Source organism: Triturus cristatus, chromosome 12, assembly GCF_964204655.1.
Source record: "Triturus cristatus chromosome 12, aTriCri1.1, whole genome shotgun sequence".
NCBI lineage: Eukaryota > Metazoa > Chordata > Amphibia > Caudata > Salamandridae > Triturus > Triturus cristatus.
Genome location: NC_140595.1, coordinates 81,329,707 through 81,614,658, shown reverse-complemented (window position 1 = coordinate 81,614,658; position 284,952 = coordinate 81,329,707). Strand labels below are relative to the sequence as shown.

At 45.5% G+C, this 284,952-nt stretch overlaps 1 protein-coding gene across 2 annotated transcripts; it reads right to left on the bottom strand.

Annotated features, from left to right (window-relative positions):
- Positions 1-60,218: 60,218 nt before the first annotated feature.
- On the bottom strand, positions 60,219-240,667 carry PI4KB (phosphatidylinositol 4-kinase beta). Of its 2 annotated transcripts, XM_085639210.1 has the most exons (12): positions 240,506-240,662; positions 207,638-208,622; positions 150,589-150,633; positions 97,624-97,851; positions 94,393-94,620; positions 89,434-89,543; positions 88,566-88,670; positions 88,099-88,222; positions 83,245-83,510; positions 80,664-80,796; positions 74,786-74,906; positions 60,219-61,917 (listed from the first exon to the last, which is right to left on the bottom strand). In XM_085639210.1, exons 2-12 carry the CDS (start codon positions 208,592-208,594, stop codon positions 61,736-61,738), a joined length of 2,499 nt encoding a protein of 832 aa, XP_085495336.1. In that variant the 5' UTR covers positions 208,595-208,622; positions 240,506-240,662; the 3' UTR covers positions 60,219-61,735. The 2 variants fall into 2 exon arrangements, with proteins under 2 accessions (XP_085495336.1, XP_085495338.1); XM_085639212.1 differs by lacking the exon at positions 150,589-150,633 and having other exon boundaries at positions 240,506-240,667.
- Between the last annotated feature and the right edge of the window lie 44,285 nt (positions 240,668-284,952).

Sequence of the window (284,952 nt, the reverse complement as noted above, 5' to 3'; positions counted from 1 at the left end):
CCATGCAACAGTTGATGTTGCACCAAGGATATTGTGCTGCATAATTAAATACTTATAAGGTCCCAAAGGCGAGACCGATTGGCTATGCCAATGCTTGTTGTTCACAGGTACACTCTTTGGAATACGTTCTCCTTTCACGGAGATCTGATCTTTCATCACGGGCCAAGTCGCAAAGTGTAGAATAGAGGGATTAACTAGAACTCTTTGCAGTTTGGCAGGCCCACAATGTTCACGTGCAACTGTGTATTTTGAGGGGCGTAACAGGTTGTAGTAAAGAAGTGAATTATTCAAGCTTGCAGCCTGTAAGATTATACACTACTGCCTTGCTTGTTTTGTATCGGTTTTAATATTTTTGAGCTTTCAGCATTCCCTGGGAAATAGGAGCAGTGTTAAAATGGTTCACCTTCTTCCAGGATGCAATGAATTAATCGACTAAGTATTCCACTGCACATTCTTTAAGAGCATGCTCAAAACACCAGTTCATGCCGATGCCCTTTTAATGCGTTTTGAATGTTCTAGTTGTATTAAAGTGCTCACTTTCGTTCCGCGTGTCACGTGCAAATGGTGAAAGTCGGAGTATGCTGGCGCATCCTCGGGGCTTCTGTGGTAGCGGTAGGTTTGCCGCCCAGGCGGTAAAAGTATTTGCCAATGACTTGGGGCTTTCTAATCCGAAGAATAACGGTTTCTGAAGCAGGAAAGAGCAAATGGCGGGAGGGTGGTGGTTGCAGAGGCCTGCCTTGTTGGGGAACGGTGACGGATTTCGTCTCCCATTCCTTTTGTTAGGTCTGGAATAATAAAGACAGAAAGAGTCCGGCGTGGTTGTGAATGGGCCGAGAATCCTATCCGCTCACGTGGAATAAACTGGCCATGTTCCCCCCACCAGCTTTCTAAAGATAAATAGGGGGACGCGCACAAAGCGTTCAGGCGCTCGCGGACACTGGCCCAAACGATTTGCATTTAATTAGCATTGGCAGGAGAAATCTTCCTGGGATCCTCAAGGAAGAAAGGGAAGGGGCCCGGGGAACGAAGGGGAGAAGGAAAGCGTTTGGAAGAGGGAGAAAATAGATTGGGAGAGTGAGGATTGGAACAAGTGACGAGGGTTAAGGCAGAAGCGGAAGTAACGAGTAATAGCGGGTGAAAACAGACTACAAGACGCAAAGTAAAAACAAGACGTGTGGCCGCATGACGCGCTCTGTGGTGGGGATGGGGGAGGAGCGTTGAAGCGCGAGCAAGACGGAGAGGTGGAGAGAGGCGCGCGCGCTTGGGAGAGCAGTCTGCTCTCCCAAGCAAGAGGAAAGCCAGATGGCGGCTGTGCGCGCAACCGCACGCTCTAGGCCAGACGAAAAACGTGTGATCGGATTTTTAAAGCCCATTCACTAAATGTCTTGCCAGGGCAGCGTATGCGCTGGCTCAGGCGAGACCTAAAAATTAAAAGCTCTCCTCCAGAGACATTTTGTGCAGTCTCACCAATGACCCATATCATGGCTTTAATTAACTACTCTTCTCGAAATGGGCATCTTTAGACAAGCTGCTACCCCAGTTATGTACATACATCTCGGGAATATGTGATCCGCACCTTTTGTATGACTTGTAATTTAATGTCCTTGAAATCATGTGTCTTTGTAACGAACCTTGTTCACTGTAAAGCGCTCTAGAACCTTTGGGTAACTTCCACGTTATATAAAAATGCATAAATAAATAGCATCACAGAAAGACCTGAGTTCGGGAAGTGTGTACTGGCTAGGGGATGGGGCACCTTTGAATTGATTTTGTGATGATGTATATATAAATACATTTTAAAAAAGCACAAAGAAAAGTTTGGGCAATGGAAGTGGAGTCTGTAGGGTTAAAATCAGAGGTATGGCTAAAGGGAGAAACATATCCTGTGACATTATCACCTCCCTTACAGGTAACGGCCTTTAAAATATTTTCCCATCCACCCACTTAATTGACAATCCTATTTTTATTTCAATTCTTAAATATCGCTTGTTTACGTTCAAACTGAATGGAAGGATTGCAGTATTTAATCAGCAGTCTCACAACTTTATACAGTTGGTTGGAGGCAGATAACTGAGATTGGAAACTGTGACATATAGATTACACACAAATTAACGCAGTAGAGACATTAACCCACTGGTCTATCTCACTAGGATCGGACCTTTTGAAGTTGCCAGACATCTTTGCAATTAGTGCATTAGCCCACTCAGCTTTGTCATTGGAGTCAGTATCTGTTGACTGCAGGATACACACATATCTCTGCAGAAGGCGTATTATCTACTGAGTTTTGTGAATGGGACTAAAGCAGGTTTCTCCGAGGAGTACACTTAGGTACCTTTAAGTAGCTAACCTGTGCACAGGCAACCAGCCTACAAAATTCGACGCTTTTGCTTCGTTCAATTAATATAAGTATACAAAAATTGAAAATTCTGTATTCCAGGCCAAAGTGTGCGTAATTAAAGAACTGATAGGCTGATGTTTGGAGAAAAATGGATGATTTTTCAAAATATAGTTCATGCTCATATTTGAGAGATAAATCATGCAGCTTTGGTGAGGCTTATTACTAATATTATTACTTGGTGCCAGGGGCGTTGCTACGGCTGTTCTGTATTTCCATTTGTATAGAAACATTGATACAGCCCTTTCAGTCAAGCCTGCCAGATAGGGCAGGCCACCTGGGTGCAAAACTCCTATTGTGGGTTTACCAAGAATTTACACTGGCTTACTACCACCTATGGCTTTCCGTTGGCTGGCTTTTTTGTCACTATCATTTACTTGCTCCTTATTCAGTGGCTTTCCTTAGCCCAGTTTGCCCATCTTGTGTTTGTTCCTCGCCTGAAACATAGCCTTTTTACCATCTGTCTGAGTGGCAGACTAGTGCCCTACAACTGCTTTTACAGAACTACTTTTTACAGTCTCGGCTAGACAGTGCATGCACTGTCTTAAAGAGACTGTTGTATATACTTTGCGGACTTCAGCCCACCCATAGGCTTCCCATTTGCTGGTTCCATCGTCAATCTCATATTCTTACTTCATATTTGTCCATGGCATGTATAAGTCAAGCCTCTTCCTGTGTTTAGCCCTCCCTGAGAGCATGGACCAATTACTGCTATCCGTCCACTGCTCCCATTTTATCAACTGTTATAGGAACAACATTTTTATTTGATTTTGTGAACTTCACACGAGCGCTTGTGTTTTCACTCGCTCTGAGCTCCGTTTATGTAAACAGGCCTGTAAATCTTGTTCTTATCGCATCACAAGTGCTGCTGCTCCTTTTAGTCGATGTGCGTGTTACAATGCTTAGCTCGGGGGCACTAAGCTCGTCCCCCACCACCACAGGGTTCATGTGGCTCTCCAGCTACTAGTAGAGACTGGGTGCTGTGCAAAGTTTGCCAGCAGCTGCTTCCCTTACATTAAGTTAACACTCACCTGTTCTAAAGCACACAAGTATACTAGGACTCAGCAGCTGCTCTTGGGTACCATTCCTTCCCCCTTGCAGACACTGCCACAGACAATGGACTATCAGGCCGAAAGCGAGCCAAGCCACCATCTAGGAATGTCTCATTCTCACCTGACAGACAGGAGCCGGCAGTTATTAGCATTTTTAGACAGATCGCTTACATTTGCAGATTATATGTCACATACATTTTATACATTCAAAAACATTTAGCCATTTGAAGAATTTTCTTAATGTGTGATGCTGTTTAAGATAATTTATTATGCTTATTGAATATTACTTTACTTATCATTCTTTGATGCAGCTTTATATTCAATCTACGCGGAACTTCCATAATCTCAATGTTCACCTGCTACAACTGTTTAAATTCCCTTTCTGTTATTGTGCTTTTTATAGGACTTCAGAAATTGCAAACCCTGCCCTTGAATGAACAGACAGATCCAACGGATCAGACGACTGTTTTGTAAGGGTTCTTTACAGCCTGCTTAACTCTTTCATCGCGTGTTCTTTCTTCACTTTTTGTTTGGCTACCGTGTAGTTAATCAGAGTTGCAGGTTGTAACTGTATGTGTCTTTAAGTTGTAGGTTGACAGCACATTTTTCAAGGACGTTCAGCTGTGCTGCTATACAATATGTCTAAAAGATATTGACAATGCCAATAACTCATATTGCTGAGACCTATTGGTTTTGCCAATGCTTGTTTCTCTTTTGTTAAGCATTCCATCAGAGTGCATGTGCTTCCAAGCTCTCTCCTCTTCACACATGCTTAGAAGAGCCCTTAAGACTTGGATCTTTGGCCTAACAGATGTCTGCTCCATGGCCATGATTTAGCCCATACAATTACAGTCGGTTCCAGTTATCTGCAGCGCCAGGAGACTCCGTCAGGAGTGACAGTTGCGCTATATAAACCTCACTTTTCATTTCATTTCATTTCATTTCACATGCTCCCCAGGTGCCCAACAGTGCAGCACTTTTATTCAAACAAATACAATTTGAAGTTGCTGTCGTTCTGCAACAACGTACTTGCTGACAGCTGATTTTCCATTTACAACAACCCAGACAGACACCCAAAAACAAAGTGAAAGTAAAATCATAATAGCCCCACAGAGTGCGTATAAACAACCTCTTTTCACGCTACACTGTGCTTTTCTCTTGGTATTGTATAGCTGGCATTACGTGACATGCAGAGAACCATGCCTGTCTTTCAGTCCAACGCTCTCTTCACTGCGCAGCAGTGCCATCTGCTCCCTACAGGACAATGCTGCTCACCCTCACCACACTCTGCCAACACCCCTTGTGATCATGGGCAGAAATGGGTCATGGCTTCCCAATACAAAACTGTAATAGCTGCTCCAACAAGCACCTTCTCAGCTTTCCTGGATCAAAGGTCCTTGCACTGCCCGGGCTGTTGTGTCTCTTGCACAAATAGTGTCTCCCTTAAACTGAATTAGTAGCCCTTCCTGCAGCACTTAGCCATGGCGCAAGGCTTTGGTCGGCCTTTCTTAAACAGCACTTTTCCCTACAGTTCACTCCTGCTGCACACTCATCAGGCAGCTGCTGTGCTCTACTTTGGGGCTGCAAGATGAGGTGGCACTGGTGGGGCTCCTTCTTCAGCTTGGCAGCTACTCGGATATTCAGTACGGTCTCCTTCATAGTTTATAGTCATCGCCACTGCTGTATTTTGAAGATGCACGCTGGTAAGAAGAGACAGGTAGGTACAGGAACAGGTGCTATATTAAGGGACGTGTTACGAGTAATGGAACCCCGCCAGGAGCAAGGATGTAATCAGTTTAAGGGTCCTTGCTGCCATACACTGATAGCCCTCTGTGGCGCCAAGGAGAGTGGCTGCGGGCTACGGACATAGTGCCAATATCAGCAAGATACCCCTCCTGCAAACGCAGCAATCTCATGATAAAGAGCACACAAGACACATTGTTTGTTGGAGACAACACTGCTGCAGGTTTATTTGCATAATAAAATATGCCAACATGGTGGGTTAACTTACGGGCGATCCAAGGGCAGGCAGCAGTGACACCCCTAAGCTGCCTTGCCCACCTTATGAGCCAAATTGCACCGTGGCCCTAACCAATCGGTGCTCCCCATTTTGGGGGATTACCCCTTACATCACATGGACCACCAGTCCACCCATTTACTCACGCCCCTTGAGGAGGCAGAGCGTATCCAGGCAAGCCCCCGGTTGCTCAGGTTTACAACCGCCCGCAGGACTAACGGGGAACCGTCGGTCCTCCAGGGTCCTGCCGTAAGGACTTCCTGGGGTTGTCTGGCATTTGCACCCTTGTTGTGCTCCTGAAGAGGGTACCCCTATGTACCATTCAGCCTTTGGATCGCTCTGTAACTCCGCCATGGCTCTGGGAGTGGCACCCGTCACACCCAGGTCCCCCCCCACCAAGGCAGGCATTCTTACTTAGCATTCTTACCTACACCTATCTGAATCGAAGGCATCTCTCAGGTCCAACCGAAACAGGTACATTCCCACTCTTGACAAATGAACACCATCCACATCAAAACATTCCATGGAGTTGGCATGCAAGAGACCGTGTCTGATAAATCCAAAACCCCTCTGTTCTGTGAATTTGCGCATGGTGCTGTTTACTCTCCTGCAAGAGATTTCCACAGCCTCACCAGACCTGGCCGCATCCCAAACTAAACGTGGCATAATCTCAGACCACCATAATTCACATGCGCCTAATTCATTGCTCAACTTACACATAGTGGATTTCATTGCTTGCAGCAGAACCTTCCTACCCAGGAAAGTCAAGTCATTACCTCCCAGATGTATTACCACAATGTTGGGAGGGGATTCGCCTCCCACTAGTCTGTGCCGCAGCTTCTTCAGCAAGCTGTGCCAACGCATGCCTGGGAAACCCAACCAGACTATCTCAGGGAAGGAAAACCCATGCCCCAAGTTCTGCTTTTGACCCATCCCGCCAGTCTGGCGATGTAAGAATGGCCAATCACCCAAACCTTTGATCCTGGCAAAATAAAGAAATGCAGAGTTGCAAAATACCTTTTATTGAAAACACTGCACACATAACTATAAATACTACGCAAATTGCACAGTTTGCTCAGAAATCACACTGCACACATAATACAGCAAGATGCACCGCAAGATTGCACCTGGTTTGCCTCAAATTCACCTTGTAAACATCTGAAAACATGTGGTGCCGTGCCAGGTTGCACTTAGTTTACTCATAAATTGCCCTACACTCCTCCTGATACCAGGTGCTACTCCACACACCCAATACTTGCCAGATTTATGGGCAGTAATACCGTTTGAAACACTGGGATTCCTACCGCCCAACCTGCCTGATGCGGTCCAGTGACAAGTCTACCCTGAATGCTGAAGTGGCTCCCCCTATCCTAAAGGAATGGCTGCGAAAGCGCTGGTCAGTACCCGCACTCTCCGACAGAGTTAGGCATGGCTTCATAACTTGATCTACCTGAAACTTAGTAAGGGGTGTGCGTTCCGCATGGCTCAATAAGTAGCCTCCCCCAGGTGGTCGAAGTGCCAAGTAAGCTGCGACCAGGACCACTGGGCAGCACCTTGTGTCCCCCAGTTGATGCAACCAGATCACCTTCCCCTGGCCTGCCTGTTCAGTTTTGGATCTTTTAACTAGGATTTTAAGGGATTCTACTGTGTGCACCGTATCCGTTGTCAGCCATAGTCCTGAAAACAAGGGCTCCCCACACCTTGACAACCCTTCCCTCTTTACAGGGCAGCCACTCCTACACCACCAGGCTGCACCAGCCATAGGGCAGGCAATCTCTAACTTTACGTGAAGCGCCTTGTGGTACACACTGGTTTTGCTGAGAGCACATTCCCGTTACTGGCCACTAAGTTTGCACCTCACCCGATTTATTGATACCACTCTATTGAACCAATATTGTGTTGTATTCAGAACCAGTGGGTACTTGCCCTTTGCCCATCACCAAGTCAGTCCCCCGCTTAATTTAACCATATTAAACTTGCGATATCTACACACTATCTTATCCTTCTCCGACTGTACCATGATGGGAGTTTGTAGCACCAGTCCTAGTGTTGACATTGACATTTGACGCAGTGATTGTCTGGGCATGTACTCCCCTTTGACCTCTAACTTTAATGCAGGATCCCATTAACCCTACTCTCATGTTTACCGAGTAACTATCATTTATAGTAATGGCCAAAAGGAAAACCTATTTAACACCCACTCTATTTACAGGTTCCTGCCAACGTACCCTTCTGCCCATATGCAACACCTCTAGCATCCCAACGCCCTACCATCTAATGCGATAACGGAGGGTGGGGGGGTTGGTGTAGCCTAAACCCCTAGTATTCCGCTTCATGTCCATGTCACCTGCAAACCCCTCACCGTCTGACTGTGATATTTAGATGCTGTGTCGACATGCTGATGTCCCCACCCTATTGTGAGTAGCACTGTGCCAGACTTCTGCCAATGTATACCAGCATGCAGAAAAGTGGATAGAGGTGCTTTTCAGATGGTGAGAACAGGAGGAGAACAATCTGTACAGATTACATGCCCTTTCTTGACTTAAGGAAAAGCCAAATGATTTCTAATAACTTGTAGATTTTGTGCTCAACCCAGTGTATCCCTGTACTTTGGAACCACAGAACAGTTTTTAGGACAACCAGCTTATGCAACCAGCCTAGCTGCAATTACAGACAGCACATATGCTGTTGAAATGACCTATACATTTGCACTTGCAGTTGTATTTCAAAACAGTGGCGAACAAATTAAAAATGTGTCCACTTCGGTTTCAGCGAATGTGTGTTTTATGTGCATCTGCCAGCAAATACGTTGGTTTGTTTTGGGCTGTGTTAAAATTGTTGCTTCCGACACACCTCAGGCTCACACGAGAAGGGTTTGATCTATCGCTTTCTTGACTGCCACGTGGGCCCAGTCCATTTACAGATATTCCCTTACATTACCCAATTCTGAATGTAAAGTAAAGGAGATGGTGCGATCTGGACTGCAATGACAAAGCGTCCCTGAAGCCTAAGGCAAGTAACACTGTAATGAATGATACAGACCCTTTTACTCAGTGTAAGACTGACAGTCGACATAGCCAACCCCCCTCCTGTCCCCTTCGACCGTGGTCTTACTGCTCTAACCCAGTGTTTCCCCAAAACTTGGAACCGCAGCATACTTTTTAGGATGACAAGCTTACGCAACCAGCCTAGCTACAAAGGATGTAAGGCGGGCAATGTGTCAATCCGGACTCAGTGAATGTTTGTCCTTTGAGCATCTGCCAGTAAGTGAATACCTTGATTTGTCTGACTGTGTTTAAATTGTTGCTCGCGATTAGACAGCCCTGAGCCTTATTATAGACTTCCTGCGGAACTGCCTAATCGAGGAGGTACCTATTGTGCAATGTGAAGCATAATTCTGGGGTTGGTCATGGCTTCCTAGCTTGACCACATTGTGTGATCCTAGGCAATTGTCAGAATTTTACTTGTACGTTCATTTGCCACAAAGGCACCTTGACATACATGTGCTCAAGGTATCCGCTGTATAAAACCCTTGTCTTTGGATTATTAAATTATAATGTTGTCAGTCTGTTCCTGGTGTTAACTGACTCTCCAGGGAGGAACGCTTGTTAATGAACTACACTTTTTATTCAAGAAGAGACTGTATATTCGGACGTTTGTTGAGAGATTTTATAGATGCCAGTAATGCCCTTACCAGAAGAACCTCTGTATGTGTGGTAGGGCAGGGGAGTGTTCCCCGCTGATTCCGTTTAAACCCCAGTTTTATAATTACAACTAAATGTGTTTTGCCCGGTGCACCCAACCCTCCTCAGTCATCTCAGCGCTGGAATTAAAAGATGGAACTCTCCACGCCTCGCTGTCCTTAATCGTAACGAGGAAGGGTGACAGATGGGGGGAGGGGGGGGGGGGGGGCAGTGACAAGTTTACGAGTATTGCGGATGGCTGTGCTAATCATGACGTGTGTTTGTGCGCACAGTCACCTGGAGGGTATTGTGGCTCTGAATACTGATGTTCCTTGATACCAAACTCAATGGTGCTTATTTTATCGACCTCAGAAGGAAGAGAGGCTGAGTAGACCTGCCAACATGGGAGAAGGCTGAGTAGAATGTCCCTTCCAATCCCTGTTTTAAGCCAATATTGATGCATACATTTTGAGGCATTTGCCGAAAGCAACCTCCGGCTTTAAACCAGGAAGATGTATGATGCCTTTATGAGACATGGGAAGAGCAGCAAATAGGGGACCAATGTACACTCTACTACGTCTCTAGGGACCTTTGCGGTGTGAGTTGTTGACCCTTATGTTATTTGAAATGTATAAGTGTCTGAAACCCGTCCTTCCATCTCCTGATCACAGTCAAAACCCCATCTGTGAGAAAGATTGATCTTTTCTCGCCAGGCCACCCTTGCCAGGGCAGATTCTCGCTTTGCTCCATCCGCACAGTGGCAGCATTCCGCCCATCAAGTTAATGAAGACAAAGTGTGATTACCCTTGATGGTGCAAGCGCTTAGTTGTCCAAGCAGCGGGGTATCGGTCAACAGAATTAAATAAACAGAACTCCCCCTCTCCCAGCACGATGCCCCGGTGGCATGCGGCATGAAGAGTTTGTGCCTGAGCATTTGTCTGCCCCAGTTTTAATTCAAGTTAATGGATGCAGCTGCAGTTTGCCTGTGGACTAAATGTACATTGGCTCAAAGGCACACCCATCTCAGGTCACCTTCCCAAGTACCGCACCGCTCGAGTTATAGAAGCTGCATGGACCCAAGTGAAACTAATGTGACCAACATCCCAATGAGGGCTTGCCCATAATAGCCACACCATTACCCCAAAAATTCGAGCCTTTTCCACGAAACCACCGTTCTCCATGTGGCACAATATTCAGTCCGCCTTTACGCAGGCGGCATATCTATTACAATAATAGGGCCATAAAAACATGCCAGTCTACTCATGCGCCAGAGACCAAAAACTGAGTTCAAATGCTAAACTACCAGGAATTCAGCCACTCAACCCACCTAACTGCAACAAGCTGGGCATGGCCGAGTATCAACTCAAAAGGGGTCCTAAAAGAGGGCGTATCAGACACTAGACAACTTGTCCCTTCTATCTGAATCTAGATAGTCATTAACAGAATTCCAAGCCAAGAGACTTAAAAAGAGCCGTATCAACTGATACGCTTCCACATGGTGCAAAGGCTCTTCCTATAAGAAGGAACATCAAATAAGGTGCTTTCTTTACATGACCTTGCATGATCTGCAAACATGAAGCCTTGGATGGTAGGGAGCTGTACCTGTGCACCAGTCAAATTGCATATTCAACGTGGTGCGATTAAGTGCCTGCCCAGAACACGATCCAGATAAACAAATAAATGTTCTGGTAATCCACCACTTCTGTGGCCGAGGCTGGAGGCAGGGCAACCAAGGAAACGATGAACATAAACAGAAAACGAAACCCCTGGAACTGTAACCGTGAAGGCTAATGGAGTGAAAGCCCACTGAACCGAGGCAACTCCTCAAAAGTTTATAGCTTCTAAAGACTGCAGTCATGAGACAAGCCACACCTTTTAGGGGTACCAGAGCACGTTGAAAAAGGACCACTTAGTAGCCTTCTTGAATGCTTTTAAGCCTATGATGCATAAGGATGCTTTGAACACCCATCGAATTGCACACATTTATGGCCCGATCAGGCTGATTAGTAACCCTTGTTACCCTTGTGAGAGGCAGAGTGGCTTTACTGATGTTCCTTTGTTTTTAAAAATAACTTTGCTGCTGCTATTTGCAGAACGATTAACTCTGCTTTTAACTGTCACTGTCTCTTACCTGTTTCACGCGCGGCGCTCCCTTACCCGGTAAGAGCTGTAGTCAATGCTCTGCAGGTGAGAGGGTCTCGCGTTTCACTTCCGCTTTCTGCACTTTAGACGCACGGGGCAGCGGTCTAGTTGCTGTTCCCGGCGCCGGATAAAGTTGAATAAAAGCGCCTGATGACGTGACCGCGCAGCAGACGCGCGCAGATGGCGCGCCTAAGGCAAACCCGTCAGCGCCCGTCCGCACTCGACCCCTGCATTTCTCCCGCCAGGTCACTACTGCCACTCGAGTGCACAGCTCCATCAGTTAAATAGCGCACGAACAGCAAACTGTTATCATCATATTCAGTGTGATAAACCAATGAAAAAGTGCCCACATTGCCCGTTTGCACTCTCCCCCCGGAGCATTACCCACTCTCTATCCACAGGCTCCTATAAAATCTTTCTGCTAAACTCCAGATCTCTGCCCAAACATACAGAGATCTCAATGCTGCTACAAGACTATGCCCCAGAGGTCTTATTCCTAACAGAAACTTGGCTCAATGTCAGCTCAGAGCCTGACATTGTGGAAACACTCCCCCACAGGTACCTGATACAGAGGGTGGACAGAACATTAGGCGAGGGTGGGGGGATTGTGATCCTCTATAAAGACCACCTCACCTGTTGCCTACTTGGGAATCCACTCACAGACTGCGAGAATGTGCATTTCTCGATAGAATTCACCCCACTCCTCTCACTCACAGGCATCTTGATCTATCGGCCCCCAGGAGCGGCAGGCAACTTCTGCAAAGCTCTGTTAGAAGCAGACATCAACCTAGCTAGCACCTCAGCAAATTTTACTCTCCTTGGGGATTTTAACCTGTACCTTGACGATTTGGGAGCAGCAACAGCACACGAATTAGCACGAGACCTCACGACTTTTCAGCTGTCACAAAAGGTTTTGCGAGCTACTCTTGTCAAAGGACACTGCCTCGATCCTGTTTTTTCCAACTTGGAGAACCTTATAGGAAATGACCCCATTCCCATTTCATGGTCCGACCACTTCCTCATCCCCCTTTTGTGGTGCCATCGGGTTTCCACTACCCATGCCCAACCTTCCCTGACTCTGAATCGGCCCTGGTCCAAGCTCCCTCTGGACAAATGGGCCCAAGAGCTGGAAAAGGCCAGACCAAAGCCCGATCCCAGTCCAGTTGCAGCTAACAATGACTTCTGCAGTTGGATAGAGGACTCACTGAATCTGTTCCTCCCTAAAACATTGATCAGAAAAAAGAATGGTCCTTATAAATCTCCCAGGTACTCCTCAGAATTACGCACTCTAAAGCAGTGCTGCAAGGTACAAGAAAGAAACTGGAGGAAAGACGTCTCACCTGGCAAGAAGCTCGAATATAGAAGAGCCGTTGGCAAGTATAGAGCAGAAATTAATGACCTGTGTAAGCTGCACGTGCCTGGACCGCGCCGACATCTGTGAGAGAGGACGGTCCAACTGCTGGGTATTCCTACGAGCATCCAGCCCCAGTGAGCATTCGTTTACCAAACTGCATCCCCCCGCCCCCTGTGAGGGCCCTTGTCATCCGGCAGGAGGTGAGGGGAGAGCCTCTTGGTGAAAGTTGCTGCTGCGCCCGAGCGGTTGGGGCCTGGTTGTGGGGACCATCCCTTTTCCACCATCCTAATAGCGCTCCTCGGCCTGCCCCCTGCATAGTTCTGGATGCTGAAGTGACACTCATGGATGTCAGCTAAATAACTGAGCTATTCTGCGGCCTGTTCCTTCTACCTTCCACCCCCTGATACACTACAGAAACAAGCGGATCATGGACATAGGTGGCAGCTCAATTGTGTAACCCACCAGTGCACTCATAGTTCCAAAGAGTTGTGCTTGGAAATAGTTGGGCCTACAGACTCTGTCCACATGAGCCCAACTGGTATAGACTCTGCAGATCCTAGAGAGCAGGCCGGAGCGCAGGCCTGAGCGCAGGCCTGCGCCTCTCTACACCTGGGAGGACCCGTGTGGCTGGGGGCAATGACCAAGAGCGGCCCTTTGTATGAATACACAGACTACTGCGCAGTACATACAGGTTTGCTGTTCTCCTGGAAGGGCCCTGCAGTCTGCGTAGTGGGGAGTAGACCAAACCATTTGCATGCTGTTGAGGAGCGCCATGGAATGCATCCCACTTCCACTTGTGTAATTTCCTGCACAGGTTGACCAGTGGTCCGACCCGCTGATCTTTTTCTGCAAAGATACTAGAGATCTGTTGTGGTCAGTAGTTGGCAAATTTGAGGCGCACTAGGACCAAAACAGACAGACCTGGCTTACCAACTCGCTCCCAGTTGCCACCACTGAGCCAAGATCCCAGAAACTGATGTCCCTTCTTCAGGAGCGGCACCTCCGTTGGACAAACTGGACCAGATCTTGCAGGAGATCAGGGAAATGCGTCAAGTAATGGAGCAGCGGTTGGGGGCCACTACAACTGACGTGAGCCTGTTAAAAGATAATCATCACAAGTTATCAGACAGGGTTAAGACAACTGAAGTGACGCTCTTGACTATATCCCCTGGTCATGAGCAACTCACTGCGCAAGTGGCCAAATTGTAACAACAGGTTAATCTCCTGCAAGACAGGACGGAAGATGTGGAGGGAAGAGCTCGCCGCAATAATATCCGAATTCTCAGACTCCCGGAGGGAACACTCTTGACTCAATTCCTGGGGGACTGGTTTCTGACTGCAGTGGCTCCTAAAGGACTCTCAGACATGTTTGTAGTCGAGAAGGCCCACAGGGACTCCATCAGGCGACCCATCCCCGGGCCCCTCCGAGACCAATCGTGGCCAAGATTCTTAATTACAGGGACTGTGATGTCCTGTTCCAGGCAGCCAGGGACTGATGGCTAACACGAGAATTTCTCTCTTTCCGTATTATACAATTGCAGTCCAGCGAAGAAGGCCAAATGGCAGCTTTGTGATGCAGGCCTCACATATGCCCTTCTCTTCCCGGCCAAACTCAAGGTGTTACAGAACCAACAGGTGCATTTGTTTGGTTCCCCAGAACAGGTCAAGGACTGGCTGGATCAATACTTTCCTGATACCCAGGGGCGGGAACGATCAGATGCAGCACTGCCGAAGGCAAATCGCAGGAAGAAAGGGAGATGGAAAGACTTAACTGCTTGTGTAGGTGAAAGTGGAGTGGGCAGTGGGACCTCCTCCCCACAACAAGTGCTGGAGGGGCACCTGGCGGCTCCGAGGTTGGCGATTACCCTGAGAATGCTGCACCCCCTCATCCGTTCCAGTTCGCCCTAGGATAGTGCCTCTAACTCAGCAGGAATTATAGCGCTGTTCCTGGCAATTACCCCAAAGACTACTTATGAATTATGGAAGAGATCTGAGAACAATTGCCCCACGTTGTTCCAAGTATGCTAGGCTGTCTCATATATACACTAAGCCTCCCCTCGACTTACTTACATCTTGAGGTTTTGATTATAACCATTAGCCTATACGGTTTTGGGCTCACTATTGCTGCTTTGTTCTCCCTTGGAAACATACCATGTTGAGGAGCACTCAATGGCACTGTACTGTTGTTTATTACTATTGAGAGGTGGTTCGGGGGCCGGGTGGCCCGAGTTGGCTCCTTGGACTGTCCTGAGCTCCTGCAACACATTTCATTAGTTTGGCCATTTGCAGGTGCACCTGGTTTCTAATGTTAGCATTGTTAATTTATTTTTTCTCCACAGGTTTGGTTGGATGATCCACAATTACTGGACCGAGTATTGATAGTTTGTTTTTCTATTATGTTTGCTTGTGTCACAGCTATCATTTCGGGGTGGGGATGGATTGCGGGTGCGCTACATCCACAAATGGATTTATAGTTATATTCACATAGATGGCATCAGTGACAAAACCTTATAATATGATAACCTGGAACGTACGGTGTATGGAATCCATACAAAAAGGGCATAGCCCAACTACACTGGCGTCAAGCTCATATAACCTTTCTCCAGGAAACACACCTGGTCACCATGGAGGCCTCCAAACCACGCAAACTATTCCACACTTCCTACTCTGCCTCCTCCTGGGGAGCTGCAATCTGGGTTTGTGCTGGTGTGCCATTTGACCATCATGACACAAAGGTAGATACACACGGTTGCTATGTGATAGTGAAAAGCACCTTAGATGGCGATATGACAGTCTTGGGTTACATATATGCCCCCAATACAGACCAATGCACACTTATCTACGCTACTAGCAAAATGGGCCTCACACCCCAAGGTACTGGGTGGGGATTTTAATGCAGTGTTAGATATTACACTCAATCGATCTTGCTCCTCGCTGCCTGATACTGCACCGGCCTGCCAAGCCAGGATGTTAAAACAATGGGTGAAGGGCTGGGAACTGATTGATATGTGGCAGGGTCGAAATGAAGGTATGAGAGAATATTCTTTTTATTCCTTCCCACATGCCTTGCATACAAGATTAGATCGCTTTCTATGCTCAACTCATTTCCAACCATGCATAACCCATGCCACCTATTTAGGTAAGACCATATCAGACCACAATCCCCTGGAGATTTCACTGGCATGGGGCCGAGTACCAACGCTGCTTCCTACATGGCGACTACAACCTATTTTATTGGAAGACACGGTCTTCCACAGCACCCTGGTTACTGCAATAGATATATATTTTGCAACTGACACAGGCACTGCTTTTTCACCCATTATAGAATGGGAAGCATTCAAAGTAGTAATTTGTGGAACGGCTATTGATTCTGTGGTAGGGGCAAGAAGGCAAATTCTTCGAGAGCTCCGAGAAGTGGAGGACTGCCTGGGAACCCTTGAGAGGGCTGTGACAGACAACCTGTATACAGAACTCCGCTTACAGGAAGCCAGGGTACAATATGCAGAGCTCCTAAAACGTCTCCAGGTAATAGATTATTGGTAATATACAAAGAAGATACACGCAGCGGCTAATTGTTCAGGTACACTGTTGGTAGTATGATACGTCCTGACCTCTCCCCCAACCGATCCTAGCTGTAAATACTCTGAAGGGAACAGTGAATACGCAGGTAAAAATTAACACAGCACTTCGGGACAACAATACAGAATATTATATTTGTCACATCCCACTATTGAACCCACGGAGGTCCAGGAGTTCCTGCATCGAGTGCGCCTACCCAGAGTGATGGCAGCAGATAGGAAAGATCTTTCCACACCCATTACTGTAAATGAAATCAGAGGGTCCCTGAAGGAACTAGCACGAAAAAAGATGCCGGGATCTGAAGGACTCCTGGTAGAATTTTACACCAGCTACTCTGCTCAGCTGATTCCACAGCTAGAGAAACTGTATAATGCATCCCTAGACAAAGGCCTACTTCTCTACTCCACAAAAGAAGCCTTAGTAACAGCACTACTGAAAGCCTCCACACGATCTTACCTCCTATTGCCCATTATCGATATTAAACACAGAGTATAAAATACTCAGCGAGATCCTTGCTCACAGATTGCTTCTGTTACTCCCTCACTTAATACACACTGATCAGTGTGGATTTGTACCTTGCCGTAATACCTCATTAAATATCTGGCAGCGGTTTCTTATTATGGATGCCAGGCGAGACCTTTATCCCCATGCTGATGTCTCTCCTTAGACATTCACCAGGCATTTGATTCCTTGAAGTGGGACTACATGTTTGCTACACTGTCAAGATTCGGGATACGCCCGGTCTATATTAGGAGGGTTAAGTTATTATACACGGCCCCCACAGCAAGGGCTAGAACAGGTCCACATATCTCCCAATCTTACCCGATAGGACTTGCCACTAGGCAGGTGTGTCTTCTTTGCCCACTCCCATTCATCCTTGCAGTTGAACCCCTGGCACAATGAATCAGACAGAAGGCAAGTCATAGAGGGATCCCAATAGGTAACGTAACTCATATCGTCTCACTTTATAATGATGATCTTGTATTTCAAAGATATCTGTGAAACACAAATAGAGATTGCCCAATTATTAATCATCTTCGGGACCCTCTCCAGCCTCCTCGTCAATGCAGACAAATCTAATGCATACTCCTTTACTGGTATATATGCTGAGCCCAGCCTGAGTATCTGGGAATACATAATTCCAGGGCCCCTTCAACTTTACGATATCTCGGGATACAAATATACAGAGATAGCCCTTATTTGTTAGAAGGCAACCTCTCACGCATGCTCACAGCGTTAAAAATACTCTGTTGACTGATCTGATATGGGGACAGGGACCTCAGAGTCAGCTTAGCAAAGCTTCAACTTCCAACAGATAGGGGAGGGCTGGGAGCTCCCGACTTAAGGGTGTACTGTATAGCTGGATAACTGCAGTCGTTGGCATATTGGCTCGCTGGTCACAACCTGTTTGAATAGATAGCACTGAGGCACAATTAGATCATGGCCAACTCCACCGTGTGCTGTGCCTGGGTCTTCCGACACGGTCTACACATACGCTATTATTACGTATTGCACTGTCATATTGGAAAATGGCACTGAGATATTAATTGGTTTTAGGACCTTACGCTCTCAACATACCCCTGCGTGGCCTCCCCACTGACTTGGGCACACTAACAAGTAGGCGACTCACACCCTGGGAACGGGAGGGGGTAACCACAGTGGGTGACCTATTTGTAGATAATCTCATGTCACACAAAAATTTAATACACACACATAACCACCCAAGGCACTCTTTTTTTTAACGCACACCAGTCTCATTAGGTATGCGCGCCAACATTGGGCAACTGACAATCGTGAATCACAGACATATTCAAATCGTTGAGGGCATTGCACACAATGGGAAAAGGACGGCTTTATAAAGGACTTTGTAATCACCTCATGACATCACTTACATCACTCGGGGGGGGGGCGGGGGGGGGGGGAGGGAATGGGACGCAGACATCACTAGGGTATTTTCCAACAAGGAATGGAGGGGGCTGCTGGAGTACTCCAAGAAGGTGTTTCGTAATTCATGGTTTAAATGTATTCAATTTGCCATACTACACAGGGCATAATTAACACCATCAAAAAATTAATTTGATATACCCAGCGGCAGCCTCCTTGCGTTCTTGTTGTCGAGTGGAGGGGGCAGACTTGCTCCACATGCTATGTTCGTGCCCACAACTATCGGATTACTGGACAGGAGTAACGAAAGCGCAGACTGTGGTCATCGGCCGGTCCTGCTGGGACACTATTGGAAGTTGTTTACAGGGATTACCAGTTGGTCCAAGGTGTTCCAAGGCTGGGGCGCGCTTTTCAAATTTGGGACGACTCCTGGCAAAGTGTCTTCTCACTAAGCACTGGAAATCCCAGAAAGCCCCAAGATTGCTGTGGGGCCTCGTCGAAAGCAGGGCCCTCAGACAAGGGGAGCATAAAGGGCTTCACAAAACCCCAATCTCCATTGAATGGGGCTTGTTATTAGACCGCGTCAAAGCACAAGCCTAAGATCATGAGTGGGCAAGTTGGTTCCCAATGAATGAATATCCATTGGTTTAGAAATAACCCTCACCTAATTACTGCTAGGATGCAACTCCCATTATTACCAGATTTCACTAGATCCATAAATACGTTACACAATACCCAAATAAACGCTCCCATATCACCCCCTCTCTCCTTCGTCTGATATTGATAGCCCTCAAGTGACACTCAGCAGTTTTAAGTTCGGAAGGGATCCGGGTATGCACGGTAATTGATTTTCTGTCCAGGATCATTATTTTTTTGTTTATTTGTTTGTAAACATTTAACTATACATGTTGCATGATCTACAATTACATATCGCCTTAAATGTTCATTACATTGACTTAGTTTAATAAAAACAGTTTCGTACATATCAATATATAATTGCACGCAGTTGCGATCCTTTAGTTCTCATCGTCTGAGTCTCGGTCTATGACAGGGGGCGAACATATAAGTCCTCTATAAATGTTCCACTTGCTACAAACTTTCTCCCATTTCCTGGGGCATCCCCTGTGAACTGTCCATGATCATTATTAATACTTCAACCGGTATACCTTCACAAGCAGATACTAGTACTCAACATATTAATATGTTAAGTTTAACACATAATTGGATGTACTATTATTTTGGACATCATTCTCCTGTATGTCGTATTATGTTCTTATCAAAAATGCAATAAAGTTTGTGCTTAAAAACGAATAATTTATAACCAACGCGACAGGCCGAACATTCAACAGCACAATTTACAACAGTTTGCAACCATTCAGCACTGAACAACGAGATGCTATAAATTTGGGTCTCAGAATCCTTCTACAGCTTTTGCACCAGGCCACACCACCTTCTAATGCAGGTAATTCAACTGTACACATCCAACACAGCACAGATATATAATTGAAGTGAATTTCTAAATAAATAATTTCCAAATTACAATTTTCTTTCAGCGGGCCTCTTGTCCTGGAAAGCTGTAATTGTTTTGTGAATTCAGAGTTCTTTCCATGTGATGGCATTTTCATGTTTGTATGTAACAAGGGTCTGTTTATGCATCTGTTCATACTAAGTAATTTCACTTTGAAATGCCTTTTTTTCCTCCAAATAGAAGATATTTTTATCCTGGAGAAACTCCTTCCACTACAGGCCACCAGTTGTTTGAGAATATGAATAAAGTTCATAGTTTGGTATTCCCCTACACGCGACAATAGATCGGGGCCACAATATACATGCAGCATATGGATGAACCACGGGCCCCATTAACACCTTACATCAACCAATGCCGCTGACTCCTATTCACAGGAAAGGCATTGAGCATGTCTACTGATCAAGTAGATGCTGAAGCAACTTAGTAAAGCCCTCCAGTGTCATTTCAGCAGAAATCAAGATCATACGCGCACAAGTCAATGGCCATAAAAGTCACCTGACCCAACAAGACAAGACAAGTCACCTTACCCAAAGAAGACTATCCGTGCTTTGGTTGTGGGTTATGCCGACTCTTTTCTTCAATGTTTTCAAGTTCTTTTCTTCTTGATGTTCACTGATGGACTCATAAGATGAGAAGTGTATCTGCAATCCCTTAAGGTGTTGTCTTCCTGAAGCTTCAGTCTATTGCCTTCTAATTTTACGTCATTTTGTTCCTATGAGTAGTTGGCTTCCGTCTCTGTATGACTTCCTTCAGTTGTTCTTTGAGAATTCAACTTATGCTCCATCACTGGGCTAGTTTTCTTGTCTGTCTTTAAGTTTTTGCGCATTACCCGACTTTTAACATGCGTGAGTGAGGCAATCGGAGGTACTGGTTGCTGTTGAGGGAACCATAATATCAACGTATTCGCCTCCTTGGATTGTGCATGGTGCTAGGAGATCTGACTAATGCACTTTTTTGACGCTGATGTGTGGTTGGTCAAGAAGATGCTGATGGGAGTGCAGGGACAACCAACTATATGGCATATCTATCCTCTGTTGCTTGAATGCACTGGGGATGGGCACAGTTCATCAACTTTTTCGCTGTCTCTAATCTGCTGTGAGTAGTCATGTTGCTTGAGGAGAGCTCTACACCTCTAACAATTGCAGTCATATTTCAAGATGGACAAAGCAATGAGCATGCAGGAGAAGAAGAAAAAATGGTGTACAGCAGTTTAGCTTTCATTTTTTCACTTTGAATTACAGGTTTAGAGAAGTTAGTTATTGTATTTGCCAGTGTCTCAGTTGGGTCAGTTATTGTTGTGGGACTGGTCTGCAAGGTTGTCTCCAGTCTCAGCAGCCCCACACTGGGCTGAGTTCACAGAAGAATAAGGCGACTTTGCTAGATTTGATAGCAGTAGTCTCCACCAGTGCTCGTCTTCTCCATGGGTGAAGGAGAGTTCCTAAAAGAAATGCACAAGTGTATCAGACCCATCATAAGAACATGCTTGAGACCTTCCAGTGCATCTGCTGAGTGGGAAACATCTAAATTGTGTCTAGAACTCGCTTTTGTCAGATTTGGTTGTTGGGTTCGTCTTCTCTCTTCACCTGCTGCGGTCTGTTGTCCATGAGGCCTGTGTAAATGACCAGCTCAGCTGCAGAGAAGGAGTAGGAACAGTGCACGCCTAGTCTATGGACTATCTTCTGGTCCATGTTTTTTGGCATTTTAGGGTCAATTTCCTTTGACGGTTTTCTCCTGTTCCACCTCAGGTTAAGCACATCCACGTCACCTGGGTGTGGGCTGGATTTTGGGGGACTGAGATCCTTCAGGTCAATTTGGCAGACCAGCTTTGACCACATTTCTCCAGGTCTTGCGCAGGCGGGTTCGTGTTTCAGCCGCAGCTGGATAGCCTTGGCTGTGGAATGGATTTCTTCTTTCATTTCTTACCCATACCCTAGGTGAGCCTCCTAAGTGACTCTTCCATTGACTTGCTGTGCGGGGCTGGCTCCCTCACGGGAGGGTAGGCAGGAACTGAGACTTGCCACGGAGGTGAGTTCCATATAGCTGGGTGAGCATCAGCGGCCATTGTGATGCGGTGGTGGCAGCAAAACCATGGCTATACATCAGAGTGGGCAGCAGAGGCCATTGTGATGCAACAGGTGTATACTGTGCACACACCATCTCCTTACGACACTGCAAATCAGGCAGTATGAAAAGCAGTCCTATAGAATGCTCAGAAAGAAAGTAAGTGTTCACTATCAAAGTCTGGCTCAGTTAAATTGTGTAAAAAACAAATTGCCAGAGTGCTAGAAACCAACAGTGGATACAGGGATGTGAATCTTTGTCCAGACAGCCTGGTCAGTAAACAAGTAAAGGTTTGGCCTGATCTCAGCAGTCCATTTGTTGGACATACTTTTTATGTTGTAGAACAGCGTACACTTGGCATCATCGTCCTACTAAAGAAGAACAACCGGTGTTCCTCACCTTTCAACACTTGGAAAAGGATAGCTCCTATTTTGAACCTGAAGATTGAAGAAGTTATTGAGTAATTCAAGGTTGTGGTCAGCCACTGGGCTGGAACAAGTAACATGGTGCTGGTGTGAGGAAAATTCCTGGGAAAAAAAATCTTTTTCGTGGGCAGCGCATGTTGTAAACGCCAGAACGCATTGTTGATAGTAGCTGACCAAGCCCAGAAAAGGTAACTGTAGTTGTACTTTCTCTTGGGTTCTTCTGCTATATTGTTTGTCAACGTGTTACATTAACTCAAGGTATCTGATTACTCCTGTTGCCCAAAAGGAATATTTCTGGATGGTGGTCTGGTTAGGGTCCTGAATATCAATCAGAGCTAGAATAAGTGAGACAACCAGTCTCAGCTATAAATTAGTGTGGTATTGATAAAGACTATGGCATAATTTAAGTGGGGAAACCAACGAGTGGTCCATGCCATTGGGAGAGCAGTGTCAAGATGGTGCTACCATGATATAAACCATGGTATAAACCACTGGAGATCAAGAATGGCATCTTATTTCGTGCTAATGAGGGTTTCTGACAAAAATCAAGGACGCTAAAGGCAATGGCTACTTGTTGAATTGCGTAGTCTAGTTGACTTCCCCAGAACTCAATACAGAACGGAAATGCTCTGTATCTCCGGTCTAGGTCAGCTCTCTCCTCGGCAGCTCCGCATCGCTGTTCATCTCGCCACTGCGCCTAGTCCTCCTCCTGGGGAGGGTTCGAGCTGGCTGACTGCTCCCGACTCTCGCCCTCATTATTCTTGATTTCTTCCATCTCTACGCCCTCTTTTCATTTATTCTTCGACCTCTTTTTATTTATTCTTCTCCCTCTAATTTATTTATTTTATACTTTCCTCTCCTCTGACCTGCTAGGTGCCTTTCCATGCCAGTCCTCTCGCTCCGCCGTTTACCTGCTGCCCTGCCCCCACTACTTAATGGTGCCCGCTGCAGGGACCCTGGATCTATGACCCCCCTGACCGTTACACCGCCGCCGCACTCCTCGCACTCAACCCCGGGAGACACCACCACTGCCAGAGATCGACGCCGAACACCACCCACAGCCAGTTCTCCTGCCGACACTGCCGACAATCCTTCACCATCAACAGCTCTCCCACAACCGCAGGACCCACAACGGACACCGCACCACCGAAGCCCTGACGTGCATCCTGCTCAACGTACTCTCCCTCCACAGCCATGCCACGGAGATCTGGGACCTGCTCGACACCCTCTCCCCTGACGTTGCCTTCTTCATGGAAACATGGACCAACACCACCTCCACCCCTGAAATCGCCACTGCCATCCCCAACGGATACAAGATTCAAAGAAAAGACTGCCCCCTTCGCCCAGGAGGGGGACTCGCCATCGCACATGAGCTCCTTTCAACTCTCCACCTCCAGCACGAGTGACCCCCTCTCCATCACAGAGCACCTCCACTTTCAGATCCAAACCAGCGCCAGAACCACGCTGCATGGGACCATCATCTACAGACCCCCCCCCAGACCCCGCGCCTCTTCCTCCACCACCACCTTTGCCGACCTCGCCGCACCCCACGCCATCTCCCCCACAGACTACATTCTCATTGGAGACCTGAATTTCCACCTCGACAACCGCAGACCTCGACTCCACCACCCTCCTTGACAACCTCGGACTGAGACAGCTCGTCACCACCCCTACACATAGAACTGGCCACACCCTGGACCCCATCTTCACAGGAGGGACAAACATCTACTTCAGCCAAACCATGCAGCCCCTCTGGACAGACCACCACTGCGTACACTTAACCTTCACCACCACCACCGCACTCAAACCCGCTCCACGTCCGCCACGGAGAAACTGGAGCAAGATCACAGAAGAACTCCTCAATACCACCCTCCTCCACAACCCCCTCTACGCCATGACCAACGCCAACTCCGCAGCCAAAGAACTACACGACTGGAACACAAACTGCGCAGACAAGCTCGCACCCCCCACCACCCCGTCAAACAACGCCCCCTGAAGGCCGCCTGGTTCACTACTGACCTCCAAGAATCCAGGCGCTCCTGCAGACGCCTCGATAAACTCTGGCAGAACAGGAAAACCACAGAAATGGCATGAACGAATACCACCAGCGCATAAGGGCCACCAAGCGGACCTTTATCAAGAACAAAATCCACACCAACGCACGCAACATAAAAGAACTCTTCAACGTCATTCAGCAGCTCATCGAACCCCCAGCGAAGCCACAGACATCACAACTTCACAGGACCTCTGCAACAAGCTCAGCTCCTACTTCCACCCGAAAATCGAGGCCCTCTACGCCAACTTCAGCGAACAGACTCTGGACACCGCGCCCCTCCCCACCACCGGCAACCAGCCGACCATCACCACCTGGAAACCTGCCACCACGACAAAAAAAAAGACCCACTCAGAAGCCCCCACGGACCCCTGATGACTGGAAGCGGGCAGAGGTCAATCCACTCCTCAAGAAGCCCTCAGCCGACCCAATGGACCTAAAAAACTACCGCCCATCTCTCTCCTTCCCTTCGCAGCCAAAGTCACCAAGAGATTCACAAACACCCAACTGTCCACCTCTACTGAAGAGAACGCCATCCTCGACCCCTCCCAGTCCAGATTTCGCAGCAACTACAGCACCGAGACCACCCTCCCTGCCGCCACCGATTAAATCCGCATGCTACTCGACCAGGACCACACTACGGCCCTCATCCTACTAGACCTCTCCGCAGCCTTCGACACCGTCTCCCACCGGACTCTTGCAACCAGATTCCATGACGCCGGTATACAGGGAAACGCCCTCGACTGGATGAGCTCCTTTCTCTCCGACAGAACCCAAAGAATCAGACTCCCTTGCTCTCCGAACCTACTGAAATCAACTGCGGAGTACCCCAAGGATCCTCGCTGAGCCCAACACTCTTCAACATTAACAGGCCCCCCTCGCCGCCATCGTCAGACAGCATGGGCTCAGCATAGTATCCTACACCGACGACACCCAGCTCATCCTCCCTCTCACGAAGAACCCCAAAGACACCAGACTCAGCTTCTAAGAAGGAATGAAAGATGTTGCAGCCAGGATGAGCAACAGCTGTCTAAAACTGAACTCGGTGTAGACAGTAGTCCTCGTCCTCGGACCCTCCCCCACTGCGTGGGACAGCTCCTGGTGGCTTCCTGCTTCTGACACCCACCCACCCCAACAGACCACGCACGGAACCTCAGCATCATCCTAGACTCCTCCCTCACCTTGACCCGCCAGATCAACACCGTCCCCTCCACCTGCTTCAACTCCCTCCTCAAGACTTTCAAGTGAATCCCCCCTGAATGCAAAAACACCGTCACCCACGCACTCATGTTATGTTAATATATTTGTAGAACGCATGGCTGCCCCAGCAACGGGGCATCCCAGTGCTAAAATGGGCACTGAGTGAGACGACGGAACAGAAGAGCAAGTTAGATTTGGGTGAATAGCCATGTCTTCACTAGCCTTCTGAAGGTAAGGTGGTCAGAGGTGCTGGGGATGTTGATGGGGAGGGAGTTCCAGAGGGCGGGAGTTAACCGCCTAAATGAGCGCATCCGGCTGCTCTGGCCCTGTGTATCCGGGGTACTCTGGCCAGGAGCAAGTCTGCCGAATGCAACGAACGTGTGGGAACATAGTGAGAGCATAGATCACTCAGGATTTTGGGGCCATAGTCCCCCAGGATTCTGTGAGTGATGCACAGCGTTTTGAAGCGCACTCTCTGTTTGAAGGGGAGCCAGTGAAGTCGACAGATGAGGCTAGAGGTATGGCAGTGTTTAGGTAATGCAAAGATTGCAAGCGCAGATGCATTCTGAACACGCTGCAGTCTTTTAACAATGGTTTTGTTAGCTCCCAAGAGAAGCACATTGCAATAATCTAGTCTGGCAAAGACAGAGGATTGAATGATCAGTTGCCGGGTCCTGGCATCGAAAAGACCCAGTATAGGTTTTAGGCCTCGCAGTAATCCAAAGCATTTCCCTGCCACTGATTTAGCATGCGTTTCGAAAGTCATATCATTGTCCATCATTATGCCGAGGTTCTTCACCACCGGTTTGGGTGTGGGCGGAACTCAAAGCGCAGGAGGCCACCATTCATTGCCCCAGAGATGGCGATCTTTGCCTACCAGAAGGATCCCAGATTTGGATGAGTTAAGCTGCAGCCATCCACTCCAAGATTGCTGTCAAATCTGAATTTCACCAAACCCTGACTGGGGTTTCTTGAAAAGGTAAACACCAACTGGGTGTCACCTGCATATGACAACAGGGAGATGCCCTGGGTTTTGGCCAGCAGAGCCAGCGGCCTCACATATACATTGAATAGGGTAGGGCTTAATGCTGAGCCCTGTGGCACCCCAGAGCGCATTGGATGAGTGCAAGATTGGAGGGGAGGGGGGGGGCGGAGGGGGGGGGGGGGAGCCGAAACCTGGAAGGTCCGCTCTTCCAGGAAAGAAGACAACCAAGGGAGGCCTTGACACCGATCTCTTCCAGACGTAGGAGCAGGATCTCGTGGGAGACCGTGTCAAAGGCTGCACTCATGTCCAGTAGGATTAATGCTGTGGTTTGGCCATTATCCAGGGAGGTCTGTAGTTGTTCCATGACTGCCAGCAGGGCAGACTCAGTACTGTGTCTAGGCCTGAATCCATTTTGGGAGATGTCAAGTATAGAATTAGCTTCCAGATAAGACGTTAGAAGAGAATTGACATATGATTCCAAGATTTTAGACCGAAATGGAAGCAGCGAGATGGGACAGTAATTTTCTGGCAAGGAACTATCTAGTGACTTTTTTTTTAGTAGGGGGGCTACCTTAGTGTGCTTCCAAGGCTTAGGGACTACTGCTAAGGAAAGGGACAGATTTATTAACTCCAAGCACTCAGGCAGGAGATATTGCTGATATTTCCGGAAGGTATCCTGTTTCAAAGGGTTGGCAGGGGATCCTGATTTAACTTTGCTGAACGGGGCTTCCATGGCTTGAAATGAAATCGTGGGAAGCACTGCGAGCGTGTGGGACTCAGAGCTAACCATCATACGCTGATCTGTACTCCGGGGGGTGACCACCGGGTGGAAGCTACTGTAGATGCTTTCTACCTTCTCATAAACAGCAGATTGTACTATGGCAACGCCCTCTATGCCGGAATCAACCCTGCTACGCAAGCTCCAAACCATATAGAACACCGCAGCCAGACTTGTTCTCGGAACACCACGACACGAGCACATGACCCAGCACCTACGAGACCTCCACTGGCTCCCCATCGAGAACAGTGACCTTCAAGCTACTCACCCACGGCTACAAATCACTCCACAACATCGGACCCAAATACCTCAACGAAAGAGTCTCCTTCCACGTACCTAAAAGGAACCTCTGCTCTGCCGACCTCGCCCTGGCAGAGACCCCACGCATCCGCAGAACCAGAGCAGGTGGAAGAGCCTTCTCCTACGTTGCAGCAAAGACCTGGAACGGGCTCCCAGTTAACATCAGACGCTCCCCCACTCTGCACACCTTCAGGAAGTGCCTCAAGACCTGGCTCTTTGACTGATCCGAAGCTGCACCCCCCCACGCCTTGAGACCCTCACCCTCACAGGTGAGTAGTGCGCTTTATAAACCCCCGATTGATTGATTGACCATTATATCAAGGGGTCATTTCTTTAAGATCGCTTGTTGGTATCTAGGTATTTCTTGTATTTCATATGATTACTTTTTCATGAGCTTCCTCTACCTAATAGTGCTATGGTTTGGCCCTACGCTAAGCTGTAGTTTGTACCAATGAAGCCCCTCTGTGAATATAAAAGCATCACAAACAGTTATGGTTTCAAGACCGCTCCTGGTCCATGCTTTCCCAGACAAAACAAACGTCTCGCCTATTGTTTATTAAAAAAAAACAAAAAAAAAAAAACATCCTTTCAGATGTTTCCTGGCTGTCAGTGGAGAGATATTAAACATATCAAGTGTCAAAGTAAACAAAAGATAAAGACTCAACAAAAGACAAGACTAATACCTACATACGACAATCTTAAAAGGGGAGAAAATTGTGCAGGAAGGGTCCAACATTTGAAAATTAATGGTAAAATCACAGCATCCAGCCTCAGCCATCTCGACTGTGGACCTCTGAAGTGCTGAACTGGATCAACACCCATCTGATTACCACTGCCCCGCTCAGAGCTTCGAGCGCCCCGCCTGCTGCTAAAGGGGTGACGATGCCTGTAGCCTAATAGACCAAATAACCTTAGGCCTTCTGTAGGTCCTTGCTCTTTGACCCAGTACATCTAACTCAGGTGTTTTTTTTAATTTTTATTTTTTTATTTTTTTTATTGTTGAAACTGAAGGTGTCATACAACATTCAAGTTAAGACATAAAGTATCGCATTACAAAAAACCAAAAACATCGCCGATACAATGAACCAAGATCTTTGTACAATAACAAAAGCAATTAGAAGGTGACCTAAATGAAAAGAGAGTCAAAAAAAGTTTTCCCAAATTTTATCGAATTTTCTCCCCCCTCCAATCCTCGCTGCATAGTTACGCTCACTAATCTTAACTCTTTGCATTTTACGCAACCATTCATAGAAGGATGGAGTCTGAGTTGATCGCCAATTCTGAAGAAGCAATGATCTTGCCACTGCCATGCAAATAAACAGAAGTTTAGCATGTGAGACAGAGATATTTAGATTCTGATCCAAACCGTGCAGCATCAAATTGGAATTTAAAGATATCTGGATATGCAAAATAGAAGATAAAAAAGCAAAAATATCTCTCCAGAACTCTTTGATCATGCAACATTCAACTGTGACGTGTGTCCAGTTAGCGGGGGCAAAACTTTGACAACGAAAGCAGATCGGTGTATAATTACAAAACATTTTGGCAATTACCGCCGGGGTATAGTAGAGGAGCCATTTCCCAAAAAATATCATTCTACGCCAATTGGCTCCCCGTAAAGTGGAGAAATTATATTTATTAATAGTCCGCCACGTCGTTAAAGATAAAACCTGCTTTTCGTGTTCCCACCATTTTTTAACTGCTTTCGATTCTAAATCATCTTGTTTGATCTGAGCAAGATGACGTTTCCACTCACCAGGTTTCCTTATTAAAGTAGTATTGAACAGGAGATCGTTATTAAAAGGGGAAATCTGAGTAAAGGAGGTGGGAGCAAACAGCAGTAAAAGTTTATAGATTAAATGATAAGACCCGGCTAACAAAAAGTTGCCTGAAAGTAGTAGGCGCATCTCGGACGGAGTTAACCACCTAGAGTGATGTAAAAAATCGCCTACTGTGCTAAAGCCGGCTTTAGACCAATAGCCCATTAAATGCGGGCTTACCACCTGCCCTCTTGAGGAGAGTAAATTAATCAGCGAAGAGGAAGTATTGAAAAGAGAGATAGAGTATCGACTAATCAAAGCCTTACGCTTCATAAAAAACCAAGCAAGTATTTTATACCTAACCAATTTTGGAGATTTGGGTATTTGAAGAGGGGAGGATATTTGACTCTCGGAAAAAATTAAATCGAAAAAAAAACTAATATAATCATTTGGAATCGGCGAAGGGACCTTGAAACGAGTTAAGTACTGAGCAAAATAGGCGTAATAATACTCTCTAATGTTTGGAAGTGCCAGACCGCCATTATCTAAACCCTCATAAAGGGTAGTCAACGCAATCCGGGGCTTTTTATGTGACCACAGAAAACTTGAGAATAAGGATTCTATTTTAGAAAAGAAAGACCCTGGGAGAAAACACGGAATTGTTGAAAACAGAAAGTTAAACAATGGTAAAATGGACATTTTAATCAGGGCAACTCTGCCTAGTAATGATAAAGGCAATTTATTCCAGCGAGTTAACATCGAACGAACCCTTTGAAGAAGGGGAACAAAATTCAAACCGAAAAAATCTGTAACTGAAGAAGAAAAAAACACCCCCAAATATCTTTTCGGTTTACTATTTATGCAACCGCGTAAATCCGGATGTAATTCTGGAATGTGATTGCCACAAATCAATATTTCGGTCTTTTTTTTATTAATCCTGTAGCCCCCGAAAGATTCATATTGCTCAAAAATCTGAAATGTCTGAGCTTGAGACTGCAAATCGGATTTAATGAGCAACATGATATCGTCAGCATAAAGTTTTATCTTAGACATAAATGGGATTGGGGGTGAAATCTCTGCAGACTTACGAATAGCTATGGCGAGGGGTTCGATAAAAAAGGCAAAAAGAATCGGTGATAAGGGACACCCCTGACGAGTTCCACGGTTAACTGCAACAGATCCAACCAAATGTGAATTAATAATAATATTAGCTTTAGCACCAGAATAAAGATTACGAATGAAGTTGATAACGATGCCTGGAATATGAAAGTGCTGCAAAATAACAAAAAGTGTCTCCCAAACCACCAAATCAAAAGCTTTTTCTGCGTCGAATAACAAAATAAGTGCAGGGATTCTCCGTGTCTCCAGGTAATCCAAAGCTTCTGCCAGATAGTGAGTATTAGTCATAAGCTGTCTACCGGTAATAAAACCGTTTTGGTCTGTATGGATCAAATCAGAAGAGATGCGATTAAATCGAATAGCCAATAATTTAGTGACGATCTTGTAGTCCGAATTTAAAAGGGTAATGGGGCGATATGAATTAGGATCAGTAGCATCTTTCCCCTTCTTCAAGAAGCTGACCACAGTGCCCTCGCGAAAAGAGTCAGGGATTGAGGCTCCAGACAACATAGAGTTGAACAAAAGTAACAACAAATTAGAGAAAGAAGAAAAAAAAACCTTAAAAAACTCTGCAGGGAGTCCATCCGGACCGGCAGCTTTCCCAGATGGAAGATTTTTTACCACCCCCTCTATCTCTTCCAAAGAAAATCCATCTGCCATGGTTAACTCGTCGGGGTGGGAAAGAGAAGGAATCTCAGCCTGCCGTAAGAAAGAGTTTAATTTGGACTGGTTAATGCTAAGCTGGTGTGAATATATATTTTGATAATGACAAAGCATTATCGCACCTATTTTATCTGGGTCTGTTGTGGATTGATGTGAGACCGGACATTTTAACTCCCGAATTAAATTAGATGCTGCTTGTTCCTTGGCCTGCCAGGCCAAGAATCTCCCAGTGAAATTGCTTTCTTCATATATTTTTTGATATTGGGTACGAAAAAGTGCCTCGCCCTGGTCATATAAAAAAGTAGTGTATTTTTGTTTAGCTTCCATTAATTGTTCTTTAACCAATCGTGAGGGGTTTTGTTGCCTCTGGACGCTAAGTGTCTGAATACGAGAGTCCAGTAGTTTGATTTGAGCCCTAGATGCCTTTAACATAGCCGCATCTTTCCCTATAATGATTCCGCGAATGAAAGCCTTTAGGGCATCCCAAATTATACTTATGGGGGCAGTGCCCATATTAAAAGTTATGAAGTCTTTAATCTTGTTTTTTAATTCAGAGACCCATTTATCGTCACTGAGATAAGCTCTATTGAAGACCCATCTTTTAGGGGATCTTCTAATGTCCCCAAAAACGAACTCCCGAATAAGCATAGCGTGATCTGAAAATACATTAAACACCGTATTAGAAAAACCGAGTTTAAGGTTACGTGAAGCAATAAAAAAAATCAATGCGGGATGAAGATTTAAATCTACCCGACCAGCAGGTATAATCTCTTTTAGTGGGATTATCAGCCCGCCAGTGATCAGAGAGATCGAATAGTTTAATATAATGTGAAATGGTTTGAAAGACTTTCGGTTTAAGTTGTTTGGATAATTGGGATGATGTATCCAAGTGCGGATCCATTAACAAATTAAAGTCCCCACCAATCACGATATCACCTGAGACCATCAATAGAGATTGAAACAAGTCTTCATACAAACTAGCATCATCTGTTAAAGGTCCGTAACAACAAACAAAGATAAAAGGTCTCTGCCTAGCTTTGACTCTGCATAAGACCCAACACCAACGTCCTGCACCACCCTGTTGTGATTGAATAATATCTGCGCAAAGGTTCTTATTCAAGAATATTGCCACCCCACGCTGAGATAAATCACATGATGAAAGGCACCGAAACGAGGCCCAGGATTTAAGCATAGAGAACCCATCTAGTTTAGAAGAGGGAATATGAGTCTCCTGTAACAAAATAACCGAGGGATTCTCAGCTTTTAACCAAACTTCCATAGCGCGTCTTTTCTTAATATTATTTAAGCCATTAACATTCAAAGAAAGCAACTTCAAACTTTCCTTATTAGACATTGAGATCAGAATTAAATTGTCTATAGAGAATTATCTGCTCTTGGCCCCGTGAATACAATGAGTCCATGTTAACAAGTAGACAAAATAAGTAAATATAGTCAGACACACTCAGTTTCCTTTTAGTTTCAACCCAGCCACCCCCCACAGCCCGAGCACCCCCAACAACACCCCCACCACCACCACCCCCCCAACCCCTACCCTCCAATCGCCCCCCCAACCCCACCAATGGCCAAGATTCCCCAACCCACGCAGACCAATGGTTCCAACCCCCTGCCAATCGGGTGACATCTCTCACCCCCTGGACCCCCTGGACTCCGCACTCCATCCAGTGCACCTGAACCTCCCCTCACCCTACCAAAAAACCTACCAAAAAAAAACAAAAAAGAAACAGCATCTAACCCCAGGCCCAACAAAATCCAAGTCCAAGTCCTTAAAGACCATAAATTTCCAAACTCTTCCAAATTTATCCTTATAAAGTGCTAGAAATGTCCCGAAGTAATTCCTGCGCTGCTGCAATGTCTGACAACATAAAAAATGTTCCTTTCACTAAAACTTTGAGTTTGGATTGCTGTGCTATCGTGGCTTGAGCACCCTTAGCTTTAAATAATTGTAGCATCTGGACAAACTCTTTTCTTCTACGAGCAGCAGACGCAGACATGTCTGAAAAAATACGCCACTTCACGGTTTCATTGACGAAGAATTGTCTTTGCTGAATTGCCGTTGAAAGAATAGTCTCCTTAATCCGTATGTCCGAAAAATTCAATAAAATTGTTCGAGGAAGGGAAGAATTTGGGAAAGGCTGAGCTGGAACGCGGTGCGCTCGCGTAATAGTCAGGTCGCCCTCATGATTAGGGATGACTTTAGATTTCAAAAAAGAGGTGACCCACTGCAACGTGCTGGGCCCTTCAAGACCCTCCGGAACCCCCACTATGCGTAGGTTTGATCGACGATTATAGTTCTCTAAATCATCCAATTTGGATTCAAGAGCACGTGAGGAAAGGGAGAGCTGATTTGTGTCCTGTGTGACCTTAATCATTTGATCCTCCAAACTAGAAATGCGGATTTCGGCCTCTTGCAATCTGGCGGGGAAAGCGGAAAAGAGATCTTCCATTTTATCCAGACGTTGATGGATTAAAGCTAGCTCAGATCGCTGGAACCTCTTCAGCTCTCTAACCTCGTCGAGGATTAAATTTAACATATCCTTGACTGTCATCTTCATCTCCCCCACTGTCCCAGTATCCAAATCAAACAAAGGACTGAGATGGTCCCCATTAGAGACATTAGAGACAGATTTAGTGGTCGTAGCATCCGCCGTAGTTGTTGGGGGATGTGTGGAAGGATTATCACACAGCGAGGGCGTAGAAGGCATAAATAACATAGGGGGTGCCCCTAAATTAACTTTAGGTGAAGAATTAGGTGGGTGAATAATTGGAGGAGAGAGAGCAGAGGAAGCTTGGGCAGACACGACATTTTTCTTTTCAAAAAGAGGAAATGATTTAGTGCCTTTAACCCCTTCCACTGGGCTTGCCTGCGTGGATGCCCCGTCTCTAAAGAGCGAAGACCCTGCGATTTCTGCGGTTTCTGTGCAGTGAGGAGCTTTTAAAGCTGAAGATGGAGATAGAGATGACGACAGAGTCTCACAGATAGATTCCTCGGGCTCTTCCGAACTTTCTGCACTGTGACTTCTCTCCTTTGCCTTACCGTCACCGAGGCACCCCTTATTCAATAATTTGGCGGCATTCCGCGCCTCTTTAGCCTGAATGCGGGAAGCCTTCGCCTTCCGTGTATTCAACAGCTTCCCCATCCCAAAAAGCAGATAGAGCAGATAGAGCAAATATAGGCCTTAAGCGTTGTCGTTGTCGTTGTCACCGGGTGCTACTACCATAAGCTAATTCTGAGATATGAAAGTTCAAAAAGTTTTTCAAGAAGAAATTTTAAGTCGTTTTTGTTGAGGCTCACCTGGCGCTTGCAGCTCAGCCACCTCTCACTGTAGCAGCCGCATCCAAGAACCTCGAGCGCCACGTCAATGCTGGATGCAGGTAGAGACACCGGCTCTGGGATGAGATAATACTGTGGACGCTACCCTGCGATGCTGTGATGCGAAATACAACGCTGTGTCAACCTTCTTGACATTCACCACCTTCTTGACATTCACCGAAGCGGCACGTCTCGACGTCCGTGAACCAAGCTGCTGATGATGAAAACGAACTTCACGGAAAGCTAGGCAAGCCCGTAGCAGTATGCTGCTCCCCCGCCGTTTCAGAGACGCCAGCCGCAAACGCCGTCAGCCGCCATGAACCGCACCGGAGCTGCAGTGCTTCGAGGGGAAAGGGAGGAGCCAGGAGCCAGGAGCCGGGAGTCCTCAGGTGCGCGTGGAGGCGTGGTACTCCATCGCGCCGTCCGCCCAAGGACGCCTTGATTGTTCATGGATCGATGGATCTAACTCAGGTGTTGAATTGAAAGGCTTAAGAAGTAAGGCGATATGTGTTATATCTAAGGTTTTTATACCATGCATCTTCCCTGTTTCTCTGCCTCTGCTGCTCAGCCAGTGTGAATGGTTTGGGTAGAATGTTGGTGTGGATGGTGATGACATTGGAATGTGTGGATTGCTGTGAGGTAGATTGTCAGTTGGATCCTGGGCTGAGCAGCAGGGAGGCTGCTCCTGGTGGGGCTTTATTTACCTCTTTACTGGAAAACCTACTTAACATATAAGAACAATAAACGTATTAATCTGTAACCTAACCATGTCTACTGGAACTCCTTCCTACGATACAACATACACTGGCGACAAGTTAGATCAAAAAACTACTCGCAAGGACTTAGTTCAAGCTACTTTTAAGGATCCCACCAGTGTCCAGATTCACCAGACAGCCCATTGTCAGGGCATATGCTTCCTGCTACTGGTCACATCCGCTACAAGTCAAGTGGCAAACATCAAGGACTCTACAAATTTCAGCTATCTCCCTATGAATGTCTTCACTTCTTCTGCCTGACAGGCGTGAATTCATAACCCTTCTCTACAAGGATTAAGTGTAACTCATACTTTGCCTGCACAATGTCTTCACTTCTTCTGCCTGACCGGCATGAATTCATAACCCTTCTCTACAAGGATTAAGCATAATTTGCCTGCACGCCCTTTCAAGACTGTTGGTCTTTGCCTTGAACCTGTGTTGGCCTCTTATATGGATTTCGACTTGAGGCTGGTGCCGTTTTGACCCTGGGCACTCACCCTGGATTTAGCGTGTATTTTTCTTTTTGGGGAACTTTTCTCTGCAGCACACTTCTTGCGAATGTTATGTTAGTTTAATTTCTATAGCGCTCGACTCACCCTGGGGCATCTCGGCACTGCCTAGAAATAGTAACCGGAGGATTGGAAAGACCAGAGCAGATCAAAGGAAAACAATTAGAACAGAAAGGCTTTCAACTGTTTCCTAAAGATACAATAGCTGGAGATTTTGTGCAGGGGCATGGGGAGCTTATTCCAATATCTTGGAGCAAGATATTAGAATGCTCTGCCCCCTGTGCGAATCAGGCGAATTCGAGGAACCTGAAGAAGGCCTAGTGTGCTGGATCTAAGGTTTCTGTAGGGTGAGTATTTTATGAGGTTTTTTTGCAAGTAGAGAGGACCTCTACCTTTCAGAGCATTGTAGGTTAAACAGCAGAGTTTAAAAAAAAAGATCTTTTTTAATGGTAAGCAGTGTAGTTCCCCGAGCAAAGGAGTCAAGGGGGAGCCTGCAGGACGATTTAGAATCATTCTAGCTGCAGTGTTCTGTATAACTTGTAATTTAGCAAGCAAGGTCTCTCCCACTTCGGCCAGCAGAGCATTTCCATTGTGCAAACGACTGATTACCAATGCCTAAACTAAAGTTCTACGATGGGAGGTAGGCATATAGGGAAGAATTCTTCAAAGCAAACGTAGACTGTAGTAACAGGAACTGGTAGTGGCAGCAATGTGGTCTTTCATGGTCATCGCCTGGTCCAACTTTAGACTTAGATTTTTTACAGATTGTTTGGGCACAGGAGCTGTACCCAATTGAGAGGGCCACCAGTCGTCCGACCAGATATCTGAGGCTTTCCCCATTAGCATGACCTCAGTTTTGCCAGGGTTCAATTGAAGACATTTCTGTCATCCTATTGGAAATTGCGAGCATGCCGATGGCGAAGCGAGTTAAGTGTATCTGGATTTGAGCCGATGGTAAACATAAACTGCGTGTCATCAGCATATGAGATGATCTCAAATCCTAGCTGTTCGACTATTTTTGTGAGGGGGGCCATGTATATATTAAATAAAGTCGGGCTCAGGCAAGAGCCCTGCGGAACACCCCTATCAAGACGCATTTTTGCTGAAGTATAGGGTCCTAACATGATGGTTTGTGTTCTTTCAGACATGAAGTGTTGCAGCCATTGAAAGGCTATCCCTTGGATGCCACAGGAGAATAGTCTCTCCGCCAGCTTTGAGTGCGAGATGATATCAAACGCTGCGGAGAGATCTAGGAGTATCAGTACTACAGATCCTCTCACGTCTATTGTCTGCCTAAGGGAGTCAGTCACCGCCAAAATGGCGGTCTCAGTGCTGAAACCTGGCCGGAAGCCAGTGTGATGGATCCAAAATTTGATTGGATTCCAAATATAAACTTAGCTGTCTGTTTATAATGCTTTCCAGCGGTTTGCCCAGAAGCGGTAGTAAAGAAATAGGGTGGTAGTTGTTGAGAATTAGAGGGTCAGCTGTTGTTTTTTTTAGTATTGGGCGGACAAACGCATCCTTCCATGTCCTAGGGATGGTGCCAGATTGTATTAAGTAGTTGAATATGTCTCGAATGGCAGGGGCACAACTCGTGGCTAGGAGTTCCATTGTCTTTGGCGGGCAGAGGTCTAGCGGTGAACCAGATTTAGCAATAGAGAGGCCTTTGGAGACCTCCTCAATCGAGGTCAGTTTGAAACTATCAAGAGTGCTACTTGCTATCTTTCCTAACTCCTCCAATTTGGTAGGAGGTTCAGAAACAAGCGGGGCTATAGATGAGAAGTTCGCATAGATTTTAGATATCTTTTCTTGGAAGTAAATTGCAAGGGAGTTACAAAACTCCTGAGATTCCATTGGCGACTGTCTACAAACGTTTGGGGTTTCACATATGCTGCCAATGACTCAGGAGCGAGAGAGGTGCTCCCATTCTTTTCCGGCCAGGGCGGATGTTCTTGCATTTCTATTGCCGAATTTACAAATCTGGTGTCAACATGCGGCCTTTGAATCTACGGGCTCAGGCCGCGCACATTTACTGTTACTAACATGCGCCATCCGCGAGGAATCTTCAGCTGCCCTGCACACTCTTGTGAGAGTCCTGCCTGATCTTCCTGACTTCTTTCTGCTGCCAATATGGAACGGTGGATTCCCAGCTGCTCGAACACGCTTTTTATCATCGACGTGCCTAGAGCCATCTGGCGTGCGCCATTCCCACATGCCGCCATTTTGGTTGAAGTGATCTCTAGCACCAGTCTGCACTTTTCCCTGCTATATCAGGCAAGTTGGTGTGACATGATTTCTGTGGAGCCAGATTTGAGTTGTGTGTTGGGGGACATTCTTTTTATAAGCATCTTATTCTACTTGTCCTGTTGCCGCCTTAACTTAGAGACGCTATGGGGTCTGCTGCTGTCTGGAGGAGCCGGTTTCTCTGCCTCTGCTGCTGTCTGAACTTAGCGACGCGATGGAGTCCACTGCAGTCTTATCTTAGAGGTGCCATTGAGTCTACATTACTGCATTTTGCCTTCATCATGATGTTGTGTTAAATTCCATGGTATCGTATTGGGTTTGAACTAATGTAGTTTTGCAATTAAAGCGTTTCAACATGTCATCCTTTAGCGTTCTCTTTAAATGCTATGGTCAGTTAGGATTAGCCTTAATTTTTATCTTTCAGTTTTTCAGCTTCTATTCTTACCTGTATTTTGTTTTCTGAATTTAACATGCCACTGGCGTGAGGCACCAGTTCCCCAATGAAAGTATGTTATTGCTTATTCTTTATTTATATGCGATTCTGCCATGATTTCCAGGATGCTACATGATTTTTATTTTCCTCCTTAAATATTCATATAATGTACTTTTTATAATATTGCCATTTACATGTGACTGTGTTGTTAATGTATTTCTTTCACAGCATGCAGGATTTTATACGTTTTTCCTGTCTGTACTTTAAGGTGGAGCATTTCCTCTTTTTATTCATTTAGTGTATTTTTTATATTGTGCGCAAGTTTGTGCGTGTGTATCTCCTTTGTGTTTTTCTCAAGAATGGTCTTACTTGAGGTGTGATTGCACTATTGATTTTCTGTGCGGTGTAGTCCACCCAGATGGCCTTTTTATCTATTTACAGTGTATTTTTTGCTCTGGTGTGCAAGTTATGTCTGCATTCTTCGTGCGGTTATTTTTCTTGCGTGGTGTTACTTGAGGTGTGACTGCACTTTTGAATTTCCGTGGAGTGCAGTCCATCCAGATCACATTTTTTTATTGTGTTTGCTGTTTGGGGATTCACTTGCTTGGATAAGTTCCAATTGCTTGCTTTCTGGTTGGGTGTAGTCACCCGTTGCTTGCTTTCTGGTTGGGTGTATGTCACCCATTGATTGCTTTCTTACTGGGTGTTGTCACCCGTTGCTTACTTTCTGGTTGGGTGTATGCCACCCGTTGCTCGTTTTCTGGTTGGGTGTCAGTCACCTGTTGCTTGCTTTCTGTTTGGGTGTCTGCCACCCTTTGCTTGCTTTCTGGTTGAGTGTTTACTCACCTGTTGCTCATTTTCTAGTTCAGTTATTTTCATGATTTTCACTTTTGGAGTTCTGTCTGTGTTTTGTCATGGGAGTACTTGGTCTTTCTGGTTGTCTTTTCCCTGTTTTCACATGGTATCCTTTTTTGTTTGTTCTTTTGCTGTGGTCCGTTCCCCATTTTCTTCGCCAGCCTGGCCAGCAGGTGTGGTTGTGGTGGTAATTTGGAGCACCCTTTCCTCGTTTGTTTTCGTGGAATACTTCTTTCTTATTTATGTATGTCTCTTTCTCCTTTTGCGTTTTTGGACCATTACCTTCCTTTTGAAATTTCTTGTTTCATATTTGCTCTGCTAAGGAAGGAAATGTGTGTCTTATCTGGTTTACGCATTCTACTATTCTATTTTCATGTTTTACTTATTGCAATGCTGTATACATTTTGCAACATGTTCTCTTTTCCTTTATTGTTTCTCTTTAGTATCATATTTACACCTTGCTTAAGTTAGCATGTTTTGCTTAGTTACTTCGCAATTGCAATTTTTTCTCTTGCAAGTTTCTTTTGTATTACTGTGATGTTTCTACTTATATTCACCTTTGTTTTGTGCATTTTATAAAGGGTGAAGGTGTGTTTATATCTAAGGTTTTCATACCATGCATCTTCCTTGTTTCTCTGCCTCTGCTGCTCATCCAGTATGAATGGTTTGGATAGATTGTTGGTGTGGATGGTGATGTCATTGGAATGTGTGGATTGCTGTGAGGTGGACTGTCAATTGGATCCTGGATGGTGATGTCATTGGAATGTGTGGATTGCTGTGAGGTAGACTGTCAATTGGATCCTGGGCAGAGCAGCAGGGAGGCTGCTCCTGGTGGAGCATTATTTGTATCTTTACTAGAAAATGTTCTTAACATCTAAGAACAATAAACTTATTTATCTGTAACCTTACCACATCTACTGGAACTCCTTCCTACGATACAACAATACTCCACTTGTTTACTTCTCTGATTGGCTCTAATAGAGAGGAAAAAGGCCCGCACCTAATTTGTTCCTTCAGCCCCCTATTAATAGTACATAAGCTGAAGATGAGGGGTCCACGCTGAGTTATTCGTGCATGTTGCAATCTGGCAAAAAAAAGTGCTTGGAATTTATGAAGAATGCCTCCTGCAGAACAGTACTTGTAATCCATGTTTCTTGCAACCTTGTAATTGGAGCCTGCTGAATATAGGCTAAGAGGTACCCACTGCATCTTGTAGCCCCTGGGATTTGCCTTTGAGTGAGACGTACTTATCATTGCCCGGTATACTGTGCTCTGCATCAAGTGTCTACTCACTACAGCCAAGCTCTCCTTAAAACCAACCTCAAGCTCCTCCGCTGCCTTACACTATCCAGAGCCACATGTCCTCTTCTCGTCCATTCACTACCCATGCAACCCACAAGGCAATTCGATCTCTGAGCCAGTTTCCAATTGCTTATTTACATTTACTCTTTTGCTACTCCCTCACATTGCTTACTGTCATTCCTCAAAAGGCTTCTTCTCGGCACCCTCCTTACACCACCTCTCGTTAGTAGGTCGCTCCTATTCTTTATGCAAAAAATACACAAATCATCTACTAATTTACCTCCTTTACGTCCCACTTTCATACAAAGCTATCCCAACGTTTCACTGTCATCAGATAATGAATGCGTTTCCTTTCTCTCACCTCATGTCAAAAATCTATGGCCTGCCATTACACAGCAATTAACCAGTGTGAGGAACCTCCTTATGACAGGCATGTTTGGCCTGCCCCCATATACCAAGAAGCAAAAACGTTTTACTTACCTGTAACTACAGTTTTCCAGAGTTGGTATGTTTCATAGATTCATATGCTTCAGTCACTTTTCATCATCAGGTTGTTTGGGAGTTCCATAGGAATCCTTACGTTGTAGTAAAGTCTACTTTCCCAAAAAACCTATAGAAAATAGTTTCACCAGTATCTCTTACCTCATTAGAAAAGACCCCGAGTCCAACTAATGAGCAGAGAATGCACTGAACTCAATTTCTTGTAGGTCTACCATACCTCTCATTTTCTATAGCATAAGTGTGAAAAGGGGAAAAAAGAAGGTATCTGACTGGGGAAGAAGGATGGTCGCATGTGAACCTATGAGCAAATCCAACACTGGAGAACTGTAGTTACAGGTATGTAACCTTTTCCAGGACAGGATCTTTTATAGATTCACATGACAATCTGAATAGCAAGCAGTTTCAACAGTTAATGGCAAATAGTAGAAGTATTCAAAGTACGTGCAGTGATATTAATTAATATTGAGCTAACTGCAGCTTAGACAGAAAAACATGAAGAGACTCCCCTAATCAAAAGAGATGCTGGAGGGCTACTGGGGCTATTGCCGAGTCTTTAGAAGTTTCTGCATCAAGGAAGAAATGCTTTTCCAAATGTGTAGCTGCTCCTCATCTTATAGAATGAGTCGGGAAGGAGCAACATAAGGGACAACTAGCTTTAAAATGGCACAAAGCAATGACAGAAGCAATCCACTCAGCTATTACTTATTTTGAGCTAGGTCTTCCAACCTGCAAGAGGCCAAAGGCAACAAATAATGTAACAGACCTCTAACGTGTTTTTGTTTCATCAATGTAGAACTTTAATCTGCAAATGTCTGATGAGCAAAGTGTGCTTTAAACCACCTAGTAGGATGTTGAAAGACAGGTTTGAGCAGTACAGATGGAACCCTGTTGGCACTATTAGCACAACAGAAAAATAGTACTCATGATACCTCTATAAAGTTGAAAGCCTGGATCTTACTTGCAGCTCTGGCTGATGTCAAGGAAACAAAGTTATTTTCCGAGCAACGTACATAATGTTCATCCCTTTTATTGTCTCAAAAGATGATTTTATCACTTGTCTATGAAGCGTGTTATGTTGCCATGTAAGTGGTGGGAAATGCTGCGAAAAGCCCTTTATCAAGCCGCTTGATGATTCATGTGGCCACAAGAGGAAAAGAATCAGAAAAATGTTTACATCTTGATAGAGCCACTATGTGAACCATAATGGAAGTATGTTTGTGACCTGACCAGGCCAACTCTTAACAGGTACAGTAAACTCTGTAGTTCTAAAATGGCAGGATGCAAACCCATGGAACACCACCAGAAACAAACTCTGCCCGCTTTACTTTTACTTTTTAATTGTTGAAGCTGCACATGCCTGATGGAAGATAAGCAAATCCCGACAATTCAGAGGAATTTCTAGTTGGGAAAGCTCCTAGTAATCATATCGTGTCAACAAATGCTACGAAAAGGATTGTGGAGAAGAATCTGACCCCTATGTCTCTATATGCAAGGTCCTCGTGACTGGTTGATAGAATGCAAGGGCCTTCTGACAGGTGGATAAGATCACTGGACCAAAACTGGTAAGGTCATGCTGCAACTATGAGAGTAGGCTTGCATGGCTTTCTTTTCATCTTGCTGATTACTCGCAGAACAAAGACAAGCAAAGATATAGTCAAAGGTCTTGGCCAAAAATGTTGTAAGCACCCTCTGTAGGAATCCGGGTACTTGTTGCAGTACCTCCCCACTTTTTGCCTGGTATTTGAGGCACCTTTGACTGAAGTGTAATGGGTTCCTGCTAACTAGGTCCCCAGTACCAGTGTTCTTTCCCCAAAAAGGTACAATTGTTTACTTAATTGGCAAAACTTTTAGCCCACTCTGTGAATCCCTAGTAAATGGTACCTAGCACCTGATGTACTGAAGCCGGCCATTAAGGGCTACAGCACTAATTGTGCCACCCGAAGGGCCCTGTCACAAAGCACCTGCAAGACTGCCATTACAGGCTATGTGTCTTGTTGCAGACGAAAGTGAAAACACAACAAGACACACATCCCTGTGTGCCATGTCCCCTACCACTGCATGTGAAACTTGTAAGTCACCCCAGAACAAAAGCCTGTCTAGGAAGATGGTGTAACACCCCCTCCCACAGGATGACCTGCTAGTTAGCCTCCTTGGGTCAGCGAGCTTCCATGAAGCTGCTGCCTTTGAAATGCAAATCTGGCTGCCCTCAAAGGAAAGGAAGTGCCCCCCCGCCATCTATAGCCCCCTTGGCACCTGGACAGATGGCCCTGCCCTGATGTCCTGTCCTCTGTTCTCTGTTGACCCTGTGCCAAAGACGACTCGCCCTGGAGCGGAGTACCTCCAAAACCAGGGAGGACTGCCTGCCTTCAAAAAAGACCAAGACCTCCTGGAGACCCGTGGAACTGTTCATTGCATCCTGCAGAAACACCAAAAGAGAAAACTCAGAGTCCTCCGGAACTGCCAAAATCAGACAGCCGAAGCAACCACTGCACCGTCGCCTCCGGCCCAAACTGAAGTGGGCCACCAGTGCCAGCAAGGTTCCCCAGCCCTCCAGAGCTGGAGTCCATCATCATCTCACCCCTCATGAACTCTGCAACGTTGCACGCAGGCCCCCTCAACTACGACTGCTTCCGGTAAGAGAAACCAAACTCCTAAAGACATCTCTGCATCCATCACCCCCGAGCTGTGGAAAAGAGGACCCAAGGTGTACCTACGACCCCAAGCTTCGCAAGAATTGAACCCCTCTGTTGGTTCACCCAACTGGCTCCCTAGCCAAAACCTGCAGTCTCTTTTTACAGTGGCCGATCCCCTTTGAAACCTATTGGGCTCCCGACACCGTTTTGCACCCTGACCCAGGCCGCCCTCGTGCTGCTGCTTGAGTACTGTTGGTGCTGCCTTGGACCTTGCCCACCACTCACTTTAACTTCTGGAGATTGGTCCTGTAAGTCAATGTACTGTACCTGTCTGCAGAACTTGTTCTTCCTTACATAAGATAACATTGCAGAACTCAAATTGCAGTGTCCACTTTTTGAACTAAAAAGAATTTATATTTAAAAACTTAACAGAATTATTTTCTCTGATGCCTAAATATATATAAAAATACTTGTTATTTTCATAAATTGGTGTGGATCTCCTTCTTCAGCCGTGAAGTCATTTATTAATCATTATGTGTATTTAGCAAATGTCTTGCACTCCCCTTGTGTTAACCCTAAGGCTGCTCGACCACACTACCCCCTAACAGAGCACTTTGGTATTGCAAGCAAGCCCTGTACACTCATAAGGGAACCCCATGACTCTTTACACGGTAAATCAACTTATTGGTATATCACTTAAAGACACAGCTTCCTACACCCTTAATCCTGGACGCCAATGTCAGATTGCAAACGATCGGTATTTCTTGTTCTTGATTTTGAAAAGCAATCAAACAACCAGTTAGAGCCAGTGATGAATGATCACCACCACCAGGTCTTCGTTGAGTTCCCATTTACGACGTGCTGCTTCTAGTGAAATGCCATGGCTGATTATCAAGTTCCAAAGATGCTGTGACCACTCTGAAAATGATAGGGACTTGGTGCCTCCTTGCTTAAGTAAAACATAGTTGTTGTGTTTGCCTGTTCTTATGAGGACTGAGGAGCTCATCAGTTTTAGAAGAATGACTGAAGCCCTCTTCTTCCCAATTTAAGATCTAGAATGTGGATATGGAGTTGTTTTTCTGCTTCTGAACAATGATCTCCGACCTTCACATTGTGCAGGTGAGGGTTCCATCTGTCTAGGTATACGTCTGTTGTCATCACCTACTGGGCAGCTTACAATTGAAACTGCAGGTCCACCGTCAAGCTGGATTTCGCATTCCACAATTCCAACATAGATCTCATTTGAGGCATCATGTGAATCCGAAATGCAAAGGATCTGGCCACATGAAATCTTTGGCCATCCACTCATCATTCAAAAGACACTAGTGCATTCTGCAGTGGGAAACTAGTGGAACATATGAGGACATCATGCCCAGGAGAGACTTGAAACTACAGACTGAAACTTTTTAATCCACAAGTTTGAAATACTTTCTTGTGATGGGAAGGTCTTCCCCAACACTGTATCCAGAATATTCCCTTTGGGCTTAGATTGTGGATGGTTCGATTTGGCTGCACAGAGCCAGTGAATTAAAAAGATACAGTCTTACTTTTGTTGATGATCTGGCCATAGTGAATGGCTTGTTCTTGACCAACCAGTCATCAAAGAAGGGAAAGCTTTGATGTCCTTTCCTTCTTAAACATTCTGCCACTGGGTTTATTATCCCTTTGTAAAGATTATTGGCGCTGACTTGTGACCAAAGGGCAACAACCTGAACTTATAGAGGCACTTGTCTTCATCAAACCTCAGATATTTGCAGTGAGATGAAGTACAATGTGGAAATATGCGCCCTGCATATAGAACAGCCATGTACTCCCCATTCGGAAACAGTCGCAATGTCTTCAGTAAGATTAACCCCTTGTGTGCGCACGACGTCTCCCGGGCGTCGTGCATTACGGTGGGCGTGTGCGCACGACGGCCGGGAGCCGTCGTGTTCGCGAACGCGTTTATTTCACCCGCACAGCGGGAGAAATAAACCCGCACGCAAGAGGTTAACATTCTCAAGGATTGTTTAGGTAGGTACTTGTGAGATCCAAATGAAAGCACCACTCTACTGACCTCTTCAAACTAGAAAACAACTGAGTAAAAGTCTGCATTTCGTAGGGATTTTGGGATACGGTGTAAAGTCCCCTTGGGCATGGAGGGTGTTCCAACAGTTCCCTTCTCCTCCTGGTCCTCATCTTTTGGATCCGTGTCCACCTGAGGTGGCACCAGGACAGTTCCTACCAGAAGTTACGGGGGCAACACTGGTGGTTGAGATGTAGAATTACGTGCAGGGATCAACCTTGAATGAACACGAGGAGCCTGGGGTTTACGATGTCCGAGTCCTTGCAGATTCAGCAGAAGGGGAAATTGTGGGTAGTAGTATTTTAACATCATCTGATGTAAAACAATGATCAGATTTATTCACATCCTCAACTCAGGTTGCCCTTGGTACTGGGACTCCATGTAACAGTCGTCATAAGTTTAGTCATAACGACTGTCTTGTCTCCTCCTCTTTCTCTTCCTCCTCCTCCTCCTCTGCTCCATAATGACATGGTTGCTCCTCCTCAACTCTACCTTGATTGCAATGATCCTCATGCTCCTCTTGGTACGTCACATGAAGACGAGGTGGGCTGGTAGCGGGCCTGAATGGATCCACATCAGTGTTTTGCCTCAGTGTCAAAGAGTTTCTTGGTCATGCAAAGGGAAAATGTGCTCTGTTGTAATGTTGTAGAACAGTGGTTCATAAACAACTTGTTTTCCCTTGATGCACGAGGTGCCGTTCTGTTGTATTTCACAGTTGATCTTTTTTGGGCCATTCTTCTAATATGGAGGACACCTCCTTGGCGTTATCTTCAAAGATGTTTTGCCTCCCTCTAGTTTTCTTGATTTTTTTTTTTTTAAATCTCTGTTAAGAAATCCCTACCAGAGTACGGTTATTCCATCACCTTCTTGCTGTGCAGCTACCGGAGAAGAGGACCTCACAGTTGTGGATTTTGTTTGTGTAGAAAGAGCAACACATTTTAAGGTCGCTAGTTTTATGTCTAGGGTAGAGTCAGTAAATACAGTCTGCTTGAGGCTCCTCACTGCGGTGCTTCCTTTTGCCGCATGAGGCATAAGATCTGAATAAACCTTTTTTTGGGAGTTGCCATAGCAAAGAATGGCTAGCCACCCCCTGGGTCAAACTCCAGGAACAGGACCCCTGATTAGGGGGTCCCAGATGCTGTAGGGAACCAGAGGAAAATGATGATTCTCAGATTAACATGTCAAGAGAATCAGGATTTCATTAAAGACACGGAGGCTAACATCGTGCATAACCTTTTAATTGCCACTCCAGACAGCAGCCCCTTTAAAGAACTTCACTAAAGCAATCCAAAATAGAACCACAAAAAACATAAATGTCCACAGCGTAGAACACTCATCCTCTTTTAAATGTGAATCTGTAAACACAACTTCTTCTCCTGCTGCATTCCTTAATCCGCGACAGTCTTAGGTCTTTACGATTGATTATCTGAAATAAAAAATACCACCTTTCCTTAAAAAAATTCAAACTCCAAACTTTGTATTTTTAACAAAACATCCTAAAAACTTACACACAGTTAACTTCTCCCCTCCTCTTAAACATATAAAAAAACTTTTTTTTTTAATTCATCACTCCAATGAAAGGTGCAGAGGGAGGGATAAAGTTAGCCTCTGTGTCTTTAATGAAATCCTGATTCTCTTGTCATGTTAATCTGAGAATCGTCATTTCATTACAAGATACAAGACCGGAGGCTAACATTATGCATGTTTAAAGCATCTGAAAACCACCTCAGACATATGTTCCACTGGTCTGAAGTAATGCTTCGCAAACGTACCCACATTTGACCAATCTGACGCTTTTAAAATACTCTCCAAATTATCTCCAAACAACTCTTCCTCGCCATAGATCCTCTGATGGAATCCACTTTGAACGTATCCATATTCACACCAGCTTGCTCCATCACACACTTAACCCATCTTGAAATTGTTGACGAACATACCGCCCCAAATGGTTTCACAAAAGAATTAGGAAGCTGATGAACACCACCACACTATTCTCTGCAACTCTACATTCATACTCCTTCAGACACTCCACCACACAATTTCTTACACTCATCAAATCTAGGATAAAAAAAACTGAAGAAGACAGTCTTAGTCCTTTTAAAAATCGCAAACACCACACCATCGGACAAAAATGCCTATTTGTAACTTCTAAAGCTTTAACATCAGACACTCTTCTACACGAAACTAAACACAAGAGTCGCTAACTTAATAGGAATATTCTTTTTACTTAAATATCTATTCATAGGCCAATCCAAAAACAATTTTAGAATCAAATTTACGTCCCACAAAACATATCTGGCCTTGGGAGGTCTCTTCAACCTCATACTTTTTAACACTCTACACACCAAAATATGACATCCTACAGATCTACCCTCTACCAACGTATGTCATTCTGAAACTGCTGACCTGTAATAATTTACAGTTCTATAACTCAATCCTCTAGTAAACTGTTCCACCAGAAAATTCCTCCACTACAGGAGCTCAATGGGATCCAAACTCCGTTCCAGGCACCAACAAACCCAGAACTTCCAGACTCCTCTATACCTTTTCCTAGTTCCCGGTGCCCAAGATTCCTCAAGGAGATACGCAACTTTCTGCGAAAGTCCCTCAACTGAACTGGATCTCCTGATATCTTCCAAACAAGAAGGTCCAAGGCACCGCTCTGAACTAAAGGATGAACCTCTCCTAATTCGTTTACCAGCAAATCCTCCTCTGCCCTCATTAACAAGGGAACGTCGCAAGCTAACTCCATCGCTGATGGGAACCACGCCTGAGAAACCCAGAAAGGAGTCACTAAAACCAACTGACAACCTTCTCTCCTCACCTTCAATAAAACTCTCTGAATCAATATAAATGGGGGAAAAGCATAACCTTTCATCTCCGACCAATTCTGTTGAAATGCATCTATTGCCAGGGCTTCGGGATCCGGAAGCCAAGTGAAATACTTCTTCAACTGACATGTCAACCTCGTTTCAAGCAGATCCACTTCCAAAGGACCCAAAACTTCCTGAATCTTCATAAAATAATCCAAACCCAGCCTCCAATCGCTGTAATCCTTCACATGTCTGGAATTCCAATCCGCTACCACATTCCTTAATCCTGGAGGATATTCTGCTCTCAACACTAACCTGTTCTCTAAACAAAACATACACAATTCCTTTGCGACATCTGAAAGACTTTTTGATCTGCAGCCTCCCAAACTATTTATGTAAGAAACTGCAGAAATGTCCATCTTCAAAAGCACTGTTTTCCCTATTAGCATCTGCTTGAAACTTTTCAAAGCATAAAGACCTGCTGTTAACTCCAGATAATTTATATGAAAAACCTTTTTCTCCTTTGACCATGCACCACCTGTCTCCTGAGTATCCAAACGAGCCCCCCAACCTTGAAGACTCGCATCTGACTCCAGAATCACATCAGGAAGACAACCAAAAACCGCTCTTCCGTTCCAAACTTCTAAATTGTGTAGCCACCATTCCAACTCCTCCTTTGCATCCATACTCAATTCCACCTGGTTCCCATACCATAATCCTGCTCTCAAAGCCTCTTCTTTCACTCTTTGCAATGCCCGGTAATGTAAAGGTGCCGGAAATACCGCTTAGATTGAAGACGATGAGACCCAGAATCCTAGCTAAATCTCTCAAAGTTATCGACATACTTCGTAGAACTCTCAAAACTTCCTTATCATTTTCACCTTCTTGTCCGGTAATTTCAAAACTTCTCTTACTGTAGCTATTGAGAAACCCAAAAATTCCAAATTCTGTCCAGGAATAAAAACCCAAGCTTCCCAAAACATCCATCACAAAACCTAGCTGACTCTTCAATTTGTCCGCATCCTTTGACATCAATTAAATATCGTCCAAATACACAATCATTCGAAAACCTCTTTCTCTGAAAAAAGCCACTACTACACGCATCAACTTCTTGAAGCACCAAGGTGCTGAGGACAGTCCAAAAGAAAGACAAAGGAATTGATATAATTTGCCTTTCCACCTGAACTGTAGATACTTCGGACTGTTTTCTCCCATAGGTACCATGAAGTAAGCATCCTTTAAGTCTAACTTCACCAACCAATCTTTTGATTGCAACATATCCCTTAGAAGGTGAATCCCTTCCATCTTGAAATGCCTGTAAACCAAGGATTAATTTAGATTTCTCAAATGTATTACAGGTCTCTTTCCCTTTTCCTTACCATGAATAATGTGCTTACAAACCCTCTTTGATGCTCCTCCACCAAACATATTGCACCCTTCTTCAACATTTCTTTTACTTCCAAATCTGCTACCTCTTCCTGATTTTTTTATAAAACCAAAGCCCTTGGTTCTGCATTCTGTACTGGAAGATCCACACACTCTATTTCGAAACCTTGAACTACTTTTAAAACCCAAGGATCTTTTGTGATCTTTTTCCAACTCTCCTGAAACAAACGTAAACGACCTCCTACTTTTCCTTGGGAAGAACCAGAAATAATCTGCATACTCACCTCGAGAGTTTGGTCCCGCTTGACTTCTTCCTTTTCCTCCTCTTGATCTAGGGAATCTCCCTCTCTGAGGGAAAAAGCTTAAGGAACCTTGAAATCCCCTTCCTGTTCCTCTGTACAAAAAATTATACTGGGACCTCTGAAATCCTCGGCTGGCATACAGTCCCCGTCTACCGGCCCTGCCAAAAACACCTCCAAATGCTTCCCTAAGCGCTTTACAAAACCTTCTCCAACCAATAATCCTTTTGGATTTTCAGAAGCCTCTTTGTTAGCAATATCACCCAATTTAGGACTGATCTTTAGCAACACAGAGTTCCTTCTCTCAGCTAACAGGCCAGAATTTGCGTTTCCCAAGAAAACCATGGCTCTGTGACTCCATCCTCGTAACAATTTTACGTCAACTTGTTCACCAGGAATATGAGCCTCTTCCGCCATAGCAGGTAAGCACAGTCCTGTAAAGGAAGTGTCCCTCGTTGCACTCGTGATGAGAACGGAGTTCTCTTTGCTAATAAACTGAGTTTCACAAAAAACTTTGTCCAAGGTCAATGTTATTTATTCAACCTTTTCTTCATATGATCATATAGAATTGTAATCATTCATGTATAATCATCAATTTATTCGGATGCCCAATGCATTTCGGGCTGTTCAAGCCCTTCATCAGGGGCGAGACTCTGAAAGGAAACGTAAGGAATCAGTATCAATATCTGGAAGTCTCAGCGTTAATACTACGTGTCAATTAACAAGCAAGTGAAGTTAAAATGGTGTGAGGGAAAATATGCGGAAGACGTGAAGAATAACGAGAGATTAGTGTCCTCGCGGTCCCAGTGAGTGAGCAGAAGACAAGTGAATAAAATAAAATGAAATAAAATAAAAGATGGTGGTGATCATAGGGGGTGCTCACATCAAACAATTCAGATCGGCGAAAGTAGATAACGTGTCACGCGAATGCTAAGTGCGCTCGTCAAGGGAGTGAGTGTTGACGGGCTAAACTTGTATCGAGTGATTGTTAGTAGCAACGAAGTTAATTATAAAAACAACAAGATTGCAGTTTAAGAGGTGCAGGAAATGTCGTCAGGAAGTTTGAGCCGAAAGTAATGGAGAGCGAACTTACTGTTAGGTGTGCAGGTTACGGAAGATTCACATAGCGAAAAAACGCTCCAAACTGTGTCAGCGGGTGAGAAGGATTAACGGGTGACAGTCATGTGATAAGGAGGCCCGTGCAAATAGTAGGCGTGGTTGATTGTAAACTACGCTGAAGATTTCATACAGTTAGCGAGTGTAAGAGTTAAAAAAGTGTGCGAAGAGTGTGTTACGGGGAATACGACCGTGGCAAAACGTACGTAAATGTGCTGACAGTGTGTGACAACTAATATGTCAGACCATAAAATAAAACAATGTGATGTGCTGATTTACAAAAACATAAAAACAACGTAGAGGTCAGAATGGCGGGTGAGTATCATAAAGTAGAAAAAACAATTAGATCAGACATAAGTAGAACGGTATGAAGGTCATGTGAAATTCCAACGAGGGATCAAATCAGTACAAATCGTTCCGGGAAGAAGGAGACAAGGTTACAAAAAACAGCCAAGCTCATAACGTTCATTAAGACCTGAGTGCGCACAGTCTGTTTTTTCATTGTGTCCTCTTCCGCCATATCCATTATTTTTGCCAGCGGACCCAAAATGTTTTAAAGATCGTTCAAGACCTTTACGTGGATCCTTTCCCAATTTAAATAAATAGGAAATCAAATCTGGATCCAAATTAGGTGTGTAGCCGACCTTACCATCAATCTGAGGCCTAGAGCATTCTGCTCTTAAAACACGCCTAACTTCTCTTTCCAATGGTTTCCTAATCCAATGCTTAATAAATTTCATCATGTGGTCTAATGGCCACCAATCAGCACTTCTAGGATGGATAATATCATTTGGACTAAACATCTCCTCACCCAGTGGATCCTTGATCACACTTCTAGAGGTTGAGGGTTGATCATCTCTTAAATCATCATTCAGATCATCTTTGTGATCCATATCAAAAACATACTCGTCATATGCTTTCTCACTTCTTTACGCACTTCTCTCATCTATCTCCATATTATACTCGTCATCTGAGTAATCCTGTGTGCCGCAAGGGACACCTTTCTTTTTTGTGCCGCCAAGGACACCACTCCTTTTATTGGAATTAATTCTCTCTTTCACCCTCTTATCCAAATGTTTTGCTTTTCTCGCTCTCTTAACTGGTATCTTATCATCATCTTCTGAAAAAGACCAAAAATCTCCTTCAGATCTAGCCTCCTTCCTTTTTGAATCTATTACAATCTCAACAACTTCTCTATTTTAAGACTTCACTCTGAATTAAACGCCTTAGACTCTTCTCACTCACTCTACCCTCAACAGTCTGATGGTTTACAATCCCTTCCTCAGCAGCCATATTTCTAGTCTCTTAAAACAAAGATCAATTTTGAATAAAATTCCCGTCAAAGAAATATACACAAACCTCAATGCCTCGCCAAAAACATCTGCCAGAACAGCTGTTCCTTTCGAAATCGAACACTTAAATTCTATTAACCTACTCGCGAACACTAAACCAGGAAACAGGCATTTTTAACAATAACCTTCCCAATCCAACATGGCCGTCGTACTCACGCGATACTACGGCGGCCAATAACAACTCAACTTCGATGGTGTGACCTAAATGTCACAGCATCAGAAACCTTGCTTGAATGCGACCGTAAAAAACGGCCTCCTGTCTCGAGCTGATCCACACGAGTCCTCAAACAAACACGGTAAACGCTTGCGCTAATTACAATCTCTGCGCGCGAGTCAAGCAACAAAACACGGTATGCACTCGCGCTAATTACAACCTCTGCGCGCCTTTCGTCTCAAGTCCGCCGCACCAGCACGATCCTAAAACCCGTAAATACTTTAAACCTTAAATTTACTCGAACAAATACCCTCGATCGCAATCTTTTTAAAATCCATTTCCTGAGAAATTTCACGCCATGAAATGAAAATACTCTATATAATTGAATTAATTAAATACAAACAAGTAAAACGATCAAATACCCAAACTAATCAAACATACTGCTTCTAAAAATTAGAAGCTACATTCAAACCTTTCACTTCAAACAAAAATTACATTCAAATACATATTAAATAGATACTTAAGAAGCCACTTATCTTTTACTGGAGCAGCATTTAAAAGAGGATGAGTGTTCTACGCTGTGGACATTTATGTTTTTTGTGGTTCTATTTTGGATTGCTTTAGTGAAGTTCTTTAAAGGGGCTGCTGTCTGGAGTGGCAATTAAAAGGTTATGCATAATGTTAGCCCCCGGTCTTGTAATGAAATCATTGTGGATATCAGAAAAGGGTTTTTGAGTAGAGCTCTGATGAGACTTCCTTCCACAGGTTATAAATTTTAAAATGTAAGCCTAGCTTTGGAACAATAATTTCACATTGTTTCATTTAGCATTTCCACCAATTGAATATGCTAAATAGCAGGTGTTCCTATTACAGGACCACACCTGGAAACGTATTAATTCCTGCCAATTCCACAAGAGGGGTGGCGGGCACTGAAAGAAGAATGTGCAGGCCGCAAAATGATCTCATAGAAACAACGTCACCAAGGGTGAGTAAAAAGTTTTGAATGAATACATCTACCCAAAGATTCCTGACCACTTGAATCAGTATGAATACAGCCCCCCCCCCCCTCAAATTAGGAGATGGGTAAGAGAAGCAGATTACATCTAAAAATCATGCAAGATGAATGGGTAAAAAGATCCTCCCTGTGGAACAGAGTAGTGCTTGGTGAAAGTGTAGACAGAAGCTCACATAGTAGCTTCATTAGTGTCAAGAGTAGGAACAGCCCCAGAGAGAGCCCTAGTTGTAGTCGTCACGATTAAAGAGCCAGCCCAGATGCTCTCCGGAGGCTCCTTCTTTGCCAGGACAAACCACAGTTTAATCCCAAGGGCAATACATCGGGATAAATCCTTTCACTGGACAGCTTTGCCTTGCTTCACACTGATGTACCCCACAAACAGTTGATAATTAATATGATTTTGTTTTGTCGTATCAACGTAGAAACTAAGGGCACTCTGCGGATCCAACTGGTGTAACCTTTTTCCTCCTTAGATGTATATGGTGGAGGAAAGAACATAGGCAGTGTAACAGAGTGTCCCACATGGAACAGTGACACCACCTTCGGAAGAAATGAGCAATGCTTCCCAAGCACCAACCTGTCCAGGAACAATGATGGACGGATATGGAGAGTAGGCTAACAAAGCTTGAAATCTGCTGAGCAGAGGAACACAGTTTATACAGTAAGAAGCCAAAGCGCACAGCTATGAACTGGTACAAATTGTGCAAACGTCAAAAAGGTCCGGTCCAACTTATGGTCCTACTGCGGAATATCAAAAGCAGTCGAGGCAAACTGCTAACAGCCCTTTAAAGAAATGCATCTTAACAGGTGATTTAAACAATGAGGACTGACCAAACAAATAGGTAGAAGCCGAAAGCGTAAATATGCAACCTTTAACAGCACCCAAAACAAAGCCTTGACAGACCAAATAAAGAGGAAATTAAACACATTAGATAACACTGCCTCCGAAGGGTCTACAAGCCTTTCTGCACACCACGAGACAAAGTGAGCCCAACATAGTATTGGTGGAGGAGTAATAAACACCCATAATGATATCCACCTCACCCGCCAGGGGGGTCAAAGCCTTTCAGGTGGCACCGCTTAAACTCCAGGCATGAAGGTGCAGCGGTGGAGGTTAGTGTCCTGGTACTGGCACAACAGACCCTCCCGGAGTGGAGTCCAAGAGGATGGCAAAGCCTCTTTCCCAATAGTATAGGCTGTCAGACCCTCCACGCCCATTCAAGGGCCATGAGGATAATTTGTGCTCAGTCACACCTCACCTTCCATAAGTCACATGGGATCAGAAGAAATTGTGGAAACGTATACAGAAGGTTGAAGTCCCACCAACGGCACAACGTGTCTTCCAGGGCCCCTCACTGGGAGGAAGGCTTTTAACAGTGCTTTCGGAGGTGGCGAAAAGGTTGCTCCAGGGCATACCCCACTGGAAGAAAATTCCACGACCACCTCTTGGCGCTGACAACACTCATGGTCGACAAGATAATGTCTGCTTAGTATGTCTGCCTTGACGCTGATGGAACCCGACAGATGATTCACAGAAAGTGAGATCCTGATCACAGAAAGCCAGCGCCACATCCTCAGCTCTTACGGGTGAAGAGTTTGCGATCCCACATCATCTTGTATGTCGCAGTATCAGATGGTTGTCAGTGACTTAAACCAACTTGCCCTTGGTCAGTGATAGAAAGGCCTTCAAGGCCAGACAGACTGACTGCAACATAGAACATTTATGTGGCAACTATGTTCCAACAGGAAAAGCCAGGTCTTGAGAACCATCTTCAAAGATGCAGTTCATGCCCAAAATGCTCTCCCATTCTTAAGGCCCACATTTGCCTCGTCGTCAATGGCACCAAGATGATGCAAGAGGACAACAGGCCTAGCAACCACAAAAATGTTAACGCTGGCAGGAGAGCTCCAGACTAACACACTAGGATGATACTATGAAAGTCACGGATCTGTAGGAGTGGAAAGCCCTAAAATTGCTCCGATGAAGCATGGCTTGTAGGTGCTTCATGGAACCACTAAGCGTTGAACAGTTATACCATGCTCTTAATGTGGTTTCACACCAGTTGTGGCAAGCCAGCCTTCAAAATCCAGTTGTTAAGTTATCACGTTATAGGGATACGTGTATCCCTGAAATTCGAAAATGGGCTCTGACCACTGACATGATTTTTGTAAAGACCTGAAGGGCTGATGTATGGCCCAGCGGAGGACTACAAATTAGTAGTGAGCGAATCCCACCACAAGCTGCAGGTGTTTCCATTGGGACTGAAGGAACGGCACAGGACAGCACATTCTGCATTTCAAAGAACACCATCCAGTCCTCGATATCCAAGGCCAACAGGAATTGAGCAAGGGAGAACATCTTGAAGCTTTCTTTCCAAAGGAAAAAAAAAATTCAACACCCTGGGGTCTAGGATCTGCTGCTGGTCCCGTCTTCCTTGGGCACCATGAAGTAGCAATCTTGGGTCTACCGTTGTAAAATACCTTCAATATCCTTCTGGAGAGGATCCGTCCATGATCCACTAAGACTGCTGAATAAGCAGTCAGAATAAGTGGTTGATCATAATGAAAAGGCAGGGCAGATTTAAACCGGGTAAATCGAGGGACCCACAGTAAGGGGTGATGGTGTGCCAGCAGTACAAACATGTCATAAATCTCTTGTCCAACTGTCCACTTGTTCCCCCAAGGATGAATTAAAGAGGTGTTGTTGCAGTAGTAGTGGAGAAGGAGTAGTAGGAAACTTATTTTTGCGGTCCCTGGACTTGCTTATCAGCATGGCCTCGCAGGCTTTGAAAGATCTGACTGGGCTGTAGTATGCTTCACCTGCCTCTGACTGAAGAGGACTTGATTGGGAAACAAGGAAACCCTACCCACAAGGAGCTTGGGTATTATGTACTGTAAGGAAACAATAGCTCATGCGGATTAATACTTAACAATATAGTATGTAATCTAAAATAATGATGAAAAAAAGAAAAGGGGATTATGAAAGAGGTCAGAAGAAAAGGCAAAGCCATACACGTTAGGTCTTTTTTGTGAAGAATGTTCTTCGTTTATATTACTAGAATATTTACACAAGAAGTGGACATAAATTTACAATACAAATTGACATTAGACAAACAAACTACAAATTAGTGTCCCAATGAAAAAAACCTTTAAACAAACAAATAACATAAAATACGACATACAAACAAGGTTTCCATTTCTCTTTACAAAGGCAATCACAAGTAATTAATAATTCAAATTAGCAACACTCAATTATTATAGGTGTTGATTTAGTGATTTGCCTATCGCGTCAACGGCGTTTCGACCCTATTCCAAGTTAAAGGGTCTCGTCAGGACTGTCTAATATAGGGACACCTTATCGTCCAGGACAGGTCTAGCGTGTAAGTGTACAGTGACACCGTGTTCAAAGTGAAAGGATAAAATACTCACAGATACCCAGCCGGGTGCCCTGTGAGAGAGGACTCACACGGAGGCAGTTGCCCACTGTAATTCAATACGGTTTTGATTTTAGCGTGATGTAAGGGTCCTTCAATGTATGACACCTACAGAAGCTCCAGACTGCTGTGTAGCTGATTGTACCAAGCAGACAGGACTTTGGTTGCCTGCTGCAGCACTTCTCGGGACATTCGTAACCCCGGAAGGAGGAAGAGAGTTTACCGGACTCGTTATTACGAGGCGACAGCTACACAGCAGTCTGGAGCTTCTGTAGGTGTCATACATTGAAGGACCCTTACATCACGCTAAAATCAAAACCGTATTGAATTACAGTGGGCAACTGCCTCCGTGTGAGTCCTCTCTCACAGGGCACCCGGCTGGGTATCTGTGAGTATTTTATCCTTTCACTTTGAACACGGTGTCACTGTACACTTACACGCTAGACCTGTCCTGGACGATAAGGTGTCCCTATATTAGACAGTCCTGACGAGACCCTTTAACTTGGAATAGGGTCGAAACGCCGTTGACGCGATAGGCAAATCACTAAATCAACACCTATAATAATTGAGTGTTGCTAATTTGAATTATTAATTACTTGTGATTGCCTTTGTAAAGAGAAATGGAAACCTTGTTTGTATGTCGTATTTTATGTTATTTGTTTGTTTAAAGGTTTTTTTCATTGGGACACTAATTTGTAATTTGTTTGTCTAATGTCAATTTGTATTGTAAATTTATGTCCACTTCTTGTGTAAATATTCTAGTAATATAAACGAAGAACATTCTTCACAAAAAAGACCTAACGTGTATGGCTTTGCCTTTTCTTCTGACATCTTTCATAATCCCCTTTTCTTTTTTTCATCATTATTTCTGACTGAAGAGGAGGCAGTCAAGGTAGCCCTGTAAAATCCAGTATTTTTGATAAAATTGGCATGTCAAGGAAGTCAGACCCGGTGAGTGTGTAATTTCACAGCTCTGTTTGAACCCATCTAAGTCAGAGTCAGGTTGGTCTCCAAACAGCATCGAAAGACATGTTCGTAAGAGCGACCTAGATATCTTGCAAAAACCTTGTGGAATGAATCTACGCTTTCTACAAAAGTAGACCCAGTTCCTATAAAAAAAAAAAACAACTGAACCCTTTGAGGTCAAGCCAGATCGTAAGATTGGCTCAGCCACATCTTGACCATCCTGAACAGTTTAAGCAAAAGAAGCAACCAAGTCTTTCAGAAGAAATGGAAAAATCGCTAACAAGGTATCCCAAAGAGTACCAAGATATTGAGTAAGCAGACAAGAAGTGTAATGCCAGACTGCCTGAAGAACAAATCTATTTGCCCATGGAACCGATCCACTCTGACTTTGTCTGGTGGACGAGAAGGAAAAGTATTAGAATTTAGCTTTCATGACAAGGCTTGCACCACCAAACACTTTAAAGAGGTGGTGCTATGTAGAGAATGTGGCTGCTAAGGAGCCAGACTAGGAAGCTATGCAATTTGAGTGCTAACTGCAGGGCTTAGATTTAACTACCAGAATTAAATTGAGAAAGGAAAATTAAAGAGGACCTGGGAAGTAGATAACCCCAGGTGACAATTTTCTATAAACAAATTTGATTTAGTAAAAGAAGAACTCTTTCTCAGTAGGACCAAGAGGAGACTGCAGGGCCCAGTAATGTGAGGTACACAGGCTACATTACATAATTTAGATGTGAAAAGGATACAGGAATTTTACCTAGGTAAGACTAAAAGAAATGAGACGGACTAAACATTTAATTATGAGGACATATGTACTAGTTTGGAAACATTTAAGAAAACCATAGCTGGATGGATTGTTTCCTGTAGAGGTTTGTGAACCGCAGGAAACATACCCCTCCCTACTGGGTAAGACTAAAGGATATTCCATCAAAGGAAAAAGTGGCTACTGCTGCCCTGAGAAATTACTCAACATTTGCCGAACAGCAACTGGGAGATCAGTTCACACATTTGCCAAGCTCTACAATACTGATCAGTGTTTCCGGTTCCAGAACAGATACAATTGTGAGTCTGGCCCAAGACAATAATTGATTTGCTTGGGAATTCTTTTTGTTTGGCCTAGGTCTTTGAAACCATCCGCAGGGGTTCAGCATTGTTTAGCTATTTCTACATTTTTTGGAATTCAAAGAATATCCCATGACAGGGAAGGAAAAGTTATTTAGCTGCAATCCTAGGTCTGTCATGGGTATTGTGTGAATCCATTATCAACCCTCTTGTCTACCATTTTCCAAATGCACTGAGGAAATGCTAAAAAGGTAGTGAATCTTTAACTGCATGTCCTTAAAAAACGATCTCAGTGATCCTGCGCTGTATGAAGGGAAGACTGACAGCTTCAGGAATCCTTAAGGTGCAGATTCATTTAGTCCTGTACACAAACCCTAATCTAGAGGTTACATATTCCTTTTGCGTTTCGTTTAAAAACAAAAGTTCGAAATAGAGGTGTTTTCAGCCAAATGTATTTTAGGGGTTACTGAATTTTAGGAGGGTCATATTTCCTAAACAGAAGATTATGGTAAGATTAGGCACCTCCATAACCATAGACACTATGGTTCTCAGAAGCGGCTGAGGAACTGGGATTTGGTTCCAATGTCGCCGGAACAGGTAAGTAGTGGATAAGAGTCTTTACACGGTATTAATCCCTAAGGTGTTCGTCAACTCACTTCTTTCTGCAAGCAGCTGGGTCTCTGAGCAGTTTACTTCAAATCCTACTTCAGTCTTTTGTAAATGCACGTGTACACAAGCACACACCCCCAAAGCACAACCCCACCATACACACCACAACACGCACCAATTCCCACTATTTAAACCATCTTCTTCACCAAAGGAGCCAAAGGCTGTGCTGTTTTTGCTGCATTTTCCCAATATGTAGCCATTGTACAGAAGTTTACATCCCACACCTAAAAGCAACTGGTTGTTAACCATGGAGTATGTGCATGCACTAGACATATACATTACAAACTCACTGAGTATGTGAATGCACTAGACACATACATTACAAACTTGTCAAAAAGCCTTCTGGTCTCACTAGATTCATCTTATTTTAATACAAAGAAACAGGAAAGCGTCGGCATTCAGTGGCTCATTGCTCTCTTTAAAAAGTAATGATCCCCTTTGATCCCCCCACCCTCCCCTAATTCCACCCTTTGTGGACAGTAGTGCAACAAGTGTCTCACAAACCTACAGCTTGCATCCTGCCACCTTTGGCGGGATGCAACCTAGCTCATTTCTTTGGGTCCCTGTGCGGGTGGGTTCCACCATGGACTGTCGACCTTATTCTGCATGTGGGTCACACAGTAATTCTTCGGTGTGTTCTCAAAAGGCACCAGCGTCCTCCCCGATCTGCCAAATATCAGATAGAGATCTTTAAGAAGGGTTCAACATGTCTGACAAATATCTGGTGCTGTAAAGTATGGGTCCTCTCCCTAACTTACTAAACAAGTAAGGGTTATGGAGAAATTGGGGATCGGAGGCTGAAAAAAAAACGTCTGACAGGAAAGATTTAAGGAAACACAAATAGTTCTCTTAAAAAATAATTGCAACCCCGTAAGAAAGACAGGCATGAAACGTCATGGCTAAGACTGTACAAAATACCACATAAAAGTTACACACAAAAGTAATGAGACACTGTTGTCTGGGAGTTCAAGTCTTTCCTCACTCTACCAGTCTAGGACCATGCAACTTGCACAATTATTGGAGCAAAGCCTGGACATACATAAGCAGATGAGGAAGGATGGCATAAGAGGCATCTCAATCATTCCAACCAAGGCCATGAAATTGAAGGTAAGGGGTGTGAGGCCATTCAGGATGGAAAGAGCCAGTCCGAGGCCTGTGACGATCATCTTCATGATGCTGTGACCACTGAAGAACATGCAAGTAAGACAGGACATCCAAAAAGAATTTCAGGGAACAAAAGATGGGATCTAGGTTATTTCAGAAGAGATGGGCTCTGGCAGAAAGCTCCATCTTCATACAGTGCAGAGTGTGACAAACTGGTCCGCCCGGAGGGAGCGAGTACTATTTCTTGATTATGTGCAAAGGCGAAGGGGTAGTAATGCTGATGGTGCTGGATGGGGGGGGAAGTCCTGTACAGGACCAGCCCCACAGCGCCTTTCTTTCAGGAAACACCAGCAAATGTTTGAAAGCATGATTGGCAAGGCCGTCTATGAGGCTTTCAGAAGTCCCAAACACAAGTGAGAGGTGTCTGGAAGATTGCAGGCATAATACTGTGTTAGAAAAAGGGCAGTGGTCTTTCTCAGGCTCCTCAGATCTATTAGGGTCATGACCTTCCCTTTCTCAGGCATGCCCTAAACATGGACACCAACAGTTCCAACATGATCCTTTAGTTTGCGGACATTCATTGTTTTCCAAATTGCATTTCTAAAAAGAGACTGGTAAAAGGTCAATGGGACGATGCCCGTCAACGCCGGGTGGGGCACAGTCTCTCCACTTGGGAGCAAAACCTTGCTTCTACCGGTGGCGGTGTCCAGGGTATCACCCAGCACCTGTGATCTGGAGCCCGGTGGAACAGGAGAGGGGTCACATGATGCCGTTCGTCAGGTACTGGAAGCCATCGTACAGCTTGGTGGTGATGGACCGCATACTACCATCAACAAGTTGCTCCACCAGTAGCTGCAGCTGCTCTTCGGTCATGTTCATGTGAAATCGCTCCTTCAGGTTGCGAATGGTGCTGGAGCCATGAAAGCAGGGCAACTGGGAACCTGTCGGGGAAAGGTTAAGAGAAAGAACAGTAAGAAACACTTTCAGCAACTACTACAACCACGTATGATAAAGGACCATGAAAAGAAGTAGTGAGAGGCTGTCCTCCGGAGGAACACAGCTTCAATTCCACAACCAGTATCATCATAAAACGCTCAGTGTTACAAAGAGGAGAGTAGGTACAATGGCAAAATAGGACCAGTGGAAAATAATGATTGAAATGCTACGCAAAAAGAACAGGTCTTTTCCTTGTCTGACCACCAATAAGGCAAATGTTATGGGGAAATACACCATTAATCGTTATTAGTGAACCAAAATCAATTCACTGTAGAACCATAGTGTGAATGAGGTGCCTATGAACAGGCTTTATAAACATAATCCATGGCACGGTTTGATGCAACAGCTGTAAACTACCACTTACACATCAGGGTGCATGGTTTCTGGCATATATTTCATATCACATATTTGAGAGCAGTTCAAACATCAGGAACAGTGAGGACGCAAGTCTCACAAATCACACTTTGCTGGTAACCTTAGCCCTGGCAGCCTTATGCTGCTACAGGAAAAACAAAGATTCTGCAGTGAGGATTTTAAGAGTTACACTTCGCACAATACGAAAGAAAGGGTGTGGGAGATGTAGAGACAAGATTTGGCAAGATCAATAGGTCTTGCATATGTGACATCTATTGACTTTGGTAGAAGGAAGTGGCATTGTGTGGAGAAGACTGGCAATGTATGGAGAAGAATGGAATTGTGTGGCGTGGAGTGGCATTATAAGGCGTGGAATAAAGTGGGATTGTGAGGCACGGAGTAGAGGGACTGTGTGTAGTAGAGTGATATTGTGTGGTGTGGAGTGACATTGTGTAGAGTGGAATTGTGTGCACTGTGTGGAGTAGTGCTATGTGGCATGGAGTGGCACTGTGTGATGTGGAGTGAAGTGGCATTGAGTGGCGTGGAGTGGTACAGAATGGAAAGCCTCAAAGGACTTCAGCACCTCGTCGGAGTAGTAAGTACTATATAAATACAGTTACAACTGAGTGGAGTGACAATGACTGAAGTGAAATGGCACTGAGTGATGCAAGCAGTCCAAAAAAGCAAAATGGAGAAGGAGTGGGTGGAAGGGGGGAAAAGGCATGTGGTGCTATGGCCAGAGCTGCTGACTTTGGACCTGAAGAACCAAGTCTGAGTCTAGGCATCGCCACAACACGCTGTGATTCTGGGCAAATCACTTAATCTCCAGTGCCTAAAAAATGAACGTGATCTTGTGTATTGTAACTAGTGCCCATGTAAAGTGATCTAATACCTTTGAGTCGGGTCGATTTCACATGATAAAAATGCAACAACAACAAGAAGAACACAGTACCTTAATATCAGCGCGAGCAGTGGATGGGCACTAATTAAAATGAATCAATCTCTGCTTGATCTGTGCACCACAGACAGAAAAGGAAGTGACGCATTGCACACGCTGGCCAAATAGGAGGCAGAAAAGAAGAGTGACAATGATGCCAACGAATGGTAAGCAATGGGTAGGCTGAAAGCCCTTTATTGCAAACAATACCCCTCCCTCCGTACAGCACATATGCTGTCGGAAGGAGAGACCTCAAAAAGGGAGAACAGAGTGAGAATAGAGACAGGTAAAATGGAGAAGCAGAGATTTAGGAGAGCGAGGTCACAAGTGAAGCTGTGCATAAAACAGAAACAAATGGTTAAAAAGGAAACGTAGTAGGATAAGGGGGTGACAAAGCCATCAAGTGAAGCAGTTAAAGCGACTGAGAAGACTCCCTGTCCACCAAAAGGTTACAGAGGTGAGAAGAGAGGTTTAGAAAAGAGAAATAACCAAGAAGAAAGATAGAAGAGAAACCAGGGGAAAAGAAACAAACATATTGAAGAGAGAGACGGAAGAGGAACAGCCAGCCAGAGGAGAGATCATGAGAACGGTGGAGAAAGTAGATCAGATAGTAAGGAGAGGGCAAGAGAGATGTAAGACAGGAAAGAGACAGACATGAATAGAGGTTACCCCACGGGGCAAATGCACAGATCCTGGGGGAGTGGTAGAAGAGGTGAATCTTGTGTAAGGAGGGTGGCAGTAACCAGCCAGACTTCTGGCATGCTCTGCTGACATGTGCACCTCAGTGGGATGATGTCAAGGCTATGGGACCTCTCCCGGCACTTCACATATGAAGAGGAATGGTGCTGAGCTAGAAGGGGCTTTGTGATCCTGGTCAATTAAATTCATTCAATCATCCATTCCTAATGCATCTTCATCCGGAAAAAGGGAGTGGTCTCTTTAGTTGGTTACTTTCTACTAATTATTAAGGCTATGTGTTTGATCCAACAGTGTCAACTGATTTCCTTGAACGTTGGCAAAGGAGGACACTGGTTATATCCAAACCATGTGTTAGTCTTTCAGAGTGAGTAAATGCATCCCAGTTGGGTTGAGAGGACAGACATGAAAATTGAGCAGCAATGCTCTGATGATATTAGAAAACACACCTTCCCTTTCAGAAGTGATGAAAAGCTGTGCTGTGCTAGCAGCTAAGAGTTTCTTAAAAGGAAAAACAGTAGCAACATTAGCACAATGTTCTAGCAAGTAAGAAGGTGCGCTATTTGACGAAAAGAAACCGGGCATTAAACAGTGACTGTGTGCGCTCATATTTAAGGATATAGTTCAGATGTCTATTTCTGTGTCTCAATTATGTCAACAGGGCTCACAAACAAGAGTGTTATGATGATGGCCATGAGGGAACGTTTTTTCCAGTGAGATATTGCAAATGAATTGTATGCTTCAGTTGAAAGGCAGGGCCAGTAAGATTTGATCACAGTAACAGGCCTCCATGTCAAACGTATGGAAAAGCACTGTAACCCTCTCCCTCCAAGTGCAGGCGGTCACCAAGTAGTACAGAAATCTTCATCACACATCAGAGTCGATGGACTCGACACCAAATGCAGAGTCTCTTCTGCTCAAACAAGTAAGATCTAGTGGAAGGCCTCTTGCTGTTGTTCAGAATGTTAGCTCAATGTACTAGTACGTTTAATCATCTGTACTGGAGAAAGTTAGGAACGTGGCTGCCAAGTTCAATGATTCTAAGCTTTAGTGCATGATCAGCCTCCGCATCTAGTCTACCAGGTAAAACGCTGGGTGGGCGCTTCGTTCAATGAATCATATCTGTGAACCACTACAGGCAAGCCCACTCCCGGACGATTAAGATAATAGTTGTCCTGGCTTGCTTCAAAAATCCCTATCGCTTTGAGATCATTCGTATCAATGAAATGGTGTAAAGAAATGTATTTTAAATGTCTTTGACCAGATAGCCAAAAGCGCACCTGGCCCCAAAATACCTACTCCAAGTTCCAATCGCTGCATGGTTGGACCTTTTGTCTTGGCACTTCAAGTATCTAGCTGTTGTGAACAGATTTGAGATTTTTACCAGACGATAAAAAATGTAGTACAGAACATTTGTTTAGCACATCTGTCTATTTTCTACATTGTGATGGCCACACTCCTAGCAATGAGTTAATGCCATTAGGTCATGAGCCTCATTTGAGAAGAACTTTGTTTAGATAGTACATTCTGTCTGTACCAAACCTGCATAGTACATTAAGACAGTGCTTAATTTTCCCAGGTGCCTGTCTAGGCTCTCAGCTTCTACGTTAACCGTACCAGATGACCAACTTTGTGTCAGTTTCTCTGGTGCTAAGAAAAGAAAAGCAGTGAAAGAGGACCATCTCCAGATGGCATGTTGTATGCATCAAGATATTTATTTTATTTATTTGAATAGTTTAATAAATCGCGAACAAGACCCATAGGGTTATCAGAGCACTGTACAGAGTTGGCTCAAACAAGGGTACAAATGTAATGTGAAAGCAGGTGAAGTTACAACATAAGGAAAAGTTCAGGTTACGAGTTGGGATATAATCGGTGCCCTAGAACACGAAGAGCAAAACATGATAAAATAACACGCACCAGAGAAGTGCAATATGAATCAAGGAAATTATAACTAAAGTAAGAGCGAGATCACAAGATAATGCAATTAAGGAGCCACAGAGGACTAGATCAAAATAACGTAAAAGCATACAATAATACACATCAGTGTAGTACATCGAAATTGGGTATTAATAGAAGCAAGAGCATGATCACAGGATGATGGTGTTAACGTTCATTCAGGAGTAGTCATTTGACCAGTTTTTTTTCTTTTTTTAAAGGATGTCGTGGAAGGATTGGATCGGATCTCGGATGGTTCCAAATTCTCGGAGCAAGTCCAGTGAAAGCATGGGTGTAAGATCTTTTCTTTTTGAATCTTGGAGGTTTCAAGAGAAGGGTGGACGTACTTCTAAGGTTCCGGCTGGAGCCCGATAGTTCAAGCTTATTTGCCAGGTAGTACGGGATGTTATAGTGTATGACTTTATGAGTCAGGCAAGCTATAGAGTCTGATTCTGGCTTCAATAGATAGCCAATTTAGTTGCAGAAGGTCCGGGGAAATGTGATCAAACTTTCTGGAGCCTGTTATGAATCTTGCCAATGCGTTCAGGGTAGCTCTGAGTGGGTCCAAGCTAGCTTTTGGAAGTCCAGCAAGGGTCACCAGCCTATATTCCAATCTAGAGATAATCAGTGATTGAACCACTGGCCTGAGGTCTTCGGGGGGAGGAAAGGTTTGATTTTCTTAAGTGTGTTAAGTTGGAAATTGGCTCCCCTAGTAGTAGCAATGATGTGCGCTTGCATTTTTAAGTGTTTATCCAGGGTGATACCCAAGGATTTGACAGTCTACAACATGAGAGTTACAGTTTAGGGCAGTGAGATGTTTAATCCAGTCAAGGACAGGAACCGAGTGATTGGGTGGGGAGATCAAAAGAAATTCAGTTTCGAGAGTATTTAGTTGGAGTTGGTTCTGAGCTAACCATTGTTGGGTTTGTGCAAATGCAGCATTTAATGTTTTTATGTCCTCTTGAGAGGAGATCTTCAGGTACAGTTGTGTCATCAGCATACATGTGGTACTGAATGTTTGCTCGTTTCAGAATGACAGCAAGTGGTTTTATAAAAAGGTTGAGGAGGGTGGGCGAGAGTGCTGATCCTTGGGGGACTCCAATCATGACAGGGGTACTGGAAGCAAGGGAGTGTTTAACTTTGATCTTTTGTGTGAGGTTATGCAGGAAGGAGGCAAACCAATTTAGGACCGGGTCCGAGAGACCCATCCTGTGTTGAAGAAGATCAATTAGGTTTCCATGTTTGATGGTATAAAAGGCTGAGGACAGGTCCAGAAGGATCAGGAGACACGGGACATTTTGGTCAAGGGCTCTCAAGGAATCATCAACAATGTGCGTTAGTGCTGTTTCAGTACTGTGCCCTGGTCTGAAGCCTGGCTGATGGGGGTCAATGAGTTAATATTTCTCAATGTCATTGCAGAGTTGCGAATTGACGCATCTTTCTAGCAATTTCTAGCAATGCTGGCTATAAGTCGGAAGTTGTTTGGGTCTAATAGGTCCGCATTGGGCTTCTTAGGAATGGGAGTAACTTGCCCAACCTTAAGGCAGTCTGGAATCTTTTCCTGTAAGAGGGATTCATGAATGATCCTGGACCAAAGAGGGAGAATGGCTGAGTTTAAATCTTTATATAGCTTAGCGGGTAAAGAATCACCAAAATGGTTGGAGGGTGTAAGGGGTGCCATGTTGTGAAGGAGCTCCGTGTGATCTGGGAGGAGAAAAGAGTTCCACCAGGCATTGTTTTTGAGCGTGCAACCCAAAGGCGAGGATACTATCGAGGATTCTGCCAACTCCTCTGATCCTGCTGGAAGTTTCTTAGCTGACAGATTTGGGATGACTTGTAGTAGCTCCAACTCTATTTTCCTTGTTTTTCCACGAAGTGAGCTGTGAAATCCTCACCACTAGGGAGCAGTGGTTTCGGAGTAGAGCTCTTATAGGAAGACTGGTTAGATTGTTCCTTAAGGATTTCAAAGAGTTTTTTGGGCCTATTTTTGGCTCCATCTAATTGAGTTCTGAAGTGGTCTGTTAAAGCCAGGCGAATATGTTTGTTGTAGGAGCTTCTCACTTTTCTAAGCTGAATGAGATTTGTGGTGGAGTAGGAGTTTCTCCAGAGTCTCTCAGATAGTCTGAGGTTGCGCCGTTCATCATTTAGGGAACCATTAAATCGCAGTTTGGAAAGTTTGATGGGGATCCTTTTGAGAGGCTTCGGTGCAATAGAATCAGGAATGTTAGACAACGTGTTAATGTAATGATCCTAGAGATCGTCAAGGTTGGTCATATTAGGGAGGGGGGGCTGTAGCCTATTTTTGGTGATTGAAGTTAGCATATTGACATTGAGGTCTCCTATTGTGAGTCAATTGTTTCTCTTTAAGGGGTTGACCCTGTCTACCCAAGCCCTTATCTAGGATGAGGAAGGGAATTTGAAAATTATCAGACCAGTCGCAGGGTAAGATGTCTCCTATTTGTATGATGTTGTCTTTGGCAATGATGAGGTTGAGAGTGGCGCCCTTATTGTGTGTAGGACCTTTACAAAGCTGTTAGAAGTTAAGGTTAGAGAGGAACATACAATAGGATCATTTGTGTCATTCCAATGAAGGTTAAAGTCTCCAAGGAATGTGTCACAGATTTGATCAGAGCTTGAGCGAATGACAATGACTTCCATTATTTGCTCTATGAAGACCAGATTGTCACCAGGAGGGTGATGGAGTGCAGCACACAGATCTTCTTTCCTTTATTCCAGATTTCAGTGACTAGCTGTTCACAGGAGGATAAGACAGCACATAGAGATTGTTTTACTGTGAGGTTGGAGCGATGAATACAAGCAATGCCCCCACCTGTTTTACCCAGACGGTCACTTCTGAGAATGGAGTAGTCAGGGGGGATTAAGATGTCAAGAATAGGGGGAAGAGGTACCATTGAGCCAGGTTTCAGTGATGATCAGAAGGTCCAAGTTGTGTGCAATGATAAGTTCTGAAATATCAGCTGCATGTTTCACAGCTGATCTACAATTGAGTAGCATTGATTTGACGTGCAAATTGGAAGTGACCACTTCTTGAAGAGGTGGTTATGTGAAGTAGGTTTTCTTTGTTCACCGTTCTGTACTTAAGACTTGGTTCCCTGTCAGGCTCCGCAATGATGGAGGTGATGTTAAGAGTAGAGTTGGAGGAGGAGACCGTCCTCAGTGTAGGAGAAAAGGAGGGCAAAAATGTCCTCTTCAGATAGCGGAGGTAAGGGTCTGTGGGGCCTAGAGTGCTGAGTAGGTAAAGGCCTATGCTACGGGCTAGCCAAAAAGCAGCTTCCAGAAGGCTTATGTGCTCATTCCACCACAGCAAAGGTGGCTACCATGGACTTGACGAATGGTGGGCCAGTCACAGACATTTGTCAGGCTGCTTCACGGGTGTCCCTCCACATGTTCACCAAGTATTACTGCCTGAATTGAGATTGGAGTACTTTGCCTGATTTGTCCTGCAGGATTTCCTGGTCAGAACCATTCCACAGACCCACCAACAGGTGAGGTGCACTGCTTTGGTATCAATCACAAGGTTAGGATTATGCACTAAGAAGGTTCCATGGCTCCATCAGAAGAACAAGTTACCTACCTTCGGTAACACCTTTTCTGGTAGATACTATCTAACTGCAGATTCTTCACTGACCCTCCCTGTTCTGTGGAATGGGCTGTAACAGTCTATTAATAGAATGCCAATCCAAAACATTTGCACACTGCACCATCTGATTTCAATGGCTCATGCGACCAACAGCGCGCAGAGGTGGCATATATATATATGGGCCCATGTGTCATATCTGGAGTGGATGGATCCGATGCGAGCCACACGACACCACCTTCCGATGCCCAGAGGAATTGCTTTAAAGCGATCTGGATCAAGTCTGGCTCCTAGGGAAATTCACAAGGTGAGGAATCTGTAGTTGGAAGTCTATCAGAAAGAATGAGCACAATAAAACATAACACTATCAGATTGAACACTAAGGCCGGACTTGACACGTAAACATGAATATCCTTTCAACATTCCTCTCAACATCTTCTCATTGCAATTGTTATTTATTATTTTTTTTTTTTAAGTGAAAGGGCCCCACCGCTAAAAGCTGTTGAATTCCAAAGTGCTGATTACAAAGACTTCTAGTCTTGATGCAACTTCATACCTCTGTTTTCGTCTGACCTTACACTTCCTGTCTTTTTATCTCATGCATGCAGATTCATTTCGATTCCTGCTTTCTTCTGTTTTCTTATCTCCTTTTTGTTTTGTTAGATCTCCCTTTTCTACATTTCGCTGTCTTGCTCTAGGTTAAAGTCCGCTGATGAAAAATAAGTTCTTGAAATAAAATGCTGCTGCCCACAATCTGCAAGCACTTGCATAAATTAAGCAAGGCTTTGATGACAGTAGAAACATTTATTTGTTGCATTTTTGCTGTCAGGTCTAGTATCTTTATGTGATATGTGGCCACTTTCAAAACATGCTCCCTAGCAACGAGGGGCAAGTGACCTGTCACTATGGTGTGGCCCATGGTCGTTGAAAGAACTGCACTGCTTTCACCAGGCTTTCACTTTTAACCAGAGTGGGAAAGATTGCATAGCCATCATTGACCGCACTGATTCGTCCTTACCGTTAGCACTGACTCCAGGGACTCTATACACACGCTCTTGCCGAGGCCTCATTTGTAGTCTTGTGTTGGCACCATGAATTTGTAGAAAGTCTGGGATCAGATCAATACGTGAGGTTTCCTATTTAGAAACTGGCACTCTTCTATACACTACTAGAGTTTTGCTCTTGTTGTCCCTTTGATGCAACTCATAACCCTTTGGTGGAAAACACCCCCCGTTATATGTCTATAATTCTATGTTATGTAGAGCTCTCACCAAGAGAGATTCTTTATCTGGTTATTCACTACTATAACATAACAGTGGGGAACAAAAGTGGTTTCTCATGTTGCCACGTCAGAAAGGAATTCCAAGCTGCTCTAACAGAGCTCTCTGAGAGCCTGTCAGTGCAGCGCTGGCTCTCTGCTTCCATGGACAGCAGAGAGCACAGCTGTGAAAGGGGTGGGGAGAAGGCACAGAGGATGTGGGGTTGGGTGGAAAGAGGACTTTTTTTATTTTTACATTAGGGACTGGAAAGAGGTGCAATTCAGGTTTGGCTCACACCTTACACATCTACTCCTGTGTAGAGTCTGAAAGAAAGTGAAGACGATTTGGAGGCCATACATAACAAAATTATATATGAGTAAAAAGTGAACAGGGATGTTTTCTACCCCGTGACACTCCAATCTCCTTGTTGAAAAACATCCCACATATTCACCGTTATCCATATATAATTCTTAATATGAAGGGCTAGTAGCCTTACACCTTTAGTCATGGTACCACTGGACAGAATGATCCTTATTCGACTTGCGTGCACCCATATGGGCACAGTCATTACACATGCGCTAGCAAAGCCAATAGGTTAGACTTCGATGTTCAGTCATGATTACATCCTTAAGAAAAAGCCTTTCATCACTTGAAGAAAAACAAAAGAGAAAGCAAATACTCTGTATGCAATGCACATGTAAGACCAAGAATTTAAAGTGTGATTCTTCAGTGTACGTTTCAGACATAAAAAGTCCCTTTTGCACTACAATGCAAGTATTCCTTAGGCGGTGGAATGATACACCAAACAGCGAATAGCATGAGTACTTCTCTAGGTAGAGCTGATGCTCACTCCATGTTTGTTTTAAAACATTTACATCATAATAGACGTCCGAGAGGATGGGAGGTCTCAAAGGAGGCAAGCCATAGGGAGATTTATTTTTTAAGTGTAAAATACAGCCACAGAAAATACTGAACATGTTTTATGGGAGTGAGAGCTACATAATTGAAAAAGAAAATAGAGATGCTCTCCTGCTTCCCATGTTGGCTTATTTGCACTCAACTTACTTTTATACTCAATCTAATGTACAGGTAAACAGTCTTTGAAATTTAGCTTGCAAGAGTGCAGTGTAAATTTGCAAAGCGTTTACTTCGTTTCAGTCAGTAGCGGCCCCTCCGCTACGGCGGAGGAGCGTCGTCCCACTGCTTTCAAACAGTGCGAGAAGTACAAACATAAAATGATAATAACTTTCAGTTATTATCATTTTATGTTCGTGCTACTTTGTGGGCGGACAGGTGGGCGGGGCTGCTCTGCTCTCAGAGAGGGGCAGGGGAGGAGTGGTTTGCCCACTCCTAAGTGGGCAAGCAATGACTGTTTGGTCAGCCCTCTCTGGCCGCCCAAACCAGTCGTGCACTTTCCCCATTCTCCATGCAGGCTGCATTATAGCCTGCGTGGAGAATATGCCCAGGCCCCCATTCCCTGGTTAAGCGTCGAACCAGGAGGCTCAAAAACAATGACAAGGGGCATGGCTGTGCTTCAAGGAGAGCAGGAGCAGAGACGCGGGATATGACGCAATGTCAGCCGCCACTGGTCTCAGCTCCTGCTACTTCTTAAAAAGAGAAATTTGCTAGGTGGAGAAAGTATACTTTGATGTGTAAAGTAAGGTATTAATGTACACGTTTTTATATGGTTGTACTGTTATTTTGTAATGTGCAGCCAGATGCAATAAATGTTATGATCACTTGACAGTAGTGTTTTTTGTTTTTTTAAAAATCTTTTTATCAGAAAGATATGCCCCAACAGTAGAGGAGGTTGCACTGTAGACTTTATGTGAAGCAGGTAATATGTGGAAACCACCAATTAAGTTTGGGGCAAATCTTCCATTGGAGAGTACAGAACTGGGAAGCAGACCAAACATTTCTACATTACTACACTTTAGGATTGGATAACTGACTGGAGGTGGTGCCTCTTGAGGACAATGGTACATTCTCAGTCAAGAACCACAACATTGATTTTGAGGGAGATAAAGAACTTTTCATGAACAAGTCTTCTCAAGCATTTCGTAAGATCAGTGACTTAGTCCAACAATAGTGAACCATGAACAGAATCGGATTTAATATGGTTTCTTTTTTTGACCGAATAAATATTTCATCACCATACTGGTTGAGGCACCACCTCCCTGCTAATTTCAGTCAGAAGAGAGAGTAATAGTTTTTCCTAATTAACTGATTGGATTAAATTACAGAGCAAAGAAGCCTCAAGATTCATATAACAGCTTTTGCAACAAATTGCTTCACATTAGGGATGGGAAAATAGAAACTTATCTGTCTGAGTCATAGTCTATGCTAGCTTCTGACACTCACAGATGATCTGAGCTAAGGTAAAGGTCTGGCTCTGCTGGGCTGCTCTTGAACACCTGCGGCAACCTGTGGAACAGACTGACATTCGCTCAGTTACATTATAATTTTTTTGTATCTGTTGTTAAGCTGGAGGAAAAAAATATTTTTGTTAACAAGAGACCTCTGCTCGCCAACACTTAACTAGGCATAACCAGTTTATTAGAGGAACAGTAAAGTAAAACTGCACTAGGTCCTGTCTAAAGAAGCGGAATGCCTAGATGTGGAGGCTGTATTCCAATAAAGATGGAGAGAGTTGAAGTGTCATTGAACTATTTGTAGGCTCGGTGTCATAAGCATGTTCAGCTCGTGCCAAAGGATTTTAGCAGGAAGAGTAGAGGAACTGACAGGAGTCAAACTGTGTGCAAATCCAGGGCAACGAGGGCGCCTCCTTGGGGCCCGAGTAAGAAAGGTGGCAGCGACAGTAGGATTAAAAGTCGACAGTCCTAAGAAGCAGTGTGCCTAGAGTTCTCCTAATGAGGCCAGGTTCTTTAAAAATACTGCATGCCTTTTGACTAACTTGACTGGACTAATGCCTGCAACCTTTTGCACTGGATCACAAAAGTGTGCTCCAAGGAATTGGACAGAAGGCATTTGGGGGTGGGTCAGCATCTTCTAGGATGTAGTACATTAAGCTGTGACTGTACTGTATTAGAAACTATGAACTCAGAGCCCACCTTCATCAAAGATTAAGGGGTATGTTCAATGATGGGGACAGGGTGTGAAAGTCCTGTGCTCAGAGTAAATGATTCTCAGTTTAAACAACGCCGCCTTGTGAAGCGATTACTTCTGCTATGTGAATAAGGAAGTATACAGAAACCTTCTGCATCTCAACAGGTCATTTTCTACCAAGGAATAGTGAATTCAAATCAAGTTAACATACAAAAACAAAAACATTCCATGGGCATGTAGTGCAGTTCAACAGCAAGAAAGGGGGGGGGGGGGGTAGTCAGCTTTGCTCACAAGCAGGACGGCAAACATCAGACTCTAAAGGGGGGTGGGTTTTGGAGCTGTTAAGATTTAGGAGGTTTGAGGGTGGCCCAGTAGAGATAGAGTACTTCTGCTCTTAAAACTCACATCTAGTACATTTCATTATAACCTGGGCAGGTGGGTTGTGATCTGCTGCTTAACCCTCACAGCTAAGAGGTGGTGACAGAAATGACCAAGGCTTCCCGCATTAAGGAGTGCTGTATGAAACAGTGTTTGATTGATAACTCTTGCTTACAATTTGTCTTCCAAATGAGACAAGAGGACCAATATATTGAGTGGGGAGTTAGTTATTTTTATTTTTTAAGTATCAACTACACAACAGCCTCATCTTCAGAGAGGCACCAGAAACAGATTCATAAAAAACTGAGATTTACAGAGGGAAGAAGGCGACTGATATGGGCATTTACTAGTCAGCTATAAATGAACAGACTATGTCAGGCGGCATTTTTTTACTGTCGGTCTGAATGTGTGTTTGTGTCTCATCTACATGTTCATTGGAGGGACCGGGTCTATCGGGTTTAAGCATCAGTCAGTCTTAAGGAACATGCCGCCAGTTTACACCTTCCAAACACCCAGTCAGTTGCAACATTCAGCGACAAGGTTGAGGGGTACGCAGTTCTGAGCCCTCTCTCTTGGGGCTCCCGTACCTTGCTGCATTATCTCCACGATCTGCACCACTTTGTCCATGTGCTTCCGTGCAGCAATGAGTCCCTGCAGCATCAGCATCTTGTAGTAGTTGAACATGTCACCGTCGAGGCCTCCCATCACCTACAAAATGAACCCAGGCACAGCAGTTAGACGACGAGAGGTATGGATAAGGCCCTAATGTTGAACCTAAAGGAATGACCAACAAAAGAACCTAAACCATGGTTTGAAGGATATTTCAGTCTCCTCAGATTCCACACACCATTCACGAGAGCAGCACACCCACAACATGGATTTCATGCCTCAGAGAAATAAAACCGATGTAAATACCTAAGGTGAAATCTTGGTCAATATAAGATGATGGATAGCTACCAGAAACGAAAGGGTTGTATCAGCTCGATGAGGCATATTGGAGACTTGCAGTACAATTATTACCCTTTTAAATATGAAAAAACATATAATTTTTTTAATTTATTTATTTAGAGAGTTTTATATAGCGCTGGCAAGACCTGTGGGTATCAGAGCGGTTTACAACATTTACACAGGCAATAAAACAAACAGACAGCTGTAAGTAAAGGTAAATAACAGAGTTGAGCGTTACTGGATTGTAGGCTGATAAAATGTGCTAGGATTTACTGTCTATAGGGTTAAGGTGCCGATCGAGGAGGAGATCCTTTAGTTTTCTTTTAAATATAATGAAGTAGGGGTTGGTTCTGAGATCTGCTGATAGGGAGTTCCAGATTTTGGGGGCATTGCCCGAGAAGGACAGCAATTACAAAAATGTGTCCAGTCAATTACAAAAATGTGGCAACAGCTAAAACAGTAAAACCCAAATACAACGCTAAACTCTTCTGAAAAGATTCAGTAAAAATGCATAAAGACCAAGAAAGAAGGCACACACAAACTTACAACCTGTAACCCTGCAAGTGAATGATGCCATGTTAACCATGATGAACTTGGCCTAAGCAAAGCTACTGGACCCAAGGTGGAATATGGTGAGCGCCTCTCTGGAGCGAGCCACATTTCCAGAATACCTCAAGTCAGCCTAGATCACTTCTTTGGTTAACACTCCCACTGCATCAATCGGATCGGTTTTAAGGCATCATCTTGAATGGCCCCTTTGTAGCAGGAAGAGGTGAGAACAGAAAACCTCGAATTGTACTCCTGTAACCGTGGGTTACAGGAAATGGATGAGAGGCTAGGGGGGTCATCTAAGGAAGTCCTGAAGGTGTCCAGGCACAGAAGGATGAAGCACCTCTTCTGGGGATGCTAATCTTACCAGCTACATGTTAATTCCATGGACCATTAAATGTCACTCATACACTGCAGCGTAGGGACACGGGTATCTTTTAACTCCATCAAATAGATGAGGCCATTTTTTTTCTAGCCAGGCCTCGCAGGCCAGCATAATTCAAAATAAGCCCCCCTACAACAATCAGTACTTGTTGAGCCACAGGAGGACTTCCCACTTTTGCTCTTGCATTTAAAAAAAATACAATTTATTTATTTATAGTATTTTATAAAGCATGAACATGACCATCACGGTATCAGAGCGCTGTACGAAGAGAGAGCGGACGATAGCTGCTGTACAGTAAAACACCTTCCACGTATGATAAACTGTAAATAGTATTCGTAGAGCAGGTTCCAGAACAACAGGATATAATATACAATAGAGTGAGTTACAGTTTTGAAATAATTCTCTTAAAACATGTTTTTCTAGTAGAAAGGCTTTTGGTTCTTTCAAGAAGATACCGCGAGATGTAATTGATCTTGTTTAGGATGGTAGGGTGCTCCAAATTGTTTGAGCCAATCCTGCGAAAGTGCGGCCATGTGTTTTCCTTTCTTTGAATCTGGTTGGTACCAGTGTGAGGGGATCTGGCACTTCTCAAGTCCCTTCTACCTTCTGAAAACTTGATTCTATTCATCAAGTATTTAGGACCAGAATCGTGGAGAGCTTTGTGCGTTATGCAGGCCACCTCCAGTTCTAACCATAGATTCAACTGTTAAGAAAGACATTGACTTACCACATTGGCTGAGGACATGCAATGTTTTTTGCACATCAGGAAGCAGCTGGAAAGAGACATCTCATATTTAAAATACATTTTTAAGCCATTGCAAAACTGGACTCTTCAGACCTGGTTCATCCAGATATATCTGGATTAACACGAGTTGACTCAAATTATATAATGTATAAAATAAACCTATCATCATAACTTCTTAAGGCTGATATATACTGTATGACATTAACACCAGCATTGGGGTGCCAGTAGAACCAAAGCTAGTGACTGGCCACTTTCTAGCTCTGCCAGGGTCACCAATGCCAGGGAGGTAGGTTCTGGTGCACTGGTTTCCATTGCTTCCACGGCTGATAATACGTTGAGTGCACCTCTGAGCGAGAAAAATTATTTTGGGCGAAAAAGAGGCAGGAAAGAGAAAGATTCTCTTTACAATGCCCTGTGGCACACCTCAGGCTTTGGTGTACACGTTGTTATGCTTGGTCGTGATAGACTGAATCAGAACCTTGGGAGCGACTTCGAAAGTAGTCCCGACTTCCCACTTGCTACCAAAAGGAGGCAGCACTTCTACCAATGCCCTCTTGGCAATTTTTAGGACTCACCTACCAAGCAGCGCACTGGTTGCGAAATACCTTTTTTTTTTAGTTTTATATAGCTCGAACTCAACCCGAAGGTATTTGAGCGGTTTATATCAGCACCAGCTACATTACACAAGGGGAGAATAGAGTCATTGCTTTGCCCAGAATCACTGGATGTTGAGCCGATGGCGACAATCCTTTCTACTATGAATTTACAGTGGGCTCACAGCCTGCGCACTCTTTACACCGACTATATTCAGACCCACTGGAATTACGCATTACGGTGGACCAAATTATGCATAACAGTTGACAATTATATTATGCAGCAAGAAAAGGCCAAGTATGCAGCATAATGCGGTAGGTACCTTCTTTCATCGTATTACTTCATTATTTTGATATTTTTACACATGTTAAGAGTATGGGCAAAGGTTTGACCTCATTAATACCAGTTTAACTCCAAACCACATCAACAAGCAACTGAAAGGTGACCAGTCGACCTTTGTGAAGGGCTTTCTACTTTGCGGCAAAACGTGTTAATACTTTTTTTTTTTTTTACTTTTGAGCAGTTTCAGCAAAAATCAAATGTTTTTGTTAAAATCTGCAGATTACGCAGCAGATGATTGTTTATATGGCAAATGCTGCAAATCCATAATTATGAAGAAAAAACGCCTCAGCCGCAAAAATCAGCTAATTCCAGTGGCTTCCTCATGTTTGTCCCAGACTTTTATCCTCCCACATTTCACATTTACGGAGCTACTTTTTTCTTTCAGCACTCCATGACATGGCATGTATTTTGTAGCTTTCTCTCTTGTGTGCTGCGTCCCCCCAAATACCTCTCCACAGGCCCAGCTTTTATAAAGAAGGTGCCATCTGCTAACCTCATTCAGCTGCTGTCTGAGGCAGAAGGTGTACTTAGCATGACACTCACTCTAGATGCCCGTGAATCGGTTCCGTGACCTACTGCAGAGGACAAATGGCTGAATCTTGTGCAAAGTAAATTAGGCCATGGCAAACAATCTCAGGCTCTTTCCAAATCTGTCCTGAAGAGGACTCCGTGTCCAGTCACAACAGTTCCAGATTCTCTACCCATGAAGGAATCACAACTATTTTCACAACCTTAACAGGCTTCTGAAGCTATGCCACGGCTACCGCCTCGGTGCAACTACCAGTGTTAACGACTACATGCTGCCCTTTAACTTTAATGTTTGATACCTATAGAGCGTCAGATGAAGATCTATTAGTTTTCTGTCTGTGGCTGGAAATTTTTTAAATGTTGTATGATTAACTCTTTCCAGAAGGTGAGCCTTTTAGCACGCATGTTATATTAGGCACCCTGCCTTAGGGCTGTAAGGCCTGCTGTAGGGGTATTTTACAAATACTACATGCAATGTTAGGGGACAAGGCACACAGGAATGTATGTCATGTTGTGTTTTTACTTTTGTCTGCACCAAAACACGCAGCCTGCAGTGGCCGTCTTGCATGTGTTTGGTGAAGGGTCTGGTAGTGTGCCACAATTTGGGCTGCAGCCCTTAGAGACCTTCTTTAGTACCTCAGGCTTTAGGTACCAGGGGTACCATTTACTAGGGACTTACAGAGAGTGCTAAAGGTATTGCCAATTCGGGGAAACAACTGTACAGTTTTGGGAAAGAGATCTGGCACCGGGGAGCTGGGTATCAGCGACCTAGTGCACTTCCAGTCGAAATCAAATACCAGGCAAAGTGGGGGTGACCATGTCAAAAAGGGGCACTTACACTACATAATGCCTTCATGGTTGTAGGTCAGAACATCGAGGATACAAAAAAATGGTCCTGCTAAAATATCGACATACAGAAAATTGTTAAGGTAAGTACACATAGGTAAGTTTAAATTTACTATAGATAACTCCACATCTGCATAACAGGAAGATATACATGTATATCGTCAAAGGTACAAAGCCTGCACCATCTGCTGGGGCACTAGTGTCCTCAATGGACTTGCATGCCTTTGTTGACCACTTCCATAAAATCTTGTCTCTAGGAAAATGAAATGTGAGTCTGCACCATCTCCCAAGTGAAAGGTCATAGCTTCCTAGAAGGGCAGCAAATTACTGCCTAGCTTTATTCGTACAGTATCTATTTTGTGGATTTCCTTAACTGAATTGACCAAAGATTGTGGACACTGGATTGTGTGTCCTCACGGCTGAGATGCTGACCGACTTAAGTGGTGGGATCTAATCAGAGGACCCCTGGGACTTTTTTCAGTGACTTGTACTTCTTGAGCAAGAACAGGGTTGCTGAATTTCATGCTATCATCACAGGGCCTAGAACCACTTGAATCATTGACTGATCCTTCAGAAGGACTAGCCCACCTAAGGGCTGAAGACTTCAACAACATGTCTCTCTCTCTTCAGCAAACAGGAACAGTGGGAATTATATGGTTAGTTCTTTTCCGTCCTTCTAGGAACCATTAACAGAGGAGACACCTATGGTCTTGGAGCACAAGGGTGGAGACTGATAGACACCCGAGAACCATCTGACGCAGGACATGAGGTTCTAAAATGTTCCTGATCTGTAGCAAATCCCTTCATGATCTTGGTGTACATTTTCTGGCTTAATAGAAAGACAGTCAGGAAAGCTGCACAATATGTGGCTCTTTGTTCTGATTCTTTTCACCAGATAAAGTGCACTTCAAAATAATGAAAGGACAATGGTGCTTGGGGTGAAAATGTTGTCAAAGTTTACTGTACAACAACCTACTGCAGGTGAAAGACCACACCAATCGGTGTAGAAAGGCATCAAAAAGAGAAATATAACTGAACATTAGCCAAATTGGCAAAAAGGGCATGGCACAGTGTTGGGGGATTCCTTCTTCATTAACAGGAAAAAGGAACTGGCGGTCAATCGTGAAATCCGTGGCCTCCTGGAAAGGGCAGATCAGCCTAGGGACCTAATAAAGCACTGCAGCTTTTTTTCTGGGACAGCTGTGCTGCCTATCTGCCCATGTTTTATTTTTGTTGTAAAAATGAATCCATGTGTCGGTCGATAAGATATTCTGAATCACATTTCAGGTTAAATTGCCTTCCTATAATAATAAAAATGTAACTTTAGCTAAGTTTGTGTTTTATTTTTCCTTGTAAATGGTACCAGACCCCAAACAAAGGAGGAGCAGTTGAGCCTTTATAAATATCAGTGAAGCTACATAGATGCAGAAGCTGACAGGGTACAAACGGCTCCTGATAATGCCTTCCTTGCATAAAGTTGGAGAAAAACGAGCACGACCGAGGTAGCCCTCAGTCACACGTCACTTACATCAACGAACTCAGAGGTGAGCTTGAAAGCAGATGTCTCAAAGCCAAGGTTTCTTGGAGAGCTGGAGAGAATGAACCCAAAGTCAATGTGGATGATGTGCCCATCAGCATCCAGCAAGATGTTCCCATTGTGCCTATGAAAAAAAGAAGATGTCATGAGATGGGTGAGAGACATGGGGAGCATGGGACAAGTGAAAGAAAGGGGACAAGGAACAGAGGGAAGGGGAACATGTAATCAGGAGAGAATGGAATAGGAGAAAAGGAGAGTACAGAAAGGAGGGGCTTGTGAGAAGGACAGAAGGAGAATGTGAGCTAGGGAGAGCAGTAAGTGGCAGAGGAAACAATAGGATACTTAAAAGGATTACTTAGGATAGAGGAAAGCACATGATGTAGAGAAGGAGAGGAAGGAACAGAAGTAGTGGGAGGAACAGAGATGAAGGGGAGAAGGAACAGCACAGCATGTGGAAAAGGACAACAGCATGGGAAAGAGAGTGACAGTATTGGAAGACTGTGGTCAGCATGGGACAGAGGAGTGTGGCAGATATAAATACAGGAGCAGTGTGGGAGAAGTAGCACAGGCAACAGGAGGGCAAAGGATGAACTGAAGGAGTGCAAACGAAGAAGAGCACAGGAAGGAGAAAAGGAGCTCAAAGAAGGAAAGAGAGTGCATAGGGAAAAAGAGACAGACCTCAAGGGTAAGGAACACAGGGGAAAGCGGAGACCGAGCGCACATGGACGAAAAAGAGCACACGGAGAAGAAAGCATACGGGAAAGAGCCTGTGGAGGTTGATAGAGCACTGGGGAACGGGAGAAAAATCACTGGGGAACGGGAGAAGCATAGCTAGGGACAAAGATAACCATCGCTTTGGACCGAAAGAACCATCCTCGAGTGGGACCCCGAGAACCATAATGGAATGGGACCCCGACAACCATCATGGAATGGGACCCCGACAACCATCATGGAATGGGACCCCGACAACCATCATGGAATGGGACCCCGACAACCATCATGGAATGGGACCCCGACAACCATCCCTGAATGGGACCCCGACAACCATCCCTGAATGGGACCCCGACAACCATCCCTGAATGGGACCCCGACAACCATCCCTGAATGGGACCCCGACAACCATCCCTGAATGGGACCCCGACAACCATCCCTGAATGGGACCCCGACAACCATCCCTGAATGGGACCCCGACAACCATCCCTGAATGGGACCCCGACAACCATCCCTGAATGGGACGCCGACAACCATCCCTGAATGGGACTCCGAGAAGCACCCCTTGGGACCCAGAGAAGTGCCGAGAGCCGTCGTTGGCTGGGACCCAGAGAGCTGTCATTGGCTGGGACCCAGAGAGCCGTCGTCGGCTGGGACCCAGAGAGCCGTCGTCGGCTGGGACCCAGAGAGCCGTCGTCGGCTGGGACCCAGAGAGCCGTCGTCGGCTGGGACCCAGAGAGCCGTCGTCGGCTGGGACCCAGAGAGCCGTCGTCGGCTGGGACCCAGAGAGCCGTCGTCGGCTGGGACCCAGAGAACCGCCGCTTGGGAGCGAGAGAACCGCCGCTTGGGAGCGAGAGAACCGTCGCTTTGGGACCGAGGGAACCGTCGCTTTGGGACCGAGGGAACCATCGCTTTGGGACCGAGGGAACCATCGCTTTGGGACCGAGGGAACCATCGCTTTGGGACCGAGGGAACCATCGCTTTGGGACCGAGGGAACCATCGCTTTGGGACCGAGGGAACCATCGCTTTGGGACCGAGGGAACCATCGCTTTGGGACCGAGGGAACCATCGCTTTGGGACCGAGGGAACCATCGCTTTGGGACCGAGGGAACCATCGCTTTGGGACCGAGGGAACCATCGCTTTGGGACCGAGGGAACCATCGCTTGGGACCGAGGGATCCATCGCTTGGGACCGAGGGATCCATCGCTTGGGACCGAGGGAACCATCGCTTGGGACCGAGGGAACCATCGCATGGGACCGAGGGAACCATCGCATGGGACCGAGGGAACCATCGCATGGGACCAAAAGAAGCATTGTTTGTTTAGAAATAGGAATGGAAGTGGATCCAAGGCAGATGCCTGGCCAATCCTTCATATATTTAGTTCTACTTTCTTTTCTGAAGACAGCTACTTTTTGTATTGTTGTATTCTCAGCGCCTGGAGGCAATATTCTGGCGCTATTTCACTTGAGTGAAAAGATCCTGAAAACCAACAACTGGGCCATTCCACAAACCATGAAGTAGGACTACAATTTTGTATTGAACAAGAGGCACAAAATGACTTAATTAAAAGTACTCCGAAACACAGAAACAATGAGGCATTAAGGGCAATTAAATGCATTTTTTACGCATATTATCATCTAGGTTATCTACAATGGCTTCTGATTGTGACTGCCAATTAATTATGCACTGGAAAAACCATAAAATAGTAACATGCCCCGTTTAGTTGACCCTCTCTGAAAAAAGGTTCTGTGCTAAGTTAACTGAAATAGGTTGAAACAGATGGTGAAAAAACAGTACTCTCAGATGCCTTGTCGCTCCATATATCACCCAAAGCAAAAAACTAAGTATTAGAACTCACCGGTCCTTGACCTGTAACAGGTAGCACACCAGACAGTAGCCGGCACAGCTTTGTACAAAGTTGCGCTGAGCGGTCAGGAAAGCTTCGGTGGTATAGCTGCCATGCTCTTGGAGGAAGTAATCCAGCAGCAAGAGCTGAGATTGCTTCTTCACCTGATGGATAGAGACCGCATTGACAATGGGCTCAATCATGCCGCTGTCGGAAGAGATAACCAGGATTTTGTATGGTTTGATCCACAGGGGAACACGTTCCTGCTCCCAGATTACCTAGAAGAAAACAGACATTAAGGAATTAGTTTCCAAAGCAGTAGTTACCCTACAGAGCACAGGTGGAAACTTCGATTAGCTGTGAATAGGAGGATAGGAATGATGGCAATGCAAAAGGCAGTCCTGGTTCTAGGGCACTGACAATGCCATTGTTACGGACATTCAATTTCTAACCTAAACTTTCCTATCTTCAGGGAACACCCAGAGCACTGGAACCAACATGAACACTTCTCTAAACTATCTGTTCTGAGGTGGAAAAGTGGACAATACTTAGTTACATGTCAGTTAAAAAGTTTCTGCTGCATCCACGATTTGTGAATTCTTTAAATCCTGCAAAATCCTAAGGTAGACAATAGGGTATTCAGAATAGTTTACCTACCTGAGGGGTCGGAGGGTGCCAGAGCTGCATTTTACCACCTACTTCAAGTAGGTGGTAACCCATTCACAAATGGTAAGGGCTCCACAAGGGACCCCTTCCTCTTTGTGAATGGTCGCAAAAATGTGTAAGAGCATGCAGTGATCCCACGGACCACTGCCTGCTCTTGAAAAATGAAAAGAAAACTTTTCATTTTTCTTTTCTAAATGCAACCCATTTCCCTTTTAGGAAAATGGTCTGCATTGAAAAAAATGCTTTATTTAAAAGCAACAACAAACATGGTGGTCAGCAGGCCACCATCTCTGTGATTTTAGCGATTCCTAATGGTCGCAAATTGCGACCAGCCTCATTAATATTAAGGAGGTAGGTCGATTTGCGACCCCATTAGGAAACTCTAAATTAAGTCATGGCGTCTCATACATTCAAATAGCGATGACCTAATTGTGAATTGCAGAGAATCGCAATTAGGTAATCGCTATTTGAAATAATGATACACGTGGCCCTAGATGTGGCCTTGTCAATAAGTTTCAAAACATACGTCTATGGCTAGAATAGGCTTGAAAGGGTTCAATGAAGCAAGTCTATAGCACAAACCAGCTAGACTGGTAGGTGGCACCAACTCCAGCGCCTGCATGGCTTCAGCAATACCATTGGAATAATGTGGTTGGGTGGCGTTGACCTTGATCGTTTCCAACTTCATATTCAGCATCTGTATCAATACAACATTAACACTTTTTGTGTGCCATCTTCCATTAGTTCCATGGTATGGATAGGAGGATATGGTATATTAGCTATGCTAATCTGATGTGTTTTTAACTGCCAAGACACACTTTTCAGAAAAGATTTCAACAAAAAGGAGTTTAGCAGAAAAGATGCTTTTCAGGTTGTACCTGTCGAGTGGGCATTCTCTGGCACTTCGGAAAGAGACAAAATAAGAATACAGGAGATACTTTCCGTATGGCGGTGTGTGTATAGTCATATGAGCATGCAATTTCAAGAGGGAGTGGATAAACTTGAAGAGCAGAGAATGGTGTACATAAATCAAGCGGCTATTGAGATCCAAATTCCAAAACAAGAATTTCACAGCATTTCTCTTCCACTGAAAATAGAGGCACGTAGAAAGGATTTTGCTAGGAGAGCTCTGAATCATGCTGCTGATGTAGACAGAAAAATGCAAAATAAAAACTTCGCGTTTTGCTTGTACGCCTGCTGGGCACATAGAAGCGGACACTGAAAGCTTTATAGTGGCTGGAAGATGGATGCCCGAGAACGCCATTGCAGCCTCTGTAGTGAGCACAGTAAGCGCTGATCACAGAAAGCTCAGCTACTAACTGCTGCTCAAAGTATTTGCTACAAAAGAGAGCATGATAAAGGTTTCAATCAGGATTTTCAGATACTTTTCTCTCTAACCTCACAAGGTTGCAGGTGGGTCTACCCCTGGGTCTGAGGAATAACTATAGCCTCTTAAGATGCTACCTAATACCGTTCACAACTTCTGCCGCAAGCGGAAACATTGCCTTGAATAGAATGAAAATCCCAGCTCGATGGGCATAAAAAACAGAGAACAGAGCTGCCTGCTCCCTTTTGCTACTGCTGTGGACCCATGAGCTGTTTGTGCTGGTAAATAATTGACGAGTTTGCATCGAAGACAGTAGTTACTGCTAAAATAATGAAGTACAAAGTGTGTAGTTCACTAGTGGCCTTATCAGGCTCAGAATTCAGGAGGGTTCCACAAGGGCAGTAACGTATGTATATGTTATTTGTAAAGCGCAAACCTAGCTGAAAGGCAGCAAGCAGTATACATGGTTAAAGGCAAAGAAACAACCAAGTAGTGATAGAAGGGTTAGCTGGAATCTGAGAGCTGAAGTGGAATGGAACTGCATGGTGATGTAGTGCTCTTTAAAGAGGTGCGTCTTAGGCTCTTTCCTAAACTAGAGCAGGGTTCGAGCAGAAATATTCCTGAGCCAACTCCATACAACAGCAGGAAAGCAAAACTACATGGCGAATGGAATTCCTGACGCTGAATCATTCCTATGCCCTTTCAAGTTTAAAAGCATGTGGCTTTTTCCCTCCTCTTTTGATAGAAAAATACCCCACACTGCTATCGAAAAGTCAACTTTTTTATATGAAAAACTGGCGTATTCTAGTCTATTTTCACTTCCAGTGCAAAAAAAGGATGATCAATGTCAGCTGTGTTGAAACCCAAGATTTGAGTTCCACCAACACAGAAAATGTAGCGTCTCATACCCTACCACCATGCCATTTCGCCTTAATGTGGCATATTACAAGTTAGGTAGCTGGCACTCAGCAGATATATGGAGCAAACCCCTTCCTCTCTCAACCTTTTCTTGTATTTCACAAGCAAACAGACAACCAACATAAAGCACTGTGTGGCCTCTGTTTGGCGTCAGGCTATGCTTCCTGTCTCCCCAAAGCCTGATATCTAATTCCTTTACATCACATACATGCTTCCTTTTCCTCCCACAAAGCTTACATCTTATACACTCCATCATGCCATGTATTCTCTTCGTACCTTTCACCATCACCAATATACATGTGTCACATCTGTATCACCTGCCACACACACAGTTGCAATAAAAGAGAGGCAAGTGATCAGTGACAGCACGGTTGTGAGAGCATAAAGTGGAGAGATGACAAATCACCTAAATAGGTTAGTGCTCCAATTAGTATGCACCGTCACGATTCAGGCGGGCAGCTAAATGTTGCCGATATCAGAGTTTTACTTTCACTCATGAAAGAGCTCAAGATGGACTAGCCACATTATCGAATTCAACCACACTAAAACAGTCACATTTTGATACAGTCAGAGAGCCACAAAAAAAAAAAAATTAAGAGTGAATAACACAAAAGGGAAGACCCAGAGCCTTATTACCCACCTCCGTTCCATCAACTCCATGCGCATAAAACAACACTCAGGGATCATCATTAGACCAAACGGAGAAATGGAACGAGTTTCAAACAATAGATATCACCCAGTTCACCCTACCCTATGCCAATCTGAACACACCCACTTTAAGTCTACAAAATGACAGAGGAGGAACAATGTTGCATTAGTAGGACTGACAATCTTTGTTCACTAGTATACACCAAGCATCTTTGACAAACGCCACCCACCCATTGCAAAATCAGCTATTAAAGCATATATTCCAATCGCATTTTGTCAGACAATTCTTCAATCATACACCCACTGGAAGCAACAACTTTCTTAATGATCAAAAACGGATACCAGATTTTATGCCTCAGACTCATCAAAAAAGATAGACATTTGTACAGTCAAAAATTGTTTCCCATCATAGTGGGAGCAAGCCATGCTCTAATGTTTGCACCAATATTACTAAGAACCCTGATAAAAATAATTGGATAGGTGTTTTCAAATCACTTCCCCAAGGTTCCTCAATTACGCTACAAGTTATTAACACTATGAACAACCTTTAGGGAAGGTAATTACTCTACATCAACAACGGTTTCTAATGGATGCTGAGAATACTCTGTCCCTGAACTTAGGTATGTGAGGAACATGGAAATAAAATCACTGACCGATTGAAACTTCCAAATAAGCCAAAACTGAGATCCTCATCCATCACTTGGGGGTGGAGATGTAGTGTTTGAGGTCAACTGGTAACATAAGCAGGATAACTTACAATCAAGAAGTGTCTCTAACCCAAACTCCAGCACTAGACATTTCCCTGAATCTGAGAAAATTAACCACTTTACCCTAGCCCTGAAAGACTTTCACTGACTTCCAGTAGAACAAAAATATGTTTGCCTTGTCTTTCAAACCTATGCGGGAAAATGCTCAAAACATGCCCAAAACTTCATCCTTCACTGTATCCATGAAGTATGCTCCTAGGTTGGTCAAGGCAATTGTGCATGCAATCAAACTTCAACCGCTAGAAACAAAGAAAAAGCAATTCTCCAGTCTATGGCCCTGTAATAATTCTAACCCAAATAGTAGGAATTACATCCAATGATCAACATGCAAACATTGTGTTAGCATGATTTTTTCTAGGCTGGATTTCTGTAACAGCCAGTATTTAGAGATGTTAGCATATGCAATTACTAAGCTAGACTTCAATATTCTGTAGAATGTGTCATCATGCACCCTAAGAAAATCGACCAGGTCTTCTCTGTATGCCATAATTTGCAATGGTTTAGACTTGAAGAGAGCTTGTCATGAGCAAAGGTACTTGCCTGTAACTGTTTGAGGACTTGGAAAGCTAGCAGCTCTTGGCGGAGGTCATCCCCACATTTCACAATCACGGAGAGGAGTCGCCAATTAGGAAAGTGCCCGTATGGGGAACCTTCCCGGATCCGCCTGTAGAGAAAGAGAGAAAATCACAGTTTAGTGCAACAAGGCCGAAGGATTCAGAAACCGGTCTAGGAAGAAATCTCATAAGCCATAATCAATGCAAAGTGAAAGCCACACAAACCTGCAGAGAACTCATTGAGCCAATTTTCTCATTGATAAATAAAATATATACCAACAGCCCAGAGATTCCAGGATACTCTAGATACTTAGAACAGGAATACCCAGGAGCGCTTCAGTTTCCCCTTTGGCATGTCTACGCCTTTCCTTCCTCAAATTCAAGAGGCATTAATCTTCACTGTGTGTCCTGGAAGAGGAGTTCCAAAATTCTGTTTTGACAGGTAACACCTACCGGACTTTCTCCTGCCAGGGCTCCTTCAAAGCCACTGCAGATGGGTCATCAGGATCTCTTCGAAACGTTGTTGGCGCATGGGCAAGGTTCTCGGACAAACGTCGTCTAAAAGGGTAAAGCACAATAACAACTGAAAAAAAACAATGTAATGAAAAAGTGGGTATTGTTAATATGTACTTGGTCATTCATCAATCTCCCACACCAGGTCGCTAATAAGAACAGTGTTTTTCTTCACCTTGTGCCCCTTTTAGGTTGTAAACTATTACTTCACATTTTGGCAACAGCCTCTGGTCTGAAAACTTTAGGTCAAGGGAAACCCTCACTGTAGAAGGTTTCCCATCTGTAAACCTCTATGTTTTGATTTTCCTGCTCTACCTCTAATCAGTGACCATGTGAAGGCGGTGCTGTCATATCACCTTCTATGATTTGTACCAGTTTGCCCAACAGAGAAAACATATATATATCTAACGCACACATACACTATGGAAGGCAGACAAGACGAACAGATGAGACATTAGTCATTCTGTGTCTGTGCTGGATTGCAATCCCACAAAACAGGCGATTGCATCCATACAGAGCCCACTGCTTGAAGACATGACCTCTGCAGAGAACTCCATCACCGTCACTGGAGGCCAGAGGGAGAGCCCATTGGCATGCCGTTTAATGTAGTACTTGCTCAGCAGTCTCATCCAGGCTGCTAGAGACAGAACCCTATAGAAAACAAGGTTCAGGTCACCCATGTGTGTTGTCCACTCAGTGCCACCGCTGTCTGCCCTGTTTTTACAGTGTGAAACCGGATGACTCGTGGTAGCTGCAAGGATGTCCTTCAGTCATAGACATGGGGCAGACGTACCGCTTGGGCTCTCACCTGATATCTCCAGCAGCGATGAAGACCGGCTCCTTGCTTTCTTGGCTGGTGATGCTGTCCACGGAAAACTGCGAAATATTGTCACAGCTGTTGGTGTGGACCTCGGGCAGCTGCACAGAAACAAAGGGATTGGTTCCATCATACAAGATAAGTAGGTTTGTGCAGATTAATCAGAATGCATGTGCAGCTTAGGAGTGGACTTTGTCCAGAACACACAGGAGTTTAAGAGAACAAAACACCAGGCCACAAGAATGAGTGGCACAAGAATGAGTGGTCTGCATTTGAAAAGTTCAAAGCGGATACTCAAAGACTAACTGAAATTCCGGAGATTAAAATACTATTATGGAAGTGTTCGCACTTGCCCTTCTAAACGTCTGGTAAAACTAAGAGCACAGTTTCATAAGTATGCTGTTTGAGCGTGCCATTGCACAAGTCAACTCACTTGACACAAATCAGTCCAACCCTGCCTAAAAACAGCCTGTCCAAACTGCTTGACCACTTTCTCATTACACTAGACAGCAAGTCATCCAAGAAGCATTATACTGAATCAGTAAGGTACATCTTGAGACCCAAGTGCATTAAGTGGTCCACTTCTGGACACACTGAATACCCTTCGGGAAAACAAAAAGTGCTGAGGCAATATATTTGAGCAAAACCTTTTAAACGCTACCTACGTGAACATTACCCCTAATGTTCGGCTTCTTTATGCCATTCCCCTTATCTGCCCCAGATTGCATGTGGCCAACTGTTGAGGCCAGCCTATTTTTGCCGTCTCGATGTGAGGTCTTTGGATAAGATTGGTCTTCTAGAATGGCAGAGTTGAGTTATATATGAAAGACAATACTAAGATGCTTTGCAGGATTTGAGAAGTAGAGGTCAATCATTCCCATCACATTTTGATATCTGGCGAGCCTTGCCTAGCTGAGTGACCTCCTATTCGGTATCTAAAGACTTACTGTGGCCTACACTTCACTGACCAGGCTAGTAAAACCGGTCTCTTCCCAAAAAAGGATGATGGTACACGTCGATCTGTAAACCAATTTTATTGCCCGAATAAAAAAGTATGGAATGGAACCATACTCAACAAAGAAACAAGATTCTTCAACTCTAGCCAATATAACACACATCTGTCCAACCACACACAATAATTTAGCACAAATCTCTTTGCTCCATATCTTGCTTATGTGCAATGACTGAATCCAGGATAACAGCACCACTCTGGTCATCACGAACAACATAAAACCACTACTCGTGTAGGCAACAATGAAATTCAACGTTCTTCCAACCAAGCACATTCTACAAAGTAACATGCTACCAGCCACTATGCACTTCAGCACCTCGTGAGAGGTATGGAGAGCTATACAAATGCAACTATTATACAAGATAATAAGTTTGAAAAGCAACTTGGGTTCCTTGTTTGTTCAGGCAGAGGGGATGTGGCGAAAAGGTCTGGTTCATACAAACACTTTAGGCTGAGATGGACTAGTTTGAATACAATTCGCCCATTCTGAAACATGACTCATCAAGTGTGGGTTGGGTTTCCTCTTACATCCTAGAGGTTAGGGGAAATCACAAGGGTAGTAGTAATTCAACAGATACCCTCTATGGTTGGTCTACCACTATCCATTTAAAGTAGACCTTAATGGAGTCCTTAATCCCTAATGTACAGAAAACACAATCTTGTCTACCATTGTTACTGTGGTTTCTAAAAAACAAATGTATGCACTGACTGAATCCCAAAAGGATTCTACAAATATACACGGTTAACATAAATCAAACGATGACGGACCTAAAAAAAAGGTAGGCCAGAATAAATAACTGTTCCAATCTATTACTTTCTGAAACAAAATCACAGTCTCGTCACCTGCTCCACCAAGTTGTGATAAGCACCAAAACAGATAACACCACTCACTGTATTTCAGCCCAAAATATATCAAGACAGAAAATAATCCACTCTTTGAAAACACGTGATAATAAAATGGCTGACAACTTATAGATATTTCGGTGCTCCATCAGCGTTTTCGGAAAACTACAGGCCATAGCAAGTACTTGGCATACATCTTTAAACATCCATCCTAAGTGATGTCTAGAACGGCACCGTGCACGTGCATCAACCTGCAACGTAATACATATGCCGATATGGGAGGAATATCTTCCTATCTGAAGATGTATTGTTTTGATTAGCTACAGAACTGTCCAGAAAAAAGACTCTATCTCGAGATTTCCACATGCACAAAGCACATGTAAGAATAAAGTGTGTGATAGAGACTTCTTATTACATGCATGTGATAGAATTATTAGTATATGTATCTGCTTGATGAAAGATGCATTTTGTATGCTAGTTTAACTTTGAGTAGATCATAGTTTTACTAACTGTTTGATAGCAATCAATCCACCAATCATTTGTATAGCGCGCTACTCACCCGGAGGGTCTCAAGGTGCTTGGGGGGGGGGGGGGTCCGCTACTGCTCGAACAGCCAGGTCTTGAGTTGCTTCTTGAAGGAGAGGTGGTGTTGGGTCAGGCGGAGGTGGATGGGGAGGGAGTTCCACGTCTTGGCAGCCAGGTAGGAGAAGGATCTTCCTCCCGTTGTGGCTCTTCGGATGCGGGGAACGGCGGCGAGGGCGTGGCTGGTCGATCGCAGCTGGCGTGTGGGAGTGTAGAAGGTAAGGCGGTCGTTGAGGTATCTGGGGCCTTGGTTGTGGAGAGCTTTGTGTGCGTGGGTGAGGAGTCGGAACGTGATTCTCTTGCTGACTGGGAGCCAGTGCAGGTCTCTCAGGTGTCCGGAGATGTGGCTGTGTCGGGGGATGTCCAGGATGAGTCGTGCTGAGGCGTTCTGAATGCGCTGGAGCCTTTTCTGAAGTTTGGCTGTGGTTCCGGCGTAGAGGGCGTTGCCGTAGTCCAGTCGGCTGGTGACGAGCGCCTGGGTGACCGTCTTCCTGGTTTCGGTGGGGATCCACCGGAAGATCTTCCGTAGCATGCGTAGGATGTTGAAGCATGACGAGGAGACGGCGTTGACTTGTCTGGTCATCGAGAGGGAGGAGTCCAGGATGAAGCCCAGGTTGCGTGTGTGGTCCGTCGGTTTGGGTGCGCTGCCCAGGGCAGGTGGCCACCAGGAGTCATCCCAGGTGGAGGGTGATGATCCCAGGATGAGGACTTCCGTCTTATCTGGGTTCAGTTTCAGGTGGCTGTTCTTCATCCACTCGGCTACGTCTTTCATCCCTTCGTGTAGGTTGGTTCTGGCGGTGGTGGGGTTGTTGGTGAGGGAGAGGATCAGCTAGGTGTCGTCGGCGTAGGCGATGATGTTGAGGTTGTGTTGGCGTGCTATGGCCGCGAGGGGGCTCATGTAGATGTTGAACAGCGTGGGGCTGAGCGATGATCCTTGTGGTACGCCGCAGATGACTTCGGTGGCCTCTGATCTGAACGGGGGGAGGCGGACTCTGTGTTCTTCCGGCGAGGAAGGATATGATCCACTCCAGAGCCTTCTCTTGGATTCCGACGTTGCTGAGGCGCTGCACTAGGGTGCGGTGGCAGACCGTGTCGAACGCACATCAGTAGCTACACATCAGTAGCTACACAATATTTATATCAAATCATTTTCTACTAAATTCGAAATATTTTTATAAAGCTCTTTGGTTACCAAGATTATCTCTTACTTGAATTAGGAAAAAACGTCCCTTTAAGTTGATTTAATAAACAATTGATGATTTAAGAAAAACTTGCGGGTATCTCTTTAACCTTTTCTACAACAACTAAGACGAGCAAAAAATGATGTAAAATCTAGCCCACTTGTGTTCATTGTTTTAGGACTGAAGCACCCATTACCATTACTCTTTTAAACTTATGTAGTTAAGCACAGTTCATTGTACATGGGGTATGTTGACTGGAGGACTGCCTCCTCGAGCTGCCTCAATGCTTTGGCCTCTTGGAGGCTGGCAGGTGAAAAGGGCGAGAGAAGACATACCATAGGTTTCTTTGTGCAGCTGTAATGAAGCACTATTTCTGAAGCTGGCCAGGCTCCTTGTCCGAAAACTCCTTGTTTATGAGGCAGACTGTTTAAAATCTGTGCCTTCACCCCACTGGCAAGTACGCTCCAGACAATTGTAGGCCTCTACTCCTAGGTTTCACCATGACCAATGAAAGGAATCCTTACCCCACTGCCCCCCCACACACACTATACCTCAGCATCAACTAGCATCCTTTTCACATCTTCAGCAAGATCTATACAGCCACTCTTTCTTCCACTGCACATCAATTACTGGCTTAAAGCATGAAGCTCTAGGCTTTCAGACGGCCCCCCAGCACTGACTGCCCATCTCACCCATCTGTAGCATGCCAAGAACTCCCAATTCTGCCTGGCCTATAAAACAGCCTTTGCACATGTAGCACATTCATTAAACCCTACATTAGGAGTCAGCCATTAAAATGACTCCTTTCTCTTTACAGAAGCTCCTGAATACGGAAGCCCCTTGGAGCAGGTGGGCAGAAGCGGAGGACGTCGTGAGGCGCCACTTAAAATATAAAGCAGAAAAAAGGACAGACTGCCAGGGATGTCCGGGTGGGACCCATTCTCTTGAACGTAACCCAGAAATCATGCAACACCCCACTGTGAATGGTTCTGGATAGTATATGGGAAGGGCCAAAGTAGCCTGGTGTTCAATGGTCTTGTTTAACCTCCTTTGCACTCCAGCTTACGGAACACTTCCACGCTGAATGGGACGGCTTGTTGTGCATGTTGTAATATATTTGCTGTAATTTACTACACTTTCATCTATTATGTTCTCTTTTTATTAAAGAATTTTTTTTTTTTAAAGTATACCTTTGTACCTCATCAGATTTCAGTAACTGCCTTCATCCTTCTCCAGAAGGATCACTGCACCACCTCAATGAGGTTTCCTCAGGTTTTACCCTCAATTCTCTAGCGTAGTCCGCAAGGCAGACTCAAAATATTCCACACTCACCTCCACCTGGAGCTCCCCAATGTCATCCACAGACCAGGCTTCGTCGTCGTTGTCGTAGTTGGGGACGGTGGTGAAGCTGCTGGCCCTCTGCTCATGGGTTATCCCACAGTCCAGGAGGTTTTCCACAGAGCGCGTGCTCATGATGCGATTCTCTGGAATACGGACAGGTACCACCGAGGTCTCGAAGTTTTCACATTCAAGTACTTCGACATACACCAGATACGGAGCCTGGGGGAACAGGGAATTGTGTTTAAAACATGGGATGGAAAATCCACAAAAGGGAAAAGTTTCAACTTCAGAACTCAATCAGCTCACACAAACTATGACCCATCTAGTCTACTCATTCGCCTTCTGATTCATGCCAGATTCTTTCCTGCTTCAGGACTGCTGCTTCACGCGTCCTTTAGTTCCATAGTCAATTATATTATGGAGCACACATTTGATATGGTGCAGGAGCACCAATTACTGGATATGGTGCAGGAGCGCCAATTACTGCCCCCCCCCAGCACTTTCCTCTGTGGACGTGTAATTCCATCATTGTAGGTTTGTCCACAGAAGGCTGTCCATGAGGCTGGCGGTGGACAGAACAGGCCCAGTAGAGTGAGAATGGGGTGGTGTTGGCTCAGAGTGTATTCCAAAGGGAGGTAAATCATTGTAACAAGGCAGACAAGCCTATGTGAAGGTTAGGGCTTTTAGGTCGTCTCTTGTGATTGTATGCCAGTGGGGTCATGGATCCTTTGACCCTCCACATAAACCATGTCAGTTGGGTTGGTCAGCCTCCATGCGGTCTTCCTTAACATTATACAGTGTGTAGGTTTCTTCATGAAAGTATGATAGCGGGGGAAGTCAAAGAGTGTTCCTTGGTTGGAAATGTGCAGAGAACACTTCCCTTTAGTTAAATCCACCGTCATCTGTACATCTCTGAAGTAGCGGGAATATGACATGGTGTTTCAAAGGTCTAAGCGAGAATCAACACCCGGCATTTCAGTCCTACTGCTTCACATCCGACCTTCCTGAAAAGTGTTCCCACCACAGCCCCAGCATGATGGGGATGACCAACAGATGGATCATGAGGCCAAAGGGCACTCGTCCAGGAGAGCATCACAGGTTTGCTAGAGCCAATAATTGGGAATCACTGGGCAGGAATCTTAGAGGGCTACAGAACACTTTTGGGCAATGCGCCACAACAAAGTGGGAGAAACTAGCAGTCTTGTTCCAGGAGTAACAAGCTCTCCAATGCCCAAAGATCTGTCGTTAACGTGCTAACGTATGGAAAATGCGTTTGGGAATCAGAGTTTTCATTTTTGTCACATTAAAGCTGGACCAAAGTGCTCTGCAAATCGATATTTAGTTCAAAGCAGCAATAATGTGTGCAAGTGAACACAAGTGAAAGTGACTTACACATGATTCAAGGCTAAAACAATAAAATAGCATGTTGCAGTGAAAAAACCCAAAATGATTGCTTTCAATATATAACGCATACTTGAGATAAATCATTTGACATGTGATAACTCAGTGTACTGTGAGATCTAAAACAGCCCCACATGCATGCAATGCAAGAACTCCACTGAAGGTGGAAAGAGGCCTCAGTCAACAGCGTGAAGAGAGTAATTCTCCTCTGGGTGGCGCCAGAGCCCACTCTATGTACATTTTGGAGACGTGCCAACAATAGGTCAACAGACACAGCTTCACTGCTCAAGCCTCACCTAAAAATGCTGCGTGGTTACCCGACTGTTGTACATGTGGCATAGCTGTCGGCTTACATGGCAGTCTTTTTATTATTATTAAGCAGAACGGGACACGCAGGCCCACTTGGTTAAGCAAAGCATACACGGACGCTGTTGCAGCTGCTCAGGGGTGCACAATCAGCCCAAAATCACGAATGAGGTTTGTGGGAATTTTTAAGCACCTAGAGAGACATATTGGCTGCACATCTCATCTGTTCAATTAAGCACGATTTCAGTTTGCATTTTTATATATTTCACTGTCGTTCTAAGGTAGCCACTGCATCTTATTTAAACTGGCCTGTGTGCAGCAAAACAGCATGGAGTTGTACTGCAAACTGCGACACCAAATGCACTGTTTGGGGACAGTTTGTGCAGAGGAAAATATTTTGCCAGGTAGCAATTCTCAGACAACTGCTTGTTTCTTTATGGACTTAAAATAGGCAAAAGCTATAGCTCGACTGCAAATGAGAGAAGCCACCGCTATTCGCGGATACAATTCCCTGGCTGGTATTAGGAGTGTTTCAAGGCAGCCTTAGTGTTGGGTAAAGGCGCCTGTCTGAGGCTAAGAAGAGCCTCCTGCCTCTATAACTGGTTTAAGGTGGGCTGGTGCAACCCCATGAGTTCTAGAAAATCGAGTACAGCCTAGACCAAAAGATTACTTTCATCTCATGTGGACACAAAAGTGCCACAGGAAAGTGCTGTGGGTGACGTGGGCAAGGGCAATGGAGCATTTGGCTTGGCATGGCTGTGACTATTCTGTACAGAGGACTGGAACTGGAAAGTCTGTCCAGGCTGGATGAAACATCTGCTTAGATCTTCTTTTTCTACTTAGAAGAATGAACAATATCTTAGATGCAGGACAGAGGCTCAACCTGTTAAAGCAGTGTTAACATCGAGGCTGTATGTAACTGGGACTACAGACACAGGCCCCATCTGACCTCAATTCAGGGCAGGTATTGGACTCCATTAATAACTCATCCAGCACACACAGAAGACCTGGGGCTTCTGGGACAGACACGCCTCTGCCACGCAACAGGGCACGTAGATCTTGTAGCCCATACATTGCAGTTGCTGCAATTAAAGGTCGAGTCATAAATAAACATTGCTAATGACAACTGTGCACAAATCCATATTGTTATACCTAATGTCCCTGAGATTCATCTCTCTAAAGGTTTCCAGACGTCTACCAGAGCTGCCCATGTTTACAGAGAACACACCCTCTGTGCTTTCATAAGATGCAACACCTGAGTTATTTGTGCAGCGTGAGGATAACAATACTAATAACATTTCTCCAATGTTTGTAGTCAGGCATGACCCTTTCTACAGGTCATCTCAAGCTTCCCTTGCAGTCCATGACCAGCCACCCTGACAGGCATTATCCCAATCCTCCGTAATCCCAGTGAGTGTGCATTTTCCATTGAACTTGGTGGCACAAAGCTCCTGCCTGATGGAGATAATCTTCTCAATTTCCAAGAGGATTAGAGCCTGCTCAGACAGGACCTACCTTGTCCTTGGAGTTCAGCACCACGGCCTGGGTGTGGGGCACTCGTACGACATGGTGATCGAAGGCGGCAGTCGGCAGCCAGACCCGGGCCGGAAGCTTATGGTTCAGCAGCGACAGCTCAGAGATGAGCCGCTGGGTCTTCTGCTCCTTGGTGGGCAGAGTGGCTAACCGCTTCCCGATCGCCATCATTGACTTGATGAACTCCCGCTCAGGAGCCAAGCGTACGGGCTGCAAGGGTGGAAAAGAAAGCTGGTAGTTACCTCGTTGCAGACTGCTCACTGGACATCACAGTCACTTATACAGCTCACAACAATGATTTCAGGCAGATGATCAGCATTTACGCAGGAACCACCCTTGAAGATCATAATCATCTTAATCCAAGGAACAGATTTTCATTTTTGAATTCTCTCACAATTATCAATCAACAGACTAAGGTAGCTACAGGAAGTTAGACTCCGGGAAACAGTGAATAAAAATGCTGCAATTGAATTCAAAAGCAGAAACCAGTAGAAATATGCATTTGCACCATACGAAAGTGGTGTTTCCTTACAAGAGTAACCTCACTGTTATTGCCGCTATCTTTTCACCTTCCGAACAAAACCAAATGATTAAGATAAAGTAAACACTTGATTTAGAAATCGACAAGAACCCCCACCCAGTTCCTAAATGTTGGAAACAGCCCACTCCCACTCCGCAGGGTGGTGGTGGACTCCCCGAACACACTGTGGTAGCTTGGCTCGAGTGGTCAGGAAACAGGCGCAGTGCTAAGCATACAATATACCCATACAATAACCATGCGTGCATCCGTTCCAAAAACGACTCTACACCGTAAAAATTATGAAAATATTCTTCTTTATCTTTTTCTCTTAGTTGCTGATTGGAAAAATAAATAGGTCAATCACAATATACAAGTTTCAATTAGTGCAGGTCAAATAAATATTGGCTGTCTGATGAAATAAATAGGGGTGATCATAAATAACAGGGCATAAATACAAGTGCAATATATACAGACAATTAAATACTTTGAGGCAATAAATACTGTACCAATGAATATTGTACACCATCAAGTCCTGTGGACCTATAAATATAGTGCAGCGATAAATAGGTAAAAACTCAAGAAATACAGTATCCCCAATAAATAATTAAAAGTATACAGCAACACTCATGTAATCAGATGACACTTCAATTCTTAAGGGCTGATTTGGCCCAGGCACAGCTTGTAGGGTTGTGGAAGGCTTGAGGGGGGCTACTCCCTGGCTGGGACAAGGCTGAGGCCTAATCTGAGGTAGATCCAAGGGGGGTACACCAGTGCCCTGGCTTTCTCTCTCCACACAACCTCTCTAGGTTAGTCCCAGTTCACCCCAGGCACAGTCAGGTGGGTTTCAGCACCTCCCTAGCCCCTTAGAGCAGTCTCTCAGGTCTCCACAGGGCCTTAGGCGCCCTCTACTCCACTTACTGCCCTTTTTCTGATGTTCCGACGCCGCTGGAGTCGTGTCGACGCCGGCAGGCGGTTCCGGTCCGATGTCGGTGGCCTCGGTTCGATCTCGACCTCCGATTCGACGGCGTCGGGCAGTCTCTTCACGATGTCGACTTCGGGCGGCTCCGGTCCGATGGCGCTCTCGGCTCCGATGACGTCGGCCGGCCTGGCCTCGATGTCGACTTCCGGCGACTCCGGGGTGCGATCCTCACCCCCGACCTCCGGTGCTCCTCCTCACAGGCTCCGGGCGACTCCGGAGTGCGATCCTCACTCCCGACCTCCGGTGCTCCTCTACCTCGGTCTCCGACGACTCCGGAGGGCGGACTTCACTCCTCCGATGACGCCGCTCGCTCGACCTCGGTTCACTTCCTCCTCGACCTCTGGTATTCCTCACGACCTCCGTCGGCGCCCTCTCACGACCTCAGGCGGCTCCGGGTACGACGTCTGCTACTTCAGTCAGCGCCGCTTCTCCACCTCGGGCTCCAGGTCTTCAGGCTACTCGACGCCGGACTCCAGGGAAACCAGTTCTCAGGTCAGAATCTTGCTGTTTTCTTGGTTCTAAGGCCTGTTCCTGCTGTCCAGGTCCTTAGGATAAGTTTCTTCTGTCTTCTTCCCACACAGGGCTATAGGCTGGGATCCATCAGTAGGGACAAGTATCAAGGGTGGGTTTATGGACCCCACTCCAGGCACAAGTTTCCACCCCTGCTGCTTCACTCCTTCCTCCTTCACTGTTGTGCTCCTCTCTCTTCACCAGTCAGGTGCCAACTGCCAGCTCCAACTGCCAACTGCCTCTCTTATCCTCCCAACATTCTAAACGGTCTCCAACTGTCACAGAGTTCTGGAATCTCCTGGAATGTTCTGGAAGGTGCTGGTAGGTTCCAGTGGATGCTGGTGATGTCACAGGTGGCCACCATTTTGTGCTCCAGGCCCTCAGACAGAAGTTTCAGGGGTAGCTAAAGTGGCTCCCTGAATCTGCAGCAACACTAAAAAGTCTGGTGGTTCCCAAAAAGGAAAAATTCAAACAGGGGTTGAGGCAAAAGTGGGACAAAATAAATAATGATGAGGAGGGACCACCCAAAGGGCTGACAGGTCTAACACGCGTCCCCCCCAGCTGAAAGTGGGGAGAGCTACCCAACCCCTTGGGAGTTCTCATCACTAAGGCGGAAATACCTTGAGAGACCGTCTGCATTGGCGTGGTCCACTCCAGGCCGATGTTCCACCTGAAAGTCCATCCCCTGTAGGGAAATAGACCACCTCAACAACTTGGGATTCTCCCCCTTCATTTGCATCAGCCAACGAAGGGGTCTGTGGTCGGTCTGAACAAGGAAGTGCGAGCCAAACAGGTATGGCCGCAGCTTCTTCAGAGCCCATACCACTGCAAAGGCTTCACGCTCTATTGCACTCCACTTCTGTTCCCTGGGAAGTAGTCTCCGGGATAGGAAGACCACGGGTTGATCCAGACCCTCTTCGTTGAGTTGCGATAACACTGCCCCAATGCCATGTTCTGATGCATCTGTCTGGACAATGAACTTCTTGGAAAAGTCTGGGGCCCTTAAGACCGGGGCCTCGCACATGGCTTTCTTCAATTTCTCAAAGGCTTGCTGACAAGCCTCCGTCCAGACTACCCGTCGAGGTTGTTTCTTGGACGTGAGCTCCGTGAGGGGGGCTACGATGGTACCGTACCCCTTCACGAAGCGGCGGTAGTATCCCGTGAGGCCCAAAAATGCTCGGACCTCAGTCTGTGTCTTGGGGGGTTCCCAGGCCATGATGGCCTCGATCTTCGCCTGGAGGGGTTGCACCGTTCCCCTACCCACCAAGTGTCCAAGGTACACTACCGACCCCTGCCCGATCTGGCACTTGCTGGCCTTGATCGTCAATCCAGCTTGTCTCAGGGCCTGGAGAACAGCTTGCAGGTGACGCAAGTGATCCTCCCAGCTGTTACTGAAGACGGCTATGTCATCCAGATAAGCAGCAGAGAAACTCTCCATTCCGGTGAGGATCTGGTTTACCAGGCGCTGAAACGTGGCAGGTGCGTTCTTGAGCCCAAAGGGCATCACACAGAACTGGTAGTGGCCATTGGGCGTGGAGAAGGCTGACCTTTCCCTTGCTCCATCAGTCAAAGAGATCTGCCAGTACCCCGAAGTAAGGTCAAAGGTACTTAGATATTGGGCAGCTCCCAGCCGGTCAATTAATTCATCCGCCCTAGGGATCGGATGTGCATCAGTCTTTGTCACTGAATTCAGTCCCCGGTAGTCCACACAGAACCTCAGTTCTGGTTGGGCACCCGGTGGTGCAGCTTTCGGTACTAACACCACCGGACTGGACCAGGGGCTGCTAGAAGGTTCAATCACTCCTAGCTCCAGCATCTTAGTGACCTCACTATGAATGCTGGCCTTCACCTTGTCTGACATCCGGTAGATCTTGGACTTCACAGGTGGGCTGTCTCCTGTGTCCACGTCATGGACGCACAGGTGAGTCCTACCCGGGACAAGGGAGAACAACGCAGAGTACTGCCCCAGGGCCTGGCGACAGTCCTCCTGCTGTTCAGGAGTTAGAGATGGGGAGAGAATCACTCCCTCCACCGACCCATCCTTTTCCTGAGACGCAAACAGATCAGGGAGAGGCTCGCTTTCCACGTCCTCTCCTCCGTCAGTCACCATCATCAAGATGACTTCGGGCCTCTCGTGGTGGGGTTTGAGGCGGTTGGCATGCAGCACCCGCAGGGGCTGACGAGGGGTCTTCAGGTCCACCAAGTAGGTAGCCTTACCCTTCTTCTCCAACACCTCAAAGGGTCCTGACCAGCGATCCTGGAGGGCACTAAGCTCTCCTGGTTCGATCACCCACACCTTCTGGCCAGGCTCCAACTCCACCGGGTGAGCGTTGTGGTCATACCACGCCTTCATTACTGCTTGGCTGGCTTCCAAGTTGTCAGAAGCTTGCTTCCACAACTTAGCCATTTGGCTCCGGAAGGCCAGCATGTAGCTCACCACATCCTGGGGGAGCTTTCTGGGAGTTCTTTCCCATCCGTCTCTCACCAGGTTAAGAGGTCCGCGTACAGGGTGCCCATACAGAAGCTCGAAGGGGCTGAAGCCCACTCCCTTCTGTGGCACTTCCCTGTAGGAAAAAAGTAAACAGGGTAGGAGGACGTCCCATTTCCTCCGCAGGCTTTCAGGCAGACTTCTGATCATGCCTTTTAAGGTTTTGTTAAACCTCTCCACCAGACCATTGGTCTGGGGGTGGTAAGGAGTCGTGAACCGGTAGGTCACTCCACACTCCTTCCACATGGCCCGCATGTACGCTGACATGAAGTTGGTCCCCCTGTCGGACACAACTTCCTTGGGAAAACCCACTCGGGTAAAGATTCCCATCAGGGCCCTAGCCACAACAGGTGCTGTTATGGTCCTCAGAGGTATTGCCTCTGGGTACCGTGTGGCATGATCCACCAGAACCAGGATAAACCTGTGACCAGCTGTAGTTGGTGGATCTAATGGACCCACAATGTCGATGCCCACCCTTTCAAAGGGGGTGCTAACGACAGGAAGTGGTTCCAGGGGAGCTTTCAGCTTCACCCCTGTTTTCCCACTGGCTTGGCAAGACACACATGTCCGGCAGTAGGTATCGGACGTCACTTTCATCTGAGGCCAATAAAAGTGTGGGACAAGACGGGCGAAGGTCTTGTCTTGCCCCAGGTGTCCTGCCAATGGTATCTCGTGAGCCAACTCCAGAAGGAAGGCTCGATAACGTTGAGGAACTACCAAGGCTCGTGACGATCCATGTAGGGGTGCCTTGGGTTCACTGTAGAGGAGGCCATCCTCCCAGTAAACACTGTAGTTCCCTCCAACGTTCCCTGCTGCCTGGGCTTCGGCCTGTCGCCTCAGCCCCTCAAGGGTAGGGCACTCCCTCTGGCCCTGGCAGAATTCCTCCCTGGACGGGCCTCCCTCCACGTGCCACTCGGCCGGGATGGGTAGGTCCTCCAGGTTGGTAACGTCCCCCTCCGCAGACTCCTGGTCCACCACCTCCGGTGGCCTATCCGTCCTACGGGGTGGAGACGCCGAGGCAGGCTCCTCCTGTCCTCGGTTCTTCCCTTGACTGGCAGCTGGCTGGGCCTTTGTTCCAGGCTCCAGCCGGAATGAACTCCCTCTTCGGGTAGTCTCGGACCTTGTGCTAACACAGGCCCAGTCAGGTGTACCCAGCATCTCGGTGTGAGTCCGGTATTCCACCTCCTTCCAAGCGTTGTGCTCCATGTCATTGCCCAGCAGACAATCGACTGGCACGGCAGGGCTTACGGCAACTCGAAGTGAACCTGCAACCCCCCCCCATTCAAAGGGAACCTCGGCCACTGGATAGTGACCTGTTCTGCCGTCAGCCATCGCGGCTGGGTGGAGTACATCGGGAATTACCTGCTCTGGAGACACCAGTTGGCTACGCACCATAGTCATACTGGCTCCTGTGTCTCTCAGAGCCTCCCCTCTTTGGCCGTTGATGGTGATCCACTGCCCATACTTTGCGGTATTTGCGGGCACCTGGATCTTAGGAACCATCTCCCGTTCTCCCAGGGACACTAAAGTGACACCCGCCCACTCCCTTCCCTTAGTTAAGGGCATCTCCTCCCCGAGCACTACACTAGCTACTCCGGGGGGCTTTCCTCCAGTGGGAGGGGGTGATCGTTTCTGACACTTCGGGTCTCCTTTATAGTGTCCAACGCCACCGCACTCGTAGCAATGGACAACCCTTGGCTGCTGACTCTGGCCAGGATTAGGGTTTCTGGGTGGGTTAGCCTTAGAGGTGAATCCTGTTCCCTTCCCTTGGAAGTTATTTTGGGGGCCTTTGGAGAACTCCTTTTTCTTTTCCCCTCCTTCTTTCTTCTGGGGGGCGCCCTGTCCGGCCTTTTGAGTATCCCCTCCAGTCCCCCTTGTGGACACCCGGGTACTAGCCCAAATGTCCGCCTCCTCAGCAAGCTTCCGGGGGCTGGTCAGCTTGCTATCCACCAGGTGTTGCCGCAGTTCAGGGAAACATTTCTCGAGTAGGTGTTCCTTCAGTACTAGGTCAAACAGCTCCTCGTAGTTCCTTACTTCACTGCCCTGAATCCAACCTTCCAGTGCCTTCTTTGCATAGTCCAGGAAGTCCACCCAATTCTGTGTGCCCAGCTTGTGACTACCCCTGAACTTCTGTCTGTACTTTTCAGGTGTTAGTCCAAACTTTCTGATGAGCGCCAGTTTCATGGTGGGGTAGTGGGTCTGCTCATCCTCTTCGAGGGCCAATAAAGCATCCCTACCAGCTGGAGGCATGTACTTATACAATCCCCCTCCCCAGTACTTCACTGGAACCCCATGGGCCCTCAACGAGACCTCATAGGCTGCTAGCCACTTGGCGATGTCGTCACCCGCCCCATAGCTAGCTACTATGTCCTTTGGCAGGTAAGGTTTGGGTTCCCTGGTGGACTCTTGGATTTGGCTGCCACCATTAGGAACAGTTGGTGCTCCAATTCTTAGGATCTGAAGCTCTATCTCTTTCAGTCTTATCTCATGAGCCATCCTCTCTTTCTCCGTCTCATGAGCCAACCTCTGTTCCTCCTTCTCCTTCTCCAGCTTTGCTAAATCCCATGTGAGCTGTCTTTTCTCCCTCCGATCTGCTAACTCCACTTCGGATAAGCCCCCACTAGAGACAGTGCTGCCCTTCCTAGAAAGTGTCCTGGGCCCTGCTGACAGGTTCCCCACCTCAGGTTGGTACATCTCAGCCCCCTCGGGGTCAGGCTCTCCATCCCTGTCTTCCTCCTCAGCCTTGCTTTCTCGGCGTGCCTCCCCCCAAGCCCTTAAGCTGGTTTGGAGTGCACCCTTCTTTGCTCCTGGGGGACAGTACACCCCCTCCCGCTGGCAAAACTCCCTGAGTTGGGCCACAGTGTACGTTTCTAGATTTTCTAGTACAAACTCCATCTTGCCCACTCAGGTTAGAGGACAGGTTTTGTGCAGTAACAATGTAGGGGGGTACCTTTAGTAATACCTCCTCCCACCACCAGAGTAAATTTGGAAAAAACAAAAACCCACAATTAGGAAGGCCGCTCTTGAGAAAACTCCCGGTGTAGGCCTATGGACTACCCACAGTTATTGTTGAGTATATGTAGGCACAGCTCTATCCCACCACTGAACACCAATTTATGTTGGAAACAGCCCACTCCCACTCCGCAGGGTGGTGGTGGACTCCCCGAACACACTGTGGTAGCTTGGCTCGAGTGGTCAGGAAACAGGCGCAGTGCTAAGCATACAATATACCCATACAATAACCATGCGTGCATCCGTTCCAAAAACGACTCTACACCGTAAAAATTATGAAAATATTCTTCTTTATCTTTTTCTCTTAGTTGCTGATTGGAAAAATAAATAGGTCAATCACAATATACAAGTTTCAATTAGTGCAGGTCAAATAAATATTGGCTGTCTGATGAAATAAATAGGGGTGATCATAAATAACAGGGCATAAATACAAGTGCAATATATACAGACAATTAAATACTTTGAGGCAATAAATACTGTACCAATGAATATTGTACACCATCAAGTCCTGTGGACCTATAAATATAGTGCAGCGATAAATAGGTAAAAACTCAAGAAATACAGTATCCCCAATAAATAATTAAAAGTATACAGCAACACTCATGTAATCAGATGACACTTCAATTCTTAAGGGCTGATTTGGCCCAGGCACAGCTTGTAGGGTTGTGGAAGGCTTGAGGGGGGCTACTCCCTGGCTGGGACAAGGCTGAGGCCTAATCTGAGGTAGATCCAAGGGGGGTACACCAGTGCCCTGGCTTTCTCTCTCCACACAACCTCTCTAGGTTAGTCCCAGTTCACCCCAGGCACAGTCAGGTGGGTTTCAGCACCTCCCTAGCCCCTTAGAGCAGTCTCTCAGGTCTCCACAGGGCCTTAGGCGCCCTCTACTCCACTTACTGCCCTTTTTCTGATGTTCCGACGCCGCTGGAGTCGTGTCGACGCCGTGAGGCGGTTCCGGTTCGGTCTCGGCGGCCTCGGCACAATGTCAGTTCTTTGACGACGCCGGCAGGCGGTTCCGGTCCGATGTCGGTGGCCTCGGTTCGATCTCGACCTCCGATTCGACGGCGTCGGGCAGTCTCTTCACGATGTCGACTTCGGGCGGCTCCGGTCCGATGGCGCTCTCGGCTCCGATGACGTCGGCCGGCCTGGCCTCGATGTCGACTTCCGGCGACTCCGGGGTGCGATCCTCACCCCCGACCTCCGGTGCTCCTCCTCACAGGCTCCGGGCGACTCCGGAGTGCGATCCTCACTCCCGACCTCCGGTGCTCCTCTACCTCGGTCTCCGACGACTCCGGAGGGCGGACTTCACTCCTCCGATGACGCCGCTCGCTCGACCTCGGTTCACTTCCTCCTCGACCTCTGGTATTCCTCACGACCTCCGTCGGCGCCCTCTCACGACCTCAGGCGGCTCCGGGTACGACGTCTGCTACTTCAGTCAGCGCCGCTTCTCCACCTCGGGCTCCAGGTCTTCAGGCTACTCGACGCCGGACTCCAGGGAAACCAGTTCTCAGGTCAGAATCTTGCTGTTTTCTTGGTTCTAAGGCCTGTTCCTGCTGTCCAGGTCCTTAGGATAAGTTTCTTCTGTCTTCTTCCCACACAGGGCTATAGGCTGGGATCCATCAGTAGGGACAAGTATCAAGGGTGGGTTTATGGACCCCACTCCAGGCACAAGTTTCCACCCCTGCTGCTTCACTCCTTCCTCCTTCACTGTTGTGCTCCTCTCTCTTCACCAGTCAGGTGCCAACTGCCAGCTCCAACTGCCAACTGCCTCTCTTATCCTCCCAACATTCTAAACGGTCTCCAACTGTCACAGAGTTCTGGAATCTCCTGGAATGTTCTGGAAGGTGCTGGTAGGTTCCAGTGGATGCTGGTGATGTCACAGGTGGCCACCATTTTGTGCTCCAGGCCCTCAGACAGAAGTTTCAGGGGTAGCTAAAGTGGCTCCCTGAATCTGCAGCAACACTAAAAAGTCTGGTGGTTCCCAAAAAGGAAAAATTCAAACAGGGGTTGAGGCAAAAGTGGGACAAAATAAATAATGATGAGGAGGGACCACCCAAAGGGCTGACAGGTCTAACACTAAATATATATGGAAAGAATAAAAAGTGGGCTTTGGATATCAAAATCACGCAGGAACCTGTAAAGCATCCCACCCAGAAACTCAAGACAGGTTACGGTCTTTGAATTTTCAAACTTTGCAGGGACATCCAAATTGGAACAGATATAAACTAAAATAATTTGCAAGCTTCGTTATTGCACTCAAAAGTTCATGGTTGGTACTGATTTCTAGGTATCCGACATTCCAGGACTACATTAGGAAGCAACAACATCTGATATTCATGGAGACCCACCCTCGATTATACAAGGTCCATGTGTGGATATAATCCAATCTCTAAATTTTCAAATCTTTATCTTAAAAGAATGGCATCAGAGCCATGTGGTGCATTTTAAAATTCACAGTACTTGGTCTTCTTATTTTGCAATATTTAATGTTGCGCTGCATGCTTCAGAAATGATTTCCCTATGAGAAGCCATATTTGTAAAGTACTCCGTGCAAAAAAGAAATATATATATATATATATATATATATATATTTTATATATTAATATTACCTATTGGCAGTTGCCAGTAAGCAGTTATCGTTAGAATCTAGTTTCCATAGGAAGAGTTTTTTGTTTTGCCAATACCTTTGTCCCAGCTTGATGAATCTTCACAAAATTTCAAAAACTTCTACTTTAGTTGGTTCAGCTGCTGTGCTGAAAGTTTCGGGGTAATGTGTGAAGCGGGGACTAAGAAAAAAAGGAGGGGGGGGTCCCAAAACACGTTTGGCCCATGTTAATTCCCATAGGACTTTTGAACAAGTCTACAGCCCGAACTGCTGTCCTCAGTAATGTCATTTGAGATGTCATCAGTGATGTCACTGACCATGTCAAGACAGATATAATATGCAAGGTCATAAGCAGTGCATTGCGGAAGCATAAGTTACAGTTAGCTCAGGTAACTATAACTGCTCAATTTCCATGGTTTTCTATAGTTGAAATGTGAACCTAACCATAACATCCCTGCAACCTTTTATTTTTTTCAGTGAATCTATATATATATATATTTTCATTGTATCTCCTAACTAACATCTCTGCAACCTTTGTTTTTTTCAGTGAACAAAAAATATATATATATCAGTAGTGGCCCGTGGAGGGAGTTCGGTGGGGAGGTGAGGCGCAAAATGCAATGGAGAGCGCGTAACGAAATTCGTTTTATTTATTTAAATGTGTACTTACCTCCATTCATCCATAGTCCGGTGTTTACATTTCCCCACCCTGCCCCTCCCCCGCCTCACTGCCCCACCGAACTCCCTCCACAGGCCGCTACTGATCTATATATATATACATATACACACACACACATTACGAGCAAGTCTCCTGGTAAAGAGTTTATTTCATAATGCTCTAAGCGGGAGCAAATGATGCAAAATAATTGTTTCGCAGGAAAAAAAATAGAATTACAAAATGTGCCACTTAGTTATCATTTGATTGTTCCAAATCAACTTATTCAAATTCAAATGCCTGGCTGCTACCCACGTGGGCCTCCTATAATTAGTAGAGGGCGTCTCGAAAAACTGCAGGGACCAACTGAAACAGCCCATCTGGTAGTGTCAAAGGAAACTTGATATAGTAAAGAGGATGGCATTCCTTGTGTATTCTGAAACACCGCACTTGTGTATGTTAGCAAGATTACAGGGAGCGCTGGCTACTGCCTCTGCCTTCCCAGAACACTTAGAGACCCATACGATTCAGATCTATAGGAACCCAAATCAACTAATTCTGTATGCAGAGATCATCTGTTTCCAAGAAGGAATCGGCTGAAGTCTGCCACACTCTAGGCGACTACACATTCTTCTCGGCTTCTGCTTGGCTTACTTGTCAGTTTATGAGTTAATAAAAGTCCTGACTCAAAAGTAGAGAAGTCAATCGGAAATAAACTTCTAAAAATACATCTATGCAGGGCAGGTTCAAATGTGCATGCTTGTTCGCATACATGCATTAGACAGAGCCCGGTCACCCAAAAATATGTCTCATAAAACATGACACACCAGTATCTGTGGGTGTGCTGAACTACCTAGGATTGTAAAACATATGAAACCTCTGTGAATCAGGCGCCTGCAGGAAATAAATGGAGGGAGCTAACAGCCTATTATAAGAAATGTCAGATCAGAAATGTTTATACATCGACAAACTGTTAGAGAAAGCACACTGATGCAGTGAAAAGCTGGTGCACAGGGATTGATAGACCGACTGTGATACAAACATTCAGTGCAAGCATGTTACAACAGACACCACATCAAACCAACACCCTGTACTAGCAGGTCCTCCACAGCATAAAAGGAAATGCATTCTAATATAACCCTATAAACAGCCGCCCCCCTCATCAGAAAAGCTTCCAGAGACAACCTCTGAAGGGAACTGAGAGTATATATAAACACTTGCCAGCAAGGTGTTTATAAAACGTGAAAGCATTGTACTTTAGAGGGGCTCTAGGCTACCTAACGGTTTTGGAAGTTGTGCCACAGGGATTTTACTTGTTGAATAGGGTGGTGCCCTTGCTGGTGTGACTGTTCAACGTTGGCCATGTAAATCTGTACTTCAAACTCCTTGACCTATCCCCAGAACTTCAGCTTAAATGACAGATCGAGAAGGATCACCTCAATCTTTTCAAATGAGGGTGCCTCACTGTTAGCCTTGGCATCTTTTGGCGTGTTTCCCCTGAGTTTTTTGCTTTCTGCCCTCCCGGTTTTGACTCTGTTTTTGCTGGCGTAGTGTTTCTGCGCACTTTTCTCACTGCTGATCAGTGGTAAAGTGCAAGTGCTCCTGTGGTAAATTGTGTTATGTATTGGTGTTTCCATGATTGGATATTAGATTTACTTGTTAGTCCCTAGTAAAGTGCACTGCGTGTGCCAGGGCCTGTAAATCAAATGCTACTAGTGGGCCTGCAGCACTGATTGTGCCACCCACGTGAGTAGCCCTAAAAAACGGCAACTCAGACCTGCCATTGCAGAGTCTGTGTGCAGTTTGTAACTGCCATGTCGACTTGGCAAGTGCACCCACTTGCCAGGCCCTAAACCTTCCCTTCTCTACATATAAGCAACCCCTAAGGTAGGCCCAAGGTACCCCTGTGGACAGGGTGCAGAGTATGTTAAAGGGTAAGACATGCCCTGGTGTGTGTGGCATGGCCTGATAGTGAATTACATCCCATTTCGTTTTTCACTATTGCAAGGCTACCTGTTCCCCATAGGAAAGAATGGGAAGTTTGTTTATAACATCTTATAAACATAACTGGCCCTGGGTACTAGGTGGAAGATAGAGTTTAGTATGCCTGAAATCAGAATCTAAAAAGATGCATCTTTTAGTGAAGGTGATTTTTACATTCTGTGTTTGAAAATACCACTTTTAGAAAGTAGGTATTTTCTTGCTCAGTCATCCCATGTGCCTCTGCTGGAATGTGGGTTGCCCGTCTGGGTTTTGGATGACAGAAGGCTGGGGAGCAGGAGGGGCTCCAGATAGTATAGGTAGGTCAGGAAAGGGCTGAATAGACCTGGGCTGCGATGAGGGGAGGGGGAGGAGAGTTCCTTGCACCTCAAAGGGCCTCTGACAATGCTGTCTCCACCTCCTGCCAGGAAATCACACCAGAGAAGGCAGAACTGGTTCTGGCTGAGCACAGACACTCTCCACCTTAGAGATCTAAGGATTTTGGGATATAAATATTGGGGCCCAGACTCCTGAACTTTAGAACTTTTGGATCAAGAAGACTGTCAAGAAGAAGAGCTGGAGAAGCTGTGAGGAGGACCTACCACTCTGCTATTGTTGGCTTGCAGTGGCTGCTTCTGTCTTGGGCAGTGAAAGGACTGGACTGAACTTAACTTTCAGCAATCTGCTTTGTGAGTTTCTCCAAGGGCTTGATGTAGAGATTGCCCCCTGTTCAAGAAGTCTCAGGAACAGCAAAGACTTAAAGCTCTTCTGCCTGCAGCACTGGGGACTGTGTGTTTTGTGCTGCAACAGAGGAAAAGCAACTCGACGTCTACGACGCCGCTGCCGACTCCATGTCCTGACGGCACCACAGAGAGCACCGCGACCTTGGTCTCAACGACGACACCTGCTGATGCCGCCACCGAGCCTCTGCTCGCACTGCGACCTGTGGACACCGCACTCCGCACCGCCTCGCGTTGACGACGCTCCATGCCGAAATCAACGTCACTGCTTGCACCATGGTTCGAGGGCACCGCTCGTAAAGTTACACGTCGCACCGCACTCATCTCGCACCGCGACCCTGGTCTCACCGACAACGCCATCTGACGCCGCCACCAAGCCGCTGCTCGCACTGCGACCTGAGGGCACCGCACCTCGCACCGCTGCACTTTGCACCGCAGCACTCACCGACGCCTGCCAAAGCCAGTGCTCCTGATCCCAACAGAGAGGAGATCGACCTGCAACGCGTGTGACTTCGAGGGCCCCGACAACTCCTGTACCGACCTCCAGACCCAACGTCTGCGGACGTCGTGTTTTAGGAAACTCAACGAAGAGGTCGCCGGCGCCCTGCATTTCTAAAAGGTACTGTTTGCGGGTCGTCCAGACACCGTAGCTGGCCCGCGATCAGCCAGAACTGTTTGGACTTGGTTGCTCACGACGCCGTGGTAGCCACAGATGGAGCTATAGACATCAAGGAACTGTTTTAAAGCTTATTTTGACAACGGTAGATTTTTAGGTACTGGAGTGTGGATTTTTATCGTTTTTGGTCTTGTCTTAAAGAATATAAAAATATTGGCTATTTTTCTAAACTGGTGTGGTGTCCTTTTGTATTGATTACACTGTGTTAATGTGGGTTATGTGCAAATGCTTTACACACTGCCTCTAAGATAAGCCTGACTGCTCGTGCCAAGCTACCAAGGGGGTGAGCAGGGGTTATTTTAGGCGTGTAACTCCCTTATCCTAACTAGGAAGAAGGGTCCCTATTTGGACAAAGGTGCAAGCCCTTGCCAACTAGAGACCCCCATTTCTAACTTTGGTTGTCGGCGGTGAGGATAGGACTTGCGTTTGCACTGGACTTACAGCGATTGGTGTGCACTACTACCATATCACAGACCATTACATGCCACATGCTAGTTCTTTTTCTTTTTGGCCTATTTTTGATTTCGCCAGTTTGAAATTGCTACTTCATCATGCCGGAATCAAGAGCATCATCTGTTGCATCCCTGGAAATTGCCTTTGAGGAGGACAGGTTGGAAGCCTACAATGTTAAGGAATTGAAATCAATTTGCAAGAACCTAAAAGTCCAAGTCAGAGGCCTCACTAGGAAGGACGAGCTACAAAAGGCGCTGAGGACCTGGGTAGCAGCCAGAGATGCAAGTGGGCAATCTGGTGATCTCAGTGGAGAGGCGAAGGAGCCTATTCCTAGGGTGGATGTGCTTTTGGTGGGGGGGCGGGGCAGGGGGAGGAACCCTCCAGGACAGGCAGCAGTAGCCTGTCCCCAGAGGAGCTGGAGGTCAGGCGGGAAGCAAGGAAGTTCGAGTTGGAAAAACTCAGGATAGAAAGTGAGAGGGAAGACAAAAGAATAGCCATGGAGGAAAGGAAGATGCTCTTAGACCATGAGTGAGGTCTTAAGGAGCTGGAGCTAAGAAGTAGGCCCAGCTCAGATGGTGGCAGCAATTCGTCAAAACAGGCAGACAGAATTGTAGACATCCCTAAGAATGTAGGCAAGGAATTCAAGAAGGGGGGTGACATAAAAAGGTGGTTTCAAGGGTACGAGGCAGCAATCCACATGAATGGGGTCCCTGAGGAGAATTGGGGAGCAGGATTGTGGCCTCTCTTCCCAGAAGAAGCAAGGGATACTTTAATAGCTTTGGGTATGGAGCATCACCTCACCTATCCAGACATGAAGGACGCCCTTCTCACCAAGTATGGTCTTACCCCTGAAAAGTCAGGGATAAGTTCAAGTCCAGTAAGAAGTCTGATGCCAACACTTGGTTGGAATATGTGGATGTATTTTGCGAGTCACTGGATGGCTGGGTGAAGGGCAGTAATGTGACAGATTTTCAGGGGCTCTACAATTTGATTGCATGGGAGCACTTGTCTAGTCTAGGTTTAGCAGATCTGCAGCAGCACCTAGTTGATAGTAAGCTGACTGACCCTAGGAAGCTTGCTATGAAGGCGGACCACTGGGTGAGCGCCAGGGTCCACAAGAAAGCGTTTGGGGGGGAGACTCAGCCAAAGGTGGGCAGGGACCCCAGCAGAAAAGTGGGGGGACAAGGGTAAAGCACAGGAGTTCTCTAAAGGGCCCCAAACTAACACCCAGGGTAAAGGTTCCCATCACCTCGAAGATGAGAAACAAGGGGTGTAAGGAAGTGGGTTTCTGTTGCAGTAACCCCCCCACTTTTTGCCTGATAACTGATGCACTTTTCCTTGTTGTGCCCTGGGCTCCTGCCAATCAGGTGCCCAGGGCCTGTGTTCCTTCCCTAAAAACTGCCTAACAGCCAAAACCCAATTGGCATCACTGGTCACATGTCAGGCCCTGGTAAATGGTATGCAGGACCTTGTGACCAGAGAAGGCCCCTAAGGGCAGCAGCACTTATTGTGCCACCCTTAGAGGCCCTGTACCCTGACTGAGAGAGACACACAGAGACACACACACAGAGACACACACACACACACACACACACCCCCACACCCCCACACACACACACCCACACACACACACACACCCCCACACACACACACACACCCCCACACACACACACACACCCCCACACACCCCCACACCCCCCCCCCTTTGCAGGCTGAGTGTCTTGGTGCAGAACAAAACAAACAGTCGACATGGCACACATCCCTGTGTGCCATGCCCACAACACACACTGCCCTGGCATACCTCAGTCACCCCTCTAGCTGGGTGCCCTATGCCAGTGGTGTGGGTACAGGTGCATGAGCCCTCTGCCCCTACAGTACCCAGGTCCATTCCTGGGCACTAAGTGCAGTGCTGCCATTAAGAGTATATGGTGCTGGGAGGTCGTCAACACGAACTCCACAGCACCATGATGGCTACACTAAAGACTGAGAAGTTTGATATCAAACTTCTCAGCACAGTAAACCCACACTGATGCCAGTGTGGGATTTACTGTAAAATGCACGACAGAGGGCATCTTAGAGATGCTCCCTGAACCTAACCTACAATTCACGTCTTGTCTGAGGGGCTGCCTAGGCTGCCACAAAGCAGACATGTTGCTCGACCCCCTGGGTAGAGAGCCATCTGCTCTCCTTGGCCTACAACAATGCACATCCTGGGTGAGGTGCTAAGTCTCCTCCCCCAGGATGGGCAGGGGAAGCTTCAAAGGCATTCCGCCTTTGTGAGCTTCTCCAGGCCACTTGCTGTACTCAGCAACTGGCCCCTACCGGTTCTGACCTCCACTCTGGCGGGAAGACTGGCCGGAAACCCCAAGGAAGGAAAGGGGTTGTGCCAGCCTCTGCCAACCCCACCCCTCAGGTGGGGAAGGCGAAGTGAAGCACATCTCCGGGCTGTTGCCATCTTGTAGATGGGACGCCCTGCCCAATCAGAACTAGGCTACTGCCCCCCTCCCACAGGAGAGTGGCAGGATGGGGGGTGTACCCACCACAGGGCAGGGTCCCTGTCCTTTACCTACCTGTAACACCCCTCAATCTAGTATTTTGGGGCACCCTGAACCTTCCTTCCGTAGATCCAGATTACGAAACAGCAAAGATAATCAAGAAGAAAGAAGACCTGCCGTGCAGCTGCTAACAAGAGGAAGACAACAACTGCTTTGGCCCCTGCCCTACCTGCCTGTCGACCCTCGAACCTGCTCCTGCTAAATTCCGGCATCTCCCGTGGCCAGCAACCTCACAAACCCCGGAGGACCTGGCTACCTTGTGACTCTGAGCATCTGGGACTCCCACGAGCAGTGGCACTGCTCAAAGCAAGTAACTGACCCCTGGCATCAGTCAGGAACCGCGAACCCTGCACACTTTGCACCCATCAAGCCTGGTCTGTGCTGGAGTGGACAAAGACCACGAGGACGTACCCCCGGCGACTGAGACCCCGAATCTGGCACCCAAGGACCCACCTCAACGCTCTTGACGACGCCTGCAGCCTCAGAACCAGGGACCCCCCCAACCGCGATGAACAGAGGGTAAGATTTCCCGACACCAAAAGGAACCCCTGCACCCGGCGCCCTGCGGCCCCCTGTGCCCAACTCCTGGGTACCTACCTATCCTCCAACTACCCAACTTACCTCTCGAAGTGGTGGTCGCACCTGAAGAATCTTCGTCCCCGAGCTTGCAGCCTTTGTTCGTTCTTGAGCTTCTCCATTGCAATCCATTGAGCGCCCGACGGCTCAAAAGCACCCAGCCGCCTGAGTGGCCCTGGCAGTGCAACTTCTACTCTAACCTACTTCCCCATTTGCCCCGGGCAAGTGACCAGGAGCCCAACTCCCACAGCCGTGTGGCCTGCTAGCCAGCAGCCACCAACCACGGGCCCCCTGCCTCCCATAGGATAACATTGGGCCTACCTCACTCTGCACCCGGCTGCCCCTGTGCCGCTGAGGGTGTAACTGTACTTACCTGAATCTGGGAGACCCCCAAGTCTATTCTCAGAACCATAACTCTGCCAGTCGAGTACTTACCCAAAAACCGATAACTCACTTTTCTTCCATAGGGTAACACGGACTGGTTTCACTTGAAAATTCTTCTAAGTGTGGAGTTTCTAAACTTTAAAATATTCACCTAAAATTAACCGAGTAACGAAATCGAAAATACCCACCTGCTATTAGGAGAGATCCCAGTGCTGGATCTTGGTGCCCAGCACTCACCCAGAAAAGTAATTACAACCATACTTACCGCTAACTAAATTTTCTTCCATAGGAAACCATTGACTGTTTTTCTGTGAAATTTCTTGTCGATTTTTGCAAACTACAAATATTCTTTAAAAATCGTACCAACTGTGAAAACTTAATTACTTACCTGTTTTATATAGATGTCCCAGTACTGAGCCTAGGAGCCCAGCACTGGATTACAAAAGTAACGAGAATATACTTCACCTGCAACTTGAATTTCCTTCCATAGGATAACATTGCCTGTTTTTTGCTGAAAAAGTTTCCAAGTGTCGATTTTGCAAACTTACAAATATTCGTTAAAAATCGCCTGTATAACCTAAACGCATTCTCTCAACTGCTTACAGGTGGTACACTAGTGCTGGATCCAGGATCCAACACTGAGCTAGAAAAAGTGACCATAACCCCACTTACCTGCTAAGTGAATTTCCTCCCATAGGATAACATTGGTGATTTTAATAGAAAAGGTTTCTAAGTGTCAACTTTTAAAATGCCAAAATATTGCTAAAAAATCACAACAGTAACTAAAACGTATTTACTCACCTGTTTCGAGGAATGTCCCAGGACTGAATCTAGGATCCAGTCCTGGAGTTAGAAAAGTAATCCTGAAAGTAATCAATTGCATTTACTTAGAATTTCCCATTGAGCTCAATGTATAATTGTGTTTGACTTGTGTTGCCAATTGCAACAAACTGTAACTATTGCATTCAAAAGAAAATTGCCTATTGAAAAGTATTTAACTAAAGCATCTCATTCTGAGAAAGTATATTTTGATACCTATTGTTGGTTCTAAAATAAAACAACCATATATTTTTATATACAAACTATTGGCCTAGAGTTCAGTTCTTGAGTGTGTGGGAGACCATTTGCTGACTGTGTGTGTACAACAAATGCTTTACACTGTCCTCGGATACTGCCTTACTGCTCGACCAAGCTACCACTTTAGAGATAAGGTTATATCTAACTTTAGCCTCTGCCAAACCTCTGGGGACTGTGGACTCTGTACACACTGTACCTATTTGGGAACAGTATATACAGAGCCACTTTCCTACAAGGGGTCTCGTCAGGAAAGCATGCTGAGACCGGTCCCCGCAAGTGTTTTGCATGTGACCAGGTGGGGCACATGAAGGGGACCCCAGGTGCTCAAAGGGGGCTCAGCCACCCACCGGTGGGCAGCCCAAAGTGTTGGCTAGTGTAGCGCTTGGGGAGGAGGAGGAGTACATACAGGAGGGTGGGGACCCCGCAGAAATGACCCTCGTCTCAATAGGGGACAGTGAGATGGTGCCAGGAAACCAGGTGCCCCCAAACACAGAGAAATACAGCACCTGGGTGACCATCAATGGGAAAAGGGTAGAGGCTCTCAGAGATACTGGAGCTAGTGTGACCTCAGTCCGGTGTCACCTGGTCTCTGAGAAGCAGGTAGTCCCAGGGGCATTCCACCAAGTTATTGCAGTAGACAATTCAGAGCGCCAGTGTCTGGTGGCGCAGGTTCCCTTCGGGGGGAGGGGGGGGGGGGGAATCTGGTCCCTTGAGGGTAGTTTGGAGCCCTTCCATGCCTGTAGATTGTCTGCTAGGTAACTACCTTGAGCAGTCCTTGTGGAAGGATGTTGAGCTTAGGTCTCACTTGGAGATGCTCGGGTTGCGAGAGTGGGCATGCGTGTCCACTCGGTCAATGGAGGCCAGAGAGGGTGGTCAAGAGGACTTGGAGCCTGAAATAGTGGCCCAAGGCCCTGCCAAGAGAAAGGGCAAGGGTTGCGGAAACAGGCCCTTAAGTTCCTATGGACCGGAAGGAGGCGGACCATGAGGGGGACGCCCCGGTGCCTACAGGGGAGCAGGTAGCTGAACTGGGGGACATCTCTGAGCTGACCCATTGGCAGCAAGAAAGGGGTCCCACCAGGGAGGAATTCTGCAAGGAGCAGAAAGAGTGCCCGTCTCTAGAGGGTCTGAGGCGGCAGGCTGCAGACCAGGCAGCTGGTGGTGATCAGTGCGGATCACATTGAATCTACTGGGAGAATGATCTCCTGTATAGTGAGCCTAAGGTCGCTGAACCTGGGTCAGCCAGTGTGCTGGTGGTACCCCAGCGTTTCAGAACCTTCCTACTGGGTCTGGCTCATGACGTGCCTTTGGCAAGATATTTGGGAGAGGACAAGACCTTTGACAGGCTTGTCACTCACTTCTTCTGGCCCCAAATGCGAAGGCAGTCAGATGGACACTGCCGGTCTTGCCAAACTTGCCAGGCAAGTGGTAAGAGTGGGAGGAAGGTCAAAGCTCCTCTCCAACCGTTTCCAGTTGTTGGAACACCCTTTGAAAGGGTAGGGATTGACATTGTGGGGCCACTAGATCCCAAGACCACCATGGGCAACAGGTACATCCTGGTCTGGGTGGACCAAGCCAACCGGGGCCCAGAAGCAATCGCTCTCAGGACAACGACTGCACCAGTGGTGGGCCGGGCGTTACTGGAGATCTTTTCCCAAGTGGGGTTCCCCAGAGAGGTGGTTTCTGACAGGGGAACCAACTCCATATCTAAGTATATGACATCCCTGTGGAAGGACTGTGGTGTGACTTACAAGCTCACCACTCCTTACCACCCACAAGGTAACGGTCTGGTAGAGAGATTCAACCAGACCTTGAAGGGCATGATTAAGGGTCTAACGGAACCCATGAGGCGCAAGTGGGACGTCCTCTTGCCGTGCCTTCTCTTTGCACACAGAGAGGTACCACAGAAGTCTCTTGGGTTCAGTCCCTTAGAGCTCCTGTTTGGTCACCCTGTGGGAGAACCTTTAAGTTTGTGGAAGGAAGGCTGGGAGGCAGCTCCCAGGAAAACTCCCCAGGATGTGTTTAGTTACATGCTGGCCTTCTGAAACAAAACTGCCAGCTTCAGGAAACTCGCTCAGGCGAACCTGGAAGCAAGCCAGGAAGAAATGAAGAAGTGGCATGACCAGAATGCCACTCTGGCCGAATTTCAACCTGGACAAAAAGTTTGGGTCATGGCCCCAGTGGAACCTTGTGCCTTGCAGGACTAGTGAACTGGGCTGTTTGAGGGGGTGGAACGCAAAAGTGATGTCACCTACCTGGTGGATTTGCTGGCTCCCAGGAACCCTTTGAGGGTCCTCCACGTGAACCGCCTCAAACCCCACTTCGAGAGGTCCGAAGTCAGCGTGCTCATGGCGACAGATGACGGGGTGGAAGAGGAGAGTGAGCCTCTCCCTGACCTCCTGTCTGCCAAGGAAGGTGATGGGTCAGTGGAAGGTGTGATCCTCTCCCCTACACTGACCGCAGAGCAGCAGAGCGACTTTCACCGGTTGTTGGGACAGTTTGCCCCACTGTTCTCCCCGACCCCTGGTGTTACTCACTGGTGTACCCATGACGTGGACACCGGTGAAAGCCCACCTGTGAAGCACAAGATTTACAGGTTGACTGACCGGGTCAAGGCCAGCATCAAAGAGGAGATCTCTAAGATGTTGGCGTTAGGGGTGGTTGAGCCTTCCAGCAGTCCTTGGGGAAGCCCAGTGGTCTTGGTCCCAAGGGCTGCTACACCCGGTGCCACTCCAGAACTGCAGTTTTGTGTGGACTACCATGGGCTCAATGCCGTCACCAGGACTGACGCACACCCCATCCCCAGAGCGGATGATCTCATTGATCGGTTGGGAGCTGCCAAGTTCCTCAGCAGGTTTGATTTAACGTCTGGCTACTGGCAGATTGCCTTAACCGATGGGGCCACGGAGAGGTCAGCATTTTCAACCCCAGAAGGACATTACCAGTTCTGGGTGATGCCCTTTGGGTAGAAGAATGCCCCTGCCACCTTTCAGAGGTTGGTCAACCAGGTGTTGGCTGGGCTGGTGGATTTCAGTGCCGCCTACCTGGATGACATTGCAGTGTTCAGCTCCAGCTGGGAAGAACACTTGCAGCACCTCAGTGAAGTGTTGAAGGCGCTGCAGAGGGCAGGCCTCATGATCAAGGGCAGTAAGTGCCAGATCGGGCTGGGTTCTGTGGTGTACTTGGGACACCAGGTAGGAAGCGGCCAGGTGGTGCCCTTACAACCCAAGATTAACACCATTCTGGCTTGGGCGCCCCCCCAAGACCCAGACAGAGGTGAGGGCCTTTTTAGGACTCGCCGGGTACTACCGGAGATTCGTTAAGGGTGGCACCCTTGTTGCCCCCTTAAACGAGCTGACTTCTAGGAAGCAGCCCAAGAAGGCGATCTGGACTGAGTCCTGCCAGAAGGCTTTTGATGCCCTGAAGGCCGCCATGTACATGGCACCCGTGCGCACGGCACCCAACTTCTCCAAGGAATTTGTCGTGAAGACTGATGCTTCAGAGCATGGGGTGGGAGCGGTGCTCTCGCAGCTGAACGAAGAGGGCCTAGACCAGCCTGTAGTCTTCCTTAGCAGGAGACTACTCCCCAGGGAACAGAGGTGGAGTGCCATAGAAAGGAAGCTTTCGCTGTGGTCTGGGCACTAAAGAAGCTGAGGGGCCCCATCTGTTTGGGACTCACTTCCGGGACAGATCACAGGCCCCTCAGGTGGTTAATGCAAATGAGGGGTGAGAATACAAAATTGCTGAGGTGGTCCATCTCCCTACAGGGAATGGACTTTATGGTGGAACACCATCCTGGCACAGAACACGCCAATGCAGATGGTCTGTCAAAGTTCTTCCGCCTTAGTGAAGAGAACTCCCAGGAGGTTGGGTAGTTCTCCCTACTTTCAGCTAGAGATGACATGTGTTAGCCTTGGCATCTTTTGGCGTGTTTCCCCTGAGTTCTTTGCTTTCTGCCCTCCCGGTTTTGACTCTTTTTTTTCTGGCGTAGTGTTTCTGCGCACTTTTCTCACTGCTAATCAGTGGTAAAGTGCAAGTGCTCCTGTGGTAAATTGTGTTATGGATTGGTGTTTCCATGATTGGATATTAGATTTACTTGTTAGTCCCTAGTAAAGTGCACTGCGTGTGCCAGGGCCTGTAAATCAAATGCTACTAGTGGGCCTGCAGCACGGATTGTGCCACCCACGTGAGTAGCCCTAAAAAGGCAACTCAGACCTGCCATTGCAGAGTCTGCGTGCAGTTTGTAACTGCCATGTCGACTTGGCAAGTGTACCCACTTGCCAGGCCCTAAACCTTTCCTTCTCTACATATAAGCCACCCCTAAGGTAGGCCCAAGGTAACCCTGTGGACAGGGTGCAGAGTATGTTAAATGGCAAGACATGCCCTGGTGTGAGTGGCATGGCCTGCTAGTGAATTACATCCCATTTCGTTTTTCACTATTGCAAGGCTACCTGTTCCCCATAGGACAGAATGGGAAGTTTGTTTATAACATCTTATAAACATAACTGGCCCTGGGTACTAGGTGGAAGATAGAGTTTAGTATGCCTGAACTCAGAATCTAAAGATGCATCTTTTAGTGAAGGTGATTTTTACATTCTGTGTTTGAAAATACCACTTTTAGAAAGTAGGTATTTTCTTGCTCAGTCATCCCGTGTGCCTCTGCTGGAATGTGGATTGCCCGTCTGGGTTTTGGATGACAGAAGGCTGGGGAGCAGGAGTGGCTCCAGATAGTATAGGTAGGTCAGGAAAGGGCTGGATAGACATGGGCTGCGATGGGGGGGGAAGGGGAGGAGAGTTCCTTGCACCTCAAAGGGCCTCTGACAATGCCGTCTCCACCTCCTGCCAGGAAATCACACCAGAGAAGGCAGAACTGGTTCTGGCTGGCCACAGACACTCTCCACCTAAGAGATCAAAGGATTTTGGGATATAAATATTGGGGTCCAGACCCCTGAACTTTAGAACTCTTTTGGATCAAGAAGACTGCCAAGAGGAAGAGCTGGAGAAGCTGTGAGGAGGACCTACCACGTTGCTGTGTACTTTGCTGTGTTGGCCTGCAGTGGCTGCTTCTGTCTTGGGAAGTGAAAGGACTGGACTGAACTTTCTGCAATCTCCTTTGTGAGTTTCTCCAAGGGCTTGAGGTAGAGCTTGCCCCCTGTTCAAGAAGTCTCAGGAACAGCAAAGACATCAAGTTCTTCTGCCCGCAGCATTGGGGACTGTGTGTTTTGTGCTGCAACAGAGGAAAAGCAACTCGACGATGTCTACGACGCTGCTGCAGACTACGTGTCCTGACGGCACCACAGAGGGCACCGCCGCAACGCGACCTTGGTCTCACCGACGCCGCCTGCTGAGGCCGCCACTGAGCCGCTGCTCGCACTGCGACCTGTGGGCACCGCACCCTGCACCACCCCGCTTCACGACTACGCCTTGGTATCCCAGACGCCGCCGCTCCACGCCGAAATAGACACTGCTGCTTGCACAGTGGTTCGAGGGCACCGCTGGTAAAGTTACACGACGCAGCGCCCTCATCCCGCACCACAGCCTGGGCCTACTGACGCCATCGACTCCAGTCCGTCAGCCGACGACAGAGCTTCAGCAACGACAACGACGCTGCTTGCACCGTCACCTGCTAGCACCGTGACGAGCACCGCCTTCGACCCTGGTCTCACCAACGCCGCCATCTGACGCCACCGAGCCGCTGCTCGCACCGCGACCGGAGGACGCTGCACCACTGTACTTTGCACCGCAGCACCCAACGCCTGCAGACGCCAGCGCTCCTGATCCCAACAGAGAGGAGATCGACCTGCAACGTGTGGGAGTTAGAGGGCCCCGACGGCTCCTGCACCGACCTCCGGAACCGATGCCTGCGGACGCCGTGTTTTCGGAAACTCAACAAAGAGGTCGGCGGTGCCCTGCATTTCTAAAAGGTACTGTTTGTGGGTCTTCCCGACACCGTAACTGGCCCGCGACGTCACGGTCAGCCAGTGGCCCCGGTGCTGACAATTAAGTAATAGTGCCGAGTACTGGAAACCACCGGCTCAAATTAAGCACTGCCTGGCAGGCAGTGATCTCTAAAAATGGCAGACTGTAGTCTGCCAGGGAAGCAGAGCACATCTCTACGCTGTCCTGGGGGATTAAAGTACAGCCTGTCAGGTCTAAATAGGGCGCAAAGTTGTATACCTGTTGTACAAGGGTTGCATCATGCACCTTTCAAAGATGCATTCTGTGCATTAATTTATCATTTTGAGGTCAGTTAAGAAACAGTCCTTTAAAATGTAAAATACCCTTATCTTTAGAAGGAGTTTTTGCAATGGGACCAAGATGATGAGCACAGGAATCAGAGAATCCTTTAATAAGTAAAAGCTATAGATAGCTTCACCTATAAGCTGTAGAACTGCTAATCTTAACGATGGGGAAGTTCAATGCATTCAAATCCATAAAAGAAATTCAAGTTATAGGTTAAGTAAGTTGTTCTGTAGCATGGATCTTCAATTTACTCTGCAATGCTTCCATTTATGTGTAGAAAGCTTCTGTAAGGCTTCTTTTGCAACTTCCTCTCATTCATCAATCGATAACTTTGTTTTCCACTTTCTATACCTTGTCTTTAAATTGGGATGTGCTTTAAACCAACTCCCACACCCTTCTCTGTTCTCACTAATCCATAGTCATCATCCTAGACTCTATCATCTCGCTATGCCATACTAGCTACAAATTTCCCTCCCTGTGATCCTTCAAGTTTTTACCTTCGCCCTTACAGCTTCTTAGAAACAAGTTGTTGATCCATACATGCTTGATAAGGTTATAGATCCACATAGCGTGGAAACATATGGCATCCAGTAGTTGGATTCCAAATATCATCCATTGAGTTAAATCTTAGAATGGTGGGCATCAAACAAAAACTTCCACCACCTGACATTTTAGAACAGTCTTCAAATTGCATTTTTCCCTGCTTTCAAATAAAATGTATGATAATGAATATATGATTAAGTACAAGTAATGTAATACCCTCAGTACTGAACCCCACCGTTCATTGTGAGGCTAGATGTGAATCTGTGCCACCTTCAATTTGGTTTAACAATTGTTATTGCTGTTAATTCGTTCAAGTGGGGAATCTGTTACAGATTGACCTCTGTACATCAAATGAAAAATAGTTTCCCCCGCTCCATGCGAAATGCGTGTGAAATTGCAGTGGAAGGGGCATTTCTAACCTACTGCTGCCACTTTCCTTGCCAGACTATCCACCATGAAATGCCTATTGAACATGTGCATGGACTATCACATTTCAGTTTTTCATATATGTTGATGAGGCTGTTTACAACGAAAGCTTTTCCAGTTTTTTTGTTAAGTAAACAGTCTGGCTCAGGTGTGTAATGTAGGGTCTTGTGAAATAATAAACAAGTAAATGCAATTCATAATACAGCATGAAAAATCATCTTAGTAGTGTCAATGTTTTGGAGAAGCAGAGTTTAGAAAAGTTTACTAGCTTTTTCAAAACTTCACTCTAATCAATGTAATAAATTAGTGCCCTCCTAAGATCCTATGTATACGCAGTGATCATTGGTGTTTAAAATGGATCCGTACAATTTTTTGGTAACTTCAGTGTACCACTTGAAGTTTAATTTGTCTAGAGTATGTGCTCAATGCAAGCTTTCTTTTTCTTTGTGCTGAACTATCGCCAGCTGAGCAGGGGACCTTAAAGCAGCTCCTGCGTGACATTGTCCAAGATAAACCATCAGAATTCCACACATACTATCAGTCGGCAGTTGACCAACTAGCCACTAAAGAGCTTTTGCAAGTTGCACTACGGGCAGAAAAACGATCAAACATTCTCCTGAAACAAGCTAGGCTACTGTCAGCCCAAGAAGCTTTAAAAACTATCTGTACAAAAATGAATGCACATTTAAAGGTGGGCTTATACCAACCTACAACTCTCCCAGTGTATATATCGCATCCAACTAAACTTAAATCAAATTACAACTGTTGCGGTTTGGCACAATACCACTCAAAGCATACAAGTATGGAGGGTAAACAACCTTTACAACGTAAATTTTACAACGCATTTTTTACAACGCAAAAGCTTTTACAACGCATGCATTTACAACGCATGCTTTTATATGGTAAGTACTTTTACAACGCATATACCCTTACAACGCATGTTTATTATTTTTTTTAAAAACAATAATAAATTAATATTTGAGTATTTAGTAAATATATTACTATTTTTAAAATATGATACAGTAATTTGAGTGTAAATAAATAAAAAAAATAAGAAAAAGTAAAATATATGAGTAGTCTTATAAAAGATTAATACTTGAGTATTTTTAGCTTTCCTTTATAAAATGTAATTAATAATATTAAATATTTTAAAAAAAGAATGAGTACTTTTGGAGTATTAAAATTAAAAAAAAAAGATATTGTTAAATAATAGAGTATTAATACTTAAGTATTTATAAAAATAAATAAATAAGAAAAAGTAAAATATATGAGTAGTCTTATAAAAGAATACTTGAGTATTTTTAGCTTTCCTTTTTAAAATGTAATTAATCATATTAAATATTTTAAAAAAAGAATGAGTACTTTTGGATTATTACATTTAAAAAAAAAAATGTTAAATAAAAGATTATTAATACTTAAGTATTTATAGAGTATTAAAAAATAATTTAAGAAATAAAATAAATAATAAAAAAAATTACTTGAGTATTTATTGATTAAAATAAAATAATAAGAAAAAGTAAAATACTTGAGTATTACTTTAAAAAAATAAATAAAAGGAAATTATTAAATAAACCATTTATATTATAATAATATTTAAATAATAATTATTAATTATATTATTAATTAATATCTATTTTTTAATTTGTACTGTAATACTAAAAAAAAAAAAAAATATATATGTTGGATAAATTAATTAACAAAAAACAAGTTGTATTGATACAAGACATTAATACTAAAAAGTTTATGTAAAAAAATAAATATTTGAAAATATTTAAACAAAAAAGGTTTGTAAAAAAATTATTTAATAAATAAAATTAGTGTTAAAAATAATATTTCAGTTTTTTAAAAATTATTTAACTTTAAATTTTACAAAAACAAAAAAGATTAAGGAAAATAGAACTTACTTTAAAAAAATTCCCACGCTTTTTTATTGAAGTCTATGTGAAAATTTGTCCTTCATTTATTTTGGCAGCTTAAGAAGATACAACCCGCGGAACAAGAAAGGAAGGAGGGAAAAGAGAAGAAAACGCAAGTTTGAAAGGAAAAAGAAATTAGAGTCGAGGTAAGGAACACATTTAGTAAATTTACATATTATAATATATATTTAACATGTATGAATAACAAATTAAAAATAAATAACAGTAAACAAATAAGGTGTATTAAATATTTATTTATTAGAAAAAACATAGAAAAAACTTTTGTTTTATTAATATTTTTAACAAAATGTACATATTTTAAAATAAATATACATTATTTATTAATAATTTTAAACATATCTTTATTGAAACTGTAAATAAAATAGTCCTTTTTTTACATTGATGCACGCGATGACGTCATGACGTGAACGTAAACGTAAGGCGCCATTTTGGAGAGCATCGGAGGATGAAGCAGCAGGAAGCTGATCTGCGTCCAGGTAGGAAACTTTTTCAGATTTATTTATAGATATAAAGTTAAAAACAGGTACATATATAGTAAATAAAGAATAAGGAGAGGTTGCGGAAAAAACTAATTGATGTTTAAAATGTAAAAAAAGCATGTCCACGTTCATGTCAATAGTGTATGCCTATGTCGGGTCGAGGAAAGCTAATTGTAACAAAAAAAAAAATTGTTTAACTGTAACATTAATTAAAGTTTGTACAAAAATGTTCATTTCAACACTTCGGTACGAATATAAATGATTTATTTCTTGGTTTCAAACAAAAACATTTTGAGTTTTCGTAATTTGTGAAAAAAAGATTGAATTTTTAGTGTTGTTTATGCAGCAATGTGCATTTCGTAAAATGGATTGACATTTGGAAATTTTAAGAGGTAGAGATATTTTGGATTTTTGGGTTGGTAGTCATTTAGGAAGTATACTACACAGTAATATCTTGCTTTTGATCATTGGAAAGTTGGAAAAATATTCTAGGAAAGTCGTTTTGGATACTTTTGTTGTTTGGAAAACAAATAAGATTGGAAAAATAAAGTTACAAATAAGTAGACCCGACTCGTAATTTTGAAAAAATGTTTTTGAAAGATTTGTATGCCAATTGTAATTAAAGGTTATTTAAATTTTTAGCAAAGCAGGAAAGTAAGTAGATAACTATTTTTAAAAAGATAGAATGTTAGCAAGATTTTCCAGGTAGTCTAGAGCCACACACAACGTAAATTGTTGTAAAATACCCAATAGTCTCTCAGACATTTCCTTTGTTTTTAGAGTTACTCGTGGGTTTAGACTACCAGCAAGTGTTTGGGAAAGTCTCATTTCTTGAAAACTTTGCTCCTTCTTCAAAGTTTCCAAGAAAGAGTAGTAATTAGGATGAGGTTTGCCAATTGTATGGTTGAAGGAGTTATGCCATCCCTCAATGGCATTATTTGTTTTTGCTTCTCCCTCTAAACAGCTCGTGTAACAGTTCCACCACTCCACATGGAATCGTGGCTTCCTCCTGCGACCCGATCTGCTTAGGTGCCCAATCCATGTGTCCTCGAAATAATTTAGGATGGGTGCCAATTTTTCTTCATTACTTGTAAAAAAAATCAGATTCTGTAATAGCAGTGTAGTACTCGTCCACACTATCGGGAGGAACAAAACAAAGGGCTGTTAATTTTTTTAATTCAAACTGTAGTTTGCTATCTCTACAGTATTCTGCAACTAGGGATGTTTTTTGTAATTTACGCCAAAATGCCTGGGAAAAATGGAAAAAACATCCCTGAATTTGGGTATCCATGTACGTTTTAGTGATCACATTGATCATGCTCAATTCAAAATCTATTATTTTCCTAGGACTTTGGGAAGTTTTATTTTTAATAACTGATAAAAGTTCAGAGTATGTTGCAGAAGTCTCATCAGGTAGCAAACTATATACTAAGGGGATTACATTATTGTTAATTTTTGCATGTATAGTATAAATTTGAGTGAAAGGATGGGGTGTACTTTTAAACGTCCCATCAATCATCCAAATTTCACTATTTTCTAACTTAGCTAGGTTACGTGGGGTATTAAAAATAAGAATTCGTTTTTGAGGGTTTTCATTATCATGCAGAAGGAAAGGTTCATCAGAAAAAGAAATAGAAAGATCATGTGGAATTCTAATATCAGAAAATGTATGTGGTGTAGATAATTGGATGTTACTTGCCTGCTTTTGTCTTTGAATAATTTGTCTCAAATTAGGAATTATAGGCATATTACCAGCAACATGACTGGGGACATGCTGTGCAACCTCTCTTAAAATGGATCCTGTAGAATCATTGGAGGTGCTTGCAATGGCTTTCATTTCATTTACAGTTTCTCTTATTTCAACCTCCATTGCAGAGGCAGAGTGGTTATGTTCTGTTGTTTTTACAACTAAATTATCAAGTGTAACCGCTCTGCCACTGCAATGGGTAGAGTAGTATTGCACACACCTCCAATGATTTCTAGGAAAACTTATTCTTTCCTTACTATATATGTATCCTGCATGGTTTAATAAATTTTTTCCCTTCCTAGATTTTATATATTTAGCTGCTTCAAGAGTAGACATTATCTGTGAAGAGAAGAGAAGAAAAAAAAATTAGGATGTACAAGTAAATACACTAGCTCTAATGTTACCCCTACACCATCCCACACTTTACATACTGCTGCACCTTCCTGGAGTTAGAATAGTAATTGTTACCCCTACAACATCCAACACTTTCCCTACTGCTGCACCTTCCTGGAGTTAGAATAGTCATTTTTACCCCTACACCATCCCACACTTTCCCTACTGCTGCACCTTCCTGGAGTTAGAATAGTAATTGTTACCCCTACACCATCCCACACTTTCCCTACTGCAGCACCTTCCTGGAGTTAGAATAGCAATTGTTACCCCTACACCATCCAACACTTTCCCTACTGCTGCACCTTCCTGGAGTTAGAATAGTAAATTTTACCCCTACACAATCCCACACTTTCCCTACACCTCCTCCTTCCTGGAGTTAGAATAGTAATTGTTACCCCTACACCATCCCACACTTTCCCTACTGCTGCACCTTCCTGGAGTTAGAATAGTAATTATTACTCCTACACCATCCCACACTTTCCCTACTGCTGCACCTTCCTGGAGTAAGAATAGTAATTGATATTCCTACTACAACCCATAGTTTATATATTGTGGCAGCTTATTTTACAAATTAAAAAAAAAGTTTGTTAATAAGATTGTTGGATTTTTAAGAGTGTTTACTTTAAATACCTTTTGGCTTATGAGATATTTTCTAGGTTTTACTTCTGGTTTGGTTATTGCGTGCTGTCTGGAGTTTAGGGTTGTTTGGTCTTCTTATTTTCAACTTTTCATATACAGTAGCAAAGATTTATCTGAAAAAGAGAAAGAAAAAACAATTCACAAATGGGAAACATTGTCAATGTTTTGAAAAATTGCAAAGATTGAAAACGTGTGTATATTTGACATTTTATTTAAGACCAACTACATCATATATCACATATTCCCTGATTCAGCACCTATATTCAGTTACATTAATATTTTTTAACCCCACCACATTCAAACAGTTTCTCTGCTGCTGCACATAACTGGAGTTAGATTAGTAATTGGTGCCCCTACACCATCCCACACTTTCCCTACTGATGCACCTACCTGGAGTTAGAATAGTAATTGTTACCCCTACAGCATCGCACACTTTCCCTAATATTGCACCTACCTGGTGAATGAATAGCAATTGTTACCCTACACCATCCCACACTTTCCCTAGTGCTGCACCTTCCTGGAGTTAGAATAGTAATTTTTCTCCTACAGAATGTTTCCCTTTCCCTACTGCTGCACCTTCCTTGAGTTAGAATAGTAATAGTTATTCCAACTACAACCCATATTTTCTGTATTGTGGGTTTTTATTTTAATTATTAAATAAAAAGGTTTGACTATTATATTGTTGGATTTATAACAGTGTTAATTTAAAATACCTTTTGTTTTTGGTGTGTCTTTGTTGGTTTTGCTTCTGCTATGGTTTTGGCCTGCTGGCTGGATTGTTTGGTTGTTTGTTTTTCTGTTTTTTGAGATTTTCGATAAAGTTGCAAAGAATTATCTATGAAAAAGAAAGAAAAAAAAATAAGAAATGAACAACTTTGACAACGTTGGTGAAAAATGCAAAATTTGAAAACTTCTTTGTACAGCTGACATTTTATTTAACATTACATATCTGACATTCCCTGGTGCTGCACCTATCTTGAGTAAAATAAATAATTTGTACCTCTAAACATCCTACACTTTTCCTAATGCTGCACCTTCCTGGAGTTAGAATAGTAATTGTTACCCCTACACCATCCCACACTTTCCCTACACCTCCTCCTTCCTGGAGTTAGAATAGTAATTGTTACCCCTACACCATCCCACACTTTCCCTAATGCTGAACCTACCTGGAGTTAGAATAGTAATTGTTACCCCTACACCATCCTACATTTTTCCTACTGCTGCACTTACCGGTAGTAAGAAAAATAATTGTAACCCCTACACCATACCACACTTTCCCTACTGCTGCACCTAACTGGAGTTACATTAGTAATTGTTACCCCTGCACAATCCCACACTTTCCTTAATGATGCACCTTCAAGGAGTAAAAAAAGTAATTGTTACCCCTACACCATCCAACACTTTTGCTAATGGTAAAGTGAATGTTTTTATTTACAATTTTATAATTAAAAGTAGTATTAATTAATTTACCTTCACATTAAGAAAGGTGAGTCGTGTTGGTTGTGTTGGAAAAAAATTTGGCAAACGATATGTTGATTTTGATAGAAAAACAAATTTCTGTTTTAGGAAAAAAAAAGATATTATAAGTTCGTATATATTAAAGTTACTTCAGAGAGAAAAAATGGTTAGAGTAAAATTTTTAAAATATTATAATTATATTTGCTGCACTGTTTGGATGGAAATGAAACATGATTTAGGACAAAACATGGTGTTAAAAAATAATAGTAACTTACTTGTAGTAGGAAAGAAAGAATGCTTCTCCAATCGATTGCAGTGTTCTCTCAGTCTAGGTCTCAGTCTAGGTGTCAGAGGGTCAGGTTTTTGTGTCTGGTCTCTGTGGTAGTTGATAATCAACTGATTGTAAAATGGTGTCTTGCTGGTATTTATAAGTTTTAGTCAGTGTCATTATTATTTTTTTTTAAAACAGTGTTCGTTGCGTTTTTTAGTATACTTTTATTTGCTGTGGAAAATGATAATTTTTTTTTTTTACATTTTTTTATTGATTCAGCGAGGAAGACATACATAATAAAATAATAAAATAAAATATAAAAAGAGAATAAAAAATATACAAATATTTCTCTTGTAAACAACAGAAACAAAGCAGGGTAATACATACATAAAACCATATAGCCAAATTATAACCATCATTATTGTATCCATTTTCTCATTGGCTCCCATATCTGAGCCCCTAACTTTTTCTTTGAGAGACCTTTTAATTTATACAGGGCTGATTCAATATTAAAAACTGAGATTATCCTAGCCCTCCAACCACAGAAGGATGGGGGGTCCGGATCAAGCCACTGCGACGTTATACATAGCCTCAAAACCGACATAGACATAAACTTAAAGCCTCTATGAGGCACCAGTAATCCAATCGGGTTTGAGGTAGATTCAAATTCGACTCCAAACAATACCAGACTCGCTGTAATAGTTATCTGTACCCCCAGATATTGACTCATAAACTCCTCTATCTCTAATAACAGAGGCTGAAGGGCCGGGCAGGAAAAAAACATATGAATTGAATCTGCAGCATGGAGATCACATCTTGCACATTTATCACCCCTCCCACACTTCCATTTCGATATCTTTGCAGGAGTATAATACAAATTAAACAGAGCCATATATGACTGGCTCTTAAGACCACCAGACAGCAAAATAGAACCAGCAATTTGGGTGACCAACTTTAGGTCTAAATTACTAACTGATAGTTTCTCCTTCCATATTGCTTCCTGCCTAGCCATATCATCCCGTTGCATACCCATAAGCTCCGTATAAATCTGACGTATTTTGGAATTCTGTTGCATTAACTCCAAAATACAAATCTGTCGAATCTGACATCTACCCCCCGTAATTGCACCCTGAAGAAAACTTCTCAGCTGCAAATATTTAAAAAAAATCAGCATTTCTAACATTAAACCTGCCCTGTAAAGCTGCAAACGAACTCATCTCTCCCTGCACTAACAGATCCCCAATTCTTTTAACACCATAACGGGCCCACCTCCGCATGACCGCGTCATGAAATATCCCAGGTAAAATACCCATAGCATCTAATGGTGTTTCCCGTAAGATACTCGGAATATGCAGCTGCTTACGTAACCCCTTCCAGACTAAATAAGCTGCCTGAATTATTTTAAACCTAGTTTTTTTGTAATAGCTTGGCTCCAAAATTTTCAACAATAAGCCTTGTGCTGAATCACCAAGACACCATTCATATATTGAAGGAGAATAAGCAACATCCAGGACTGCTATCGGGCCACATACCAACACACCCATAAATTGAAGTAATGTTGCGCAATAATACAAATAAAAATTTGGGAGAGCCAAACCTCCTCGTTCCGTTGGGAGATAGAGGAATTTCATTGCTCTTCTTGATCTATGGTATCCCCATAAAAAACGTGTGCACATTCGTTCTATTTTAGTAAACAGCAATCTGGAAAAAAGGATTGGAATAGCCCGGAAGAGGTAGAGAAATTTTGGGAAAATAGACATTTTTAGGACATTACCTCTTCCATACAATGACAAATGGAGCCGGTCTAACCGTTCCAACGTTTTACTAACGGACGCGATCAACGGCTCCACATTTCTTTCAGGGATAGTTTGAATTTGAGGTGAGATAATTATACCTAAATATCTAGCCTCCGTGACTACCTCCATTCCAGATACTAGTCCGACTTCTGTATGTAGCACCTGGGTTTTCCCCAGATTTAACTTGTAACCAGACACTGCCCCAAACATTTTTGTTATGACCTCAATTCTTTGCAGTGCCTTATTCATATCACTGGACAAAACAGCCAGATCATCAGCATATGCCAGGACCTTAACAGAGTATGAATGCGCTGTTACTGGTCTAATTTCGGGGTCCGCCTCCAGACTACATATGAGAGGGTCAATAAACAAAGCAAATAGAAGTGGAGAACAGGGACAACCCTGTCGGGTGCCTCTGTTTATCGAAAATCTCTGTGACTCCTCTCCAATCAGCCGTATTGTTGCCCCTGGAGCCCGATACATTGAGCATATCGCCCGTATAAAACCATCCGGAAACGATTTCCACCTCATCACTGCCCAAAGAAACTCCCAAGACACCCTATCAAATGCTTTTTCAGCATCCAAAAAGGCAACACCAACAGGTAGACTCATTGCCTGTGCCCAATCAAATACAGAAATAACCCGTCTAACATGGTCCGTAGTCCCCCTCCCTGCAATAAATCCATGCTGACGTAATGAAACTAATGGAGGGATGACTACCCCCAGTCTTTTAGCTAGACATTTTGAATAAATTTTATTATCCGCATTAATTAAAGATATTGGTCGGTACGAGGATAGATCGAGAGGGTCCTTTCCCTTTTTTGGAAAAACCACAATTACTGTCTGAGACCGGGATGCTGGAGGTACCCCTTCAAACGCTCCTTGAAACACTAGCATCATTATCTCCTCTAAAGGCTCTCTAAACTTAACATAAAACTCCAAAGGAATCATATCCGGTCCCATCGCCTTCCCTGGAGATAGTGAAAGCATTGCTCTTTTTATCTCCTCCCACGAAAGGGAGTCTGACAACCAATCCTTATCCATATCATCTAAACCTACACAGGCCATTTTTTGGAGATAGCTCTCCGGGGTCAAGACTGGTTCAGCCATATATAATGTTTCGTAGTATTTTTTAAAGGCACCCTGAACCAGAAATGGTGTCTCTACAAGTTTTCCATCCATATCTTTAATTTTAACTATCCTAGAACAGGCCTCTCTTTGACGTAGTCTATTAGCGAGAACTCTCCCAACCCTCTCTCCATATTCATAACACTGATTCCTATGTACCTGATAGTTTGCTGCCGCCACATCCGCAAATTCCTGATATATTTTCGCCCGAGCAGCTGCAGCTTCCGCCTGTACCTCCTTAATCCTGCCCCCAACTTTTATTTCTTGAACCAATCTCTGCTCCACCTGGGATAGAACCACCAAGACCTTTAAAAACTCCAAACAATCATTTTTACGTTTCCTTGCTGCAAACCTAAGTGTCTCCCCTCTCACCCCCGCCTTCAGTGTATCCCAGACAACATCAGCCCTTGCAGAACCTATATTCATCTGAAGAAATTCAAGAATCCATTTCTTCATCCAGCTACAATAATCTTCATTAAGAAGAAGCCTTCTGTCAAATGTCCATTTCCTTGTCGCAGACATTAAGCCAGTACACTCAAATTCTAATACCACCGGGTTATGATCCGATATTATTTTAGGTAAAATCCTTATAGATGACTTTGATAAAATAATATCAGAAACCAAAAAATAATCCAATCGTGCCATCTTTCGGTGCGGAGCAGAAAAAAATGTATACCCATCTTGGCCAGGATTAAGCTCAACCCAGGCATCATAAAGCCCTTGATCATAAACAAACGCCTGCAGACCTCTAAACCCTCTCGGCTTCCTTCCCATATAAATTTCGGGTGATCTCAAATTAAAACCAGACGGGAGGTGAATATTTAAGTCGCCACATACTATCATAGGCTGTGGATACAGTGAAAGTTCTGAACTAATCTCCTGGAAAATCTCAGGGGCATCCAAATTTGGCCCATATATTGAACAAAGTGTAATAACTTGGTGAGATATAGCCACCTCGATCATAACCCATCGTCCCAGCCTATCTACCTTTTGCTTCCTTACCTCCATCAACCCTTTCTTAGCCAATATTGCCACTCCCTTTATATTAACAGATTGGGATGTACAAGCTACTAGATCAAGCCCAAGCGTGCCCAGCCAAGCCCTATTGGACCACGCTATATGAGTTTCCTGTAGAAATAACAAATCCCAGGAACAGGAACCTATAATCCTGGCCAACACCCGTCTTTTCCTAAAATTGTTCAGCCCACAGATATTTAGTGTACAACATATTAATTTCCTCATCTAGAATCCTTAACATTCCCAAATTATATCTTCAAAGCCATTTTTATATACTACTTTCGTAAGCTGCATAATTCTTATCAAAAAAATAAATATATCACAATACAATTGCTGTGGTCCGGCAACTAAATCCTGCCTGTTCTGTATGCCTCCTTTCTTATCATAGACCAAATTAACCTTAAACATAGAATCTTTCCTCCTCGCAGAATCTTTTACACCCCTTTCCACCACCAACCCCCCCCTAACCCTAACCCTCCCAGCAACCCTAAACCCCTCCCTCCCCTTCCTCCCCTTACCCTCCTCATGAGGCATCGGGAAAACCTATTCCCTAATGATGATAAGCTTGATGCCCAACTTCCTCCTCTGCGGGTTACCACTGCAATCAGCATACCAAAAAAAAAAAACAGATAAAAACCAGATTTTGAGATATGCTGAAATATATTGACCCCCCAAAAAAAACAGAAAACAGAAAACCAGTAGAGGCACACTAAAGTCAATTAATGTCAATTAATGTCCATGTATCGGCCTACTCATATATTATTGATTCATAAACAAAATGCAGCCAGTATGCAGAAAAAAAAAGATACTTAAATAGACTGAAGATACTCTTTCGCCTTGACTTCAGATGTGAAAAACTGACTGTGGCCACCCCTGACCACCTTCAGTTTAGCCGGATTTTGCAGAAACACCTGACAACCTTTGGACTGAAACAACGGGATAAGCTGTCTAAGCCTCCAACGAAGTTCTACGGTAGGCTGGCAAAAATCTGGCCGAACAAAGAATTCACACCCTTTAGCCTTTCTCCGTTTATTCGGTCGTGCCAGATCGTACAGTTCTTCTCTTGCACGAAAGTTATTCAAGGAAATCAAGATAGCCCTAGGGTAGTCTATGTTTTGTACTTTCTTCTGCACAAAAGGGAATCTATGAGCCCTTTGAACTTCCTTCCGCCACTCCCAATGTCCCAGGTCCGGAAAGGCTTCTGTTAGCAGTTCAATCACAAATTCCAACGGATCCAATCCCTCTTTCTTCTCCGGCACACCTAATATTCTCAGGTTATTGCGTCTAAGTCTATTTTCCAAATCAATAAGTTTCAATTGGACATCACCCCTATCTTCTTTAAAGGATTCCACTATTTTCTTTTGAGCCCCTAGCTCGTCCTCCACCGTAGAGATCCTAGTCTCCGCCTCGTTCATCCTTATGCCAATATCTGAACAAGATCTGGCAACTCTTCTCACAGCATTCTGTAAGCGCTTACAGGCATTCTGGGTACGGGTTAGACCGGCCTGAGTCTCTGCCCTGTGCGTCATTATAAGGTCATATATTGTTGCTAATGTAATCTCTCCAGCTGCCGATTTTCCTTCTGTTGTTGGAGCCGCTCCCTGAAAAGGGACTTCGCCCACTACGGCTGTCCCAGCAAAATTAGGTGAACTCCGTTCATCCCAAGTAGACGAGGCCTCCGAGCCTCTCGTAGTCTCAGATCTAAGCTCCCCTTCGAGCTGCCCCAGGAGCTCAGCAGAATTCCCAAGGACCTCTTCCTCAGGCATCAAACTTGTCCCATCGAGCCAGTCCTGTACTGCACTCTCATTCGAGGACCTATCTGATAATGAAAAAAAATCTTCCACAATTGAATTCTTATCAGGCAAGTCAGATAGGTTATTCACCAACCCCCTACCATCCTGCCGAGTAGACTGCTTCACCACGTCGACGTCGCCCTTCGAATGAGATAGTAACTGCTCAGCGCTCTCCAGAACTCCATCTCCCAGAATCCTGCTCTCTGGACTATCTACAGTGCATGTTGCCAATATGACTTTAATGATCTGAGATTCACAAGTATCCGCACTCTCCTGTGTTCCCACCACTACCGGGGTAGGATCCTTAATCATACCTTGCCCCTTACGTGGCGCATTTTTTAGTTTAAACATTGCGGGGATATGCTGTGGTGCCGCACTCTCATCCGGCGCTTCAGCCGCCACCCTAGCAGCATTAGACAAATTGATTGCTCCATTTACCTCCTGCTGCTTGTCTGAGGGATCGACCAGTCCGTCTCCCACCCTCTCTGCTCTCTCCACCGGCCTCCCTCCAGCCGCCGTCTGCCGTGTTCTCGGTGGCGTACCTGTCCCTTGGGCGTTACCTCTGTTCCGTCCTGACCGCTGATGCTGATTCTTCCCAGCCATTCTGCCTGCTCAAAACTCCAGCAGACTCCAGCAGAAGTGAATGCCGTGCACGTCAGGCAGCCCAGAGCAAAGGCTGTCAGCACCGCCAATCCTCCGATTCAGCCAGGTGAGAGCAACTCTGAGAAAGACCACGAACAGCCAGGTAGCAGGTAGCAGGATAGCGGGACGGACCGGTATACGATAACGAATATCGAGTGTTGAGGGAAGTATAAACGGAGTATAAACGGAGTGAAAAGGACAGCACCGGAGATATCTTCCGCCGTACTCACTGCTCGTAAAGCCGCCTTAACTGCCTTAAATCGCCATTGACTCCCGTACAACGAGGAAACCCGCAGAGGTAAGGGAGATGAGGAGCACCAGCTTAACCGGCCACTGCTGCGGCCGCCATCTTGCCTTTCACACTGGAAAATGATAATTTAAAAAAGCATTAAAAGATGTGTTGTTTTCATTTATTTGCTCCGTTTTGTCATCCATTTTGGAACATGTATTTTGCTATTGTTTTCATAGAAAGTGTTGTAGGACAAGTTTTAGAAGTGGGATGGTTAAAATGGAGACTATGTGTATGTGTTTTGAGTTTTAATCCGTTTACTCATTTTCTGATATAATCATGATTTGCATGTATATGAACTGTTGATTAATTATTCGTTATTTGTGTAAAACGTTGAAATTTGTCATAACGGATTTTTTGGGGAAATAGGAGTATTAATTTTAATACTTGCGTATTCATTTTGTAATGCATTTCAGTTAATTTACGTACAGTTTTTCTCCACATTTTAATACACTTCCCCACCCAAAAACCCCTAATTTCCCTGCATCCCGTGCCAGATTTTATTGTACTTTTTAAAAAAAATATATATATTTTGGCGTTGTAATGGTATGCGTTGTAATTGTTTTCGTTGTAAAAGCACTTAAGTATTTTACTCAGTTTTGCGTTGTAACAGTATTCGTAGTAAAATAATGCGTTGTAATAGTGTTTGCGTTGTAAAAAATGCGTTGTCATGGTATGCGTTGTAATAGCATGCGTTGTAACGTCATACATCCAGTACGGACATCTAAACGGAGATCAGGAGGTCTCATGCAGAAGATGTGGTACCGCAAAGGAAACTCAGCCACACAAGATTTGGAAAGTTTATGAAGGCTGCATCAGCGCTGTTGAATACTGCGACATTGTGGAGCCAGCAGGTGCTCCTGCTGCACTCTTTTTGCGGATTAAGTACAGACCATAGACTTCACTGAATTAGCTTGACTGCTTCTCCAGTTATGCGACTTATCTCATTTTTTCCTACACACTGGGGGCTAATGACCACACTTTTCACCATGATGGGAGTGGCACACTGTACTGCATTTGCACGTTTTGATCTCACGAGGGAAGGCTTCTTAGCAGCCACAGCTTGAACTGATGGGATTAGCACTGTACAGTTTTTGCACCTTAGACCTCCCTTGCGTTTCTTCCTTGCACAGCTGCATTGGCACTTTTGATCTCAAAAGGGATTCCTGCTCTGCAGCCATAGCTTATACAACTGATGAGTTCTACTGCACAGCCTTAGCACTTTAGATTCTAGGAGGGTCCTCCCTCTCGTTGCTTATTTGTTCTGGCTGCCTTAGGGGCCGGATGAGTGCATGCAGAATCTGATGTAATCTCCATTGAACTATTCTTTAGGCACTTTAAAGCTCCCATAGCTCCTCGTTTTCATCCCAGTGGATAACTTGCACATCGGTCTCTGGGAAACATACATTTCCATACATCGCTGTTTGAGCTTGCAGGGCGCACAATGGCAAGCACCAGCTCCCTAACTTATTTAGTTGGGAGCCACTGGTTTTCAACCTTCATGAGATATACAAATTGTCACTGGGTTCATCACATCTGCTTACACAGGTTGCACCAGTTGCTGGTTAAAATTCCCAAGTTTATTATTGTAGTTCTTGTAGCTACCTGTAGCAGAGATTTCCATGACTCGTATTATTTTATTTGTATTCGTTGTGATGCATTTCTACTTCTTTGTACTTTTTTCTTTTCTAAACTGTGTTTTAGCTTGTGTTTCCTCGCACTGCATAATAAATGTATGGATTGCAATGATTTTAAAGAATCGTACAAAAGAATAAAACCTTGAACCCAACCATGGCATACTCACAGCTTGAGGAATGAATTTACAATGGGTCTACAACAAAACATCTATGTGTTTGTGGAAATGGTTCTTCAAAGGTTAAAGCCCGAGTTCTGCTTATCTACCCTACAGAGCAATGTTACTGAACTATTAAATTCTACTTGGAGTGTTAAATGTTTCAATCTGCACATTGGCAGAGCTTGAAAAGGTGCTGGCATAACTATTTTATAAAACGTGAACTGTGGTACTAAAAAATAGACTGACAAACTGACAATTTTTACAAGTACCAAGAAATATTGAACATTAAGTCACTTGTAACCAAAGCGTCTCATATTTTCTCTCAACCAGGAGTTCAATCCAAGAGAAAAGGAGGCTCGGCAGATAACAGAGGCAAGATAATTTCAGATGTCACTGCTACCTAATCCTAACCTGGTCAGTTAAAAAATGAGTATTCACAGAAGGAGCAGCACTTTAGCATACTCCTGTATTAGCCTACAGGCTGCAAAAGTGAGCATATGCACTGTATGTTCTTTCAGATTGAATGTTTGGACTGGACAAGATGTTTTTTTAAATTCAGTCTCAATTTAGGTGTTACATGGGTGTGGTCCATTTTAATGGGGGACAAAAACCTCTTAAAATGTGGCGGCTCATTGGCTCAGTTCCATCTTTGGGTGCCTTTGCTGGCGGTAGGAAGTCGTCTAATGTATGCGGTCTGTTATATAATGTGATGCACACTATCTATTGGTAAATAACCCAATTGATTTTTCCTAAAGAACAATATTTGGTAAAAGCTCCTCATTCTCAAAACAATTTCTTGCTTGTGATTGTAGCAGCAGAAACACTAAAAGGACAAACCTTACAAAGCATCAAATTATTTCATACTTTCTTTCTGTAGGTACGTTGATCAGTGAGGTTTATCAGTCTACCAGAGGAATCCTCAGCAGTCTAGAAATGTTAACATCGAAATTCTACACACCGATGGCTCCAACAATTCTAGATCACTCTTAATTTGTCCAAATCCACAGTTCTCTTCCCTTTTAGTTTTTCTGATAAATACATTCAACTGCTGAATTTAGAGACACCAACACATATAGAGTAACAAAGCTACCTGACAAATTATTAGTTCTATTTCTAGTTATCTCTGCAATAGTACATATAAATCTTTTTTACCTACATTCGTCCTTGAAAGTCGAGGACGCCTGCTGGTAGTCCTATGTTAATAGATACTCAATAATAGGCAGAGAAGAGGCCTGGACGATATATATCTACATATACATAATCCAGCCTGGGCTAGCAAATGCTTTATTCTAACAATCTCATAAATATGTTAACCTCTTCAGTGCCCATGACGAGATAGTCTCGTCATGGAGCACGGTTGCGCTGTGCCCATGACGAGACTATCTCGTCATGAACCCCACCCACTAGTGCAGCGCCCGGCACAGGAGGGGGAAAGGGCGTGGCACTGAAGGGGTTAAGCATATGGACTCCAAATATCTTTAGTTCATTTACTCCCAACTGATTGCGAGGTGTCACCTGTTTTGCATCAACTTATTAGACTTTTTTCTACAAGGAACACACATTTTTCACACATTAAAAAAAAACGTTATTGAGATGGCCGATTTTAATTCTTCCGTTCACGATTTTTGAAGCCTACATGAATCAATTAGACTGCTGTAATTTGAAGAGAGGTATTTTGTCATCAACATGAAACCTTCACATTCGAAAGAAGAATACTGATTACGTTAAGGAAAAGATACTTCATTCTTAAATGGTCAGTTCTGATGTTCTGACAAAATATCGACTGAAACAATCGTCATGAAAGCCTTAAGTACTGTATGCTTATATTTTCACATTAGACACATTGTCGATTTCAGTACTTCATGCTGGAATGATCAAGACACCTTTTCGGCTGACCTCTTGTTTTCCACATCCAGGGTGTTCGTTTTACATTTAAATTTAGAATGAGCTCCAGGATGTATTTATTTAGTTGTTTGATTAGTTGTAAGAGAAGGATTCATTTCTGAAGAAAGATTTTTTGCGTCAGTTCTTATGTCTAGAACATTTGCCACCCACTCACAAAATCCTCAAATTTCAGGTTTAAATCTTTTATTATATCCTAAGTGCCTCTTACTTACTGTCTTCTAATCATGGATGCAACATTGTAGTCATCAAGCAGAATGATGTTACCCTAAATTGTCCATACAATGAAAGTCAAATAAAAATTTAACTAATTAATAATTGCCCGTTTAGTCAGTATTAAATAGTATAACATATTTTGAAGTGAGAATTAAAAGGGAAAGTTGTCTAAATAAGTTTCCATTGCTATTGGAGATTCCTTTGCATCTTTACATGTATAAGAATCCACTTGAGAATCAACCCAGGTTTAAGAAGCAAATTAGTTGGACTTACTGAAAGTTTGTCCAGAGCTTCACTTTGCTTCTGTGCAACCAACTATTGCTTAGAAAGGGTCTGTTGAAGACTTAATCCTTATACATGTGCTGCTCTATGATTTCCAGGCAAAGGTGTGCTAGTCAATTATAAGCAATATTACTAGCAATGTGAGCACATGGTACAGTAAACAAGTTAATTTATAACTCAGACAAGGCCTGATCATAAGGAGCTGAGCCAAAAGCATTGTTCGGATAAAATCCTTAGTATGCCCATATGGTAAAATAGAGCATTAGATACCCCTGACAAGGGAAATATAATGGCAATCAAAGAAGGTATCTTGTATGAATGTTTGACAGTACTCTAGGGAGAATGGCTTGAAGGTGTCAAAGCAGGACTATGTCTTTGAAAGCCAATGATTGGCTCATCAACGAGGACAGCACACAACTCTAAGCCCATCAACGGTGGCTATAATAAAATCCACTTCAGAGTAAAGGTATTAGAAATCACATTGCTGTGTGGGCTGAAACAGTGCTCTTAACGTTTTAGATAAAACATCTTTAAATTAACATGAAGAACCATTTAATAAGGACGGAGGGAGACATAACTTTAGCTCTGGGTATACACAGAGGCATGGGCCAGAAGGATAACACAAATTTCCAAAGACTTAAGGCACTGCGTTGAGTTAGGTCTCCTGTTACAGATTTCACCACTTTCCTCTTTGAAAGGGAAAACTTAGTTGATTGCCAACTTCTTTCGTCTGACCTCCATTTATCATTAAGACAATGATAATCACCGCTCATCATAATAGTATGCTCTTATGAATGACTTTCCCAAGCACTGAACATGTACACATGAATGGCCTTGTCTATTCTTTAGGGCAAACCTTCTCTGAAGAGACCATTTATAAAAACTAAGACACAAAATGTTGATATTTTGTATTTATTTTTTGCGATACAATGCTTCATTTTCAAGTAGAGAGCATCCATTGCTGTTGTGTAGCTTGGATCACTTACTATATAACCCCTATTTGCAACATTCTCAAAAGCGGTCTGCTGAATTACCCAATTTCAAGGAAAGTGTTACTCAAGAGAGCAGCCTCTAAGCCGGCCTATATACCTAATTAACTGATCTATTCAGATTCTGCATTACCCAATTAACATGTCAAATTTCATTTCATGTTAGAACATTATTTTCATAGAACCACTGTCAGTCCGTTCGAATTTTTATACAAAGAATAATTTTTATTATTTCTTTTTTTCTTTTTTGTGTAATGTGTATTATAATTTACACAGGACTTAGAACAGACAAAAACATTTTTTTTGGTTTTACACTTATAATTTTGGTGCAGACATGTTACATAATTAATTAATATAAGAAAGACATCCTAGACATCAGAAACATAAAAAACCATTTGCTAGCCATTCATACTTGCATTTACACTAAAAAGGATAAAGAGAAAACGTTTTTTTTCTGGAAAAAAGGAAAAGTATAGGACCCTAGGATTGGTCAAATTTCTCAGATTGACAAGATGAAATATGTCAGTTTTCAATATCACTGTGTTGGAAGTAATGTCGCGGTCAACGCGCGTTTCAGTGGGAGACCACCTTCTTCAGGACCAACTGCATAATGTTAGAAGATGAGATATATATAAAAGATGTCTGGGTGTCTGCAAGAAAGACAAAGGGAAATGGCATTGGCAAGTAAAAAGGCCAGAATATCCTGTGATACACATTCTCAGTTCACTTACTATAGGACTAAGAATGGCTAAACTCCCTTTCAAGATGGCGTCCAAAAAATACGAAGATACACCTTAATTACAATGTACTGGTCCGTAGTCTCGCGAGAAAAGGATCACGTTAAAGCACGTCAGATCCGTATTCCAACTCTTCGACTTCTCGGCAAAGCTTCTACGTGAACAGGTATGAACTTAATAGTCTAAATGGGGAACAAATTCAGTTTACCGTAGTTCCACCCATTAGTTTTCGTAGCGTTCTAGCCAAACTGCAAGCTATATGCTCTGTTGGCTCCTTGGATCCAATATAATCTAAAAAATTGCCGCCTACCTTGACAGAAGTTTTAGCATTACTTGGGGCCCGACCTCCGATATATATACGTATATATTGGAATATAGGTCTTTGAGACAAGCCACTTTAGAGACTTCACGTGTCTCGTCATATTAATAGCATGCATAAAGCACGAAAGATTTAGGAATGTTTCACAGTTTCGTGCAATTTCCACCACGCGATAGCACGCCATCAAAATCCTTATTAATATCGGCTGATCTTCCAGTCTATAATATACTTATACAGTATGTGTACCATCTTAGGGATAGGCACACCGCCATGACATGTACCTTTTCATTCCCCACAGACAAGCCGGGATTGGAAATAAATGAACAGGAATCATTTTAAAAAACACAGAGACTTGGACTCAGATTCTTGCCTGGCTCTACCCTCATGAATCATTTCATGTTTTGAAAAGGTAACCAAATCCGTGGTATTCAAATGGCCCCACTACCTTATACTTAATTTCATAGACTAACATGGTATGGTTTAGCTCTGTAAAAAAAAGTCTTTTTTTCTTTCTCGCAGGATTGCCGCAGCCGATATCTCAAAATATTTGGACATACAATAACAAATTTCTTAGTGCGATCGTACTTTCCAATTTTAGCTGTTTGAGGTATTTTGGCTCTTACATTAGTTATAGCCATTAGAACCCCATAAAGATTAGCCTGAATAACTAAAACACTTTCTCTTCCAGAAATTATTATCGCTGTACTGTACAGACGACTTTTACAGCGGGTCATATGCCCCTTGCTTGATGACTCATAAGGTAGCCGCCTCAAGCATTACCACCTAGGTGCTGCATGTTCACATCTGGCATTATATATCTTGGGTCTTCCAATGGCACCTACTTTCCTTCAATTTCTACCCTTATAACACCAATGGGTTGCACAAGAGTCGGACTTTGTCTCACATTTCACTCTTCTGTGAATGATCCACACGGCTTTGTCTGACACACATCTATGATGCACGATGAGCACTCAAGTAGTATAATAGTTATGTATCAAGGAAGTAATCTCCTTTTGAAATTAATTGCATTCCCTTTTACTTGCCAATGCCATTTCCCTTTGTCTTTCTTGCAGACACCCAGACATCTTTTATATATATCTCATCTTCTAACATTATGCAGTTGGTCCTGAAGAAGGTGGTCTCACACTGAAACGCGCGTTGACCGCGACATTACTTCCAACACAGTGATATTGAAAACTGACATTTTTCATCTTGTCAATCTGAGAAATTGGACCAATCCAAGGGTCCTATACTTTTCCTTTTTTCCCAATTTTCCTTTAGAAAAAAAACCCTTTTCTCTTTATCCTTTTTTGTATGAATGCAAGTATGAATGGCTAGCAAATGGTTTTTCATGTTTCGGATGTCTAGGATGCCTTTCTTATATTAATTATGTAACATGTTTGCACCAAAATTATAAGTGTAAAACCAAAAAAAATGTTTTTGTCTGTTCTAAGTCATGTGTAAATTATAAAACACATTACACAAAAAAGAAAAAAAGAAATAATAAAAATTATTCTTTGTATAAAAATTCTAACGGACTGACAGTGGTTCTATGAAAATAATGTTATAACATGAAATGAAATTTGACATGTTAATTGGGTAATGCAGAATCTGAATAGATCAGTTAATTAGGTATATAGGCCGGCTTAGAGGTTTCTATTTCATATTTTTGTGCCTTCTCCCTCCTCTAGGGCCTTAATTTACGTAGGGAGATCCTTTGTTTATATTAACTCAAGAGAGCAGCTTCATTCTCTATCACCCTAAGCCTTTTTTTCTTTCTTCAAATACTTTGTTTTTTTAACAAAGTATACAAAAGTGTATAGCAGTGTTAACCGCTATTGCAAAAAAAAAGAAATTCTATGAAAGGTGTCCCTTGCAGTTTCTAAATGTAGTGCATCAGTGTGAGGGATGTCTCTCTGAATCAATGCAGTATTTTGCCGTTAAAGCTTTATAACAATGAACCATAGAGCAAGTCTGAATGCCCTCAGTTCCAACTATTTTCTCTTGTATCGCAAGCATGCCTGCTGTGTGCATTATCTAGAAGTGGCAGACCAAAAAACTCCCTTTCAGAAAGTTCTTTAGATTTTACCAATGCAAGAATTCCACTACAATTGAGATGTGTGGATTTCCCTTTGCCTGTGCCCGCTGGTTGAACAGGCACTCTTGTAGAGGCTTCATTCATAAGAATGGATATAGAACTAGGAATATACATGCCCAATGGGGATTTAATCACACTGGCTTTCAGACATACAGAGTAAAGGAAGAAAGAAATTACATTGAATTATATAACTTTTCTCTTATTCATAGAGTATTTTGAGAACATACAATCACTCCCTAAAATTAAATTTATTGTGAAGACTGAAGTAGCAACCTATACACATTAACTTTATGTCCTACCCATTTCAGGTGAGTCACAGTTCATTCTGTAGCTCGAGGACATTTTCAAACATTTCCTACTCAGAGCAGCTTGCTAAGGAGATAGGGGAATGACTGTGCAAATACAACCCTTTTTGAAATGGAAAGCATAAATGCTAGGCACTTGGAGAAAGCCTAACAATTTAATATCAAGCAGTAGGGATGTTTGTACAGTTTTGTCTCATGGTCACCTGGGGTTGCCTCCCAGTACATTAGAATGTTAAACGTGTGGGCCATAAATAATTTCTGTACTGGTTTGCAAAAACGCAAGACTGCAATTCATGACTCCATTAAAGATTGACTTTTTTTTACAATGCTTTGATGCAGGCTCAAGAACCGTAGACAGAGGGAAACAATCTTAGCTGATTAGGTACATTTTCTAACAATGAGGGATGTTGTTGACGACCAAACTCTTAACAAGAAAACTGATGTATTCTGTTTCATTCTGAAGTTAAAAACGTTGTAGATATGACAGTAGGTTGTTTGGTGGCAATAGTTGAAGCGTTCATCTAAAACGTCTACAAAGATTTACATCTTCCAAGGCACAGCAGTTATTTATTACACCACGCCCCTCACGTCCATTAGGAAACCTACCCGCTGCACAGTCTCAGACTGCTCTAGTTTATAAACTGTGATGGTGGTCTTAAAACCGGTAGCGACTAGACCATGAACCATTCTCTACAGTGGACAAAACTGTATGCTGAAGAGTGCTCAGACATTCAACGGATTCAAAATGATAAACTATTTCTTGACTTTTGTGTAAGATGTTTCCAGTGGTGTTGCCCTAGAGGTCAACGGTCTGAATCAGACTTTCCCTGATCGCCTCTGAAACCTGTCTTTCAACCCCAGCCTATCCCCACTCTAACTACCCTGCCCTCCATGTCTCTCACTCTTGACACAAGAGTTGCAAAACGTAGAGCAACATCAAAAGAGGATCACCACATTTTGAAACTAATCTCACAGGTATGTGATATATGGTATGATGGCATGCATTAGGGGTACTCTGTGTATATCTATGAAGGCCTGCCACATTCCTTAAAACAGGCTATTTAGACAGCTTTCTACTGATGGCACACAAATTAGATGGCAGCTGTTCAGCAGATGTTAACTTTTGCATACAGTTGGATTCTATCTGTCTGCGTCCTATGCTCAATGGACAAACTTATGCTCAATTTAGTTCTAAGAAATGGCTAAAAGCTTAAACTTTGTACTTCATTAAACTACTTAATAAATAAGTAATGAAACATCTGGTAAAACCTCAAACTTTCGTTCCTCTACAGCATGAGGAGTTTATATTAAACTGAAAATCAAGTCAATTCACACCAAAACATTTCGAACATTCCTTGGCAGTCAATCACAATGCGGAGTGAGAAATTGCAGGATTGTTAAATTTAATAAAAACCACAGAGCAGAAAAAAAACTGAATGTACACTGCTCCAAGATATGACATTATCTGAAGATGCGAAACCTGAAAGATTATACAATGTTATTAATAGAGATTGGGTAGTGCAAACACCGTTGTGGGTACCAGAAGAAAAGGGTCCTGGGGAAGAAAGTTGTGAACACTGGGCTAGGGGTCAAATTAAGAGGAGCTGAGACAGACAGACTGTGGTATTGAAGCAAGGGCCCTGGAGGTGCTAGGGGATAAAGAATCGGATGATGGGAGTAGGACTATGGGAGAGGAAGGCTTGGGCCCTGCAACATGAGAACTCAGAAACGGAGATTTTAAAAATGGCACAAAGTGCCAAGGAACCAAACATCCACAAACACAGAGACAGTAGGCATACACACAAGTCAGTGTTCTGTGCCACGCGGGGAAATCCAAGGCAATTGCTGTGATTTAGCAATATTACCCAAGTAACACAAGTCTGTGCTAAGCCATCGCTTCTAACGAGGTACACAGGCTACTTTTAAAGGACTGTTCCAGGTTCAACAACAAGATGGCAATGTAATCAAATCTGCATTAATACTGCCAAATGTGGGGAGAGGGGAACCTCTATATTAAGATATATTACTATAGTCTAAAGCTCCTAATTGTCTTCATCTTACACTGGAACGCACTGCAGACGTAGTAAATCTTAAGAGTAGATCTCTGGGAATACAGCAAAACTTTGGGAACAGGCTACAAAACTTAGAAATGGGTTTGTTTAATTAGGCAAACAAAGCCATTTACCTTTAAGGTTTGGAGAAAAAAAAGCAACAGTAGCACCAAAGTAAATGAATAAGTGCATATCCCCTGCTTCCGTCCTTATTATGGTTCAATCATCATTTAAATGGAGCAATGGCAACATCGTAAGCGTGTCAAACCAATTCATCAGGCTTTAGAAATCAGGTTATGTTAAGGGACAATCATCCCACAAGGAGCTCTAAGATTTTTTCTCAACAAGTTCATAGCTGTAAACAGGAAAGAAGAGGATGCTGCACATGGGGTCTATACCAATTAGTCTGCATGTTCATGACAATGGGTAGAGTTGGCCAAGGGAAGCTGTGTGAATGCCAATTTTTATTTTATTTAATCAGACAAATGGAAATTAGACAAAAGCATTTAAATCAATTTTTTCAAGGTATGGTATTCCATCATTATTAGTCACATGGTTGTAAGAGCATAAACTGATACTGAGGCAGCAAGGCTATATCAAGACGTTTGGATGAGGGACGAAGTCAACTGGCTGTAATTTAACGCATCAATAAAAACCAGCTGCAAACAGTGAAAAGGACAGTAATGTCAATTAATAAGAAAAGCAGTAAATAAATGTCATCCTTTGGTGTCCAAACCTTAGCTGTATTTCCTTTGTGGTGACTTTTCGAAGCTGAATAGGGACAAGCAGATTTCATGCCATTTTGTGAAGAATACTTACCTCAGAAAATTGGAAACAAACCATGTATGAGAAATATACGTAAATCATTATGGTTAGAACAGACGAATATAAAGTATTTTAGATTAAATATTAGTTTAAGAAAGGGTTATAAGAAATTAGACTGATCTTATTGAGTAAGGCGAATTTCCAGAGAGGCACACTGATTGTGGGTGTTTGGGTAAAAGTCTGAAACGAACAAAAGAGACACAATTTTCTTGAGAAGACAGCATTTCCTCTTACATACTTTACAAAAAATGACTCCAACGCCTCCTTTTTTTGAAGTTGACAACAGGCTACTGATCAACCATAAAAAACCTTGGTACCAAACAAAGCGCAACTCTCCTTGATCATCAACCAACAGTATTCGAAAATGTCCCATAACCCTTCCACAAGAAACATATTTCTAATACATCCTCATCCATATCCCACTACAGCTTCACAAGTTCTCTACTGGAGACACAAGCTGCCAGCTAAAATCCTCTGGTGTTCGGAGACGCAGAGAACAGCCTGGCCACTACCAAACATCATTATTTGCAGGCTTTGCTCTCCCAAGACCTTTTTATTCCCGGAAACACCAACATAACTGTATAAGCAAAGGGAACGGAAAATGTTTCAGTATATATCAAATTCTGTTACAGTGCTATGAATCTGCTCGTTCATACAATCAAGTTGACTTTTTTCTAAATAAGTAGCGTCTGTGAGGGAAGACCAAATTATTCTGTAGGATGACCGAATAAGCCTGTAATTAGTCATAGACAACAACTACATCACCTATACAATAAAGAGGGAAAGGAGCTCAAACATTCTGGGCATTTGAAGATACAATTACATGCAAGTAACCTGCAAGAACAGAACCTGTCTATTGTGCCCAAAGCAAAACTTCATCAAGTTGAGCACCAAGACATAAATTCAATGGCCTCATGTCAGGACCCAGATAATCAAGCTGCAACAATGCTGCTCTGAGTTTCTTCCCTGCAAATATGCTTTTCTTGTCTATTAAACAATATAAACGATAGGAGCTTCTCTATCAAAGAACAGAATTTTCATACCACCTTCTTACGTTCTCTCATGGCGCAGTGAGAGGGGTGTGAGCACTGCCAGACAGGACAAAGGACAACACTGGGCTCAAGCTTGAGCACAGCTAGCCAAACAAACAGTCGCTGGTAGTTCTGTACTAAGCACATGCGGTGCACAGGATCACAAACAGAATCAGCCAAAAGAAAGACATGCACTGTGTCTAGTATATGGGGCGCCATTCACAGCAGGAAGGCCCTTACCAGGTGACCAGGACCTATCCCAGTGCAGCCAAAAACACGCTCAGTCGAACACTCCTAGGAGCGTGCCGCTTTGGTAAAGGAAATGCTGTTGTGAAAAGGAAAGAAGGAAGGAAGCCAGCCACCCAGCCATGGAAATAAAACTGGCGACTTACGGAGCAGAACGATTTATCGAGACTTTCCGAACTCGATGAAAGTTCCTGGGAAATGGAAGAGAGGTTGTGGAAGGAGAAGGAGAGATAATAGGAGGGGTATGGAGAGAAGAAAAAGTCAACAATTAAGCTCCACTTTCATCAAAGTCACTTTTGTTCATTTTGTTTTTCAATATGAGATAATCTCCAATTAACTATTCCCCAGTTTAGCGCCTCCATAGGGAGGGGATGTTGGGATAAACATTGGGCATTACTACTGTGGTCAGCAAAACTCAACTGCAGTGAAAATCTTTCTGGCAGTAACAGGCCTTATTCCAAGCATGGAACCAAGAAAAGCATATCTATCATGTTAAATGCCTGCCGGCAGAAGCAGAGGGTGCTAGTCGGAGATTCGGAGGGGGGAGCAAATATCACTTTAGAACCAAGGGTCATTTTCCTTGAAAATGTGCACAAACCCTGCTTTTCTTACCATGGAGCTTTCAAAGGTAAGGCTTCTTCAATAAACATGGAGACAAATTTTATTGTTTTATAACAACATATACACAAATTACATTAGGGACACACAGCAGCGATAATAGCCATTACACATGGATTAGACCTAAAAAAGAAAATTCATGTTAGAAGCGACAAAAACTGGACCTAAAATTATATTTTAGACCGGTCTTCGGCTGTAAACAGACTCCTGATGTCCTTCAAGAAAGAACACGGTTCCTTTGTTAATACAAACGGACTGAAATCAACAGTGACATTTCCATGCAAACATACATTTTTATGATTCGCCCCCAGATTGCATTGCAGTGAAGTAGGTCTTCCTTCCTCCAACTTGGCTGCAAACTATTTCCAAGTTCCATTGTTGTTTGAAGGGCATCTTTCCTTCCTGCTGCTGAAGTCACACGGACAATGATCACTGAGCTCTTAATATAACTCTACGGAGGAGTCTCATCGATTATTGGACAATAAGGGGAAAATACATATTTCTAGCATATCTTGCCGAGTTACTTTGGAGTGGCCCCAAAGCTTGATAGAGCAATCAGGTATGCCGGCAAACAGGGCAGCTATGTATGAAGGTGTGTTCTGGCTTTACGGCATACTGGGGGTCCAATCTTTAGGCCACAGATTAGCCAGCGAGGTTATCGGAATAAAAAAAAGAACACACTTCCCCCTAGGGGAGTTGAAAAGTAAATAATCTGTGCGGGTTTGTTTTACCTTAAAATATAGTGTGCCTCCATGTATTACTTGCTGTTTCCCTATGATCGTTTGAAGCCTGCAGATCTCATCCAGTACAAATGATGCAATATTTGATGTAACACTTCGGACTGGTGTTAAGTCTAGCTCTGTGTGCTCCTGATTTGGGCACCTAAGGATTTGGGCATTGAAATCAAACAACGTGCCCAGAATCACAGAAACTGTTCAAATCGGCAAATGAGGACAAAGGCACAAATCTGAAATTCCAGTTGGCACTTTAGCCAGGACGAAAGGTCACAGAGCAGAAATACCTTGTGGCGTGTGGACATTCTGATTAACAGTGACCACGTTCAGTCAAACCCTCATCTGAAGGAGTTTACCACAAAATCTATGCGGTGTTAATAAAAGAACACTGGAACAATAACTCCACTTACTAAAGAAGAAGAAGAAGTAGCTCCAACTGAATGTAGTATGCCCCATCTTTCACTGGGATTCATATGGTGAACGGATAGATCTGGCGGAGATGAGGTTACAGAGGGTTTAAAGGACTGCTCTAAGTACTCAGATCAGAACGGATGTCCTGGGAGGTGTGGGCTTATTGATGGATGGACTACCTTTTTCTCAAGCAATTAGGCAATTGTTGATTTTATCACAAATATGAACATACTAGATCGGTAACCTAAGTACTAACTATTGCAAAAAGCAATAGTAATGTCAAGGCGTTCAAGCGGTTACTGCCCTGTCTAAGGCACTGTGAATAAAGCGCAGTAATCGCTTGCGCAGTGACCACGTTGTGTGCAGCCTGTCTGTCCAACACACCGCACTGTACAGTTTACATCGCTCTGAGGCCTGCCCAGTATTTTTATGCTTTCAAGGTCAATAAAATGATAATCACCATGCGAGTAAAAGTGACGCCTCGTGTATTGCACTTCAAATCTGCAAGACTGTCTGAAAGTAGCCCATAAAGACCAGTTGATACTGTTATGCTTGCCAAAAGAGTTGATGACTCATTTTTTTGTCACATTAACTATCACAGGTTTCCTTACTTTACAGTGGGGCTAGCAGCACTGGCAATGGATGAGCATTACTTCATTTAAATACATTGAGGTAGTAAGCCACCTTAGCCCATGTAACTTGCACGCAGCAGAACTATCTGCCTATAGTTAACTCTTCAAAACTCGGCTAAGTGTCCATGCTGGGCTTCACCATGCAGAGCTGTAACCAACCTTTAGACGTTTCAGACCAGTCTTCTGCCACTTCTGTTTGCCCCTCACCTTTACTAATAAAGGTTTCTTAAAGGGGCTCATATTTCTCCTAAATCCTACCCGCGTGTGTGAACTGATAGAGTAAGCTTTAGATTTCTAAAATATTATTTTTTTTAAACGCACTATCCTTTTTTTTTTTTTACTTTTACATTAAAACATTTTTTTTTTTATTACTCTACGCGGTTGGTCTCCTGTCGACTTATAACAATCAATGTGTTAAAACTTTTAAGACACTCCTCATCAGAGTTATACCAGGAGGGGCCTGATGGTAATTGGGAAATCTGACAGCGCTGAGGTGTACGCCTTGTGATCATATTACCATAACCAGAAAAACAAGACTATTGCCTGCTGGGTTATTTAAGAGAGTCAGATGGCTGTAGGTTTGATATCTCTCCCAATACAACTCTTCCCAGCACACAGCAGTCACAAGTTAGACATGCAGAATAATAAACTGTTGAACAGGTGACCAAAAGAGGATAATATTTTCTTTAATGTGACTCTGTACCTCTAGTACTCATGCTCATGTTTAGCCCCAAAATGTAGGTATACAACCTACTACTGGAAGACAGTCTTTATTTAAAGCTGAATAATCATAGATTGGAAGGCTGCTACTACTGCTACTACTACATAGGCACGGACATGTAGTAACTAGATGTTGTATCTCATAATAAGTGGTTTTGAGCGATTGCAGAGGTAAGTTGGAGGCAGTTGTCATCTGAAGAGCTTCTAAAGACCAGGCATAACTATCTCCTTAATTGTATCCTTCCTTGACATTATATGGACAGATACCACAGCACAATAACAACTGAGAAGAGGAGAAAGGCAGCATCAAGTAGTCAATGTATTATGAAAACCGATTACTAATCCCTGCGAGCGACATTGTGCACTGACTTCTGCGAAAATAAACAGCACAGTGCTTGCTGAAAGCGCGCTAGGAAGACCCGGTAGTCGGCCTGCAGATCTGACAGGAGCAAGCCTGCAGGATGTAATGGAAGACACTTGGGGACTTGAGGAATGGATAGGCATTCAATGGAAGAGATGCCTTTCCCTTTTAAGAGTTAAAGATATAGGAATTTTAGAAAGGACCTTGCCTGCATTCATGCCAGATTCCTTGTTTTGTCCAACAGAAGTGAAGAGGATAATTGATCAGCAAACATAAGAGCAGGATGTGCTGTAATAAACTCGGAGAACACCTTTAGGATGGATGAGTATGTATTCAAATCGGTAAAGACCCTCGAGTCCCCCTGAGTTCCTGAATCTTCCCTGTTCTCTTTGACATGTGTCCTGCTGCTGTTCAAGCTTAGATATCTTCTCATTTTCTCACTCGTTCATGAAAAACAGCTTTTCTTTTTTCCTGCTACTTTTCTTTTTCCCACTCCTCCATGGATTCTTTTTTACGCGAAAAACATGTGCATTTTTGGTTTCCTCAGCCTTACCAGATACATACCTCTCCTTCGCTGGCTTACTATTCATACTCTAATTAAGTTTCATTTTGTCTACTTGTTAGCATTGGAAAATACGATGTCAGTGTACGCCATGACATATGTACGCATAACAACGAACTTGCATCACTGTTTTTGATTCCACCCGATATGACCTCCCCATTAACAGAGTCAGAAATACGTAGTCAGGCAGGCCCTGAAACCTAGACCTGAAGCAACTGAATGACAGACCACAGGTGGGGTGACATGTAGCCAGTAGATGAATGGCGAACAGGAAAAACCCTGATCAATCCCACAGATAGGCAGCAACACCACAATGCTCCAAGGAGATTGGCCCCAATTAAAACACATTTGACCGGAGGGGTGCGCATTCCCTAATCATCATCAAGTTAGATGCCACATGAGGTTAGGAACACTCAGCCAATCAGAACACAGAATGCACACTACACGCAGTGATCACGTGCTCCCCATCCCGGACATCTGGACACGTACCCACTGGCCAACACAGTGTCCACGAAAGGCCGAGACCCACCTGTGCTCTATATCAGGTAGTCAGATTTAGGACTCTGTGACTAGGCCCGGATTTCTTTCTCTAAAGGAATGTACATATTGTTTTAGGACTCTCCGAGAAATCGATAGAATGCTGGCCAAAACCAATGTACTTTGAGACAGTCTTCAGACCCCGACTCTGTCGCTGTTCTCCCGGTCGCAGCGTTTAATTAAACCAACTGTTCCTGTTTTGCCAAACGCCTCTTACCTTTTATTTTTCAAGGTAAATTCACATTCGAGCAACATATTTTTAAATGAATTTATTCTTTGGCCACTCCTTATTTAGGTTCTTAAGTTTCTCTGTAAAACCCACTAGATACATCGTTCTGCTTCATTATTTTTCTTATATGTTCTGTTCTGTATCCCACATTTATATTCTTTCACTATTACTCCCAAACTGTGCAATGAAACCTTTTTCTATGGGAAGTGCAACATCTAAATGTCTTAAGCAATTGCAAAAATAACATTTTAACATAATCTACTTACGTATGACGTCGTTGGCTTAGTTTTCTTATTATCATGCATAATTAAGGTTACCGATCGACACCAGACATTACTAGACATCTCCCTCACAACTGCCGTGCTGTTGGGCCGAGTGCCGCCCTCCCACGGGCCCCACCACGCTCCAAGAAGAATGTGTGCAGTGTTTGACTGACCCCCCTCCTCCTTCTCTATCTGGGGGTGTGGTGTGCTGCGGTGTGGCACAGCAGCCGGCAAGCTCTGAATCTCATGTTTTAGCGTACACGAGCGTATAGAAGAGAGCTGCCTTCGAGCAAGGACTGCGGAGCACCGTCAGAACAGTTCAAGTAGGTTAAGTAAACTAAGCAGTGGTAATCAGAGGCCCTATCCTTGCCCTATTCTCGCCCCCTTTCTAGCTCTAAACTTCACCTCCTGTGGGACGAAGTGGGTTTTCTCTACTTTTGGGGTGGCAACAGCCCGAATGAGATCAGGAAGGATAAGGGAAGAGATGCCGCCACTGTCGCTCAAGTCCAGGCGGGGGAGGTTAAAAAAGCAAACCCATGCCCAGTCCAACTCAGTGCCTGCACTCATCAGCTGGAATCAAGAGCAGGACTGCGCGCAAGATCAAGCAACAGTAACAGAGCAAGAGCATGAACTCTGCAAGGGTATGAAGCAGTGCGTCCCCTCCACCGCCACCAATGCTATTCGTTTCAACCAGCCCAAGATCTACACAAAGTTTCACTTCTTAAAAGACATTGGGTCAGCATTGTACTCCAGCAACGCTGCACTTACAAAATTACAATCTCCCATGCTGCCTATGCAACCCAATGTTTCAGCTCAAGTCTGCAAAGTGGATCTACATCAGGATAATCAATCGACTAAACAACTGTCAACTAGCCCCACATCACAAGAAGGGCCTACGACGGCTCAATCGGACATCACTGCTTTCATACCAACAGATATCCCAGGGCCTTCGAGCAAGAGGCCAAGAAGAAGCACGAGCCATCAAGGGCGGCATCTAGGGTCTCCAAGGGCTCAGCCCGTGGTCCAAGTGCTAAAACAATTTTTAGAAATCGCAGAAGCCTCAAAACCAACGCAGAAGGATGGCGTGGGACCCGGGAAACATTTTGCTAACGAACACGACACAGAGACCATAGAGACCTCAACTGCAAAGAAAGAGGAAACAAAGAGCTGGAATCATCACTGGCCATACTAGTATAAATAATAGCTCATACTTTGGTAATCTTAGTGACGTTAACACCAATCTTAGCATGGGCAATGATTTGGGAAGTGGAAACTCAAGTGGAAATCCAACAACAAATCCCTTTTAAACTTGCATCAAAGAAACGAATCGGAGGTCTTAGGGCCAACAGCCATAACCTCGACTCGGGAAAGGAGGACGACCACGACTTTGATCGCGTCACTGACAAGCATACCACAATCTGACTCTCAAGAGTATGAGCAGGATAACAACTCGGAGGTCGACCAACCAAACTCAGAAGACGTACTAAACCAAGGGCAGTTCAGCCCCCAAATCTCCTCTAATAACCAAAGCTGTATAAATCAGACGAACTTCACTGTCAACGAATCTGAATTGGCAAAGGCACAAAACATCAGCGCTTGGGATTCTTTACTGAATATAATCCAACTGGCCGTAAACGCCTTGCAATTTTAATCAGAAAAAATGGAGATACAGTTAACACTACTGAACACTCTGGCCGTTTTCACCGCCGGCATAGATGAAAAACTGGGTAACCTAAACAGCCTGATCATAAGAGCTCAAACAACTTCTAATCTCAAATGCAACTGCGAACAGGTTGTCGAAAAATTACCTACTTTACCCCTAATGCTTAATAGCATGTTAACAGAGATTAAAAGTGTAACGACAAAAGCAACAACGACAAATACAAAACACACGCAGGTGGTCTCAAACATCGCGGAGGGACCTGAAATCAACTGTCTGGCAGAAACTCAACAGCAGGGCAATGTCACTAAGGTAATGGCAATGGCTACTTCTAGTGTCTCTAAAAATGGCGAAGAATCAAAACTAAATGCTAAACAGCGCCTCCAACAAAAAGGGAAAGGTCGGAATCGAAAGCCAGACAAAAGCATGTCTACCTACTTCCCCATCTTCGCCGATTCGCATGACAGTCACGCCAACTACGAAAACATCCTAGACACCACAAGTAGTCCATCAATACATGATCTTTCTCTTGCGAATACTTTAGAACAATCCCTGGAACCTGAAAGTTCTCAAAATCTGAAACTGCGCACCTGCGCATACGTAAATAAAGAAAAGCCAAATCAAACAACAACTACCTCAACTCTACAACAAGAAGAAGGGAGAAGCCAAAGAGACCCATTTAATTCAAAAACAACAAAAAATGTGGTGACAACTCAAAACAAACAACAAAAACAGAGCTCTGACCAAAGGAGTTCACCTTGGACTGCCCAAAACATACACACGCGATCAAAAGAAAAGGGTAGCCCTCTGCGTGTACCTACAGAGGACAATTTAATTCAACACAACCAGAAACCAATACAAAATCAAGGGGAAATAAGGGATGCCCAGGGAAGGGAAGTTTGGCCTGATAGGCTAACGCAGGCGCTACCACCAACTGAGTCCAAGCATCAGGAGCAAGCCAACGAATGCACCAGTTTTGGGTTACCGGATAACAAGGTACAGTCCAGGTGGGGAGGTCTAATATATACAAACCCCATACAAAGAACTTCCGAGTCACCCTTAGAAAATCATAGAACTGAGGCTGCAAGTAATAAGGGGGAAATACAGTACAAAGCAATAATCAGTGGTTTGTTTCAAACGGATCAAACAGATGGAACAAACCCAACGCACTTGGAAACACTAACGCAAGAGCCAACAGTTCTGGTTTTTCATCCAATATATGTCTCTCGGGGCCCTCAGGATATACTTAACCGCGGCAACATCTTAAAATTATTTAAGGCAATTCCAACTTTAGCTGAGATAAGATCAATGGACCTAATATCCATAGAGTTTGTAAACACCAACAATTCTCAATCTATGGAAACAACAAAAACAACATGGACTTCTAGCGGAACTGCAAAACTAATCCTGGCTGAACTACACGTCTTCAAAAAATGGGGCATTGAGATATTCCCATTTCAAAACCCAGCATACCCGGCACCACTAATAATCACTGAAGGCACAGGCCAACAAGTGGATGATATACCACCAACCAGCATCCTCAAGGGCGCCCGTGGGAGATCTCGCCAAAGGAGCATTGACAACTACAGGCACCAACAGGAATTAACATCACAACCACGAGCTCCAATATACCAGGTTCGTAAAATGGAAGCAATATCGCGCACCATAAAAAGACGCACAGTGCAGGATTGACCAGATCAACAAATTGGAACAACAGGCCGGTTGAAAATGCCTTTCCTTAAAGTCTGTTCCTGGAACATAAATGGCCTAGCTGCTAAAATAACTGACCCAGACTTTTTAAAACTACATCAAGGCCCACGACATAATACTATTTCAGGAAACTTGGCTCATGACCCCGATACAAATTGAGGGATACATGTGCCTCTCTATACCGGCAATAAGGTCCGGAAGATTTGGTCACAGTTCTGGGGTGCTGGCCACCTACGTTTCAACAACCCGCATATCATCAGCAACAATGTTGAATCTAAATTCAAATGCATTTATAACAGTGAAAACTCCAATTTTCATCGAAGATAAAGAAACAGAGGTGATCTGGATAAACTCATACATTCATCCTAAACGTAAAATAAAGGACGCTATAGAGTTAGTGAAACAAGTGACAGAAATCTCTACGGCGCCGGCGAATCCACTGATAATCTTGACAGGGGATTTTAATCAATATCTTTTAGGCTCGGCCCAGTGACACGAGGTAGAGCTGCTAACAGGTCTATATAACATACCTATACAATACGTTCCACGGCAGAAGAAGAAGAATCGAAGTAATAACCATCTATTAGATGACCTGGAACACTTAAACATGCGTGCATTAAATGGCAGATTCCCAGACGACATTCCACCTGTCGCCTCATATTACTCTTCAACAACCAGTTCAATCCTGGACTATTCCTTCGCAAATTTTGCACTTTTTGAACATATCGGTGGATTTAGAATGGGGGACAAAGGAGACAACGACCATCGTCCACAAGAATTTCACATAACTTGCATAGCATCAAAAATGATCAAGCCGGAAGCAACCCAGGAGACTATTTATACCTCCAATTTATGGAGGATTAATTGCACAACAACAAACACAGTTACTAAAGCTGATGCTGCAATTCAACTCTTCAATAAACTAGCTGAAAGCCCAGGAAATCAAACAGAAATCTGGGAAAAATTCACCGATACACTTATAAGTCGACAAACAGAAAACAACAATAACAAGCGGAAGCTACAGACCACACATAATAAGAACACCTCGAAAAGAATTCGAGTAGAGATAAAGTCTCTTAAAAAACAATAAATGCAGCTCTGCGTAACCTAAGACTCTCACCGTGGAATATTCTTCTTCGAACAAACTTAAAGGAGCAAAGGGCAAAATTGAAGAAACTGAAATGGCATATCAAAAGAGACTGGGAGAATGATCACTGGGCAAAATTGCTAAGCGACATAAAATGTAACAACAGTAATCGTTTTTGGAAAACAGTCAACGGAATTATCTGCCCATACCACATCGGAATTGGGTCAAACATAACAGAATTAACATGGGTGAACTACCTGTCAAGTCACTTCAACAACACTACTGAAACACCTGGCAATTATCAAACAAGCATTTTTATGCCGCAAGTATATGTCAGCCAGACCTTAATTGAGCTGAGTAATCAAGAACTTGAATATAATGAAAACTGCCGACTAGGTGCCATCAGCTATCTCCCCCCGACAACAATTAGAAAACAAATCGCAAAAGGAAGGAGAGAAGGAGCACCAGGCCCGAATGGCATTCCCCCGGCACCCTACTAGGCTAAGTCCGATGCCTGGGTGGAAATTTTTCATTCTTTATTCACGGACATCAGGCGGCTGGAAATAATACCAGAACTCTGGAAAGGGTCAATTATAGCACCAATCCACAAAAAAGGGGACAAGGCGGATCCTAACAACTATCGCCTAATAGCTTTGATAGACAATGAGGCAAAATATTTTTCAGGCAAAATACTTGAAGATCTAACAACTTGGGCAGAGGCTAGTCTTATTATACCGTGGAATCAGACTGGGTTCCGTAAATCAACAAGTACCACCACTAACATCCTCACAATATCCTTAATAATCGACGCAGCTAAAGTCTATAAGCAACCATTACATCTGTGCTATATGGACTTTAGTGCTGCCTTCGACAACGTGGACAGAAGCAGACTATGGAGGAAATTGGATCAATGGGGTGCACCAGCGCCTACTGTAAATATGCTGAAGCTTTTACACACAAACACTTGGGTGCAGGTGAAACTAGGTGATGGGACCCACATCTCCAAGAAAATTTACACCTCAAAAGGCTTGAAACAGGGTTGTGTGCTTGCACCAACCCTGTTTAATCTATATCTGGCTGATCTGCCAAAAGTACTCAACGCCTGTAACTCTCATTCCCCGCGGTTAGGTGGGATCGCACTGTCCAACTTAATGTATGCAGACGACGTAGTCCTGCTTAGCCACACATACGTCGGACTACAGAAACTCCTGACGGCAATGCAGAACTATGCCGAAGAGAATAACCTAAGGATAAATCTGCAAAAAACACAGACGATGACAAGCCATAATAACAAAACGACACGCCAGGGAAACTGGTTCCTCGGTGACAGAAAAATTGATGTGGCAGACGAATATAGATACCTAGGAGTATTAATAGACAAAGGAGGCTCGTTTAAATCTCAGATGAAGGAGGAAAGAAGAAAGGGCATGTTAATGGCCATAACATTGAAAAAACTTGCACACAAACTTACGGGGCCGCTCCTGACCCCCTTACTAAGGGTAGCCCAGGCGAAACTTCGTCCCACAATTGCATACGGCAGTGAAGCTATGCGGGGCAGAGATGCTAAGGAACTAGACAACCTTCAGGTCAAAGCTTACAAACAAATGTTCTGTCTTCCGAACTATACCTCTCCAGCCCAGGTTAGGTTGGAGTTCGGGCTCCTACGACAAGATCTCGCCAGACAGGGTGCATATATTATCTGTTGGTTTAAGATCAAAAGCTCTCCTTCCCATATGCTCAACAGTCTGCTGTGGCAAGATCTGCAGCACAGAGACACGTCTCAAGCCAGAGATTACCTCCACTCAGCCCTGGAACATACTAAATTACAGGAACTTTGGGATGCTCAAATTGGATACTACGCATTTAAAAAATTGGCCTGGAAGGTCATTAAACAAGCGTCACTGATCGAAGATAAGGCAACTTTCTCCAATAGAGCCCATGCCTGGATGACTCTGAACACATAAGACACTGACCCCACAAGTATATTTCAATCAGGGGTATTCTAAAGCAGTAAAAATGAGTTTTATGAGGTTCAGATTAGGAATTCTGCCTTGTGCCCAGCATCTTCCGCCATGGCAACGGCGGACAGCACAAGACTATTGCAGCTTGTGCAAAGCTAAGCAAGGCGATATACTACACTTAATCTGCCTATGCAAAAATATGGCACAAGATCGGCAGAAACTCCTAAAAAAACTATTCAACTCAAAGGGTATCCGAACTAGGAGACAAGCGGTACTAGCCTGTTTTAACTCAGAAAACTCAGCTAAATTGCCGCCAAGTAAAAATTTTAACGCTTGCTGAACAAAAACGGCTAAAAAACTTGGTAATTGATCAAAGAATCATCAATGTTCTTGGACATTCTGAAGGGGACTTGGATCCGTCTTAGTCGGATTCCATGGTCTCAACATCTATTCACAATGGGATTATGCCACAGCAAGCACCTACAAGGAACCAGCTTAGACAGTGTTGTGGGACGTGGACGATTCGCTACAAACCCAGTCATAAGAGAGCCCCTTTTGAATGAACAAGAACTTGCTTGCTCACCCCTCTGTTGTTGTACACAAATGCTATACATGGCTTTCTTAAAACTTAAATTTTTGCACACAATTTACACCATCTATAACTAAATTGTAAACATGTATGTTTTAAGAACAAGTTAACAGCACGATGGCACTTTCAGAATTAATCTCAGGTATTAGACTAATTTTATTGTTACATTGGCTATCTGTACAAGGAAACGGCCCAAAAATTTTATGAAAAAAGTAACTGGTTTTACAATATTTTTTTAATTGATTTTATTGGTACTATGCATTGTTAACAAATTTTATATTGTTACGGTTTTAATTAACTAAACAATAAAATGTATTCTGTTCTATTCTATTATCATGTGCTGTTTGCTCCCTCGGAGTTCCGTGCTTTCAATTTATTTATTTATTTCTCAAGTTTTAATAAACTGCAGACTTGACCCGAGGGCATCAGAGTGCTTTACAAAGTTTGTACAGACAGCATATACAAGGAATACACAACAAAAATAGTATGCTTACATACAGCAATATAAATATAAGGAAATAATATACAAAAGGGGGTGGAATAAGTGGCTGATACAGTTCGGGGGCAGCGATGGTAGGATATAACGGGTTGGCGAATGAATTAGCAGTTGTTTCGGGTTAGAGACCTGCTCTTCGATGGTTGGGGGAAGTGCATCTTAGCACGTTGTTTATTTTAGGAGTGTGGGTTCAGGTATTTGTTGAAAAGAAATACTTTACGTTTTTTCCTGAGATATAGGTATAACTGATTGTCACGTCGTTCTTGAGGCAGAGCGTTCCAAAATCTGGGCGCATTCCCAGAGAAGGAACAGGTGAATGATTCTTTTTTTACTCAAATTTGGGCGGAATCAGGGGCAGAGAGTGGGTTGCGCAGATGCCTCTTTTGGCCAGCTTTAAAAGTTTGTTAGCGAGGAAACTTTGATTTCCAGGGCAGAGAGATTTGTGGATTATGCAAGCAGTTTTTAATATGCTTCTTGCTTCGGCAGGTAGCCAGTTGAGAGTTAAGTGTGGGAGTGAATTGGTCATATTACCACTCTCCAGAGAGAAGTCTAGCCGCTGCGTTGAGTGTGGATTTCATCGGGATAGGGTGGCTTTTTTGGGTAACAGTGATCGTTGCATTGCCGTAGTTCAGCTTGGAGAGGACTAGGGATTGCACTACAGTCTTTACATCTTCAAGGGGGATGATGGGTTTTATTTTTAGGTTATTCAGCGTACAGAATTCACTTTTTGCCGAGGTATTAATATGTTGTTTCATGTTCAAATTACTGTCAAGAGTCATCCCTAGAGACTTAAGAGATATAAGCAATAATAAATAAGTGAATAAACTACAACAGGCTAAAACAGAGATTTTTTAAAATCAAGTATGACGTCACATCTGACACCCTTTCCCCTAGGTCCCTTGAAGAAGGTATTCTTTTTTGGCTTATTTTTTTAATTATCACACAAACAAAGTGTGTTATATCTTAAGTTACCAATTAATTTAACATTTTCAAATACAGATAAAAAGTTTTATGGAACAGATACTCAATCTCAACAATTGTTCTCTAGAGTCTATATCTGGAAAAGGTAAATTCACCAATAATGGCTGAAGCTCCACTTATCATTCCGTTTACATATAGTGAATCATTGACTGCAGTTCTTTCAGATTACCCTCTATTTGTGAGAATCCGTACTTTTGAAAAAGTTGTTTTCACCCATTTATTGAAAATAGGCATTGAGCACTCCAAGTAAAACGTATCTCCCAAAAAGTGCATGGAAATAAAGAAAAACACCCAATTTCTTACAGGGATCATAAGAAATGTCCCCGTCTATAACATCTCTTACTTTTGTAAATGTCCCGCTTGCCCAGGCTCAAACTCACCACTATTAAGCAATAATCTGTTAGACAGAGGATCTTAAACCCTAAAGGTTTATTGCAATAAACAGCACCTAGCAGAAACGCAGGAAGAAAAGCTCAGAACATATGACAAACCCTTCCCTGCCCTTTAATTTCCTGACATTGTACAGCGCCTCTGGGTCCATCAATACAGATGGGTTAACAAGAACTGCGTATTTTGTTTTTAAAGGAAAGAATCTTTGTAATTTCTGCCCTCAACTCTCGCCTAATCTATGGGCTCTGGAATATGTGTACCCATCAATTCCAGGGCAAGGCTATGGTAAAGCCTTTCACTTGCCTTGCTGTTGCTCTATTATATACATATATCATAGCTACATCAGAATGCTGCAGTAAAACTCAGTTTAGATTTGTGAAGAAGGATTGTCCCTCTAAAAAGTATGGAAGCTGATTAAGGAGCATAACTTATTAAAAAATATCCTGCTTAGCATACAACTATGTTAAGAACTTGGCCTCAGCACTATTCTTCACTGTGTGTCCTCAGAAGCTCTGGAGAAAATGTGTGTTCCTTGCAGAAGTAAGGGTTGGGACAATATTAAAACGGATTTTACAGCTTCTATCCCTGTAACTTTCTAAAACAAATGCTCAATGTATACCTATCCTAATGTAATATTCCCCTCAGCCTCCTTTTTCATGTTTTGCTTTGTTTGCCATTTTGCTTTCCTCCATATTGTGATTTTCCTTGTTAATTCTTCAAGGGTGAGTAATACCAATACAGGATTGATATCACTGACGCCTTAAGACCCTCTGGTATAAGGTGCTTTATAAATATAGTTACTGAGTTCAGAGTACCACCTAGCCCCCATGAAAGATTATGAGTGGTTAAGAGGAGTATAAGACTTATAGCTCACTTACACAACTTGTATAAATAGGCAATGACTAGCAAGAAATTAGCTTTCCACTAAAGTTGCCCGAGTCATGTCACAGTAGAGCCATGGATCTCAACAAATACAGGATCAGACGAGAAAACATAAGAACCAGAGAGCATAACGCTGTAGGATTTTTCACAAAATGAAACAAATGCAAGAGGTCACCGAACTGACCTGTTGCATGTGTTTCCTTTTGAGAATGAAATCACATCACCTGTAAATCAGGCAAAAGGACAGATGCCTTGAGAAAGTTTCAATATCAAAAACTCAACTATTTGTCGTGTATTGAGCCTTGGTTGCGAGTTTCTTAGTAAAAATGTCATACTCAGAAAAAATGACTGAGTGGGAGAGGATTACTCCCTCAGCATACAGTCACTTAAGCTGAGAGACCGTAGGTAGAGGTGGAAAGCACTCATCCATGGACAGGAGATTTTGCCTCAGGCTGTCAGAGCTGAACTCTGAAAAAGATGGAAAACCGGGGCTGGTGGGCAAGGACATAAGGATAATGAGGCTTGATGGCAGCACTGGATCCTTTGAAGAACCCTTGAAGACCGGGTGGGGCATGAAAAGATATACATTCATTTTCCCAACAGTCGATAAAAGGGACGTATTAGATTTAACAGATGAGTCCGTGTTGCCAGGAGCCTGCATTTTCACTCATAGGTTGCATTTAGCAAATCAGCCAAGGCGTTGTAGCCTTGGTTCTATTCAATCAAACTATGGTTGACTTATGAAGTCATGAGCAACTCCACTTTGGCGCTGAAGTCCAGCGGTGGAATGCTGTAGCCTAGTATTAGGACTATCCAAGAAACGATAGGAAGCACTCTACTCAAAATAACGGGTCTTAACATTGGCACTCCAAAATAGGCAGGAAGCCCCAGACATGCGGCAAAGACTAGAAGCAACTGGAAAGGCAAAAGACTACATGAGTGGAAACAAAAGAAACAGTTATGCTAACTTAAAAGATAAGCTGCCTGGCAACATCAATTCTCTCTACGTCCTAATTATCGGATAAAAAAATAATCCAAAGTGATAGTACGACTGATTCACCAATTGGAATAAAAGAACTGTAGTATGTAGTCCTCTGGCTGTAGGGTTGAAATTGCAGGGATGCAGAATATTCCATTTGGACACAAGATCTCAACCATGAGTTATCGAAATAGCACTAGACACAGTGAGGATTGCAGGTGCTACACATTGGTGACGAGAAAGGCCCGCCTTACACTAACACTGAGTGTCTAATGGGCAAGGGCACACTGTGGACACAGACGCCATTCTTGACGGGCGTGTTACTAAATGCCGAGATGTCAGTTGCTGGTAATTACTGCATTGGTATTAGCTTAAGTTAGGAAGAATCAACTGATTGCTTAATTGTTCTTCAGAACTTGCCCAGACTTATCCATTTAGAAGGACAAAGCATTCCTCGTCCAGGACATGGCCATCACCGCTACACAAAGAGTGGAGGGCCCTCACTGCTCTGCTAGTGATTATCTGTTCAGTATCACGCCTGGATTTCAAGCCCCTACCTTTCTCTTTCTCATCTGCACACCAGACGGCCTTCCGTGACTCACTAGGACTGCTCACAAGGAGGACAGGATGCACCATATGACTTGAACAATATGCAAAGATTATGCAGGTCAAGAGCTGTAAACTGCTTGGACTCACAAGGTTGTTGCCACGTAAGATGCTGATGCTGGAGGGTAAGAGAAGACAAAAACAGTGATATAAATAAAAACAAAGCAGGCCGGGGCTCCACGTAGGAATTGTGAGCAAGAAGCAGATAACATCCTACACTGGTTGGAGAGGGCTTGTATGACAAAAGGGGCACAGGTAATAACTGTATTTTGTTTTGCTCTGGTGCGGTCACCATTCAAGACCTCTTACTCCCTTAACGTATCTTTGCATTAAAAGTGCCTCAAAAACAAAAGTACCAACTCTTATTACGAGAATCAGCTAAATTAAGTTGATGGTAAAGTAGGTCATCCTTCCAACTTAATATCAAACGGTTAATGCTTATAAGAATGCCATTTTGAAAAGGTACTTTAAATCCTATTCACATCCCGCTACAAAACCAATGATGGTGCTTGCGCGGACAATCCAATTTCTGAGACCGCGGCCAAAAACTGCCAGCATTGCTGCCAAATTTCTGACATGCAGGCATTTCCTTTCGTAGGCCTCATTCCTTTGGAACGAATCAGCTTTGGGTGGAAAAAATATCTTTTGCAACCAGAGCAGGTGATAAAACCAAGCGAAACCATCGAAAAACACCTTCCAGCTGCAGATTTTATGTGATGTCCCTCGAGAAATAGAAGCATTTCAAACTTAAAAGGCCTCCCCGAAATCCCAGCCTTGGAGCGAATATACAGAACAGAACTTCTGCCTGTTGCTGCATACCTTACTAATTTCTCACATTACAGAATCGTCAGTAAAAGCTCACACTCCCTCTATTTTCATACTGTAATACTGGATTGTGCTATTGCGAGCTCTTCTAACGATTTTCTCTCTCTTAAATTGTACATTCGGTTTCCTTCCCAAGTTAAGCTTGTTCATAAAAAACATAACCCAAGTTTAATTCGAGGAACTTCTACTCAAGGTGTGTATAAAGGATTTACCAGGCGAATGTTGTTTCCAGTGTCACAATGGTTAATATTGTACGCAGAACTAAAGCGACAAGGCAGGTAGGTAAGACGGCTCCAAGAAGATAAAACTTTGGAAATAGACCCTTTACCAACCATCTGTGCTTTGATAAAGAATGGAAAAAGCTCGCCATATTCAATCACTCTAATGTCTCCGCTTAAAGTCTATACCTATAAATGTTTTCCATTGCGTTACAAAGATAATGGTCCACTATGATTAAGTACACACACACAGACAGCTATTACTCAACCCCTCACTATAATTGTGTAATTCTGTGAGTTGCGAGGAAGACTTAACCAATAACATAAGTGCCTTTATAGACAAGATATATCTGCGACCACTATCCTAATTCTGGCTAGGCTTCTGGAATCTGCCTGCTGTGGCGATTTCTTTGTCTCATCTTCTAACAGCCAAACAGTTACACTATTTCTGAAGCTCTCATCTAGCGAGGTCTATGACTCCAACTCTCAACCACCTTCCAGATCCCCAGCGAGGTCCATGAACCCAATTCTCAACCACCTTCCAGATCCCCAGTGAGGTCCATGAACCCAACTCTCAACCACCTTCCAGATCCCCAGCGAGGTCCATGAACCCAACTCTCAACCACCTTCCAGATCCCCAGCGAGGTCCATGAACCCAACTCTCATCCACCTTCCAGATCCCCAGCGAGGTCTATGAACCCAACTCTCAACCACCTTCCAGATCCTCAGCGAGGTCCATGAACCCAACTCTCAACCACCTTCCAGATCCCCAGCGAAGTCCATGAACCCAACTCTCAACCACCTTCCAGATCCTCAGCGAGGTCCATGAACCCAACTCTCAACCACCTTCCAGATGCCCAGCGAGGTCCATGAACCCAACTCTCAACCACCTTCCAGATGCCCAGCGAGGTCCATGAACCCAACTCTCAACCACCTTCCAGATCCCCAGCGAGGTCGATGAACCCAACTCTCAACCACCTTCCAGATCCCCAGCGAGGTCCATGAACCCAACTCTCAACCACCTTCCAGATCCTCAGCGAGGTCCATGAACCCAACTCTCAACCACCTTCCAGATCCTCAGCGAGGTCCATGAACCCAACTCTCAACCACCTTCCAGATCCCCAGCGAGGTCCATGAACCCAACTCTCAACCACCTTCCAGATCTCCAAACTTTTCTTGACTTTATTTCTTTAACTGCACTGAAGTCCTCTGATCCAAGTTGTGGTTCTCCAGTAACAGTAGCACCTTTTGTTTATGATGAAAAGTAGCACTGACAGAGTCAAAGTAATGCATTAGTGTTTCAAGAGGTCTGGGCCCAAGCATAAAGGTAACAAGCGGCATCATGTGCACTTACAACAATGCTTTCTGATACTCATTCCTTCAACTATGGTGTATTTAATATTCAAACCAATGCTTTACCGTAAGCAGCATGCAGATCATGATGGAACGAGAGGGACCTAACCACACTAAAGTAACAGTCCTGCACCATCTCGAAGTACAAGATTCCTTGTGTGGGCGTTATATGGTGGCTGCTGTCTAACAGGCCAGCTTGAGAGCATATGCCTAAAAGATTTCCATAGAACGTCTAGGCAGACACCACCATATATGCAGCAATCTTAAAACAGGCAGAGATTAACCGATCAGCATGGTCAGATGGGACTCTCTGCAATTCACCTAAAAATGTTATTTTCATTCTCAATGAGAGACCATAAAAATCAATAAGAGGTATCTGCTTCATCACAGGGATTTGCATAAAAACCCAATATAAGAAACTATCTCATATCCCAATGTAAGAAGCTATCTGTGTGTAAGGAAGCAAGCAATGCTATAGCGTACTATACTGAAAGCAAGGGCAGAGAAATCTTGCAATGATGCTGTCTGTATTGTACCTTTATTTCATGTGCTTGAGAAGCATGCACGGGTGTTGCTCTAGAAAGATAAGTTCTGAAATGTCAAAAACAGACTGCTCTGCTGATTTATGATATGGAGGATCCTCCTGCCAGTGCATTTGTGTCTGTGTTCTTGGGAATCATGCACTTGTGTTGAACATACTATACCTGCTTTCCTTGTGAAGTGCCTGATATGTATGCGAAGGAAGCTTGCTCTGCGAAAGCTGTGTTGCATGAGCGTGTGTGCCCCTGGTTACCAAAAGGGCTCTTTTGTTTTGTGTGAAACCCCATCTGGCCAGGATCAACTAGCACGTTAAACGTGCCATACCTCCAGTGGCATGTACCACCGTGGCCACAGCTTCAGCCACTGTGCTAACTCCTTCACTTGTTACTCTCCCATAAAACGGTTGGCAGCTCCTAGGCGCACCATTTTTTATTTACCATCACCCCACTCTGTGCACTTGACATGTTACTCTGGAGCCACCCTAGATACTCTCCACATGCCTCCTGTGGCAGGACTACTGACTCTCAACATCACCCAAGTTTGTGCCCGCTGTGCTTTCGAGGAGATGGAACTTTGTCTCACTTGCTTTGGAGCCCATGTACTCTACAATTTCAAGCAGGTAACATCATCTTTCCTTGTACGAGGCCAGGACTCCCATGCTTCCATTTACCTCATATGTCAGCCTGCTTGAGACCTTTCTCCACCTCTCCACTCGTGGCTCTTCAGCCTTCCAAAGTGTGCCTCCCCTGCCACCTCCCCGCTTGGCTTCCCTGTGCCCCCTTTGTCTTTCAGCTGAACCATCTTCTGCTACCCATTTTTATCACTTAGCTCCTGGGCCACCCCAGGCAACTGAGTCTCATTAATACTCTAACACCATTCACCTACCATGACCACAAGCACCCTCTACTCCATGTGCCAATGTCTGGTGGAACCTGCCTGTACTCCCCCTTCTCCTAACCCTTACTTGTACACCCTGGCACCAATCGTCCCCTTTGGCCATGTGGCCCATCCACAAAGTTACCCTTTGGCTAAGGTGACCGGGTGGTCTTATGTTTCCTACAAACAGACTGAAGCTCTCACTGCTGCTGCTCTTATAGTGCTGTTTTCTACAGGAAACAACCTTAATATTGAATTTCTAACAACGAATGGGCTTAACAACCAATCATAACCAACGACCTGTACCTAAACCACGACCTCCTTAACCACTACTTGACCTGAACCACGACCTCCTTAACTACTACTTCATTTACAACGAATTTTCAGAGGTAAGTGTATTTATAAGTACACAAATTTGGTAAACAGTTTCAACAGATCATATTAGTATAATTGGTTTAATTAAAAAAATTCAACAATATCATGTTTACTAAAATATGCACATCTTTTTAAAAGCAAGCACAATGTAACTTGACACGGCACGGTTAAAAATACACACTCGCTTATTTGGACAGCATGCAATTCATTAATATCAATTAGTGACCAGCGGAAGTGATGACCCAATTTCAAAAGTTAAGGATTTTCGGAACGAGGTAACACAATTAGTAATCGTCGTGGCAAAATAATTACTGAGTTTTCTTTGAGAAGGGCTGATTTGCAGCAATACATTGCTTCAGCGTGAGTCCCTGGGCCAGTCTGGAACAGCAGAGGCACAAGATTCTACATAAAAAATAGTTTTTATTAGAAGTGTTGTTTAATTTAATTACATTTTTTGGATCGTGTTTCAAACGTGTTTTGTACGTAGTGGTAGATTCGGAGTATATGTCAATAGATTAATTTTCGTGGTTCAGTAAGTCATGGTTCAGTACATAGTTGTTTGGCTTTGGTCGTTGTTTAGCCTTCGTGGTTTAGGCATTCGTTATTTAAGTGGTAGTTGTTTAATCATACATTAGTTTCTACGTTTTACCAACACGCTTTCTCAATACAAAAGTCTTAAACCAATGATTTTAGTTAGTAACCTCCGAGGGGCTCCTTAGCCCCTTTGTAAACGTGTTCCTCCACCAATCTGTGACCTAATCTGTAAGCTTCGAACCCTTCGCAACCTCTGGCAAGAGGAGGTTGAACCACTGAACTTTGGCTCAAAGCATCAGGGAAAGGATGTTCATCTGAGAAATTAAACACGCTCCCTGCCGAGAAATCGGATTTATAAACTACTTAAAGACGCAGATTGAATATAGTGGGATACAACAGTTATCTGTTCATCACATCCCGGTAGAGTCAGATTTTTCCTATTTCCCATTATAATCCACAATACTAAACAGTGCACAGAACATGCTGAATAGCTGGGTATCTACGTGCTTAAAGTGGCACTGACCGCAAAGAAAAACCCTATCCAAAAATCAAACGAACACTTCACATACCTCCAACACAGCACGGGTCTGTCAAAGTTACCATCTCATGTTCTCAGGCCAGCACTTTCGTTCTCAACATGTTACACAAACATCACTAACAGAACAACATCTGACAAATAACAGCCACCCAACACCTTCAGAGAAATTCAGGGTGGCTGTCATGCTTCCTACAGCAACCACCAGCGTCTCCCACCTCACTCAAATAATAAATACCGAGCAAACACAAACCAAAAAACCAAGGCAGCACCAAATTAATATGGAGACCTCAACTCACACTTAGGGACACATCGAAGAGAGATGCATACTTTATGAAAAAAGTCACAGGACTCCACAAACACTACTAATGACAGTTTCGCAAGCCAAATCAGACCCACCGTCAGCAACACTGAAGACTTTCACTGCACAGGGCAGAATAAACAATGCCTTGACAGACCAGTGCAAGAGTGTAGACTCTTACCTGTGCTGCGTGAACTTGTGGATAATCTGCTACCACTATATGCAGTGTGATTTATAGTCTGTCTGTAATAATCTGGAGTAGTAGGCCTTTCACACTGCAAAATAAAGCACGGTGCAGTGGACTTCTGCAGGCAGTCCTTCGCAACGGTCTGCTGTCCTAGCATATACCACTCCAAACAGACCAATGGAAAGGCACTTTGCCGAGGACCGTCACCACCGAATAAAGTCTGATTTTGTAGACTACCAGACAGTCTAACAATACAGGGCAGTAGAGATTTTTCTGAAAGTTTATCATGGTCACCCATGCACCCGGTGCAGGGTAAATCAATAGGACATGCTTTTACGCAGACACAGCAAAGCTTTACCCAACCTCTTAATGAATTTACAAACACTCAAAGAGGCACAGCGAGATGTCGAGCCTTTGACGATGTAGTTTTATTGTACATGCAGGGAGGCAGACACTTCAGAATAATACCTGGTCTTTGTGAAGGCCACAACACCGACGTGCGTGGGAGTAGAGCGCATTGTACAACCCCGATGAATGCAAGTTCATATGACTCATCCGGATCAGGCGTGGGAAGCCATGGAGTACTTCAGAGCTTTTGCAGCTCCTGGTCCATGGTTAGGGATTGCATTTGTACATTTCAACATAATGCGGACAGAACAGTGCAAGGAAAATGTTGAAATGAAACAGTTGTCCACTGCGAGCAACAAAGGCATTCTAATGGCACTTTGAAGACCCACAATAAAGCAACATTGTGAGGGTCAGGCAACCAGAAAAAACATAACAGGAAAAAGCAGAAATTTAAGAATAATGGTTATCGTTTTTCATTCTAAAAGTACCCAGTGACTCACCATTTGATCTTTTCTAGGTCAAAGGTGAGGCCATAGGCATGGTGTTGCTGCACCACTCAGCACAGTTCGTCAGATCTGCTGCTGATGCATTTGATATTATAGATGAAATAACCTGCCTAACAATGGCAGCACTGCCAGATACCACCCGAGTGGGTTCAAATCTTCATGTTCTTAACATCACACTTTTTTTTTTTTTTTTTTAAAAACCTTTATTCGTGCATATTAAAAGAACAAATACGGGCCTACAACCTTCAGGCCGGCCACGATACGGTTAAGCACTGATACAAACATTACGGCCCCTGTGCTTCAACGGTCAAGATTAGCGACGAATTATGCATTATACACTGGAGAGATCCTTGACACCAGGGGGAGGAGACGTGAAGGTTAATTTTAAAGTTTTCAATATAATGTTATCAGGAAAAAAGTTAATGAAGAATAAGAACCAAGGAGATTCGAGTCCGCCAGATATCTTCACCACACGGGAGAGCAGCAATATCATTAAAACAGCAATGGAAGTAAAATCTCAGGCAGTGAGGCGACGCAGTTATATAACAGGATAGTCACAGAAGCAATTACGCACCTCTCCAGTGCCGCCCCCACTCAGTCAACCCCACACCCGGACCCAGAATCGAAACAAGTATAGCGCAGAAACATAAAAAGAAAAAAAGGCCCATAGAACTAAAGAGAAACAGTGAATTACCCCCCCACCCTACACCAATGCGGAGGCTACGGCCTACCCCCCCCCCCAGCATAGTGCCTGTCGCCCAATGAACCCGAAATATAGACAAGAAAGAAAGTAAGAATAGAGTAAAGAAAGATAAGAAGACAGAAAAGTAAGTGGGGAGGAGCCTACGTATCATCAGAGCGCCCTAAACCATCGGCCAACTACGGCCTCCACACACTGTGAACCCACTACGCCGAAAGCGATCGTGTGAAAATAACGTGTCACAACAATTTCGATGAAGGAAGACAAATCGCGATGAGTGCGCACAGCATGTACATACAGTTCCAGTCCCAGTCCAGCCCATCCGTGAAACCATGGCGATATAACTCAGTCTAGCCCTGGCCCGATCGCGGGCTTGAGATTAAGCCAGCCCCTACGTGAAGGCCCCGCATCCCGTGCAGACTAAGACAATATGGCCGCTTGGGAGAAGATGGTGAAGTAGAATCACAAAATGGCCGTCGACCATCCATAGAAGTCCCTCTGTGCACCACATAAAGTCCAGATATGGCATGTAAAGTACAGGAGTTCCACAGAAAAGAAGCAGTAGGCCACCGCGAACGATTCCTCAAGGATGTTAGGTGTTGCTCAGCTGAATACTCTTGCAGACGCGGTAAAACAGGCAACAATGAAGCAGGCAGCAAGGGACGGGGAAGCAATGTATCCGCTGTTGAGCTGGAGAGCAATTGATCCTGGGTGCCGGGAAAGCCAGATGCAGGCACCAGTGCAGCACGATCACACACAGCTGTTGCGTCCCCGCGAGAGGACAAAAGCACTGGCAGACCCACGCCGTGTTGATGACCAACGGGGCGCCCACGACCCGCAGCCAACAGCATGGAGTCAAACTGTTCACTCAGCGCCTGCAAGCGAGCACACATGTGTAGACGAAGGTCCCGCAGGGCAGCCAGAACGGAGCCGCATGTCAGCGGAAGCTGCGCCCCCACATCGGCAGCAGTCCGGGACGGCACTGTGGCGCTGGTGTCCGGTGGGGGGAGGGCGAAGCGGGCAGCGGGCGAGACCAGAATATCACCCCCCAGCCGCGAGCAGGCAGACAACACCATGTTGTACCGCCGGACGGTACGATGGCCAGGGGGGGGGGGGGTTCGTAGCAAGGAGTCAGTTCCCTTCAGGTCTGCCCGCAACAGGGAAACCCAGCAGTCGCCTCCCCTCCCTCGGGCTCTCATTGCGGCCGACTAGGCAATAGAAGAAGGGGGTCTGCAGTCTCCCACAGCGCGGTCCACAGATCGGGGCAGGAGACCCGCCGCACCGGGGCTTACCCTACGGCCCCAGCCCGTCACGCGCAGGGTGCAGGAGGTGTCCGGCCGCCCCTCCCCCGGCTCTTCTGGCGACAGTCCGTGGTGTGAGGTGAAGTCGGGACCGCGGGGCTGGGGTCTGTGCCAGCGGGTCCGGTGGCTGCGGAGCCTCCAGGGGGCCGACAAAGGCCACAATGGCGCCGGGGTCCAGTGCGAGACAAAAGCACCAAGAACTCAGGCATCCGGGCGGGCTGAGACTCCGGGAAAGCGGCGGCGCGGACAGCGCGTCGTCGCACACATTTCTCCTCGAGAATCGGCGAGGATAGGAATCAGGATGATAGTCCGAGGCCCAGGGCCGACGGAGCCGGGCGCTCAAGCGTCTGCTCCGGTCGCCATCTTGGCTCCTCCCCCTCTTAACATCACACTTGAGCGGACGTCACCTGCTTCGATGGCGAGATCACTGGTACACTACGACACACTCTGCCACATTCCTTCTGGCTTCACCTGAAGAAGTTCTTTGTATCATAGTAGGTTCACCAGCACAATACTATGAACCTGTGCGGCAGAGTATGGGTTGAATATCCTGCTTAGTGGTGCATCACGGCACAGCCTGGGTCGCACTGCAGGATGATGTGCTTGGTATGGCCGGTAGAGGATCCCCTTATCCGTCTTGTGTCACTTCGTCTGCTAAAGTATTGCAGAGGAAGTCACCAAAACACTGCTTCTAAACTCTCAGGATCAACCTCGGACATGCTCCTTGCTGATATCACCATTATGAACATGAAAACAAACACAATTGCTTTATTGTCGATATGTTATGTTGATGGGCTTTAGTTTGCAGTAAGTTTTGAAAATCAATGAATGACACTTGAGGAAAAAAATCCATAAAACGTTCCTGAATTTTTTACATTCTAGGCTATTATTGAAAATATGGCTGAGCTTACAATGTGTTGAAATGGGCCGTGACAAACTTATTGTGAATGACGCTCAACAGGTAATAGTCTTCAACTATATTAGCAGTAGCACCCTTTAATAGCAGGTCTGCTGCTAAAATTCTTCATTTCTCTTACAAGCTGGATATCTGCACCATTCATGGTTACTGTATGAGGTACTAAATCACAATGTAGCAATCGGTTAAACAGTTAAAAAAATACATGTTTAATGTTTAGAATAAAATCTTGTAATCTAAGAACACAGGACTCTCGTTAGCAAACAATAAACCTGAGCTTAAACAGCTAAAGCGGTCGACCTCGAAGCTTGAGAACCGGGTTCAAGTCTTGGCAGCGAGGCTCAACATCCTGTGATTCTGGGCAAATCACGTAATCGCCCCATGCCTAACAAACCCAAAAAATAAAGTGTCCGCCTGTAACGCAAATGGTGCTCATGTAAAGCGCTCCGATATCTTCGGGTCTACTTCACACTATATAAAACTCCATAAATAAATATATCTATATATCTCTCCATCTATATATCTCTATATATCTCTCTATCTATATATATCTCTATATATATCTCTATATATATATATATCTCTATATATATATATATATATATATATATCTCTATATATATATATATATATATATATATATATATATATATATATATATATATATATATATATATATATATATATATATATATATATATATATATATATATATATATATATATATATATATATATATATATATATATATATATATATATATATATATATATATATATATCTCCACACGAGCAGGATAGCCCCAAAGGAGTTCAACCACACGAAGATTGAAGTTATTTGTGCCGTTTATTTGGAAACTTGCTGGCAGGCAGAAAACAGGCTTCAGACATCAGTAAATCAAAGTGCCAGACGCGTTTCAGGAGTTAAATGTTCCCTTCTTCAGTGGCAAAGCATCATGACAAAGAGCAAAGTTTCTGACGCACCTTTTATATTCATGTCACCCGCCTCAGTGGGCGTTGCCTTTCTCAAAGCCTTCTGGTACACGTAGTGCGCTGCAGTGTTCCTCAGTGGGTGTGCTCATATGCCTGTGCAATAAATCAAAATATTTCCCCAGTGGGTTAGTGCTCTGTCCCGTTTGTGTGCCTGCCCTGCTTTGCAGAATCCAAATTGCACATGGGGTGACACCAGTCCTGCAAAGGCGCCAACCTACTTCGTTCCGTACCTCGCAGCACCTTCGTGGTGCCGCACGAACCCGCTCTGACGCGGTGGGTCGAAGCTCCATGGCTGGGCAACAGCCATTATAAATCCACACGAGCAGGATAGCCCCAAAGGAGTTCAACCACACGAAGATTGAAGTTATTTGTGCCGTTTATTTGGAAACTTGCTGGCAGGCAGAAAACAGGCTTCAGACATTAGTAAATCAAAGTGCCAGACGCGTTTCAGGAGTTAAATGTTCCCTTCTTCAGTGGCAAAGCATCATGACTAAGAGCAAAGTTTCTGACGCACCTTTTATATTCATGTCACCTGCCTCAGTGGGCGTTGCCTTTCTCAAAGCCTTCTGGTACACGTAGTGCGCTGCAGTGTTCCTCAGTGGGTGTGCTCATATGCCTGTGCAATAAATCAAAATATTTCCCCAGTGGGTTAGTGCTCTGTCCCGTTTGTGTGCCTGCCCTGCTTTGCAGAATCCAAATTGCACATGGGGTGACACCAGTCCTGCAAAGGCGCCAACCTACTTCGTTCCGTACCTCGCAGCACCTTCGTGGTGCCGCACGAACCCGCTCTGACGCGGTGGGTCGAAGCTCCATGGCTGGGCAACAGCCATTATAAATCCACACGAGCAGGATAGCCCCAAAGGAGTTCAACCACACGAAGATTGAAGTTATTTGTGCCGTTTATTTGGAAACTTGCTGGCAGGCAGAAAACAGGCTTCAGACATCAGTAAATCAAAGTGCCAGACGCGTTTCAGGAGTTAAACGTTCCCTTCTTCAGTGGCAAAGCATCATGGCTAAGAGCAAAGTTTCTGACGCACCTTTTATATTCATGTCACCTGCCTCAGTGGGCGTTGCCTTTCTCAAAGCCTTCTGGTACACGTAGTGCGCTGCAGTGTTCCTCAGTGGGTGTGCTCATATGCCTGTGCAATAAATCAAAATATTTCCCCAGTGGGTTAGTGCTCTGTCCCGTTTGTGTGCCTGCCCTGCTTTGCAGAATCCAAATTGCACATGGGGTGACACCAGGCCTGCCAGCAAGTTTCCAAATAAACGGCACAAATAACTTCAATCTTCGTGTGGTTGAACTCCTTTGGGGCTATCCTGCTCGTGTGGATTTATAATGGCTGTTGCCCAGCCATGGAGCTTCGACCCACCGCGTCAGAGCGGGTTCGTGCGGCACCACGAAGGTGCTGCGAGGTACGGAACGAAGTAGGTTGGCGCCTTTGCAGGACTGGTGTCACCCCATGTGCAATTTGGATTCTGCAAAGCAGGGCAGGCACACAAACGGGACAGAGCACTAACCCACTGGGGAAATATTTTGATTTATTGCACAGGCATATGAGCACACCCACTGAGGAACACTGCAGCGCACTACGTGTACCAGAAGGCTTTGAGAAAGGCAACGCCCACTGAGGCAGGTGACATGAACATAAAAGGTGCGTCAGAAACTTTGCTCTTAGCCATGATGCTTTGCCACTGAAGAAGGGAACATTTAACTCCTGAAACGCGTCTGGCACTTTGATTTACTGATGTCTGAAGCCTGTTTTCTGCCTGCCAGCAAGTTTCCAAATAAACGGCACAAATAACTTCAATCTTCGTGTGGTTGAACTCCTTTGGGGCTATCCTGCTCGTGTGGATTTAGAATGGCTGTTGCCCAGCCATGGAGCTTCGACCCACCGCGTCAGAGCGGGTTCGTGCGGCACCACGAAGGTGCTGCGAGGTACGGAACGAAGTAGGTTGGCGCCTTTGCAGGACTGGTGTCACCCCATGTGCAATTTGGATTCTGCAAAGCAGGGCAGGCACACAAACGGGACAGAGCACTAACCCACTGGGGAAATATTTTGATTTATTGCACAGGCATATGAGCACACCCACTGAGGAACACTGCAGCGCACTACGTGTACCAGAAGGCTTTGAGAAAGGCAACGCCCACTGAGGCAGGTGACATGAATATAAAAGGTGCGTCAGAAACTTTGCTCTTAGTCATGATGCTTTGCCACTGAAGAAGGGAACATTTAACTCCTGAAACGCGTCTGGCACTTTGATTTACTGATGTCTGAAGCCTGTTTTCTGCCTGCCAGCAAGTTTCCAAATAAACGGCACAAATAACTTCAATCTTCGTGTGGTTGAACTCCTTTGGGGCTATCCTGCTCGTGTGGATTTATAATGGCTGTTGCCCAGCCATGGAGCTTCGACCCACCGCGTCAGAGCGGGTTCGTGCGGCACCACGAAGGTGCTGCGAGGAACGGAACGAAGTAGGTTGGCGCCTTTGCAGGACTGGTGTCACCCCATGTGCAATTTGGATTCTGCAAAGCAGGGCAGGCACACAAACGGGACAGAGCACTAACCCACTGGGGAAATATTTTGATTTATTGCACAGGCATATGAGCACACCCACTGAGGAACACTGCAGCGCACTACGTGTACCAGAAGGCTTTGAGAAAGGCAACGCCCACTGAGGCAGGTGACATGAATATAAAAGGTGCGTCAGAAACTTTGCTCTTAGTCATGATGCTTTGCCACTGAAGAAGGGAACATTTAACTCCTGAAACGCGTCTGGCACTTTGATTTACTGATGTCTGAAGCCTGTTTTCTGCCTGCCAGCAAGTTTCCAAATAAACGGCACAAATAACTTCAATCTTCGTGTGGTTGAACTCCTTTGGGGCTATCCTGCTCGTGTGGATTTATAATGGCTGTTGCCCAGCCATGGAGTTTCGACCCACCGCGTCAGAGCGGGTTCGTGCGGCACCACGAAGGTGCTGCGAGGTACGGAACGAAGTAGGTTGGCGCCTTTGCAGGACTGGTGTCACCCCATGTGCAATTTGGATTCTGCAAAGCAGGGCAGGCACACAAACGGGACAGAGCACTAACCCACTGGGGAAATATTTTGATTTATTGCACAGGCATATGAGCACACCCACTGAGGAACACTGCAGCGCACTACGTGTACCAGAAGGCTTTGAGAAAGGCAACGCCCACTGAGGCAGGTGACATGAATATAAAAGGTGCGTCAGAAACTTTGCTCTTAGTCATGATGCTTTGCCACTGAAGAAGGGAACATTAAACTCCTGAAAAGCGTCTGGCACTTTGATTTACTGATGTCTGAAGCCTGTTTTCTGCCTGCCAGCAAGTTTCCAAATAAACGGCACAAATAACTTCAATCTTCGTGTGGTTGAACTCCTTTGGGGCTATCCTGCTCGTGTGGATTTATAATGGCTGTTGCCCAGCCATGGAGCTTCGACCCACCGCGTCAGAGCGGGTTCGTGCGGCACCACGAAGGTGCTGCGAGGTACGGAACGAAGTAGGTTGGCGCCTTTGCAGGACTGGTGTCACCCCATGTGCAATTTGGATTCTGCAAAGCAGGGCAGGCACACAAACGGGACAGAGCACTAACCCACTGGGGAAATATTTTGATTTATTGCACAGGCATATGAGCACACCCACTGAGGAACACTGCAGCGCACTACGTGTACCAGAAGGCTTTGAGAAAGGCAACGCCCACTGAGGCAGGTGACATGAATATAAAAGGTGCATCAGAAACTTTGCTCTTAGTCATGATGCTTTGCCACTGAAGAAGGGAACATTTAACTCCTGAAACGCGTCTGGCACTTTGATTTACTGATGTCTGAAGCCTGTTTTCTGCCTGCCAGCAAGTTTCCAAATAAACGGCACAAATAACTTCAATCTTCGTGTGGTTGAACTCCTTTGGGGCTATCCTGCTCGTGTGGATATATATATATATATATATATATATATACACATACATATACATATACACACATATATATATATACTTTGACTGCAGCACCAGTGGCCTCAACAGCGGATTGTTTCCTGAGAGAGGAAAGCCCCGCCTTGGCACCCGCTTGCGCCCTTTCTGCCTAGGCCACTGTGATGAGCTTTGTGACAAAGCTGGCACGACATTCTCCAAGGCGTACAATGTGCCAAGAGTGGGAAGTGAGAATCAACTGTAAAATGAGATACAGTTGGCACAGGCACTGACCGCTGGAAGACGAAGGAGGCGGCAACTGAGTCAACGCATTCCATTCCGGCCCTCAATGAACAATGGTCAACCTCAGAACTAACGACCGTACAAAAAAGATAAACTAGGTGCTAGATTAGCAACAGGAATTACCATAGTGCTTTCTTCTGCCAGACCTAAAAATCAACCTCATTCATCGAGGTATGTTTTGCTGATAAATCTATTTATTTATTTACCACAATAAACCACCAAAGCCTTTGATGGTGCACGCAACTGAGGCAAATTGTTCCCAAGAGAAAGAAAAGCACTGATATGCATAATGGAGGAATATCACAATGGGTGAAAGAGGATAGGTTGGAATGCCAGTGGTTAAACTATTTGTGAGCATTCCGCCCATCACCTATTATGTGTTTACTGTAACGCACTACGTGGCAAAGGGTATGCCCAGACTTGTATCCTATGCTTACTGTGCCACAGGATCCAATCTATACTGAAACCAGTCTGGTCTTCAGAAGGGAGGCAACCCTTCTGCACAGAGACTCTCATGAGGAGCACGGTCGATACGGATTTGTATAAGGTGTGCCACAGTCCAGAGTGGCATAGCTGGCAAAAAACGCTGGTTGAAATACAAGGCTACCCAGAGGTTGCCAGTGGTTTAGACTATTTGCAAACCTTCCTTCCATTACCTTGTTTGAGTAGATAGCAGGTCGCACTGCACTGTGTTATATCAGCTTGCCTGACAATATTACAGTACTGGCAACGGGAACCTGATCTTAGTTTCTGGCATCCACCCACACAAAGGGCAACTCAATTGGTGAAGCATATGTAAATACCTTTCCTAGTATTTTTCAAAGTCTGAGAAAAAGAAAATCAAAGCATCCACCTAACTGTGTACAGATCCCGGTCTACAAACGGAAAGAGCAGGAAGGGACCCCCCTCCACTCAATTGTTGGAGAAGGATGCTGCTGATAACGTGTCCGCCATTTCATTTCCACTGAGCCTGCAACCACCCCCTCGTGCAGGTTGATCATGAAGTGCGGACTGTGCCCCCAACATACCTCAATGCCATCCACCTGCCGCCTAGAACATGCTCGTGGGAACCTTGGCCATTGCACCCTTTACCAAGCCCCAGAGTGCCAGGCCCTGCGGTGCACCTCCTCCCATTCCTTAGCAATGCTTGTATCTGGCTGAACACATTCAGAGACAACTGTTCAATAAAACCTTTGTGAGGAGACGGCAATGGAGGAACAACAAAGAGGATTTAGTTACCTTAAGAATCTGGCAGCTCCGACAAGGAAGCGCTAAATCCATGGCTACAAATTTACAAGTGTTTCCAGGGGCCGGAAAGCAGACTGGAGGTTTCTGTGCCAACGTTTCTTTGTTGTTATTGAGTAACTTTGTTTCACGTCCACACAGGATGCAGATCCGATGAAGGAAGCGTTGCAGTTTGGAAACACTTGTGCAGCGGAAGATAAAATGCAATATACAGCCGGCCGGCCCCAGGGTGGGCTGACACCGATGTCAAGTGTTTGCATTAGGAAAAAGGAAAGATTGGTTCATAACCCTCTTTATTTCACAAAAAGGTCTTTTTTAGGACATGAAAATTTAAAACATTACAGTGTCGAGGCCATCATTAAGCTGTATGATGAAATGCAAGTTGACTGTGTGCTTTTCCTTTTAAATATGAATGCTGGACACCAGTGATCTCTTTGCGAAATGTTAAAAAACGTGATTGGTGTAGCACTCAGATCGATAGTGAGAGATCTGAATGTACTGCCGCAGAGCTCGCAATGCATAGTTCCGCAGTGATCTAGGGAAGGCTGTGGGTTCCATGGAGGATCCCTCTATGTTCGACGACTAGAACCTGTCTGCAGGCGAAGAAGAGCCAATGCCGGGTGGCTGAGCTCTGAAAGGACCCGCTCTGCAAACATTCAGCGACATCGTCATGGGTACCTTGCATTTCTGCTGGGTGGGACAATGAATGGGCGCTGTTGACTGCAGCATCACTGGCCTCAACAGCTGATTGTTTCCCCGAGAGAGGAAAGCCCCGCCTTGGGCTTCCGCTTGTGCCCTTTCTGCCTAGGCCACTGTGATGAGCTTTGTGACAAAGCTGGCACGACATTCTCCAAGGCGTACAATGTGCCCGGAGTGGGAAGCGAGAAGCAACTGTACAAGGAGATACAGTTGGCACAGGCACTGACCGCTGGAAGATGAAGGAGGCGGCAACTGAGTGAACGCATTCCATTCCGGCCCTCAATGAACAATGGTCAACCTCAGAACGAACGACCGTACAAAAAGAAATAGATGTGCATGCAAGTTCCATCAACTTAAAGCATCCCTCCTGACCCTGCAGCCAGTCAGAAGACACTCTCCAACAGTAATGGGGTCCAAGACGTTTGGTCCAAAGATTATTTTACATCAGTAAGGTTACTTATGGCACAATAACCATCCCTGAGACAGAGCAGAGGATTTTCTATCAGTAAAATATACAATCAGGGATGTAAATTTTAAAGAAAGCATCCGGTCAAACTATTACAATTGTGCTACTCTGTGGTCTCCTCTAAACAATGTCTCCTTCGCAACCATCGGGGGACTTGGAGGGATTCATCACTTTAGTTTTAAATGAAATGCATATCTATGTATGAACATGTTTCTTTTTCAAAGGCTTACTCTTAATTTGTCAAACTGGGCGAGAGAACTCTGTATTCACCCAATCTGATGTTTCAAGACTGGGTCATTTCACCTAATCTCACAGTTCACCCCAGGACAAATCCGTCCATATTCAATAAGGAGCAGCTTGAGAAATAATCTCCCCAATACGAGCTCTCAACGCAGAAAAGAGAAATCATGCAGTTTTACCTTCCAGTACAACCAAAACCATATCACCCCACATTCTAACATTTGGAAATCTGAACTGGGGGTGAAAATTAGCATAAGAGGAAAAAAAACAATGTGAGATAACTCCTTAATTTGCTTTAAATTGTTTTTTTTTTTTTTAATGGCGTGTGTCTCCCTCACTTCTAGAGCCCACGGCTGAATACCAATACTTATGACCCCACCTCATGCCTCTTTGACAAGCCTACACTTCCTACCTCTATCTCTCTTAAATATTCTCTCATTCCAGATTCGACCTTGTATTAATGTTTTCCTATCATTCACTTTCTCCCTTGATTACTTTGGGTCAAAGTCCGATGATAAAATATTAATCCTATTTCCTAAAAAATAATAATAATAATGTGCCGATACCCACCACCTCCATCCAACTGCACAAGTTATGCACTGCCCCCGAAACAGTCTTACCTCTCAATAATCAGGCTTAAGGTATAGTGAGGGCGCTAGAGTCCAAGAGACTATTCCCTGTTCTTTTTCCACCTCTAATCCATGATATTTGTAAATAAAAATAATTGTATAACACAATTCTGTTTCACTGAGCACAGTAGTAAGCAGCTGCACAATATTTCTATTGAATCAATGGACATATTTTAATTGCCATATTTAGCTTCGCCGCACTAAGGTGAAAAGAGCTCGTGGAAGGCAAGATCTTTAACTTTCCCCTCAGTCAGAAACAGGCCACTCTCTTTAGCGACCACAAAAGTGTGTGGACGGACAAATTAGTAACCTTAAAAACAGACGCTGCTATAAGAAAACAAATCATGGTTATGAAACTAGTTGCATAAAACATTGCCGTCTGTGACTCAACTCATGTACCAAATATTATTCATATACTTTGGCCCAGCCTCTAAACTGTGCATTTACCGGCAACCTACAGCTAGCCACAATCCCTAGCATGAGATAATGCTGTGGCCGGGACAGTACATAGTCTGTGCCATTGGGTAGCCCATTTTGGTATAATTCGATAGTTGCACATTTCACTTACATGAATGATGGGACCACAGGGAAAGCACAAGCCCAGGATGAGATTGTAAGTATCGTAATTAACCACCACAAAACCTGCCTGTAAGTAGCCTATTCGGCACGTAATGTCTAGCCAGCTGGTGGAGTTTATGGCTGGCTTTATTTTGCCAAATTTTAGATAGCATTTCTAACGGGTAATGATCAGAAGTGGCTTTAAGTGGTTTCTTCCATTACAGACAAGGACAGGATGAGGCACCTATATACGTGGAATAATAGTGCAGTATCTAAAGAAGCAAAAAGGCTATAAACCTCTTAGTTTATTACCAAATTTACAGTCAATATTTTCAGTGATATCAATTTCTTTAGTATTGCAGCGATGCTCCTCCTCCCTCTTACTTGCAAGAAGAGGTGTCCGAAACCAGGGTCGTAAAGACAAGAACTGAGTCGCAATGCTCAGCGATCCCAAGTGGGAGAGACTTCAGCAGTTACAAAGTAAGCCACCAATTCAATCCAAGACCCTCCTTCTGCAAATCTCAAACCCAACCCTCATGCTGCCCTGTCTGCATTCCAGGAATAGGAATAAGGGAGGATTTCCTGCACTTTCAGACAAGGACGGGTAATGACTGTCCGATATCCTATACCTCTGTACCCGCCACTATCATAGGTTCAAAGGCGGAGTCCTAGAGAAAGTGACTGAAGAGGCCCTGCTTGTTCATGCATAGTGATATGACATGCTCCAGGATTTGCAGCCACAAACAACTAGAAAAAAAAAGGTCTTGGTTATATTGCAAAGCAATTAAAAATCAGACAGCACAAAGAAAGCCCACTTTTCACAGTGGTAGCTTAGCGAAGGAAACTATAGAGATCATTCCTTCTGCAACCAGCAGACATCTAAGTTACGGTCTCTCATATTCGGAGGCCCTATTGCTCACCCACACATCTCCTAAAAACCAAGCACACATCTTTTTCTTTCCTATGTCAAAGGAGCTGCAGGCATGGTTGACCAGCTCCGGATTTAACAATGGTGTCAATTGGCAATTCTACTCTTCTCACAGATGATATGCATTTCCTACACTATCAACAGATGGAGTAGGTGATGGTGAAGCGATACAGGCTATGCAGAGTTCCCGATATATGTAAAAGGACTGTCCACGACTGCACTCCAAAAAAAAAAAGCAGGTTAATGACAACAGAATCCAGAGACACAGCTTCAATTATTCATATTAAACCGGAGAATGCACCCCTAAAATATAAAGTCAAAAGCAGGTGAAGGACAAGGAACCAAGTAATCTCTTCTTGGCATGAGTTACACAGCCCTACAATACCAATATACCTAGCAGAAGACGGACATTGAGTGGCGAAAAACAAGGAGGACTCAGGAGGCCCATTATGGCCATGAGCCAAATCTATAGAGACCTCATAATCCTACCAAGAAGCCACAACGTGTGAGCATATTATTGGCACCATAAATACCTCACTAAATTCACTGTGAAACCTAATCATGGTGAGCTGTATCCTTTGAATCATGGCTAACACCCTCCCTTGCAATGGTCAAGGACTATCAAATTCTTAAAGACATATTGACAACAACAGGTCAAAGACCATCCCAACAAGGCCTTCCATGCATGGATAAGAACTTTATTTCTGTGCAACCTTTAAGCATTCCTTCCTATACTGCTCAGTCTCTGCCTCATTGTTTTTTTTGTTTAAATATCTTTATTGGTATTTTACATTTAACATGACTGTCATCATCAATTCGTACAGAGATGTTTGAAATCTGATATCAGAAATACAGGCCCATGATCAGAATAGCATTATATCTCACAGTAATATATAAACACAATGTGCTATTCACCAGTGCAGACAGTTATATCATACATGAGAATATGTGCTAGTGCCTCGGCATGCCATTGCTCACAGTGTAGCTGCATCATATTTTATAAAGTAGTATCGTTGTTGTTCACTACTTACGCTGAATACAACTTATCTGAGCAGTCCTGACAGGATTTCACGCGTGTGTACTGTATACACACAAAACTGTGATGTCTATTCCCTGCTTAATAGGAGAAAGGACTTGAGTGACAATAGAGCAAAGATAATGATCACGCATCAACACCAATAAATCTCATTTTCCAAAAACATTCGAAATAAACTGAGACTTAGAACATATAAAGAATATCTGCCATCCATTAAATACGAACAATATTCCTGATGCATCATTGAGTTACAAAGATCAGTCTCTGCCTCATGCATAGGAAAACTGATACACAATTTTGAGTGCCACAAGAAATTCCTCAACCTTCCCATACAAAGGTGCGGTAAAAACACAATAAATCATCATCTTTGAAGACATCAACATTGGGTTGACTACATTCAATAAACCATAGCTGTCCATAGGCAACACTGAACAGGCTAGTGTGTGTATTCAAAACTAACAATACATTTAAAAAAAAAGGCAGGATCCAAGCAGTTTCTGCTAAGATATTTAATCACTTATTTAACTCCAATCGTGCAGGAGTCAACCCAGATGAACAGTTGACAACCGTGCACTGTACTATCATAGCAATGCAACACATTATCACAACAAATAGCTATTTCAATGGTTTGATCATAAACGTATGACCTTGAAACTGAAGGATTTCAATCTTTAACAAAATGTGGTAAGTGTTTCTAAAACGGACACAACAACTAAGATTCATAGGAGAGGGTACTGCTGAGAAGTCAAGCAAAACATCACAAAGAATCATTAACGTACCAAACTAGAGAGATAAGCTGTTCAAAGATCACAGACAACAAATGGATTCATTGCATCTGGATTAACAATCCACACCCATGACCATTTCCTATCATACTAGATGCCTCCTTTTTATGTTTCCCACTTCTGCGATCACCAATTATCACATCCCGGAAGGAAGGTTTGGAAAAAACAATTCAAATCATGGGGGGCCCTGAACTAATTCTGCCCTGTGCCACAGAAGTTGTAAATGCCATCCTCTTGTAGGTCAAAGTTTCTAAGACTTTGATTATACTACAACTCATTTTCTCAAGAAGCCCACATACTTCCACATGGATCTATCCACCTACATACAGATGTATAAGATACCACAGCCAAGTAAGATCATGTAAAAATTAAAAAAAACTTTTAAGAGTACTTACAAACTAACAGTCTCCTTTCTTCATCAGCAATCAAGTTTCAGACCCGCTAAACAGAGCTGTCCATTATAGGTGAAAAGAGGTGGAGTCATGCTAGACTTTCCAGATACATAAATACACATACAATTCAATTAATCTAGAATTGGATTAACTGACATAGAACAAAATCACCTACGCTTACAAATCTATGCACAGTAAAAAAAACGGGACAGTCCATGATTTTTCGCCATCTGTCCTGGCAAATGTCAGTAAATTTAGCACGTCTCGGTTTGGAGAGAAGGGCGACTGAACAGAGGGAGGTGGGTTTTCATATGTTGTGTTGCATAATTGGGTAGCACCCTTCAATCCAAAGAAGCAGAATCACACAGTCCTCCTCCTAAAGGATCGGCAATGTCTTTCAATGCAACAAAAGAATCAAAGCCATTTCAGCGGTCATGAGGCATTCAGATGAAAGTGTCCCAATTAGAATGGCTTTCCATTACCATTAAAAGATACCTCAGATTTAGACACTCCGTCCTGAGCCACCAATTGAAGTTGAAGCACAATAAACATTGAACAAAGACAAATGGATACAGCAAGTGGGCCCAGATCTTTAGAGACCAACCACACTTTTAAATATTCTGGAAATAACGACGAATCAAGAGTTTCTGTCCAGACTTCCAGTAGCGAGCTTACTTAGAGGCAATCCCTCCTAACCAGGAAGCAAGCCACTTCAATTGCCATAGTGGAGCTGAAAGTCATACCAACTTATCAAACCAGGATCAACTGACCAATGAGCATAACTTATCCCAAGATTACACCCTTGAGCTGCAACGACAACATCTGCTCTGAGTTATGCTGGCTATGTCTAAAGGGAGGACTGCGTCGATGGATTTGCTCACTACGTACTGAATTAACTAAATGGTCCAAACCTGATCTAAGGTTGGTAGAATGTCATATGTTAATTAGTATACAAAACTCCTATGAGAACCAAATAACACAGAACTAGCACGAAAACAACCACGGGATCCAGAAAACAAGGGCCCCGTTCCTTACACACAAAGATATATGAACTATTAAACTACAAACAAGATGATGATGAGTGGGATTTGTAGAGCGCACAGATGCTCCTACGAGTCTCCTGGCGCTAGTCTTTCAGCATTCATCTAGTCTGGCTGAAATGCCATGCTTTTAACTTCTTTTTCAAAATGTTGTTCCTTAATTTCTCCTGCAGAACGTCCAGGGGAAGTTAATTCCACTCTGAGACACGGCCGGACTGGGAACAGCAACCAGGCGTGGCAGATTTCTGCTCGACCGCCCCAGGAGGGTGGGGTGCTAGTGAGAAGTACTGCTCCCGCTTTTGTTACAGGGGGCAGATATTGCAGCACTCCTGCAAAACCGGCCCTCAGTAACAAAACCAGCCCCGCCCCCCCCGCCCGGGAAACGCCCAGTGCCCGCTATGGCAAGTCCGGCCCTGCTCGGAGGGATCTAGGAAGGAGAAAGAACAACCACTGGCTCTAGCCCATAGATTTCTACAGACTTAGGCTAAGGCCCTATTCGAAGACCAGAGATTCCTAGTAGGGCAGTAGAAATGGATTCTGGTGGACAAGTGACTTAGGCCAATCTGATGAAGAGCACAATGAATCCGCACCAGAGTCTTTAACAAAATGAGTTTCCTTACAGGGAGCCACTGCAGTGTATGAAGGTACTTGGAGTCCAGAGTTCTCAAAGTTAGATTAAGTAATAACCGTCAGTGCTTAATTTGGGCCGGAGCTTTCCGGTGCTGAGCACCGGCACTTAATTGGTTTCCGGTGCTCGGCACCGGCACCCAATTGTAAAGATCACACTTAGGGCAGTCTGCCACAAGGTGGCGCTGCTCATGTAATTTAGAGCTTAGCAGTATAACAGTGTTTAGGAAAACAAAATACATAAATAAATTACTAATACCTGCCTCCCCCGCCATTCCTTTAGCTTTAGGGACCTGGAATAATCTGAACTGTCGCATTCACATGCGAGAGAGATGTTCAGTAGTTGTTTTGGCAGAGATGGCAGGGGCGATGGGTGGTGCAAGCTGCAGTGGTCTTCTGGTCAGAGCCCTGGCACTTCATATTTTACAAATTAAGCACTGATAACCGTGCCATAGCATTTTCGACCACCTGTAATCTATGTATGACATAGTCCGGCAGTCCAAAATACAGAGCGTTGGCATAATCCAACTGAGAAGTAATAAGGGCCTGAATCACAGTTTTCCTAGATGAACCGGACAAGAACAGGAATTTTTTCAGTGTTCGGAAGAGCCCGAATCAGGGTCCAACCACAAATCTAATATGCGGCTGGAATGATAACCAGTGATCAAATGTAACTCCTAGGTTCTTAACAACCTCCGTTTGAGAAGCCAGAAGAGAACCTTCCTCCGGCCAACATGGCAGCCTATTAGTAGGAGTATGTGTGCCAAAGAAGAATATTTCTGTCTTGTCAGCGTTACGCATCAGCTGCTTTTGGTGCATCCAGGAGAACACTGCAGCAAGGCAAGGCCAAATAGTCAGGGCAATGTTGTCACCTTTATCAAACAAAAAGAGAACCAGAGTGTCATCCGCATACGATGTAATCTTGGCATCAAATGATTCGACCAGGAAGGCAAGAGGGGCAAAATAGATCTTAAACAAAGTGGGACGAAGGGCAGAGCCCTGAGGGATCTCAACCATTATAGCCTTGCTGTCTGATGCAAAAGGTGGGGTCCAAATCGCTTGTTCTTCATTTCCTAGAAAAGAGTCCATTCACTTTAGTGTCAACCTCTTTACTCCGATCATTTGGAGGCTGCCCAGGAGGGTAGAATGAGGTAATGTACCAAAGGCTGCTGATAGATCAAAAAAATCAGCACCGCCTTACCTCCTGTATCCAAAGTGCATTTGATTTGCTCAGGTATCTCAAATAGGGCCGTTTCGGTACTCAGATTCTGCCTAAAACATGACTGACTGGGATGCAGGAGATCATTTGTCTCCAGATAGCAGGAAAGTTGCCCGTTCACAAGTTTCTCTAAAAGCTTTGACAGAACTGAAGCAGGGAGATAAGTCTATAGTTGCCAGGTACGTTGAGGGTTGTCCGACGCCTTCAATAGGGGTAGGATTTTGGCCTGCTTCCAACCAGCAGGAAACCACCCCCGCAGAAAGAGAGTAGTTGAGCAACTTGTTTACCAGTGGATTCATTGGCTCTGCACCCATAATTAAGAAACTATTGGGGCAGGGGTCCATTGGTGACCCAGATTCTGAATGGCTGCCAGGGACTCTTCTAGAGAGACAGTTTAAAGAAGAGATAAGGCCTTCCCCCACCATAGCCACTTCTTTAGTAGGATAAGAGCTACTAACTTGCAAGGAGGAAACTGCCAAACTAGATTGGATTCTAAGAAGCTTATCTTGGAAAAAATAGGCCATTTTTGCCATTCTAACGAGGGAGGTACACATCTAGTACAAGCAGTGGAGGCCATGAACTTATTTGCTACCTTGAAAACTTCTTGTGACTTGTTTCCAGCCATTTCAATCTGGTCTCCAGCGAAAGCCTTTATAGCAGTCTTGACCGAGGCATTGCATTTCCTTAGTGCCTCCCACTAGATCTTTTTCTCTGCCGTCCTACAGCCTTTGCACCAGTTAGTCTCAGCCTTTTTGCACATTTTTTCCCTGCAAGGAGAGCTTCAGTAAACCAAGGAAAAGAAGGTTTGCTTCTGCCAGATTTCCTACACTTAATAGGGCAAGTGTGTTGACCACCGAGCGAATCCAGCTGGTAAATCAGGGGAAGACCAAGGTAGTGGTGTTTGGGAAACATCAACACAAAAGGCAAGCACACTGGCTTCTGGGCGAACTGCAAATTGTGACAGTAAAAGCCAACAATTACCTTGGGGTCTGGCTCTCAGAAAGGGCCAACTCAAACATACACCGAAAACCTCTTAACACCAAGGCCAACAACGTCATTCACTTATTAAGACAACTGAGCCAACATCTGCTACATCCATCAGCCGAGCAGGTACTGTCTGTCCCGAAAGCAAAATTGCTACCTGCCATCTGTTACGGTCATCTGGCTTTTCCTGGAGCACTGGACAAGTTCTTAAATACAACCCAAGCCTAAGCATATTAATCTGTGCTGCTCATCCTGCGGTCAGCAAGGAATTCAAGGCTGAGGCTGGAGCTCGGCCTCGAGAGCCCTCCCCTGTCATGCGAGGGGGCTCCAGCAGACTCACTCAAATACCAGCTGAGGTCCGTTTTTGAGGTAGAAGGTTCAGCCTGGCATGGCAGCCTGGGCCAGGTCCCAAACACCCTGAGGATAGAGGAAGCAAGTCTACAATTACCAGAAATTCCTTTTTCGGCCTGGAAGAAAGCGTAAAGAAACAGGTTCTGGAAATATTGTTCGCTCAAGACATCGAAACTCTCCGCCCTAGTTCAATCACAGAGCCATTGGATAAATTATACATTTCGGGAAAAGCTCAACCCTATCTACCTGCGGCATTAATGATACAAGTCCGCAGGAAAATTCTCTACATGAGACTCATCACTCTACGCATCACAGATTTCAAACCAGCATGGACATGCAGGGGGAAAACATTGAGTGCAGGCTATGTTCCTTCTACAAAGAATCCTGGCTGCACCTCCTGGGCTGTGGTCCCAAACTGAATAACGAGCGTCTGCAGCTTCTTCTCCCGATACTCATGGTAAATGGAGTAAGGACCTGTAGAGAGGCTTCAGCCCTGTGCTTTGCTGAATCAACGACAAGAAACCTAACAAGGCTGGGAAAATCAGGCACTCAATTAGGATTGCCATAAATGAGGCGTTGCAAGGCGATACCACTTCTGGAACAGACTAACTTACCACTTCTCGTTATTGGCATGCTACATTCTATAACATGTTGAAGTCAGTAGGATGGTCCACGCCAGGCACGAAGGGGGTCCATCTTTTTATTCAAACTTAAACTTTAAATAACCAAACCAGACTTTTAAAGTCCCAGTATTTATTAGTTTCATCGGTTTTATTCAACATGCAATTACAAGTAACTTTGAGAACCTGCGCAAATGACCTAAGGGCCAAAGGCGGATTATAAGGACAAAGACAGGGGAGGGGATGGTGCAGGGGGGTCCGTTTTAATAATGTTTTCTATCTTTTTTTACTGTAATGATTTTAATTCATCAAACAGTCAATAAATTAATTTGGTCATTCTTTTAAAAAAAGAAAAAGAATCAAGCTATCAATCGGGACAGCGTCAGTTTCAATGTTGCCCAACAGCTTGGGGTGGTCTCAGTTAGAGAGGCCAGAAGCTCACTTTGCTTAACTTTACTGTATGGTCTATATGAGAAGAGGGCCTCCCCTACCTGAGCATCCTTCAAGAATGTGGCAGGCCAACTGCATCTAATTAGGAAGTGGTCTGTCCAAGGTAAGGGAAGAGGGCCCTGCATCTGCAGTTTGACATGGGAAAAATACAAGTCGATCATATGACCCGCCAGTTGAGTGGGCTGTAAAACAAATTAAATACGGTTGAAGGAGTATACAGTATTCTCTCTATGGGCCTGGGTAGAGAGTTACAATGACTTACTACACTATTACAAATGGTATCTGGGGGGATCTGCAAATCCAGATCGTAATGCCCTCACACACCTGACCGCTTAGTTAACAGTCAAGGTGAGATGGAGACGAGTAGGTTCTAAGACGAGCCCACGTCTTTTTCAGGTACACCCGCTCAATTGGTCGGGTCGTCTTCCCTCATCTCTGAGGCTCCACATCCTACCTTGAGGAGGAAGAATGCCTTTATGAGAACCCCAAATTGAGGATTCTATCTCTCAGAAAGGGAGCTCACCTCCCATGACTGTTAACTAAGCGGTCATGTCATTCTGGTCCTGAAGAAGTGTCGCTTTACCTTGAAGCACTTGACACGAAACATGTTGACCTGACTTAGTCCACCAATGGCTACTTGAATACCTTTAATTATCACACGTAGCCTCACTGTTTTTAACAAAGTCCCATCCTTGAACATTTAATAAAGTGAACCAAAAAGGTTAGGGGCCTTTTTTAATAATCACAATCTACACCTTCACCAAACAATGTTTCTCCTATAGCCCCACACACCGCACTCACCATACGGCGTTCACAGATCAAAAGATCTCCGATAAAGATGCCACCAGGCATGTCGGACATTGCAGCGCCGGTCCGACGAGGAGCGCCCAATGATGAAGCATGACACCCTAACAGGTGTGTGAGGGCATTACGATCTGGATTTGCAGATCCCCCCAGATACCATTTGTAATAGTGTAGTAAGTCATTGTAACTCTCTACCCAGGCCCATAGAGAGGAACTGTTTCCCCTTTTTGATATTAATCTACTTGCCTTGGAGCATGGAAACAGGACCTCGATAAATAACTAGCTCTGATGTCCCCCCCTTTGATTATACGTATACAGTATTCAACAAGGACACTGGCTCATTGGTTGTGGTGCAGTCTAAATGAATATTGAAGTCACCAAGTACCATGAAATGCGAGAATCTAATTGTCAAGTGAGACATGGCATCCCCCAAGGCATTCAGAAATAACCCTGTCTTGCCTGAAGGTCTGCAAATTAAGGTACCACCAATAGATGGCTGAGGAGAACGGTATAAGCAAAACCCAAAGTACTCAAGAGAATTGCCTGTGTTATCCATCAATAAAGTGTACATATCTTCCCACACAAGAGGGGCATGCACCACAAACTATGAGGCTTTAAATATTTTAGTATTAAACCAAGAAAAGAGCTAGGAGACTGACAGATGTACGTATGGGAGGCGGACCGACACACATATGGTGCCCAGATCCAAATCTAACTTGGTTTCCCCACTCGAGATGGTCCAAACTGTGAAAGGAAATCCAAAGAGAAATGAACAGATTTTTTTTTTAAATATGTTATGTGCCTGATCTGTTGTATATCCAGCTAATGGCTAAGGGTTGTGCCAGTCCTACTTTTGTGGAGTAGAAGAATCTACGAGGCACACTTTGCACAGCGGCACATTTACAAAAATGTAAACGTGGCTCTGCACTTGCAACTGTGACACCCTAGGTGAGGCGAAGTGAAGACTGCTGCACTTTCCAATTTAAAGCAATGAGGATTCTGAGTGGCCAAGGCAGGGGCGGGGTTTATTTTCAGTTTTTGGTCTCTCTTTAAAATTCTGGTTTCTTTGTGCTCGGTGGTGATTAGATGCAAGCAGCTAGAGGCTGGAGGATTCTCGACTGGAGCCAGCCGAGCCCACAGAGCAACTTCAAACACGTTAAGCCTGCATTTCCACCAACGTGGAGCTCTGCTCTCTCCACCAAGCCAGCACCCCCGCCTCCCCTCTGAACCAGAGTCATCAGCCCAGGGCTGCAGTCTGCTAGGCCAGCAGCATGACATCACCACAGCTGATCTCCACAGCAACTTGTCCCCCAGCAAGGGAGCCAGACCGGCTATCGCTGTACAAAGGTTGCCGAGGGAGGAAGGGGAGTCTTTTCAGGACAACTGGCTGATTCCTAAAAGTTCACAATTACAAAATGGCTCCTAACGTCGCTGGTCAGCAACAGCAAATATAGCAGGCTAGCACGTTTGAGGTGATTAACACACCAAGAAGTGCAAACACGCTGAAAACATCTAAGATTAAAGCAGCAAGTTAACTCAACGGCAGCTCTGTAAACCTAAAGCATGCACGTGCCATTCCAAGGCAATAACTGCAGTAAGAGTAGCGAGAAACTCGGTTATGTGAATCCTTAGGAAATTGGCCCGGTTGCAGATTCTGCAAAAGCGCAATGCCTGAACAGCGAGACTAAAAAGGTACGCACTCCTCCTTCCAACGTGTGCTACCCCTATTCGGATCAAGGTATCACAGAGCCACCAGGGAAGGGCAGCATCCCTAAGACAGACAGCCTACCTTATCTCTTAACTCCTGAAAAGAGAGGAGAGAGAGGCAAAGACCGTCTAACAAGAACTTCGAACTATCCCGTTCAAGTACCAAGGGAATAAAGGTGCTTGGAGAATAAACTGCAAGGCAATGAAACCTGAAAAAAACACATCAAAACAAGGGAATGAGGCTTCAATGGGCAGAAAGGGAACCATCGTCAGCTTCAGAACCAATAGGAAATGCAGCAAGCGATCTAAGGTAATAAACCAGAAGATTGCGGACGACTGGAAGAGAAGTTTGGCATCTGACAGAACAGGATACATTCCACAGAACACAACGATGCTGCGAATATTCACATTACTTTGCGTTGGAAAGTGACAGTTGTCTGTGAATACAAGGATAATTTAGGCCTAGAGGTGGAAAGATGTGCCCGCAGTAGTTGTTTTTAAGCCTGCTACACGCATGGAATGGAACTCTATCCTGTACACGGGTGCAAGCCTTCAAGTGCTCATATGCGCATCCACATAGACCATGCCTCGGCCAAATCTGAAGAGCAGGAGGTCCACTTAGAAAAAATTAACTTATTAACTTTAGCGCTGCACTAAGATTGTTCTGTTTGCTAGGAGAACCTCTGCATTTCCGACATGCTTTGTACAAAAAAAATAACATTTATGATATTCGGAGAAAGTGTGGGCAGAGTACAAAAGAGGGCATTGAGTCATGAAGTCTTATGACACCCAGGCGCTCTGCTGTTGAGCAATAGATGCATTCTCCTCTCAGCAAGAGATGCATTAGTTTCAGTTGGACCACGTGGCTCTCGAGGGAGCAGCGTGTATCAGCAGTTTTCCTCTGTACCAGCTACGGCTGCCAAGTGGCCCCATGTCATATGCGTCACCTTCCACCAGTCTTTTTATTATATCGTTTAACAGCTAGCACTGGGAAGTGCAATTACACTTTTAACACCGTTAGTCTAGGCTTAAACCCCGATTGCTGTAGGCTAAAGAAAAGCAAGATGGGATGAAAACGTTGCCCACGACCTGGGCTTAGCAGGTGTGCTCAGTGCTTAATTCGTGCCTGCGACATAGTTTATCATCGGACTTTTGACCCAGAGTAAGAGAAAGAAAGGAGGAAAATGAAAAAAGATAGTTGAGAAAGAGCAGAAAAAGAAAAACAGAACTGCAGGTAACCTATGACAGAGCACCTAGTTACTACTGAGAAGTTGCGACACTTAAGCGACAACTCCTACACTTCTGCTGATTAGTGCAGGTTGTCCTCCTTTCAAATGAAAGAAGTGTCGGTATTCTCTCATTAAATGTTTGGCAGCAGAGCAGAAAAGTGCATGTACTCTCCCTTTCAAATGAAAGAAGTGCCGGTATTCTATCATTAGATGTATAGCAGCAGTGGTAAGAAGGGCGGTACTGGATACCTAGCCGCGCCGGCCCATTTGGGAGAAAACGAGGATGAAACAGAACCTGCAAGAGTGCGGAAAAGAAAAAGGAAGTGTAGAGCGGAAGGCGGTGGTGGAATCAAGACTATGCAGCCTTGGTATTCTAAGGGAAACGTTGGGCCCCTACAACTCGCCTGATAATTAAGCACGGACTAGAGATGCACTAGCCATCTCAAGGTCGCCGCACACACCTGCCCCTACACCGCCCCACGCTATCCCCCACCTTGAACCATATTTGAATAATGGGGCCACCGGAGGCGGCCGAGGGAACCCGAGCCGGGGCCGAGGGAACCCGAGCCGGGGCCGAGGGAACCCGAGCCGGGGCCGAGGGAACCCGAGCCGCGCCGGGCTCCTCGCGAGGCTCCTCACAAAAGAGACGTCGATACCGCGTGCGTCAGGGAGGCGCGCGGCACGGAGCTTTTGCGCATTGTTCTGCAGACAAACAAGCTGCTGAAAGCCACGATAGAAAAGTCCCCAAGAGGGTGGGTGACGCGCCTGACCAACACTTTATCCCTGTGCCCTACGGATTTGGTAAACTCTTTCGCTCATGTTGTTTCCACACGACCGTGTCCCACATCGTGGAAACCGGAGCCTCATTTATAATTCACATGGAAGAACTGAGCGGGGAAAGTTACTTGTAAGCAATATCCCTGCCCGGGGGCGGGGAGGCGGAGTAGCAAGGGCGGCTTGAACCAGTGCAGGGAAACGAGGAACCGTCAGGCGCGCGGGGGCGCACCATGGGCTGCCACCTCGCCGGGTTTTATCAGCATGACCAGTATGTGCTGGCCGGTGTAAAAATCACCTACAGCACGCATTTTACCCCTGATCTGTGCACGCTTCAAACTAAACCGGATTAAGATGTGTTGTACAGCTGCCTCGATGATCCCCGGTTGATAATTAAAGTAAACAAAGATAGAAAAGCCATGTTCAAAATAAAGACAGACGATTTTATATAAAGTTGTACTTAAGTATATTTTTCGGGGCCTTTGCAGAATCTTAAAACGTGAACAAATGGCCGTTATTTTTACTTGGGAAAGGTGGAAGCCACCAGCAGCTAGACTTAAAATCGAAGTGCACCGAGGCAGGGTCCTAGAACAGCGGAGAGCTTCATCCTTTCTCCCCGTCACTCCTGCACATCTGGACCAGAAGCAGCTGTGGAAGCAAATACTCTTAATTTTTGTTTTTTTGGTAACACGATATATTCGTCTGTTGAGGAGCCTCGGACCGCGTTGGGATATAGGTACACAAACGAGGCGATAAATTAGTTGATATGTAACGGCATACACAAAATACATGGAAACACATAGGCAGTCAGCCAACAAGGGTGGAATCGCCCGGTGTCTACCCTTAGTCGATTAGGACAAAAATCTTGATAAAGCCATGAGGAATAGACCAGTCCAGATAAGCCAGTGGTATGGCTATGCTTTAGCACAAAAAATAAGACGACTGCAGAGGGGCTGGTTTGATTTCTGAATCGTCATCTATTCTTTGTTACTTACGGAACTGCAACAAATTAAGCCTCGTTGATCTTACTCATCACGTAACATGTTGGAACTGGAACCAGATATAGATGAAAATACAGATCGTTACTAGGAGCCTGGCATGGGTAGTGTACTCTCGCTCCTCTGCGGCTAGACCAGATCCTAAAGAGTTATTACCTGGTCAAGTTAGGAGTCCAGGCGAAGTTTCTGGTACACTGAAGCGAGTTTTTTTTTTATAAAGGAGAGGGGATCCAGGCCAAAGCAAAGATCAAAATGTGCTGCCACTAACTTAAAGACAGGCAAACACAAAGATTTCTCACTATATAGGATGGAGGAGTTTTACAAAATAAAGACAAAAAATACAGTTAGGTAGTACTATCATCCACAGGAGAAAACAAAATACTATGGAGGAGCTTGCAGGCCTGGGCATGAAAAGTACTCGGCTGCACTACTGCCAACCATGGCTTAGAGCTGCCTTTACAGCTGGTGTGACAAGAGTATGTATTTAGACTTAAACTTTGTTCAGGCATAAGAGCAAAAATAGCTGGCACAGCCTTCACCATATGCCCTAGGAGTTTAACACACCGCTTCCAAAGAGAACATGACCACAACAGTCGCTACCGCTGCCCACCTGTCATCACCGGAATCCAAGGCTTACGCCGGGTCCTGAGGGTTCATGGTGCAACTGTTCTTGAACTGAAGGATTACCACATCAGGGACATTCTGCTGAGTAGCCACGTTTGCCTGTTGGGTTTCCAATGTTTCGACACTGTGGTTAGGCATTTAAAAAACGTGGCAGTTGCACAGGAAGCACTGATATGGTCAAAGGAAGATATTACCCTAAAAAGCAGCGCAACCCTTGGCAGGGAAGCCCCAAACGCAAGGAAGAGGGATGCTTTTGATATTGTGGAGCTTCGATGCATTTGGTGGTGTGCTGATGCACTACAGAACAGGTAGGGGGAGAAGATACTGCTGGACTGGGGCAGAGGTCAGTATATGTAGTATTATTTCACAAGGCCCGCAAACACACAAGGGAATAGATGCAAGACTCTTGTAACCATTGCTTCAGTCTCAGATCATGTGCCTTCATCCTGTTCACTACAGCAGGATGCAGTCACATGCAGTAGCAATGAACCAGGATCAAGTATTCAGCCACAATGTAGCTTTTCACATCTACTTGCCTAGAAATTACTTGAACTAAAATAGCTGCTGTTTTTTTTTCACTAATTACGCCCTAAAATAATTCTAGTCTGCTGGTTATGCACCCCTGCAAAAAGAAAAAAAGAAACTTTTGTTCCGAAAATGTCGTACAAAATGAATGTATAGCGTTGCAAACTTCAACATTTCCTGCGCTTAATTATATTATTCTACACGTTGTGTTGAAGTACATACATATAGGTAGAAAGATCGACACTCCCTAGCAGAGCCCTAGGCTACCGCGTGGACAGGAGGACACCGAAAAGTTACTCCTGCAATGTGCACTTCACGGGGCATCTTCCTAAACACCCTTACAGTATGGTTAGTCCAGTTAATTTATTATTTTATACAACACTGTATGAGTTTATCTCAGGGCCTACGTACCGACCGCCACATTTAACATCGGGTTACAACATTTATCCAGCAATTCTGCAGCACATAAGGTTTTGTGTGTAACTGCTTTTCAGCAGACTTAGGCGAGTCACTGTCAGGGTTTGCCAGCAGGTATAAGAACATGGTAAACTCCACTTCTTTCTTCGTCTTCACTGCAGGTAGGAATCCGAAAATATGCATGTATAGGCAGCTTCACTGAAAAGGAGCCCATGTAATCTGCCAAGCAGCATACCTGAGACAACTCAATCAATCAAAAATAATTTGGCATCTCAAATCATGTTAACAGAGCATACCTTGTTCCGCCAGCAACAGAATGCCTCTAATATGGATGTCTGGCATGTCACTCTGGAATGACCATCTGGCCTTTCCGAGATGCAAGGACAAATTACTGGAGCCGGCCTTGGAACTCTGCCTCGAATCAGATTGGCAGCAGGCCCCTGACCCAACTGTTCTCAATGGGAGGATAACTGAAGCTTCGGCGGTTTAGAGAGGATACTGAACTACACTAGGGTGGATTGATGGTGCTTGAAGGATGGAGTACTGGCATGCTGCCAGTCCCCCTCAAGCCTAAGGATAGACCAGCAATTCTGCGTGTTTCTGCAGCAGCTTACCTCCCTGTTGACTGGAGGCGCTGCCCATTAGGAGAACCCACCCCGCTAGAGAAATCTAGAGCTGCTTCGCAGAGTGCTTTACAGCCATTTAGACACTACCCACCAGAGACAGTGAAGGATGACCAAGTGCAGCTGAGCAGCCCCAGGAGCAGAGATTCTGCCTGAAGAATATGCTCCTCCCTTCACCACGGAGTGACCCTTTCTTAAAATGTAAACTTCCCCTTCACCATCTCTGAACGCCCACAGCCTCCAACTGATGTGGCATGAGCAGCAACTCCCGGCCAACCTTAGTCCTGGGTGACCCTTAGTACCACCAAGCAACAAGAGAGGGCCATTTTAGACACTGACGTACTGTAGAGTGCCATGAACCAGCCAGCACTTTCATTTAGGATCCAGAGCTCATGGAACTGAGCCAGGAGGTCAATGGTGTGAACTCCGACCCCCTCAACTGGGATTACAAAATCTTTTTTTTTTTTAAATTGGTTGGACCCAGTCCCACCCCCTATCATGTCCAAGAGTAAAGATACCCCAAAACTGGGATAGATATCTTTGTTTGGTTAGCATCATATGGGACAGAAATGCTGGCCTCCAAAGTTCAGGGAGACCCCAACACTAAGGTTTAATGGGCTAAGTAGCAAGTCACCCCGTCGCATCTTTTCACATTGAAACCCGTATCTCTCTATACAGTACCTCGAGGACACTTATGCGGACGTCAGTATTAAAGACGTTCTGCTCTCCGGACAACTCTCCTGGTACTTAAATCCCACAAGATAACATTGGTTCTTATGAGAGCGGTCAAAAGAACAGTATGTGAAACATAATGTGCAACAGGGCAGTGCCCTAAAAGTTAAATTTTACAATATCTCAAACACTGCCAGTGCTAGAGTCTTAGGACTACCACTCTATTTTGAATGCACATCAGGACTACAGTGTTTAATAACGTGTTACTTCTTGTCAAATAATAATCCTGACAGCACTCGGAGAGGACTGGTGTTTTACTCTGTTTCACATAAACTTCACAGGTACTTCCTACCAAATAAGTAAATACCGACTACTCAAGCAAGACACCCAGGAGAACGTTGGTGGCTTAGGAGCAAACCTTCTGGGTTGAACAAGAGAATGAATGCAGTCTCAATTTTGATTAAGTTAAGTCGTCTATGCAACTCCAGGATCTTGTTCTGGGGAAAGAAACACTAGGAGAGAATTAACGGAAAGTGAGTGAGTACGTCTAGGTTTTCTTCGGTTCACTCAATTTCCAGGCACCAATACATATAGGAAGTTGTCCTTTACAGAAAATAACAAATCTTTCCTGGAGCTACGGGTGAACATGCAGAACAACGGTCTTCAGAAAAGTCCCAGGAAGAGACAGACTTTGATTTTGAAATTTTAAAAACAGTTTACTGCACAAAAACCTCTGAAACATATTAGAACAGAAACTAAATCGTTGTTACACGTTTTTCCCTCACTAGTCAGCTCAGACTGGTGGTGTTTGAAAAGATCTTCTTTCGACGGCACCACAGGGCCGTTTCTAGGTGTTTTGCCGCCCTAGGCGAGAATTGAAAAATGCCGCCCCCTCCCTTTTACTACCATCACTCTCTCCCCCTGTCATCCAGGCTAGAAGAATTAATGCATTAGATATTCCCAAACACATGTTTTTCGCCGCCCTCCCCATTTGCCGCCCTAGGCGGCCGCCTAATCTTGCCTAATGGTAGAAACGGCCCCGCGGCACCACTAAGTTATCGCAGCTAGGTCCGAGCTATATAAATACAGATACATACAAACATCTTCAAAACCACGGGGCTCTATTGCTTATCAGACAGTTGTTTGGTATCCAACAACTGCAGCAAATTTAAACAGAAGGAACGTCCTGCTAACTCACAAGCGAAGAATCAAAAGGAACAGTAAATCAAGATTTATACGTACAGAAAGTACTAGTTTGTTTATTTTGCCTTTTTTAGATGGAGGAAATACTGAAGAAGAAAATGGAGAATGGTTAAACAGACAGGAAGCACGACAACAAGTAAATACATATTTTTAAAAAAACAGGGAAACAGGTTTATATTAAAGATTTAATGTTCGGCTGCCACGAATGAGACCGAATACTGGCAACATGATCGGCATTGCAATGAAAGCATAGGTTGAAATACTCTCATTGTTATTTAGACCCCTGTATGCCCTCACAGTGTATTATGACAGATCCACATGCCACGCGCTCAGTTTGTAGAGCGTCGTATTATCTTTCTGCTCACCTTCTAGCCACTCCAAACCATAACTACCCATATTTCATGCTGCCCAGTGCACTGTATGTAACTCTTCTCCCATATGGTTTACTTCAACACCATCACAAGCGGCACAAAACCAGCATCCCAATAGCTACCTCATCAGAGACTAAGAACTGGACAGGCCTGGAATCTAATACTACCCGGCAATGCTCCTGGGCATACTGGATGCACATACATGAGCTTCCTGGTATGCTTTCGATGACCAAGTGCTGGCTCACCCAGGGGCAGAGGGGGTAAGCCCTCACTGGGTGGGCAGTGAGAGAATCTCTCACTGGTGGGCAACACAAAAACTTCTCAAGGCAGCACAACAACCTCTCACCGTTGGGGTGGGCGAGACCCTCTCACCCGTGGGCAGCACAGGAACCCCTTACCCGTGGGCAGCACAGGAACCACTCACCTGTAGGCAGCACAGGAACCCCTCACCCGTGGGCAGCACAGGAACCCTTCACCCGTGGGCAGCACAAGAACCTCTTACTGGCGGGAAATAAAAAGTTCAGTGCGAGAAGTTGGCACTAGAAAGTTGCCTGAAGTGTTGCAAATGTGATAAGATTGTGCTACTGAGGAGGACTTACGTAGCGGGCTTTCAACCCATACACAAGCTCACACCCAAATTCTTGCAAGTCCCAAAAAGTGGTTCAGTTCACTAGAAGTTTCTCATGCTGTGCCAATTTGAAGACATAATAAAGGCCGCCCTAAATCCACACAAAAACCTTAACCCTGGTGAAAAGCTTGGTGACCATCCAGCTTCGCTATCCGTAAGCTTCCCACAACAATGCCATGCTTCTGGAACACAGCCATGAGCGAGGGAGAGCCCTCTGGGAAAGGAAATTCCACGGGACATCCCTGAAGCATTCTCCTGTATGGGGAAGAAGTGCCAACCCCAGCAGCTGTGAAAACATTGCTCTTTAGAATGCCCCGTCCACATTCCTTGAAACGTGAAACTCGCAAGTCGGCGCAGCCAACTCCTGCTTTCCCCAAGTTTAAAAAAAAGTTCAAAGTCTCCTTTCCACCAAACGTCAAGGCAGAATGCGCGGCTCGCCAGGCACACATTCCTCTGCCGGCTCGGCTGTGGCATTGTTTTAAACCACAAGCTGAAGGAGGAAAAAGAAATGTGAAAAGTCAAAACCTGCTGCATGAGGGTCCTGGCTGTGCAGAAGTGGACACAGCCTCCTAAAAATATCATTATTTGGAGCAAACTTTTGTTGGGAGCCGGTCTGGCCCGTCCCTCTTCTATCCCTCCATAATTCAATCCAACTAACAGACTCTCACATGTCCACCACTCAAATAAATTTCATATTTTCCTATACTAATTCACCCCTAATCCGGTTTGGTTCCGGATTAGCGTGCTACTCGCCGAACAGCGCTTCAACGCCGCGTCAGGGATAGCGAGTGCTATATAATTACAATATATGGCCGACCTTTGTTGGGAATGTGGAGAACAGCTTTTTGGGCACACCCCACTTCCGAGCCCAGTGAATGCACATCTGTACATGGTTACGTTTTCCAGCAGCTGGAAATGATTTCCGTTGTTCTCCTTACACTACCCCAATCTCAGAGAGGGTCAACCTGTAAATTTCCTGTAATAAAAGTTTGAACAATTTCAAGTTTACCAGATGACTCAAGACTCTTCAGTCCTAACCTAACACGTTATTGGAGATGAAGCCCTGGTTTGCCTCTGGATTCAAATGAACTAACTCACCTGAAAAGGAGGATTTGAAAAGAAAAAAACATTTGAAGACTGACGCATTGCTCCCGTGGTGACATGAAGTCTTCTGGTAACCATAAAACAAATGACAAGCAAGATCTAGCTGGCATGATCCGCTTGAGGATGGTTTGTGGTCTCTAATTATTAACAAGAGGAAAAATAAACGGGTGATCAAATGCAAAGTACAAGTTAACTGTAACTGTTTATCACGAACCAGGCCGAGTATGAGGCGAATAGGACCTCGAAATGGATTTCAGGTTAGCTCATGGAAGAATTATTATTTATAACAGAAGACCAGAGAGGGATGACAAGACTCCACAATAGTACAGGATAATTTACAGATGCTGAAGTAAGAAAAACAACATGTTTTGCATGTGAGATAGTATTTTTGATGGGCACTATAATCAGACAAACATTCTGTCCGACGCTAGGATTGATTTCTTTTGAGACGGGAATGTCACCTGCATGATACAGCCTTGTTCCCTAGCTGTGACCGCCCATCTGCGTGGGCATCTAGTATCCGTACTTTTACTTTGGCCCTTGCATCACTGTAATCTAGTGTGACCGCCAAGGCCAGTCTTTCACAATGTGAACAATGCGAGGCCCAGGACCGGTCCTGTAACCTGGAGGGGCGCATCAAGCCTGCTCTCATAGTGGGTTGAGGACTACCGTCCCTGTCCTTGCTTTAGCACATAAGGCAGTGGCGATAGCATACCGTGTTTTGATAGCTTATAGTTGCCCAGACCTTTTGATCTGCGTAGGTGAGAGAGGGTCCTACTAACGCCAAAGTTTCACAGTTCTATGAGGACACCTGGGTGCAGAAACTTCACACTTCATTATGGCCATGTTGTGGGTGCTTTCCAGTTTTGAGACAGCGTCAGTGCTACCTGGTGTTAAAAGCATCACTCTACCCAAAGGAAACGAATGGAGAGCAGCCTGAGACACTTGAAAGAGAACCACCTCAAACCAGTTCCACCAGTTTAAGGAAGCCACTAGTTTTCCTTCAATGGACTACATTTCATTGCCTGCAATACAAGATTAAATATTTAATAATGAATCACCAATTATTAGCAAGTTGTTTATCGTACTCAGGGTGCCTTACTTCCTGTCCTATCGAATGAGGATTTTAAAGTTACAAAACTCGCTTGTAGCGTTTCTGTTCACAGTCTTACGTTTTTAGTTTGAAGTAAAAGAATGAAAGCCTGGGCCACCTTCGTACCCTTTCGTTTTAACAAGACTGACTGGAGACCAACAACGTTCAGTCTCCTAACCTTATCATTAGGAAAGTAAAATGCTGTAATATTGTATATTTTAACTAACATCATGTAGCATCCTCTCAATTATACTTGTACCACCCAGAAAAAAGGGGGGGGTTGAAATCGATTTAAAAATGGATTATGCAGTAAATGTGTACTGTTGAGTCTAGCCAGTGGACCTGTAGTACTTTAATTTGAACTGCCAATAGCAACAATATATTCTGCATATAGCATACAGTCAATTTCTGGAGTAAACACCAAGATATTGTACAATAATTCCACATGACAAAACTTAAAACACAACCAGGACTGATGTAATCGTAGAGCAAATGTCACATCGAAGGGGCAGTTTACTAAAACGATCCTAAACATCCCTTGGAACCTGCAGTAGAAAAAGGCTCGCAGTTTGTATTCTGTGAGTTGATTGAACAACCCTGCTCCCAGTCATGTGGCTGGCTATCAAGCGAAGGCTGCATTGCTTCTGTCGTCCCTGGATACCAGCTCCACCCCCCATGCGGCGAGGTGTAGTGTTCGCTTACTAAGGCCGCAATGCCCTTACCTCAGCAATGCTCTGCAGCAGGAAAATGAAGCAGTACTGGGTGAATTGATTCATTTGTCAAATAAAAAATGATTACGTACAAGGAGACTAGAATCCTCCATATTTGTGTAATGAAATACACAAGTAGATGCCAATCTCCACAAATTTGAAGAGGATATAAAGGAACCAATTATTTAAAAAGATCCATAGACAGTTCACAAATGTTTTCATTAACATTAAAACTGAAAAATGTACACACAAATGGGACACGCCAACATGCTCAGTCAAACCCTCAAATGCCTCCCTTTACCTCATCATCGTTCTCCACTTTGGGGTTGCTTGATGTTCGCTTGAGGCTGCTGTTCAGGCTGATGCTGACTGTTGCGTCGGATTTGGAGCGCTGATGAGTTCGTTTGGAAGGGGACAGCCCCATGTCAGGGGCTGGACTGAGCGTGGGCAGCTCCCTCCTCTTGTGCGCTGGCTTCAGCTCATCAGAGAGGATGAGTTTGCGCAGCTTGGTCCCACGGGAGTGGCGCTGGGTAGAGATGTGCATGTCCGAGGAGTAGGCGCCAAGAAGCCAGGCGCACTGCAGCGAGAAGTTGATACTCTGCCGACAGCGGTGCACGATGTAAGGCTTAATGGCGTCCCCAACGTCTTCGTCCATGTGGATGTACATGTTCAGCAGCTGCGGCAAGTAAAAGTCTACATCCTCATTACGGAAATAAAACAGTCGATTTCCAATGTAAGCCTGCACCCCAGGCTCCTTGGAATTGTACAAGTAGGATATGGCCATGGAGATGTCAAAGAGTTTAGACTCAAAGAGCCTCAGCAGCCAGGACTGCTTGGCCGAATTGTTCTTTTGTCGCCTCCTGGCATTTTTGACAGTATTAATGTCAATTGGTGACTCGTCCTCCTCTCTGATTTTTGTGGGGGTCCCCACTGTAGTTTCGAGGTTTCGATGCCCATTTCGACCGTTCACATCTCCGTTCACCAGCCCAACCTCACCATGATGATCGCTGTCCTCTTCCATGGATTCGCACCCATCGATCTGATCCAGGCTCTCCACAGAAGCGCCATGCAGCAATTTTACCTTCTCCAGCACTTCTTCGCAGGCTTTTTTTGCCACCTCAGGGTCGATCACTAGAGGGAGCTCGACCATGCCTTCTGAGATGACATCGAGAGGTACCCCTCCATTGACTGGTGAGCCTGGTGTCGGCACCCGATCCAAGGGTTTCTCTGGGACTGGTTCCACCATGATGTCTCCCATTTCTGTTGCAAGGCTACTCAATTCAAAGCTATAAGAAAGACATACAAGATAGGTTAGCACAAATACTCTCCAACTTTGTTTATGACACAATATTCATCAGGTTAGCAAGATATAACTTTGTGTTCTGTACCTGCAACGTTTAGAAGAAAGTTCATACAGGAGAACATGTTTTATTAAATGTTGCCAACTTAGTACTTGTGCTCATCACGTTTTAAGTCACAAGTTACGAAAACTGAAATATAATGCATTGTTTAAATTGAGTAGATAGTAGACGTTGACTAGTATTTTTTTTAAGTTACTTTAATACTGGATTTCCGTGCTTCTTTCTTTCACTGACACTGCCCTTTTTAAGGTTGAAGCAGTAGAACCAACATTGACACTTGCGAGTAGACGTTGAAGTTCTCCTAGAGACGTTGCAACGTCTTTTAACACTGAAAAGTTAAAACATAGTTAATCAAAAGGATGTATATAATGTGTCCGATGCAATTCGTTCCGCTGCAATTAGCAGACTTTGTGGAAGGGGGGGGGGTGGGGCGCTTGCGTCTTAACACTACTAACCGAATTGCTGTAGTACTATGCGACCCCTTTTAGAACGGTCCTTGCATTAATACACACCGTAGAAAGTTATGTCCTAGAGTAGAAAATAATATCTCCGTTTCATGGAACCTTGCTTACATGAAAAATACATGCCCACAACCAGATCAGGACTATATATATATATTTCAGAACTACATACAAAGGTTTAAGAAGCACAAGAAAGACATCCAAGGGCTTTCTCCTAATGGGGAAAAAGAAGGGAAAACAAATCAGCGCCACAATACTCTTTCAGGTGCGGTGCGCACTTCACAAGTGCACTAAACATATCTAGCAGGTTTCAGAATCTAGTTTAACCCAGGCTCGAATAAGGAAAATAAATATTTCTTGAAGAAACCCTGAGGAGCAAGAGAACCGACAGGCAGTGCAGCACTCCCACTTGTAAATAGGCACATTTATCTGGAGGCCGCAGAGCAGGAATACAAGAAGTGGGGTGCTTACATACGTGTATCGAAATGAAGGAAGGGCACCTAGAAGCTCATGCAGAAGATCGGAACAAGGTCTGTGAACACACACAGTGGAGAAGGAATAGAACCTCTAGAAAGGGAGGAGGGGAAGCTATGGTTCCAGCATCCAGACGTGAGGAGGAAGAAATAGTCTCTATTGGAAAGCCTCAGAAAAGGAAACAACGTAGATATGTGGCCCAGTGGAGAAGGCAAAGAATTGACCTACACACAGATGTTGATAGAAGGAAGGAATGGAAGTCAAGACTGACTTAAGGAAGGGCGCAAGTCACTGGGCATGTAAAGGATGTAGACATCTGGAGAAAAGAATGGAACGCAAAGGACAAATACAGAAGTAGAGACTAAAGGAATAGAATAAGCACACTGACGTAGTCGGGTTGTAACATGGAAAGAAGGAACTGTACTAAAGACGGAAGTGAAGGGAGAAAAAAAGAAAACTGGACAGCGAGGGGCGGGAGATGTTACTCATATACCAGCAGCGCAGCATATGGAATAAAAAACTTATGTTGAAGGACCTGTATTGACAAAACAGAATGGAACCATGGATACACGCACACTGAAAAATTGAAGATTAAAACAAGCCTCTCCGTCCTGGAACCTCTCGCGGCCTGGGTGCGAGGGGATATGATGGTGCGAGGGTTGCGATGGGCAGAAGACGTGGAAGATCGAATATCCCTCTATGCGGACGATATATTGTTATACCTGGCATCCCCATATAAATCGATTAGGGTCGTGCTAGATATATTCACAAATTTTGGCAACTACTCGGGATATGCGATCAATTGGCACAAGTCCGTACTGTTTATGCTGAGAGGTGCAGCCTGCACCTTCCAGCAGACTGCACTATACCGGTCGTTACAGAGGGGTTTCGTTATCTAGGGATCTTTATCACCTCAGATCCGGTTTGCTTCTACAGCTCCAACCTGGCCCCCCTTTGGCCCGACTACGGGCGGATGTTAAACATTGGAGATCTCTCCCCGTAACACTGTTGGGGAAGGCGGCGCTCATTAAAATGCTAGGCCTTCCTCGTTTCCACTATATATTGCACAACTGTCCCCAGAGGGTCCCGGATTCATATTTCAGAGCGGTTAAAAGGGAGATTCGCAGGCTGCTATGGGATGTCAGGGTCCCCAGAATAGCAATGCAGAAACTGACTAAAGGCTGGTACGATGGGGGAATAGCACTACCTGACCTACAGCGATACTATTGGGCGGCACAACTGGTGACCATTAATCACTGGAAATATCACCCCCCCGAATGACCCGGCTTACGTCCTAGACCGCTACCAAATGGACCGCTCTGGGAATATGGGGCCACTGTACGCCACGGACAAGAAAAATAGGAGGCGATTCTTCGGACCCACCCAACACACCTTGGAAATATGGCGGGTGGTTTCTACCCGGCTGGGATGGAAGGGCGTGCTTTCACAGGCTACACCACTATGGACCACCCAGAAGCTAGGAATGCTGTGCTATCAGCCCGGATTTGATAAATGGGACCTAATTGGGATATCAGCAGTGCGAGATCTGGTGAAAAAAGGAGCCCTGCTCACCTTTGGTGAGCTCCAGACACAATACCGTATGGCGGAAGGAGAAGTGTTTAGGTATTTACAGATCCGACATGCGCTAAAGGCGGCGTTTGCATCCTTTAAAAACATACCAGAGTCATCGCCTCTGGAGGACCGTTTGCTAGACGGGCCCCTCACCTCCAAGGCAATATCTCTCACCTACAAGAAATTGAGCAATAACCTACCGGACACCTTTCCGAGGCTTAGGGAGCGGTGGCAGGTTGACATTGGTCCCATAGACGATGAGGACTGGCAGACTGCACTAATGTCCCCGCGAGAGGCGGCTATAACTCAGATTTCCATTGATCCACCTTAGGATTCTTCATCGATCATACATATCAGGAACAGTCTTGGCTAGAATAGGGACTAGACCTGACGACCGCTGTGGGAGAGGATGTGGGCAGCAGGCCACATTCTATCACACCTTGTGGGTCTGCCCAAAGATACGTGCCCTCTGGGGGGAAGCCTCAGACCACACGAGTATAGCTTTAGGGAAGGAAATAATGCTAACGCCACAACTGGGACTGTTGAATGTGTGGGAGGTGACTGACCTCACAGAGGTGAAACAACAATTCACGACCCTGGGGTACACGCTGGTGAAACGGGAGATAGCTAGAGGATGGGGGGGGAACAAACCCACCACCTACCACCGTATGGGCCAAAGAAATGGATAGATGTATGTTGGCAGAGACTGCGGTTTTCAAGGCGCGGGGGTGTCCCAGGAAGTGGGATAAGAAATGGTCTCACTGGAGGAGGAGCCAAGATGGCGACCGGGACGGCAGCGTAGGCTCCCGGCTCCGTGAACCTCCGCACCCCGCACAGATATCCTGCACGAGATCCTTAGCCTGCGCCATCTACCCGTGTTGGTGAACGCGAGCGGCAACCGGCCGTGTGACCCCGAAGTTTCTGGCAGCGGTACCGCCGGAGAAATGTCCGTCTGAAGTTTGCGGCCTGTGCAGCCCCGGAGCCGGGACCTCGAGTGAACGCCGTGGCCGGGCGGCAGTGCAACAACAACGGCCTTTGGTGACTGGGTGTGGTCGGACTGCCGGAGTGGTGCGAATGTCGGACTGCGCTTCGCCGTGGTCGCTCCTACCACTAAGCGTAGCTGAACGAGTGCGTGCCCGTGGTGGCAACTCCAAGACTCTCCGGTGATTGCTTCAGCCTTCGCCGGTGAGCTGCCCGGACGCCGCCCGTAACCTGTCCCGATTCTTGCGGGCTGCTCCCGGATTTTCGCGGGCGCTGGTCCGTGGTGGGGACGACCGTGGACCGTGGCCCGTGACCACACACCGGACACATTGTTTGCCTGCCCTCGGAACCCAGTTACCAGTGCCATGGAACCCGAGGCGCTTGTGTCTGAGCCCCGGCCCCGATCTGGGATGGACCTACCCAGCGGCCATTTTGGTATGCCTGAGTCCACCATCCTGTACACCGGGTTGCAGCAGGATTGGGAGGGTGCGACTCTGAGGAGCGTAGCGGAGCGAGCGCCGGGAGCTGTACTGGGGTACGGTGACCTTCACGAGGCTCTCGGTGCCCTTCACTCCACCCTGATTCACGGAGCCTGGGTGTTGGGGAGCAAGCTCGATGGAGTGACATCAGCGTCGGAACAGTTGCCGCCTGCCTATCCCCAGGTACACTGGGACTTCTCACGCTGCGCACGGGGGGACAGTGTCGTGGCCGCCCCTGTGAATAGTGCACGCCTGGACTCTCCGGACAGTATATTAACGTGCGATCAGCTGGCTGTGGATTTGGTCTGTCCCGGAGGTTTCGGACCTGAGTGGGGGGTGGTGGCCTTGTCCCGTGCGCGGTCTCCGACGACCCAGGCAACGTCCAAGCAATGGTCGCCCGCCCTGGCTGATTCCGCCTTCCTGGGCCTGGTGTGCAGTGTAAATCCTGGCTCGGCATCGGGAAAGACGATCCTCCCTAGAGCTGACTGTGTCGATCTTCAGAGCCCTCTACCCTACCTGTGTGTGTCGCTTCCTGAGTTTTATTGGACACTTCCCTTCCTGGTAACATTGGACATGGCACTGGGACGAAGGGTATGCATGGGTGGGTTTGCAAAGAGTGGCCAAGGATGATGCTGACCCTTCCGAGGTGGTCACCTACTAGGCGGGCGGGCTCGGGAGTTGTGTGCTCTCACGGCATAACTGTTAGTGTACCAAGTGCGTAATGCTCCTTACTCCTCTTTGACAGGGTTGATTTTGTGTTCTTTATTGTGTGCTTTATGGGAAACTGTGTGGTGCGGGAGGGAGAAGCCGGGGGCGTGTTTTGCAGGCCCTCCTCCAGTTTATTAATACTCTCTCTACCCCCCCGTCTGGTGGGGGCTCTTTTCCCACTTCTTTTCTCTGTTTCTTCTATATTTCGGGTCTGGTTCCGGGGCGACAGGCACACTGCTGGGGGGGGGGGGCCGTACTCATCTGCAGAGGTGCAGGGTGGGGGGTGATCCTCTAGTCTTTCATCTCCTTTTTCTATGGCCTCCTTTTCTTCTCTTATTCTTCTTTGTCTTTTTCTGGGATCAGCATGGTAGTACTCCTTTGTTGTTAATCACTGCTGTTTCCGGAGTGCCATAATTTCCGTGGAGTTTCCTGGGTCTTGGGGCAGGGGGTTGCAGGCGCCAATGGCCGTGTCATTCCTCTACATCCTGAACTTCCTGTTTCAGCGCCATTGCTTAGATAGACTGCTGTGTATTGTTTACGTTCATCGTTCTGCCTGCCATTTTTCGCTGCTGGGAAACTGTTTGGCACCTGATCCTTCCATCCTTTTCTATTATAAAATGTAAACCTTTATTATCCTGGTCTCCTACTTGGGCTGTTCAGAGACTGAGAGAATGCTAGCGTCGAGATTCTGCTCCCCGAGGTACTGACTGTGATAGACCTGCTTTCTGTTATTCTGATTGTTTAGCGGCCGGCCCCGGGGGTTGTAGGCCCATATGTGTAATTGATTGAAATGTCAATAAAGGTTTTCAAAAAAAAAAAAAAAAAAAGAAATGGTCTCACTGGAATACATATTGAGGGGAGCCCTGTGTGCCACCTACGGTGGAGATGGAGATGCATAGACCAGCAAGTACAGTAGGAAATGTTTAATATGTAACCAAAAAAGTGATATCTGGGTATTTTATATTGACATCCCTAAATATGTCGTTCACTCATGTTAATATATGGCTATGTCTAAACCAATAAACAAAGTTTAAAAAAAAAAGAAAAAAAAACAAGCCTCTCCAAGTACACCCATGAACATCGCATCAAAAATACATGATACAACATTCGGGCTCTTGTTTGTTTTCTTGCTCAATTCTTATGAGCGTCTCCAACTCACATATTCCAACACCTCCCACAAGCACCATGGCCACAGGTTCATGGCCATCCCGGCATTTTCTCATCCACTGATTGTTCTATACTCAGAAGGGATAAAAACTATTTTCCAAGTGAAGACAGACCAGTTCGAAATAGGGGGAAAAGCCTGAATATTTCTGCCCTCTGGGGTCTGGAAAATGTGAGTTGATATTGCCAATCCTATGGAAGAGGGGCAGGAATGCAGCAACAAGTCTGAGAAGCGGAAGAGGCTTGAGGCTGACAGACCTGTTCAAGCTTTGCACTAAGCTGTTTGTAAGAAACCTTAGATCAGTTTGGGCCTCGGGCTTTAAGGCATGTCAGAGCACACGTCTGCATGATAACAACTCACGTAGGTGATTCCTGCCTATTGAAAGTGCACCCTACGAGACATTCAGTAATCAGACATGTGTCTTTCAAAAAGATGTTCTTACTAGATAGGACCTTCTTCGCTGCTTCAAATCAATAGGAGTGTAATTGCATTTATACAGCGCTTACTACCCCTGACGAAGCGTTGAAGCGCTTTCCTCAGTGACTAGCACGCTGCTCCGGAACCCAAAAAGGATTAGCGGTGAATTAGTATGGGGATATTAAATTAATTTGAGCAGTGGACATGTGAGTTTGTTATTTGGATTGAAAAAGGATAGTGGAGGGATAGAAGAGGGAAGGGTTTGCATTTATATAGCGCTTGCTACCCCTGATGAGGTGTCGAAGGGCTTTTCGGCGGGTGGTCCGCTACTCTGGAACAGCATGTAACCTAGCCCAGAAAGGCGGACTCAGCCTTTCATCTTCCAAAGCCTGAAAAAACAGGTACCACTTATCTGCGGGTCACGGACCCCCAACAGGGGTTACACTTTTTTTCCCCTAACTATATGTTCTGCCATGCCCCTACATTGGAAAAAAACTCACTTTACTTTGCCATTTTATGCCCTGCCTATAAATTCTAACTCGTAACAATATTCGATAAAGAAGCTAGAAACGAGTTATTAATACATTAAAGTGTCAGGTTAATTTTGTACATTTTACGTCTATATTTATGCTTATTTCTGTGGAACATTTCATAAGAATGGAACAACAAAAATATTTTATCAGCCAGCAATGATCATTTCATGAAAATGGAAACAAAAAAAATATTTTATCAGCCAGTAATCAACAGTCACAAATCGCTGAGAGCCAATTATTTTTGGGCACTTAAATAGGCAACATTCTTCTTTTTTTAATTCAATTCAGTAATGTAGATAATTATTTAAATTATGTTCTGCACCACAGGACTACATATTCTGTGGGTGGATATAAATAGTTTAAGAAAACGGTTGTGTTATGTTTAAAAAAAGTGCACAGTGCGTTAGAGAGAAAATAAAAGTGTGCCCCGTGTGCGAAGTCATAATCCGGGTGGGGCTCCACACCCTGCTTCAGCTAACATTCTTGGCCTCTGAATTCTTTCCAGCTGCTTCCACTCACAGGCCAGGGCACAGGCATTGCTCACTCAGTACACATTTCGAAACACTAGACCAGTTCCCCAAAGCACATTAAAATGAGTCTCCAGAACAATGACATGTCATGACCTATCCCAACCTGGGTCACACTTCACCACAGAGTAATTTAAACATTCTTTGTAAGCATTTATTTGAACACGCAAATGACGTCTTTGAGAATAGCTATGGGTTACTATCTCCGAGTTGCAACAGTGGCCATAGATACTCGGAATAAACAAGTCTACTTAAGAAGTCTTCACAGGAACGTGTGTCTTGCCTTCTAAGAAAGATAGGGGCAATATGTTATCATGTGCATCACATGCAGATCCAAAGTCCTGAATAACATCTTCCTGCGTCCGAAAAATGTGATCTCTTAAATGCAAAGTGACAGGAATACATAAAAATAAATAGTGCTATAATAATAGAAAGATCTAAAAAGGGTACCCATGACAGACACTAGCCGTCCCTCAAGTGTGAACAGTAGACACCTGCCATTTTGTGAGGAGCAACTGGGATCACAACAGATGCCATTTAGGACAGCCAACTAGAATATGGTACTGCAGTACTAGAACCTAGGACCTAAGCCATATCAGACACCCATGGAAGAGAACCAGCACTTAATGGACGTGAAACCTACCAGCTCTTAGTCCAGAGACATGCAAGGCGAAGGAGTGAACATATGGTGAGCTGGCAATATCACTCTTCACAACACAGCCACAAGCTTGAAGCCTGTGGGCTGATAGCGGAATACAGGAGAGGCCATCACCTGAGAACAGTTTGCTAGTAGTGCTGTCATTTGGCATAGAGAATTATGGGCGCTCTTATGTACGGCTGTCCAATGCATGAGACTGACTCACTGCAGTAACAGTGGGTGCAAAAATCATAGCCAGAGCTAAAACAAGCACTGGCACAGCCAATAGGTCTAGGTTTAATGGGATAAAGTATGCAACGTAAGCAAAATAAAGGTGGACAAATTCAGGGAACAGAAAACAGTCTATTTGGAGGCTCCCATGTCTGCAGATAAGATTAGATTTTTTTTTTAAAGAAGTAGAATTATTTAACTCATTACAATAAAACACAAACGTATCATATATACAAAATAACTTCTCCTCAGCTAAAACTCACAGCTGTGAAGCCTCTAAAAGAGCTCGAGTGCTTCAGAGCCTGACCCATACATAAATGACTGCAGTTCCCACCCCGCTTTTCTCCAAACCATTACCCACAGGATAATCCAGTCACTGACTAACCTCACCCCAAAAGTTCTTAACCCATCCTCTACTCTGGCACAAGGGGCGGTGTGCCAAGACAATTAAAGTGCTTCACATACTGGGCTCGAAAATTTGAGAAAACAGTACTAGGAGTACATATCTGTGGTAGGGTTTAAAACAATCAGCTAAAAACAGACAGTGATTTTAGTGCAGGATTTATCTTAATAGGTTCACCTTGCTAGGATGCCCCCTGAAATTAAATTCATTACTATTTCGACTAATCACATACTGTCCATGGTTCACGCTTTCCCGGGCCTTTTGAAACTTTACTACCCAAACCTACATCAGCAATAAAACTAACAATTAACAATGCAGTGAAGTATCATTAAGGGCTGTACTCTATGGCACCATGCAATATGAGGAGGCTCCTGAAAAGCTTAGGTGTCTGTATCTTATTCCTTCCAGTTATTTACATCGGTGTAGGCGTCATTTAGTTCCTTCACTGTCACTTATATTAATTTAGGAAACTGCGCTGACAACTGCGTTGATTCTCCTTTTATACAGCAATGAGTCGCTGCATTACATGTACGAAGATTCAGAATCCTGAAGATCAGGCGCAACCAGAATTTCCTGAGAGGCAACAGCTTCTTGCAAATACACACCACGTAACTAAGCGATACGGTCGCCAGGCCACCTATCCCACACAGCAATCAGTGCCTCCACTTAACTTACCATATTGGTAGGCTTTCAACAGAATTAATCAAAATCACAGCCACATTAGAAGCCTCTTCTGCACCTTGAAAAGCGATCGAAAAAGAGTATCTATCAAACAACTTGGTGGCCCAGCTGCCATGGAACTTGCCGAACAGATCCTTTCTGCTCCTCTCAGATCAGCTGCTATCATTTTTGTCTGCTTTGCCAGCAGCATAGCGTTATGTTTTTGCAGGCAGCTCGCCCTCCACAATTCACCAGCCTCCAATTTGTTCACCGTGGAATCAAAGTACTGGTTCTAAACAGAGTTTACTGGTGTTATCGACTGGCATGAGACATACTTCAGTGAACCCACTGATGCAGTTTTTAGTTTTGCATAGTATGATAGGAACCTTGGTTTTAATAGCAGGTGGTGCCTTGTGAGATTGAATTCTAACCTTATCTGCAAAAGACTTTAGCATTGGGGAAGCATGAAAAGTTCACGGAAGCATTTATATTGCAACTTGTTCAGCCAGGTATCAAGCTTGTTTTTGAAGGTACTAGCACAACAGGCTAGGCTAGGCATCAATTCGCAGTTGATGATGTTAAGAGCCGCCCTAATGTCCCTGTAAAGAAAGTTTTTGTTCAGTCGCTGGAAGGCGCAAGTCAAAGCCTGGGAGCTTTTTAAGGATGTGGGAGTCGCACAACCACTCTCGTCCAGCCGAACCCCTTGTCTTCAATATTGTCCTGTTTTTATTTCTACGTAAAGTAAAAGTTAGAATACTGGGAGGCTGAATTATAGTCATTTCGTTTCTATAACATTGAAAGTAAGGAAAAACTTTCATGAAGGCACCCTTGCCACTTGATCTTCAATTGACAGATACAAAAGCAGGACTGTATTGAAGGTAACTGAGACTTCAATATAGACAGCCTTTTGACTCTAGAAAATAAAAAAAAAATGTACACAGCCCCAGAAGCACTAATGAGAAGCTGGAGGGAGTAACAAAACAGTGGCTATGGTAACGAGGAAGGGAAGGAGAGAGAGTGTAACGGGAGGGGGACTCCTAAACCATCAAGTACACAGCAAGACAGAGGTCTGTCAGATAGGTGCATGGTGAACACAGACCTAAAAAGACTTGTACAAGCACAAGGAGAAAGGATAGCTTGACAGCAAAGACGGAGCTGGGGGGTTTTCTGACACAGCGAAAGGGCAGGAAGTAAACCGGGGATCACCTTATACCCAGGAACTGGGCAGACTGATGTTCGCAATCTGTGGGATCTGGGTGTATAGGATGAGCCAGGTATCATTTTCAGAGGGTAACTAGCAGACTTGATACATTGGTGCATGTCAGGCAGCCATTATCTGAACTGAAATGGGCAAATTGTTGTGATTGAGGTCCTTTTCTCAATGGAAATGGGCCTATTCACCAGTCCTGGAAGTTATTATCGTAATGGGCATCGCATATGCACCCGAGAGACCTCACCTGCTGTAAAATATGCAAATTAGAGTAGTGAAGACTTCTTCACAGAAATACGCACTTTAATGTGGCCTGGACTGGTTGTCGCCAGAAAAATGGACGCCTAGAGGGCGCCACCCGTCACCAATATCAATGTATCTTAGAGTCTGGGGAGGGGATGCGGTCCGTCGGCTGCGCTCCCAACTTTGGTGTTGGAAACAAGGGTTCGAGCCTCGGGGTCACATCCACATCCTATGATTCTGGGCAAATCACTTAATCTCCCCGTGCCTGACTGTGTAATGTAAATACGGTGCTCGTGTAAAGCGCTCCAATACCTTCGGGTCGGGTTCGCGCTATATAAATATGCAAAAAAAAAAAAAAAAAGTCGCCCTGGCACAACAGGCAGGGCTGCCAATCTCCACAATGGGTGACTGGGTCACAGCGTCCGGTGCCGAGCCCCACACGCAGCAGAACCGCACAGGAGTGCCAGGGCTGCCCACGCTGAAGCCCGGCCCTGCCCTTCCCACACGCTCCCTTCATAACCTTCCACGGGTCACGCCAAGCGGCTTTCCCGGCCCTTTCAGCCACGCTGCCACATTCAACAAGCAGCCCTTCTGAACCGCGGCCAGGCGGCTCGGCCATCCCGCCTCCGCCCACGCGAGGACAGCTCTTTATTTGTGTTTCCCTGGCTCTGTGTTTTTTTGTGCTATTTCGGATGGCTCGTTTCCGTGCCGGGGTTACAACAGTTCATGCCCGGGCTGGACGGTTCTTCTGCAACCAAGGGTCCGCGCAGGACAGAAAACACAGCAGTCACGCGCTATGGGGAGAAGCGCCAGAGAAATTAGAAAGCGATTAGGAGCAAAGCCTTTTTTCCTGTTTTTCTGACGGTCTTGCCAAGCCCAACAGTTACTTTCCAAGCGGAGAGCTGCCTCTCGCCTCCGGGACACGGGAATAGATAGATGCAAGGGGTACCAATCATTCCAACAGGCCTCAACCAACAAAAACTTTAATGTATACATATAAAATGCAACCGTATCCCACTCATTACTGGCTTGCAACGTGCAGTAATGTGCCAGCCAACGCCTGGCGCGACAGTAGCGGAGCTCACCTCCAAACCTAATGCACAACCCTAAAACAGCTCACTTATAATACTCACCTAAACCAGCCCCCCCCAAACCATGCCCAAGAGAGCAGGATCTCACTACTGTCCCTTAAAACACAGCGGCCCCTTAAGTGGTATGAAAACACGGCTTTTCTACCTCCAATGAACACTAGAAATCGCTACACACATCTACTAGTCTGTGCCTAGGGCAAGGAGAAATACCCTTTTCCCACTGAGTTTCACATCTGTCAACCTCTCAAGGTGGCGGTTATTTCAAGTCCATCAGAAACTCAGAGCAGCTTGAACGCCATAATCCACGTAAACTGGGTCCTCGATTCCTGCTCAGCAAGATCTTGCCAAAGGGGTGAGATCTAAACATACAAAAACCACGTGAAGAACTTAGAAAGGAGTTGTACAAAGGATGAACATACAATTCACAACCATCTGGAAACTCAGCATACTCTGGTTGTGAAACAACCTTATGCTTTCAAGGAAGGTGTCAGAAGCATGAAAGTAAGTCAGATTTTTAGCTTGGCGGTGGCGGAGTGTGGATCACTACAGAGAAGGGGATTTCAACTCGCCTACTCCACACTGCAGTGAATGGGTGAGGCTGAATCATTAGCAACAACACTGGATTCCGTAGTGAGTCAGCGCCGCTTCAAAGGTCTTCCCCACCTCGCGGAGCCTCAAGGGAGGTGAAGGAACGGCAGATGACAAATCACCAACTCCCTCAGGACTTCTCCTTCTGCTATGGAAAGTGATGATGTGGGGCCTCCAAGCACAGGGTTTCCTGCCTGCCACCTATACATGCAGAAGTGTGTCAAAGCAGATTTCTTTCCATGCTTAACAGCAAGCGCAGCTCATGCCCTCCTTAGAGCTCAAAAGCATATCAAGCCCCAAGGAAGGCTGGTAAAACCACACTTGTATTTTGCTTAATACATTGGAATTGGTAGGGAGGACTTTGGGCAGTGCGATACAGCAAATAGGGGAATATTTCGCATTGCACTCCAGGACTCCTCTCGCCATAGTTTGCACTGGTAATGGATGAACCCAACTTAGATAGGGTTCAAAGACTTCAACATATGGAGTTTGTACAGTTATTGGTACTGATGAGTTTTCAGCCCATGATACAACATCCACCCACATATAGCTCTTGTTGTCCACAGTGTCTATTTGAATACCTCGGTGAAAAGCGAACTCACTTCTCAAAAAACAAGATTTGCGCTGCTGTGACATCGAAACAGTTCTAAAGTACAACCCTCTATGAGAGCTCAGCTTCCGTAACAAAAGGAGATTACACCATGCCTACAATAAAAGCGCATATCCCCTGAATGAAAATTACACCGGCAATACACAGCAAAACAATGCCATGCTCAGATAAAGAATCATCAAGAAACCTCAAATTTAAAAATATGAATTATATTGGCAATCAAACCAGATAAGCCTTCTAGTAATACAAATATATCAAACAATTAACTACTGAAAAGCTGCAGTTCACAAAAGAAAATATATATGCTTTAATTACAAGCATTTTACATTTTATTAACCTCCATCTAGGCAGAGTGCCACACAACTCACGTCACTCTGGACGCCGCAGTAAAAAAACAAAAAAAACTTGTCAACACCCATCTACAATTCTGCTATCTGGAATTATATCTTAATTTACTACAACTTCCTGAACAGAAGACGGTGGAGAAGGGTAGGTTGAAGGTAAGTGGATTTTACGAAGCGCCACAGCGTTTGTCCCCGGAACTTCAAATGGTGGAAGTGAATACACATTCTCTGCGTCTGCAATTTTATGTTTGTACAATACATTTCTTTACGATGTTGAGCAAGTCTTCGAACAATAAAACGTCACTAACAAGGTTACATTTAAAGACAAACACAAAAGCAGAGGAAATTATGATTTCTGTACATCTAATTACTGTTTTAGTACCAGGAAGGAGGAGAACTTAATTGGAGAAAAGAAAACATTCTCCCCGAAGCCATCTCCTTCTCCCACATGGATTGTCTGCCTATTGGATAAGAATAAAGAAAACTGCTTGAAACGGTCCTTTCCTTGGTCTTAAAGCAGACGTTCGCAGTGTTTGAACTCCTTTACGCCCCCTGTCAATCTGAAAGCACGCTGCAGCAAAACAAACACTTGCAGAGAGCCGGCAGCCTTGATACTGCCGGAGCTCGGTTCACAAGGGATGCTGCTGTTGCAAGGAATCCACTCTAAATCGGAAGTGAGGGCTGTGTTTGATCGTTTTCACAACAGTTGCCTTTACAGTGATGTGGCGCTCTCACTTCACTGTTATGCCATAACGCTTGCATATTTATTTTTCTTTTCGAGTTTTATAGAGTGCGAACCAATGGCGAAGCATGGGTTGGGCCACAGGGGCGGTTGCATCGGGTGTAAAATTCTTAGGGGCGCAAGATATTAATAGGGGCGCATTTAAAAAAAAAATAAAAGTGGAAGGATACTTGCCTTGCCCCGGGCACTGGCAACCCATGCTACGCCACTGGTGCAAACTTGACCCATAAGTATCAGAGCACTTTACAGAGACTGCACAACATAAACAAGGAATACATGAGAAGAAAAATACAGGGGGGAATATACAACAGATAGTGCAGTTTAAGGGGGACGGGAGAGTGAAGGAGACAAGGAAGAGAAGAAGAGAACCAGAAGGAAGGTGGAGGATATTTTGTGTCATGTTGGTTTCCTGTACAGTTACAAGCCAGGGTAGCTTTACGCCCACTCAGTGAAATTCACGAATGAGACAACAGACTAGACGAAGACTAGGCAGCAGAGTGCTGGACTGTCTTCGGACGGTTTGGTTCTTTAAAAAAGCCCTCCAGCTTGGCTGGAAATTCTAACTCCTTCCCGTCCGAGCTGGACAAAGAATGCTAGTTCTCAGATTAGTAGTCAGTTTGCCAATAAAAAATCTTAGACACAGTAAGGATCAAAATGAGCAACCTCTCTCTCAAGCCTGTGTAGGAAGTACAGTTTAGGGTATGAGGAATGCTGCTGTTGGACTGGCATTTGGTGGATAACCTAAAAAGATAAATCTTCACCTTGTGAGAGCCTGTTAGTCCTAAGTGTAGTTCCTCTCAGGGTGGGTCAATGTCCAAACCTGCATTGAGCCAGTTCTACCTTTTATAAGCATGAAGCTCAACTTCTTTATTCAGTCTGTGTCATATGTAATCCATCTTCCCTTTGCCAGATATTCCTCAAATAAGATAGCACCTTCTAACCACTAACTGTTGATGAACAGGTAAAAATAGATATCGATACACATATCCGGTGTGTGCTCACAGAAGCAAGGCAATCATGCATGCCAAATCATTCTGCGAAAAAAGCATGTTTGGTGCACTCAGTGCCACTACGAGTACTTGTGCGTTGAGGGTGACGGAGGATGCGACACCATAGGCCCGCCCAATTTGCCTTGAAATGGAACAGCTATCCTTCTGTAGTTTAAAACCGCACCCTCAGGACAATCTGCATTTTCCATGGGACCTGAATATTGGATGTTTGTGTTTCATACTTTCTAACAATCTATTTGCCTACTCTCAATACAATTTGCACTGCACAGCGAGCTCTAGAAATGTTCCACTTTTCAGTAGTTTTCAACCGTCTGAAGGATTGGTTTGGTACAAATAATGTAAAAGTAGCTTGTAAGAAATGCCATGCAATCCTAAATACATCGCCTACAGGCAGGTGCCTACAGCTTTGCCCTCTGTAATGTACACCCAAGAAGAAACTTCTAACAAGCAATACACAACAACATATGCTCAACAAAATAGAACACAGAAAGGAAGAGGATTTTCAGAACCTACAAGAGTAAATATGCATTTTTTGCACGTTTTAGATCATCCACAAAGAAAGATTTAATGCTCCCAAACAAGATCATTTCTCTAAGTTAAATGTACTGGAAAATTACAGATATGTCAATGTAAACTGGAAAAATAATTATTTATTTATCTGCAATGTACTAGCTCACATTAAAGAGAAAACTAATGGACACTTGTTACTGGAGGTTCATACCACTAGTACCCACATTGAATATATATATTTGCTAACACCTCCTGCAGAATCTGTGTGGATCCCGAGGTCGATGTGTGTGGATTCCAACAGGTCTAACTCAGCATACTAGGATTCTATTTGTTGAAAGAGAAAGTAAAATTAAGTTATAAACACCCTTTTTCTACTGCACTATGTAAAAGGAAACCCCCAGAAGCAGACTGTACAAACATAAGTTAAACTGTATAGTCTCGCTCTGTGCAAATAGAATCTTAAAAATGTTCGGTCCCATTTTTCCCCACATTCTCTTTCACTCCGATTCTAGTGTGTCTGCTTCCCTAGCAATGTTTCCTTATTCTCTTTATGCTCTTATTGTGTGTTTAGATGCCCCTCAGTGGCAACGGAGAGAGACCATGCTAAAGGGGTTCTGGCTATGTTACTTTCAACAAAGTTTGATTGGAAATTTCGAACAATACCTACAGAAAGTAAATACCTCCAAGGTTTAAAGATTTCACTGTCCCTCACGCTACCTCCCTGTGGAAACTCCTTTCTAATATTTAACATTTACGTGCCTCCAGGACGATGCTATTTTAAAGGAAATTGCAAAGAAGATAAAGGATATAACCGATAAAGAAAAGATCTCAGATCCGGATTACGGGAATTATTATTATTATTATTTTTTTTTTACAGGGTTAGTATAGGATGGCACAATTGCCCTTTGTACATCGCAGTTGATATAGCTAACTCCACGTGGCGTTATTTATTGAAGAAGAGAGAAAGGTAGACTGAAGAGAGCAGGAAGCAAGGGGTGAAATAAAGAGATAGGAACTGGTAAAGAGAAGGGTATATTCTTCCTAATTACATCTGACATTCTTTGGTGATATCTGGGCTCGCGTGCAGGCCCGACATGGCGCGAACATAACAGATAAAGAAAAGATCTCAGATCCGGATTACAAGAAATTTTAAGGCAAAAATCTCAAACACCTTGCTGGAGCTCAACCAGCTTATTGAGGTACAAGAAAGTTGGAGAATACCGGAGGCTATGTTCCCGAAACACAGTATGAGTGACAGAAGGGGTGTTCTCCTTCTGGAAGAGTTAAGCATCTTGGGTATGATCCATTTGAATGGTCGAAAATAATCTGACATTCCGGCAAAGGTGACTCAACGTGACTCTTTTTGTTCCTCCATCATTGACTATACCCAGGGCCACTACAATTATGCAGCAAGGTGGCCAAATTATGTGGTAGGGCTGAGTAAATTATGCAGGAAGAAAAACCAAAATATGCGGCGTAATGTGGCATCTTTTCTGATAGTATAACTTTATTATTTTTCAATTTTTACAGTTGTTAACAGTGTCTGAGCATTTGTTGTACCTCATTAGTACCAGTGCAACCAGAGCTAGAAACGACCTTTTTTGTTAAAATCAATTCCTGAAAGCGTGAAGGACTGGTCACTGTGTGCCTATTATGGGATGGCAGAGATTCACAAAGGAAGAGGTAAATTACATTGGAACCCCCCAGCAACATGGCTATGTTTAATAAAAAGGCAACAGCTTTCCTTGGTAGACTGGCGAAGTGCAGACAAGCAACCCAGTTTCATGGTATTTATTTATTTGAGAAGTTTTCTATAGTGCGCACATGATCCGTCTGGACATCAGAGCGCTGTACAAAGAAGCAGACAGTTCAACAAGTAGACATGCAAATAGTAAATACTGTACATATAACAGGTAAATCACACAAAATGAGAAAAGAAACAACAAGACAAATAGTAGCTATACAGTAACAAAATCATATAGTAGAATAGGCTTCCAGAGCTGTATGGATGAAAAAATAATCCATTTGAATGGATTCAGGTCTGTTGTTGAAGGTATTTATTGAGAAGCAAGGCAGAGCAACCTTTGTGGATGGGACAGTCGGCTGGGTGCATTTGGGGGAACAGAAACTCAAGACTTGCAGATGGAAAGGACAGCAATCAGCAAGGTAGCAGAGGGCGTAGGACGCTGCGCAAGTGAAGCATCCTGATGAGAAGACAGTTAGATGAAAGCACTCTGACAAATAGCACAAGAGAGAGAGGACAACAGCACCCCGATAGAAAAAACACCTCAAATAACAACTCGGATGTTTTAAGGCATGGCCCAGGACCCTAACCTTTCGGGGGTGGAGGGGGGCTATTAGATCAGGCTCTCTCCGCCACTCAGTCCTGCCCTGAAGACCTTGGATGATTCATAAACATAGATTGTTTGAAATACCATTTTCCTTTAATTTATTTATAATAAGGGAGATGTGTGGGAGTCTTTTACAGATATTTGGCAGATAAAGATTGTGTTTATGTTTTTCAACACCCCGCAAAATCCACAAAAAAGTTCCTATCAGATCAAAACTTGACCACTCACATGAGAAATGGCAATGGGGCATAAAGATTATCTGCAATAATATTAGTGAGCTGCTGCTAAATTACAATATTGAAAACACACATCACTATCTAATAATGGAAACACTTCGAAATTGACCAAGTGTGCCTGTGCAGTGTCCCGGAATGGGTGTCTAATGGTTGAAACAGTTAACTGTTTAAAAAAAAAAAAAAAAGGGGGGGGGGAAACAATAAGTAAAGAATTGAAAGACCATCTAAGGATATTATGGAAACCCAGCTGTGTGTGTGTGTGTATATATCAATAAATAACTTAATTCCGAAACAACATACATTTTACACCATAGAGCGTAAAAAGTTACTAAAGACCATGAAGAAAAAAAAGAAACCGTATAGAAGACCAGTAAAGATTAAGCAACAAAGTACGTTATGGATCTCTCAACAGCAAGCGGCTGCAGAGAATAATACTTGTGCTTTCTGGAGCATGACTGCTCAAAACTCCAGCAAAAAGGGGACTTGACAGCATAAGAGATTCCATTCACTACCTGGTATGATTAAATCACGGTTTAGTATAAATCAAATAAGGTCATGGGCTCTCTTGAAATTTATCTGCAAAGTCCAGAAGTTATTCAGTCCGCCACTTATGATCAGTCGATAGGGTTTGTTAAGAAAGCAAGAGCATTAGGGGCAATGGGCTCAGATGGAGTCCCTATTATGGTGTTCAAAAAGAATCCAGAAATGTGGGCCAATTGTCTTGTGCCTTTATTTAAATTGTGCTATTCTACAGGCTATTTGCCAGAAACCTGAAAGGGGAGCGTCATCGTCCCTATGCATGAGACAGGAAGTAAACCGTTACCAGGGAATTATCGGCAGATCTCGTTGCTGGACGCAGTAGGGAAGGTCTTTGCAATGAGCATCTTCGAACGCGTGCATAAATGGCTGCAGGAAGCAAACATCTTTCCCCTGAACAGTCTGGTTTTAGTCATTGCCAATATTGCAGTTTAACAATTTTTAGTAGAGAAGTATATTGTAAGAAACTAGTCATATTAAATATAGTTTTAATTGATTTCTCTACTCCATTTGACTGTGGACAGACCAACTTTATGGCAGAAGTTATCTGCATTATTTATTTTATTTATTTATTTATAACAATTATAGAGCGCTGCTGTTACCCAAGGGTGTCCTGGCGCTATGTGAGAGTTACCAAAAAGCTCAGCATCAAAGAGGAAAATTATTCCAAAAACATCCATGTTTTTAAGGGTTTACGAAAAGCCAAAAGATTAATCAGCTCTCTTAGATGTAGTGGGAGCTTATTCCAAGCTTTAGCTGCGTCACCACAAAGCTTCTGCCACCCCAAGAGGCTTTTTTTTACCTGAGGTACGCAAATTTGTTTCGCTGCCGCGGCCCGGAGCGGTCTGGCGGGAGTGTACCACACTAGCCGCTCTTTTAAATAAGCTGAACCTGTTTCATGAATCGGCTTGTACACCAAACACAAGGCCTTGAACTGGGTGCGTTTTCTAATTGGAAGCTAATGAAGCCTCTGTATCTCCTTGGAAATTGGAGCATACTTAGGGATACCCAATATCAGCCTAGCGGCGGCGTTCTGCAATAATTGCAATCTGTTCATTATTCCTTCCTGCATGTTAAGATATAGGCTGTTGCAGTAATCTAGCCTAGTCATAGTGAGTACAGTGACTACTGTTTGATGACACTATAGGAAGGAGTGGGAGAACCTTCTTGCAGGACCTTAAGGATGTGGCAGAGGACACCGAATTCACTTGATCGCTAAAACTAAGCTTATGATCCACCCAAACTCCAAGATGTTTTACCTTTTTACTATTAGTAAGGAGCGGACCCATGGAGTCAGGCCACCACTCCAGGGTCCAGAACGTGGGTGCATTGCCAAAGCAGACCACCTCAGTCTTATTAGAATTCAATTTAAGACATTTTCTGGCCATCCAATTCCCAACAGCGTTCATACAGTCCCTGAAACAAATTGCCGTACTTCGCCATTCTCTTGTTTGTAGAGAAACCACAATTTGTGTATCGTCGGCGTAAGAGGTCAGGCTAAACCCGAAAGACTGAATGAACGGCGCCAGGGGGGAGACATATACATTAAACAAAGTGGGGCTTAGAGAGGACCCCTGTGGGACCCCACAAGGTAAAGAGAAGGGTTCCGAAGAGAATTCTCCTACGGACACTGACTGACTTCGATTAGTGAGAAAGGACTTCAATAATTTCCATGAGGATCCCTGGACTCCGATCTCCTGCAGCTGGTCCATCAACAGATTGTGGTGGACTGTATCAAAGGCTGCAGAGAGATCTAACAGGATGACAGCGGCCTGACCTCCACTATCTAAAATGAATGGGTTCTCTTCAGTGGATTTGAGAAGAGCCGATTCCGTACTATGGCCCCCTCTAAAGCCGTGCTGGGTGGGATCCAATACTTGTGCCGTGTCAAGATACAAACTAAGTTGAGTATTTAGGTTTTTCTCCACAATTTTGGCCGGCAGCGCTAATCTGGAAATAGGCCTTTAGAGATACAGAGTGAGCTATTGTGCCTGTTGGTGTACCCGCATTCCATTACCTAATAGGTTCTAAATGTTTGCTCACTCTTCTGAAAGCGGACAACATATTCTTAATTGATTTGACTCCCACTGGTCTTCAGACAAGTATGAACAGTTTGTATTAATTTGCACAGAAGCACTTTTTAAAAGTGAATACAGCAATAACAAAAATCTTAGTTTTTAGGGGGGCTGGAGGGGTGAAAAGCCCCAAAGTCCAACTGGTATTTAGAAAACGAAAAATTTTAAAAAGCAAATAGATATACATATCTTGGTCAAACCTAAAAGATGAGTTCCACACCACAAATTTATGTAACAAAGCACTTGCTTATGCAAATGTTCGGCAGATTCTTTACTGTTTTACAGGGAAGATGACATTCTGATCACTTAAAACTAATTCACAAAAAAAATTCCCCCTACATTATCCTACGTCCTAAAGCACACTCCAATTGGATCTTCGGGATTCTTAAACAAATGCGAAGGGAAAACTGTGAATACATTTTGTTCACAAAGTTCATCCATCCCGATCTTCAGGCTAGAACTTGGAATAGTGGGTATATTTGTGAAATCTTTAGCCAACATTATTCGATGAGGATATAAAATACTCCATAACTCAAGTAAATCTCTTAGATCTCTGCTCAGAACAGAGATGCTGTATAATACTGCAACCTACACAGATTCAGGGGGAATTTGTTTAGAGCCATAGAATATTTTGAGTGCAATATGCTTCTTTTAAAGGGTTGGTCGCCGGGGAACCTTCAACACTTTCTTAGATCCCAATCTCTGTCTTTTAGCATTAAGATGAATAAGGATCACAGTGTTTCTCTGAAATCATACAACAGTGTATGTAATAACATTTCTTTAGGATTGACCCGGCCGGACTTATTTCAACGTCGGCATAGCATTAGATGTCTTGTTGTGACCATACGATTTGGAAAAGTTTCTTTAAAAAAATGTTTTGGTGAAATGGTCCAAGAACTCCAAAATCCCCAGTGCCAGTGATTTATGCTTTACAGGAATTCAAGATCTGTTTTGAATTAAAAGAAGCTAGAGCCAAATACTTACTACCGCTGATAAACAGTTATAATTTGGACACACAAGATATAATGGAGTTGTAAAAAACAAATCAAACTAATTTTTTTTTAAGTGCATACATTGTTTTAATGTTTAGCAATTTATGCAGAAGGGAATTCATGAGCCTCTTGTTGAAATTCTGTATGATGGTGGTTTTATTATGGTTTGTTGTGTTTAATTACGTCTTTTACTGTGTTGATCGTAGACCCCAATTTGAGGTCAATAATTATGAAGTAAAGAATGATAATAGGAGTTCATTATCCTTACCCAATAGGGTTATCTAGCATATGTTCTCCATCATGGCACAAGTAAGAAGTCATTATGGAAACATGAGCATTATATAATAAATAAAATACAAAAACATGACAACCGCTTCGACGCGGCGCAAATTCCCCGACTGTGCGGGCGAACTCCACGCGTGCACGGAACGGACGGCCCCCGGCCGTCCTCCGCCCACGCCCACGTGACGTCAGACGGGCAGGGGCCGTCCGACGCATGGAAGAGGATAACAGCATCTGAGATTGCCCTTACCCTCTGCATTGTAAAGGGATCTTAAGGTGATTTAAGTGCTACGCCCATTACCAGTCGCATTTTATGCTTATTTCAATGAAGCATGACTGTCACTTACATGCATCTTTATTTTTATTGAAAACCTGACCACAGAACAAACTGAAATTAATGGAGAGAAGCAAAACCCAACTTTAGGTTTGCTGATAGTTGAAGCGGGATCGAAAGGCGAAGTGTGCGAGCCCAACGACAATGATCTGGCATTCTGAACTTTTTGGCAGCCAGGTGGCAGGAACCTGACCAGATGGGGTCTCATGTCTGGATGAGGCAGGGACGGCAAATGGTGGCGGCAGCTGAGGGACATGGTCGCCAGGGGTGAGCGTTCTCCAACTCCTGAATTTGGGCCCTTAGCCCACTCTGGACACTACATTTTGGAGTTAGATATTCCACTCACACAACCCTTGAGAAACTGGTGAGGGGAAGGTGTTCTTTCTTCTCTGGGTCCAGCAAAAGATTTCCCATTTAGTCTGCCTTATTCTGCAGGGATAGACTTGTGGCTATCTTGAATATGCAATCATGCTTTTCTCTGTATTTGAATGCGTAATTCCTGGTGAATTATCAGTTGTTGTGAACTAGTAAAATCTCTGTGTGTAATCAGAGGAGTATCCATCACCTAAAGATGCGACTGTCGTATGAAGACTTGAAATAAAACGTGAGATATACTGAACCGAATTGTAAGGCTCATTACATAAAACTCAAGCCCCTAGAGACCAAAAACACTGTCAATAATCATAGTAACACCCATGACGGAGAAAAATGCAAGCACACCTGCTTCTCCGATAAATCGTTCTCTAGTCTCACGTTTTAAAATTTGCAAGTGTAATTTTAACAGTCAATATTGGTCTACTATGCAGTATTTCCAGAAAGTCAAATGTATAGTAAAAATCAGTCAGGATCATTGTTAAAAAAATTAAAGTTCAAATTCATAATGAAAATTGAAAGACAATTCTATCCTGCCATAAACCTAGCTGCAACTTTGGACGTGTCTTCTGTGTCAGGCAAGTGACTACTATATGTTTTGGAAAATCTGAAGCGTGGACGTGTTTTTTTTCTTGTTAAAACTACTAACAGAGGAAGCTAGGGTTTCTGTTCTTCCCCTGCTGGATACCTGTGACTTCATACTTCAACTGAGGGCATGTCTGGGACCAGGCTCTTTTACCCAAGTATGGCCTCTGTAGTACTAAAGGTGACAGGGGGCTGGTAGGGACCTTTACGTAGAGGTCTAGCCCTTTGCCAGTTCTCCACAAAGTACACTGGGGGTTTGGGAATATGGCGCTTGCACGAGAGAACCAGGTTTGGCACACTTCCAAAGCTCATCTCCTGAAAGGTGCCAGGGATGATGCCTGTGCCATGGTTTGTGTCAGCATGTAAGCTGACACTGTTCCATGTTTTAGCTACATTGCGTAGGTTCCTAAGTGGCTTGAGTGTTCGTGGGGGCCTGACATAAGCAATCAGGAAGAGCCAGATGGTGGTAAATCAGGAGTCCAATTTTCTAGTGTAATGGCTGGTGTTATGACTTCTGCACACAGTTTTTTTCCGTCCCCATCGAGATGTAAACAAAGGATGCAAAGTATGTAAATAGTGTAAATGTGGTATTGTTTAAGCAAGTTTTTCGTTTGTGTCAATTGAGTCTGGTTTTAAATTTAGAATAACTACTACCTAGAACGTTTCTGGAACAACACAACGTTAATGTTCAGGGTCAGTCACTGTTTGGTACTTTGTCTTTCAGGTCTCTAGCCGGCTCAGCCGGTCCCCTCCTTTGTTTCTTTGGAGAATACCGACCATGAGTCTTTGCTTTCTGTGCAAGATTGTGGGCTAGGAAGTTCCTCGGAAATTATAATTGACTGCACTACTCCTGATGGATCTACAATTGATTTAACATGACCACTTATTTGGTACATGTTCTAAATACAAACCGCGTATGCTTCCCCATGCAGGGATGCAGCTTTTCTGTTTTGCCCATGGGAGTCTTACATGCGATCGTGAAAGAGGCCTTAACAAGATGTATGAAAACCAACTAGTGCCAGAGTACTAATCAATTGCTGCTACCACCAATGAGCTCCTGGAAGTTTATATGCTCTTTTCATTTCTCTAAGCTTTAAAAATTGAGCACTTATCTTTTAAAAGCATGACTGTCTATTTGTTTACACACTATCGTACTAATGCTGTGCGGCAGACAATGATAAGACTTTGCAAGTAACAAGTTCAGTAATGACATCATAGAACATATGATGTCACCCAAACACTAAAAATATAGTTGTTCAAAAGAAGCACTGCCTCATCTTAAGTCCTTACTCAGACACATGGTGCATTCATAAATATATACAAGAATCGGTTTGTAGGCACCAGACATTTCTAAACTGAAAAAATACAACCAAAAGCGGCTGCGCTGCAACATTACCCTTGTCCCTTTCACATTCTACTGATGTGGAATACATTTTTCACTGTGGAAATTAACTTTGCTTGGAAGCGAAGTACTGTGTGATCGGCTACAAACACCAAAAGGATTCTCAAATGTCTACATCTGCACAGCGACCTGCTGTTCTATCCGACTCAACAGTGCAAGGAAACACTCAAAGGCCAGGCTAATGGCGGTCTGTCCTTCTCATGCCCGATTTATGAAATAAAACAACGAATGCTGTTTCACGGATGACAGTAAGCTTGAGCCTCCCCAAAACAGGCGAGAGAAAGAGTGAGAGAGAAGGGCCCAGGATACAACAGGCCACACGAATGTCACAACAATAGACCGGTGAAATGTAGCTGGGGAGTCTCGCTGCAATTGAAATCATGCTGCCCGGTCCAGCACTTGGGCCAAGACTGCAGGAAACACACTCCAAATGAATGGGGCTGCAGTTCCAAGATCTGGCGCTCTCAGAACACAAAAATAAAAATTGCCTAATCCACTCTGTTTGTCAACGCGTTGCCTGGGGAAAGAAGAGTGTGTGGATTTAATAAACCTCAACGTGACTTTACGCAGCACATTTTGTACGCTGGACTGTAATGGAAGTATTTCACAACTGCAGATGTTATTCAAAGGCAATGTCGTATTGGTCTTCGCTATCGAATCGAATCGAATGTTAATGTAGATGTATACAACAGGATGATCTGCACCCAATAGGTGCTTAAAGAGCAGAACGTAATAAACCAAATGGGACTTGTAACCCAGAAGTCGCAGGTTTCACAGACCTGCAGCACACAGCCATCAATGTACACAAATCTCACAGCAGAGCACGGTTTCTGCTTATAAATAAACAAGAAGAGGATGAACAGAAACGCTTTCCCCCTGTATCAGATTTAACAAGAAAAAGAAAAAAATCACGTCCACTCTTCAGATTTTCCACAACATGAATAGTGTGGTAGCCACTTGCCCGGCACAAAAGACGCGTTCAAAGGTTGCAACTATGTTTATGGCAGGATAGAACTGTCTTTCAGTTTTCATCGTGACCTTGAACTTTCACTTGTTTAACAATTGATCCTTACCGATTGTTTACTATAAATTAGATTTTCTGGAAATACTGAATAAAAAGACCAATATCGACTGTTAGTGACAACTGCGGATTCTAAAACGTGACACTAGAGACCTACACCATAACTTGATCTTCGGTCTTGTACATCAGAGCTATATTTTAATACCATACCTCAAAACTAGGCATAAGTCACCTTAATACAGGCGCCATCTGAGCTTTAAATCTTAGCGGAGTACCAAAGCCCACTCTCCAAATGATTATACATAATGTGGATAGTTTAGCTGAAACCCCGTATAATGACAAACTCACATTATTAAGAGTTATCTCATAGGTAAAAATGCCTTTTTTTGGACATGGTTAGCCCCCACTTTTTACCTGGAAAATTATGTCATTTCGACTGAAGTGCACAGGGTCCCAGCCAACCAGGTCTCCTGTGTCAGAGCTCCTTCCCTTAACTGTACCTTTTGTTTCCCAATTGGCAACACTGAGTACCCCTTGTGAGCCCCTACTGAATGGTACCCTTGGTACCTAGGGCATTGGCACTGAAGAGGGACCCCCAAGGGTAGCAGCAATGCATGCTGCATCTGCAGACGGCGTGCTTTGGTGCAGACAAAAACGAAGAGTTGACATGGCACACATTCCTGTGTGAATGCCCACAAACACTGCATGGGATATAGGTAGAACACCCCTCTAGCAGGCCTTTGCCCTAAGGCAGGGTGCACTACTTCTCTTGTGAGGACAGATCTACATGAACAGATATGCCCCTGTAATATCCATGTCAATTCTTGAATATTGTAAGTGAACAGGGAAGCCATAGAGAGTACATTGGCTGGACACTCAACATTACAGGTTTCCCATTTCCATAATGGCTTCGCTGTATTATGGGATGTTTGGTACCAAACATCTCATCATAAAAAACCTGCACCGATCCCAGCATCAGATTTATTAATAATTGCATCCAGAGGACTCTTCAGAAGGGTCTCCCGAAACCTACTAACTTCTAGTGTGTTCCTGCCTGGTCTCCACCAACCTTCCACTAGAAGATATGTTTCGGAACCCATTGGGTGATAGCCTTCGCTTTCATGGGCCAGAAACCATGCCTGCCCTGGGCAGAGGTACTTCAAACCTCCTCCAGGTAGGAACAGCTTTCCAGGGCTGGAAGCTTCAAAAGGAGAGGCCACCTTTGAACTCTGACCCACGCCTCTCATGCTAGCAACAGATGGCAAACCACCTGCCCTGACCCCACTTTCAGTTAGAAGAAAGGAAAAATTAGTTTGAGGAGGGTCCCCAGTCAACCTGCACCATCTCTAAGGCAGGGCAGGTGATTTGGACCTCTCAGCTCACTTTCCACCATTTTGAAGATGGGAAAAATCACCTATTAGGGTCATGCCCACCCCCCACATGGGGTGAGCATTTATTGGGTGTAATCACCCTAAAGGTAGGTATCCCATTGGCTACTACCTGGCACTCCCTCTAACACCCCTAAATGTAGTATTCAGATGGCACCCCGAGCACTGAATTTATAAATTTGACAGACACAAGAAGGCCATGGACAAAGAAGAACAGCTGACCCAGAGAACAGAGAGCTTGGACTGGATTTTGGTGCAAAATACTGCCTGTTATCAAAAGACTAGACAATCTTGGAACATGGTCTCGTCTTGCCAATGAGAGATCTCTACAAAACAAAAGGGCCCTCCACCAATTTGCCAAATTGCGTAAGAACTCCCTTGGAGTAGAGGAGCTACTTCCCAAGCACCAAAACCGCAAAGTCTGAACTCTCGGCTTCTGGCTCTCCGGCCCGGCCGACGCCACCACTGCCCAGGGGAAGGTACAGCAGCTCTGAAGGATCAACTCTGCCTCCTCACTAAGTTTGGAGGCACCACAATCTTCTGAAGCCAAGCAACAGCAAACCTGGGGTACCGGATGCCCTGCAACCCAAGACCAACTACAAGAGTCAAAGCCGGACTCCGACTGCCTGAGGACTAAGCACCCATCGAGGGAGTCAGCAGCCCTTAGGCTCTTTCGCTGAGTGGCCCAGCCACCCTCTGAGGTGTTTGCCCCGACCACGAGGTGCACTTTGCACACCAGAGCTTGGATCACCTGTTTGCTCTGCACCCAGCCCCACTGGCCAGGGAATCTCTGACACCTTTGTACTCCAGTGGTCCCCAGGCCCATGTGACCTCTATACTCGAGTGCCCTCAGACTTGCCTATAAGTCCACCTGTGCAGCCTGTTTTTAGGTGGCCCCCCTTCTTCATACCCGGCCATCTACTTACTCTTCCAGCACCCTCTCCTGGCCGAACCAGGGATGCTCCTGAAAAACTGCTGGTGGAAAGTTGGACCATGGCTCCCTAACATTCGAATTCTAGAATGCGAACCTCTAAGACCTACTGCACTGTGATATATTGCATTACATTTTTTTCTACATAGGATAACATTTTGCGTAATTGCGCTCAACTTTATATTGCTTGTACTTACCTTGCTTATTGTTAAAAAGCATTACATGCTTACCTATAACTGAAGTTCTTGGTTCAAAATATATATAAAAAGACTTGATATTTTTCTATAAATCGGTCTTGACTTCATTCTTGAGTGTGTGTTCCATTTATTGCCTCTGTGAGTACAAGTGCTTAGCAATGCCCTCTGATACACCCAACTGCTCACCCACACTACCAAAAAAATACAGTGTTAGTATCTACTTTTGCCTCTGTTAACCAATAAGGGTGTCTCTGCACAATGTACCACATTGTGGTACACTGTACAGAGGTAAGTTGCCTACAGTAGGGGATAAAGCAAAGTGTGCTGTTCAGTCCTCTCTTCAGATGACATTCTATGCCCAAAACACACCCCCCTTGCTGGAGTAAGAGGAGTATGTATTGGCAACGCACAGTTTCCACAACACAAATATAACACTACACACCGCTTTATTTCTCGCTCTGCTTGATCGATGATTAGAAGGTGTGGAATTCCATACTCACAGCATGTCTGCTTAATCCCTACTGATATTTGTTTTCTGGTGGATAAGGTTTGCTCAAACACTACTAAGTGAATTTGGAAAAAGCTACGTATGGTCCACCATGGATCAATGTCACAAAAGAAGGTGGTCTGGCTCCAAAAATGTATTTACATCTTCTTTTGTATGCACAAATAGCACAATGCTGGACAGCAAAAGGAAAGTAACAGCTTTAGAAAAACTAAGTTGAAAATTGCGATTGCTACAGTTCTGAAATTAAGTAATATCAACAATCAAGGGAGAGCATTATATTGCTTGAATTTCCTGGCTCTTCCCTACACCAAGCAAATTGCTCAACATAAATATGAAGACAATTGGTATTCTTGACTGAGAACCCACTAAATGCACTAGTACAGGGTCAGTTCCTCAAGGGACACTTCAACTCATGTATCCAAGAAAAATCAAATAGGATTGCTCATGTACATGAGGCTAGGTACTGCAGAGGACCTCAAACAAGCCATTTACTTAAAAGCCCCATTCACGAAGACAACATGGAAGCAAGTTAGGCTAATACCAGCACTTATGAGAACCCCCCCAATAACCAATATGCCCATCTGCTAGATTATTTGAGAAACCATAGAACCCATGTCCAACAGAAGAGCACCTCTGAGATCATACAAGCCTAATGCATCAGGGCACTGCTGAAATCCTTACACTAGTGGCTGTACGCCTTCTCTAGCACCTGACAACCCAGACAGTCGATATACAAAAAGGCAGCATCTGTTAACTCAAAAGCACTAGAATTTTACAGAAGACATGTTCAAGGACAGCACCGCCGATAACTTTACAGAACCTACATACATGTATGTGAATCTTCAGAAACTATGTATATGGAACTTGGTAGCAGACAACTCAACGTAACTCATGTGAGAGAGTATCATCTGAGAGAGCCTATATAGCACACAGTAGTATTTATAAAGTGCTAATCGCTCCGAACACGCATAGTACCTTACACTGAAGAACTTCAGCATTTCTAAAATCCTTAAAGAACCCCTGCATATGAGAACCAATCCCTTTGTAGACCTAACATAATGGAGGCATCCAGTTATGGGTAACTAGAAACATCAGATCGCTAATAAAAGATGTAAAGATGTGAGCCAGAAACTTAAAGGACCTCGCAGAATCCACGTAAAAGTAGCAGTACATCAAAGAAACCCAACGCACCTTTGTATCTGGGGTTCTGGAGCTCTGGGAATTCACACAGCAAATGTCCCATACCCAAGATTAATTAACCAAATTCTTAAACGCGGGCTGGCGCTTCTTGATAACCAAAAGAACCTTTGTAAACAAATGCAGGATAAATAACCGTGTATTGGTGCAACTCTAAGAATATATTTCACCCCCAGTGCAGCATTTGTTAGAGCCAAAAAACACAGTTTAATAAGCGCTACAACTCTGACAACACACAGAAAGCAAGTACTGAGTGCAACATCTTTGGGAACATTTTAGAACTCGCGTCCTTACTTCCCTAAATCAGAACGCAAAAGTACCGGTGATAGGAAGCCCATTATTCCTGCCCTATCCTTCTGAAAATCCCAGCACGTTATAAACAGCACTTCGGACATCCCACATAATAACCCACACACAAGCGCCAACATGTCAGAGAACTCAAAGAACACATGGACACCTCTGCAACACACCTAAATACATTACGTAACTAATGAACGACTGCCAAAGCCTCTTGAAAACACGAGGAACCCTACACGAATGGCATCTCTTCCAATAACCACCGAAGCTCAAGGACATGGTGTGGCACCTGCGAGAGCCAGCAGAGACCGTCGGTGCAGAATGTGACAACAGGCACAGCTCAGGTCCAAGTACAGCACCTCCGAGAGCCAGCAGAGACATCGGTGCAGGATGTGACAACAGGCACAGCTCAAGTCCAAGTACAGCACCTCCGAGAGCAAGCAGAGACCGTCGGTGCAGTCAGAATGTAACAGGCACAGCTCAGGGCCAAGTGCAGCACTTCCAAGAGCCATCCTAGGCTCGTGCACACGACAGCAGCCGAGACAACTCAAGTTCAGGTACACAATCCCAGCAGCTCCGAAAATCAATCGAGTTCGGGTGCAGCAGCTCTGAGAACCAGTAAAGTTCCCTATGTGAGTGCAGCTGCTTACAAAACCAACGGAGCACAGTAACCATTGCGGCATCTAGGAGGACTGGCAGATGTATGTCCATTGTTGGGAACAGCACCTCCTAGAAGCAGGAAAAGCTAATGCACTGGAGGGCAGCAGCCCCTAGAAGCAGCAGAGTTCCAGGACACCAGAGGAACGGCCCCGAGAACCTGCCGAGCTCAGGTCCGAGCACAGCACTTCCACGAACCACCAAGCTCATGCACTTCAGTGCACGGCCGGTGAACCAGTACAGTCCAAGTGCACAAGCGCCCCGAGAACCCGCAAAGCTCGGGGTTGAGTGCACCAGCAGAACGTGAAGACAGCACACCAGTAATGCTGCTGTACAAGGGTGCAGCAAACCCGAGAGCCAGCATAACTCATGTGCATGAATACGAGCTGCAAGACTGAAAACGAGCCTAGCCCTAGTACATGACCGAAGCAACCAAGAGAACAATTAAAGCCGGGTCGTCCAATGTCCATTAAAACAAAAATACTAACCTAGGCTTGTCAAATCCAAGTGACAGTGTGCACAATGCGAAGGGGGCAGGGACGGAATAAGGGCTCTGTCAGACAGTGCCTCCTCCCCAGATAGTTGCGAAAGAGAGCGGGGGTATGACAGGTTAATCTGGGGGTACACAAACATTAAATACAAAAGGGGCAGAACCTGGCTGCTCACTCTACTCCGTGACTATTAATGCGGAGCCCCGGTCTGTGACCCCATCCCTTCCCTGATCCCTTCCCTTAATCTGGGGCAGGACTGGTCTAGGCGGTACTCATCCCCTCTAGACGCCTTCCAAACATACACCTTTCACCTGTCTCAGCTCTCATTCTTTCCCCGGTTCCCCACTGCCCCTTCTCACCTCCCTCAGGCGGGGCGCCCCTCCATGTCGCCCCGCGCTCCTCATAGCACAGCTGCAGCCTCTGAATCCATCCTAGCTCCAGTGGCACCGGAAACCGCCCCCGCCTCAGCCCCAGCGCAGGATCCGCAGGACCTGTCACAGCCGGGCCTCGGACACCGGAAGGGGGCGCCATAGAGACGCTGACAGAGCGCCGCCAGCTGTCATGCGCATGGAAAGAGGACTGGAATGGCGCAGCTTCCCAGAGGGAAGCGAGGGCCCTCTGTTTTAGAACGGGACCCATCGAATCAATCCAGTCCTTTGGAGCAGAAACCCTCGTCGCTCTTAAACAGCCTCTATAAAATGTCGTTTCTGTAAACACGTTCATGAATTACAACTATTTCTGGCTACGATCATAAATAAATGCACCTGACTGTCATTAAAAAAACACATCACCTGAATTGGTAAATAACATTTTCAGTTTACGTAAAAACTTTACTTCTGAAAGCTGCACTTTCCCATCTCAACATGGGTTCCGAGAGCTTTAGTTCAAGCTGAAACAAGTCTTTCCTGCTACACGCGCACAATAGTCAGGAAAGAAAGACTACGGAAGAGGATCCTCAACCGGGTCCTTAATCTTAGAGTTATATCATGTTAGCGGCATTAGTGCTGGGATTGGAAACGATTTACTATAATTGGGACCCATAAACTGGGGGTCAAGGTGTGGCAGAGGAAAAGGGGTAGAGTCATTTTATACATTTATTTTAAAAAAATATGCCGCACAGAAATTGGCAACAGGGAGAAACATTACAGTGTATCCTTTCCGGTCACTAGGGGACTGCGTTTTAAAATATCTAATGGGTAACACATTTGCTGCAGAGATCTTTGTGTGCCCAGGAAATTTGAGGGCATAATAATGGTAAGTTAGCTCTGATGATCATTGCACTCGCTTGAGCAAGCTCTGTTTTGTCTATTCACAGTTTTAACTCATAAAGTAGCATAAAGTGTTAATGTGCCTGCTGCAAAGCTTGTAACATGCAGGTCACAGATTTGTATTTTATGTAGCTAGGTAAGTGGGTTACTGCTTTTGAAACAAATATCATTTTGTTACTTCCAGTTCATAAGTTACAATCCTTCTAATATAGAACAGGGTGCTATAAACCGCATCAAAGAGCTGCATGCAAACTGCATGTCATGTGATCTTTGTGTTTTTTCTGAGTCTGTTATTCTAAGCGTGCAAAGAAAGGTTCCTTTGGGAAGGGTTAAACTCTTGCTAGCACAGGCAACCCCAATCACTGCTACGTTTTAAATCATGAATTTGTGTTTCTCCCAGCCATGCACTCTTAACATATAGTATCTACGGCATTGTGTGACTCCTGCAGCACTACAGTTTTCTTTGTCTTATGTAAAATTATTTGTATACTGGTTTACACACTTCTGTGATTTATTGTCTCTGTGTGTGTGAGATATAAAGCGCTCTGACACTGGAATGATTAGCGCTATAAAATAAATAAACAAAAATATATTAGTAAGTGCCATTTAAGTTGTTATTTGTGAAAGTACTTGTACATCAAACACACAATAGGGGGTGTGATGAATACTTGCAAATTGTCTAACCACTGGCAATTACTAGGGGTAGCATCCCAACCTATAATTCTTTTGTTCAACATGCTCAGTTTGGACCCCACCATTTGTAAATCAGTCTGGACCTTGTTCCTCATGGTAACAGTCAGCTCGAACTGCCAGGCCAAGTCATCACCAAACTGCAACACAAACTAACTAGGACCGGTTTCGCCCTTATTGGGGCTCATAAACAGGTAGAGCTTGGTTGCAGGGCGAAAACGTTCTTGCGTTGCTTGTGTTCTGGCTCAGAGAGGGCCTGGCTTGGCAGTTCGGGCTGGACTATTGGAGCAAGGTGAAAAGTGATTTGCATTCAGCTGGGTCTAATCTGAGGTGATATGGTGGGCAAAAACAATGGGTTGGAATGCAACCCCAAGTGATAGCCAGTGGTTAGACTTATTGCAAGCATGCACATCTCTTTCAGAGGGGAGTTTAAGTCAAAACCTGCCTCCAATTCATAGCTTCTCTAATGTATCTGTGAAGTGATAGGCTGTGAGGGGGCGTTGCTTGGAGGCCGGAGATGGCGGACGCGTGAGCCCACAGCTCTGCGTCAGCCAAACAATTATCCTGCCTACCGGGGCCCGGAGGACCTGGCGGTGGGGTCCTGTGCGCCTGGGGGGGCCCCAGGGGAGTTTGTGGAGAGCTCGGCAGCATGGTGGAGGCCTCCCACACAGTGCCAGTGAAGCCACGAGCTGTGCACTTCCGGAGTGACAACCTTCCCGTTGAGCCCCAAAAACAGGAAGCCTTTTGAGGAAGTGGGCCGGAGGGAGCAACAAAAGAAGCCCGGAGGCGTCCTCCCACCCATGACGTGAGAAACAGGCTGATCGAGGCCCGATTGGAGAGCTGGAGGGCTGAGCCGCGGCCTCGAAGGCATCGGGGCGTGGCCATGGCCTGACCAGAGCTCTGCGCTGTGAACTCCTGGGAGAAGAGGGGGCACAAGACACCAACACTGAGAAGGCTCCGGGGTGCGGATGCCTCAAGGAGAACAGGATTATTGAGGTGAGGCGGGGGCAGGGACTGAATTGTCCCATTACATGGCGGTGGCAGAGAAAGAAGGGCGGAACAGGTCCCGAATTGAGCAGAAGCCCATGCCGGGCGAAGATGGCTGTGAGGCGGTGGACATTTAGGAAGATTTGGCTACGGTGGCAGCAATTCTAGAACTTGGCTGCAAAGAGTAAAAAACGGCTGCAGGTTAGAGTACACTGCACGGTGTCCTGGGCCTGGTGCTAGCGGAAGGCAATGGACCCGGGGATTGTAAACGGTAGGCACTGAGAGGCAGCATTGTCATTAAGCATACGACAGGCCGCTTTTTGCAGCCTAGTTGAGTGGAGGAGATTGGATTGACCCCATCTTTAGCAAACTATCCCCAGCATAGGCCGGGCGACCAGACCAAAGGCCTTAGATACAATGTGACAATAGGCCACGAAGCTAGGAGATATCAGGCGAACTACCAAATGCGAGTCGTGACTTGACAAATCGCTGATTACACTGGTGTTCTAGTGACACACAGTGGGTGGAGTACTGGCCAGAAGCAATACAGTGCCAGAGTAGACGCAGTGACACACCCACTGTATGCAACATGGGTAAATCCCGGGCGAGACAGACGGGGACTGCACCGGAGCAGGAAGAGCAGACCCAGGACCATACGGTGAGGGACACGGGTAATACCCTCCCAGACGATTCTGTCCAACAACAGCTAACCAAGATCCTAGATGCAATAGTGGACACCAAAGACCTCTCCATCAAGATATCAGCACGGTGTCAATGGGTCTAGGCCTCCTCAGAGCAGAATATACGAAGCTAACAGAAAGAGTGAAGCAGAATTAATCCTCTATTGCTGAACTGGCGCCTCAACAATGACACATGTCGGGGAGGAGCCAAGATGGCGACCGGGATGGCAGCGTAGGCTCCCGGCTCCGTGAACCTCCGCACCCCGCACAGATATCCTGCACGAGATCCTTAGCCTGCGCTATCTACCCGTGTTGGTGAACGCGAGCGGCAACCGGCCGTGTGACCCCGAAGTTTCTGGCAGCGGTACCGCCGGAGAAATGTCCGTCTGAAGTTTGCGGCCTGTGCAGCCCCGGAGCCGGGACCTCGAGTGAACGCCGTGGCCGGGCGGTAGTGCAACAACAACGGCCTTTGGTGACTGGGTGGGGTCGGACTGCCGGAGTGGTGCGAATGTCGGACTGCGCTTTGCCGTGGTCGCTCCTACCACTAAGCGTAGCTGAACGAATGCGTGCCCGAGGCGGCAACTCCAAGACTCTCCGGTGATTGCTTCAGCCTTCGCCGGTGAGCTGCCCGGACGCCGCCCGTACCTTGTCCCGATTCTTGCGGGCTGCTCCCGGATTTTCGCGGGCGCTGGTCCGTGGTGGGGACGACTGTGGCCCGTGACCACACACCGGACACATTGTTTGCCTGCCCTCGGAACCCAGTTACCAGTGCCATGGAACCCGAGGCGCTTGTGTCTGAGCCCCGGTCCCTATCTGGGATGGACCTACCCAGCGGCCATTTTGGTATGCCAGAGTCCACCATCCTGCACACCGGGTTGCAGCAGGATTGGGAGGGTGCGACTCTGAGGAGCGTAGCGGAGCGAGCGCCGGGAGCTGTGCTGGGGTACGGTGACCTTCTCGAGGCTCTCGGTGCCCTTCACTCCACCCTGATTCACGGAGCCTGGGTGTTGGGGAGCAAGCTCGATGGAGTGACATCAGCGTCGGAACAGTTGCCGCCTGCCTATCCCCAGGTGCACTGGGACTTCTCACGCCGCGCACGGGGGGACAGTGTCGTGGCCGCCCCTGTGAATAGTGCACGCCTGGACTCTCCGGACAGTATATTAAAGTGTGATCAGCTGGCTGTGGATTTGGTCTGTTCCGGAGGTTTCGAACCTGAGTGGGGGGTGGTGGCCTTGTCCCGTGCGCGGTCTCCGACGACCCAGGCAACGTCCAAGCAACGGTCGCCCGCCCTGGCTGATTCCGCCTTCCTGGGCCTGGTGTGCAGTGTAAATCCTGGCTCGGCATCGGGAAAGACGATCCTCCCTAGAGCTGACTGTGTCGATCTTCAGAGCCCTCTACCCTACCTGTGTGTGTCGCTTCCTGAGTTTTATTGGACACTTTTCTTCCTGGTAACATTGGACATAGCACTGGGACGAGGGGTATGCATGGGTGGGTTTGCAAAGAGTGGCCAAGGATGATGCTGACCCTTCCGAGGTGGTCACCTACTAGGCGGGCGGGCTCGGGAGTTGTGTGATCTCACGGCATAACTGTTAGTGTACCAAGTGTGTAATGCTCCTTAGTTCACTTTGACAGGGTCGATTTCGTGTTCTGTATTGTATGCTTTGCGGGAAATCGTATGGTGCGGGAGGGAGAAGCCGGGGGCGTGTTTTACAGGCCCTCCTCCAGTTTATTAATACTCTCTCTACCCCCCGTCTGGTGGGGGCTCTTTTCCTACTCTTTTTCTCTGTTTCTTCTATATTTCGGGTCTGGTTCCGGGGCGACAGGCACACTGCTGGGGGGAGGGGCCGTACTCATCTGCAGAGGTGCAGGGTGGGGGGTTGGGGGGGGGGATCCTTTAGTCTTTCACCTTCTTTTTCTATGGCCTCCTTTTCTTCTCTTATTCTTCTTTGTCTTTTTCTGGGATCAGCATGGTAGTACTCCTTTGTTGTTAATCACTGCTGTTTCCGGAGTGCCATAATTTCCGTGGAGTTTCCTGGGTCTTGGGGCAGGGGGTTGCAGGCGCAAATGGCCGTGTCATTCCTCCACATCCTGAACTTCCTGTTTCAGCGCCATTGCTTAGATAGACTGCTGTGTATTGTTTACGTTCATCGTTCTGCCTGCCATTTTTCGCTGCTGGGAAACTGTTTGGCACCTGATCCTTCCATCCTTTTCTATCATAAAATGTAAACCTTTATTATCCTGGTCTCCTACTTGGGCTGTTCAGAGACTGAGATTATGCTAGCGTCGAGATTTTGCTCCCCGAGGTACTGACTGTGATAGACCTGCTTTCTGTTATTTTGATTGTTTAGCGGCCGGCCACGGGGGTTGTAGGCCCATACGTGTAATTGATTGAAATGTCAATAAAGGTTTTCAAAAAAAAAAAACATTGACACATGTCGCTACAGATGGGGACTATAACTGATAGGATTCGCTTATTGGAGAAGAGAGAAGAAGATGCCGAAGGACGGAATAGAAGGAATAACATCAGAGTCCTGGGCCTGCCAGAGGGATCGGAGGGCAGAGATATGATCGCCTTCCTAGAACAATGGCTTCAAACTGTGGTAGCACCGGAGGGTCTGTCAACATTTTACACTTTAGAAAGAGCGCATCGAGTCCCTATTGGACCACCGGCGCCGGGGTGGCCACCGCACCCAGTAGTGCCTCGGCTGCTTCATTATAAAGATAGAGACACCCTGCTCCAAAAGGCCCGCATAGACGGTCCATATATGGTGGACAATAGCAGAGTTTCAATCTTCCCAGACTATACGTTGGAGGTACTAAAACGACACGCCTCCTTATTGGAAGTCAAAAAAGTTCTACGTGAAGATGGCCTCCAATAATCCCGGATATTTCCGGCTAGGCTGCAAATACTCTTAGATGGGAAGGCTCCCTTCTGTGATGATCCTAAAATGGCATGGGACTGGATTGAACCCTACAGAACGGAGGGACCGCAGGCGAAATGGAGAATTGAGACGCAGCCCCAAAACCGCAAGCCCTGGAAACGACTACGCAGACGTCTGGGGCGTAGTGCCCCAAAGAAACAGAGCTCCTCGCAGACTGAGAAGGAAAGGGCTGAGGCTCTGTAGGGGGTGGCTGTGCTCATGCAAGACAGGAAGTCTCCTTCAGAGGCCAGATCCCACTCGCTAAGGGGGACAGAGGGCTTGGTTCAGACTCCTCTCGAACTGAAAGCCTGGTTCTTCCAGTGGTAACCCTGAATACGGCAAACGAGATTGCTTGAATTGGAGGTGTGACGCTGAACCCTGGGGGCTTCTGCGGGGGTGGGGGTCGCCTGCTAGGGGGCTGAGATCCGGCTGGGAACGGCCAACCTAGGCTGGTGCTTTATGCACAGGGCTCTTACTCCTGGATAGCCCTCACATTTGCCACTCCCTCCTACGGTCCCTCTCTTTGTGGGTTTGGACCTTATCTGATTGACAATGTTGTGTGTATGGTTTGGGCGGCTGGCCTTTGCCAGGCTGTCCTGGGATCGGGGAGATGTTCAACATGGGGGTCTGTTGTGTGTTTTTTGTTATTTAGTATGCAGCAATGTGGGGGAGTCTGAGATTGGAGGGTCAACAACAAGGGAGGAACACAAGGCTTGATTTGAAGGTTATAGATTGTTAATATGGCACCACCACAAGAGGCTGTAAGGTTTATGTCCTGGAATATTAGGAGGATGGGGTCTATGTCAAAACGCCACAATGTGTATACCTACTTAAAACGAAGAGGTGTACACATAGCTTTGCTGCAGGAGATCCACCTAATTCAAAAAAGGAAGTTGATAAATTGTGTAGGAGGTGGAGAGGGCAGCTGTTTGCTACCACCTTCTCGGCATATGCTCGTGGAGTATTGATTTGGATGAGGCCAGGGGTCACCTTTGATCTTATGCATTCACTGATAGACAGCGAAGGAAGATATGTATTTATTGTGGGAAGACTGGCGGGCCGGGATGTGATGCTGGGCAGCGTGTATGCACCCAATTATGATCAAAGTGCTTTCTTTGCCTCACTTTCATACCAAATGGCCGAATGTATTTGGAGAGTATGCTGTAATTAGGGGAGATTTTAACTGTGTCACAGATGTTACAATCGATAAATCCCACCCTCCTCTCCCCGGTTTGCAGACTCACCGGATAGCAGCGGACTTCCGGGGTTGGATAAACCACTGGGGGATGGAGGACATTTGGAGAGTGCAACCCATGGCAGACCGTGAATACTCTTATTTCTCTCCTCTACACCAGGTCCATACCAGACTAGATGCGTTTTTATGCACACCGTCCTCTAGCGGCTCAGTCACACACACAGAATATTTAGGACGGACCCTTTCAGATCACAGCCCACTTCTGATGAACCACCAGCCTCTGGGGAAACGTCCACTGATTCCTTTGTGGAGTCTGACTCCCCTGATGCTGGAAGATGCTTCCTTTAGGGAGTCCCTGGGCACACTAGTTGATACATTCTTTCCACTAACGCCCACACAGCATCTTCTGCACTGGTGGAATGGGAGGCATTCATTGTAGTGGTGAGGGGACATTGCTTGGGTCAGTCGATCAGTGCGCAGCGGGAGATTCGGCAGGAACTGCTGGATTTGGAGGCTAAGATTAAGTACTTAGGCAATACTCGGGGGTGGGGGGATGACACAGCCGCATTGAGTTTACAGGCAGCACGGGCAAGCTACAATGATGCATTGGAACGGCTGCGATGCTACAGTTACCGGGAATACATGGATAAAGTGCAGAGGGAAGAAGGGAAAGCAGGGCGCCTATTGGCATGGCTGATTAAACCCGAATCCCGGGGAGCATTGATCACCTTGGCACAAACGGATGCAGGAGAACCAGTATACTCTCCAGAGGCAATTAACGCCCTATTTCAAGACTATTACGAGACGCTGTACACAGCTCCACCCCGCAGGTCCTTCACTCCGCTATCGGAGACTTTCTTGATAGTCTCCCACTGCGAATGCTGGATGACCAGCTATAGGACGAGTTGGGATGTCCGGTGACTCTGCAGGAGGTTTGTGTGGCCATTGCATATATGGCAACTGGTAAAACACCGGGACCGGATCGGCTGCCTGAAGAGTTTTATGCAAGATATGTTGATAAGATTGCACCACACTTAATGATTATGTATGAGGAATCCATGAACCTCGGCAGAGACCCCGAGTCCACAAGGAGCGCATTGGTGATCCCCCTCCCTAAGACCACAGAGAAGGGAGCTCGGGTGAAGGAATATAGGCTGCTATCTATGCTTCCTTTGCAAACAAGCTGTGAGGATGAGGGAAGGGAGAGTACCTCGGAGTGATTAGTACACCTCAGCACACTCAGTATACTACATGAGTCATTAGGAAGACTTACATGGCAAGGTGGTTACTGCTAGATAATAATACATTATTAGGAAAGGGAAGTCCCGAGACTCATATAAGGCCAGCAATTGGTAAGGTGGACCCTTCCTATGCACTTGAAGCATTTCATAGCAGATACACCCAAGCGGATACCCCTTCTAGGGATGTTCTCATGGACCTCCCTGCCCCCCCCCCCCCCACTGCATGTGTTATGTTTCTTTCCTTTTTTCTTATCATTCTGTTATTTTTGTTGATAATTTTGTTTGTAAAATAGATTCCTCATTTAAATAAGACATGGATACACCGTGATCTAGGGCAAACGACAGACCCATAGAGGAGGATTGGAGAGTATAGGATTCATCCTGACATGTGAGAAACCATGAACTGCTGAATTGTTTATAAAGTGTGTTTATAAAACTGTGGTAGGTTCTGCCAAATATAAGTCAATAATAAGATTGAAGAAAAAGGATGTAGCCTATATACTATTGCCCAATGTTACAATGAAGAGATATATAACTCGGAAAATCTGCTTTATATGTATACAGTAAAGTGTTTAAATGCAAAATGTCAATAAAGATATGTTTTAAAAAAGTGATAGGCTGTGTGCCTTTTTTCCTTCTATTGCATTGGCCTTTCATTGTTAGGCTTCAGATGGCTCTGAGTTAGGATGATACTTGAACAAAAGAAGGGCTGATGGCCCTTCAAATCAGGCCTTTATTTTGGGCCCAGCTGAAAGTCAAAATATGAAAGCTCCCTTGCCACCTGCACGTTGCTGCTCTGAACAGAAAGCAAATGTGCAGGGGCTGTTAAATTGTGCCCCAGTGTTGGAAAATCACACCATGACAAATTCAGTGTATTTTACTGGGTCGACTGTTCCCAAATCTAGCTCAGAAATAGCTGCTAAAACCGTGGTCCAGTGCTATCCCACTTATTTCTTGCATTTGCACTGAGTGGCATTTTTGACACTGAATTTCTTTGCGGACATGGGCGGCTTCCACCACATCAGACTTTGTTGTGCATATGGGGCTACTGTTCATCATTCAGTTTGTCACACAGTTTTCAGCATTCTGCTATGACAGATTTGTCTTGAGATATGTCATCCATTCTCAGATAAGACTCTCTAGCTTTATTCAGATCCAACTTTCATGAAAGCGCAAAGCATCATGTTCTTCTGCAATACATATATCTCACTACAGGAATACAGAGCCCCCAAGTCTCCCTCTGTACGAATGAGAGAAATATTTCACTACTCAACCTTTTGAGCCTCCACAGAATGTGCAATTCAGTGGCCTTTTAGGGTGATCTCACTAAAACCACTAGAAAGTCAAACCTTTTTTGGAGGGTGAGGAAGGTTTCAATGGTGGTGAAACATTGAATCTATGGGAGGCATTTTGCTTTTTTGGAGGCAGAACATAAATTGAAGATATATGCTCAATCTTTTGATGATAACACATTTAAAATATTTCATCTTCGTCGTATTGTTACATTTATATATCACTTCATACCCCTGTAACTTCCTGTGTAGTCTTCAATGTCAAAGGTCGTGTGACATCACAACCCTTGATAACATTAATCTGTTTATTAGTTCTCCAAATAATGATGAACATTTGGGAGTTCAGAGAGCTCTTAGAATATGCTATGTTCAATAACTTATTATAAAAATTACACAACACGGGAGCGCTAGGTGGTGCCTGACCGGCATGGCTGCTCTGCCGTGAGGCTCCGGCTGTAAGACCCCGCCGATCCTTTCTTCCTCGCCTGATCCTGCCCTGGCCGGCTGATTGTCAGTTTTGGGGCCCGGGACCGCCTGGCTGTTCCTGGTGCGAGTTTGGGGCGCGACCGCCCCCCCGGAGCTGTGATTGCTGCTTGTTATCGGCGCCCGGCGGAAGGCGGCTTTGATCCCTGACGCTGGGTGCGGGCGCGCGGCTACTCGAGACCGCGGCGCCCACGAGGGTGCTGGGCCTGGGAGTCCTGGAGGCCCGGTGAGATCGTCGCTGCGGCAGTGGCGGCCCCCCCCTCGGTGGGGCCCCGACCTGGGATCCTGTGGCTGGCGGCGAGGTGCTGTGGGGCCCATTCCGGGCTGTGGTGCCGGACGGAAGGCCGGGCGGTGAGTGGGGCACTCCCTGGTGGGACGACCGGAGCTGCTGTGGGGCTGGAGGTGGCGGGGGCCCTCCCCATCGGGCCGGGTGTCGACGGCCGGGGCCCGGTTTCCCCCCACTCTCCCCCACCAACGTTGCTGGACCTGCCCTGGTGTCCCGAGGCCTGCGGCGGCGAGCTGGTGGAGTGGCGCCTCGTCGGGGGTTCGGGCCGCAGGCCAGCGGTCAGGGGAAGGTGGATGGTTGTCCCTCGCCTCCCGCTCCTCCTTTAACCTCCCCCCGCCCCCCCCTTTTTCCCTCCATATCCGCCTCTGGGGGCCTGTGTGTTGGGGGTGGCCCTGTCCGCGGGGGCCACCTGGGGCCCTGACCCTGAGCTGTGCGAGAGCGGTGGACGTGTTGGGCTCTCCGAGGCGGACGGGCGCCCGGTGAATTTGGCTGCAACGAGAAGGGGTGCCCCTCCGAGCGAGCTCCTTGGCTACAGGCGGGCTGCAGCTCCCCCAGGCTCATCGTTTGCCGGATCGGGCGGTTGGCGGGCAGATCCACCGGGGGGCTAGTGACGAGGTGTCCTCCTGCTGTTCTCCTTTCAAGGCCTTCTGGAATCGCCGTGACCGGATCTGTTGCCCGTGGACTGGGCGAAGCGCCCCCCGGGGTCGCAGGTGCCGCCGCCTTGGGTAAGGACAGGGCTTCCCGGTCGACGCCCGCAGCTACCCAGACCAAGATGGACAAGTTCACGACTTCCGAGAAGGGGCCAGGCCCCGCCGGGGCCGGGGCCCCGGCCCCTGGCACAGACCTTGCTGCCATCCTACAGGCCATCACGGCGTCCCGCTCCTCCCTGGAGGGCATGGTGGGGGAGGTGAAGGTGGACGTGGCCCTTCTTCGGCAGGACCTGCGTAACGCCACTGCCCGCATATCTGAGGCTGAATCCTGTATCTCAACCGCCGAGGACGACATCCACCAGCTGCAGGACCAGGTGCGTGAGCTTACCACCCACTCCAAAGAGCTGCACCGCCGAGTGGAGGACGCTGAAAATCGTGCCCGCCGCTGTAACCTCCGCCTGGTGGGGTTCCCGGAGGGGGCGGAGGCTGGTCGTGCGGATGACTTCCTGGAGCATTGGTTTCAATCCTGGATGCCGGTGGGCAGCCTCTCGGCCTGCTTCGTGGTGGAGAGGGCCCACCGTTCCCTGGCGCCGAGGCCCCCGGGAGCGCCCCCCCGTCCCTTTATCCTGAAGATCCTGAATTTCAGGGACAGAGATGCGATCCTCAGGGAGGCCAGACGCTCCGCGAATCTCCGCTACCAAAACCACACTATAATGGTATTCCCGGACTACACCCGAGAGGTCCAGGAGCTTCGGCGCTCCTACCTGGAGGTGAAGCAGAAGATGCGATCCCTGGGCCTCCAATATCAGCTGCAGTTCCCGGCCCGTCTCCGGGTCATCTTCCAGCAAAAGACTTTCTTCTTTGACACGCCGCGGGCGGCCTGGACCTGGCTCGCGGAGGAGTGTCCCCTGCAGTGTGCTAGTCGAGGATCTCCGGTGGAGGGGCGAGCTGGGCGAGGAGCGCCCCGGTCTTCCAGGTCCCGACGGCGACGGCGCACACTGCCCCGGAGGCGCGCGGGGGAGGAGGTGACTGTCGTGCGCTCCGGGGGGCGGCTGCGGCGGGCGTCCGGGGCTTCTTCGGCCTCCTCGGTGGCGCCCACTGGTCCTGACGCCGCTGGGCAGCGGGCCGTGTCCCCCCAGCGGGCGGGCTCTGTGACCCAGCCTGCTCCCCAAATAGACGCTTCGGACCTCTCCCGCAGCCCCACCATTTGACTTCCACTTACTGCTTGTGATATATTTGCCGGGGGATGGAGGTGGGGCTCTGCTTCCTGGTCACTAGACTTCGCAGTCGGGCCTCGGTGCTCCTACACATCTGTTGCTCTCGGCCAGGGCGGATGAATTGGGTCTGATCTGATTTATTGAGGGGTCCACTAGCACTCAGGCCCGAGCGTTTTAGCTTGGTTTTGGTTACTCACTGTTAGGGCGACAGATGCTTCTGTTCTCGAAGTATAGGGTGGGGGGTGTGGGGTGGGGTTTGGTTTGGGGTTGTTTCTTCCTCCTAGGGAGGTTTTTGTTGTTAGAGGGTGTACTCCTCATTGTTATGGTTCCAAGGCATCATGTACTATTCGACCTGCTCTCCTGTCCGATCTTTCCAGGTCCCTCCTTCCGGGGAGCTCTCCTGCCCACGCGCTTCTTGGCCCCTGTGTGGGCGCAGTGCCCGCGGGGAATTGGTATCCTGCGCGCTTCCCGACCCGCCCACGACCCCCTTTCGCGGCCACTTTGTCTATCTCCTGTCCTACATCCCCCTGCTTGCTCCCATGGCAGACACACCCCTGCCTAAAGCTGCGGTGCGCGTCTTATCCTGGAATGTCAACGGTCTGCTCGATCGCTTCAAGCGCATGGCGGTCCTCAAATACGCGCAGCGCGCGGAGATTGATGTCCTCCTTCTTCAAGAGACCCACCTTATGGGTAATAAATGTCCCTTCCTCGCCCGCTACGGCTACGACAGGGTCTGGCATGCCGGTTTCGCTAGGGGCTCACGGGGGGTGGCTATCCTGCTTAAGCGTTCCTTTCCCTTTGTAATGACCCAGGTGCATTTGGACACCCAGGGTATGGCCGTTACGGTCTGTGGCACACTGGAGGCCGCCCGCTTACTCTGCTGTCCCTCTACGCAGCGCCATCCCTGCTGCAGTCCGCTCTTGCGTACACAGCGGACCTCCTCCCCAGGCTCCCGACGGGGTCTCTCGTCCTCGGTGGCGACTTTAACGTGGTCTATACACCCCATATGGACTCGACGGGTCCGATCTCCCCTACCAGGACCGCTCGCGCGAAACAGCTATCGAGTTGGGCTGAGGCCCAGGGCCTCTGCGACGTCTGGAGGGTTTGGCATCCACGCGAGCACCAGTATACCCATACTTCGGCGGTACACCATTCCCACGCCCGTATTGATCTAGTCTTTGTTCCCTCCGCCGACTGTGCAGGGGTTTGTGATGTCCGCATTCTTCCGCGAGGCCTCTCTGATCACTCGCGGGTGCTTATGGCCCTCGGCCCACCTCCCTTTACGGCCTGTCCGACGTGGCGCTTGAATGCCTGGTTCCTTCAGGACAAGGCCTTTCGGGGGGTGGTGGAAAAAGGGATTGCGGAATACTACCTCCACAACGTGGGCTCTGTCTCTTCTGCGGCTGTCCTCTGGGAGGCCGGCAAGGCGACTATTAGAGGGGTTGCGAAGGGGCATCTACAGCAGCAGCGCCGGCGCCAACTCCAGCAACTTACAGCTTGTGAAGCGCAGGCCCTGGCGCTTGAGCGCGATCGGGAGGCGTTGGGAGACGCCGCACGGGCGCGACGGCTGGCCTTTCTCCGCGAAGAGATACGCATGCACTCTCTGGACGCGGCGAAGACTCTTTGGCGCTCCTCGGTGGCCCGGGTCTACGGTTGGGGGGGGACAAGAATGGTACGCTCCTGCACCGTCTGGCCACCTACCCTCGTGCAGGCCGGGTAATTCCAGCCATCGCGGACGCCGCGGGGGAGACACACACGGTCTCAGTGGCAATAGCTCAAACCTTTGCAGATTATTATTCCCAGCTATACCGGACGCGGGCGCGGGGGCTCTCCCTTGCGGGATTGATGGGGGAGGGTGGGGCGGCCCTGGCGCGGTTGGGGCAGGAGGATAGCGAGACCCTGGACCTGCCCATTTCCCTCCAGGAGGTCGAAATGGCAATCTCCCATTTGGCACCTGGGAAGACCCCGGGACCGGATGGTTTTCCACAGGAGTATTACGCCCATTTCCGTGATGCCCTGGCCCCGCGGCTTCGGGATCTTTTTGCTGAGGCGGTGGAGAAGGGTTCCTTCCCGCGAGAAACGGATACCGCCACTATAGTCGTCTTGCCGAAAACTCAACCCCCATCACAGTCCTGCTCCGATTACCGGCCGATCTCTCTTATCAATACCGAGCTCAAAGTCTACGCGACCGTCCTTGCGCAACGACTGCGCCCGTTTCTGGCCGCGCTGGTTCACCCGGACCAATGCGGGTTTATGCCAAATCGAGGTACCAGACACTGCCTGCGGCGCCTGCATCTTGCTCTGGCCCACCGTGAGCGCCTCTCTCCTTATCTGGCCCTTCTCCTGGTGGACTTCGAGAAGGCTTTCGATTCGGTGGGGTGGGAATATCTTGGGGACACCTTAGAACTCATGGGGTTCGGCTCCCAGTTTCGTGCCATGGTTCGGGTTCTTTATGCGGACCCAAGAGCTCGGGTACTGGTCAATGGGACCTTGTCCCGCGCATTTTCCATAGGGCGGGGGACGCGGCAGGGCTGCCCGCTTTCGCCCCTCCTCTTCGCCCTGGCGATGGAGCCCCTGGCAGTGCTCCTCCGGGCGGATCCTGTCATCCGTGCCTGGGACTGGCCGGGTATGGTCCCTGATAAAATCGCGTTGTATGCGGACGACGTTCCTATTTATCTCTCAGATCCGGCTGTCTCGGGTCCTCGGGTGCGCCAAATTCTTCACCGGTTTGGGCAGGCATCTGGTCTCCGTTTGAACTCCGGGAAGTCTGTCCTGGTTCCGCTCCACCCTTCACGGGAGTGTTTTGATTGGCAGTCTGACATTCCTCTTTGACGGCTGTCCTTTAAATACCTGGGGATTTGGGTTACCCTTCTCCCGGAACTGTGCTGGGATCTTAATGTGGCCCCCGTGGTGAACAAGGCCAGATCAGATATGGCGAAGTGGCAATCTTTCCCATTGAATCCGTTGGGAAGGATCGCTCTTTATAAGATGATGATCCTCCCTCGGTTTTTATATATGCTCCAGAACACGTCCTGCTCCTTCCCCCGCTCCTGGTTTCGGGACCTGGATAAGACCGCGACTAGATTTCTTTGGGGCGGAGGTAGATCCCGGTTGGCCTTGGACCGCTGTCGCGTTCCTTCCTATGACGGTGGCCTGAGCATGACGAATCTTTACCTATACTATCTTGCTGCGCGGCTGCTGGTGGTCCACGACTGGTTTTCGGGTGGGTGGGACGATCCGGCTTATCGACTGGAGGTGCGGCTTATCGGATTCCCCTCTATTCAAAATATGCTCTATGGCGCGACGGTCCCTGGATCGCTTCCAGAGGTAGTGCGGGCCCCCTTTCTGGCGTGGCGAGCGGCTCTACGGCACACTCGGTGGTCGAGGGTGCTAACCCGGGTGACACCGCTATGGCACGGCACTTGGATGCGGGAGGTGGCGGGACTCGGGGGCTTTCGTAGCTGGGACCTCCTGGGGATCTCCTGCCTGGGTGACGTCTGGCGGGGAAGCCACATGTGCTCCTTTCAAGAGCTCCGGAGTCGTTTTTCTCTCCATACCTCGCAGTTTTATCGTTATCTCCAGTTGCGCCATGCGCTCCAATCTTACGTCCCTCTAGATTCCAGACTCCCTGACCATAGCCCGCCTGAAGCCCAGGTGATGCTGGGATATCTTGGGAAGGGGGGCATCTCCCGCATTTACCGATCCCTGGTTAATAATACCCCGATGGACTGGAGTGGGCTGAGGCAGCGGTGGGAGGCCTGGGTGGGTCCTCTGGACGACAATGATTGGAGGGACGCCCTAATGGCGCCCAGGACAATCACCGCATCGGCTCGATTGCGGCTTGTCCAGGTTTATTACCTTCACACCGCATACCTGACCCCGGAGCGTCTGTTTCGCGCAGGCCTGTGCCAGGGAGCCTCGTGCGGGCGGTGCGGGATGGACCCGGCAGATTTCTTTCACATGGTCTGGTCTTGCCCTCGCCTGACCGGCTTCTGGAGGGAGATTGAAACTGACTTAACTGACGTCCTGGGATGGGAGGTCCCCCATGACCCTCGATTAGCGCTGCTGGGCATAACGGATGGGCTGGATGGCTCCCGTAACGAGCACTATTTCCTAACCACGGCCCTGGTGGTGGCCAAGAGAGATATAGCGGCCGCCTGGAAGCAGGTTGACCCACCCAGGGGAGGCAAATGGCGCAGAGGGGTGGATTGGTGCGCTGCACAGGAACGGACATTGTACGCTGCGAGAGGCTTCCCCAAAAAGTTCCGTAAAGTATGGGGGAAATGGCTTGGGGGCCTAGTTTAAGGGGGGGTATGCATGGGGCGGGAACGGAGGGAGAGGGGTGGGGGAGATTGCTTGGGCTGCTGTTGTTTAACTGCTACGTGATGGGTCAGAATACTATCAAATTGCTCAACTTGCTGTATGTCCTTTTTGATCTTGATGCCTATTTGAAAATAAAAATTTGTTTATCAAAAAAAATATTACACAACACAGGTGCTTGTAGAACCGTAAAGATACAAATATGAAAATCTCAAGTATCATAACATTAGTTTCTATATCATGAGCACTTCTATTGCACAGTCTTGAGATTTGCTTGCCCGCGAACCACACGCATTAGTCTCAGTGGTGCCTTTTACCATAATTCCAGGTTTCCTCATTGCTTTTGCAACATTAGCAGTTTTAATTTATTTTAAAGTGCGAAGAAAATAATCAAACATGGAATGATTTCAGAGTATCAGGTGTAAGTAATATTGAAAAAATAAAATAAACAAATATGCATTAAAATGTAAAGGAATAAATAGGTCTAAAGTCAGCATCATATTCGCTTACATATGTAGAAAGGGACATGAAGTCACTACAGCATGTGCAATTTATTTAGAATATCAATTATTCTAAATTGTGCAGTAACAATGGGTGCAAAAACTCACCAGTACAAATATTTTATTTATTTACATAACAATGACAGTTTGATTGAACATATTGTACAAGAGACATAATGACAGTACTTAAAACAGCGATAGTTGAGTGCTTCGAGCAAGACATGTAGGCCAATATTCTTGATTCAGGTAAAAGAATTCCCATTTATTTTTTTAATCCAATAGTGACTGTATTTTTGCTTTCTCCCACCTAAAATTCTTTCTCTTCTATGCCTATTTTTATTCTACCAGTTTTAGTTTCCGAATCCCCATCTTACCTGTTGGCACATATGGAACATTGGTTTGGTTTTACAAACGATTTTTACTTCTGAAATGCATAATGTTAAATGATGTACAAACAAAAAAAACATGTTATATATGAACGTTTTTGTGCAAGCCGCTATTCCCACCACTGCTTTGCATGCGTAATTTCCTCCAGATAGGATCCAGAGGAAATTGTCAATCGAAAGGTCATGAAGGAGGGTTATTAAAGATTACTTCTGGGGATGTGGCTTCAAATTAACTGACAGAAAAGTTTAAATATGTTTCTTCTCCTCTTCCATTTTCTTGTTCATAGAGCATATTGCTGTAGAAGATGGTTGCTGAGTAAGGGATGTTAGTAGGGCCAAATGGATGCAAAGCTGAACCCTTTCCCGATACTTTTATAAGACGACTTGAAGCAAAGGAATGATCATCAATGAACATAGGCTCGCTTTTCTTTCTTGGTACCCAGCGCTGCTAAGTGCCGCGCATCTCGTGTTCGGATAAGGCATTTTCAGTAACGTCCCCGCATCACCTCAATAAGTGGTTAATATTGTCACAAAAATTAAGGGCTAAAACAGCTGACTAGATTAGGCCGAGTATTGAACCGTCTCCTGAATAGCTTTGCTGAGGCTAACTTGTCCGTTTGCTTTGTCACCATTAGAGGTAATAGGCGGTCTTTGGGTTATACCTTCAGGCAGCCCATTGCATTGTGGTTATTCTTTGAAGTGTGCAGGCCACAATTGTCCCTAATTTGAAAGAGGGAAAAGACATACAATTCTCCAAAACTTATGGGCCAGTCTTTCCAGTAAATCCCACTGCAAAATATATTAGCAAAAGTCTTGCCCTCCTGACCACAAGATATTATTCTTCACTTCATAAAATGCTGATCAAATAAGTTCGTAAAAGGAAGTATCACCTGCTAACACCAGGCTCCTCATCAACATCATTGTTTCAGCTGAGTATGAAGAAGAGATAATATGGTGCCAAAGACCATTGTGTGGTGAAAGAGCCTTTGTTCACATAGAACAGACATAGCTTTTAAGCTTGTTAGAATGGCATGGTACCCCACAAAACAAAGACTCGAAATAACTAAAATCTAAACGCCAAACAGAAAGCGAACATGCTAGTAACTAGACTACTATTGGAAGCATTCAAACTGGGAAGAGGTACACAACACGGATGTCCTCTGTCACCTCCCCCTTCAATCTATCCCTTGAAACCTTAGTGTGTGAAATGCCCAGATTCATGGCATCTAGGTGAAAGTCAATTGATCAATTTTGCGCTATATGCAGATGACTATTTTGTCCTTCTAAGCAAATTGGAAAGCTCCTTACTTAATCTACTAAAGGAAAGCACAGGCTATCGTGACATTCCTGGCTAGGCTACAAACTACATTACAATAAGATGGAGGTGATTCTGCTGAGTAAGCTATTTACGAAGCACTACATAACAAAATCTATATTCACATGGACCCCCTGTCATATGAATTATTTAGTAATTCCATGAGCAAACTGCACTTCCGCCACAATCAACAAAGTATGATTAGACATTAACAAGCATTGGCATAGCCAATAGGTCTCGACTTTGGGACGTTATAAGTGTTTAGTTATCCAGTACGATATCCTTGGTGCAACAACATCAAGTGTTGCATGGCTAAACACTTATAAGGTCCCAAAGGTGAGACCTATTGGGTATGCCAATGTTTGTTTTGAGTGAGTGGCTTGTGCAGGTATTCCACTGTGAGGTAGAGATGCGGCAAGTGCTTTTACAGGAGCCCCTGTGACACTGCGCCTCTTCAAAATGTATCTTGGGTCTGATGTGATACTCCTAGCCCCTATTCCCGTCTTTTCGCACCCAATGCATCCTTAAATGTCCCATGTACAGCCGGGGTTGACACTCCTATTACCCCTGCCCTCCAGTGACCCTTTACGTATCACGGGTGGTGGTGGTGGACATGGTGGTGGAAGTGGTGGACGTGTGGTGGATGTGGTGGTGGTGGACATGTTGGTGGATGTGGTGGTGGTGGTGGTGGACGTGGTGGTGGTGGACGTGGTGGTGAACGTGGTGGTGGACATGGTGGTGGTGGTGGACATGGTGGTGGTTGTGGACGTGGTGGTGGTGGTTGTGGACATGGTGGTGGATGTAGACGTGGTGATGGTGGTGGACGTGTTGGTGGTGGTGGTGGTGGACGTGGTGGTGGTGGTGGATGTGTTGGTGGTGGAGGACATGGTGGTGGTAGACATGGTGGTGGAGGACGTGGTGGTGGTGGAGGACGTGGTGATGGTGGACATGGTGGTGGACAAAGTGGTGGTGGACATGGTGGTGGACATGGTGGTGGTGGTGGTGGATGTAGAGGTGGTGGACATGGTGGTGGTGGACATGGTGGTGGTGGTGGTGGACGTGGTGGTGGTGGTGGACGTGGTGGTGGTGGACATGGTGGTGGAGGTGGTGGATGTGGATGTGGATGTGGTGGTAGTGGACGTGGTGGATGTGGTGGTGGCGGTGGACATGGTGGTGGTGGACGTGGTGGTGGACATGGTGGTGGTGGTGGACGTGGTGGTGGTTGTGGATGTGGTGTTGGATGTGGTGGTGGACGTGGTGGTGGACCTGGACGTGGTGGTGGACGTGGTGGTGGACGTGGTGGTGGACCTGGACGTGGTGGTGGTGGACGTGTTGGTGGTGGTGGACGTGGTGGTGGTGGATGTGGTGGTGGATGTGGTGGAGGACATGGTGGTGGTGGAGGACATGGTGGTGGTGGACGTGGTGGTGGTGGTGGAGGACGTGGTGGTGGTGGACATGGTGGTGGACATGGTGGTGGTGGACATGGTGGTGGACATGGTGGTGGTGGTGGACGTGGAGGTGGTGGTGGTGGACATGGTGGTGGATGTGGTGGTGGTGGATGTGGTGGTGGACGTGGTGGTGGTGGATGTGGTGGTGGTGCTGGTGGTAGTGGTAGTGGACGTGGTGGTGGTGTTGGCATTGGATGCGGTGGTGGTGGACGTGGTGGTGGATGTGGTGGTGGTGGACGTGGTGGTGGACGTGGTGGTGGACGTGGTGGTGGATGTGGTGGTGGATGTGGTGGTGGACGTGGTGGTGGTGAATGTGGTGGTAGTGGACATGGTGGTGGTGGACATGGTGGTGGTGGATGTGGTGGTGGTGGTGGTGGTGGTAGTGGACATCGTGGTGGTATAGGTGGTTGTGGGGGACGTGGTGGTGGACATGGTGGTGATGGAGGACGTGGTGGTGGATGTCGTGGTAGTGGATGTGGTGGTGGACGTGGTGTTGGTGGTGGACGTGGTGGTGGTGGACATGGTGGTTGATGTGGTGGTGGTCATGGTGGACGTGGTGGTGGTGGACGTGGTGGTGGTGGATGTGGTGGTGGACGTGGTGGTGTTGCTGGTGGTAGTGGTGGACATGGTGGTGGACATGGTGGTGGTGGATGTGGTGGTGGTGGACATGGTGGTGGTGGACGTAGTGGTGGACATGGTGGTAGTGGTGAACGTGGTGGTGGTGGACATGGTGGTGGTGGACATGGTGGTGGTGGTGGTGGACGTGGTGGTAGACAAGGTGGTGGATGTGGTGGACATGGTGGATGTGGTGGTGGTGGACGTGGTGGTGGTGGACGTGGTGGTGGATGTGGTGGTGGTGGACATGGTGGTGATGGTGGATGTGGTGGTGGATGTGGTGGTGGTGGTGGACGTAGTGGGGTTGGTGGACAGGGTGGTGGATGTGGTGGTGGTGAAAATGGTGGTGGTCATGGTGGATGTGGTGGACATGGTGGTGGTGGATGTGGTGGTGGTGGATGTGGTGGTGGTGGTGGACGTGGTGGTGGTGGACCTGGCGGTGGATGTGGTGGAGGTGTTGGCATTGGATGTGGTGGTGGTGGATATGGTGGTGGACGAGGTGGTGGATGTGTTGGTGGTGGACGTGGTGGTGGACATGGTGGTGGACGTGGTGGTAGTGGACATGGTGGTGGTGGACGTGGTGGTGGTGGTGGATGTGGTGGTGGTGGACATTGTGCTGGTGGTGGTGGATGTGGTAGTGGTGGACATGGTAGTGGACGTGGTGGTGGTGGATGTGGTGGTGGTGGTGGACGTGGTGGTGGTGGACATGGTGGTGGTGGATGTGGTGGTGGTGGATGTGGTGGTGCTAGACATGGAGGTGGTGGTGGGGGTGGTGGTGGTGGTGGTGGAGGAGGTGGTGTTGGTGGACATGGTGGTGGTGGAGCTGGTGGTAGTGGTGGATGTGGTGGTGGACGTGGTGGTCATGGTGGGAGTGGTGGTGGTGGAGGTGGTGTTGGTGGACGTGGTGGTGGTGGACGTGGTGGTGGTGGACGTGGTAGTGAATGTGGTGGTGGTGGTGGATGTGATGGTGGATGTGGTGGACTTGGTGGACGTTGGGGTGGTGAACATGGTGGTGGTGGAGGACATGGTGGTGGTGGAGGACGTGGTGGTGGATGTGGTGGTGGTGGTGGATGTGGTGGTGGACGAGGTGGTGAACATGGTGGTGGTGGTGGACGTGGTGGTGGACGTGGTGGTGGTGGACATGGTAGTGGTGGTGGTGGATGTGGTGGTGGTGGACATGGTGGAGGTGGACGTGGTGGTGGTGGACGTGGTGGTGGTGGACGTGGTGGTGGTGGACATGGTGGTGATGTGGTGGTGGATGTGGTCGACTTGGTGGACATTGTGGTGATGGATGTGGTGGTGGTGGACGTGGTGGTGGTGGACGTGGTGGTGGACGTGGTGGTGGACATGGTGGTGGACGTGGTGGTGGATGTGGTGGTGGACGTGGTTGTGGTGGTGGACATGGTGGTGGTGGACGTGGTGGTGGTGGATGCGGTGGTGGACGTGGTGTTGCTGATGGTAGTGGTGGTGGACGTGGTGGTGGTGGACGTGGTGGTGCTGGTGGTAGTGGTGGACATGGTGGTGGATGTGGTGGTGGACATGGTGGGGGCAGTGGTGGACGTGGTGGTGGTGGACGTGTTGGTGGTGGATGTGGTGGTGGTGGATGTGGTGGTGGTGGACATGGTGGTGGTGGACGTGGTGGTGGTGGATGTGGTGGTGGTGGATGTGGTGGTGGTGGATGTGGTGGTGGTGGACATGGTGGTGGTGGACGGGATGGTGGTGGACGTGGTGATGGTGGTGGACATGGTGGTGGTGGACAAGGTGGTGCACGTGGTGGTGGTGGATGTGCTGGTTATGGTGGACGTGGTGGTGGTGGTGGTGGTGGACGTGGTGGTGGTGGTGGACATGTGGTGGTGGACGTGGTGGTGGTGGACATGGTAGTGGACGTGGTGGTGGTGGATGTGGTGGTGGACGTGGTGGTGGTGGACGTGGGGGTGGTGGACGTGGGGGTGGTGGACGTGGTGGTGAACATGTGGTGGTGGACCGGGTGGTGGTGGACATGGTAGTGGACGTGGTGGTGGTGGATGTGGTGGTGGTGGTGGACGTGGTGGTGGTGGACGTGGTATGGTGGTGGTGGATGTGATGGTGGTGGATGTGGTGGTGGTGGATGTGGTGGACTTGGTGGGCATTGTGGTGGTGAATGTGGTGGTGGTGGACATGGTGGTGGTGGAGGACATGGTGGTGGTGGATGTGGTGGTGGTGGTGGACGTGGTGGTGGTGGTGGATGTGGTGGTGGACTAGGTGGTGAACATGGTGGTGGTGGTGGTGGACGTGGTGGTGGTGGACATGGTGATGGACATGGTGGTGGTGGACATGGTAGTGGACATGGTGGTGGTGGATGTGGTGGTGGTGGTGGACGTGGTGGTGGTGGTGGTGGATGTGGTGGTGGTGGACGTGGTGGACATGATGGTGGTGGATGTGGTGGAGGTGGATGTGGATGTGGTGGTGGATGTGGTGGACTTGGTGGACGTTGTGGTAGTGGATGTGGTGGTGGTGGACATGGTGGTGGTGGGTGTGGTGGTAGTGGACGTGGTGGTGGACGTGGTGGTGGATGTGGTGGTAGTGGACGTGGTGGTGGACGTGGACATGGTGGTGGTGGACGTGGTGATGGTGGATGTGGTGGTGCTGATGGTAGTGGTGGACGTGGTGGTGGTGGATGTGGTTGTGGTGGACTTGGTGGTGGTGGTGGACGTAGTGGTGCTGGTGGTAGTGGTGGACATGGTGGGGGTGGATATTGTGGTGGTGGTGGACGTGGTGGTGGTGGACGTGGACATGGTGGGGGCAGTGGTGGACGTGGTGGTGGTGGACATGGTGGTGGTGGACGTGGTGGTGGTGGGCATGGTGGTGGTGGATGTGGTGGATGTGGTGGTGGTGGACATGGTGGTGGTGGACGTGATGGTGGTGGATGTGGTGGTGGTGGTGGACGTGGTGGTGGTGGACGTGGTGGTGGTGGACGGGGTGGTGGACGTGGTGGTGGACGTGGTGGTGGATGTGGTGGTTATGGTTATGGTGGACGTGGTGGTGGTGGTGGACATGGTGGTGGTGCTGGACGTGGTGGTGGTGGTGGACGTGGTGGTGGATGTGGTGGTGGTGTACGTGGTGGTGGTGGAGGTGGTTGATGTGGTGGTTGAGGATGTGGTGGACGTGGTGGTGGATGTGGACGTGGTGGTGGTGGACGTGGTGGTGCTGGTGGTAGTGGTGGACATGGTGGTGGACGTGGTGGTTGTGGATGTGGTGGTGGTGGACGTGGCGGTGGTGGTGGACGTGGTGGTGGTGGACGTGGTGGTGGACATGGTGGTGGATGTGGTGGTGATGGACATGGTGGTGGTGGGGGACGTGGACGTGGTGGTGGTGGACGTGGTGGTGGACGTGGTGGTTATGGTGGACGTGGTGGTGGTGCACGTGGTGGTGGATGTGGTGGTGGTGGACGTGGTGGTGGTGGACGTGGTGGTGCTCATGGTAGTGGTGGAGGTGGACGTGGTGGTGGACGTGGTGGTGCTGGTGGTAGTGGTGGACATGGTGGTGGATGTGGACATGGTGGTGGTGGACCTGGTGGTGGTGGACGTGGTGGTGGACGTGGTGGTGGTGAAGGTAGTGGTGGTGGTAGTGGTGGTGGTGGACCTGGTGGTGGTGGACGTGGTGGTGGATGTGGTGGTGGTGGTGGTGGTGGTGGACGTGGTGGTGGACGCGGTGGTGGACGTGGTGGTGGTGGATGTGGTGGACATGGTGGTTGTGGTGGGCGTGGTGGTGGTGGTGGATGTGGTGGATATAGTGGTGGTGATGGACGTGGTGGTGGTGGTGGGCCACTATTGAGTAGGAGGGTGCTGGCAGAATGCGGAAGGAGAGGAGTATCTTGAAGGGGGCACATGGGAGAGCAGAAAGAGGCTGAATATTATACAGAATCTCAGTTCTAACATATTTATTCAAAGTTTTGGTTTCTAAAGGCATTTGATTCTTGCTGAGAAAAGAAACTTAATCATCCCTTCAAACACTGAAATTAATTTCTGTTTGCAGGCTCATATACGCATTCGTCCTAGTCAAGCGTGTCCGTGCACTATAAAATATCATGCTTTGCATTTTGTATCGTATTACTGCTTCCAGGGAGCTATCAGAGGAGAAAAGGGTAACCTCCGCCATTTAGCGATATCTCTTTTAGCCAGCTGAAAATATAAGTTAATATAGTGCAGAAGAGCACAAAACAAAATAAAACATTAAAAATATACAGAGCCAATCGTAGCATGGGAGGGGCAAAGACCAAAATGGCAGAAGGGGGTAGAGGTGCGGCATGCGGCGTGCCATCGAATTGAAAGGCAACTGACACAGCCTGCATCCCAGACACACACAGCGTTTCCCTTGCTGGAGCGAGCAGGGGCACCATCTGTTTTCAACATAATTACAAACAGATGGCGCCAAAGCTCGCTCCCGCAAGGGAAATGCCAAACATGCACGCATTGCAATAGAAAGCAATGCAAAACGTGCACGTTTTTGGCCAAAATGCTGATCGATTCCAAAAGGTCCCCTCCTATGCAGTGCATGCGTGCTGCGTAGGTGAGACCTAAAGAGGGAGCTCTAGCATGGTCATGGCTAAATCCATCTAGAAATTATCAAAACAATGCCTACAGCCAGAATTGTATGCCCCATTATCATGTTCCCTATCCCACTATCACACAGTTCTTAAAGGAGATCAACAAAACAGTAACTAAGTTCCTCCGGAAGGGCAAACGCCCCAAACCATTTCTACAAGGACTACAAAAAATAAACAAGAGGAGGAAATAATTTCCCCAATTTTCATATATATCCAGACATAATCCGGATAACACAAACCTTTGGCAAAAAGGCCAGACTAGCCGCAGTGCACCACAAGGGGTTAAGATAGAAGCCTCCCTACCAAAAGCCATATTCCTATCATCCTTCTCTTCTACTAACAACCGCAGGCGCACTCATAACCATTGTTACAAACACTTGCAACATTTTAAACAAATACACCAAACTATAGGGCTCAACAAAAAATATGATTGTGGCAGCTGCATCAGACGCAGTAGTTATCTAAAAGCAACATCCCATCTCCTTTATGGGATGAATGGATACAGAGTGGTATCATTAATCCTAACTTCACCAAGCAACTTCATAAATCACAAACAAAAGTTTTTTTTTTTTTTTTTAGTCCTCATCTCACCAATAAACAGCTGTGGATCTTATGAAGCCGCTTAAACGATCTGTGGGGAGGGCAGCGCCCGGCTTACCACATATGTTTCCATTGGTCAACCAGTCCCTAGTTTAGTGTAGGTATCTGGTGTAATCATTGGACCTGAGTGATTAGTCGTAGGTTGTGACCCCAACTCATAAGAGGATGCCAAAGATTGGTAAATTTTTCCTCTACTCCACCATATTCCAGATAAGCCATAGCAAAAGTAGCCTTGAGCCAGTCTTCTCTATTGGGTGGTTGAGGGTCCTTCCATCTCTTACATATTTCTCTGCGTGCAAGCAGGACCAAGTATAGCAATAGACCTCTTTGCTGTTGTGACGCCCTTGTGCAAAAAGAGTTAGGTACACAGGGGTAACCCTTTAACCCAAGGAACCTGGGCCTCGTAAATATATATGAACAATGGTTCCGTAGGGGAATTAGTATTTACAATGAAGAAAAATCAATAGAACAAAAACACAGCAATCAATGATCTAGCAAGCAATTAATCTTAAAGACTGAGTAATACTTCAAAAAACGTAACAATTTATTTTTAGTATTTCATATGAATTTTAAATCATTCATCAACTCCTTTAGATATGTACAAAAAATATACAAACGGGCTGTATATACAAAAATATTTACAAAGCAACGACGCAGTGACAAAGTGAATAGGGTGACTCAGTGTAATAGTGCAAAAGTGGATATTTACAATGTTGATAAAATACGAAGGAAGTTGTTTTAACACAAAAAGTCCTCGGCTAATTTGTGGATAGGTAATGAGCCTTGTATAGCACACGTCCTATAATCTGTATGTACAAGGTATTCCAATTAGTGCAGGACTGTGGAACCGTCAACGTTTCGACCCTGTGTCGACCAGTTGTTCTATATGGTCATGTCGGGTCTTCTTCAGGACAATGGGGATGTATAACAGCCCAAATAGCGGTGAAGGGACCGGAGTCGGACAGTATGGCGTAGTGGCAGTCAGAGGAGATTACCAATATCAACGAAGGTCTAGGTTCTTCTTCGCCTAGTTATCTACTCTTGTTCTCCTTTTGTCATTCCGGTCAACGCGCCAGCTATCAGTCACTGACTTCAGGATAATTTATTTAGCAATGCTGGAGTCTGGGACACCCTGTGGCGTGCTTCATACCGACTCCCGGAGACTCCGAGAATACATTTCCAACATCAGTTGAAGTGATACCCTGATGTCCCAGACTCCAGCATTGCTAAATAAATTATCCTGAAGTCAGTTGAAGCGATACCCTGATGTCCCAGACTCCAGCATTGCTAAATAAATTATCCTGAAGTCAGTGACTGATAGCTGGCGCGTTGACCGGAATGACAAAAGGAGAACAAGAGTAGATAACTAGGCGAAGAAGAACCTAGACCTTCGTTGATATTGGTAATCTCCTCTGACTGCCACTACGCCATACTGTCCGACTCCGGTCCCTTCACCGCTATTTGGGCTGTTATACATCCCCATTGTCCTGAAGAAGACCCGACATGACCATATAGAACAACTGGTCGACACAGGGTCGAAACGTTGACGGTTCCACAGTCCTGCACTAATTGGAATACCTTGTACATACAGATTATAGGACGTGTGCTATACAAGGCTCATTACCTATCCACAAATTAGCCGAGGACTTTTTGTGTTAAAACAACTTCCTTCGTATTTTATCAACATTGTAAATATCCACTTTTGCACTATTACACTGAGTCACCCTATTCACTTTGTCACTGCGTCGTTGCTTTGTAAATATTTTTGTATATACAGCCCGTTTGTATATTTTTTGTACATATCTAAAGGAGTTGATGAATGATTTAAAATTCATATGAAATACTAAAAATAAATTGTTACGTTTTTTGAAGTATTACTCAGTCTTTAAGATTAATTGCTTGCTAGATCATTGATTGCTGTGTTTTTGTTCTATTGATTTTTCTTCATTGTAAATACTAATTCCCCTACGGAACCATTGTTCATATATATTTGTGCAAAAAGAGCCATCATCTCCAAAGAAAATCAATGACGTATTAACCTCGATGTTGGACTTAAACACATCTTTGAGGATGACTCCAATTTCCTTCCAGAAGGTCTTTATTTCTGGGCACTCGAAAAATATGTGGCAGTCGTTAGCAAGGGGAAACTTACACCTTTGACAATTCGGGGTTGGGACTGAGGCAAATTTCGCAATTCTCGCTGGGGTGTAATAGAGCCTATTGATGACAAAGAAGTGGTTCTTTTTTAAAGCCGCAGGTTTAATATATTTATACAGCAGCGTCAATGATGGCTCAAACAGTGCTTCTATTGTTGACTCAAGAGGTGACTGCTCCCAAATTTTGGTCGATGGGGAGGTCTTTGGGTCTACAGCTTCTAGGGCTAGGTTGTACCACACCAATATCTCTTTTTTTATAACCAGGGCGGAGTGACATAACCTTTCTATCTCCCAATTTCCTCTCAATTGCTCTTTCTCAGCCTCAAACCACAAAGCCAACTGTAGGAATTTAAACCTGGTGAAGCCCGTGCCAATCCTGGACCTCAAAACCTCCCAAGGGAGAATCCCCTCTAAGTCTGCCAATTCCGACCAGATTGTAATTCCAGCCCTCTTAATAGGTAGAGCCAATCCATCCTTTAAGCAATGAGGTGTCCCGGGGGAATCCCATATGGGCGCATAATGTGAATAATACCCTATCCCCCATGTAGTTCTAACTTTATGCCAAAGAACCAAGGCTGCCTTTAAAACCTTTAGGCAAACTTTTTTGAAGTACTTTGGAGCGCCAAACTTATACAAGAAGGCCTCCTCGCTTCCTCCCCCTACCTCCGCTCTTGCCATCTCACCCAGGAGTCTCCCCCACGCCGAATCCTCGGGTCTCATCAGTAGCGTGCGGATAGCTTTAAACTGGAAAGCTACTGCCTACCAACTTATGCCCGGGAGTGCCAAACCCCCCTTAACAAGCCTACGCCTCAGCTTTTTCCAAGATAATCTGGTACCCTTATCCCCCTAGATAAAACTCCCAATCTTACTCTGGATTTTGCTTATTAAGTTTTGGGGAAAGGAGAGAGGGATAGCAGAGAAGACGTAGGAGAGTTTAGGGAGAATGATCATCTTCACCAGATTAACTTTCCCGTATATGGTCAAGGGGAGGTTCCTCCATCTAGAAAAAAGGCAATCAATTTCCTTGGTTACTCTGGTAAAATTCACGAGGGGGACTCTTGCCAGATCTTTAACTATATAGATACCTAAGTATCTTAATTCTAAAGAATCGGCTCCTCCCCATTGATCAACATTCCAGCCCATCACCTCTGTCTTGGATTTATTTACCAGGTAGCCCGACAGGGCCCCAAATCCCTCCGTAATTACCTCTAGACAGGAAAGAGCCACTCCAGGATTACTTGTATATACTGTCAAGTCATCAGCGTATAGAGCTACTTTACAACTATAGAGCTGAGATTTAAAAGGATGGATGTCATTATCTAGTCTGATGGCTTGCGCTAATGGTTCAATGTACATGTTGAACAAGAGTGGAGAAATCGGGCAACCCTGCCGGGTCCCTCTCTGGATGTTGAAGCTTGAGGTAAGTTTCCCGTTCAGTAGAATACGGGCAGATGCGCCTTGGTAGCAATTTCTCAGAGTTTGAATAAAAATTGGGCCAAACCCTAATACTGCCAGTACCTCCCATAAATATACCCAGCAGACCCTATCGAATGCTTTGGCCGCGTCCAAGGCTATTATAGCCAATGGATCAGATCTTGTAATGGCCAAATCGATGTTACCAATCATTAACTGCGTTTGCTCTTGGATCTGCCTGCCTTCTACAAATCCCTTTTGGTCTGAATGGAGACCTAAAGATGGAGCTCTAGCATGGTCATGGCTAAATCCATCTAGAAATTATCAAAACAATGCCTACAGCCAGAATTGTATGCCCCATTATCATGTTCCCTATCCCACTATCACACAGTTCTTAAAGGAGATCAACAAAACAGTAACTAAGTTCCTCTGGAAGGTCAAACGCCCCAAACCATTTCTACAAGGACTACAAAAAATAAACAAGAGGAGGAAATAATTTCCCCAATTTTCGTATATATCCAGACATAATCCGGATAACACAAACCTTTGGCAAAAAGGCCAGACTAGCCGCAGTGCACCACAAGGGGTTAAGATAGAAGCCTCCCTACCAAAAGCCATATTCCTATCATCCTTCTCTTCTACTAACAACTGCAGGCGCACTCATAACCATTGTTACAAACACTTACAACATTTTAAACAAATACACCAAACTATAGGGCTCAACAAAAAATATGATTGTGGCAGCTGCATCAGACGCAGTAGTTATCTAAAAGCAACATCCCATCTCCTTTATGGGATGAATGGATACAGAGTGGTATCATTAATCCTAACTTCATCAAGCAACTTCATAAATCACCTGACAAAAGGTTTTAAACAGTTTAATTTCCCTCTATCCTATTTAAAAAACTTCCAAAGCCTAAACCTTGATACGAAAAGAACAATGACAAAATGGAACTTCAAAACAGAATCCACTTACAATTGAACACAAACCAACCAACCATTATCAACAAGTCTACCTAAATCTGGAATGATGTAGTAATATATAAAAATAAATAATTTAGACATGTTAACAATACCCTAAAGCTGAACCATCAAAATTTAGGCAGAAAAATTCAGCCGCACAATAACTGAACCAATTAACAACAAAGGGGCTAACTTAGAATTTGGCAGACATGGTACTTCATCGCTAATGCAACAGAGTACCCTGTCCACCAAACTAACTTGTCCGCCCACCTCATTTACAGTCAGGCAGACCATAAGTAAGCTATGTGAGCTAATGAGGCTCCATTGACGGAATACTTCCTCCGACGGCCTAATAGAGTAGGAGCCCTTGGAGGAAAAGTTTACACCATCCTTCCTTTTTAGGGTGGATGGTGTAAAGGCTTTTTCCTGTGCTTCCCGGTCAGGAAAACCCTAGTCGTAAGGGACAAGAGAAAAAGCTACTCACCATGGTTGAATGCCCCCAGGGTGTGGTGGTCATTAGTTTTTTATTTTTCAAAAACAAATTCCCACTTTTGAAGGCAATTCCCACTTTTGAGTTTTTTTTTGAAAAACAATACTTTTGAAAAGTTTGATGTCCGTTGGTCATGGGTGACGGTACCATCCGTTAAACTTTTCATACATTGACAGGAGCCACCATGATGGCGGTTCCTGTCATTGTATAGAGTTGTCCTCAGGGCCACCGGACAACTCTAAATTTAGGAGGTGGACGTCCCTCTGGATGGAGGAGGTAATGCTCTCAACCATCTCGACAGGGTATCCTCCATTCACCAAAATCTATATCAGGCGCTAAACCTCCCTTCTGACCTTGTCCCACATAGATCCTATCAGACCTATACCAACAGTGCATTTTGTAGCTTCTGTTATCTATTGCCTATAAAATTAATACAATTAGTAAACCAAAAAACAGAAGTGTGCAGGCCAAAATCGTATCCAGGAGTTTAATCTTGCGCTGATAGGTAGCTATGGGATTGTGGCAAAAGGCTAAATTAAATCATTAATATTAGGGCTGGGATTGTAGCAAAAGGTTAATTAAGTCATTAATATTAGGGCTGGGATTGTAGCAAAAGGCTGTTGCGCAGTCCTTTTTGGGTCCAAATAATTCTGTTTTTAATTTAATATAATCATTGGATTATGGAGGAGGTTTTGAGTGACTCTTGAACCTCAGCCATAAAAAGGGTCAGTGTATTGTATGTATTGGGATTCAGCGTAAATCCATGGCATCACACTCAGCAGCGTGTGGCCACTTCCTTACAGAGAACTGTACCCGACAGAGGGTTGGAATGGCGTACGCTGGGCATTGCATAGTTTTGTGTTATGGTACCAGTGTTCAGTAGCTATGCTGGCACTAGCAGTGGCCACATTGGGAAGACAAAGGGGCTACAGAGAATGGGCACATTGGTATAGATGTGGGCAAGTGGCCATCTTGCTTTGGGATATTTTGAATGGGGACCACTGTGCTTTACCACATTTTGCATGTTAACTTCCTGTGATGGTTTAACTTCCATGTTATATTAGAAGTATAGAAGGCCTCAAGTAAAATCACTTATTGCCTGGCAACACTGCGAGTAGGTGGGTTTGTTCACTTCTCTTTAATTTCGCATCCCACTCGTCTGCCCTCTGCACGTTTGTTTTTGTCGTTCCCTCAATTCATTTGATTTGTGGGCTAGCTTTTTCTTTACTTGCTCTCTCTCTCTTCTCCCCTCTATTTTCATATAGTCTGCAGAGTCCTGGTTCTTCTTTGAAGTCTTCAGGGTTAATCCTCAGATCAAAGCTCCCATCTGACCTTTGGAGGGTGGGTTTATCATCCATTTTCTTTGTGTTCATTCCTAACCAATATACATACTATTAGTTACGCATTTCTTGTTACAGTCTCCCAGCATTTGGAACCCTCTGTGAAACCTCATACGAACCTATGCGAGTGCCTCTCTTCCCTTGTTTAGTTTTCATATTTTCCAGAGCGCTCTATGTATCAGCACAGTATAGAATGCTTTGCTGGCCATTCGGGTTTAATGTAGACTGCAGACGAGCAGCAGGCATGGTTTGTGTACAGTCCTTGCTGGCTAACAAACATATATACAAAAGGGTCATAGGGAAAATAATTAGAGACTGAGCAATCTCCAATCCCCATTCAAAGACTTAACAACTAACGAGAGATACTCAGTCTATTTAAACTAAACAGATACCTGCTGAGACTAGTGAAAGAGAAAAGTGAAACTAAAAGTAGAAACATAAGAGATCAGATAGTTTGTTCATAAATCGGTAAGAATATAGAGTCCATCAGCCCACCCTTAATGGCGGAGCCTCGTCATCTGGACCTATAGGAGAACAGGATTCCGGCCATAGTCTTGAGCCAACAGGCCCTGCTGGGAACCTGACCCTGATACTCCTGAAGACACTCTTAACCAGATGTATGTTCCACATCCTAATAGTCTTAAAATATATAGACTAATTCCTAACTAATTCCTAACTAAATACAATTGTGACCACAATTGTATTTAGTTAGGAATTAGTCTATATATTTTAAGACTATTAGGTGATTTTAGACATGACACTTGGACACACTTACAATAAACATATGTTTTTTGCCCCAGTAGTAATTTTTAACTAGCACTTGCACTAGAGCACTGCACACACACATATATATTTTTTGGAGTTCACATAGTTGGAACATACATCTGGTTAAGAGTGTCTTCAGGAGTATCAGGGTCAGGTTCCCAGCAGGGCAAGCAGGGCATGACAGCCGCTTAGATTACAGTTTTCAGTGGCTAAGCGTTGGAATAGGTAAGATTTTCTTTGAGGATTTAAGGAGGAGATATACTTGAGGTAACCTTGCTAATTTACAGCCTAGTGGATAACACTGTCTTACAAACAAACCCCAAGTTACAGAGAGAGTAGTGTAGCTTAGGAGCTGGACCCATAGTTGGGGGGCACTGCTCACCTGACCAGAGGTCATAAGAGGGCCATATAATTTAATCTCAATCTTCTATGTGTTCTGCTCTATTGAGTTTTAATGAGACGGTCTTGAAAATGACACTGTATGCATAGATTTTGATGTCTTAACAAATAATACATTGGGTAGATATAAAGCATAAACCTAAATAAGGGTTAAGACAGGTAGAGAGTCAGTTGTTGATTAAAGTGGGACTTAAAGATGAACCTTGAGTGAACCTTTTGGTAAGAGAAAGGAAAGCAGTAAGGAGGGACAGTGGCAGCTTGCGTGCATGCAAAAAGTCCAAAAACCATGCAATAGTCCCATATTTGATCCCTATGGCCACGTGGCGGTCAAACAGGGTGGTTTGAGACTCCATGGTGAAGGTGATAGAAATATCCAAACTAGAGCTGCCTGCCACCTACATCCAGACATCCCAGTTTCCACGTGAAGAACTGGATCTGAGCAATACATAAACATAATACCACCTATGTCTCCATATCAGCTACCTGTGAAATGTTACAGAATCTATTGGAAAAAGGAGTTGAACAGCTAGTTTTCACTTCTATTTTTTAAACATCTGTTCAAATTCTGATCACTACCCTATCTTTCGCTCTGTCTACTGGCAGCAGCCCTTCTGACCTCACAGCTCATCTGTAATACACTAGTTTAGTACATAAGTAATGTTATTTTAATAATAAACCTGGGTTGTGACATCACAATGAAACTTCAATAAATGTTTTAGAGAGGGTGTTTGTCAGCTTATCACAAGCGGCTTTATATGCTTTTGTATAACTCTGAATTCCAGATGTAAATGGCTTACACTATATTGTGGCTGGCCCACACTCTGTCTTTCCTGAAATAAGTGAATCTATTTACTTCAGCAACAACTCACTCGGAAGGAGAGGAGCCTGGAAAGACAGACCTTGAAATGACTCTGCCAAGTCCTTGTTAAAGGTTGCTTCTACCACTGTAAACACGTTCTTAATTTAAAGTGTTTCAGTCTTTCTCTGCTTATACATATCATCGAGTAAAACTGCTTTCACTTAAACCTCTTCCCACCGGTTACAGCACACACAGAGAAGCCGTGCTCTGGTCTGAGCTGGGACACTTCTGCTTCCTGAGTGACCTTTTAGTTTGTCCTCCTGCTCCTTGTTTACAGGTTACTCCATGGTGTGTCCTGTAATTAACCCGTGTATGCGCCATATCTTAAATCTGGGACCTGTATTTACCAAACAACCTATTCACTAAAAACAAGTGAAGCTTCGATGCGGTTCATTGGCACGTGATTGGCTCACTCACGTCAAGGTCAATGGGATTATGTCATTGAGCCAGGGCAGCCAATCAGCACAAGGCTTCCTGAGCGGCCGGAAGCCTCTCACACAGGCCAGGGCTGGAGTAGGAGATTGCTTATTGGATTCACTGGGACTACTTACAAATGTCCTCTCGCTCACCATATAATTACAATAGTGCGCTGCTCTACTCGTGACTCTACTCCCGAATTTGAACAGGATACAGGGTCTTATTATTTTGTGTTATAATTGTGCTTGCATAATGTTTCGCACCCCAGAGGAGGTGCCAACGCCCATTGGCAGACGGATACCACACTACAATGTGGGTGAAGTGTTTATTTGTGAGGTTATTTGTGAGGCTGTTCAACTGCAGTGTGTCCTAAGTGTTTTGGTGTCATGTGTCATTCAGGGGTTTATATAGGGCGCTATATAAACCCCTGATTAATTGACTGATTGTGATTGGCCAAAGAGGTGCCCTTACGTTGCCCTTAATTGCGTCGCCTAAATATGTAATGGAGGGAAGACGAGTGAAGGACAGTGCACATGGTCAGAGTTTAGTTGCATGCCTGTCTGGGAAGTGTTTTGGTGTCATGTGTGACGAGTAGTGAAATCCTGTCGTCTTGATCAAGGAACTATGTATGGTCCCGTTTGCTATTACTGAAGAGGGGTGCCTTATGTACCAACATTATTTGATGTGTTTATTAATAATATCTACTGTACCCTAAGGAACTCTGGCATGTATTGCCCTATGGATAACGGATGATGGTACCATGCCTATCATATGCAGATATTCCACTTTTGCTGGCACTAATCAAACATGCTTTCCACTTGACATGCTGCTTTTCAATCAGATTTCTTCTAAAGCGCGACTACTCACCTGCGAGGGTCTCAAGCCACTGAGTGGGGTGGGAGGGGTGGGGAGGTAAGTCTGCAGTTCAGGTGAAGAGCCAGGTTTTGAGGTCCTTTTAGGTCTCGCCTGACCCAGCACATGCGCTGGTCTGGCGAGACTTATTGAGAGGGCTCCAAAAAGTGCTACCAGGCCAGCCTAGAGCTACAGAGCATGTGCGCGGGTGCGCGCGTTGCGCTTTACCACGATTACGTTCACTTTCGCGGCCGCTTTGATTTTTGATCGTGATCACTTTCGTCGCACGGCCGCTTTGCATAACCAATAGGTCTTGCTTTTGGGACCTTGTAAGTATTTAGTTATGCAACTGTTGCATAGCTAAACACTTATAAGGTCCCAAAGGCGGGACCTATTGGCTATGCCAATGCTTGTTTGAATTGCGGCAGTGATGATGATTGCCTGAGGTGCAGAGGCGGGAGTTCTAGGTCTTAGCAGCTTTTGAGAAGTATTTCTAAGAGGCTAGATGCTAATGTCCAACCAAAGAGATAAAAGTGGATCAGAGATACTGTCTAACACGTATTTTTTTTTTTACATTAAATAAAAACAAAATGGAACTTGTAGAATAATCGGACTGGTTAGTTATCAGTTTTTGCTTGAATGGATTTTTCAATGCCAAAGTAAAAAAACAAAACTGTAGGAATGCTGAGTAATTGTGGGCATGTTATGTATGCCTAAAACCATAAGTGGGGACCCTGCCAACTGCCTGCCCCATTGAGTTACTCAGAGCTACGTCGGCTTCAGGAAATATTTATGTGGCAGTCTAGGGGGGCATTTAAATACCAAACCATTGTTATTGGCTCAGGACGCCTACCTGGGGAAATCGTGTAGCCTTCTCCTGTTGACTGCCAGGCGTTTGCTGAAGATGGATTAGAGGTAAATGTTGTATTCCTTTTGGAGGAAATGAAAGCTGTCCTCGTGAGGGCCAAGCTGTGGGAAAACGAGGCTGCAAGTGTACATTAAAAGACCGTTTTAGTTCTTTTGAAAGCTAACTGTGCTGGCTTGCTCCCCTGGGTGTCACCCATCAAGATAACCTTTCATTTCTTTTTTGGTCCACCCCAGCACTTTTGTAAAATCATCAACAGCATTACCCTGCAAGCCTCTGTTTGTAGTGTGTAGTGCTGTAGATTCACATGCTCTGCATGTTCTTGCCATTTAGTGTTGGGTTCGGACGTTTGCAACTTGTTTTTCTTCAAAGAAGTCGTTCGAATCGCAAGGCATAGTGACTCCTCCCTTAGTTGGCAATGCACGAGCCTCAGCTCCATTGTTAGATTGTTTTTCGCACATCAGGTAAGTGTAGAAATGGAGCTCTAGGTAGCATAGTTAAATGGCCTTGCGTGAAGTTATGAAGAACATATTAAATGTGCAAATGAAAAAAGAACATCTGCAGCAACCCCGGGCCTCCTGGGAGGCTGGTGGGCGCATGTGAATCTACAGCACTACACGCTACCATTGATACTTATAGTGCAAAATATATTTTCCTTTCATGTCTGCCTGTAGATACACATGCTCTGCATAGACTATAAAGCAGTACTCTAATAAGCGACGGTCAGCCAGCAGACGGTGCAGATGTTTGAAACAAAGCCATTAAAACAGTCCGACCAACTCTAGCTTGTTGGCGAGCTTGGACATCCACACAGTAGTGTTTAGTAAATGTGTGTGGAATAGGGTCAGATTTGGTAGAGATGAGGAACTTACAGAAAACATTAGGGAAAACCTAAGGGTGAGCAAAGGGTGTGTTTTGACCCCTCTTTTGTTCCTCATCTATATCAATGATTTAGAATCCCATCTGATTCAGATATGGAAGACCATAAGACAAGAGCCCTGCCCGTGCTGCTGTACGCGGGCAATACTGTCTTATTGGCGAGGACCGCTAACGGTCTCCAGCTTCTTTTAGACAGATTTTGTAATTTTATGGGGGATCTTGTTCTTAAAACAAACTTACATAAATCTTTCACCATAAGTTTAGGCCCTATCAATTTCTTTTTGGGGTAAACAGAAATCCACAAAGTGAAGCATTTAAATTTTCTGGGGCTTTATTTTGATCAAAGCCTAACCTAGCAGAGCTAACACCAATCTAGAGCTGCACATACTCAAAGACCTGTAGAGGCAGTGTTTTGATTTGCGAAAAGGCTGGGCCACAAACCGATCAAAGAAATGACTGAGATTTATTGGAGTAAATGTGTCTTTATGGCAACCTATGGCACTGGGGTCTGGGCTATAAAGGTCCCGGGCCAATCCAGCAGGTTGGAAATAAGTGTACTCATAGGCTGTTGGCCGCTCCCCAATCATGCCCTGGTTTATGTGCCTTTCAGAGTTGGACCTGAAACCCGTAGGGGATAAGAGAAAGCAGGCACCATTACTTTTATGGTTGAGGACATGGAGGAACTCTGATGCCCAACTCTCAAAGGATGTACTGGAGGACTTTCTCTCTTTGGACAATGCTCTCATCATACCCTGCCTTAGTTACATAAAGAAATAATTTTTTGGAGCTGGGCCTGCAGAAATATTCATAAAATCCATCTGGTTTTGACTCTAGGGCTATTTTCAGAGTTAACAAGGCTTTCCAATACAGGCAAGTTAGACTCCACCAGGTGGCCTTTGACAAATTGCATGTGAGCCACTCTGTCAGTCCTAATAACCAGATATAGGGGCGTGAGGCTCATCTTTCCTGGTTTCCGAAAGGGAATCTTAGTTTTATTTAATTAGACTACGATTAGGCCTATTGCATCTCATAGTTGCTTTTCCTCTCAAATATAGCTTGGGGAGAACCACTGCCTAGATGTCCATGAAATAACACTGCCGCTCAAAGCACATTACACTTTATTGTATTTTTTGCTCTGTATGCTCATGCTAGAAATCGATTTCTGCGTCCTATCTTTCGCTCATTTAACACAAACTCCTGCAAGGAGGCTTTTGAGTGACTGCAAAAGTTGGGGAATGTGAACATTTGCCTGGCAGTGGGAAATGTTGTCCTCTATTCACTGGGTGGGGGGCAGAAATAAATATTGATCAGTGTAATCTCTCTTCTTTTGTTTTATTAACTTTTAGGATCCAATCCCCTAATTTTTAACCTTCCAAACTTTTAGTATTAGAGCCTTTGGGCTGTTTATATATAGTGTATGCTTTTTATTGATGGTATACCATTTATGTAGTGCATGCTCTGTAATTAATTGTATTTCATCTGCATTGCCCTTGATGTGTTTTGAATTATGGGATACTGCTATATTTATGAAATGTTTTTATTATTTGTATTTTTATGGCTGTGATTGGCCGAATAAAGTTTTGGGACTGACTGTGTGGAAAAGACTATGTAGCTGCTTTACCCATTTCAGGAAATTACCAAGGAAAGCCCTGGTCAATCAGTCAATCAATCAAACATTTGTAGAGCGCACTACATATCCGTGAGGGTCTCAAGGCGCTGGGGGGGGGGGCGCTACTGATCGAACAGCCAGGTCTTCAGTAGCCTCCTGAAGGTCGGCAGGTCTTGGGTCTGTCGTAGGCTCAGTGGGCGGGTGTTCCAGGTCTTGGCGGCAAGGTGGGAGAAGGATCTCCCGCCGGTGGTTGTTCTTCGGATGCGCGGGACGGTGACGAGTGCAAGGTCGGCGGAGCGGAGCTGGCGGTTGGGGATGTAGAAGGAAAATCGTCTAGTGAGGTAGGCTAGGCCGGTCTTGTGGAGTGCCTTGTGTGCGTGGATGAGGAGCTTGAAGGATATCCTCTTGTTGACGGGCAGCCAGTGCAGGTTTCTCAGGTCGGGTGTGATGTGGCCGTGGCGTGGTACGTCGAGGATCAGTTGTGCCGAGGCATTTAGGATGCGTTGCATTAGTTTTTCATGACTTGGTCGGGGCACCCGCGTAGAGGGCGTTTCCGTAGTCGAGTCTGCTGCTGACGAGGGCCTGGGTGACTGTTCTTCTTGTATCTGTCGGGATCCACCTGTAGATCTTGCGGAGCATGCAAAGGGTGTTGAAGCAGGAGGAGGAGACGGCGTTGACTTGCTTGGTCATGGAGAGCGTTGAGTCGAGGATGATTCCCAGGTTGCGTGCGTGGTTGGTGGGTGTCAGGGCTGCCCCCAGTGCCGTCGGCCACAGGAGTTGTCCCAGGCTGAAGGGTTGGAGGCAAGGATGAGGACCTCCGTTTTGTCCGTGTTCAGCTTCAGTCGGCTGATCTTCATCCAGTCAGCGACGGCCTTCATCCCTTCGTGGAGATTGGCTTTGGCGGTGATGGGGTCCTTGGTGAGGGAGAGGATCAGTTGAGTGTCGTCGGCGTAGGAGATTATGTTGAGGTCGTGCTGTCAGGCGACGTGTGCGAGCAGGCCATGTAAATGTTGAACAGTGTTGGGCTCAGGGAGGATCCCTGGGGTACGCCGCAGATGATCTCGGAGGCTTCGGATCGGAATGGGGAAGGCGGACGCTCTGGGTTCTGCCGGAGAGGAAGGAGGTGATCCATTCCTGGGCTTTGTCTCGGATCCCTACGGCGTGGAGGCGTGCGCGTAGTGTGCGGTGGCAGACAGTGTTGAAGGCGGCGGAGAGGTCCAGGAGGATGAGGGCTTCGGTCTCACCGTTGTCCAGCAGGGTCCTGATGTCGTCAGTGGCGGCGATAAGGGCGATCTCGGTGTTGTGGTTGCTGCGGAACCCTGACTGGGAAGGGTCCAGGATTCTGTTTTCTTCGAGGTATCGGGTTAGCTCTCTGTTGACGATCTTCTCGATGACCTTGGCCGGGAGCAGAGTGATGGCCGGAAGTTCTTGAGGTCTCTAGGGTCTGCCTTGGGTTTTTTGAGTAGGGTATTGATCTCGCCGTGTTTCCAGCTCTCTGGGAAGGTCGCGGTCTCGAGGGAAAGATTGATGACGTTGCGCAAGTGGGGTGCGATGGAGCTGCTGGCTTTGTTGAAGATGTGGTGCAGGAATGGGTCTGACAGGGAGCCGGAGTGGATTGTGCTCATGGTCTTGATGGTGTCATCGATGCTCACGCTGGTCCAGGCTAGCAGGGGGTCGTGGTTGATGGTGTACGGAGAGTCTGTTGTGTTGCTGTCTGTTGGGGCTGTCTGGGTGTTGAAGCGGTCATGGATGTCTGCTATCTTGCGGTGGAAGAACGTGGCGAGGGAGTCGCACAAGGCTTGCGACGGCGGGATGTCGTTGGTGTTGGAGCTGGGGTTGGAGAGTTCCTTCACGATGTTGAAGAGCTCCTTGATATTGTGTGCGTTGTCGTCGAGGCGGTCTTTGAAGGAGGTCCTCTTGGCAGTCCTGATGAGGTGATGGTGGTTGCGGGTGGCATAATTGTGGGCTGCGTGGCTGTCCGGAGTCTGTTCGCTATGCCATTTCTTCTCTAGTTTCTGGCAGGCTCGCTTGGAGGCTAGGAGTTCTGAGGTGAACCAGCTGGTCCTCTTGCTGGTGTCTCTGTGGGGGGGTTTCTTCAGCGGGGCGAGGGTGTTGGCGCAGTCGTCGATCCAGCGCCTGAGACTGTGGGCAGCGTCGTCGGTGTTGGAGGGTTCGGTGGTTGGGCTGAGAGTGAGGTTTGCGTGTAGTTGGCCTTCGGTGATTTTTCTCCAGCAGCGGTGAGGGATCTGTTGGGTGCGGTGGTGTGTGGTGGGTTTCTGGAAGGAGAAGTGGATGCAGCGGTGGTCAGTCCAGAGGAGTTCGGTGGTGTGGCTGAAGGAGACGTGGGGGCTTGCGAAGAAGATGGGGTCAAGCGTGTGGCCGGCAGAGTGGGTAGGTGTTGTGATGAGTTGCCTCAGTCCAAGGTTGCGAGGTTATCGATCAGGGTTGTCGAGTTGCTGTTGTTGTTGTTCTCAAGGTGAAAGTTCAGGTCTCCGAGGAGGATGTAGTCGGCGGAGGTCAGGGCGTGCGTGCTGATGAAGTCGGCGTTGGAGTCGCTGAACTGGGGTCGGGTTTCGGGGGGGTCTGTAGACAAGGGTGCCTCTGAGGGTGGAGTTGGGGTCTGTGTGGATCTGGAAATGCATGTGTTCGGCAGTGCTGAGAGTGTCGTCGGTGCTGATCGAGACCCTGATGCTGTTCCTGTGGACAATGGCGATTCCTCCTCCGACTCCGTTGGTGCGGTCTCTGCGGGTGATCTTGTAGCCGTCTGGGATGGCTATGGCGATGTCGGGTGCGGAGGAGTCGGGATGATGTGTCGAACAGGTCCCAGAGCTCGACGGCGTGTTTGCGTGCGTAGCTGGTGTTCAGTAGGATGCATCAGAGGTGGTTGAGGTCTTTCTTGGCGGGTTGTTCAGCGGCTCTGAGGCTGGTGTAGCTTCAGATCCGGCAGGTGAAGGGACCGTGTGTGCGTTTTGGGGCTGCCTTGAAGCAGGTGTGGGTCCGTCCAGGGTTGAGAGCGTGGAGTGTGCTGGCATCGTAGCGGTGGTGGTCGTCATGGCAGGTGCGGGGACCAGGGGTTCTGGCGCTGGGCGTGGTCCAGGCGTGGACGGGCGCAAACGGGCTTGCCTTAGGCACGCCAGTGGCGCGGCCGCCATATATGGGGATGTGGGAGGGAAGAGCAGCTGAGAGGCGGGAGGCAGTGGCAGCGAATGGGCACTGAGGGGGCTGGGGCCGCAGGGATCGCAGCGGCGGGAACGGGAGCGGCGAGGGCACCGAAGGCAACCGGGCAAAATCTGGGATGAAGGGGCAACGAGGGGAACAGAAGGCAAGCAAAACGAGCACAAATCAGGGGCAGTGAGGGGAAACAGAAGGCAAAAGAGGGCACAAACCAGGGGCAACGAGGGGGAACAGAAGGCAAGAGGGCACAGAATGAAGGGGCAACGAGGGGAACAGAAGGCAAGCAAAACGGACACAGATAAGAATGCAGGCACAGGGGGGAGACAGGCAACAGCGGTCACAGGCACAGACACCAGAAACAGTATGGGCAGTACAGGGAGAGACAGACAGACAGCGACAGCGATACAAACCTAAGGCCTACCACTGGCCACCAGGGTTGAGGCGCAGGTGGTAGCCTGCGGGTGGAGGAGGGCCTCAACTTCTACAGCAGCGGCAGCTGGGGCAGGGTCAGGGCACACAGGCGGAGCTGTGTGGTGGGTGAGCGACCTACCAACAAGGTCAAGGGTCTTGCAGACCTAGTGTTGGAGCACGCATCCGCTTCTCGCTCTGCGAGGCTTATTGTAATCGGTAAGATTTCAGAAGTGGCGTTTAAGCCACGCCCTTGCATTTCATTGGCTTGTGTCATCATCCATGCTAAACGCTGGTTTTGGATTGTACAGAAGGCTTCTTAGTTCCTCCTTGTTACCGCCCTGTCTAATTTTAGCCCCGCCCATCCGGACTGCACGGTGTACTTGCGGCCGTACGCTATTGACTTTTTAGTTGGTGTAGGCACTTTTGTAAGTCTCGCCTGACCCAGCGCATGCGCTGGTCTGGCGAGACTTATTGAGAGGACTCCAAAAAGTGCTACCAGGCCAGCCTAGAGCTACAGTTCATGTGCGCGATCACTTTCGCGGCCGCTTTGCATAGCCAATAGGTCTTGCTTTTGGGACCTTATAAGTATTTAGTTATGCAACTGTTGCATGGCTAAACACTTATAAGGTCCCAAAGGCGAGACCTATTAGCTATGCCAATGCTTGTTCATTAAAGTGAATCTGCTTTCACATCTATGCATAGCATACACTTTTGCGGCGTTACACTGTTTTATTTATTATTATTATTGGTTGTAGGCCATTTTTCATTTAAGTGAAACTGCTTTCACGGGTTCGTGCTGTGTTGATGTGTGGCGAAGGAAGCGCCGAATGTCCTCCGATTGTCTAATAATAATCCTCGGAGAGGTTAGTACGTTCGGGGCAATATGCTGCGTGTTTAATTGTTGCTCTTCTGCTTTCACTGGAGAGGTTAGTACGTTCGGCGAAATACGCTGCGTGTTAAATTTTTGCTTTTCTGCTTTCACGTCGCTGTGCATGTTTGTGTTGTGTTGATTTGTAGCGGAGGAAGCGCCGACTGTCCACCGATTGTTTAATAATAAGCAACAGACAAGTTAGTACGTTCGGGTCAATCCACTGCGTGTTAACTAGAATGGGGCAAGCCATGAGACAAAGAGGGAGGTAGAGGCTCACGGGGAGACAGAGCGAGAGAGACACAGAGGCAGTACATCTTTCACAGTCGCTGTGCATCTTTGTGTTGTGTTGATTTGTGGCGAAGTAAGCGCCGACTGTCCACCGATTGCCTAATAATAACCCATGGACAGGTTAGTACGTTGAGGCTTCTTAGTTCCTCCTTGTTACCGGCCTGTCTCCTTTTGGACCCGCCCATCCGAGCTGGATCTTTCACTTGCGGCGTTACACTGTAGATGCCAAGCTGAGTCTCCAGGGGGAGGAGGGGAAACGAAGAAGGTAAGGAAGCCTTCCAGCTGCCCTCTTGTCGCTCCCTCCCAGTCAGGCACTATCCTCCAAGCGTGGTGTAAATACACAGATGGCTTTCTGTCCGACCCCAGGGGTTAGATT

Coding starts and splice junctions, on each gene's coding strand:
- PI4KB (XM_085639210.1), bottom strand. CDS start 208,594: ATGGGAGACATCATGGTGGAACCAGTCCCAGAGAAACCCTTGGATCGG. Junction 88,671..89,433: donor ATCGCTGCTGGAGATATCAG/GTGAGAGCCCAA, acceptor TTACCCTTTTAG/ACGACGTTTGTCCGAGAACC. Junction 88,223..88,565: donor CCCTGGCAGGAGAAAGTCCG/GTAGGTGTTACC, acceptor CTTTCTCTACAG/GCGGATCCGGGAAGGTTCCC.